Source organism: Schistocerca americana, chromosome 6, assembly GCF_021461395.2.
Source record: "Schistocerca americana isolate TAMUIC-IGC-003095 chromosome 6, iqSchAmer2.1, whole genome shotgun sequence".
Taxonomy (NCBI): domain Eukaryota; kingdom Metazoa; phylum Arthropoda; class Insecta; order Orthoptera; family Acrididae; genus Schistocerca; species Schistocerca americana.
Window position 1 is genome coordinate 348,280,057 of NC_060124.1, and position 243,793 is coordinate 348,523,849.

A 243,793-nucleotide genomic window follows, 5' to 3' on the forward strand; every position below is an offset into this window, starting at 1 on the left:
CATTTCCTTGTTGACGTTTTTAGTGAGCAATTACATAACTGAGGCACCCATTTCATTCACAAACATGTTCTAATTTGGAACATAAACCTTTCGTACGAAACTCAATTTCCTGTTGTGTGTATCGCACATTTTTTCACTTACTTCCGTAATATTTAGAATTTTATTTTTTGCAGTGTCCTGATTTTTCCTTGATTTCCGGAAACGTGCATACGCTGTTGACAGTGTGATAGCCTTGGATTTAGGAAAACAGATAGTTGCAATTTAGCACCACACTTATTAACGAACGTACGTTAATATCGGGTATCAAATGATATTTGTGACTGGCATGAGGATTACTTGGTACGGAGGACGCATAGTTTTATCTTGGACACAGAGTAAATCATTTTTCTTGCGTGCCCTATCGAAGTGCGTTTGGACCATTGATGTTCATGTTGTGTATTAATGACCTGGCACACACTGTTAATGGCGACGTCAGCCTTTTGTGCAGATGATGCGGTTATCTATAATAACGTCCTGTTTTTAAAGAATTGCAGAAATATGCAGCCAGATCCGGACAAAATTACAAAGTGGTGCAAAAGCTAGCAGATTACTTAAAATGTTCAGAAATGTCAAACTGTCACTTCACAAAACGAAAAAATGTACTTTCCAACGAGTACAATACTAATGAGTAACAACTGAAATCGGTAAGCTCGTACCAATGTCTGGGGACACAATTTGTAGGAACATGAAATGAAATGGTCACACAGGCTCAGTTGCGGGTAAGGCAGATATCGGCTTATGGCAAGATTTTGGAAAAATGCGGTCAGCCTGCAGAGAACGCTGCTTACAAATGACTTACAAAGCCGGGCGGCACGATTGGTCACAGGTTTGTTTGACTCACGGGAGAGTGTCGTGGAGGCAACTTATCTTACGAAAGCCTCCTTAAAAATTTTCAAGAACCACTATTAAGGGAAGAATCTAAAGATGTTTGTTTGCTCTCTAAGTATCGCTACTGTAATGACCGCGGGGACAGAATTATACTTATTACATGGGCAATTAAGCGGCCATTCACCCCGCGCTCCACATGCGAGGGAAACGCGAAGAACCTCTTCTACGTCCACATCTATACTACACTAGCAACCATATAAAGTGCGTGACAGAGAGTACCTTGTACCACTACCAGTCATTCGCTTTCCTGTCCCACTTGCAAATGAAGCAAAGGAAAAACGATTTCCTATATGCCTCCGTACGAACCGTATTTCTCTTCAGTCTTCACGGGCCTGACGCGAAATGTCCACTGGCGGCAGTCAACTGCAAACGTCGGTTCTCTACATTTTCTCAATATCGTTTCGGGAAAAGTACGTCGTCTTTCCTCCAGCTATTGCCATGTGAGTTCAGGGAGCGTTTTCATATAACTCGCGTGTTGATCGGGCCTACAAATAATAAATCTAGCATCACGCCTCGGAATTGCTTCAATGTCTCCCTTTAAATCAAACTGCTGGGGATCCCAAACAGTCAAGCAATACTAAAGACTGGGTCGCACTAGTGTTTTATATCGATATCCTTTATAAGTAAGGTACACATTTCTAAATTTCACCCAATAAACCGGTCGACTACTAGCCTTCCCTAATGCTGACCTTACGTGCTGGTTCCGTTTCGTATCGCTTTACAATGTTATTTCTAGATATTTAATCGACGTGACTGTCAAGGAGCACACCATTAATACCGTATCCTAATATTACAGGACTGTGTTTCCTACTCACTTGGATGAATTTAATTTTTTCTACATTTAGAGCAAGGTGCCATCCACCACACCAAATAGAAATTCTTCTTAATTATGTTGCATCGTCCTAATTTCACTCAACGACGACACTTTTCCATACAATACAGCGTTATCAGTAAAGAGTCGCCAACTGCTGCTCACACTATCCGTCAGTTCGTTTACGTGATCCTATCACACTTTCCTGTGGCACTCCTGACGATACCATTGTCTCTAATGATCAATCGCCGTCGAGGACAACATACTGGGTTCGTGAAGGACATCATCTTTACGCCAGTGACTATTATTAAGTTTTTATTACACACTATTGCAATTTCGGCCTTAGGGCATTATCATGTGCTGATCTACATCTACATTTATACTCCGCAAGCCACCCAACGGTGTGTAGCGGAGGGCACTTTACGTGCCACTGTCATTACCTCCCTTTCCTGTTCCAGTCGCGTATGGTTCGCGGGAAGAACGACTGTCTGAAAGCCTCCTTGCCCGCTCGAATCTCTCTAATTTTACATTCGTGATCTCCTCGGGAGGTATAAGTAGGGGGAAGCAATATATTCGATACCTCATCCAGAAACGCACCCTCTCGAAACCTGGCGAGCAAGCTACACCGCGATGCAGAGCGCCTCTCTTGCAGAGTCTGCCACTTGAGTTTGCTAAACATCTCCGTAACGCTAGAACGCTTACCAAATAACCCTGTGACGAAACGCGCCGCTCTTCTTTGGATCTTCTCTATCTCCTCCGTCAGACCGATCTGGTACGAATCCCACACTGATGAGCAATACTCAAGTATGGGTCGAACGAGTGTTTTGTAAGCCACCTCCTTTGTTGATGGACTACATTTTCTAAGGACTCTCCCAATGAATCTCAACCTGGTACCCGCCTTACCAGCAATTAATTTTATATCATCATTCCACTTCAAATCGTTCCGCGCGCATACTCCAAGATATTTTACTTAAGTAACTGCTACCAGTGTTTGTCCCTCTGTCATATAATCATACAATAAAGGATCCTTCTTTCTATGTATTGTCAATACGTTACATTTGTCTATGTTAAGGGTCAGTTGCCACTCCCTGCACCAAGTGCCTATTCGCTGCAGATCTTCCTGCATTTCGCTACAATTTTCTAATGCTGCAACTTCTCTGTATACTACAGCATCATCCGCGAAAAGGCTCATGGAACTTCCGACACTATCTACTAGGTCATTTATATATATTGTGAAAAGCAATTGTCCCATAATACTCCCCTGTGGCACGCCAGAGGTTACTTTAACGCCTGTAGACGTCTCTCCATTGAGAACAACATGCTGTGTTCTGTTTGCTAAAAACTCTTCAATCCAGCCACACAGCTGGTCTGATATTCCGTAGGCTCTTATTTGTTTATCAGGCGACAGTGCGGAACTGTATCGAACGCCTTCCGAAAGTCAAGGAAAATAGCATCTACCTGGGAGCCTGTATCTAATATTTTCTGGGTCTCATGAACAAATAAAGCGAGTTGGGTCTCACACGATCGCTGTTTCCGGAATCCATGTTGATTCCTACAGAGTAGATTCTGGGTTTCCAGAAATGACATGATACGCGAGGGAAAAACATGTTCTAAAATTCTACAACAGATCGATGTCAGAGATATAGGTCTATAGTTTTGCGCATCTGCTCGACGACCCTTCTTGAAGACTGGGGCTACCTGTGCTCTTTTCCAATCATTTGGAACCTTCCGTTCCTCTAGAGAGTTGCGGTACACTGCTGTTAGAAGGGGGCAAGTTCTTTCGCGTACTCTGTGTATCCCGTCAGGTCCAGTGGACTTTCCTCTGTTGAGTGGTTCCCGTTGCTTTTCTATTCCTTGGACACTTATTTCGATGTCAGCCATTTTTTCGTTTGTGCGAGGATTTAGAGAATGAACTGCAGTGCGGTCTTCCTCTGTGAAACAGCATTGGAAAAAGGTGTTTAGTATTTCAGCTTTACGCGTGTCATCCTCTGTTTCAATGTCATGTCAACGTAACGTAAGCGGACACATTTGTATGTCGTTGTCAATCTTGTTAAATACATTCATGTCGTTGTTACACAGTGCGAGCACACGTATTCAGACATCGTAAAACAACAATCTGTAAATGGACATGTTCGTTAACCCATTACTAGTCACACATGCATTAGACCACAGCTGCAGACTACTGCACGTGGTGTGGTCTGTTTCGCAAGGGCGATGGTTTCTAAATCCATGCTGATTTGTGATAGAAGCTTTTCTGTCCCAAGGAACTTTATTATTGAGTAGCCTGCAAACAGTAGTCTGCAGCTGTGGTCTGCCCGCCCCCGGTAGCTGAGTGGTCAGCGCGACAGAATGTCAATCCTAAGGGCCCGGGTTCTATTCCCGGCTGGGTCGGAGATTGTCTCTGCTCAGGGACTGGGTGTTGTGTTGTCCTAATCATCATCATTTCATCCCCATCGACGCGCAGGTCGCCGAAGTGGCGTCAACTCGAAAGACCTACACCCGACGAACGGCCTACCTAACGGGAGGCCCTAGTCATACGACATTTATATTTAGCTGTGGTCTAATGCATATGTGACTAGTGATGGGTTAACGAATATGTGCATTTACAGATTATGTTGTTTTACGATGATTGAATACGTGTGCTCGCACTGTGTATTTAACAGGACTGATAGCGACATACAAATGTGTCAGCTTACATTACGTTGACATGGCCTAAAGCCGCAATATCAGCACTTGATAATGGCCTAAGGCCGAAATTGCAATAGTGTTTAATAAAAACTTATAACAGTCACTGGCATAAAGATGATGTCCTTCAAAAAGCTTTTTATGGCTATGAATCCTAGCTACAAATACTGAGTTCTACTACTAGAGAAGTCTTCGAGTCATTCACATACCGGAGATCCTAAGCTGTATGCTCGAACCTTCACTAATAGTCCGCAGCGAGGCACTGGGTCAAACGCTTTACTATAATCTAGAAAAATGGAGTCTGTCTGTCTCCTTTTACCCATGTTTCGCTTGATGTCGTGCAAGAAAAGTGTGGTCTGAGTTTCGCACGAGCGATGGTTGCCGGCCCTGGTCTTTATACTGTATGTTGTACAGTGGGAAGTACCCTTTGCCACGCATTTCACGGTGGTTTGCTGCTCTGTGTAACTCCTTTGGATCCCTGCAGAGAGGCAGTCCGCTCCCCATTGACCTCGCGGACTCCCGTCCGGTTTCAGGTTTCCGCTGTCTTTCAGTACGTGACACAACTGTGGCGCCTCTGCTGCAGACAGAGACCACCTACTGTATTCCAGAGAGTGACCAGAGAGAAGAAACGGGAATCAGTAGTAGCGCTCCATGTGACTTGCGATCTGTGTCCCAAAAACACGAGGCAGTACCAATTCTTGGATTTCTTGTTGCGCATGGGAATTGAAACTGCAGTTTCTACGGCTGTAGGCTAGCTGAAGTAAATACGCTTCCTGTGGTAAGTGGGGGTGGCGCCATCATTCTTCCGTCTTGTTTGATGCTCCCCGCCACGAATTTCTCTCCTACATAAACGCTCTTTAGTATTCTTATACATATTGCAGTATAGGAAATTTTTCCTCATAAAGAGATTTGCCACAATCGATACAAATTTAAGTATCAGACAGTCTTTTCTCAAAGTTTCTGGAGTATAACCTTAAACAGAACTGAAACTCTGATGATAAACAAAACAGAAAAGAGAACAGATTTTTTAAATGTGCTAATACAAAAGAATGCTTACGATTAGACAAGTATGTCGGATAACTAATTAATAAGTACGGAACAGAATCACAGAAAAAAATTATGGCACACTTTGACTAACATAAGGTATCCGCTGCTAGAATACATCCTGACGCACTAAGAATAGTCAATTTGGAAAAGTAGGCAGTTGTGGAGGGTAAAACTTGTTCATGGAGACGGCAAAGTTTGACGACAGAAAGCAGATTCAAGTGGGTAAGCGTTGCAGTAACTATGCAGAGATGGAAATGCTTGCACAGCATTGGAAAGCTACATCAAATCAAATACATAATGGGGATCGCCGGCCAGTTTAGGATAATTATTTGCACATCTTCCTCTGTTTCGCATTAATTTTCTAACGATTTGATCTCCATGAATATGATGTTGTAGTTATCGAACAGCGTCGGACAACTGCCTACATTATTTTAGATGCCATTTATATGCGAAGTGAAAACTGAAATGGCCGAAATAAAAATGGGCATATCAAGGTCATCTTACCGTCTTACAGCACTGCCAGTTAGCGCTAATTTCAAATGCTGGTAAAAATTCCCGAAAAATATTACACTTCTCTGCTTTTAGTCTACAATAAGATGCAGTGTTTTCCAAAACAAAGCTCTTGCCAGTAGTTACGAAAGAAATAAAAACGAACGTGACAAGAAATTTTAACGAAAAATAATATTTTGCTTGGATCAGCGGAAAAAAACACTTAACAGATAAAAAAATAAACTACCGTAAGAAGTGTGAAACTGTTTACTCTGTGTGACGAAGAATGTCGTCGCTGATGAATTTGAGTTCTATTGGATCTCGTATAAACTTCCAGCGAGAAAGTTGGTAAGAAAATGGTAAAATTAATTTTGGTAACATCAGAGACATCATTACTGTATCGTGTCATCTACCAACGCAATTTTGTTTCGAGAGATTGGTAGAACGCCGCTAGGATTTGTTACAGACCGTTCGTCACTATATTCATCACCCAAAACGCTAACATTTGTTATACACTGAACAGCAAAAGAAACTGGTACACCTGCCCAATATCGTGTAGGGCCCCCACGAGTTCGCAGAGGTGCCGCAACACGATGTGGCATAGATTGTCTCAAGTAGTGCTGGAGGCAACTGACACCATCAATCCTGCAGGGCTGTTCATAAATCCGCAAAAGTACGAAGGGATGGAGATCTTTTCTGAACAGCACGTTGCAAGGCACCCCAGATGTGCTCAATATTGTTCATGTCTGGGGAGTTTGGTGGCCAGCGGAAGTGTTTAAACTCAGAAGACTGTTCCTGGAGCCACTCTGTAGCAATTCTGGACGTGTGGGGTGTCGCTCTGTCCTGCTGGAAATGCTGAAGTCCGTAGGAATGCACATTGGACATGAATGGATACATGTGGTCAGACAGGATGCTTACGTATCTGTCATCTGTCAGAGTCGTATCTTGAAGTATCAGGGGTCCCACGTCACTCCAACTGCACACGCCCCATACCATTACAGAGCCTCGACCAGCTTGAACAGTCTCCTGCTGACAAGCAAGGTCCATGGATTCATGAGGTTGTCTCCATACCCGTACACGCCCATCCGCTCGATACAATTTGAAACAAGCCTCGTCCGACCAGGCAACATGTTTCCCAGTCATCAACAGTCCAATGTCGGTGTTGACGGGCCCAGGCGAGGCGTAAAGCTTTGTGTCGTGCAGTCATCAAGGGTAGACGAGTGGGCATTCGGCTCCGAAAGCCCATATTGATGATGTTTCGTTGAGTGGTTCGCACGCTGACACTTGTTGATGGCCCAGCACTGACACCTGAAGCAATTTGCGGAAGGGTTGCACTTCTGTCACGGTGAACGATTCTCTTCCGTCGTCGTTGATCGCGTTCTTACAGGATCTTTTTCCGGCCGCAGCGATGTCGGAGATTTGATGTTTTACCGGATTTCTAATATTCACAGTACACTCGTGAAATAGTCGTACAGGAAAATCCACACTTCATCGCTACCTCGGAGATGCAGCGCCCCTTCACTCGTGCACCGACTATAACACCACGTTCAAACTCACTGAAATCTTTAACACCTGCCATTGTAGCAGCAGTAACCGATCTAATAACTCCGCCAGACACTTGTTGTCTTATACAGGCGTTGCCGACCGCAGAGCCGATTTCTGCCTGTTTACACATAATTTGTATCTGAATACGCATGCCTATACCAGTTTCTTTGGTGCTACAATGTACAAAAGTAACTGCAGGTACTTTCAGAGCACTATTTGAACTGATTTCGAGCAAAGTAGAGTGGATTTCTTCGTATGCTTTTGTTAAATCTATGTTTTATCACGGTATACAGCAAGCGATTGTTCTCAGTATGCAGTAAGTGAAATGAACACAAAAACTTCGCTGTTGCAATGTCTCTGCATTCCATTAAAAATTTTCGTCCATCATTACACTTTCTGAATTGCAAACCAAAACAAAGTCAGCGAGAAGACGAAGAACTGTGAGCGAGAATAGTTACTTTTTCACGGAGGTCACCCTGCATTTTTCTACGCGTCGGATATTCTCCTCTTCTGCAGTAACCAACTACAGTTTTAGGTGTTAACTTTTTGTTGAAATTGTCAAATTCTGATGATTTCTGTTCTCGCTTACATCCCATTCTTGGAGAACAAAAACACATGCTCACATCTGGAGATTCTGCTGATGTCAGTGCACTCTTAAGAAAGAATATAGTCGATGAATTTACTCAATTCTTACGGTACACTCGACGCTACCTTAGCTTAGACGCTGCTTTCTCATAAAGAGAGAGAGAGAGAGAGAGAGAGAGAGAGAGAGAGAGAGAGAGAGAGGAAAATGCATCCATTTAAATTTTCAATCCAGCTGCACATCGCCTGCCGATCCATGCGCTCTCTCTGCTGATTAGAAGAATTCTGCTGCACTGTTTCGTGAGCCCCAGTGCACTTCCGTTCTCCTGACTGCCTTCTACCGCAATTTCGTACTGACTGCAAAATATAGGACAGCTAAATTGGGAATTTTGGTTAAAGTTCTGGGAAATGAAACAAAAATTTTAAGGTTTGCCGGTGACATCGTAATTCTATCATAGACGGCAAAGGATTTGCAAGAACAGTTGATAGTTTCTTGAAAAGAGATTATAAGAGGAACATAACAAAAGAAAAATAAGGGTAATGGAGACAATCGAATTAAATCGTGCGATGCTGAGTGAATTGGATTACCAAATGAGAAACTAAAAGTATTAGATGAGTTATTTGGTTAGTACAGTAACTGTTGACGGCCGAAGTAGATAGGATATAAAATGTAGACTGGAAAAAGCAAGAAAAGCATTTCTGAAAAAGAGGAATTTATCAATATCTGACAGCAATTTGTTAGGAAGTATTTTCTGAAAGTATTTGTGTGGAGTATATGGCTCTGAGCACTATGCGACTTAACTTCTGAGGTCATCAGTCGCCTAGAACTTAGAAATAATTAAACCTAACTAACCTAAGGACATCACACACATCCATGCCCGAGGCAGGATTCGAACCTGCGACCGTAGCGGTCGCTAAGGTTCCAGACTGTAGCGCCCAGAACCGGACGGCCACTGGAGTATAGCCTTGTACACAAGTGAAACGTGGACGACAAGCTGTTCAGACAAGAAGAGAATAAAAGTTTCTGAAATGTCGTGATAGAGAGGAATCCTGGAAATTAGGTCGATTAACGGAGGTACTGGATCGATTTGGTGAAAAACGAAGTTAATAGCACAACTTGGCTGAATGAAGGAATCAATTGATAAGACACGTCGCGAGGAATCAAGGAATCATCAATTTGATAATGGAACGAAGTCTGTGAGGACAAAATTGTAGAGGATAGCCAAGGCTGAATACAGAAAACATACTCAAATGGATGTAGGTTGTGGTAGTTCAGCAGAAAGGATAGCCTAGCATAGGGACCTACACGAAACCAGTCTTTGGACTGAATGACCGGCACATCGCAACAACACCAATAACAACATTAGGGCAGCTTCGTGGTACACATATATGTAATCTGGGATCGTATGAAGTTTATGAAAAATACAGTAACAGTAACAGTCCAGCGTAGGATACGATTTATCATTTTACTGAAGCAAATCTCTTACCGCTAGCGTTACCACGTACAACTGCAAAATGTTGAGGTTTTTTTTTTTTTGAGAGGGGGGAGGGGGGGGGGAGGGGAGAGCGAAAGAGAGAGAGCAGTCATAAACGCCCCCCTGCGACGGGGTTGGGACAAATCCAGACGATGGAGGCCAAGGGTCGACGCCAGGCGCCATAGGGGCGATCTGGGGCAGTCGATACTGCCAGCCGCCTTGATCGACTGCCACGTAGGTGGACCATCTGCAGCGCGACAGAGCAAGTTAGTTCACCTACGCATAGAGGAGTCTCCAGATGTTAACGGGGAGAAACAAAAGCAAACTCTTTCTCTTGATTGCGATACAATCGGAAAACTGCTGATGAGTCCTTCTGACACTGACGAAATTCAATGGAAGGAGGCTGAATTCAGAAGTCAAATGTGTCTCCCGCATACCTCAGGAACTGATTCGTAGCTGCAGTTCATGCTGGACACCTAGGGAGAGGTTTTCCTACGAGGTGTAGTCACAGAAAATGCCAACGGTTCCCGTCAGGTCACCGAAGTTAAGTGGTTAGCGGGCTTCGCTAGCACTACGATGGGCCACCATCTGGGTCTGCCTAGTGCTGTTGGCAAGCGGGGTGCACTCAGCCCTTGTGATGCCAATAGAAGAACTACTTTATTGAGAAGTAGCGACATCGGTCACGAAAATTGACAATGGCCAGGAGAGCGGTGAGCAGACCACATGCCCCTTAGTATCCGCATACGGTGACGCCTACGGGCTGAGGATGACATGGCGGCCGATTGGTACATACGGGCCTTCAAGGCCTGTTCGGACGATATGTTTTTGTTTTTTTGTAACCACGGAAATTTAATTATTACCTCGAAAAAATAAAGTTACACAATAATTTCAGTTTTGTTACACTACCGATTCGAGCGCCATACCACCTTCAGGCATACATTTGATTTCTGGTGTCGTTATTTCATACTGTGATTCGTACAGGCTAATCAACACAAGTAGTCATAAGCTTTTAATTATCCCCTCGAGAAAATACAGTTACGTAATTAATCATGCAGCTTTACTGTATGATTAAATGATGATGGCGTCCTCTTGGGTAAAATATTCCGGAGGTAAAATAGTCCCCCATTCGGATCTCCGGGCGGGGACTACTCAAGAGGTCGTCGTTATCAGGAGAAAGAAAACTGGCATTCTACGGATCGGAGCGTGGAATGTCAGATCCCTTAATCGGGCAGGTAGGTTAGAAAATTTAAAAAGGGAAATGGATAGGTTAAAGTTAGATATAGTGGGAATTAGTGAAGTTCGGTGGCAGGAGGAACAAGACTTTTGGTCAGGTGATTACAGGGTTATAAATACAAAATCAAATAGGGGTAATGCAGGAGTAGGTTTAATAATGAATAAAAAAATAGGAGTGCGGGTTAGCTACTACAAACAGCATAGTGAACGCATTATTGTGGCCAAGATAGATACGAAGCCCATGCCTACTACAATAGTACAAGTTTATATGCCAACTAGCTCTGCAGATGAAGAAGAAATTGATGAAATGTATGACGAGATAAAAGAAATTATTCAGGTAGTGAAGGGAGACGAAAATTTAATAGTCATGGGTGACTGGAATTCGTCAGTAGGAAAAGGGAGAGAAGGAAACATAGTAGGTGAGTATGGATTGGGGGGAAGAAATGAAAGAGGAAGCCGCCTGGTAGAATTTTGCACAGAGCATAATTTAATCATAGCTAACACTTGGTTCAAGAATCATAAGAGAAGGTTGTATACCTGGAAGAATCCTGGAGATACTAAAAGGTATCAGATAGATTATATAATGGTAAGACAGAGATTTAGGAACCAGGTTTTAAATTGTAAGACATTTCCAAAGGCAGATGTGGATTCTGACCACAATCTATTGGTTATGAACTGCAGATTGAAACTGAAGAAACTGCAAAAAGGTGGGAATTTAAGGAGATGGGACCTGGATAAACTGAAAGAACCAGAGGTTGTAGAGAGTTTCAGGGAGAGCATAAGGGAACAATTGACAGGAATGGGGGAAAGAAATACAGTAGAAGAAGAATGGGTAGCTCTGAGGGATGAAGTAGTGAAGGCAGCAGAGGATCAAGTAGGTAAAAAGACGAGGGCTAATAGAAACCCTTGGGTAACAGAAGAAATATTGAATTTAATTGATGAAAGGAGAAAATATAAAAATGCAGTAAATGAAGCAGGCAAAAAGAAATACAAACGTCTCAAAAATGAGATCGACAGGAAGTGCAAAATGGCTAAGCAGGGATGGCTGGAGGACAAATGTAAGGATGTAGAGGCTTGTCTCACTAGGGGTAAGATAGATACTGCCTACAGGAAAATTAGGGAGACCTTTGGAGAGAAGAGAACCACTTGTATGAATATCAAGAGCTCAGATGGCAACCCAGTTCTAAGCAAAGAAGGGAAGGCAGAAAGGTGGAAGGAGTATATAGAGGGTTTATACAAGGGCGATGTACTTGAGGACAATATTATGGAAATGGAAGAGGATGTAGATGAAGATGAAATGGGAAATAAGATACTGCGTGAAGAGTTTGACAGAGCACTGAAAGACCTGAGTCGAAACAAGGCCCCGGGAGTAGACAACATTCAATTAGAACTACTGATGGCCTTGGGAGAGCCAGTCATGACAAAACTCTACCACCTGGTAAGCAATATGTATGAGACAGGCGAAATACCCACAGACTTCAAGAAGAATATAATTCCAATCTCAAAGAAAGCAGGTGTTGACAGATGTGAAAACTACCGAACTATCAGTTTAATAAGTCACAGCTGCAAAATACTAACGCGAATTCTTTACAGACGAATGGAAAAACTGGTAGAAGCGGACCTCGGGGAAGATCAGTTCGGATTCCGTAGAAATGTTGGAACACGTGAGGCAATACTAACCTTACGACTTATCTTAGAAGAAAGATTAAGAAAAGGCAAACCTACGTTTCTAGCATTTGTAGACTTACAGAAAGCTTTTGACAACGTTAACTGGAATACTCTCTTTCAAATTCTGAAAGTGGCAGGGGTAAAATACAAGGAGCGAAAGGCTATTTACAATTTGTACAGAAACCAGATGGCAGTTATAAGAGTCGAGGGCCATGAAAGGGAAGCAGTGGTTGGGAAAGGAGTGAGACAGGGTTGTAGCCTCTCCCCGATGTTATTCAATCTGTATATTGAGCAAGCAGTAAAGGAAACAAAAGAAAAATTCGGAGTAGGTATTAAAACTCATGGAGAAGAAGTAAAAACTTTGAGGTTCGCCGATGACATTGTAATTCTGTCAGAGACAGCAAATGACTTGGAAGAGCAGTTGAACGGAATGGACAGTGTCTTGAAAGGAGGATATAAGATGAGCATCAACAAAAGCAAAACGAGGATAATGGAATGTAATCAAATTAAATCGGGTGATGCTGAGGGGATTAGATTAGGAAATGAGACAGTTAAAGTAGTAAAGGAGTTTTGCTATTTAGGGAGTAAAATAACTGATGATGGTCGAAGTAGAGAGGATATAAAATGTAGACTGGCAATGGCAAGGAAATCGTTTCTGAAGAAGAGGAATTTGTTAACATCGAGTATAGATTTAAGTGGCAGGAAGTCGTTTCTGAAAGTATTTGTATGGAGTGTAGCCATGTATGGAAGTGAAACATGGACGATAACCAGTTTGGACAAGAAGAGAATAAAAGCTTTCGAAATGTGGTGCTACAGAAGAATGCTGAAGATAAGGTGGGTAGATCACGTAACTAATGAGGAGGTATTGAATAGGATTGGGGAGAAGAGAAGTTTGTGGCTCAACTTGACTAGAAGAAGGGATCGGTTGGTAGGACATGTTTTGAGGCATCAAGGGATCACAAATTTAGCATTGGAGGGCAGCGTGGAGGGTAAAAATCGTAGAGGGAGACCAAGAGATCAATACACTAAGCAGATTCAGAAGGATGTAGGTTGCAGTAGGTACTGGGAGATGAAGAAGCTTGCGCAGGATACAGTAGCATGGACAGTTGCACCAAACCAGTCTCGGGACTGAAGACCACAACAACAACAACAATTAATCATGTTTGTTTTGTAGATACATGTCTGCAGTCCTGCTACAAGTTGAAATCCCGGCGCTACAGTACCGTAGCACGCCAGCACAGGAACCAAATGAAAATTTCCCAGCCCACTGACAAAGTGGATTTTGATTTGACTTCCCTAGCGGCGTTATAAGGCATAAGGGGCAGTCAAATGAAAACCGAACACAGGCCATAACGGGACCCTGCAATTGTTCCATTCAGACGTAATCACTAAACATCGACCACCGACGGACCCTCAACCGCACCCAATCCTGCACGAGCTCGTCCGACTGAAACCGATGTCCATGCATGTCATTCTTCAAGTTGCCAAGCATATGAAAATCACACGGCGAAAGATCGGGGCAGTATGGAATATGTTGCAGCGTTTCCCAACAAAATCGTTGAAGTGTTGCCTTCATCCGATTGGCAGTGTGGGGGCGTTGTATTGCAGTGGGATGTTTCAGTCCGACAGCATTTCGACAGTCCGAGGGCAAACGGCAAAGAAAACAGTGGAAATATGCCACATCTCCCCCGTCAAAGAAATCCAAAGCTGTTCACACAAGTTCCGGTAAGGTCATAATGACGTTCTTCTTCGACTGCGGGGGACCATTGTTCGCCTAGTTCCTCAAGCGCGGAATCACATTCAACGCGCAGGGGTATGAATACACTTTGCAGAAACTGCGACGCGCCACAGAGTCAAGACGTCCGGGAATCCTGTCGGACGGTATCATCCTATTGCACGATGACTCCCACCCCCACACTGCCAACCGGACGAAGGCTATGCTACCGCGATTTTTTTGGGAAACACTGCAACATCCTCCGTACAGCCTAGATTTTTCACGGTGTGATTTTTCACGTTTTTGGCGATCTGAAGGGAGACATGGTTGGAAGTCGCTTTCAGTCGGACGAAGAAGTGCAGGAGTGGGTACGGCTGAGGACCCGTCAGCGATCGACCGTGTTCTAGGAAACAGAAATTGATCATCTCGTCTCACAGCGGGATACGTGCCTTAATGCAATTGGTGATTACTTTTTGAAAGGAACCATTCCATGGTCCCGTCGTGGGGGTTGTTCGGTTTTCATTTGACCGCCTCTCATACTAAAGCGTCGGGATTTCAATGTGTACCTGCAAATAAACAGAAAGTTAATTACGTAATTTTACTTTTTCGAGGTGATAACTCAAAACTTTACGAGCACCCCTTGAAGTAAATAATTTAACCCTTTCGTGGGCAAAAATATTGAGCAGTTTTTTTTTAATGAATGGAAATCAGAATAGTAGTTAACAGACAGGTATATTTATCATACAGAATATCACATTTGCTCCAACTGCGAAAATGAGGTCACACAACAAGGTGGGAAATATTCTTCCCACTGCCCTTCCTTGGAGTTAAATGACGAAAACAACTTTTTCAACATATGTCATATTTATTTAATGAATTTACTTCTCTTGTTACAATGATTGTTCACAATTACTTGCCATGAAATTTTCTGAAACATGGGTCTATGGAAAGTGGTATTTGACAATATGTACAAACACAGCGAGTGCTCTTTTCCGCAGCTTTGGTACTACAATGACAGCACGTCCAGTAGGTTTCTCCTAAAATGGGTTGATGCTCCCCTACAGCCACATGACAAAAATCTTCAGGTACTTTACCCCTTTTTGCCAGAAAGACAGGTTTTTGTCCACACCTTTTTTGGGATGAGAAGCCAGCGATCAATTGTCTCGCTAGATGGATCCTGTATGTGAGCTTATCATGCTGTCCACTTTCTCTTTTACTAATTTTCCACAGGATAAAACTGTTCACTGCAGCAACATCGACCAGGAAATAAAATATTCTGTGCCACCATTTTACAGAACGTCAGCCAATAGCATACCTTTCTTGTAATTGATCAAACTTATCGACACCACCCATTATTTTGTTGTATTCTGGCACAACTTCAGGACAAGAAATCTCTGTACTAGCACCACTCTTGTTTTTCCTTTTCACTGTGGCTGCTTCTCATGGGTCATAAATTGAGGATAGGAAAGTGACTGGATGGTTATCCATCCATTTTACTGCAGAAATGGCTCCTTCTGTTTCAACCTGGAATTCTGCTCGTTCCAGTTTCACGTTTTCCTTCATTAATTTGGGTAAATCAAAAGTATTTACCTTATACAATAGCTTTGAGGGAAAAATCACAAAATGTCACGCAAACAGCACTGAAAGGCTCCTCTACAGAGCAACACTCAGCTATACAATGCCTCTGCGCGAAGGCACAGCAAACACGGCGGGAACTTCTGATTGGAAGTAGTACCCTATACTGTTCACTAGGTGGTCACACCGTACAGAGGTGGGAACTGTGAATCCCACGGGACTAGGAGCGAGTTCATTGTAGTGGGAAGCATGTTTCCCACGGCTCACGAAAGGGTTAATAGCGACACCGAAAATCAAATATGTGCCTGATGGCGAATACGGGTGCGAAACGGTAGCATAACAAACCTGAAATATAAAGAGAAAAAAAATGTGGTTAGTACTAAAGAACTGCCATTGATGAGTTACCTACAGTGAATTTCATTTGTCTCAGGCTTTAGAGCTGGTGTAGCGGCGCAGACTTGACGAAAATCAGTCCTTCAGTGCGCCAGAGTGGTTGCGAATGCAGCGCGACACGGGCAGAGGGGATTGCGCCACGAGGGGGAAATCCGCGAGCCGTAAAGCCGCCACTGGCGCCGCGCCGGCCTCGTCGCTTCCGCGTGGGCGGCGGGCGGCCGCGGGGCAGCTTCAACGAGCGACACCCGCGACCTCGCCCTACTCACCACGGGGTTCCTCCTCGACCGTCTGGCGCCGCTTCCAGAGCTTCGCTGTTTCTAAAAGCTGCGTGTATCCGAGACAACTCCCTTTTTCGTGTCTGAGAGGATCACTTTGAGAGCTAGTAAAAAACTGCAAACTGACTTTTCCACAGGTTCAGAGTTTACACAAACTCTACGTATCTATTTAGCTGGCTGGGTAAGTCAGTTCAAAGTTCGGAGGAACGTAAGGGTATACCTTCTCCAGTCCCTAGTAAAGCACTGTAGTTTGATAACCTTCGCGACTTTAACAGTGTTTCGGGAAAGACACGACGGTAACCAACGCCTTAAAGAGCAAGCATACGCCAATATACGAAGTAGTAACACAATCACTCTTTCACAATGGCATCTCGTACCGTATTCTTAGGCTCGGACAAGAAATTATAAACACTTTTATTTTATTTTTTATAAAAATAACAACCTGTATATTTTCTATTCCGTAGAAATGTTGGAACACGTGAGGCAATACTGACCCTACGACTTATCTTAGAAGAAAGATTAAGGAAAAGCAAACCTACGTTTCTAGCATTTGTAGACTTACAGAAAGCTTTTGACAATGTTGACTGGAACACTCTCTTCAAATTCTGAAGGTGGCAGGGGTAAAATACAGGGAGCGAAAAGCTATTTACAATTTGTACAGAAACCAGATGGCAGTTATAAGAGTCGAGGGGCATGAAAGGGAAGCAGTGGTAGGGAAGGGAGTGAGACAGGGTTGTAGCCTCTCCCCGATCCTATTCAATCTGTATATTGAGCAAGCAATAAAGGAAACAAAAGAAAAATTCGGAGTACGTATTAAAATCCACGGAGAAGAAATAAAAACTTTGAGGTTTGCCGATGACATTGTAATTCTGTCATAGACAGCAAAGGACTTGGAAGATCAGTTGGACGGAATGGACAGTGTCTTGGAAGGAGAGTATAAGATGAACCTCAACAAAAGCAAAACGACGATAATGCAATGTAGTCGAATTAAGTCGGGCCATGCTGAGGGAATTAGACTAGGAAATGAGACACTTAAAGTAGTAAAGGAGTTTTGCTATTTGCGGAGCAAAATAACTGATGATGGTGGAAGTAGAGAGGATATCAAATGTAGACTGGCAATGGCAAGGAAAGCGTTTCTGAAGAAGAGAAATTTGTTAACATCGAGTATTGATTTAAGTGTCAGGAAGTCGTTTCTGAAAGTATTTGTATGGAGTGTAGCCATGTATGGAAGTGAAACATGGACGATAAATGGTTTCGACAAGAAGAGAATAGAAGCTTTCGAAATGTGGTGCTACAGAAGAATCCTGAAGATTAAATGGGTAGATCACATAACTAATGAGGAGGTATTGAACAGAATTGCGGAGAAGAGGAGCTTGTGGCACAACTTGACTGGAAGAAGGGATCGGTTGGCAGGACATGTTCTGAGACATCAAGGGATCACCAATTTAGTACTGGAGGGCAGCGTGGAGGGTAAAAATCGTAGAGGGAGACCAAGAGATGAATACACTAAGCAGATTCAGAAGAATGTAGGCTGCAGTAGGTACTGGGAGATGAAGAAGCTTGCACAAGATAGAGTAGCATGGAGAGCTGCATCAAACCAGTCTCAGGACTGAAGACCACAACAACAATCCCTTAATACTGACCATGACTTCTGGTACACCCTGTATACGTTTGCGCCCACTGAGTTACACGCGGTGAAAAGTGAATGAAATGCTACGGTCAGTGAAAGACTGCCATGGTTTGAGAACAACTAGTCTTTACAATGTGCCATGTGAGTCACAAAAATTACGCACGGTAAGACAATCCGCACCACATGCAAGCGCTGTACTGAACATAAACGCCATATCCAGTTGACAAACTTGCAAGAGCAGCTATGTCTATACGAGAGGACGTAAAGACCTCCTTTGAAGATACGACTATCCCATTTCATGCTTCATATTACTGGGAATCTGTAACGAAAAGATATAGTAGAAATTTGCATGTACACCAATACATCTTAACAGACAGTGGCTTACACAGTGGAGCCTGAAACCTGGCACTAGAATCGAAGCGTTCAGATACAATCCAAATTAAGAACTTGATTTCAGAGAGAAGTGGTGGTGCTACCAGCCGTCCCATTTCAGTCATTCTGACCCGGGAGCGTAATGAATGGCGGAGGATGATAGGCGGTGGAGGGGGTGAAAAGAGGGGGGCGGGGAATATTGCTCCCGTTACAGGATCCAGTTTCCGCACTGACGCTTGGCGCATGCGTATGCTGCGCCAGCGCATGTCAGTCCACCGATAATAAGCGAGGCCACTATACCATTACTACAGACCATGAACTCGAAATCCATCGACAAAATTTTAGAAGTTGTTCAGGGTTTTTTCTGGATATTTTGGTACAAGGGACCTGTCTGTGGTGGCTCGATACAGAGTAACTGTATATGGATTGACTCCTTACTGACACCGGTCCTTATTTGTATTGCACTGAATCTATCTGCATAATAGTTCGTGCAAATGTCGTCTTTATGCGCTGTGTGTTTGGAAACACACTTGTTCCATTCACTCACGGTGCTCGCTGTTATCTACAGCACACTTCATTCTTCGCCCTCAAGTTTCGCTGTCTGAGGCTAGTAGTCCCTGTTGCGTTCGTTGAACCGGGTGGTTATAATTAAAAGTGTAGTTAGGGAGGTCCACTGTGGGCTGTAATTATTGTATGGCAACTAAAGTTGAGATACTCTTATGCGTTAATGCACGACCGATTTACACTGAAAAAGAATTAGTTCCAACTTTGGCTACCAGGCGCAAATATGGCGCTGTGAATGCAAGAATAGAAATGTATCACTATGTAATGGATTAGGAATGGGACGTTGGCAGAAAAGGTCAGACAAGTGAGAAAGGTACAATGTTGATTATATTATTAACCGCTGCTATCACAATTTGCTCAGTATGAGCCCTGAAGACATCGACGAAATGCTGCACAGCTGCACCTGGTGGCCAAAATGGGAACTAATTTGGTTCGGCATTTAAGCATTAGCATATCTACGCTGCATACAATAATTACGGTCCACACTGGACCTCGTCAGTAACTGCACTTTAATTATAACCACCCCGTATTTTAACACTGGCGCACAGTAGTATTGTTAGGCTTAGTAATGAAGAGTAGGGCAATATCTAGATCATATAGACATTCACCAAATACAAGGGGAGAGCGACTCTACGACACTATGCTGAGCTGTTCCGCGCAGCAACGGCAACCATGCCACAGTTATTTTGCATCTTAATGTTTAATGCTGTGCATTTTGGTGATAGCATATTGCAGGCTTTTTGTTGTTATGTATGGTGTGTATCTTCGTAGAAACAAAGGGGACTGAGTAGGAAATCGAAAAGACTATAATTTCATTATTATTAGATCAAGGGGTTGATTATACAAGAGTACCCAGAAAATATCGCTGAAAGAACTGCGGTGTTTTGTCGGTGGAGTGCGGATTCACGTCGTATAAAAGGCTCACACATCCTTCTTCCGCCGCGCTGTCAAACCGATCCTGACGGAGAAGATGGTAAATGTCTGAGAGCTTGAGTTTCTAGTCAGACATGATGCGGCTTCAGTAACTTATACAGTGACGCGGCTTTGTTTGCTCAAAAATGTTTCACCACCTTGCGGTGCGGCTTCCTCCGTGGGCCATAATTTGCTTTATACACGAAATGTATTCGGAGCGGCGAACATGAGCAACAGTTAGCTATATAAGGGAATAACGACATAGAAAATCTGCCAGACCGGGTCTCGAACGACGATTTTCCGCTTCACGCGAGTGGTCGCCTTAACCGTTTTGGTTATCCGCGCACGGCTCAAGGCCACACCCAACTTCCATACGTCGTCGTTCCTGCGTTACAACCTGCACCCGTACACACATTAAGCAATTCCCGAACAGGGGTGGACAGTTTAATTGAAAGTCGGTGTCTGGTATCGGCGGATAAATGCGTTATTGCAGTGCCTGCGTTGTTACGAAGAACGTAGCAATATTCCTTCGGACATACATGCATTTCCGAAGGAACAAAGCACCGTTCTTCTTAACAACACAACACAGGCATGGTAATATCGTATTTATAATTTAATTTGTCTTTAGGTTATATTTCGGCGTTTTGTGACTGTCTACCAATTTCGGCAAAAGATCTATAGTTATTACGGCAGCCCATCTATCCATTCCAGTTAAGCGGCATGCTATCGTTGTTGTAATGGGACTGTTCCAAATGTTCTTCGATGAGCTTTATAGGTGGCCTAATTAGTCACATTTCACCTTCATTATCATGGTGATCTTTTCCTCGCGCTCCTTCAGTTTTCCGCTGTTATTCGTTCAGTAACAAGATTTACAGGCTGCTTTGCTGCACCACATGGTGGCTTGCGGAGTAGATATTTAGATAAAAGATCGTGTCCACTAAGAGGAAGGAGAAAAGGGGGAGGGGGGCCCTCGCGCACGTGAAACTATATCCTGTATCTAGTTTGTGAGGGACGGAAATAAGCTATAGAGAACAACATCCGGGAATTCTGGTGTAAGCTGTAGATAACAGTAACCACAAGGCAGCTCAACTCATTTCCTCGCGGAGGTGTGTTACTTAGCTGCTGTTTGAAACCTGGGTTCCTCGAAACACGTGGAAAAACCTGCCGCACATTACTATAACAATTGTAATTCAGAAGTATGACAATTCTATTCGCGGACACCCAGTGCTTATTTGTCTATATTTGACATTCTTGTGTATATCCACGACAGAGCAGCTAAAATATTTATTGCCCTGCAACTAGCTTTGTCAGACTTCAGAATTTTAAAACTGTATACACAGACTGCCTGTAAACAGAAGAGCGAGCAGCGCTCGAGTGGGGCAAATAGCTTTTCCCTCTACAAGACCGCTGCTGCTGCTCTACTGTCACACCAAGAATCTTTTCCCGTCTAGCAGTGTAGAGCAGCGTGCGGTGATTAACGTATAGTCTGTTCGAGTGCATTTCTTGCGTTAGTTGTAGTTTTTACACGTGTATTTCGTTTTGGTGTAGACGCATTTAGTAAAAAATAAACCCCGCACATGTCTGCGCACTGCGTAGCCACCGACTTTAAAGGCATACTACGGAAGAATCAGCCTGACATTGTGAACCAGTTTTCACGTAATCCTTGTTACGTAGCTGAAGGAAAAGAGTAGGTAGGCACTCAGTCCGGAACCGCGCGACTGCTACGGTCGCAGGTTCGAATCCTGCCTCGGGCATGGATGTGTGTGATGTCCTTAGGTTAGTTAGGTTTAAGTAGTTCTAAGTTCTAGGGGTCTGATGACCACAGATGTTAAGCCCCACAGTACTCCGAGCCATTTTTTTTTTTTTTTTTTTAAAGAGTAGGTACTAGCCCGGTCGCCCTTCAGTTTAGAGACAGGCTACACCACACGTCCATAATTTTAAAACATATTATATATGTATGATGACATATTATCGAAATTGGTTGTAGAACATTAAAGATTTTAGCAACTTCGTCGGGGTTAAAAATAAAAATTTCATTAATTTGATAGGCAAACATTACCCGACACCTTAAAAGAGTTTGGAGCTGACAACAAATCAGTGGCAATCATAAAAGACACAGTAACAAATCAAATGAAAAATTAAATTTTTAGGTGAAACTTCCAAGGCTTTTGAGATCAAAACTGGTGTAACACAAGGAGATGATTGTCTCCACTGTCAGAGAATGGATGAAAAGAACAGAAAAAGAAGGAATTTTTAAAAATCACGATTGGGAGAAAAGGTGATAAACTGAGTTTTGATTGTTTGGCTTTTGCAAACAATTTTCCATCTTAGCTGAATCAATAGAAGACGGAACAATGCAGACAAATCTACGGGAGACAGCTTCAGAAGCACGCCTGTGTAAATCTCTTTAATAATAATAAAAAAATAATAATAAAAAACACACCAGTTTATGATAGATGTGAAGGAAGGACCGAAATAGGTGGAACCTGATCATGGAAGAATAAAAAGAGACTACAGAATTTAAATGTCTAAGTGAAATAATACAACCAGTTGCTTGTACAGAGACGCTAGCTTAGCAACGACAAGGAAAATGCAGGTGGCTTTTCAACTAACGAAAGGCCTGTACAACGAGAAATCTATTTCCATAAATGCAGAACTCCAGCATTTCAACACTGTCATTAAACCAAATGCTCTTTATGCTTCAGAATGCCTTTCGCTAAATACAGCTAAACAATTTGGTGAAATAGAAAAGAAGGGAAGAAAAATAACCAGGAAAGTCTTGGGACCAAAATATAAGAAACGCAAATAGGAATTAAGTATCAATAACGAAATTTTTGAAAAAACAGAAACAATATCGGACATAATGAAGAACAGAAGAGTTGTATTCTATGGACAACTAAAACGGTTAGATGAAAAGAGGATAACAAAAAGAGTTTTTCAATTTTTTGACAGGAACCCAAAGAAGTTAATGCAGACCTGACAAAAACAGATATAACGGAGGAAGAGAAAAGTTCAGTGCAAAAGTAAAAAGTTACAAGGGCTTCCAGGAGAAAACAAAGAGAACGACAGGTGAATTATGGACAGAAAAAAGAAGGGGGGGGGGGAGAGAGACATAGGAACATAATGAAAAACTACTGGAAAGAAAGAAAGAAAAAAATAAAGGAGACTTGTGTTATATCATGTGACACTTAGTACGCCAAGCCAATAACAATATGTTGCTGTTGTTGTCTTCAGTCCTGAGACTGGTTTGATGCAGCTCTCCATGCTACTCTATCCTGTGCAAGCTTCTTCATCTCCCAGTACTTACTGCAACCTACATTCTTCTGAATCTACTTAGTGTATTCATCTCTTGGTCTCCCTCTACGATTTTTACCCTCCACGCTGCTCTTCGATTCTAAATTTGTGATCCCTTGATGTCTCAGAACATGTCCTACCAACCGGTCTCTTCTTCTTGTCAAGTTGTGCCACAAACTCCTCTTCTCCGCAATTCTGTTCAATACCTTCTCATTAGTTATGTGATCTACCCATCTAATCTTCAGCATTCTTCTGTAGCACCACATTTCGAAAGCTTCTATTCTCTTCTTGTCCAAACTATTTATCGTCCATGTTTCACTTCCATACATGGCTACACTCCATACAAATACTTTCAGATACGACTTCCTGACACTTAAATCTATACTCGATGTTAACAAATTTCTCTTCTTCAGAAACGCTTTCCTTGCCATTGCCAGTCTACATAATGATAATAATAATAAACTAAGGATCGCAACGTAAAAGACGTTTTGACTAAGTTCTCCAGGCAGGTTTTAATTGCTCATCTCGTGACACCACATCCTGTAATAATATAACTCGTTACACTCACGGGGAGCTAAATTAGACACATCTACGTAATGGCGTGCCACACGAGGCAATGAAAGCCTTGGAGAGCCAACAGGGTTAACCCTCCGTCTGTAACATCTTTGACGAGACAGACTCTAACCTTCCTTTTTCTCTTGAGGATACATTTCGCCGAGCGGAATAATTTTTAACGAACTTTTGCATTGCGGTATTAAATGCTGTGATTGGTAGCCTCATAAGCAGTTCCGATAGACTTTGAGAAACTGTTGGATTTCTCTATAACATAGCCCCTGATTGAGGGCTTCAGTATTTGAAATAAGCTGATGGCCTAAAATATTACAACCACTGAAACACGATTCTGGTGTTGTCACTCGGACAGTTATCCTATTGGAATATGCGATCCACATCAAAGGAAGACATTAGGTATGAGGGGACGCAGGTGGTCCGAAATTATATTCGTGTAGTACACATCTATCATGATGCCTTCGATTAGTACCACAAGTCCAATGGAAGGCCAGCTGAATGTCCGTCATAACGTAATACTACACTCCCCTCGGTCTGCGTCCACGACGGGGTGCTTGTTTCGGGCAGTCATGCGCTTGGATATACGGACACGGCCATCGACCTGGTATAACAAGAAACGTGATTCCTCCGACCAGGCGACACGTAATCATTGATCCACGGTCAAATATCGATGATCGAGTGCCCCCAGCGTCCACGACGGGGTGCTTGTTTCGGGCAGTCATGCGATTGGATATACGGACACGGCCATCGACCTGGTATAACAAGAAACGTGATTTCTTCGACCAGGCGACACGTAATCATTGATCCACGGTCAAATATCGATGATCGAGTGCCCCCAGCAGTCGTAATTGAAGATGTCGTTAGGTCAACATGGGAGTACACAGGGCGTCTGTTAAGAAGCCCCATTTTCAATACTGTGCAATTGCTGTGGTCCGCAACTAGGCATGGACCAGCATTGTACTCACGTCAGATCTGCCATAGATCGCTTCTTATACCGATTTGCGTCCTTCAACCACTCTCCATAGATGCTCACGATAGCTGCACGCGAACAGCCGATCAGTTTCGCTGTTTCCGAAATACACGTTCCCAGGCGCCAGGCCACAAAAATTTGACTTCTGTCAAAGTCGTTTATGTCAGTGATTTCCCAATTTGCGGCCCGTATCAACATCAGAATGGTTCCGTATTTGTCTCTGCTTCCGCGAATCTCGAATGCAAAATCAGAAATTACCTACTGTTTAGGCCGCTAGAAGGGTATTTGAGGGCGAAATGACTAAAAGCGATAAAAAGTAATGACATGGCGTGCTGCGCATTCATCGATTTAATTACACGGAACGGTGGATCTACAAGAAATTGACCCGTTCTAACAAGTCAGCGGTAGTTCACGCCTCCCTTCGGCATGGGTTTTATTAAACTGGTACTAAATTTTGTTCCACCACATACACGTTCGGGTCTGAAGATGGTAGCAGCCAAAAAGTCTATAAACTAATAAATAAATACTTAAAAAACATTAAGCGCGCTAGACGGCAATATTAAGAATAGTTCATGACTGCGGACTTATTTCCGGAATTTGGTTCCTTTCTTAATTCGTTCCAACAACGAAAAAACTTAGACACTACGGCAAAAACTCAGTTTAGTGTCAACACATGATGGCCTAAGCTGCTAGAACCCAAAATGAGCACAGCAACAACATAAAAAATCGTAAAATGGGGGACGACAGACAACAATATCTAAAAATAAAAAGACGAAAACATTGATGATGAAAGGAAAAGAGGAACTCTCTAGGTGATACGTCTACTGTCCCAGTAGACGAATTCCAACCAGAATAAAATACCTAGAAAAGTTTCCGAGTCGCTGAGTTTTGTGCTCTACTTTGGAGTCAGCTAGGGGAGAGCAATTGAGCCAGCCAGCTGTCGACGCAAGCAGCCTTACCAGGTAGGCGAGCTAACATCTGCTACGGAAATGCCGGCAACTGTCCTGACTCACGGTCAGCCATGCCTTGCCGCTTCCGGTACACTGAAACACTGTCTGAGTGAGGTCAGTTCTAAAATAAATGGGCTTTGCGCCACAAAGTGCGCCAGTCGGCCAGCAGACAACAAAACCGTGTGCATGGTTGACTCCGATGATTAAGACGTGGATTACTCACTCAATAGTAAGTGGGCAAACCCTCGAACTAGTCACGAACCCTGTCTCTTCTCTCCCGAACGTATCCGTATCCAACTGGAACGTGAACGACTGAGAAAATATCACAGGCATCGCTAATCAGGTCTACATCACTTACCAGTCCACAACTAGCAACACGCGCTTACCTGTGCCTATTGACTATTGCTGAGATATTATCTTTTGTGTAGTGTGTCAGGCATGTTTCTGAATGTAACACAAGCCGCTATCTACCTATAGGTGTGTGAGTTGTGAGCTTTCGGGCACATTAACGTTTTGTGGCGTTGGAGTGACCACCTACAGCGCGTATCGGAGCAAAAGTCGTTGACAGTTCCCAACAACCGAAATTTAATTTTGTGCACGATGAACCAAACACTTACGACAGCAACCACATCAAAATCAACGACTTGACAGAAATATTGCTACAGTTTCGATGATATGGAGAATATTAAATACTGTAACTTGTTTAAAGTGTAAAGAAGTGTTTCTGACAATGAAAACAAATTTGGGACTTCCGATTAGTTAAAACAGGAGAAAAGGGAGAAGAGACAACGCCGAGTGCACGGTACATTTAGCGCATTTCTCACCTATTTCAGCTCCTCTCTGCCAGCTTAACTCTCTGCGCTCTCCCTATCAAGAAGTCATCGAGCTGATACTAAATATGCGTGTTTATTCCATTTGACTATACGATGGTACTTTCTTTAAGCTACCGCTGATAGTTTAATATGGCCTAAATGATTGACGATTGTGCGCAGTTCTTTGTTTCTTAGAACTTGAAGGAATAAAATGCGCCGGCCAGTGTGCCCGTGCGGTTCTAGGCGCTTCAGTCTGGAACCGCGTGACCGCTACGGTCGCAGGTTTGAATCCTGCCTCGGGCATGGATGTGTGTGATATCCTTAGGTTAGTTAGGGTTAAGTAGTTCTAAGTTCTAGGGGTCTCATGACCACAGATGTTAAGTCCCATAGTGCTCAGAGCCATTTGGACAATAAAAACCATCTTCACGTCTAACAGCTGCTTTTCTGACAAGGCACTATTACAAGGCTCAGAAAGTTCCTTAAACTCTTCTCCCTCTAACGGTCATGAATTACTTTTTTGCTTGGAGGCAACCACAATTTCATCACTGGCGAGTCTGAATTCTTACGTCAACGAGCCTCCTATAGCGACGACTGTGTTATTTCCTTAGCCATCCAAATCTCACAATTTTTTGTAAATTTTAAATTACAGACACTGGAGAAGTGTGTGTGAAATGAGACTGCAGAACTGACTGTAATTTCACTTAATAGAGAGTAACAAAGTTTCTTTGTATCGCTTCAAATGCTTACGTTAGTTATTTCCTGCTAAAAGACCTTTCTGGAAGGCTTGACATGAAGACACAGAACATCTAAAAACACATGGAGATAAGCAACTGATGATGATACCTTAAGTGTGCAAAATAATTTCCTCTTAATATTGACGCCCTTTTGTATCTAATAGCGCTGCATTGACACTACAGTCATGCTGGTGGAACGCTCGAGTCCTGCTAATTTTAAACAAACATTTAAATGACAGAATGTCCAAAAAGGTCGCACTTATCAATTGCTTGGTCAAAAATGATACAAAAGTTTCCAAGTAACATATCCTACTCACTAGCTTACCATGTTTCCTCAGATTTTATTGACGGAGGTGTATGCTGCTGGTATTTTTCATATCCCGACAAGAAATCTGTGGACGAGTCGAAGAAATGCCTGTCCCACAAAACCAGGGGCGAATTATCAGTGTTCACGGAGAGTGTAAAAACAAAGCAGCAAGATAAAGTTTTTGAACTGCAGAGTTTTCGTTTAAAACACGACAGTAGTGGCTGTACAAAGAGAGTACACAAAAGTGAGTCAAGCGTATCCACACACGTTTGAACTCAACAAACTGGAACGTTACCGTACACAGTGATGCATAAAAAACAAAAAGCAGAAACTGCTTCAATAGTTTCACTTAAAAAGCAAGTAAGAGCCCATGCTACATTTTTATAGCACAAAGTACACTTTATTCTGCCTACTTCGATTTCTGTTAAATGCTCTTGTCATTTTTCCAGAAGAAGTCGTCATTTCTCAATTAATAGCAGAGAAAAATTGAGAGAATTGAAAAATACAAGTTTTTCAACTGACATGACAGATACAGTACTGGTAGGAATTATATCCTGTGCAATTACTTACTTGGCTTGGTGTGCGCGCAAACACATTTACTCGTATACTAGTAACCAATTGCCATACTGTCCACAAACTCGGGAAGACGCAATATAAAAGGAAACACGCTGCGTGAAGTGCGTGTCCCCTGAACATAAAGCACGCAGTGTTAAGTGAGATGGAGAAGTTCAGCAATGCAGCAATGCACCGAGTTCCATTGGATATGTGTGGAAATTAGGGTTCAATACCCAGCTGAGAGATAAGGGATACTTCGTTATTTGCAAGTACCAGAAACAGCCACACGCAGGACACATCACCATCAACGAGCATCCTCTTTTTGCGAATAGTTCAACATATCGAAACGAGGTTTTCAGAAAATGACGGTACGCAAAAGGGCAGAAGTCACTTCTATTTCACTTGATGACTTTCCATCAGTTACTACGAACTGTGACCTCTCCGACAGGAAATCACGAATCCAGTCGCATAACTGAGACGATACTTCAAGAACGCAATTTCGCTAGAAGCCTCTTGTGTGGTACAGTGTCAAAAGCCTTTTGGAAATTGAGAAATACGGAATCAATTTGAAATCCCTTGTCAATAGCACCCACCACTTCGTGTGGGTAAAGAGCTTGTTGTGTTTCACAAGAACGAGGTTTTCTTATTCCATGTTGGCTGTGTGTCAATAGGCCGTTCTCTACGAGGTATTTATAATGTTCGAACGTGATGTATGAACCAGAATACTGCTGCATATCGACGTTAATGATATGGGCTTGTAATTTGTGGATTACTCCTATTGTCTTTCTTGAATATTGGTGTGACCTGTACAACTTCCCAGTCTTTGGGTACGGATCCTTCATCGAGCGATTGTTAAGTATGGAGCTACTGCATTAGCGTACTCTGAAAGGAACCTAACTGGTATACAGTCTGGACGACAAGGATTGCTTTTATCAAGTGATTTAAATTGCTTCACTACTCCGAGGATATTTACTTCTGAGTTACTAATGTTGGCAGCTGTTCTTGATTCGAATTCTGGAATATTTACTTAATCTTCTTTGGTGAAGGAATTTCGGTAGGCTGTGTTTAGTAACTCTGCTTTCGCAGCATTGTCGTCGACAGTATTTCCATTGCTATCGGGCAGGGAAGGCATTGACTCTGTGTCTTACCACTAGCATACTTCACATAGGACCAGAATCTATTTGGATTTTCTGCCATGTTTCAAGATAAAGTTTCGTTGTGAAAACTGTTATGAGCATCTCGCACTTATGTCCGTGCTAAATCACGCGCTTCTGTAAAATAACGCCTCTTTGGGGGATTTTGCGATCGTTTAAATCTGGCGTGCTTTTTTTCGTTGTTTCTGCAACAGTGTACTGACCCGTTTTGTGTTCCAAGGGGAATCAGATCCGTCGTTAGTTAACTAATTTGGTATAAATCCTTCAATTGCTGTAGATACTATTTCTTTGATTTCAAGCCACATCTGGTCTATATTTACATCGTTAATTTGGAAGGAGTGGACATTGTCATTCAGAAAAGCGCCAAGGGAATTTTATCTGCTTTTTTGAATAGGTATATTTTTAGAAGATTGAGTTACAGTATTCAGTGTCACTACGACAACACTAATTCCTGTACCGTTTTTATGCTCGTTATTAGCTCAGTATTATTTGTTGCTATAAGGTCATGTGTTTTTTCACAACCGTTTACTGTTTGCGTGGGCCATGAACTAACTGCTCGAAATAATTCTCAGAGAATGCGTTTAGCACAATTTCAGATGATGTTTTATATGTGCCTCCGGATTTAAACACGTACTTTCGCCAACATATCGAGGGTGAATTAAAGTTGCCACCATCTATAATTGTATGAGTGGTGCACGTTTTTGAAATTAAACTCACTATGATGCCATTCTGAACAGATGTTGAGGAGGGCACGTGGATTCTTCGCAACGAACAATGTAACAAGAAAGGCAGTATTGCTGATTAAGTCCCCCTGGTAGCTAAACAGCATTTGCTTGATATTTTTTTTATTTTGCTTCTGGGTAGAAAGCTATTTGGAGTAGTCAAGATAAATGGGACAGCCTGTACACATTGGCGAGTGCGCGAATAATACGCGCTGCAGAGCCCAAAGTGATCTTGTACCTGCGTCGTGTACGGAGAATACACAGCTTGAGCCGCGGCACAACCCCAGGCTGAGCTCCTGAGACGAGCCGCAGCCCCGTTTCTGGGGTGTATCGTATTTCACGGGGGAGGCGGGCTTGCTGGCTTCCGCCCCAAAGGAAGAGAGACCAGAAAGCCGCGAGGCGGAGGCCGTTACGGAAGCAGAGAGGCGGCCCACAGAGAGCCGGCATGGATCGAAGGCGAGGCGAACGGCCCAGGCATCAAGTCCGTCCCTCCATGCCGCAATCTATCACCTCAAGGCGACGCGGGGATCCGCACCGCCTCCGCGAACCGGGATTTTGCACCCTCCTGTGTTCCACAGAGGAAGTTTGCAAACGCGATATTCATGCTATGGTGTTCAGAGAGAGAGAGAGAGAGAGAGAGAGAGAGAGAACTGACAAACGTCACTTCGTGCTGCACGCACGCACGCACACACACACACACACACACACGACAGTAGGGAAAACGTCTGATTCTCCTGCGTTTCGAAGCTGTCTGAATTTATTCTTACGTATCTCTAACACAATCATGACCTTTTTTGTTTTTTACATGAAAAGCTCGCACCAGCTTCTTTTTCTGATGTCTTCTTGATCTCCTTGATGTGCCTCGCTTTGGAAACAAAATACGTAAAGTCGTCAGATCAAAAGTTCGTCTTCACAGCATAGTGCTTTGCAACGCACATGGTGGTACTGCAGGTGACAAGCCATACGTTTCTTATTTTTATCGTATGTCACTACAGAACATAGATATACGCGTACACAATTTATTTACACATCAATATTTTAGTTTAACAACTTAATGACAGCAGTCGGCGTCATTTTATGCTAGTCTTTTAGACCGCCTTTACAAGAATGGATTGGCCAATTCTCCACATGTCTTAATGCCGTTCTTTCGCGCCAGTCACATGCCGCACTTTTACAGTAACCTCACTTTTTCTATACGTGGCCATATCTCCCTTGTCCCGTTCGCGTGCGGTTGAGTCTCGACCATACCGGATGACGAAGGTCAAACACAGCAACCTTCTTCATCGGGTTTTGAGTTACGCAGGCGTTCTGGCGCGGATGTTCATACTATTCTGTCCACTTCTAGATGAGAGAAACAGCGGATGTGATCAGAACATTGACCGGAGGTGGCTCACGGAACTTTAGGAGTACAGATGGCGGAATCTAGAAAGCTTTGAGTTTTCATGGAACTTTAGAATTTACAACTTGACAACTTTCCTTCTCCGATCTGGAGGAAGAATATTGAACAGAACAGGCAATCACTGAATGGCAGTTAATTTGGCGGTGTCAGTAATGGTCTTCATGGCTTCATTCATTCACACTTATTTTTATGTTCTCTATTTTCCCACGCAGGGGCAGAACATTCAGCGGGTGAGTACCGAAGTGAAACTGCAGTATCTAAATTTGCTCTCTAGTTATTTCCAGTTATTTTCTGGAGTAGATTAACTCTTCAGCCAAGGCTGGTGTGTGTAGCTTTTCTTTATTTTTTTTTTCCAGAGTCGCGTAGTGCTGCTTACATGACACTGTCCTTTTGAGGTCAACACCGACATGTTTAGGAAAGTAACTTTGGGAAACTTCGACCCCAAAAAACAGCAAGCGTATCTTCCTCTGTGCCTTTTCGTTATGGATATGGAACGCTATGATAATGTTTTACATGGGTTTGGCTGGAGTTTCCATTTGTAAAAGTACTAATTCAATATGAAACAGAATGGAAGAATGGACTGATCCTTTAGGCATGGTTCCTCATCTGCTAGCTTTTCCATACAAAATTCCGTAGCTTATGGTCTAGTTGTTAGCATCGCTGCCTCTAGATCGCGGGGTCCCGTGTTCGCTTCCCGGCCGGGTCGGAGATTTTATTTGTTCGGGCAGTGGATGTTTGTGTTGTCTAAATCATTTCGGCTCATCTTCAAACAAAGACGCTCAAGTCGCCGAAGTGCCGTCAAACAGAAAGACTTGCACCAGTCGGCCGAACAAACCCAGACGGAGGCTCCAATAATGTCACACGATCATTTTTCCTTAAATAAAAACTGAGAAAGCGTCTATTAGAGAGCTGAGTATACTTTCTAGCTTCTGACGCGGATTTGCATCAACGAACTAGAGTATCGGGCCTCTCCCTGCTGTACCATAAACTGCCGTCACAGTCTCGAAAGCTGTAGCCTATTTGAGGCCTCTGAAATCCAGAACCAACCTGTGGTCCATAAATGCGCTCCTACACAACAACAAAGAGAAATGAATAAAAAGTATGTTTACAGTGTAAAGTCCTGTAACCATCAACGTCGATACAAATAGCTACGTTGGGTAACAACAAGGAAGTGGCCTACTCGAAGGTACCGACACCGGCTTTTGGCTCAGCGATTTAGGAAAACTGTGAATCAGAGTCGGTAGACGGTAACTTGACTACGTTTCTCGCGAAAACGAATGTACAGCTTAATGTGGAAAGGAAGGAAGGTCAAAAAAATGGTTCAAATGGCTCTGAGCACTATGGGACTCAACTTCTGAGGTCATTAGTCCCCTAGAACTTAGAACTAGTTAAACTTAACTAACCTAAGGACATCACAAACATCCATGCCCGAGGCAGGATTCGAACCTGCGACCGTAGCGATCTTGCGGTTCCAGACTGCAGTGCCTTTAACCGCACGGCCACTTCGGCCGGCCGAAGGAAGGTCAGAGTTCATCGTTCCATAGACAGTGAGATCACTCGAGTTGGAAAACTGGCAATAGGAAGAAAATAGTACATGCCCTTTCGAAGGACCCGTTTCGACATTCGACTGATATGATTTAGGGAAACACACAAAACCTAAAGGAGGATGCTGCGTAAGAATTACAATCCCTCATCTCCTAAACACACGTCCACTGTCTTAAATACCGTGTCATCCTAAAGTGGCAGTCGAGTCCCTCGAGAAATTTCCGTTGTCTACATCTATACTCCGCAAGCCATTTTACGGCGCTTGGCGAAGCTACTACTGTAATTTCTCGCCTTCTACGTCCCATTAGCGAATGATGCGTGGGAGGAATGGCTGTCCGTACGAGCTCTCATTTTAACGACGAGCTCATATCGAGAGAAGTATGTCGCAGAAAGCAATTTGTTTCTAGTCTCTTCTTGGAACGCAATCTGTCGGAATTTTCATAGTAAACTTCTCCGTGATGTACAACTCCTGTATTGTACAATTTACCACTGGAGTTTCTTCGTGACACTCTCGCCCTTAACCCCACACGAAACATCCTGCTTTTCTTTGCAACTTGTCTCTCTCCTAAGCCAACTAAATACTCACAGAGCTGAAGACCCTATTGAAATGCGGTAAATAACTGAATCTTATAACTAACTAGGGATAAGATACAACTATAGTCTCTGAACCACACAAGGTGGTAACAAAACATCAACAGCATTTCTCAGATTGCATTATTTCATAACAGTTCATACTTTCAAGAACTACATTACTACTAGCGGACGCGTTGTTCCTTTACTCAGAAAGCAAATAAATTATAATTTTCATGAAACCATCGCGATGCTCCTACTGTAAAACCACGACTTCCCTGGTAGGCGTGACACAGTTTGAAAACTCCTGCTCTAGATATGGATACAAAGGGGACTCATACAATCCTCATGGTCCTCTTTTTAGCGGTCGCGGCTTGTAGCACCAAGTGATTTTAACGCAATATGCACGACGCTGTTTGATGGCTTCTGGGCGCTCTACAGCTTAGGCTATAACGCAAAATATAAGAAGTGTTTCCACATCGGAAGGAAAATACAGAACACTCCCGACTATGTGGGTGCGAGTTATCCTGCTTGTGCATTATTAGTGGACAGTTTGACAACCTTTGAAAAACTGAAAAAAGAAAAAAAACCTGAAGTACGAATACTTTCAGTTAGAATATAAATTTAAGGGTTTGTAGATGCGACGACGAAAACATCCACGAGTGGTTAAATAGCTATGGCTATGGGTAAATGGCAGTTTCCTGTAAATGCCGTATACATTTACATTATCCGTGCAGTCTTCGGTCTGCATAAATGCGGATAATCAGGAGCTTGGCTGAGCACGTGAAACACAGACTGGATGAAGTAGCGTGTGACAGTGCCTGTGTTACGGCAACGGACTGTCCGAAACAGTCGAGGCCAGCGATACCACCTCGTGATTCACACTTCTACACCTGGACACGGCTCAATGCCGCTTGTCATTGTGTATCAAGGACGCAGTACAGATACAATGTTCTATTACAAGAACCCCACCATTATTACTTGGCTTAACTTAGAAAAGTTCCTTGGCCAGTGTTTCTCCGACTGTCCACAACTTTTTAAGTACTTCTTCTTCCTGAAATAAGGGGAGTTCGGAAGCGGCGGAAATGAATCTCTTACCTGTCACACGGAGGCTGTAGTAATGACTGGGGAAACCTACGGCCAAAAATTCTGGCAACATTTTCCCACGTAAACTTGCCAGGCTACTGATACGGCTCCAATCGAACTCGAACCTGACGGAGAATGCTTTCGCACTGTTACTGTAATACGAATGTGCTTTTATCAAACGCTCTCATAATTTCAAGTTAAGACGACGGGCACTGTTCAAGAAAGTAATGTGGCATTTTCTTGTATCCTTTAGGAGACCTCATAAACAAATGAAGTGGCGCTGTGGTTAGGGCACTTAGCTAGTACTCAGGGATTCAAATTCCTATCACGCTAACAGACATTTTATACTGTTAACTTAAATAACTTGGGGGTCAGGCCTTTGATAAAGTCGCGGCAGTTTTACCTCCACCATTTTTCCTACACACCTTGCTCTCAAAACAAGATTTGGACACGTCTTCAGCTGTTAATTATCAGCTATCAAATGAATTTTCATCATAAACATGCATGAAAGTGCCAGTCAGCCGCAGCGCTCGAACTGACTCATATGGATATTGTGCCCCTCGTGAGCTTCCAGTGATTTCTTTTTTTTTTTTTTTTTTTTTTTTTTTTTTTTTTTATGTGGTCGCTCATGAGTTCCTCTCCCGTGCCAACCTCTTCGTGCCAAAGAAGCACATGCACCCAGTTTCCTCAATGTTGATGTACTCCACTATCTGTGTTCCCCTACGGCTTTTACCCTTTACAGCTTTTCTAGTAACACGTAGGTTATTCCCTGAGTCTTACAATACCTCCCATCATCCTGTCCTCCTCCTTGCCAGTAATTCCCATCTGTTCCTTTCTTCGCCGATTCTGCGGAGAATCTTCTCGGTCCTTATCAGTTTACCTCATTTTCAGCCGAGCGATGCTGCGTTGGTCAGCACGCTGGACTCGCATTCGGGAGGGCGACGGTTCAAATCGCCCTCGGGCCATCCACATTTAGATTTTCCGTGCTTTCCCTAAATCGCACAAGGCAAATGGCGGGATGGTTCCTTTGGACAGAACCCGGTCCATCTCTGCCCCGCCTTTTCGTAATCCGAGCTCCTGCTCCGTCTCTAATGACCGCGCTGTCGACGGGACGTTAAACACTAATCTTTCTTCCTTGTACGCTATAGCAGGTCAAATGGCCATTTATTTTATTTTATTTTTAGTGCCAGTATGCGCCGACAGTCGTGAGAAAATGAACTGCCTCTCGAAGCATGGCAACCATTCTATTTATTTTATTTTATTTAGTCGCCGTTGTTTACCTTGTAAAGCCGGTGTCTTTTGCTGTTGAAGGTCCGCAGCTCGTGGTCGTGCGGCAGCGTTCTCGCTTCCCGCACCCGGGTTCCCCAGGCGGGGTCAGGGATTTTCTCTGCCTCGTGATGACTGGGTGTTGTATGATGTCCTTCGTTAGGTTTAAGTAGTTCTAAGTTCTAGGGGACTGATGACCATAGATGTTAAGTCCCATAGTGATCAGAGCCATTCTTTTTTTTTTTTTTTTTTTTTTTTTTTTTTTTTTTTTTTTTTTTTTTTTTTTTTTTTGCTGATAAGGGCTGTTACGGAGTGCTCCAGAAGTCCCTGCGTTAAGACAGCGAGGGCACGCCAAACGCAACCAAGCGAAGCACTCAGTAGTACGTGCGTGCACTGCTTACCCCAGGTGATCGGTCAAAGGGTTATCGCTCGATACACCAGATGGGCGGACGGTAACCAAGTAAGCTAACTGGCAGAAATTTTGCCTTCGTTAAAACTTTCATATCAAGCTATTGTAAAACGGACAATGACAATTTCTAAAGATATGATTCAGGGGCAGTGTACGACATACGGCAACGGTAGTGGGCAGCGAAGGCAATGGTACACATCGGCAGGCGGAGTAGAAATCGCATACTGAATACGACAACGCGAAGGAGGTTACCTGACTTTAACTGAAAGACAGTATTCTTGTTTCGAACATCGTGCTGGATTGGAAAGCGTCGAAGACATGACAAGCCAAAGTCGAAGACCACAGTTCGGAAAAGTTATTGAACTTCGCCTGGGATGTACTGCGGCCTTGTTATAATATTTTGGTCAAAACGAAGAAAGGAGCACATGCATTTCCCACAAGAAGCTCTCCAAAACTATAGTAATCGAGTGAAGTATTAGTTGGCATTCTGAGATCAAATGACGCTGCTGCTAAACACATTTCATTTCAACAGCAGAAATTCGCGACACAATGGCATTGTCAAGCTGAAACTGCTTGTTAAATCGCATACGCCTTAAGCGAAGACACTTAGACATGGACGCACAGGGGTGAAGGGGGGGCGGCCGTGGTCTCGTCGAAGAAGCTATTCTAAAGGCCCCGTACATGATCAGACTGGCAGAAGTGAAGCTATGAGGACGGGGCGTGAGTCGTGCGTGGGTAGCTCAGATACTGCCGGCACTGTAGCTCAGCGTGTTCGTTCAGAGGGGTTGCTGCCCTCTGTAATAAAAAGACTGAGATAATGGATCAACGACGAACTTCACGGGTGTCTTACGACGTCCGCTCCGAGCAGATAAAACGAACAAAGACGAACAAAATGAGATTTAAACAAACAAACAAAAAAAAATATAGTAGAGCAGTTGCCCGCGAAAGCCAAAGGTCCCGGGTTCGAGTCTCGGCCCGGCACACAGTTTTAATCTGTCAGGAAGTTTCATATCTGCGCACACTCCGCTGCAGAGTGAAAATTTCAATCTGGAATGATCCGACTTCTTTGCCAAATTTGGTCTTCTTTATCCACAGGTTTCTCAAACACGTCCGTAAACGTAGGCCTACCAACCACCTCAAATTTGAAGCAGACGCTGTTCGTGTCGTGAAGTATTTTGACAATAGTGGGAATGGCTGCCAAAGCAGACAAAGATTTCTTGCACTGATTTAATCACTGTGGATATTGAAGACAAAGAAAACAAGTAGCTGGACCTGGGAAATGATTGAAATTAATAGAGATTTATACCTGTGAAAATTTGCTAAACGAAATATTACACTCAAAACCTGATGATTACATCAAATTTCTAGCAATGGACATGCACACTTTTATAACCGAGTTACTTCGCCCTCATACTGAAAGAAAGACACAACTACGCGAAAATTTGTACTCTTCTGCTTGGTCCTTTAATGAAGACAGTTCATTAAAATACAACGTGAGAACATATACAGTACAATGGGGTAAAACAGGACAGTGGGGAAACATGAGCCATTTTGACATCGATTGTGTTAAGTGCACGTAATGGCTACACTACTGGTCTAGTGGTACTGTTTATATTACGAGGACGTGATCAGGGAAGTGCTGGTTTATTTTTAAACAAAAAGTTGTTGTATTTGTTTAAGGTGAGTTAGAACTAATTTTTTAACGTCAGGTGTTTAAATTACTATTAAAATATGCCTCACCAAACTTCGGTTGTCCTGAAATGACCTTCATTATTGAGTCAGTATCAACGCTTCCGTAACGTAACCTCAAATACCGATGTTACACTGCCATACTTGGAAGTTCGATGCTGCCAACACAAATAATGCCGCTTGCGAAAATTCTTTGAAGGAGCAGTGATGAAGTAACATGGAACAGTGTCCTGTGTTGTCCCCTTGTTACTTCAGTGTCCTATGTTAACTCCCGTGTAATAACAACTAAGTGCAATTTCAACATACTGATAGCATTTTTTTTTTTTTACAAGGATCAGTATGCCTAGAAACACAAAAAGGGAGCCTGGATCAAGTAAATATCGTGTACAGAAAGCGATTGATGAAGTGAAAAGTAAACGTGTATCTCTAAGAAGAGCTGCTGGATAATATAGAGTCACCAGATGCAGTTTAGACCGTCATATAAGTGCTGTAAAGGCAGGAAAAGTGGTAAAACCTTACACAATTTCTGAAGATGATCGGTGTGTCCTCCTGTCTTGTATCATTTCCGCAGGAGACTGGGGCATCTCTTTGACACCTTTAGAAATTCGTCAAATTGTGATATCATTCCTGGACGGCAAAGGAATTGAGAGATTCAACAATAATTTACCAGATAAAGATTCGGTTTTATCATTGTTATCCAGTCACAAATAAAAAATCTCACAAATATTGTCTCAAAATGTGCAAAAATCAAGAACTCAAGTCACTCCCGAGATAATACATCAATATTTTCATGAATTGCAAGAATATCTTGAAGGCGTTGAACCACATCTTACTGTAAACTATGACGAGACAAATATGACTGATGACCCAGGCAGAAATGAGTCATTATCAAACGTAACTGCCGACATCCCGAAAGAATTGTCGGCTCAACTAAATCAAGTGTTTCAATCATGATTTCGTTGCCAACTAGTGGATACTGCTGCCTCCCTGTGCGACATATAAAGTAGAAAATTTGTACAGCAGCTGGACAGAAGGGGGCCTAAAAGGAACAGTTTATAACAAAAGCAGCACTAAATCTCCAAAAAATTTATTTGGTGACAATCTAAACAGCCATGTATCAGCAAATATCTGAATGTGAGAACAAAAACATTCAAATTTTACTTTCTCCCAACAGCACAACCTTGTGCCAGTGATTTGATGATGCCTTTTTCTGGCCCTAAAAAAATTATGTGGAAAACTTTTACTGATGACTGGAAACTGAAGAACAGGGGCATATTAGGAAAGACAGGTTTCCTTGACTGCTAAAAAAAAATGTCTTGATGAGTTTGGTGACGGCTGTGAAAATAATCTGAAATCAGGGCTAGAAGTAGAGGCATTGTTTCTATAGACAGGGAACAACTGCTGAGAAAATTGCCTGGATCCAAAACCCGTCTCAATCCTGAGGGAAATGAACCAGAATGGGTTCAAATCTTAGAAAATTTTCTTGAGCAAAACAGAAGAAAAAAACACAACCCTTGCGAAGTAAAAGGAATAGAATAGGTGTTACTGCAGGAAGAACTACAGGGCGATTATAACTAAAGTTAAACTTTCAAAATGCTGTGGAAATAACACCACTGGTCAGAATGACGTCAAATTGCAACGAAATATTATAGAAGGGGGAAAACGTATAGCAAAAGAAAAAATAATATGAAAATTGATCAATAGATGGCGCTGTATGTCTGAATACGTAAATGAAAACAGCTGTCACGCGCACGACCCATTGAAGTTGGTATAAACACGCCAGGCACACCACTTTTCCTCCTTTCGCGTCTGCGACGTTCGCCATGACTGTCTCTAGGCAGAATCGCGCTCTGCTTGTAAAGCTGTGTATTACAAGAGTGATGACTTTGCACACGTCGCTCTGCAGAAGTTCCGGACACTGAAGGGTTTGAAAAAAGGCGTTGGTCCGATGACGACCGTGGGTCTGGAGAAAATGATTCGGAAATTCGAAAAGACAGGTTATTTTGGTGTGCAACCTGGTAGAGGGAGGAAACGAATTGATTCGACTTCAGTGGAAGCGGTGGCCACAGCAATGCACGAGGAGACGAGTGGTGGCGTGCAAACGTGTAGTGCACGGAGAATTGCCCGAACACAGCACATACCCGTGAGCACGGTGCATAAAATTATACGAAACATCCTTCTTTGCTAACCATTCAAAATTACCCATCTGCACGTGTTGCTTCCTGTTGAACTGCCAACAAGAGAGACCTTTGTTTTGGAATTTCTTGCTCGCATGGAAGTGGGCAATGATTGTCCGTGGAAGATTTTGTGGACAGACGAAGCCCACTTCCATATGACAGGATACGTCAATACACAGAACTGTCAAATATGGGCAACGGAAAATCCACACGCAAATCAACCAGTACCCACTTCATCCTGAGAAGGTCACTTTGTGATGCGGGTTTACGGCATCATTTATCGTAGGGCCATATTAGGCAGGTGCTTCCCGTCCTTTTACCTGTACCATCACTGGCAAGCGCTACAAGTGTCTTTTGCGCAACCACGTCATTCCAGCTCCCCAACAGCGTTTATATGTGGATGGGATCATTTTTATGAAAGATGGCGCACCTCCGCACATTGCAAACTCAGTTAAGCAGCTACTGAAACGCCATTTGGGAAATTCTAGAGTCATCCAGCCGCCATTTCCGTCCAGCCTGGCCGTCCTGATCACCTGATCTGCCGGCCAGTGTGGCCGAGCGGTTCTAAGCGCTTCAGTCTGGCACCGCACGACCGCTACGGTTGCAGGTTCGAATCCTGCCTCGGGCATGGATGTGTGCGATGTCCTTAGGTTAGTTAGGTTTAAGTAGTTCTAAGTTCTAGGGGACTGATGACCTCAGATGTTAAGTCCCATAGTGCTCAGAGCCATTTGAACCATTTTCACCTGATCTTAATCAGTCTGACTTCAGGCTGTGTGGATATCTGAAAGATGTGTTCAATGTTCCGATTGCAAACTTAGCTGCATTGAAGGCACGCATTGTGGAACACATTCTGAACGTGACCCCGGAAACACATCGATCAGTTGTGGATCATGCTGTTTCTCAATTTCAACTTGTTGCAGAAAACGGCTGACATCATACTGTACATGTATTGCACCAGTCACACGGAAATTAATAATCCGATTTGATTTTGACTGATGCTTTTATACGGTTTTTGGCCTCAGGACAATTAAAAACCGATGTGAGTGATGCTTTTTAGGCGGTTTTTGACCTCAGAACAATTAAAAACCGATTTTTCTCATCCGATATGAATGACTTTTGCCGTGATGGATGGGCTTACGTTACTAACAGTAGCACACCTGTTCACCCATGGACACTGAGTAGTACAGTTTGTTTAACGTCACACGTACACCTTAGGCATTGTTGTATGATTCATTTTTCATTAGTAGTCGACCACTATCAATTATGATGCTTACAGCACCATCTATTGTTACATTTTGTAACTATTTATTTTTCTTCTGTCATACGTTTTCCCCCTTCTCCGATAGTATCTCGTTGCAGTTTGGCGTCATTTCTATAGCAGTTTGAAAGCTGAAATTCAATTATAATCACCCTGTATACCACTGAGAGATAGCACTACATCTGCATTTCTTGGGACTTAAAAGAAATATGTCAACAGCAACAAAGATAAGAAACCCGACACGTCATCGAGTGATGAATGTGACATGTATTCAGTTCATGACTCTGATTCAGATGGAAACGTGTCCTTTCTTGAAACATCTGTAAGGGAGACAGCAGGAGAAAATGAAGAAAGCCAACTGCCATCTGAAAGTACAAATTTTTCTCCAAGGTGTGTAGCAGTAGGTGCATTTGTAGTCATAAAACTTGTGTACAACAGGGACACTAAGAAGGTACATGAGAAGTAGTTTTATGCACAAGTGCTTTCCACTACTCATGATCAGTAGAAGTTTCAAATCAAGTTCTTCAGGAAGCCAGTAAAATGTAACCCAGAATATTTTTACTCATGTGTGTGGGACCCGTACCAACTAGGACTAAAAGGGTATATTGAATGTATACACAGAAGGGCAGCACGAATGGTCACAGGTTAGTTTAATCCGTTGGAGAGTGTCACAGAGATACCGAATGAACTGAAATGGCAGACTCTTGAAGACAGACAACTGTCCCGAGAAAGTCTATTAACAAAGTTTCGAGAACCAGCTTTAAACGATTACTCTAGGGATAGACTACGTATCGCTCACACAGGCATCGTGAGGATAAGATTAGAATAATTACTGCACGCACAGAGGCATTCAAACGATCATTCTTCCCACGTTACATACGTGAATGGAACAGGAAGAAACCCCAACAACTAGCCACGCACCTCAACGTAGTTTGCAGAGTAGTAGATGTAGAACATATGTTTTCCCATATGTTGATGATTTAATGGAAGTGGAAATGACATCGATAGTGGAATTAGTGACACTACTAAGTGTATCATGAGACGCTACAAGTTTCAGTATGAACTATGATCCGTTTCAGTTTTTCATCAATGTAAATTTGAAATTATGACCAATTCTTGGTGTTAAAACAAAACAAAATTATTTCTTTCTCCAAATTATTTGATTTTGAATAGCTTCCATTATATTTCTGTTGGAAAAAAAGCAGCTTTTTGTAAAATAAAATGTGGGTGTCCTATGTTAGCTGTTTCTGTTGAGTAACAAAGAACATGCGAATTTCATTTAAAAAGGCTGACAGATGCAAAATTAAATTGAAAATGTTCACAAAATATACGGGCTACAAAGTCACTAGATTTTGACCATAAAAATTTATAGATACACTTGAGTTAAATTAGAGAAACCATTAGATGAAAAAAAAGATGTCATATTTTACCCTTTATTACGGTATACATAGTCCGTAGAGGAACTGGAGAGTTTCGATTTTTTCTTTTTTATTACATTGCACTAACGCTTGTTTGTTGTGCGTAGACTATTGATTTTCTTCTTACTTTCTTCTGTGCAACACATGGCTGAGAAAGACACAACACTTCAACCATTTTGCTAATTTCCTGTGCTATTTTGTTTTTATACTTGATAGCAGTTTTTGCAGTTGTGGTTACGATACAGTGAGCTAAATTGTAATAAAACTCTTATTCACTAAACATGTGCGGTGAAACATCAACAAAAGTAACGTCCACCGTAAGTCAGCTCTGTCGTCATTTAAAATTTCCCTCAAACGTGTCAAACAGGCTCTTTGTCTGACAAACACGTCAAAGAGCACAGTACGCAATCAAATATTTGACAAACCTAGAGAAGTTTGACAAATTGGTTGATGGTGTACATGGGCCCTTCTGCTAGAAACCGACAGGAAAACATAAATGAGGATGGTTGGATAGTGGTATTTGAATTTGTTCCTTCCAAATACGAATCCAGTTTCATAACCACAATACCACTTCGTCGACAATGAAGCTTTTTGATGAACACTCGCAATCTGAGTGTCCTGACAGTGACAACAGTTCTATATTGAAGGACATGTCTCCACCATATAACTGATAAGGTTATTTCGCTTTCATTGAATACTACAAAGTCACCCTCCCCCAAAATATAACAACTAGGAACTTAATGTCATTACTTCAATTGCATGTCTTCTAATTCGACGCCCACGTATCAAGAACAAATCGTTACAGCACAGTGCTTTGAGCAGCTGATTATACGCGAGAAGCTGAAGCCCCAGACTCCCTAAGTCTATTCCAGCTTCAAATTTAAAATAGTCCGAAAAGGAGCGCACTTCACTCACTCATGCCAAGAGCGGCATCTTTCTTCATCAAAGAAACACATATAGAACCCAAGAACCGATGAGAGGAGTCAGTCACTTCTTTCCACTTTCTCTCTTGAAGCTGACCTAAGAGACAACAAACCTAATCCTCAGAGCGAAAGGCGGAGATACCGACATCAGACGTCTCTCAGTTTTTATGGTCACAGTCGACTATTCTCTAGTGTACGAAGATGTCATCGGGAGTATGTACCGATTTTTCATAACTGAACTGGTGTGAGCCCTTTAACCTCTGAGCAGATGGGAAGAAATACTGATTTTCAATGGGGAAACGAGTAACTGAAGTAACATTTCATCCACGTTAAAATTATGATATCAACTGTTTCGAATTGTTTGTATAACAAGTAAAGACAAATGTATATTATTCCAAATTAAATCTATCCAATATGCCTATAATTCAAATGGAGAAATTCGCCTGAAACGTAAATAAATATTTGAATGCAGCAAGAAAAAGGCGCTGAATTTTCTATAGTGAATGTTTACATAATTTCTGGGGAAAACAGCTACACCAACAAATTTGTTATAAAATCTGTCGTTTGATGAATCACTCCGGACGAATGCTGGGAAGTTTCCTTCAATAAACTTTCCATCAGCCTCGTCTAAAAGCACAAGAAGATCAGAAATTGAAATGTCTATGTATGGCCACTCCCTAGGCCACAGCTTCTCGAACGACGCAGAAAAGTGATTTTAGGATTTTCATTTTTTATTTATCCTTTAATAAAATTTGTCATTAAAAATTATCACCACCATCACTATCTTCGTAGGCTTCCAGGAGTCGGATGGGGTGTTTATGAACAGTTCGCTCCATTTTGTTCTGCTTTGATATACTAACAAGTGTATCACAGTAGAAGAAAGTGGAGCGATATTGTTTCCCAGTTTTCTCCTCCAGTCTTCAGAGCTTCCCCAATATGATGCAGCCATCTTCTTCTGGGGCGTCCTATTGGCCTTTTCCGCTACCCAAGCATTTTTTTGGCAGGTAATTATCCGTCATCCCCTTCACATTTCCAAACCACTTGAGCCAAGTAGTACTGTCTCTGTCATTGACAGATCTACTTGAATTTCTTTAATGAAATTTGTCATCAAAATATATCTCTTTTTTCAAACATTTTTTCATTGAATCAATACTAGAAATGAGAATAATCTTCACAAAGATCAAAGGCACTTACTTTGGTCCAGAAAATTGCCCAATATTCAGGAACACACGTTTTCACTCTTTTTCAAACCGACAGCTCAGTTCATTGAATCAATACTAGAGATGAGAATAATCTTCACAAAGACTTAAAGACACTTACTTTGGTCCAGAAAATGCCCAATATTCAGGAACACACGTTTTCAACAACTTGCCAGCACCATAGAAATTTAACCATTAATAAAATTCATTTTATGAGGAACTTCAAGGATTTACTGGCGGCCAACATCTACTCCATTGAAGAATTTCTTTGTGGACCCAACTGACGTATATATGTTCCATAATATCAAATATTGCGAGTCCATCTGACGCCTGTAATAATTCAGTGCATTAATGCGAACATTGTAAAACGTCGTAAAATCATTCTTCTACTTGATGTTGCTTGCATGACCACAATAACCAAAGAGTTATCACATGTACCTTAGTATATGGAACATTTACATATTTTGTGGCAAGTTACTTATTACCTTTTAAATGAAATGTTCAAGATTTTTTTTACTTATTCCAGATCCATTTTACTTGAGATTTATGGAAGGCACATTACTATATTTGTTTTTCTTTGGAAAAATTATTTTTTCTTGTTTCTCTGGTATGTTCTACATCCTGGTGGATTTCTTCACTAAGGATCGATTGGAGCGAAAAGTACATCTAATCTGATCTAATTTAATCAAATCGTCATCTCCACAATTTTGAAAGCTGAGACTGTTTTTGATTCTGGCCATCTTGAGTTTCTTATGTTTTTGATTCTGGCCATCTTGAGTTTCTTATAACACATTTTCAACGTAGTTCCCAATGTAGTGCATTTTTGTTATTACGTTTCTCCTTCAGTACCGTCTCTTCGCATAAGTCTATTAACACCGGATCAGCCTGTATATACCAATATGAATGGTGAAGTTGCGTTTACGTCACCGATGACGTCAGCGAGGGATGTAAGAGGTATTACAGAAGCAACAACAACAAAAAATAACGAGTTTCAGGCTACCGGCGGTGACTAGTGTCAAGCAATTATCCAGTAGCCTGAACCACGCCCAGAGGCGGCATCTGCGGAGGATTCGGCAGCGGGGGTGCGCTCCAACCGGCGCCCAATGAGTCAACGGCGCACACCGCACACCAGAAGCGACACGCAGAGCCGGAGAGCCAGGCACCGGTATTGACCGCCAAGCGCCGGCAAGTATCGATTGGCGGCACTCTGCAGTCCGAGCGGCAAACAGTAGCTGAAAATCTGACGCCGCGTTGTGGGCACGCCACTGCGACAATACGGCAGAAAGCCGAACTCAAACAATACGTAGTGCTGCAGGCAAACAATGGTATCTAACAAAGAGCAGTGACATGAAGAAGAGGACATTGTAAAACACTATATGTCAAGTAAAAACGCAAGCTAAATGTGTCACTGCAGTTGGAAATTAAAATCAGTGCTCAATCCTAGCACCTCTAGTATTACTAACCAATCCAGGAGCTCTGCATCCATACTTAAGTACGCTAGCTAAACGGCTTAATTGACGCTACAGACGGAGATGCCTGCTTAATTTACATGCATAAAAAGCTGAACTGTCATAATATGATTACATAACCTCGCAGGTCGGCATCCTAAATATTTCCGCTACTTTTTACTGAATCACTTTTGGGTGGCATTTGTTAATGAAACTCGGGAAATCAACTGAAGGATATTTTCATCAATTTTTTGAAAAACTGTTAACAGAATATTACATTAAAGACCTTTTCGCACGATCCAGAGACATATTTATACCTGGAAATACGACAAAAGTGAACAACAGATACTTGAAGTTAATTCTTTCATTCATTTACATTAGTTTGCATAATCGCATATACGTGGAAAATTCAGGGATGGTGTCAAAATATACGTCACCCAAGAGACGCCGAACAGGTTTAGCAGGCTATCAATCAAGAGCTAAGAATAGCAAAGTGGTCGATGGCATTTAAAACCATTCCATTGACGAAGAGTAAGTGCGAGTGGTCAAAGAAAAGACAAGCAGTACAGGAAGAAAGAAAAACTTTTATTTGAACGACAGTAAGTGTATAACTGCACTGTCGACTGTGTTTCTTAACATCTGCGCCTCTAAGCAGCAAAACCTGCATTTGATGACGCAAACTGGTCTGCTGAGTATGTGCATAGAGCATGTGCGTTTACAGCATCGGCGTGTACTGCGACATTGATAATTATTTGAACAGGACGCTAGCATTTTGTCGCAGAAGGGAAATATAGTTGTCTTGTTCCGCCAAGATTTTTAAACAGAGAGAGTGACCTTTAAGTTCTCGAAAGAGTTCAGAGATTAGCTAAACTGACTCACCGGCAATTCGGAGCACTGCTCGATCCGCGGGATCCAGCTGCAAGATGCTAAGGGGCTTATCCTTAGCCCATTCCTTTAGGCTGCTGTCCAGGTCGAATTCCATGGCTGCTGCGGACGGTGTCCAGCCTCACACCATACCGACAGATGAGCGTAGCCACCGCGCACGTGATGCTTCAAGACAGCCGGCACACCTCACAGAATTTTGCTTCTCTCGGCGTGTGTCCGGACGCCGACTGCGAGGGATGATGCACCGCTAGTATTCTCGACCGCCGCTCCGAGGCGCTGGAGGCCGCACCCGGCCATAGCAGTGAGCGGGCCAATATGAAAATGGCCACGCGACGTGGCTTGGTCCGTGCTTCACTGCGACATTCGCCGCTAGCGATTATTCACACCGACCTGCTGATTGGAGTGGCACGCTTGCCAGTCCAACTTTTTATCCGGACGACGTGTTGGCACCTTCGTTTCGGAGTTACACAGAGTGCTATGCTGACTATCTACATTTCAACTACGTAAGCAACACGCACAATGTTTCTTCACAACACTTAATACCTATACCTTGGGTAACAGGAGGCAAGAATATACTATCTCTATAGAAGCTCTGCTGGCCGTGAGGATTGCTCGCTTGCTGGCAGCAGACAACGGAATTACGAAGCAGCCGACGCAACGCCGGGAACGTGTGACGTCAGGCTGCGCAGACGCAGACAACACGGCGCTCCGCGACTACTGCGGAATAAGCGTTTTGCTTCCGTACTTGCGCTTCTTGCTTCCTCTGACTGCTGTTTTGTTACTAATATGAACTATACAAACGAGGTAACAGTCACAATGACTAGTCCAGCTTCGTTAATAGCGAAACCTGCACTTCGACGTGAAAATGAAACAACGTTGGCAGCACTGCAGACAGCCGTTTGTTTTCTAACACGCAGGAACATGGGGCCTACAAACAGCTGATCATTGATGCTGATGGTGGGGGGAAGGTAGGCTTTGGTGGGGGCGCGGGCTCTGCATTAAAGTAAGCAAAACATGATTAGTCCGTTATATGGGACCAGATGCAAAGCGAGACATGCTCGCAAGGACGCCGGCCGGCCAGTTCGCGGTCAGGGTCAACGCACGGTCTGCTCTTCCTGTCGTTTGGGACGTTTCCTGCCTTACGGGTACAACGCAAAGGGACCCAGCGAAAATACGATCCATCCGCGACAAGAGCAGTTCATGAGATACAGCTTCTACAATTGTGAAACAGTATTATCTTTTTCAACAAAACAAGAAAGAAGGGCATTACCAGAAAATCTTTCATTATTTTAATCAACAGTCTCTTTCTCAAACACATGAATTTAGTTTCAGTAGAGAACTACTTACAACACAGCAAACAACAGAAGACTCAAAGATTTTAGTTTATAAACTTATCATAAAGTATATGGGAAGATTCGAAGAAGACTATACATACACCCGATCCGAGCCAATCTTTGTCAAGAAAAATGTTACAAGCGTAAAGGTTGTTCTTGAAAATTGTGTCTAAATCATTTGTAACTTCGTAGCGATCTCACAGTAAATGAACACTCAAAACCTGTTGACTTTACAATTATATCTGGAGTACTAGTAATTAAAGTATGCAGTGTACACGCAGTAGACAGCTCCAAAGCATTAAATTTAATTTCGAAATAACTGTGCACCAAAGAATATTTAATAAATTAGAAAGACTGCAGAAATTCGAAATCAGTACGCAAATATGTTCCAATTATTATGAGACTCAGTCACTCGGCCACCTCTGGCGTTGTATTCGTAAGACCGTATCGATTTCTGCAGCCATCAACCTCGTGCTGCTTCACGAATATTATTATTCTTCCGCCTTTTTTACAATCTGTATCATTTAACAAGTTCTCATCTATCGTTTTACTAATTTCGTGTTGAAGTTACACGTTTAAGGACTGTGCGTAAACACACAGTAGTAATCGTTATACAAAACAGTTTGCTTGAACATTACGTTTTCGCCGATGCACACAGAAGAGTGTAACTACATATATCGCGTAATGGATCAAATGCTTTCTGTAGATTAGATATAATTATTTTTCTTCTGTAATTTTTACCGGAGATTTTAAATCAAGCTACTGCTTAAAAGAAGAAGCTTTGCAATGATTAAACATTTGTTTTCTTACTTCCTATACAGAATTTTTTCCTAGAAATCAGACATGAGACCGCGTTTCAATTAACCGCGTTTGTTTTTCTTTGTAATCTCTCGCCTGTGTTAACAGCAAAATAGTGTTCGTTTAGATACTTGCTATTTGAATATATGCATTAATTTTGGCGTAAGTTTGTAGATTATATGATTTCTCATAAAAGTTTAGATGCCTTTAATGTCTTTACGACTGTCAAAAACGCGAAGAATTTCTTAGAGAAATAAAATATTTAACATGCGAAATTATTTGATTATTACTGGAACTCTGGTGCTATCAATTATTTGATTATTACTGGAACTCTGGTGCTATCAAATGTTGATATCACATAAAAAACGAGTTTATGTGCAACAGGGAAATAAATAAAACAGAGATCGCATACACTTACAGAAAGATTAATATTGTTCAAAGCAATTCATGAAAATTTCCTGTGACAAACAGTTTGGCTGGGGAAAATTTGATCGAAACCGTATTTTATAATTTTTATATTTTTCATTAAACACTAAACATTTTGAAAGACAGGTTATGGATGAACTGCATTTTTCCTTTCGGATTCTGAATGCATGGTTTTTACCACGTAGCAAATGTAATTTCTTGTGTTTGACAATTTTTAATGCACCGAATACTTTGCAATATTCATTCAATGCTTTTCGATAGGTGTCTTGTTTCTTCTATGCGCCTTGTTATAGTAAATATCTATTAGAGTTTTCAGGAAAAAGTTGTGTGAAAATATGTGCCCTTTCACACAATATACTGCTTTATCCACCTTTGATTACGTCAAATTTGTGTTGCAGTTTATTGTCTGATTGTCTTTGTTGTACCTCATTTTTCTCAGTAGACTCTATATACAGTTCCTGTTATTTCACAGAGGTAACAGTTTTATGCAGCACATTCTTACACAAGATATTGCAGTTCCTTTTTAGCTTATTTTTGTCATTTGCAGAAACTTCATATAAGTTTATTGTTTCTTCAAAGAGAGAGAAATTAGACTCGATGTACTGTTTTTCTATAAATAGCTCTTATTTTAAAGTTTCTTGTTTAATTGTACATTATTCCCTGTTTGTGTCAGATACACACATTTTGACCGTGAGATTGAACTTCAGTATAATAGAGGAACTGTGATTTTTTTTTTTCGGCCCTTGCTCTAGGAAGTGTGTCTGCTCCTCATATCATTCGAAGCATGTAGAACTAGCAAGATGATAATTTTTATGTTTGACATGTCCAGACAAAAGCGCTACTGTGATGTTGCTGTTCAAGTTAACTTTGATACCCGTCAGTTCCACGATTCGGTGCGTCTTTTAATCAACAGTCATTTTTCGTCATTCATGCCAACATTCTGTAACTTATTGTCCAGAACTGGCTATGAAGGACACAGAGTAAAAAGGGAATAAAAGAAAATACTTAAAAGACATAACGAATACTAATTATATGCTAATATTCGAATTCAATTGTTCCGTCAGAAACTTACAAATCGAGCCTCGTGTGAACTGCCAGCTGTGATCATATGTTTCAAAACAATAAGAAAATGTTTTTCACATACATATGCAACTAAAATAAATACAAAATGCACTGCGCAAAAAACAATGTGTTTGCGGTTACCTAGTAGGAACTGATAGGCGATGTCGTAGGCCACCAGGACACACAACATTATCCTTCTTACAGGACACCACTGCGAACCGCTACAGGTCAACCTGCGTATTAAAACAAATACCAAATTAACAAACAGAAATAAAATAGATATGGTACATTAGTAATAACTGAGAGACGGAAGGGAAGGGAAAGGGAGGGGAGATTTCGCTCGGTCATGACCACACTCCACTCCCAAAAAAGCGGCAAATATTTTGGTAAAAGCATTTATACTTCATGTAAATATATTTTCAGTTTTATCAACTAGCTACTGTAGCTGTACCCGGCCACGCTTTGCTCTCTCTCTGTCCATCTCTCCTTCCCCCTTTCTTTGTCCATCTCCTCCTCCTTCCCACTCGCGTTGTCCATCACCTCCACCCCCTCTTTCTGTCTATCTCCTCTTCTTCCCCCTCTCTCCATCTCCTCCTGCCCACCTCTCTAAATAGCATCATATGGGATACATTCGTTGAACTAAACATTTTCTTAAAAATACTTTGGTGACCACCTGTACACCACAAAATAAACATTTACCAGCTACATGCAATACACGCTGTCGACTTGTTTGGCATTGCCCTGCAATTTCGTACACACGTAAATGAAATAAACAATTTACAAACAATATTTGAAACCACTCAAATCACATTAAACATATTTTGTCTACCAAAAAATAACTTTATCCTTTATTTAAGCAATGTTTAAACAGTTGACCATGGACTGAAATACACATTTGCAACCGCCGTTCGAAAGAACGATGAACAGATGAAATTACACTGGATGATATGGTAGAGCATGCCCTGGCGATTCGATGACACATTCGTCTGGCGTAGTTGGGACTTCGTCATAGACTGCATCTTCTAGTGCTCCCCAAAGAAAGAAATCAAGTGGAGTCAAACCGGGTGACCTCACAGGCTGTTTGACAACAGAATTTCGTCCTATCCAACGTCCAGGAAAATTATCATTCAATATTTGCGTTGCAACTCTGGACGAGTGAGCTGGGCAACCGTCGTGTTGCAGCCACATACACTGTCGAGTATCAAGAGGAACCTCTTCTAAAAGAACCAGCAGAATGTTCGTTAGAAAGCGTGCGTACGAACGTCCATTAAGAACACTTGAGAGGAAGTAAGGTGATGGTAAGTTCCTATGGGACCAAACTGCTGAGGTCATCGATCCCTAGGCTTAAACACTACTTAATCTAACTTACACTAATTTACGCTGAGGGCAACACACACACTTAAGGCCGAGGGAGGACTCGAACCTCCAACGGGGGAACCCGCGCGTACCGTGGCAAGGCGCCTGAGACCGCGCGGCTACCCCGCGCGGCGATGAAGTAAGGTCCCACAATGTAATTTCCCGCAGTCCGATGTGGACGAGCGGTTCTAGGTGCTTCAGTCTGCAACCGCGCGACCGCTACGGTCGCAGGTTCGAATCCTGCCTCGGGCATGGATTTGTGTGATGTTCTTAGGTTAGTTAGGTTTAAGTAGTTCTAAGTTCTACCCCTAGAACTACTTAAATGTCCTACTCTGATGTCCTCAGATGTAAGTCCCATAGTGCACAGACATTTTTTTGTAATTTCCCATGATACCGCGCCATACGTTTACGCTCCGGGGCCGTAGATGTTGCACCTGAAGAAGTCAGTGTGTATTTTCGGCTCCCCAGTACAGCATGTTATGTAAACTTACATTAGCGTGGTTAGTAAACATCGCTTCATCGATTGGAAAAACGTAGGGTCGTCTCTCAGTAGCCGAAGGACAAACCGACAAAATTCTGTACGACGTTCGAAATCAAGGTCGTCGAGTGCCTGATTCCACATTTCTTGGCAATATGTCTCGTACGACTGTGCGGATTCGTTGGCGTCGTAGCCAGAACAGTTTCTTCGTGTTCTCTGTCACTTACAGTCTTCTTTCTTGTCCTCTTTTTGACGTTTAAGCAGCCTATGCGCGCAATTGCTCGGTTCGTCGGACACTGGCGGTCCGAATAGAGAGCCCTATACCGCTGTACTGTTTTTACGGCATTTCCTTTGTATTCGCCATATAAAAGTAGTATATCCAACTTCTCCTCATTGATGTACATGTCAGCACGAAACGCATGTTCAAGCAGAAATGTGCGGCCTGCAGTGCAGACAAGTAAACAGGAAAATGTGTTGACATTCTGAAACAGCGTAGCACGAGAGCTCTGCTTGGTGTTTACACCGCTAATGCCTATTCCGGCCACCGTGCTCTCAAATTCTAGGACATTTCTGGAATTTTTGTACGACAGGTTACAGTGTCAACATTAACAAACGCTATATCACTGTAACTGTCTTCTCAAGGGCTATCGAATGCTGTTATAAAAAGTATACGGTTCCATTTAAAAAATCTCGAAAAGTTCTTGATCGATTTACTGCAAATTTTCACGTGATATTCTAACAAACATTCGAACGGACATATGCTATATAAAAATGGAAAGGCTGTTAACGAAAACCTCGAAAAGTTGTTCACAAAATTACTTCAATAAACTGTAATAAACGTACTGACAGACATATGCTACTTGGTTAAGAAACGCTTTTAATATAATTCTCCAGAATTTCTTGATCGATTTACTTCAATTTTTTACTCAGTACTCTAATAAACGTTCAGACAGACATAGGCTACGTATTTTTAATATATAAAGGGGGAACGTTATTAGCCAAAAAACACAATGCTTCATGATTTTTACACGATACGCTTACAAACGATCGGACGGACATAGGCTACAAATATTTGAATATGTTTGGTATCTAAATGGTTATATACTATTTAAAAGGAAAGGTTTTTAGCAAAAATTTCACAACTTTCCTGACTGATTTACTTCAGATTTTTACATGATACTCTAATGAATATTCGGACAGACACAGCCTACATATTTTTTAATATACTGGATATCTGGAATCTACCGTTAGAAACTTCTAGAACTTGTAAAGGGGAGTGTGTACATAATATTTTGAATAAAAACCCATGTCCGGAAACGTATCGTTTCCGTGCTACAGCCATTTGAAAACATTCTATTTTGACTAAAGTTCAGTCTTGATCACACCATTTATGTTTTAATGATATAGGTAACCGGTTTCGGTTCTTTTTACAAAATCATCATCAGACCCATGGGAGCCCTAAGGGAGCCATGGGTCTGATGATGGTTTTGTAAAAAGAACCGAAACCGGTTACCTATATCATTAAAACATAAATGGTGTGATCAAGACTGAACTTTAGTCAAAATAGAATAATTAATTGATCACTGTTTTCCAAAAATGTTTACCAAAATTTGAAAACATGATTGCAAGGTATGTATGCAACAGAGTTGCCATGGTGGATCGGCTGATGCCATATGACGTCTATCCTATCTCTCTGACGTGGCTATAGCCTCATTCGCGTGTCTCTGTGTGTGAGGGCAACATGGTTGAGTACATGTTTGCAGAATACGTCGACATGATTCTTCTGAATGGTGAAGCTCACGGTATTGGAAGAGCTTTGATAAGATCGTTTTCCGCCATGTCCGACACTATACTACATCCTGGTGAAGCACTGCCGGATTCGCTAGTTATTACTGTAACCGTAAGCATTTGTGCTACACTGAAAGTGAGCAACGCGGGATAGCCGAGCGGTATAAGGCGCTGCAGCATGGACTGTGCGGCTGGTCCCGGCAGAGGTTCGAGTCCTCCCTCGGGCATGGGTGTGTGGGTTTGCCCTTAGGATAATTTAGGTTAAGTAGTGTGTAAGCTTAGGGACTGATGACCTTAGCAGTTAAGTCCCATAAGATTTCACACACACACACAATAAAAGTGACTCGTAGCAGAAAAACACAAAACAATTATTCCACACATTTATGGTTCCTAACTTAGCCAACATGTCCACATTTAAGCACGAAACTGTTTTACCGTAAAAAACTAAAGGAAAAGTACAATAAAAGAGGGACAGCAGGAAGAGTTATTATTAATTAAGAAAGTAAACTGATTTCCGTGTTGTGGTTCAGTGTCCTACCACCCAGATATCTGCACACCGGGAATATGGACGCTACATATTACTGTGCTATCCTTCATTGCTACACTACAGATGTTATAATGTACCGCGATACATTACGCTACGTTTCACTAAACTAAACTACAAATTGATCTGGAAGTATTTGCTACGTTGGTGGTGCTTCGCAAGGGCGTACCCAGCTTGCTTAAGATGTTTGCAAGCAGGACTAGCGTCTTGTCCTGTCACACAAACAGACGCGTCAGATCAGTATCAGCTTGAAGAAAACGAGAACACGCAACGGCCTCGCCGTTGATTTCCTTCCTTCTAGTGTTCGTCTCTAACTAACTATGCTGTATGCAGGTCGTTAAACCCCATCATCCATCCGTTACTCCTGTCAGTCCCTCTTCCAGGCAGGCTTGCAGTTTCATTACAAAAAACACCACTGCCTGATCTGTGACATCTAGTCTACTGGCACATTCCCAGACAATGTGGAGTGTTGATTTTCCCAATTCACAAGTGTTTCGGTGCGTTAGTTTAGATACAGGTAATGAAATTCCGGTTCAGCTGTGAAGTGTGCACAAAAAGGGAATCTTCCGAGGAGGGCGTGTAATGTCTTGTTTTACATGTAAAATATGTATTTCGAGACCAAATACAATTCTTGAAACTCGCAGAACATATTAATAGTACTCAAGATCGTGTTGTTTTAAAATGTGGCCATGTTCGTGTTGAACGTCCTTATGAGTGGAATATGTAGGGAAGAAACTTGGTGAAGTGGACGAATATGAGATGGACAATTTAATACAACGAAAAGAATTTGACAATACATTGAAGGACCCAAGTCGTAACAAGTAACCCGGGGTAGCCGACTTTCTTTCATACTTTTGAGAAACAATCATGACAAACGTGTTCCACGTGGCGTGCAGCATATATAAGACAATATAAGACAATGAAATACCCCCAGGCTTCAAGAAAAAGGCATTATTAATTCTAATATCAAAGACATGTGTCAGTATAGACGATCAATGGGTTTAATATGTCACGGTTACACAATTCTACCATAGACTACCTATGAAAGGATTGGACGACTGGTAAAATCTGATCTGTGGTGAGTCAGTTTGGGTTTCGGTGAAGTGTAGGAAAATGTGAAGCAATAGCGACTACGAATCAAGTTACAAGACGGGTATTTTTGTGTTTAAGAAAACTTTTGACAATGTTGAGTGCAGTACACTCTTTGAAATTCTGAAGCTATCAGGGATTAAACACAGGGAGCTAAAGCTCATCTACAAATTGTTGACAAACCAAACAGTAGTTAGAAGAGTCGAAATATACGCAAGAGAGGTAGCAGCTGAGACGGGAGTGAGACAGGGCAGTAGATCCTCATGCTTTAAATGTGTACGTAGAGTACATAGCGTAGGAACGTAAGGAGAAATTCTGGAAGGAAATTAATGTTCAGGAGGAAGGAATGAAAGCTCTAATATTTACGGAAGACGTAGTTCAATCGTGTGCAAAATTTAACAACGGAAATAACTTCCGCATGATGAGTCACTACTAAGTAACATAGCTCAATGAAACTCGGACCATATACAACTGACACTTTTACTCAAAGAAATAAGAACACTGAAATCGACGCGATTTATGATGGTCCCCTGGGCACTATAAAAGGCGGGACATGGTTCTTAATAGTGTGTATCATGACCACGGATGGCAATTATGCTGTGCAAATTGCTGTCATGATGGTCACAAAGCCGGTTTCCATTCCGACACCAACGCGGTTGACTGCTGGACAATCGTTGCCGCATGTACACGTGCTGCAGTACGTACGTCTTTCTAAAGCCGTCGGCACACGGACCGTGCTGTCGAACGTTAACGTTGAGCGTGCCAAGTTCAACGTGCTGCTGAACGCTCAGTAACGACTCGACTCGTGCATACGGTGCGTGGGACTCCAACGTGATATACGCGATCCCAACGCACTCAGCGGCAGTTGCGGGATGTTTCTAATTTGTAAATCACATTGTTTAATAAACGGGCGCGCGTAAAATTCCCACGTTAGCTCTATTAAAACGCACATTTCCTCCATTGTCCACAAAATGGAAAGTACCATGTCCAATCTATAAGGACACAGGCTTGTAAAAGTTCCGTTACAAACAGTGCGGTACAAATTTGGAATACTTCTCCGCATAAGATAAACATTATTTCATCATTCCCACATTTTAGTAAAACCCCAAGGTCAGCCTTACTTGACCACTGTTCCTACCCAGTAGCAGAATCTTTGCAACATGTAAATTACGAAGCGTAAAAGAAAAAGGAGCAAAATATGTTTATACAAGCAGCGCAAGCTGTCCCGTAGATTAATCCACTCGAACAAAGTCACCCCTCAATAAAAGGTGAACTTATATTTACGTAACATCAAATATTATAGTATATTCTTAAACTAAAAATAAATTATCAGAACCTAATAAAAACGGGAATGTTACGAAAAAAAATTAGATATGTCAAGACGCGAACCACCGTCCCAACAAACAACTCAATAGAAGACAGTGACACTACTCATTACGCTAAACCGATGACACTCGTGTCTCACTCCTTGCTAAAAACCTTAATCGTAGATATGTTACTAATTGAAATTTGATTTAACAAATTTTACCACGAACAATGCGTTTTGGGTGGATTTTCAGTGTGTCGCTGCCTTCAAATAGCCTACTCTCATAATACGCAAGTTACAATAATTATTTTGCCACGAATATGATGTTTCTCATTATTTTATTGGAACGAATCACGCAGTTAACAACGGGTTTTCCAGTGATTCTCAATTTGCTGGTGCTCAGAAACGGCATATATACATATAGGCTTGAAATGAATGCCAATATCGCGCCTCACGACTCTGTACTGAAGGGAGACGGCGTGCGTGTGACGTAGGTGGCATTGTGCCACCTCATTGGTCAACGCTCAGACGCACGCTCAGAATATCTGGCATACCAGATACTGCTCTGCACGTTCGGAAAGACTCCCGAACGTGCTATTCCACGCTATGATGTCAGAAACTCGGTACGCTCAACGCTCAACGTTCGGGTGCACGCTCCGTGTGCAGACGGCTTTACGCATCCCACACGTGCTCGATGGGATAAAAGTCGGGGGTAGAGCAGGCCAGTCCATTCGCCGGATATCCCCTCGCTCCAACTACGTTATTCATTGCTGTCGCGCACTGTAGTCCATAAAAATGAAGTCATGATCGAACGCACCCCTGAAAAGGCACACTTGAGGAAGGAGTACTGTGTCACAATAATGCTGACCCGAGTCAATGATTTGGAAGTCAGTTCGCCCATGCAACACTATGACTCCTCACACCCTACCAGCTGGACCACCGAAACGATCACGTTCGGCGATGATGGGCGTACACTCATATGGCGAGAAGTGGGAACATGTAATTCATCCAGGAACATTGTTACCAATCACAGACGGGAATCGAATCCGTGAATTTTGCTTTACTTGACAGCGGCGCCACTCTAGAGATGAGAGAAGACGTCAGTATACTGATAAACAGTACTATGTCACGAAAGATTTTTCTCTAGAATGCTTCAGGAGAGAGATTACAAATCCAACCGGCATGACAGGTAGCGCTATCGCAGAATGCGATAAGAATGCGGCGCACAGCTCAGCGGGATGAAGACGTCCTGTTCCTTCTGAGACAGAAGGAGTCACTTCTCCGTTAATTGCCATATGCTGGACACATACGCAAACGAGAGTGGGGATTTACAACGCACAGAATATTCCCTTAATGTTTGCCAACATTCTTTTCTCATGTGTAAATAAATAGTGTAGGCTACGATGTGCGGTCAGTGATCGTACTATTGAATACATATATTGTTTTCCCCATTGGAGTCCACAATTAATAATTTTGTAGGATAACTGCTTCGGTTTATTACCAAATCTATATCAAAAAAGGAAAAAAAAATCTGTCCCTCAATTACACAAATTAAACTGCAATGTACAACAATATCATCATAAGTTAAAACTTTGCGTTATCGTTTAAACCTGTTTATACACAAATTTAAAATTATTGCTTACCTGTTCAGTTCTGCACATTAGTGCTCAGTCGGTACATCCCGGTACTTTGTGCACCTGGTATAAGCGATTTTCCTCCTGACTCTTTGGTTACATATAGGCGCCAGCTCCACCAACATCGTACAACAGCCGGTGTGGAGTTACGAGTGGTTGGAAGGAAAAACTGTCAAGCTGAATCCGTGAGTCTTTCATAAGGAGTGCTCGGGGTGCTCATCTGGCAGAGCATTCCCTGCAAAAAACAAAGATTCGACGCACGTACATGATTAAAAATTTAAACTACATGTGCGCTATGACCATTTTCTACTATATTTGTATAATATTAAAATTCCACCCACAAGGAAAACGACAAAAAACAGATACTGGAAATTCAGCTGCTTTTCAGGAAATAGTTCGTAAAGATGCCAGGTAGAAATGAAACATTTCCCAGACATGCACAGCACACACGAATAAATTGATGGTTATGTTTTAGGCAATAAGTGTTAAGAGTTAATTCATTTGGACCCAAATAGACTGTTCACCATTGAATCTTAATAGTAGACTCGTAAGAGGCGGAGTAAAGAAAAGGTATAAATCTAGTAAGAAAATACAGTACTCTTCAATCTGTAAGCCAGAAAACAGGTTATGTGAATTTACTTAAGAATAGGTAGTTATACCGGATTAAATTAAGCAACAAAGTCAGCATCCACGACAATTAAGATTATACCGACATAGACGAAAGATTATGTAACACTTATTTAACTAACGTACTCACGCAGATAGCAAAGAGTATTGCGGAATTTGTGAATTTTCACGCGATGAACGCAGGCACGATGGATAGGTGAATTTACAACAGACAGAAAATTTCCTTTATGTTTGTTAAAATGAAGAAAGAAAGTCTCAAAAGGTACAAGGCAACGACGAAAGAGAAGGTCAGAGTTTTAAGCAAACGGTAACAGAAACGTGGTAGAATATGCTGAAAAAAAACAAAATTATTTGTAAATTTCTTCGAGAGGATGGGCGAAGATACAATGAACATTTGGTAAGAGAAGCAGGATAAAACAATAAGAATAGGGGGAAAAAACAACAGAAACGTGTATTTGGTAGGTACCACATTTCATCGATTAAGACACCAGATAGTACAGAAACTAACAAATTGTTAATCAGGCGAAGGAACAAGTTGCTTATAAAAGAGGATAATGTGGCACTTGCAGCTAGTAAACGAACTTCGTTTATATCAGTACCACACCATACAGTAGACATCATTAGGACATTTGGAAATTCAGAATGCCGAGAGGATATTCCACATCACCACAGCTATTCCCAGTAAATCATTATCAGTTAACATTTGTACAGTGAAACTGTCAACTCACCACAAAATAGTTCTTTAATCCAGCCCAAGTGTCCTAAACCAGTGGTAAGTGCCGTAGCACTTTGATCCCAATATTTCGTCACACTTTTGTGTCTATGTTTATGTTCATTTTATCGAATGATAGTACACTTATACCGACAGCACTGCTTCCTTCGTTTTCTTTGGTTGTAACACATCAGCAAGCACACTAGGAAAGCCTCTGATTTCAGTGTGATGTGCGCCTTTTAACTATTGATAGTAGTTACATTTAGATACTGCATTTTATTACTACACTCAGTGGAAACGCGTCTTGTATTTACACTCGGGACGGCAACTGGCTCCAAGATTTTCTATGGGCTAGTGTCAATAGTTCTGCATGCGGGTCAACAACGCAGTTATCGGGCATTAAATTTAGTGAATACACGGTGGATGACGAAATATTGAAGTGTTCTTTCTGTGGCACTTTATAATGTAGATTATTTTGCAGCTGAACGACTTGGTACATTATACTAGCGCTTTTAGTCTTTCCGGTGTACGACAGGCATCCCGCTATAACATGGCAAGGCATTTTACAACAAAACCGTAACAGAACATTCAAAAACAAGTCACGTTCGCTAAGGGTCTCCATTCAACTGCTGGCGCGTGCTCCTATGATGACGTCATGCGCGGCACACCGAGTTTCCGAGCGATCTACGCATGTCATTACGGTTATTCCAGGATGGCCGAATGAATAGTGTTTTGATTCAGCAAATACTTGTTAGTTGTGTATGACATCTCTATATTTACGCATATGTGTTTCTTTTTTACCCATTCCTAATATCGCTACCGTTACAGAAGATCTCTGATGGTATCGCTAAAGCTCATTCATATTTCAGCTTTGCCTCCCATCTTTGAAATGAACAAAGCTAAAAGTACTTTTAACCTTTGACACGAATACTGGCCCCTCTGGTTGCTACTAAGGACAATTAATGTCTCACACAATAATATATTAACGGCAATCTTTGTCAAGAAAAAATAATATTCGTAACAATTGCTGCATTACATACGTTTTTTTTTAAACTATGTTTGATCCGCGAATAGCTACAGTAGGTACAAATTTCAAGTGCAGTAGGTATAAATTTCAGCAAGATGTTTGCCGCGTTGTGAAAGGAAAACGCGGCGATCACCGGTATCAAACACTGTTAGGACGATATGAGTTATAAACGGCTACCGAGTATTCTCTCAGTGAAGTCCTTGCTGTTTCGTGTATTTATGGGTCTTTGTTACTGAAGACTTTGATCATACCTGCCTAGAAATGACTTAATTAATAGATACACATCACACAGCCGAATAAAGGTGTGGAATCCGGAACTAGCCCTACTATGGAGTACTATGAAGCGAGATAAATAAGAAGCTAAAGATCCGTGCGTTTAGAAGTGGCAGTCCTTCTGACATGTGGCATTGCTAGGTCATCCTCCAACAGTCGACTTTATCGCCTGCAGGCGATCAGCAAGTGCTTCGTCGGATTACCGCAGAGTTTTAGTGAAACCATCTATCGCAGGGGTATCCAACCTTTTTAGCTTAAGGGAGGTAGGACGTCAAACGGGCCGACTTGGAGCGGGAGAGGCATCACAGGACATTTTAATTTCCAGTGTCTATAATTTTACAAATAAATTCATAAAACTTTGTCAGCAACACCAGGAAGGATTCAGGATTCACACTCATTGCAGTGGAAGTTCGAAAACATAACAAAATAAAAATTTTTTACGTGCGAAATTCCATCATTTTTTCACTTACTAATGGCTGCATTTGTTGCTATAGGTACACTTTTCTTCGTAAGTTCGAGAGATTCTTCGACGAATTTTGCACAGCGTACATACCATACTCACAGGTGTATGAAACTCTAGAATTTATTTAATTTATGAAAAAACGAAAGAACTGTTATATTTTAAACTTCATGTTTAGAAAAAACAAAAATTTTACAGTTAATTACCTCAACTTTTACCACAGTTTTTAATAGATTTGGAAAATTATAGAGTTTTATACACCTTTAATTATGGTTTGTATGCTGTGCAAAATTCATCGAAGAATCTCTCTTACTTATGAAGAAAAGTGTACCTATAGCAACAAATACTGCCATTAGTAAGTGAAAAAAATGATGAAATTTCACATGTAAAAAAAAAAAACCATTTCGTTATGTTTTCGAACTTCCACTCCTATGAGTGTGAATTCTGAATCCTTCCTGGTCATGCTGACAAAGTTTTATGAATTTATTTGTAAAAGTGTAGACAGTGGAAATTAAAATGTCCTGTGGTGCCTCTCCTGCTCCAAGTCGGCCCGTTTGACGTCCTACCCTCCTTAACGGGCCACATTGGAAGAAGACAAGTATTTTTGGGCCGCATATAATATACTTAACACTAACAATAAACACTGAGACGAAAAAAAACGAAGAAAAAGAAAAAAAGAACACAGAGAGAGAGAGAGAGAGAGAGAGAGAGAGAGAAGAACGGGATGGGCCCATGAGAGAACAGCATCGTGTGGCGGGAGTTTCAAATTGAAAATATTCATTTCATCATAATTTTACATAAACAGAGTTTTTTTTTTTTATCGATCGCGTGATAGATACTCGCTTCTTAAGTCGCACTGATACTTGGTTTGGGCCGAAAGCGACCGCGGGCCGGGGGTTGTACACCCCTGGTCTATCGGATCGCCAGAGAGCTTTAGGAACCACCTTTACCGTGTTATCATAGCACGTGCCGTGTCATCAGCAGAGGGATGAGGGACATGAGTGGGATGGGCCGCGGGAGGGGGGGGGGGGGAGGGGCGCCGGGTCCACGATGACTCGATAGTGCGGACTGGGAACCCCCCACGGCGTCGAACCCCTGCCCATACGACCGCAGCGACATCGACCGTTCCGCGGCACGCTGACCTACAATGCGGGAGGTGACCACGTGGCGGCGGCGGTGGCGAGGGTAACGATTTCCCGCAAGGGTCGGCTGATTCAGCGACGAGATGTCTGCGGAATCAGGCACTCAAATACTCACTGTGTGGCCAAAAGCACATGAGGGTTAAGCTAGAAGTTACCTAATAAAGTTACCTAATAGGGGTGCAGAACACTAGGGATGCACTAGACAGCTATTTTGCTACGTTACTTAAAATTATTTTTTGATTTCACTGGCTAAGGTATTCCAGGCGTCTGAGGGGATTTGCGAACTTCATTGCCCGTGAATTTCGCCCTTTTCAGTCTGTGGGTTGAGTGGGCTGTTCCAGTTCTGTCAGGGTCTTTTTAGCCAAATATGAAGCGAATGGACAGAGGGGTTCCCAGTCGGGAACAAACTGCTGTTGCTGATTATTGATTTGCCGGCCGGAGTGGCCGTGCGGTTCTAGGCGCTGCAGTCTGGAACCGAGCGACCGCTACGACCGCAGGTTCTAATCCTGCCTCGGGCATGGATGTGTGTGATGTCCTTAGGTTAGTTAGGTTTAATTAGTTCTAGGCGACTGATGACCTCAGAAGTTAAGTCGCATTGTGCTCAGAGCTATTTGAACCATTTTTTTAAAATTATGGATTTAAGGAGACTAAACAGGTAGGATCATCAATCTCCTGTTTACCACCCTGGACGGAATCAGTGCAACTTACCACATCTGTCTGAACGGAGAGAAGACTTGAGAAGTAAAAGTAGCTTCTGGCGTGCCATAAGGGAGTGTTGTAGGACTATTACGTTTCACAACATATATAAAAGACGTAATAGATAACATCGGGAGTTCCACGATGCTTTTCTCGAATGACGCTGTTGTATACACGGAAGACGCGATGCTGCAAAATTGCAGCAAAATTCAGGAGGAGCTACAGAGGATCGACGCTTGCTTCGGTGAGTGGTAATTGACCCTCAGCGTTAACAAATGTAACGCATTACAAATACATAAAGACCCTCTACTGTAGAATTACTGGATTCCAGAACAATCACTGGAAGCAGATACTTTCATAAAATATCTGGGAGTAGCCTAAGGCCGGCCGCGGTGGCCGAGTGGTTCTAGGCGCTTCAGTCCGGAACCGCGCGACTGCTACGGTCGCAGTTTCGGATCCTGCCTCGGGCATGGATGTGTGTGATGTCCTTAAGTTAGTTAGGTTTAAGTAGTTCTAAGTTCTAGGGGACTGATGACCTCAGCTGTTAAGTCCCATAGTGCTTAGAGCCATTTTAACCATTTTTGAAGTGTGCCTAAGGCACGATTTGGAGCTACCACATAAAATTAATCTCGGATAAGACGGATACTAGACTGAGATTCAGTGGAAGAATCGTCAGGAAGTATAGGCCATCAACAAAGGAAGTAGCTTACAAAACACTCGTTTGACCAATACTTGAATATTGCTCGTCGGGAATCCATACCTGATAGTACTGATAGAGGAAATAGAGAAGATCTAAAGAAGAGCAGCACATTTCGCTACAGGTTGATTTAGCATGCGCAAAAACGCCGCGGAGATGCTCAGCCGACTGCGTGGCAGACACTACAAGAGAGGCGCTCTGCGTCGCGGTGTGGTCTACTGATGAAGTTGCGAAAGTGTACGTTCCCAGGAGACTCAACTAGTACATTATCTCTTACTACGTAAACTATGTGATCAAAATTGTCCGGACACCTGGCTGAAAATTACTTACAAGTTTGTGGCGCCCTCCATCGGTACTGCTGGAATTCAGTAAGGTGTTGGCCCACCCTTAGCCTTCATGAGAGCTTCCACTCTCACAGGCATACGTTCAGTCAGGTGCTGGAAGGTTTCTTGGGGAATGGCAGCCCATGCTTCACGGAGTGCTGCGCTGAGGAGAGAGATCGATGTCGGTCGGTATGGCTTGGCACGAGGTTGGCGTTCCAAAACATCCCAAAGGTGTTACACAGGATTCAGGTCAGGACTCTGCGCAGGACAGTCCATTACAGGGATGTTATTGTCGTGTACCCACTCCGCCACAGGCCGTGCATTATGGACAGGTGCTCGATCGTGTTGTAAGATGCAGTCGCCATCCCCGAATTGTTCTTCAACAGTGGGAAGCAAGAATTAATTAATGTAGGCCTGTGCTGTGATAGTGCCACGCAAAACAACAAGGGGTGCAAGCCAACTCTATGAAAAACACGACCACACCATTACACCAAGGCCTCCGAATTTTACTGTTGGCACTACACATGCTTGCAGATGACATTCACTAGGCATTCGCCATACCCACACCCTGCCATCGGATCGCCACATTGTGTACCGTGATTCGTCACTCCACACAACGTTTTTCCACTGTTCTATCGTCCAATGTTTACGCTCCTTACACCATGCGAGGCGTCGTTTGGCATTTACCGGCGTGATGTGTGGCTTACGAGCAGCCGCTCGACCATGAAAGCCACGTTTTCTCACCACCCGCCTAACTGTCATAGTACTTGCAGTGGATCCTGATGCAGTTTGGAATTCCTGTGTGATGGTCTGTATAGATGTCTGCCTATCACACATTACGATCCTCTTCAAATGTCGGCGGTCTCTGTCAGTCAACAGACGAGGTTGGCCTGTACACTTATGTGCTGTACGTATCCCTTAACGTTTCCACTTCACTATCACATCGGAAACAGTGGACTTAGGGATGTTTAGAAATAAAACTGAGCATCCTTTTGCGTCTCAACAAGAACTCGCAGGTAAGAAGTAGTTAAAACTGTTCACGGGATGACATCCTGATGTGGCCTTCAGAGCATCGCAGCTGTTCTCCAAAGCTAGAATCCAAAGATTCTCAAAGGAGAACGTGAACAACTTTTTGCGATTCTAAAAGCGAAAGTGGAGAAAATAAAACACAGTCCTATAAAAATCTTTAACGTTGATAGAACAGACTTGAAGATAATTCATCACAGTTGCAGGAAACTTGTTGCTGTAAAACTCAAACGTCAAGTTCATCGATCGTCTTTTGCTGAACATGGTTCTCTTGTGGCTCTTGTAATGTGCATGTTCGCATCTGGACATTTCATTTCGCCCATGATTTATCCTCAAAAACCCTGAATTACTCGGCGGAGCAGCTCCAGCTATAATCGCAGCGGCTCATCCATCTGGGTTGATACAGTGGACTTGTTCACGAAAATGTTCCAGCACTTCATCACCATTGTGAAACAATCTAACGACTATCCAGAGCTCCTGATTTTAGGTGGCCACGTTACACACTCCCGCAATATCGAAGTTATTCATCTTGGCCGAGATAATGGAGTTTCCATAGTTTGCCTGCCACCTCACTGCACTGGTAAGAAACAACCTTTGGACGTGTCTTTTATGTTCCCAATAGATTCATACTCTGCCCAAGAAACTGAAGAATGATTGGATACAAAAGCAAATAGGGCTGTTACTATCAAATGGTGTTCTTATGGGTCGTGCTTACACAAGATCTGCAAATATATCAATGATAATCAATGGGTTTACATCTATGGGAATTTTCACATTGGTTGAAAATATTTTCGAAGCATATTTCATACATCCAGAACATGTTCGTGAGGTAGATAACCAACGCAAGTCACCTGAAAAAATTCGATCTGCACTTGCATTCGAATCAAGCACTTCCACCTGCGCTCATCACACTCTCACTTCACAAAAATAATACTGTGGGATCGCATCAGAAGAAGCAAGACAAAGAGGAATCAGCTGCAAGAATGAAGACAGGTTTCGAAAACCGAATGGGGAAAAGAAAAGTTTCTTCTTCTGAAGCCTTGGAAGATTCTGCTGCTGAAGAAGATTTCGATTCAAATTCTGATTCCGTAGATGTTGGCGACGAAAGTTACTGTGGCGAAAATGCAAAATGCTCAGTGTAAAGTAAAATGTATTCGTAGGACAACAAAGGACAAAAATGGATTCTGTGGATACAGTGCTTTTTGTGGAGCCATGAAAAATGCAATGGATGAATTTTATACTTTACCACATTCATCTGCACGCTTTGTTTGAAACGTAAATGTTAGTACTCGTGTGTTTTCTAGTATCAATAAAATTTAGAAAGTTCTTACGTGTTTAGTGATTTTATTACCAGCTCTTCAAAAAAATGGTTCAAATGGCTCTGAGCAATATGGGACTTAACATCTGATGTCATCAGTCCCCTAGAACTTAGAACTACTTAAACCTAACTAACTAAGGACATCACACACATCCATGCCCGAGGCAGGAGTCGAACCTGTGACAGTAGCGGTCACGCGGTTCCAGACTGAAGCGCTTAGAACCGCACGGCCACAACGGCCGGCATTACCAGCTCTCAATGCTGCGTTAAACAACAATAATATATTCTCCCTCACTATCTACAATAGTGTGCCAACGCTGGATTAACTTTGGTATCCGCAGCTCGTGGTCTTGCCGTAGCGTTCTCGCTTCTCGCGCACGGTGACCTGGGTTTGATTCCCGGCGGAGTCAGGGGTTTTCCCTGCCTCGAGATGACTGGGTGTTGTTGTGTCGTCTTCATCATCATCATTCATCCCTATAACGGTCGGAGGAAGGCAATGGCAAACCACCTCCGCTACGACGTTGCCTAGTCGGCGGTGCGGGTCTCCCGCATCGTCCCCTACGCTTCTCGGAGTATGGGACCTCATCATCTTCACCCGCGACTGTGGGGATCACGTGGTTATGAGGCGTAGAACTGGTCAAGCCATGTTCTGAGAGAATGTTCATCCGGAATGGAAGTTCTTGAAGTTTGTTCGCCAGTGAGGTGAAAATCTGAGGGTGCAAGATTACGAGAATAAGGCAAGTGTGGAAAGACTTCCCAGCCCAGCTCCTGTACATAGTGTTTTTTGCCAGTCAAGCAGAACGTGGGTGCGTGCTATCGTAAAGTAGCATCACTTCATGCAGTCTTCCTGGTCGTTGTTCTTGATCTGCGTCTGTAAGACGTCTCAGTTGTTTACGATAAAGGTCGGCAGTGATGCTTACACCTCTGGGAAGCAATTCGTAGTGCACCACACTATCGCTGCTGACAGATGCCAAACATTACCTTATGGGGGTGCACGCAGGTCTTCTTATGGGGAGATGCTGCTTTGTTTGGGCTCAACCATTCCTCTCTTTTCCTTATGTTAGCATAATAACAATAGAGGATAGGAATGGTCAGTGTTGTTTACGAACCAGTTGATGATGATCAAACAGAGATGCATATATGGCGACGTACGAAGTACGTGACCTCCGGGGAGCGCCCCATTCTGCTCTCTCACGATGTCTAATGACTACTGAAGTCACTGATATGGAGTACTGGCAGTAGGTGGCAGCACAATGCACCTAATAGGAAAAACGTATGTTTTTGGAGGTGTCCGGATGCTTTGGATTACATAGTGTATATCTCACGCAAATACCATGAAGATAAAATTAAAGCGATTCGAGTCCATATAATCGTTCTTTCCGCGACCCATACGCGACTGGAACAGGAAAAAGGGGAAGTGACTCTGGTACACGAAGTACCCTCCGCCACACACCGTAAGATGGCTTGCAGAGTATGTATGTAGATATGGATACAGTTATTCATTGTCGTTTAGTGACAGAAATAATAGATTACCGAGTATCGGACCACATTTGTGATTGGATTCAGTACATCCTTGCACACGGAACTCAACACATCGCTCTTAACGGAAAGAATACGACAGGTGTAAAGAGATCTCGAGAGTATCCGAATGAAATGCAACAGGACCGTTAATTTTTCCAATTTACGTAAGCGTCGGAAGCTCCATGAGTGCGTTCGCAGGCGATGCAGCTGTTTGGAGGAAGGTAACAATGACAAAAGACTAAAGCGAATGTAGGAAGACCTGCAAAGGATCGATGCAGGACTGGCAGCTGACTCTGAACGTACATAACTGTAGTGTTTTGTGCATAAATAGGCGAGAAAGTCACTGCTTTTCGTACATTCTGTTGGTAACAAATCACTAAAAACAGTAGTTGCTATAAAACACACAGAGGTAACAATCCGGAGCGACCTACAGTGGAAACACCACATTAAAGAAATTGTAAGGAAATTAAATGAGATTCATTAGAACAATCTTAAGGGAATATATTTCATCCACAAAAGAAGTGGGTTTCCAGTTCTTCAGTATTGTTTATCAGTCTGGGGTGGACTAATAAAAGAGATGGAGGAGATTCACCGAAGAGAGTGTTACGGAGAAGAACGAACTCCAGCGGCAACAAGAGGGACACTGTGCATCACGGAAAGGTTTACCGTTAAATATGGGAGGGTGCACATTCCGGAAAGAGTAGGGGAACGCTTCCTCCCACACACATACCGCGAAATGACCACAACGAGAAAATCAGAAAAATTCGAGCTCATACAGAGGTTTATCGACAACCATTCCTTCCACATTCCATTCTCGAAGGCAACAATGCAGGGGAGAAGGATACTAGTACGAGAAGTACGCCCCACCAGACACCGTAAGGTGGCTTGCGGAGTGCAGATGTAGAAGCCCCATTGCATCTTTGGTCAACTGTTTCGCTACTCTCTGGCGGTAACGTACTTCGTGTAACGTGGCGCGTATTATGAAATGTAGGTTATGGCATAGCGATGGTCTCTCCATCGTCGCCGTCGTGCCGAATCTCTTCATGGAACATTTCGGGTGACAAGCTCTCAACTCCGAACCGCTTCGCACGTCTCGTTTTCTGCGGTGCGCTGATAATTCCTTTTTAACCCATTAGTGCTCAGAACTATTGACATTTTATTTTAATGCAATTTCTTAACACAATTGCTCTAATGGTGGAGTGTTGTGTTCAAAAAATTCTTCGCAGGGCTCAGCGCCTTCAAATTTAATGGCTACTTTAGTTGTCGCTGAGCACTACAAGTATCAATTGCTGTAACGAAGAGAAAAATAATTCCAAGACTGTTTGTTGCATGGGAGACTACATAAACGTGGTGCAAATCAAACTCAGCACTTCACAAATTTGTGAAAAGTCTGGAAGCAGTCTGAATAAAATGTAACTTGACACTTCGGACACATATACTGTGTGGTTAGCTTTAGTCCGGGTCTCAGTTTTCCTGCGCCATGGGCTGCCAGAATTTGCAACACCACTTGTCTTCTGATCTGAATATGCGCAATTTCGAGTCCCAGATGTCTGTACACATCGGTGTGTAAAACTTAAGGACGAAAGTAACTTTGGCACGATGTGTCGCTGCCAGGTAACATATGAGAGGCGTCAGACCGTTCCTGGACTGACACATCTAATTTTTGTTCCGTAAATTCCATTAATCACAACTGCAGTCAAGTTTCTGCCACTCAATTTATACTAGTTGCTAGTTATATAATGATGACAGTGATTTTAAAGGTCCAGCCACCTTCCCCCAAATACACTGAAGTGCCAAAGAAACTGGTATAGGAATACGCATTCAAAACCAGATGTATGTAAACTGGCAGTATACGGCGCTGCTGTCGGCAACGCCTATAATAACACAAGTGTAGGCGGAGTTGTCAGATCGGTTACTGCTGCTACAACGGCAGGTTATCAAGGTTTAAGTGAGTTTGAGCGTGGTGTTGTAGTCGGCGCTCGAGCAATACAACCCAGCATCTGCGAGGTAGGGATGAAGTGGGGATTTTCCCGTACGATCATTTCAAGAGTGTACCGTGAATATCATGGATCGAGTAAAACATCAAATCTCCGACACCGCTGCGGCCTGGAAAAGATCCTTCAAGGACGGGACCAACGACAACTGAAGTTCAACGAGACAGAAGTGCAACCCTTCTGCAAATAGCTGCAGATTTCAGTGCTGGGCCATCAAAAAGCGTCAGCGTGCGAACCATTCAACGAAACATCATCGATATGGGCTTTCGGAGTCAATGACCCCTGAAGACCGCACGACACAAAGCTTTACGCCTCGCCTGGGCCCGTCAACAGTGACAGTGGATTGTTGATAACTGGAAATATTTTGCCTAGTCGGACGAGTCTCGTTTCAAATTGTATCAATCGAATGGACGTGTACGGGTATGGGGACAACCTAAGGGTCCATGGACCTTGCATGTCACCAGGGGAGTGCTGAAGCTGGTGAAGGCTTTGTAATGGTGTGGGGAGTGTGCAGTTGGATTGATATAGCCGGCCGCTGTGGCCGTGCGGTTCTAAGCGCGTCAGTTTGGAACCGCGTGACCGCTACGGTCGCAGGTTCGAATCCTGCCTCGGGCATGGATGTGTGTGATGTCCTTAGGTTAGTTAGGTTTAAGTAGTTCTAAGTTATAGGGGACTGATGGCCTCACTAGTTAAGTCCCATAGTGCTTAGAGCCATTTGAACCATTTTTGATTGATATGGAACCCGTGCTACGTCTAGATACGACTCTGACGGGTGACACGTACGTAAGCATCCTGTCTGGTCACTTGCATCCATTAATGTCCTTTGTGTATTTCGACGGACTTGGGTAATTCCAGCAGGACAATGCGACACCCCACACATCCAGAATTGCTACAGAGTGGCTCCAGGAACACTCTTCTGTGTTTAAGTACTTCCGCTGGCCACCAGACTCCGCAGACATCAACGTTATTGAGAGTATCTGGGGTGCCTTGCAACGTGCTGTTCCGAATAGCTCTCCAACCCCTCGTAGTCTTACGGATTTATGGACAACCTTGCAGGATTCATGGTGTCAGTTCCCCCCAGCACTACTTCAGACATTAGTCGAGTCCATGCCGCGTCGTGTTGCGTGCTCGCGGGAGTCCTACACGATATAAGGCAGGTGTACCAATTTCTTTGGCTCTTCAGTGTATTAACCTTCTTTATGCTGACTGGGAAACTTTACAGGTGGAATAGTAAACGTCAGTTGTGAGACTTGATCTGGGGAGTTAGCGGTATGCCACAGTAGCGGCTGCAGGCGGAGATCCCAGCAGAGATATGTTCAAATGGATACGGGTGATTTCTGAGAGTCCTTCCGACAGGAGGAGCAGCAATGCCTCGAGTCAGCGGGGAGGAGGGGGGGGGGGGGTTGGTTAAAAACGTGAGGGTATAGAACAGTGGAGAGAGACACCTGTAGGAAGTAAATGACCGTTTTACAATGAAGGCCCAGGTCGGTCAGGAAAAGTTGGCAGACGACACTATCCTCAGTCCATTGACTTCTCGAGAGGCAGGTGGAATGGGAAGCACTTTGAATAAGATCCCCGTTTCCTGCTGCTCCGAGGGAAGCGACGCTGTTCAACTTTGTTTGCTGTGTTTTTGGTCTCTACGAGAAAGCAAGTTGCTTCAGCCGGGCACCATCGACAGTGGTGTGAACGTTTCTTTCACCAAAAGGCGGGAGATGTTCTTATGGGACGTTATTAAAAAATAATCGAGAGAGGGAGACTAGGAGCTGACTTTCTGCGGTTTTGTACGCGGGAAAACCAGAGATTGGTAGACTAAACAAGACATCGATGATGTACACATTAAGGATAATACTGACTCATGGTGACACAGCGCTCCGGTGGGCAGTTTGAGGGTTTAAATCACCTCGGGGTATGACCATGTGACGCATTTGACCTGCGGTCGTCGCACGGTGGCACTGGTAGCAGTCCACGTACGCAGACGTGTGTTGGTGCATGTCAGAGTATGGTGCAGCGAGTAAGTGTGCAGACGTTTTCAGACGTGCTAATGGTGACTATGTTTTGAAAATGGCTCAAAGAACACATATTGATGACGTTATTAGGGGTAGAATACTGGGGCAACTGGAGGCTGGTCAAACACAGCAGGTCTTAGCACGGGCCCTCCGTGTGCCACAAAGTGTAATCTCAAGATTATGAGAACGATTCCTGCAGGTGAACCAGGAACCAAATACCAACACTTTAATGTCCCTGAAAGGGACATGTATGGAGGTCGTGGTTTCATGGTGTGGGGTGGGATTTTTGATGGTGTGGGGTGGGATTACGATTGGTGCACGTACACCCCTGCATGTCTTTGATAGAGGAACTGTAACAGGTCAGGTGTATCGAGACGTCATTTTGCACCAGTATGTCCGCCTTTTCAGGAGTGCAGTGGGTCCCACCTTACTCCTGATGGATGATAACGCACGGCCGTACCGAGCTGCCATCGTGGAGGAGCACTTTGAAACAGAAGGTAGCAGGCGACTGGAGTGGCCTGACTGTTCTCCAGACCTAAACCCCATCGAGCACGTCTGAGATGATCTCGGTCGAAGTACCGCTGCACGTCTTCAAATCCCTACGACACTTCAGGAGCTCCGACAGGCTCTGGTGCAAGAATGGGAGGCTATACCCCAACAGCTGCTCGACAACCTGATCCAGAGTATGCCAACCCGTTGTGCGGCCTGTGTGTGTGAGCATGATGATCATATTCCATATTGATGTCGGGGTACATGCGCAGGAAACAATGGCGTTTTGTAGCACATGTATTTCGGGACGGTTTTCTCAACTTATCACCAATACTGCGGACTTACAGATCTGTGCCGTGTGTGTTCCCTTTGTGCCCATGCTATTAGCGCCAGTTTTGTGTAGTGCCACGTTATGTGCCAACACATTATGCAGTTATCCTTAATCTATGAGCATGAGTGTAGATAGCTAGATATAATGTTCTAGAAACGGCGTCAGGGCGAAGTTACATGGTTGGAGAACATTTTACACCGGCTCTTTGGTGGTAGAACAGACAGCGCCTTAAGAATTGCCTCACTGAGCAGAATTTGGCGCAGCTTTTTTTATTGGTGGATTGTTTTTTGTGGCGCGGACTCTGCTGAGAGCAGGGGCAGGATATGTAGTGGAGATTTACTTAGGGCTAGGTCTGTGACGAGAAGACACAGTGCTAAGATTTCGAAGATTACAGTCGTTCGGAGTTAAGACAGGCGACTTAAGGGCTTCAGCGAGGTGAGGCAGGAGAGAGCGGAGCTTCTGTTCTGTGGGGCAGATCGTGCATTGTTTGAGGAGCGACAGTGGCAGCCAAGGCGTTTCGTATCATTCATTCAAATTCATTGGGGCTTATACACGACCAGGTGAGTGGCAGTAATTGCATGTTTGTTTTCCATTCTCCATTCGCTATGATCTTTCAATCACTGTGTAACCAGTAGAGGCAATGTTTCACGCGGAAGTTGTCAGGATGTTGATTATTTCTGACATTTCCGATTCCTTTTCCGAGAACTACTAATTGACTACAGCATTTTCTATCCCATTTATTTGTTGTAATTAACTGTTGCTTTTGTCACATGTCCAATTAAGATTCATGTTGATGTTACGTTTGACATGTGTGCGGGTCGCGTTGATGCCGTTCATAGCTTGGCATCTTGTAATAGCGATAGTGGCGTCTCGTTTTCTTAGTGTGTTCACTGACGCCACTATGTTTGCTCGCCTTGTCTGTCCGTGAGTGGCAGCAGCAGCGCTTATCGATAGCGCGTACTGGAGCGGCCTCTAGTATTTCCGAGTCGTCGTTTGTCGAGGGGAGTTGGGTTGGGACGGAGCAGCAGTGAGGTCCGGACAGCCAGTACTCGCCCGACCGCTGGCGACACACATGCACTGTCCGACGGAAGGATGTGGTTACGAGAGTGCACGACCACGTCAAGGACCGGGTTCAGCGACCTTTAGTTGAATGGACCGTGATATTCGAGTAGTGCAACTTTCATCTGTGTGTGTGTGTGTGTGTGTGTGTGTGTGTGTGTGTGTGTGTGTGTGTCCGCCCGTCGAAGTGACCTCATGGCAATAAGTTGTCACTCGACGATTTATAGTGAGATCTTTCCCGTGCCTGACTTGAGTGGGGACGACCGTTGGTTGGTCGTTCGGTCGCTCGTCGCAGTGGACGACGTGCACTTTGTCCTCCGACCGCTTCTTGCTTCTCTGTGTTTGTGCCGACTTACAATTCCTCCGTGTTGTTTCACACTGACTGGTGTTAGTATTGTGATTGTTAATGGAATTGTTTTCCCGGATCCGTGTATATCTTGTGGTTTTGAATGAGCAGTTATTTTAATGCAGTCTGCGTACTGGATGTGGCGAGCGGAGTTGCGAACGGACATTAGTTTGGCTTCAGACGGAGCAGCGAGGAGGTCCGCAGCGCGAGGACAGGCCCGAACCGCTGGCGGCGTGCAGGCACTGTCAGACCGAGGGGCTGTAGCCGACGACCGAACCCAGGACGTTTGAAGTTGGGTGAACCGTGTCCAGTACTGAAACCTTCACTGTTTGAGATCTCACTGTTGTTTGCGTGTTGCTGCTCCCAGGGTCGGTGAGACCAACGGCAACAAGTGGACTCCATCAGGTTGGCGGAAGCTATTAGCCGCCTTCTACTCCTCGATGTTAGTTTGGATTTAGTATTATTCTTATTAGTGAAATGCAACCAGCGGTATTTTCTGCCTTGTGGTCGCTAATGCCCCAGTTACCTGGCCTGGAGGTTAGCGTACTTTTCCGGCAGTGTACCTTTCCTCGTCGTGTTGACGCTGTCCGACACGGCGTGTAGTTCGACAGCCTCTGGAATTGTATTGTGCACATGTGTTTGGAGGTCTATCTTGGTTCTAGTGTTTCCTTCGGCCTTGGGTGTGTTTCTGAAGACGTGGTGCTGTCCGTCTCTTCGCCCTTGGCTAAAAATACTCCATCCTTGTACTAGTGATCGGACGTTAGGCGGATTGGTTAGTCAGTCGGTCGGCGCTCAAGATACCTCTAGTGTGAGCTGCCATCCTGTTACGTGAGTACAACTCTTGGCTGCCTGTCTCACCTTCCTCAGGTCAATCCAGGGAGCACTGTCTGTGGATCAATCCATCTTATTTGGACAAATTGTCATAATTGTTTAAAATTTATCCTAATCTTTTAACATATTATTGCCTTCTTCACTTGTAATTCCGGCCTTCAACCGTTAATTGTTTGCAGCACTGCTTGTGGCCTCCAGCCGACAAATTATTTTCAATTTTCTCTTAGTAAGGCCTGCAGCCGTCACTATAGCCTTCTACAGTTTGTTAAGATGGTTTTAGAAAGGTTTCAGTATTTTAACATGCAACTGCCTTCCTTACTTGTAATTCAGGCCTTCAGCCGTTGAGTACTCTAAAAATTGCTTGTGCCCTTTAGCCCCCAATAATTTTGAATCCTTTCTTAATCAGGCCTTCAGCCATTAATTGTTTGTAACATTGCTTGTGGCCTTCAGCCGATGAATAATTTTCAGTCCTGTTTTAGTGAGGCCTTCAGCCGTAACTATAGCTTGTTACAAGTTATTGAGATTATTAGAGAGGATTTTAGTATTTTTAAAGTGTAATTGTCCACCTTATTGGTAATTCAGGCCTTCAGCTGTTGTGTATTTTTTGAAATTGCTTCTGGCCTTCAGCTAACGAATAATTTTGAACCTTCTTAATCAGGCCTTCAGCCGTTGATCATGTGTAACATTGCTTGTGGCCTTCAGCCGACAATAACATGCAATTCTTCTAATAAGGCTATCAGCCACCAGTGTAGTAAAATCTTTTAAAAATGATTGTTGAGAGATTTTGTTAAAAATAAAGTGTATGTGTTTTCTGTGCAACCAACGGTAACTGATTATGACCCGTCCACACCTTTCCCGCTTTCCTTTTAAGTCCCATGTCTCAATGTGCTCACTGAAAACGGTTGTAATAAACTTAGATTCACTTGGCCCAAGACTTCATTTCAGTAGTTCGTTACTCCCATTTTCACAACTGTACAATCTTACCGATTTTTTTCCAGGTCCAACACCGTACGCTCATTTACCACGGCTACCCCTTAGTTATCGTCAAATCCTTTGCGCACAGTTCTTATTCAGTACCTGAGTTGCTTGGGGAGCGATCTACGAGTATCTATCTTTCAGTAGCCAAACATGATGCAGGCCTCTATAGCAGTTGGAAGGATTTTGTTCATAGTTCTGTCGGAGCCTGTCATATAGCTCGATGAAAGGTGAGGACCATATATATGGTACAGAAGGTAACTCAAAGAAATACACAATAACACGAACAAACATGACACTTTCATTCAAAGATAATACTTACACTGAAGTCACCGCTATTCACAATGTCTCCTGGACATTCCAAACTTGGGACATGGTTTTTAATACGGTGTGTGATTACCACAGACGCCAATGCATGTTCTGCATTCCAGTCACAAGGTTCTTCTGCCAGGGTGTTCCATTCCTCCACCAGCATGGCTGACAATGGCTGGATGGATGTGTTGCAGTACATAACCCCAGTGCACCCCTCATTTGCTCGATGGTATTTATATCGGGTGAACGGGCCAACCAATTTTCCAAGTATCCTCTCTTTAGAAGAGCACTCCCACCTTCATTATGTGATGCGTTCGCACACTGCCATCAGTAAAAATGAAGTGAGGACCGATCACATTCTTGAAAAGACGTACAGGAGAAGGAGTACAGTGTCACAATAATGTTGAGCGCTGGCTCAACATATTCAAAGAGTTGTGGGTCAGTAGGTCCATGCAATATTATGTCTCACCACACCCTAACACCCAGACCACCAAAACAGTTGTGGGTCAGTAGGCCCATGCAAGATTATGCCTCTCCACACCCTAACACCTGGACCACCAAGACGGCTGTGGGTCAGTACACCCATGCAAGATTCTGCCTCTCCACACCCTAACACCCAGACCACCGAAACGACCACGTTCGTCATTGTTCGTAGGTCCATTACGTATTCCCATTTCTCGCGGTATGAGGTTACCTCCAGTATTGTCGAACATGATAGTTTCGTTGGCACAAATGTTATTATGTCGGGAGGCATAATATTGCATGAGGTCACTGACCTCCAAATCCTTGAACGCGGTAAACTCACCAGTTAACGTCACTGTGCACTGCACTCCTTTCTCATGTCCGTCTTTTCAGGGGTGCATTCGGTCCCGGCTTCATTATTATGGATTAGAATGCGCTACTGCATCGAACTGCGCATGTGGAGGAGCTCTTTGAACGAGATGATATTCGGCAAACTGATTACATTGCCCGTTCCTCCGACTTAAATGCCACCGAGCACACGTGGGTTCCGTTGGGGAGACGTACTGTAGCACGTCCACATGCATCAAACGACCGTCCAGCAATTATCAACGGCACTGGTGGAGAAATGGAACGCCATGTGACAAGAACAGTCTTGTGGCAGCATGGGGGCACCTTGCAGAGCATGCGTTGCCGTTCAGGGTGATCACACACTTTATTAAGAACCAAGCCTCTCCTTCTGTAAAGTCCGGGCCGCGCGGAATCGGGCGCCTTGCCACAGTTCGTACGAATCTCCCCCCCCCCCCCCCCCCCCCCCGGCCCACTCCTCCCGTCAGAGGTTCGAGTCCTTCCTCGGGCATGTGTGTGTATGTTGTCATTAGCGTAAGTTAGTTCAAGTTAGATTAAGTAGTGTGTGACCCTAGGGACCGACAACCTCGGCAGTTTGGTTCCATAGGAACTTACCACCCCCTTGTAATGTCCGGGGTACCATGCAAAAAGTTCAGTATAATAATTGCCTCTGAATAAAAGTGTCATTTATATTCGTATCATATTGTATTTTCTTTCAGTTGCTTTCTGTACTACACTGCGCCAGTTTTTTCTGTGTATGGTCCAAGTTTCGTCGAGTTATATTACTTGGCACTGACACATGATGCAAATTTTACTTTCGTCTTCAAGTTCAGCACACCAGTAACAATAGTTACTGCTAACATACTTTGTAGCTATACAGGGTGGTCCGTTGATCGTGACCCCCAGGCCAAATGTCTCACGAAATAAGGGTCAAACGAAAAAACTACAAAGAACGAAACATGTCTAGCTTGAAGGGGGAAACCAGATGGCGCTATGGTTGGCCCGCTAGATGGCGCTGCCATAGGTCAAACGGATATCAACTGCGTTTTTAAAAAAAATAGGAACACCCATTTTTATTACATATTCGTGTAGTACATAAAGAAATATTAATGTTTTAGTTGGAACACTTTTTTCGCTTTGTGATAGATGGCGCTGTAATAGTCACAAACATATGGCTCATAACTTTAGACGAACAGTTGGTAACAGGTAGGTTTTTTAAGTTAAAATACAGAACGTAGGTACGTTTGAACATTTTTTTTCGGTTGTTCCAATGTGATACATGTACCTTTGTGAACTTATCATTTCTCAGAACGCATGCTGTTACAGCGTGATTACCTGTAAATACCACATTAATGCAATAAATGCTCAAAATGATGTCCGTCAACCTCAATGCATTTGGCAACACATGTAACGACATTCCTCTCAACAGCGAGTAGTTCGCCTTCCGTAATGTTCGCACATGCAATGACAATGCGCTGACGCATGTTGTCAGACTTTGTCGGTGGATCACGATAGCAAATATCCTTCAACTTTCCACACAGAAAGAAATCCGGGGACGTCAGATCCGGTGAACGTGCGGGCCGTGGTATGGTGCATCGACGACCAATCCACCTGTCATGAAATATGCTACTCAATACCGCTTCAACCGCATTCGAGCTATGTGCCGGACATCCATCATGTTGGACGTACATCGCCATTCTGTCATGCAGTGAAACATCTTGTAGTAACATCGGTAGAACATTACGTAGGAAATCAGCATACATTGGACCATTTAGATTGTCATCGATAAAATGGGGGCCAATTATCCTTGCTCCCATAATGCCTCACCATACTTTAATCCGCCAAGGCCGCTGATGTTCCACTTGTCGCAGCCATCGTGGATTTTCCGTAGCCCAATAGTGCATATTATGCCGGCTTACGTTACCGCTGTTAGTGAATGACGCTTTGTCGCTAAATAGAACGCGTACAAAAAATCTGTCATCGTCCCGTAATTTCTCTTGTGCCCAGTGGCAGAAATGTACATGACGTTCAAAGTCGTTGCCATGCAATTCCTGGTGCATAGAAATATGGTACGGGTGCAATCGATGTTGATGTAGCATTCACAACGCTGATATTTTGAGATTCACGATTCTCTCGCAAATTGTCTGCTACTGATGTGCGGACTTGCCGCGACAGCAGCTAAAACACCTACTTGGGCATCATCATTTGTTGCAGGTCGTGGTTGACGTTTCACATTTGGCTGAACACTTCCTGTTTCCTTAAATAACGTAACTATCCGACGAACAGTCCGGACACTTGGATGATGTCGTCCAGGAGACCGAGCAGTATATATAGCACACAACCGTTGGGCATTTTGATTACAATATCCATACATCAACACGATATCGACTTTTACCGCAATTGGTTCAAAAATATTCAAATGTGTGTGAAATCTTATGGGGCGTAACTGCTAAGCTCTTCAGTCCCTAAGCTTACACACTACTTAACCTAAATTATCCTAAGGACAAACACACACACCCATGCCCGAGGGAGGACTCTAACCTCCGCCGGGACCAGCCGCACAGTCGCAATTGGTAAACGGTCCATTTTAACACGGGTAATGTATCACGAAGCAAATACCGTCTGCAGTGGCGGAATGTTACGTGGTACCACGTACTTACACGTTTGTGTCTATTACAGCGCCATCTATCACAAAGCGTAAAAAGTGGTCCAACTAAAACATTCATACACTACTGGTCATTAAAATTGCTACACCAGGAAGATGACGTGCTACAGACGCGAAATTGAACCGTCAGGAAGAAGTTGCTGTGATATGCAAATGATTAGCTTTTCAGAGCATTCACTCAAGGTTGGTTCAAAATGGCTCTGAGCACTATGGGACTTAACTTCTGAGGTCATCAGTCCCCTAGAACTTAGAACTACTTAAACCAAACTAACCTAAGGACAACACACACATCCATGCCCGAGGCAGGATTCGAACCTGCGACCGTAGCGGTCGCGCGGTTCCAGACTGTAGCGCCTAGAAGCGCTCGGCCACCCAGGCCGGCCCACACAAGGTTGGCGCCGGTGGCAACACCTACAACGTGCTGACATGAGGAAAGTTTCCAACTCATTTCTCATACACAAACAGCAGTTGACCGGCATTGCCTGGTGAAATGTAGTTGTGATGCCTCGTGTAAGGAGGAGAAATGCGTACCATGACGTTTCCGACTTTGATAAAGGTCGGATTGTAGCCTATCGCGATTGCGGTTTATCATATCGCGACATTGCTGCTCGCGTTGGTCGAGATCCAATGACTGTTAGCAGAATGTGGAATCGGTGGGTTCAAGAGGGTAATACGGAACGCCGTGCTGGATCCCAACGGCCTCGTATCACTAGCAGTCGAGATGACAGGCATCTTATCCGCATGGCTGTAACGGATCGTGCAGCCACGACTCGATCTCTGAGTCAACAGACGGGGACGTTTGCTAGACAACAATCATCTGCACGAACACTTCGACGTCGTTTGCAGCAGCATGGACTATCAGCTCGGAGCCCATGGCTGCGGTTACCCTTGACGCTGCATCACAGACAGGAGCGCCTGCGATGGTGTACTCAACGACGAACCTGGGTGCACGAATGGCAAAACATCGTTTTTTCGGATGAGTCCAGGCTCTGTTTATAGCTTCATGATGGTCGCATCCGTGTTTGGCGACATCGCGGTGAACGCACATTGGAAGCGTGTATTCGTCATCGCCATAATGGCGTATCACCCGGCGTGATGGTATGGGTTGCCATTGGTTACTCGTCTCGGTCACCTCTTGTTCGCATTGACGGCACTTTGAGCAGTGGACGTTAAATTTCAGATGTGTTACGACCCGTGGCTCTAGCCTTCATTCGATCCCTGCGAAACCCTACATTTCAGCAGGATAATGCACGACTGCATGTTGCAGGTCCTGTACGGGCCTTTTTGATACAGAAAATGTTCGACCGCTGCCCTGGCCAGCACATTCTCCAGATCTTTCACCAACTGAAAATGTCTGGTCAATGGTGGCCGAGCAACTGGCTCGTCACAATACGCCAGTCACTACTCTTGATGAATTGTGGTATCGTGTTGAAGATGCATGGACAGCTGTGCCTATACACGCCATCCAAGCTCTGTTTGACTCAATGCCCAGGCGTATCAAGGCCGTTATTACGGCCAGAGGTGGTTGTACTGGGTACTGAGTTCTCAGGATCTATGCAGCCAAATTGCGTGAAAACCGCATCTCGTGGTCGTGCGGTAGCGTTCTCGCTTCCCACGCCCGGGTTCCCGGGTTCGATTCCCGACGGGGTCAGGGATTTTCTCTGCCTCGTGATGGCTGGGTGTTGTGTGCTGTCCTTAGGTTAGTTAGGTTTAAGTAGTTCTAAGTTCTAGGGGACTTATGACCACAGGAGTTGAGTCCCATAGTGCTCAGAGCCATTTGAACCATTTGTGTGAAAACGCAATCACATGTCAGTTCTAGTATAATATATTTGTCCAATGAATACACGTTTATCATCTGCATTTCTTCTTGGTGTAGCATTTTTAATGGCCAGTAGTGTATTTCTTTACGCACTACACGAATAAGTAATAAAAAATGGGGGTTCCTATTTTTAAAAAAAGCAGTTTATATCCGTTTGACCTATGACAGCGCCATCTAGCTGGCCAATCATAGCGCCATTTGGTTTCCCCCTTCAAGTTAGACGAGTTTCGTTCTTTGTAGTTTTTTTGTTTGACGCTCATTTCGTGAGATATTTGGCGCGGTCACTATCAATGGACCACCCTGTATATATCATATAAAGCACTGTATGTTATCTTGGTTATTGAATATGTACTTGTTTAGAGGTTCCAAGTAACAGGTCTAAAATTTACGGCCGTAAACTGTGCTGAATTGTATTTAAATGCAAACCCGGCTGAAGAGGGCCGATCCGACTAAAGCAGCAGCCCGCACCAAATTTGACTGCGGTGTCTGGTGGCCGCTTACCTGAGTCGATGCCTTACTGGAAACCGAGAGCAAGCAGCGCTGTTGCGGAGAAAGGCGCTGGCACATGCGCGGCGAGATGACACAGGCGCAGGTGTCGCGTTCGCCGGCTCCGCTCTGCTCGCGGATCGAAGTGCATCTCTGACGTCACTCACGAGCTCAGCATCTGCGCCTCTGCTGTCGTCCGCAATAGCACGAAGAGGAGCGAAGCCACTGCCGCAGAACAGTATATGCGGCTGTGACAGGCACACTGTCGCAGTCACACACTGCTTAACACTAACTATAATAATACTAGATTCTTGAGTGTAATACAACAGATGAGCAACTACTCGGAACACGCCTGGTTACCGTTAAGACAGTGCGAGGAAGCCTTCATTAACTACTCTACGTAAATCCTACTTCGGAGCATCCAGAAACACCCTAAGCAAATATAGTTAAATATACAGACTGTTAGTGGTTAAAAAAAAAAAAAAAAAAAAGAAAAGAAAAAAAGCCTCCAAATATTCGGTTGCCATGACGGCCGAAATATTCAACAGCAAAGCGAGAGCAGAAACACAGAAATCTGTTTGCGTAATTTCCATATTCAATTCCCGTACTAACGCAACGATGTGTGATACAGATATCAGTGTTAGTGCCAACTAGAAGCAACCAGAGTCGCTGCCACGAACTACTCCTCAAATACACGAAATTTTCTAGTGGATTAACTGCATTTTTATTCATAATTTAGCACAGGTCCGTTGCAGCGATAACTGTTAGCAGCACCTGAAAGAGGGCACAAATAAGAACCATCTAATAAAACTGGATCAGTTAGCATTTCCAGAGGTGCAACTTAATCCCTGGTAATTGTCTAACTTATCATTGCTAATGTTGGTTAGTTTCGTTTGTACGTTTTCATCCTTTTTGTGTGACGTAATTCCTCAAAGTGAAGGAACTGTATGTGACATATTATTCTACATTTGAAAGGGATCCGCCTGATCCATTTTATATGTTTAGTCACTTCACTGTGTTCGTTCAAATGGCTCTGAGCACTGTGGGACTTAACTTCTGAGGTCATCAGTCCCCTAGAACTTTGAACTACTTTAAACCTAACTAACCTAAGGACATCACACACATCCATGCCCTAGGCAGGATTCGAACCTGCGACCGTAGCGGTCGCGCGGTTCCAGATTGTAGCGCCTAGAACCGCTCGGCCACATCGGCCGGCTTCACTGTGTTGTTTCAGTGTTTTCAGTGCCTCTACGTTACTGTATGTGACGGAAGTGAAACTCAAGAAAGGAAAAGAGCCGTGGTTTTTTCTTTCAATCATCGCATCTATATTTTGTTATCCTAATCCTTTTCCCGATGCCATAACTCTCTTTCTTTTAGTCTACAAGTCTCGTTTGAGCATGTGAAACGAGTACATTTTCTCGTGAATGAAGGAAGCCTTGTAATCTGTAAGGGCAGTTTTGCTACAGTAGGGTCGGGGCAACGAGTTACTAAAATTTGGAAGGCCTACGGTGTACGTCTGGCGTTTGGCTGGAATCGGAAATCGGCCACGTGACGTCCCACGATCGCTGTGGTTCGGTCTTTGTCTTGATCGCCAAAACTACGAAAGCGTTGCTAAGAATTCGATCACAGCCAAATAACTGTGACAAGCAGGACTATAAGTACACTGACAAGCCAAAACATTATGACCACTGCCCAACGTGACGTTGGATGCCGCCTGGTGGCGTTACGGGCACGTGACGTGGTAACAAAAGTATCTGAGCGGAGCAGACACTGACAGATCACCCTAGCAGAGACACTGGCAGAGCCTGTCAACGGGTATCTCGAAAGCGGCGAAGCTGGTCGAATATTCACGTGCTTGTGAGCATCTACGGAAAGAGGTAGAACGACAGTGAAACTACCACTAGGTGTTAAATGGTTGGACGTCCACGACTCTTCACAGAACAAGGGGTTCGGAGACGTGTCTGCTCGGTAAAGTAAGACATCTATGACATCTCTGCCCAAAGAGCACAATGTGGTGCAAGCACACCATTCATCGTACACTGTTGAACATGGAGCTCCGCAGCAGACCAATCCTACGTTTCCGCATGTTGACCCAACGACATTGTCAATTACGATTGCTGTGGGCACGGCACCATCGGGATTCGACTGTCGATCAATGGAAACGTGTCGGTTCTTCGGGTACATCACATTTTTGCTACACTACCTCGATGGTCGTCTCCAGTAACGCCGTCTTCGAAGTGAACAGCGGCTCTAAATGTACAGCGCGCAACGGATGCAGGCTGGCGGGAGCAGTATTATGCTATAGACGACATTCTCCTCCTCTTGCATGGGACCTGTGGTAGTAATTGAAGACACGCTGACAGTTGCGAACCACCTGCATCCCTTCACGCGTGATGTCTTCCCCGACGCCGATGTCATCTTTTACAGTATTATTATTCGTATCTCGGAGCCAGAACAGCACCACATTGGTTTGCGAAGCATTATAGTGAACTCACGCTGATGTCTCTCGGATCAAATTCGCCTGGTGTAAGTCCTGTGGAACTCACCAGGGTCGCTATCAAGCGCAATCACGGCGTACGCAAATCAGGCCCGTTATTCAAGAGAATTGCATGACCTGCGTATTGCACCCGTGGTCAGGGGGTAGCGTCTTTGGTTAGTAATCAAAACTTCCTCGGTCCTGGGTTCGAATCCTGCCACAGATTAAATTCTGATTAATTATCAGCAGTGGTGGCCGAGGACTTCCGACATAAGAAGTCATCCTCGTTCTGCCAACGGCCTTGTCAGAGAGGGCGGAGGAGCGGACAGAGGTTCAGGGCACTCCCTTGTCCTTAGGGTGGGAAGCTGCCCCTAAACACGGAAGAATCAGCAGTGAACAACGGTATGAGGATGCAGAAGGCAATGGATGGTGGTGGTGGTGGTGGGTAGTGTTTAACGTCCCGTCGACAACGAGGTCATTAGAGACGGAGCGCAAGCTCGGGTTAGGGAAGGATTGGGAAGGAAATCGGCCGTGCACTTTCAAAGTAACCATCCCGGCATTTGCCTGAAACGATTTAGGGAAATCACGGAAAACCTAAATCAGAATGGCTGGAGACGGGATTGAACCGTCGTCCTCCCGAATGCGAGTCCAGTGTGCTAACCACTGCGCCACCTCGCTCGGTCAGAAGGCAATGGAAACCACGGCATTAAAGACACGTAAGGTGTATCCCCAGGACATGTGGCCTGTAATTGAAGAAGTGTCATGATGATCTCTCCAAAGGCAAAAGATTCCGGAATAGTCCTCCATTCGGATCTCCGGGAGGGGGCTGCCAAGGGCGAGGTGCCCATGAGAAAAAGATTGAATAATCAACGGAAGGATAACGTTCTACGAGTCGGGGCGTGGAACGTCGGAAGTCTGAACGTGGTAGGGAAGCTAGAATTTCTGAAAAGGGAAATGCAAAGGCTCAATCTAGATATAGTACGAGTCAGTGAAGTCAAATGGAAAGAAGACAAGGATTTCTAGTCAGATGAGTGTAAGGTAATACCAACAGTAGCAGAAAATGGTGTAACGGGAGCAGTATTCGTTATGAATAGGAAGGTAGGGGAGAGAGTGTGTTACCGTGAACAGTTCAGTAAAAGGGTTTTTCTTATCAGAATCTACAGCAAACCAACACCGATAACGATAGTTCAGGTATACATGCCGACGTCGCAAGCTGAAGATGAAGAGGTAGAGAAAGTATATGAGGATACTGATAGGGTAATACACTACGTAAATGCAGATGAAAATCTAATAGTCATGGGGAACTGGAGTCTACTAGTTGTAGGGGAAGAACAGAAGAAAAGGTTACAGGAGAATACGGGCTTGGGACAAGGAATGAGAGAGAAGAAAGATTAATTGAGTTCTGTAATAAATTTCACCTGTAATAGCGAATTCTCTGTTAAATAATTACAAGAAGAGGAAGTACACTTCGAAAAGGCCAGGTGATGCGGGAAGATTTCAGTTAGATTACATTATGGTCAGACAGAGATTCCGAAATCAGGTACTGGATTCTAAGGCGTACCCAGGAGCAGATATAGACTCACATCACAATGTTCTAGTGATGAAGAATAGGCTGAAGTTTAAGAGATTAGTCAGCTAGAATCAATACGCATAGAAATGGGATAAGGAAGTATTGAGGAATGAGGAGATACGCTCGAAGTTTTTTAAGTCTGTAGATACAGCAATAAGATGTAGTTCAGTAGGCAATACAGATGAAGAGGAATGGACATCTCTAAAAGGGGCAATCAGAGAAGCTGGAAAGAGAAACATAGGTACAAAGAAGATAACTGTGAAGAAAGCATGGCTAACAGAAGAAGTACTTTAGCTGATCGATAAAAGAAGGAAGTGCAAAAACGTTCAAGGAAATTCAGGTAATAGAGAAATACAAGTCACTGAGGAATGAAATAAATAAAAAATGCTGGACAGCAAGGGCGAAGAAATCGGAAAAGACATGATTGTCGGAAGGACAGACTCAGCATACAGGAAAGTCAAAATAACCTTCGGTGAAATTAAAATCAAGGGTGGCAACATTAAAAATGTAAAGGGAATTCCACTGGTAACTGCAGGGGAGAAAGCGGATAGATGGGAAGAGTACATAGAAGGCGTCTATGGGGGGGAGATTTATCTGGTGCGATAAAAGAACAAGGAGTAGCCGATTTAGAAGAGATGGGCGTCAGGTATTAGAATCAGAATTTAAGAGAGCGGTGGAGGATTTCAGATCGAATAAGGCAGAATAGGTAGATAACATTCCATCAGAATTTCTAAGATCATGGGGGAAGTGGCAACAAAACGACTATTCACCTTGGTGTGTAGAATGTATGAGTCTGTCCACATACCACTTGACTTTCGAAAAAATCTCATCCTCACAATTCCAATGACAAGTGCGAGAATTATCCCACAATCAGCTTAACAGCTCGTGGATCCAAGTTGCTGACTAGAATGATATACAGAAGAATGGGAAAGAAAACTGAGGATGTGTTACATGACAATCAGTTTGGTTTTAGGAAAAGTAAAGGCACCAGAGAGGCAATTCTGACCTCGCGGTTGATAATGGAAGCAAGACTAAAGAAAAACCAAGTGACATTTGTAGGATTTGTCGACATGGACAATGTAAAATGGTGTAAGATGTTCGAAATTCTGTGAAAAATAGGGATAAGCTATAGGCACAGACGGGTAATATAAAGTGTGTACAAGAACCAATAGCGAATAGTAGGAGTGGACGACCAGGAACGAAGTGTTCACATTAAAAAGGGTGTAAGACAGGGATGTAGCCTTCGCTCCCACTGTTGAATCTGTACATCGAAGAAGCATTGATGAAAATAAAAGGAAGGTTCAGGAGCGGAATTAAAATTAAAGGTGAAAGGATATCAATGATACGATTCGCTGATGACATTGCTGTTCTCAATGAAAGTGAAGAAGACTTACGTGATGTGTTGAATGGAATGAACAGTCTAATGAGTACAGAATTTGGATTGAGAATAAATCGAAGAAAGACGAAAGTATTGAGAAGTAGCAGAAATAAGAACAGCGAGAAACTTAACATCAGGGTTGATAGTCACGAAGCAGATGAAGTTAAGGAAGTCTGCTACCTAGGCAGCAAAATAACCAATTACGGACGGGTCAAGGAGGACATCAAAAGCAGACTAGCACTGACAAAAAGGGTATTCCTGGCCAAGAGAAGTCTACTAGTATCAAACACTGACCTTACTTTATGAAAGAAATTTCTGAGAATATACGTTTGAAGCACTACATTGTATGGTAGTGAAACATGGACTGTGGGAAAACGGAACAGAAGAGAATCGAAGCATTTGAGATGTGGTGCTACAGACGAATGTTGAGAATTAGATGGACGGATTAAGGTGAGGAATGAGGAGGTTCTGTGCAGAATCGGAGATGAAAGGAATATGTGAAAAAAACTGACAGGAAGAAGGGACAGGATGATAGGACATCTGTTAAGACATCAGGGGATGATTTCCATGGTACTAGAGGAAGCGGTGGAGGGAAAAAGTATAGAGGAAGACAGAGCTTGGGATACATCCAGCAAATAATTGAGGACGTAGGTTGCAAGTGCTTCTCTGAGATGAAGAGAAACTATCGGATCCCTGATACTCGGCATCAGTTATGTATTTCGTTCAAAAGACGGACAAAGACGCTTTTAAGCAGGTGCTCATAATGTTTCGGTCCATCACTGTATGATTGCCGCTTTAGCGGTTTAAGCTGTGCTCTTAGGTTCCTGCCCAACCACACCCTCGTAAATCGAGACTTATTCTCAAAAAAAGTCAAATATTTCTGACAAGAAAGAATATAAATGTCACTGCTGGGTTTTTCACTCATAGAAATTTCATTTTTAAATCTGACTGAAGTCACGAATTCGCAGGAATTCGTGACTGAGAGAGCACACTCTTGTATTAAACAACATCGAATATTGTAGAATATACTTCTGCTGCACGAATAAGGAAGTCCCATCTTGTTCCTTTTTTAAAGGTATATAAACTTTCATTTGCAATTTTTAAAAATAATACTTATTTACATGAATTTTTATGCCACGTTTTTGTTTGTAGTTTTATAAATACCATTCGTTAAATAAAAAGTCTTCTATTCTTCGATTGTCCTTCAAGTGAATATGCGTTGTGTGGCGATGAATTTCATTAGAATTGAAATATTTTGATTTGTTGATTTCTTAGACTGTAAAGGTTTGAGATTACATATATCTTGTCAGTTTTGATTGTTTTGACATTGTGACATTTATTATATGATATAAAGGCGGAAAAAAAGCCTGGATATATTGCATTAAAGGTTTGCGGATTGAAAAACAATACAGGCATGATTAAGGAATAAAAAAAATACGTTGTGAATAATAATAATAATAATACTGGACCTCGTGGAGGCCCGGGAAAAGAATAGGCCTCCGGTACGTTCTGTCAGCCGTAAAGGCGAAGAAAAGAACAAACCACTAATAGGGCTAACCCTCCTTTTAGTGTGATTAGTTGGTTCAGGACAGAACTGGTCGGGGACGACGCTTGAACCCTATGCCCGTCTACAATGGCAACGACACTGCTAGCCACACGGAAAATGATTTAAATCCAAATAGAGGTGTTTTGCAGGATATGCTTCCCTCAACCACCCTAGAAGGAAAACAAAGACAGAGGATGAGATGGTCAGATGAAGTTAACCGACACCTCATGTTCTGTTATTACCAAGCAACAAACTTAGGAACCAACACAACTGGATACAGATCATAAGTATACACAACATTTATTACCAGATACCCAGAATTAAAATTTTTAACAGAACAACAACTAGCTGATCAGATCCGTGTAATAATCAAAAATAACAGGATACCCCACTCAGAATTAGAAAACATCAAACAACAAGAACAACAAATACTGGAACAAAATAATGTACTATCAGAAGAAGAACAAAATACAGTAATGGACTCAAAGATCCCAGAGCAAACAAACAAAGAACAACAAGCATCAATTAAACAATCAGAGGAAAACGAAATCTTAAGACAGCCACCAGAAGAAGCACAAATAGAACACGAAGTGACACACATGTTAGCTATAGAAGAAAAATTTCAGCTGACATATATAGAATACAAATACACAAATACAGACATTAGACCATTCTTGCATAGACCACCAAATAACCCACAAGTCGAAACAACAGTAACAACTATCAACACAATCATACACAACAAAATAAATAAAAATACAACTATGGAAGGGTTACAACTACTGGTTTATATAGGAGCACTCACCACACTAAATATACACACTAGGCAGAGATCAGAACCAACCAACACACAGAATAAACCCACAAAACCAGCATGGCAACACAGGCTACAGATCAGAATAGAAAAGCTGAGAAAAGACATCGGACAGCTAACAGAATTTATACGAAATGAAATATCAGACAAAAAACCAAAAAGGTTAGGTAAAATCTCATAACAAGAAGCGATAGAGCAATTATATGAAAAGAAGCAGAAATTACAAGCATGGGCCAAACGACTTAGAAGATACAAAAAAAGTCAAAATAGAAGGAAACAAAACAAACATTCAACACAAACCAAAAGAAATTTTACCAGACAATAGACAACACACACATTAAAATAGACAATCCACCAAACATAACAGACATTGAACACTTCTGGAGCAACATATGGTCAAACCCGATACAACATAACAGACATGCATGGTGGATACAAGCAGAAACAGACACATACAAGATGATACCACAAATGCCTGAAGTGATAATTTTGCAACATGAAGTCACCAAAGCAATTAATTCTATGCACAATTGGAAAGCCCCTGGAAAAGATAAAATAGCAAATTTCTGGCTAAAGAAGTTCACCTAAACACATCCACATCTAACTAAATTATTTAACAGTTACATTGCAGACCCATACACAGTCCCTGATACACAAGGAATAACTTATCTGAAACCTAAAGGTCAAGCAGACACAGAAAACCCAGCAAAATATCGCCCCATAACATGCCTACCAACAATATACAAAATATTATCTTCAGTTATTACCCAGAAATTAATGACACATACAACACAGAACAAAATTATAAATGAATTAACAAAAAGGCTGCTGCAAAGGAGCTTGAGGATGTAAAGAGCAACTGATAATACACTCCTGGAAATTGAAATAAGAACACTGTGAATTCATTGTCCCAGGAAGGGGAAACTTTATTGACACATTCCTGGGGTCAGATACATCACATGATCACACTGACAGAACCACAGGCACATAGACACAGGCAACAGAGCATGCACAATGTCGGCACTAGTACAGTGCATATCCACCTTTCGCAGCAATGCAGGCTGCTATTCTCCCATGGAGACGATCGTAGAGATGCTGGATGTAGTCCTGTGGAACGGCTTGCCATGCCATTTCCACCTGGCGCCTCAGTTGGACCAGCGTTCGTGCTGGACGTGCAGACCGCGTGAGACGACGCTTCATCCAGTCCCAAACATGCTCAATGGGGGACAGATCCGGAGATCTTGCTGGCCAGGGTAGTTGACTTACACCTTCTAGAGCACGTTGGGTGGCACGGGATACATGCGGACGTGCATTGTCCTGTTGGAACAGCAAGTTCCCTTGCCGGTCTAGGAATGGTAGAACGATGGGTTCGATGACGGTTTGGATGTACCGTGCACTATTCAGTGTCCCCTCGACGATCACCAGTGGTGTACGGCCAGTGTAGGAGATCGCTCCCCACACCATGATGCCGGGTGTTGGCCCTGTGTGCCTCGGTCGTATGCAGTCCTGATTGTGGCGCTCACCTGCACGGCGCCAAACACGCATACGACCATCATTGGCACCAAGGCAGAAGCGACTCTCATCGCTGAAGACGACACGTCTCCATTCGTCCCTCCATTCACGCCTGTCGCGACACCACTGGAGGTGGGCTGCACGATGTTGGGGCGTGAGCGGAAGACGGCCTAACGGTGTGCGGGACCGTAGCCCAGCTTCATGGAGACGGTTGCGAATGGTCCTCGCCGATACCCCAGGAGCAACAGTGTCCCTAATTTGCTGGGAAGTGGCGGTGCGGTCCCCTACGGCACTGCGTAGGATCCTACGGTCTTGGCGTGCATCCGTGCGTCGCTGCGGTCCGGTCCCAGGTCGACGGGCACGTGCACCTTCCGCCGACCACTGGCGACAACATCGATGTACTGTGGAGACCTCACGCCCCACGTGTTGAGCAATTCGGCGGTACGTCCACCCGGCCTCCCGCATGCCCACTATACGCCCTCGCTCAAAGTCCGTCAACTGCACATACGGTTCACGTCCACGCTGTCGCGGCATGCTACCAGTGTTAAAGACTGCGATGGAGCTCCGTATGCCACGGCAAACTGGCTGACACTGACGGCGGCGGTGCACAAATGCTGCGCAGCTAGCGCCATTCGACGGCCAACACCGCGGTTCCTAGTGTGTCCGCTGTGCCGCGCGTGTGATCATTGCTTGTACAGCCCTCTCGCAGTGTCCGGAGCAAGTATGGTGGGTCTGACACACCGGTGTCAATGTGTTCTTTTTTCCATTTCCAGGAGTGTAGATACAGAGGTGACCTATCAAGCTCAAACTAAACAAAGGTCGCTACACTACGCATACATTGATTACCAAAAAGCTTTTGATAATGTACCCCACTCATGGTTACTACAAATATTGGAAATATATAAAGTAGATCCTAAACTGACACAGTTCCTAAACATAGTAATGAAAAATTGGAAAACCGCACTTAATATTCAAACAAATTCAAATAAAATCACATCACAGCCAATACAGATTAAGCGTGGAATATACCAAGGAGACTCATTAAGTCCTTTCTGGTTCTGCCTTGCTCTGAACCCACTATCCAACATGCTAAATAATAGAAATTATTTATATAATATTAGTGAAACATACCAACACAAAATCACATATTTGCTATACATAGATGATCTAAAACTACTGGCAGCAACAAATCAACAACTCAACCAATTACTAAAGATAACAGAAGTATTCAGCAATGATATAAATATGGCTTTAGGAACAGACAAATGTAAGAAAAATAGCATAGTCAAGGGAAAACACACTAAACAAGAAGATTACATATTGGATAACCACAGCGATTGCATAGAAGCGATGGAAAAAAAAGATGCCTGTAAATATCTAAGACACAGACAAAAAATAGGAATAGATAATACAAATATTAAAGAAGAACTAAGAGAAAAATATAGACAAAGACTAACAAAAATACTGAAAGCAGAATTGACAGCAAGAAACAGGACAAAAGCTATAAATAATTATGCTATATCAATATTGACCTATTCATTTAGAGTAGTGAAATGGAGTAACACAGAACTAGAAGCACTCAGTACACATACACGATCACAATGCCACAAATATAGAATACATCACGTACATTCAGCAACAGAAAAATTCACATTAAGCAGAAAGGAAGGAAGAAGGGGATTTATCAACATAAAAAACCTACATTATGGACAGATAGACAATTTAAGAAAATTCTTTATAGAACGAGCAGAAACTAGCAAAATACACAAAGCAATCACTCATATAAATACATCGGCTACACCATTGCAATTTCATAACCACTTCTACAACCCTTTAGATCACATAACATCAGCAGATACAAAGAAAGTAGATTGGAAAAAGAAAACAATACATGGCAAGTACCCGTATCATCTAACACAGCGACACATCGATCAAGACGCATCCAACAAATGACTAAGAAAGGCAACATATACAGTGAGACGGCAGGATTCATGATTGCAATACAGGATCAAACAATAAACACCAGATATTAAAGCAAGCATATTATTAAAGATACCAATACCACAACAGGTAAATGCAGACTTTGCAAACAACAAATAGAAACAGAAGATCACATCACAAGCGGATGTACAATACTAGCAAATACAGAATGCACCAGAAGACATGACAATGTAGCAAAAATAATACATCAACTATAATACATAAACTAATAAAACAACACGTTCCCACATACAAGTATGCACCACAAAATGTACTGGAGAATGATGAATACAAATTATACTGGAACAGAACCATTATAACAGATAAAACAACACCACATAACAAACCTGACATCATACTCACCAATAAAAAGAAGAAATTAACACAAGTAATCGAAATATCCATACCCAATACAACAAATATACAGAAGAAAACAGGAGAAAAAATTGAAAAATACATCCAACTGGCTGAAGAAGTCAAGGACATGTGGCATCAGGATAAAGTTGACATTATACCAATTATACTATCAACTACAGGAGTCATACCACACAATATCCACCAGTACATCAACGCAATACAACTACATCCAAACGTATACATACAGCTACAGAAATCTGTAATTATTGATGCATGTTCAATTACCCGAAAGTTCCTAAATGTAATGTAACATATACTGTACAGTTAAAAGGAAGTCACGCTTGATCAAGTTCCGTGTCACTTCCTATTTTTAACCAGACATAACGTCTGAGAAAGGAAAGAAGTAATAATAAGATAAAGATTTATATTACATGTAGGTGTACAAATAAATTTTACAGTCCATTCAATCGGGCAAAAGATTTATAAAATGAGACATACAGAACATATGAATAGTAATAATAATAAAAGGAAATATACTACGTTTAGTTACACGAAGAAAAAAAGAAATGCATTACATATCAATGTAGCAAATGACCCACTGGGTTATGACAAAATTAGTTTTAGTTTCAGGAAGAAGCAGGGAGGGAGGGAGGGAAGGAGACAGAGAGAGAAGAGAGAGAAAGAGAGAGAGTGAGGGAAGAGTGAGTCTATATTTGGAGGGAGAGGGATGGAGAGATTTAGCACTTTTTTTATCGAGATATTATTTAAGTTTTATGGTACAAAGGAGACATAAAATTGATTTGCAGTGCTTGTCTGTAATGTGAGTATTTTGTTTTTGTACTTTTTGTTTTTCGCGCGACAAACTGAAATACAGGAACCTAGACACATTGAAAAACACAAAAAATGCTAAACTCTATTTCACTATACATAACCAAAAATAGAAAAAACAATTTTATACGCTAGTGTTCGTGGTGGATGACGAGTGACATTTGATTTTCATACTGTTTTTTCGTTGCACACGGGAAAGGACACGGAGCACATTTGAACACAACAGACACGTTTAATAGATCATAGGCTCTTCACTTCCACTAATCACTTTTACACAAGGCCTTCTTTGTGGAGTGTGGGGGAGGTGGGAGGGGACGCCGGCGATGCCTAAGACGTTGGTGTTGTGGGAGGGCGGCGACGGTCACGTATTGTGTACGAGGCCTCTGGAGGCTGCATCCAGCGGTATTTGGAGGAAATTCTGGAAGGTCTGTCGGTACGTTTTACGCTGTTTGGCCCTCTTGTGCTCCTCCCACAAGTCCGGGACACGAAGCCACTTCCTTCAATGCTGTAACTGCATATTTCTCACCACGTGACTACAGCGATCGCATAAAATTTCGATCGTTATTACTGTTCATCTTCCAATCTCCTAGGGACTTTTACAGCAGAATGTATCATCAACTGCCTTGTAATTATAATAAATCGTACCTGAAGTAATGCGTTTGTGTTAAATCTTCAATGTGCCATTGCCACGAAATGCCATATTATCACAGCCGCAACTTATGATACGGAAACAACCCAAATACGATGAGTCCAATATGGCTTCTAAAAAGAAGCGAGCGAGGGATGTTATGTGACTGATATACATAGATGGATATAGTTCCGGCAATACTAGCCGTGACCTTCTTCTTGTGTGCGGATGCACACATATTCCCCGAAATCTTACGGGACTTTTTAAGAATGTCTTCCACGAGTAATGAGTGTGTTGGGGTGGGACACTACGAATGTGGTGTGTGGACATACAAAGTGAAATGTGGGTTTCGCGGGTGGCGTGCGCGAGATAGTCCCTGCAGTCGCGCAATCCTCTGTGCCCTCGGTGGCTCAGATGAGTAGAGCGTCTGCCATGTAAGCAGCGGATCCCGGGTTCGAGTCCCAGTCGGGGCACACATTTTCACCTGTCCCCGTTGATATATATCAACGCCCGTCAATGCCAGCCGCACGCAACGACACTTCCGAATTCTAGTCATTCTTGGTTAGTTACAAGGGCATAGCGGTTTACCAACAGGTAGAGACAGTTCATTTTACGGAGGGGCTGGTACCGGTAGCAGTGCTCACCCCCTCTTGGTTTCCGGAGCGGGCGAGAGCTGGCCAGTTGAAACGCAGGAAACTCTCGTTCGAGCTCTTGGTAAGTCAGGCATTCCGATGTGGCTCTGAGGACTATGGGACTTAACATCAGAGGTCATCAGTCCCCTAGAACTCAGGACTACTTAAACCTAACTAACCTAAGGACGGCACACACATCCAAGCCCGAGGCAGGAATCGAACCTGCGACCGTAGCGGTCGCGCATTTCCAGACTGAAGCGCCTAGAACCGCTCGACCACAGTGGCCGGCCATTCCGAAGTGCTGGATGTCTGTGACCGAGACGCGGTGCATAGTAGAGGTAAGGAGCAGTCACTCGGCTCTGTGACTTGGAGCCCGTTAGGCCTTTTGTTTTGATCGCCGAAGTAACATTGTGCGGCTAGGGCATAATAGAGCAAAGAGTTAATGGTTGGCGTCCGTAGCAGCATTGTCGCCAGCTTTTGCAACTGTAAATTCCGCGCGACTTGTCTCAATTATCAGTTTCAAAGGACTGCATTACAATATCGATACGTTTTCGATGATCCAAAATTTGGATACCCGGTTACTGAATGGACACTGTTCTTTTATGTTGACTTTGATTGTCTTGTGTTAGACCTTAGGTCTGCTATTGATTGTTTCAGTTAATGTCGTTGCCGTAGTTGGTGGTCATGAGGCACACTCTTCTAGGTGAAATTGTGTGGCGTGCAGTTGGATTTTGTTCCATCGTTGCTGTTAACCGCGAGCTTTATGTTTCGCTATTTTATCGAGTGTTCACTATTACGTTAGAGAAAGAGAAAGAGAGAGAGAGAGAGAGAAAGAGAATGTTGTAGGGAAAAAAGGTACTGTCGCTTGTGCAGCGATCAGGACTAGAATTTTGTGGAAACATTTGGACGGCAGACGCCACAAAATAACTACGGACGGGTCATGTGCATCACCTACGAGCTCTGAGCAAGGTGTGTCGTCTGAGTTGATGCGAAGGGTTTGCGACCAACGTCAGATGTTCCAGCTTTGTTGTATGGTATTGCTGTTGTTCTGTTTGTCTTGTTTGAGTCTATAGCAAGCTGTAAGTTTTTCTGCCTTTCTGTTACTGATTGCTATAAGGGTGTTCTATGGTGGCGTTTTTACACTCTTGTGTGGGAACATGATTCTAGAATTTATGGATGCGTGCTGATCGGGTAAGATTTTCTTGTATTTGGAATACTTGTTGAAATTTATTTTCTGGCGCCACACGCGCGATAAAAGCGAAGGTTTTGTCCGTTAACAGTAGTGGCTTTGAAAGTAGTATACGTTTTATGCACTCCACTCAAAAATGCAAGGAAGTGTATTTATGGTTTTGCCAAATTAAGTGTGAGCAGAAAACTGGTTATGCAAGTTGTGATAAAGCGCAACCTGTGCGGCCTTTTTATACTAGTGGTCGGTCTTGTATTTAATTTAACTCCAAGCACTAGTATAAGAAGTTTCCTTGTGACTGAGTGGGAGTCCCCCTTAGTTTTAAGGATTTCTCGAAAAGTCAGAGCCGTTACGCTGACCTGCTTTAGAATAAATCTATCTTACGGCTCGCAAAGCTATCTATTTGTTTTGTGGAGTGATTTTTGTTGACAACGAAATAAAGTATGGATTCACTTGCCTTCACTGTTAAAGGGTGGAAGCCCGTTCAAAAGGAAAGTTAAATAGTAACATTAATTATGAAAAGCTGAGTCTGCACTATCACATTAAAGTTCAATTTTTTCAGTAATGATAACAGTAAGAGTTAGCTGAGAAATGTTTTAAATCAGAATTTGAGGATTTTAGTGTTTTAAATTATTTTATTTCTTCAAGGCTATACAATTTTGATAATATTGAACGATGGAAGTTTAGCATTTCCAATAGAATAACACTTGTAGTCAATTTTAAAATTCTTGTTTGAACGAGAATAAGCGAATTTTAGAAATGTTTTAACGTTATACAAATTTATAACATATTGCGTTTATGACAGTTAAAATGTAATATCCCTTCTGTATGTTCTTGGTATCAAACTGCCCCACCATTACCCCGCATTCATCTCCCGTATTGTGTTGCTTGCCGTATGTAAGAGGATGGTGATGTCAGCGGGCCGTGGTTCTTACACCGATCTGTTACAGTACAGGTCTGTTGCTATTAGTGGGGGATTGGTGGTGCTCTATACCGCCTTCCAAGCTTCCTGTAGCCACGACGGAATCTCCACTGTAGTCTGGAAAATTGATTGAAACTGCCAAATAAATATTTCAATAAATGTTATTCAGCCCAGCCTCGCCGGTTAATAGAAACCCACCCCTCCATTCCCAATCACTAAAATTTCGGTTCACAGGTGCGGGGATAAGTCTATTGGAATGGTCTTGATAAATTTTAATTTTGTTTTATGGTGAGGCTTCAGGCTTAGAATATTATTTTCTCGAGTTGTTTCATCCCTATCGTTTTAGTTAAATTAAAGGGGTCTATTTGACCTTAACGCGGTTTTGGAACTGCAAATTTCCCGATTCGACTTCGTAACTGGGTCTCAGCCACATTTTCGGGTGATAATATGATACGATAGATGTCTTTTGCTTTCGTACTCCTTCATGAGTGTTCACACTTTCAGTGCTGGCCTGGAATACGGGTGAATTTTCATTAAGATGTGGTTTTTATGGCTAAATAGTTGGGTTTTGTACTTTGTGTGTTCGTCAATGTTCTACCATGTTTGAAATGAACACTTCGTATTCCGCGATCGCAGTGTAGATACTTTTACTGTTCCAAGATGACTAGTCTCAACAACCTTAGGCTTCATAAAATGAATACTTGTTCGTGTAGTTACATTTTCTCCGTTTTTCTCATTTTCGATTTAATGTACTTACATATGTGGCGGGCTTTTATTGATTTTTATTTTTTTTTCAGTTTAACATACTTTCGCGGTTTTCGTACCTGTTCATTGCGCCGATTTGTTTCTCTGGCCAATCTGCAGTAGCTTTAGATACGGTGGAATGGTAGCTCCTGTCTTGGTAAATCTGTTTTGTATGAGCGATCGGATGTCTGAATCCGTATTTATTCACTTTCGTTGTGAATCCACGCATTTTTCCCCACCCTCACATTATCACGCAATGATACCAGTTTCTGTTTAAAATAAACAGGACTAATTTCCCGGTATTTTATGTTTCTTTAATCTTATTCTGAGCGCAGATTATTGTCTTATGCGGAGCTGATTGTCTCATGTCGATTTTTGTTTCTGTTAGAACTGAAAACAAATTAGATTTATGACTTATTAAACCAACCCTAGGTATTCTTTCAAATAACTTCCGGGAATTCAGCCAGGTAACACTTTCAGCGACCGCCGATATTTCGGCGGGAGAACACCCCGCCATTTTCAAGGCAAACTGCAACGGATAGGCGGCGTACATGCAAATTTAATACCTCGGTTCTCGGACAGAAGCAGGAAAGATAACACACCCACCCACACACACACACACACACACACACACACTGAACACTAGTGCCACCAAAGATGACCAAAGTCAGAGCTATCGATAGTGAGACTATGAATTCGCAGGTGAGGCAGCATTGACTCTGTTCCTCTGTTTTTTGACAAAGGAGAGAGCCGGATTCCAAACAGAGTTTAAACAGAAACCTCCATCCCTGTTAACGAGCTTGCTCGCTAATTTAATCTCAACTGCCTCCCTAATGACACTGTCCCAATAGCTGGACGTGCATGCCAATATCTCGGTGTTATTATATAACATGGGGTGACCAGTATCCAAGCAATGTTCGGCAATAGCAGATCTATTTGGCTGCTGTAATCGTGTTGTATACGCCAGGAGAAACTCAGGTCTCACCTAGGTATTCTGCTTAGCAAGCCATTTTCCACACTGATCCATCCAGACACTACTAATGTATGAAGTACTTGGCCTAAATTTAAAATTTAAAAAAATGTTGCAGTAGTGTTGACAAATAAATATGAATGAAAAGTCGATTTATGTCAAAAGGTAGTGAATTTGTCCCCCAGAGGTCACATGACACGTTACAGAGATTATAAAGAAAGTTCTGTTATATGAGAATATACAAATGTTCTGTTTCACTAAACCGCAGAGCTCAGGATTAATTAAATTCAATAATCAATAACGAAAGCAGCTCTCTTTCGCAATGCCTAACGAAACAAGTGAAGTGGCCACAGGGGATGGTTGGATGTCAATGTAACTTTGTACACATACACACCATCTGTAGGTATATAAATGATTAGAGCTGCAATTCTATGTTGGCCGCTGAGGTCGAGCATTTCTAGGCGCTTCAGCCTGGAACCACGCGGCTGCTACGGTTGCAGGTTCGAATCCTGCCTCGGGCATGGATGTGTGTTATGTCCTTAGGTTTGTTAGGTTTAAGTAGTTCTAAGTCTAGGGGACTGATGACCTCAGATATTAAGTCCCATAGTGCTTAGAGCCATTTGAACCAGTTTTGAAATTCTCTGTGAAAAGTGGAATGACCACCAGAATGCATTAGTATTTAGTGTCATTACCACATCTGTTAGAGTATATAAAGGATACAAATAGTGTCATAATTGGAGTGATCACCAATGTGGGAGAGTGTTATCAGCGAATGACAGTCTGTAAGGGGCCTCATTGTGGATCTCCAATTGGCCATCTGGTTGAATCACGCAACACCCAAATTAGTTGGGCATTTGGATGTGAGCTTGGCCCAAGGTTGAACTGCATAGGAACGAGAAGACAGGAACCCTTGTCGTCAAGGTTCCAGTCAACCATGTATGTCCACCACAATGGAAAGCGCCTTATCCTGCACCCGCCCCACTGTAGTCCCTCTACATCTGTGCCTGCCGTCCACTAATAAAGTAATGGACGCCCTGCATCAGTCTGCTTCATCCTAAAGCATAGGTCAGAGACTTGCAGCTGCTGTGGAATTAGTGTGCCAAGTGTAGGCTGCTGTTAACACCACAACACAAACGGCTGCGTTTGGAGTCCTGCTGTGACAGAGAAATATATAATGCTGACGAATGACGCGCTCAGCAACGAATCATGGCTCTCGGCTACCCGAGACAACCATTGTCAGCGAGGGTGGGATCAACCTGCAGTGTATTGGAGATATATAATGCTGACGAATGACGCGCTCAGCAACGAATCATGGCTCTCGGCTACCCGAGACAACCATTGTCAGCGAGGGTGGGATCAACCTGCAGTGTATTGGAGATATATAATGCTGACGAATGACGCGCTCAGCAACGAATCATGGCTCTCGGCTACCCGAGACAACCATTGTCAGCGAGGGTGGGATCGACCTGCAGTGTATTGGAGAGACACAGCAGTGTTATTCCTGGCGTCATGGGAATGACTTAAAGTGACGGCGCCGGCCAAAGTGGCCGAGCGGTTCTAGGCGCTACAGCCTGGAACCGCGCGACCGCTAGGTCGCAGGTTCGAATTCTGCCTCGAGCATGGATGTGTGTATTGCCCTTGGGTTAGTTAGGTTTAAGTAATTCTAAGTTCTAGGGGACTGATGACCTCAGAAGTTAAGTCCCATAGTGCTCAGAGCCATTTGAACCATTTTTGAAAGTGACGGCAGTTAATGACTAAGCGAAGTCACATGGCTCAATGGTGCATCAGAGACACCTCACTTCCTCATGTGTTACCTCTCGTTGATGTACTCCTATGACCTCCCAGATCTATCAGTGATAGAACATGTGTGGGACCTGCTCAGACGTCATCCTTGTCCTAGTATTAGTATAAAAGGTATCAAGGACAAGTTACGACAGCTGTGGTCCAGTTTGCCTCACTAAAGGGTACAACGTCTCAGACACCTTTCCCAACCGAATCACTGCATTCATCTAGGCAATAGCGGCTGCAAAGCGTACTTATAAGTGTAATTTTGATTTGACACAATTTCGTAATTACTGAAATAACCTCATGTACCCCTCTCACCTAGTGAAGTTTCAGCTTTCCTCCTCCCTTTCTGGGTAATCACTTCTTTTGTCAGGCAGTGTATAATGAAAAGGAGAGCATCTATTTATCCAATGCACGACAGACCTTCTACGAATGTGGCTGAACAGTTTCACTTGATGAATTTTAGAAAAATTTTTCCTTGGAACAGTGGGGATTGTGATGACTTTGCAAGTAAGCTCGTTTGACAAAAAATTGGGAGCCTCCAGGAGATATTACACTAATACTGTATAACACCTCCTCTACCCTTGGTAATTAGCTCCATTCTGGTGAGCAATGGAGTCCACATGTTTCTTCAGCTATGCCATATGCAGTTGAAGCCATTCATTGATGACTAGATACCATGGACGATGTTGATTACTGCATTTCATTCGCTGTTTCAAATAGTCCCAGACTTTTCTATGGGATTAAGGTGGGGCCAGTCGAAGTGTGACCGGCTACCTGAGTGGACATCAAACCAGGAATGTATGTGAGCAGTCCTGTGAACTCGGATGTTGTCAGTTTGGATAAGAAGAGTGTCCACAGTATATTTATCATGAAGACGGAGAAGAAAGAGCAACACTTGGTCACTGGGAATATAGAAACGAATATCCTGGTTCACGTTCATGGTGACATGAGTGGCACCACAAGCCATGGTACGAAAACCCCTAAGACTCACAGTCCCACCTCTGGTCTGAAGCACACCCTCCACACACTGTAGGATCAGTGGCCTGGAAATAAGTAAGGAAGGAAACAGGCAACAACGCGAAATTACGACTCGTCGAACCACAATACACGCCTCGAGTCAGTTGCTGTCGGGTTTCTGTGTTGCATGCCACACTGAAGACATTCGACTCTATGTCCCCGCGTGAGCAACGTGCTTTTGTGTAGTAGGCTACTCAAAGTACTGCGTGTCCACACACAATTCATTTCGCAGTTTCCACTTGGAAACCGGTCGAGATGAAACAACTCACTGACAGCAGCAATTCGTGTCAGGTTTGAAAGTAATTGACATTGATAAGGCTGTGCACTCTCAAATGAATAATTCCGGCCTCCGCTTTAAGTGACTTAAGGAAATTATGGAAAACCTAAATCTGAATGGCTGGACCGAGATTTACACCGCCACCCTCCCGATTGAAAGTCCAGTGTTTTACCAGTGCACCAACCAAGTCAGTAAGAAAAAGGAAAAGCTATGTAAGGTATGAATGTATGAGGCATTTTCGGAAAGTTAGTGTACTAGATGTTTATATTTTTTAGAAATGTGTATTTGAAAAAAATCACACGATAGTGTTGATACATTTGTCGACTATTTTGCACATAATCACCCAATTCAATGCATATGATGAGTTGTGGCACAAGCTTCTTTACGCCCAACTCAAAGAACTCTCAAGCCAGCTCCTCTCCCCACTTCAGAACCTCTTTCTGCAACTGCTCATCGGTTGAAAATTTAATGTCACTCGTGTGTGCCTTCACGGAGGTGAAAAGATGATAATCCGAAGGCGCTAAGCCAGGGGAATACGGGGGTGGATCAAAATTCCAACCAAATGAGTCGAAGAGCGCCCTGGTTCCTACGGCTGTGCAAGGTTGGGCGTTGTCGTGCAGCAAGGACACTTTTCTCGTCAGCCTTCCCCTCCTCTTGTTTTGATCGCTCATTTTGAGCTTTTTTTTGCGATCTCACAGTATCAGTGTGCATTCATGGTCTCCCCCTTGAGGCAGAAATTCGACCAAAATGATTCCTTTTCGATCCCAAAACACTTGGGCCACGGCTTTTTTTTTTCGCGAAATTGATGTTTTGAATTTTTTCTCTGGTGGGAAAATGGTGCGACGCAACTGTGAAACTTTCAGTCTCAGACGTGTAATGAGCCACCCACGTTTCATCTTCAGTCACAATAGAGCTCAGAAAACCCTCGCCTTCTAATTCAAGTCGCTCAAGAAATTCATAGGCGCTACTGACCAGATTTTTCTTGTGCTGCTCTGTCAGCTGATTTGGGACTCCTCTTGCGCAGTTTCCGGTGTCCCAGCATTCCTGTCTGAGTGTGTCTCGTGTAAAATGTGGAACTTCACAGAATCGTCATCCACTGTCAATCGGCAGGCTTCACAAACGGTTTTCTTAAATTTTTGAAACGGCTCATCAATCATAATGGAAGATCTCACACTCCTCTGTTCGTCATGACCATTTGTTCTGCCTGTACTAAACTCCCTCTACCACTTAAACACACTTGTTCTGTTCGCAACCCCTTCATCGTAAACCAGTCTGATTCGCGAAAATATTTCGGTAAGTGTTACACCTACTGCGAGGAGGAAGCGGATCACAGCACTTGGCTCGCACTTCGTGGAATTTCTTACCGACATCTTTCACACAACTGGACGCTACAACGCGTGTTTACTTACTGTTGTGTTCCTGCGCTACTCGCTCTGGTCATGGGATGCCTCCCTCTACCGCGCAATGTTGCCAACCCTCAAAAACCAAAGCCCCTTTTGGCCACAGCGCACTTACTTTCTGAGCCTGCCTCGTAGCCCTGTTACTTATGAACGAAGGAAAATATTTGTTTAACATTCTGTCGACGACAAGGCCATTAGAGGACACCAACTCGGCATTGTGGAGGGATTGAGAGGAAAAGGCTAACCTGGGGATTTGAACTAACAACTAGCCACAGCCTAGGAGAGTGGTTTGTTCACAGCTTGTGAGGCCCTGTCGTCGTGATTTGTGTGAATGACCGGAGGCCACAGAACAAAATATTAGTCACCCCTTAAGAAAGCTTTCGACCATGTGTAAATGGCGGAGAACTGCTACCAGGCGATCACATGACCATCCTCGCTGACGTTAAGTTATGGCCGTGAAGTGGTGTGTATGTGGCAGTTGATAGTGTGGATTCAGTGCGGTATGATTAGTCGAAGTGGGGACATGACAGTCTGGTCGAAAGGAGTTAGGGTGTTTGAACGATGACTGTCCAACAGGTCGACAAGGAAGGTGTGTCTTTCGCACAGCCGCGAATGGAACGGAAATACGTCCTAATAATGGGTAAAATGTGCTGTGCACTTCATAGTAGATTGCAGAGAATAAGTGTAGACATAGAAAATTTAGTTCTTGTGGCATAACACGCCTCAAAACTGACAAACTCATCTATTTAAAAAAAATGACAATTTTACAGTCTTGCCGCCCCTCCCCCCTCATAAATTCTGTTGATGCCCATGCTGGAACGACTCTTAATCTTTTCCAATGCTAAAATATTGAGGAAAGTCAAGAAAACGCAGATATCGGATGCAGACAGTTAACCGAACGGCACCTGCCATTGATTACGGCGTTGTGCTGCCGATGCCAGAGCTTCGCTTGTTATCGGATGCTTTGTTGATGGGTTTTTAATCTGCCGTCTCCAAGCGAGACCACGTGACTAGAGCTCATACTGTAATCAATCATGTTCTGATTGGCTACCACACGGCTCGACTGATAGATCTCGTGCTACCGACTAATCCGTTTGCGGTTAAAGCTTCATCACCACACCAAGGTGGGCCATTTTGATTTCTTGACAACAGTATGCCTTTTGCATATCGGAAAAGCTACACAGTGCCTGCGGATAAACAAACACAACGAGTAATCTGTCGTGTGTTTATAAACGGTAATCTCTACCAGTATGTAAAAACACACTTCATCTAATTATCAGGAAGAGTAATTAAAGTGGAAAGAACACTTACATAATGGTGTAGCGCAATCTCCACACTCTCTCATTTGCTGCATACTGTCTTCCTGAAGGCGAACGCTGTTTATGTTAAAGCTACTATCGCACCGTAGTCGATAAAATATACCTGCGACTCGTCGTATTGTTAGTGATTAGACTTGATAATGGTTTTGCCGTTGATACCTGCATATGCAAATAACACGTTTGTTCACTATTGACAATAACTCGAGTGAGGATGTAATAACGCTTGTTTGACAAAGTAATCACTTCTGAATCGCGCAGGTATGACAGAAGCGTAGAACTACGCCGTTCAGAAGGCTACTGGTACCTAAAAATCGTGATTAACGCGCTAGGAATTAGAATCGATATATGGTTGCAAAACTATGGCCACATATTTAGGCGTTCACAAGGACGGGCAGTAAGATGAATTATTCGTACAAACTTAAAATTGACAATCAGCGGTGGCTGATGGGAGCGACCGTAAATGGGAAATGCCTTCACTTCGAACTCATAAGCCACCACGCCGTTTGTCAACTTAGTTTGTGTAAATTCTCAAAAATCGACGAACTAAAAATACTGCTTTCAGAATCCGTAAATATTAAAATAATCTGCCTAAATGAACACTGGTTAACAGAAGATAGTATAAAAGCACTAAATAGTATTAATAATTTTAAGGTAGCTGCTAGCTTTTGTAGAATAAACAAATCTCGTGGAGGCTCCTGCATTCTTGTCAATTCTTCCATAAGTTATACAGTAAGAGATAGTTTTAATTATTTAAATGAAGAGAGTGTGTTTGAAAGTTGCTCTGTAGAGCTGAGTGATCTGAATACATTGGTTATAGCAATCTACAGAATTCCTGGATGTGCGGTAACAAAAGTGTTTTTAACCAAATTCGAATGCCTCCTGGAAAAACTCTAGAAAGAAAATAAGAAAAAAGTTGTTATATCAGCAGACTTCAACTTAAATGTCTTCGTTGAAAGCAATGATTCCACAAAATTTAGTGACTTAATTCAGAAATCTGGTTTCAAGCTAAATTTTTCTGAAGGCACTAGGGAAAACAGCAGATCAGTGACCTGCATTGATAATATTATTACTAACTACATATTTGACAGTGGAAATAAGCACAAATACTGCTTAGACTTGGGTATTTCAGATCACTCAGCTCTGTTTATTGAGCTCCCAAAAGCAAATAACCTAAAGCCTCCAGAAGTGTGTATAAAAAGGGATCTCAGTAAAAGTAAAATGGATTTATTCCGCAGTAAATTAAGTATAATAAGCTGGCCTGTAGACTACAATAGTTCAAGCTCGATAAACTATGAAAAATTCTTAAATTGTTTCATAGAGGTATTTAATGAATCATTTCCTCGTAGATATAAGCAAAAGAAGGTTAATGGTAAACTCAAATGGATTACAACAGGAATAAAGATCTCCAGTACCAGAAAGAGAGAGCTCCACAATGAGTTAAAATCAAACAGAAATCCAGATTTTGTTATTTATGTCAAACAGTATAAAGCTGTATTTAGGAAAGTTGTAGCGGCAGCTAAAAAAATGGCAAATAATAAATTCATACGAGAACACAGAAATAAGACAAAAGCACTGTGGTCAGTTGTTCAGTCTGAACTAGGAGCCAAAGTAAAAATTCATGAGATTTTGAAAATTAGACATGAAAATGAAATTATAGTAAACCCTGTTCAGATGTCAAGTTGTTTCAATGAATTCTTCCTAAACGTAGTAAGATCGGATGTGGATATGACATTCTATCAGGGCATCACAAATTTGGAAAACAGCCAGAACACATCTTTTAAACAATTTGAAAAAATAACCCAAAGGGATGTGGAAAAGGAAATATTGTCTCTAAAAAACAAAACCTCACATGGGTGGGATGAAATAACAACATCTGTAATCAAGTATGTGTACGATATTATTTCCCAACCACTGTCAACTATTATAAATCAATCTTATGAACAGGGATGCTTTCCAGAGGTATTGAAATATGGTGAGATCAAACCTCTATTCAAGAAAGGATCGACAGAAGATATGGGGAATTACCGCCCTATCTCTCTCTTGCCGGTCTTCTCTACAGTGTTTGAAAAGATTGTAGCAAAACAAATTAATAACTTTCTTACTGTAAATGATATAATTTTTAAAAACCTGTTCGGATTCCAACAGGGTAAAAGCACTGCGAATGCTATAAATGAGTTTATCCAAAAAATATGCTCCACGTTAGATAAAGGTAGAAAGGTCACAGGTATATTCTGTGATCTGACTAAAGCTTTTGATTCAGTGAACCATGCATTACTCCTCCACAAATTACAGATGTATGGAATCAGAGACACTGCTTTAAAATGGTTTAGCTCTTACCTGTCAGGTAGGAAACAAAGAGTAATTTTAACTTCAAATGGAACCAATTATTCATCAGACTGGAAAACAGTTCCCAAGGAGTCCCACAAGGTTCGATATTGGGTCCCTATCTGTTTCTTTTTTACGTAAATGACCTACCACTTGCTATTGATGTTCATTCAGTCTTATTTGCTGATGATACATCAGTTCTAATTGAAAATGAGGTATCTGAAAATATTCCAGAAAAAGCCAAAAATATTTTAGAAAAACTTGAATCTTGGTTCTATCAAAATGGACTAAAACTAAATGTAACTAAAACCAAAATGATGCAATTTGAAGCTAAATCAGTAGAAAGGAGTGAAATAAAGATAACAAGCAATGATCAGGATATCACAGAAGCAAACCACGTGAAGTTCTTAGGCCTAAATCTTGACAAAAATTTAAATTGGAAGGTACACATAGATTACTTAGCAAATAAACTGAACAACTTAGCATTTGCAATGTGTATTGTGTCAGGTGCCACAAACATGGATACCAGAAAGATAGTTTATCACTGCTACTTTGAGTCAATTATTTGTTATGGCATAATCTTCTGGGGAAATTCAGCAAATGTCACTAGGCTCCTAGTATTGCAAAAGAAAGTAATTAGAAACATGTGTGTTGCAAAAAAACGGGAATCCTGTCGACCACTGTTAAAAAATTTAAAAGTACTATCTATCCCCTCACTTTACATATATGAGATGGTGGTGTTCCTATATAGAAATCAACATACACTAGACAATTTCCATTTTGACCACAACTACAGCACTCGCCACAGAGATAACTTCAAACTTCCAACACATCGTTTAAAACTTTATGCCCAAACGCCAGAGTATATGGGGTTAAAAATTTTCAATAAAATAAAAGGCAGTAATATATTTAAAATGGAGACTGGTTCACTGAAAAGATTGCTCTTTATTCTCCTGGTGGAAAAGTGTTATTATTCTGTCGATGAATTCATTGAGGACAGCTTCACAATCTGAACACAGGGATTGTAATACATTTATTATTTTATGTACATGTGTAGCTGTAACTTAGAAATGTAAAATATAATGTAAACTTTTGTATTTCTCTTAAAAAAAGTGAAAAAAGTTTCTTTTGTAAACCTTGACATGTCTCCTGTACATCAAATCAAATGATTTGAAAATTGTATGTAATGAGATGAATAAACCACATAACACATAACATAACATAACACTATGTCAGTGCGCCGTACTAACAACATTTACAGTAGAAAGGCACTTTTGTCTGATAAAACGCCTCGGCCACTATCATTTTTCCAGCATTTAGTCAAATAAGAATATCTAAAATCCATGTTTTGTCTAAATAAACCACATTTAATTCTTATGTCTCATATTTTCATACAAATCTCATTTGTCGTTTTTAGAAACAATGTCCTCTCGTTCAAACATGATAACGAATTCTGGTACATTTTAAAAATGAATTTCATACAGAGTATAATTTTTCTCAAATGTAGAGGACTTGGCTTGGGGCTTGGGATCGGATAATGGACTGAATTTTCATGTAGCTTTAGTTGCCAACTATCTCATACTAAAGCCCTTTACTGTTGGACCTTCATAGAGGAGGTACTATCGTCGATAACCAGACAGAAACAATTTACCTACCATCCATTAAAACAGTTCTCATATGAAGCATAGTGTAATAGCCGACCATGTATAGTGTCCAGTTGTTCAGTGCTAGTATTCTTTTTTTATTTTATTTTTGGCGCTGTCGAAATTCGGTGGTGTACGAGACCTAAAATAGGGTAAGACCGCTCAGTCAGGGCAAGTTTCAAATTTCTGGTTTACAGTTGCAAAATTAGTACCTGTATGTGACAAAGCAGTGTTGCAGAATGTTAATGATGTAAATTTCTACAGGCGTACGCAAGGAGGGGCGTAGGGGGAACTTTCCTCTTCCCCCCTCCCCCTCAATGAACCCGGAGTCCAGAATTTCTTTCATTACAGAATTATCATATACTTGTGAGAATGAGAGGATAATCAACAGTTCTCTGTGATGTAATAATTTTTTTGTGTCACCTATAAAATTTAGTTATTGCAGCGTAACACATCTCGAAACTGAACAACTCATTTACATAGAAAAAATGACAATTTTAGAGTATTGCCCTCTCCTGGATAAATTTCCGTGGATGCTAGTGTAAGTTTCATGTTAAATTTACTGAAAATTAAATGTCGCTATTCGTTTATTCATTCATAGAGTTCAGAAGATCACATCCAGGAGAATCTTCAGGCATATGGTACACATTAACATAAGACAAAGATATCCTAAGTACTTTATCTGCACACCACAGTAATAACAAACTATCACGATATTACTTATGTCATCTAAATTTAGTAGAGTAAATTACATAATACCATGACAAAAGTTGCTGTTCTGTCAATTTTACTATTCAGCTGCTGTTCACATACTATTATAAGCCTAGTATTTTCTTGATTACAGCAATACTTTTCAAAGCAAATGTTTTTTACATTTATACATGCTGAATCCCATTTGTAATACATTACTTGTCATATGCCTGTATTATGAACACTGCTACTTGCCATGTAGGTAGAACAACTTCTCACTCCCTGGATATTCAAATAATTTGTACAGATATATAGCAGCCTGTTTGTAATTTTCATTTGAATTAGTAGTTATTTCCTATTTCTTGCATTATGTTAGATGGGAGCTTGTTGAATATCTTACCACCAAAGTACATAACTCCATCCTTGAACCTTGGACAGGGAGGCAAAGTCTACATGAAAACTATTTTTGTCTTTTATTGTGACATTTCAGTTGAAACTGATTTTTATCATCACTGTATAGGAGAATTGTCCCAGAATACAATTCCGTAAGAGAAAAGTGAGAAAAAAAGTACATAACTCCATCCTTGAACCTTGGACAAGGAGGCAAAGTCTACATGAAGACTATTTTTGTCTTTTATTGTGACATTTCAGTTGAAACTGATTTTTATCATCACTGTATAGGAGAATTGTCCCAGAATACAATTCCGTAAGACAAAAGTGAGAAAAAATATGCAAAATAACCCCCAAACACCCTTGTCTTTGTACAGAAACCAGATGGCAGTTATAAGAGTTGAGGGACACGAAAGGGAAGCAGTGGTTGGGAAGGGAGTGAGACGGGGTTGCAGCCTCTCCCCGATGTTATTCAATCTGTATATTGAGCAAGCAGTAAAGGAAACAAAAGAAAAGTTCGGAGTAGGTATTAAAATCCGTGGAGAAGAAATAAAAACTTTGAGGTTCGCCGATGACGTTGTAATTCTGTCAGAGACAGCAAAGGACTTGGAAGAGCAGTTGAACGGAATGGACAGTATCTTGAAAGGAGGGTATAAGATGAACATCAACAAAAGCAAAACGAGGATAACGGAATGTAGTCAAATTAAGCCGGGTGATGCTGAGGGAATTAGACTAGGAAATGAGACACTTAAAGTAGTAAAGGAGTTTTGCTATTTGAGGAGCAAAATAACTGATGATGGTCAAAGTAGAGAGGATATAAAATGTAGACTGGCAATGGCAAGGAAAGTGTTTCTGAAGAAGAGAAATTAGTTAACATCGAGTATTGATTTAAGTGTCAGGAAGTCGTTTCTGAAAGAATTTGTATGGAGTGTAGCCATGTATGGAAGTGAAGCATGGACGATAAATAGTTTGGACAAGAAGAGAATACAAGCTTTCGAAATGTGGTGCTACAGAAGAATGCTGAAGATTAGATGGGTAGATCACTTAACTAATGAGGAGGTATTGAACAGAATTGGGGAGAAGAGGAGTTTGTGGCACAACTTGACTAGAAGAAGGGATCGGTTGGTAGGACATGTTCTGAGGCATCAAGGGATCACAAATTTAGCATTGGAGGGCAGCGTGGAGGGTAAAAATCGTAGAGGGAGACCAAGACATGAATACACTAAGCAGATTCAGAAGGATGTAGGCTGCAGTAGGTACTGGGAGATGAAGAAACTTGCACAAGATAGAGTAGCATGGAGAGCTGCATCAAACCAGTCTCAGGACTGAAGACCACAACAACAACCACCCTTGTCTTCAGGTCAACACAGTGAAAGATCCTTCTAAGGGCATGCCATGTTGAACTGAGCTTATCGACTAGTTTATCATTACACACTGGGCTTCATTTAGTGTAAGACTATTAATGTCTACTTCTGCTGCTAACAGGTTTCTTGTTTGAAACAACATAATATGAGTCTTTGTGAGATTAAGATTTGTGCTGCAAGTTGTCATTTGTAGGCCCATTCAGCTATCATTTGAGCTGTGTCTCCTAGGACTGAGTTTGGACTCTTGATTGGCATACTTGTGGCATCAGTAAATATTAGTTCTTGAACTGCCATTTAAAGTCATTGGACAATTACTTATGTGTACGAGAAACAGGAGTGGGTCTGGTACTAATACCTGAGGCACTCCACTTATTGTGTTCCCCCTTTCTGAGGTTATTTTCATGGGACGCTTCCAATTTTCTGTTGTGCAGATAAGATACCACCCATGCACGAGAATGTCATAAATGCAATAAACTTTAGTTTTCTAAGTAGAATTTTGTGATCCACAGAATCTAAGGCTTTTGCAGCATCAAAGAATAATTCAGTAGCAATTTTTTCTTGTTTAGTGCTGCTAGCCTTTCATTTGTAGAACTTGTATTGTTTTCTAACAAGTTCTGCTCAGTTCGAAGAGTCAGTATTCTTTTGTAGGCCACTTTCTTCCAAAAGACTGGAAAGGGTGATGTAGGTCTGTAATTAGTGGTGGTTTGCTTGTTTCCAATTTTGTAGATAGCTGGGGGTCTTCCGACTCCACTCATCTGCTTTGACCCATGACATAACATTGTTGTAGTGTGTGATGTCGCTATGGCATGGTGCTTTTGAGTTAGTTTCGTGTTTGTGTATAATGTGTTGTTGTATTTGATGGCATACTCTGGTGGTGGATGTTGATGTGTGGAGTTTAACATATGGTACTGGGTTCATTCCAGTCTTGTTTATGAATGTGGTAACTAATGTGGGTTTATTAGAGTGTGGGTAGTCAGTGCTGTTACGTGGATTTGAAGTGTTTGCTTTGTTTTCAGTGAGTTTTGATGATTTTTTTCCTTTGGTTTATGCATTTGGTAATTTTTGATTAGTTTAGTGTTTGTCGCGCAAGATTAAATTTAATATTTTTTTTATTGTTTTTTGTTAAGAGTTGGACAGGACGCATAAGTTTACCAGCTTTTCGTTACGTGTTTTATGGGTGACGATTTGTTGTCGATAATAAAGTTTCTGCAGTTTATGGATTAATAGCAGACTATGTTGATAATACAGTTTCTGCAACTTTTTGGGCTAAAAGCAGAATGTTTTACGTGCCATGCCTGTGGCAGTGCATGAAGCTGACAAGACGTCTGGTGTCTCGGACCATGGACCTATGTATGTGGTGTTGTCAGCGTGACATCATCTGGCATTCAATATGGCATAGTACCTGGTTCGAGAAATCTATGTTGGCCATAAGGGAGATTGTTTTGCTTACGTACTACTTTTGTTGTAGGTCCTCTTTAAGGTTTTGTGTGCCTGACATGGTGGTGTGAGGGGTAGAACTGTTAGCCCCCCCCCCCCCCCCCCCCCCCCTCCTGTGAGGTAGGTGTATTCTGTGTATGTGAAGTATAGGGGGAAGTTGGGTGGGCTAGGGGCCATTGTTGAATTTGATGAGTCACAATTTGGTTAACAGGAAGCATGGGGGGGGGGGGGGGAGGGTGATCTCAGGTTGGTTTGTGGGTATGGGGGGCTGTTATTTCGTGAGGTGGGTACCCTGATTGCCTTGTGTTTGTGGGGTTCATTCAGGAATATATTCAGTATACTGTGGTACTGTTATGTCAGATGCACTTTTGTCATACAAGGGTTTGGGGAAGAGGGCCTATGAATACTTAGTAGTTAACCATAGTATTCAGTTTAAAGATTGTGACACTGGGGCTTGCACTAATACCATAGAGGGATTTTGGGGGGCAATTAAATCTGTTACAGGGGGGGGGGGGGGAGAGGGCTCTCTTCCAACCAGCAATCTTATATAGATGAGTACTGCTGGCATAAAGGTGTCCCTGAGAATTTTTGCATTTTTCGTGTTTTTTTAAGAGCTGTGGGGAGGATGTACAGCCTGCGATGGTGAGTTGAGGGGGTTGGATTGTCCAAGTTGAGGGGGTTGGAATGTTTGGGGGGTGGGGGGGGGGGGGGGTGGGAGGTGTGGTTGTGAGTATTGTTTGTGAGATAGATGGGGCAGGTTACGGGTTGTGGGGTTGTTTAGAGGTTATTTTGGAGAGGACTAGTTTGGTTGTTTTCTTGCTTGTTCCTTTTTTTTGTCAGTTTTGTTTTTAGGAGTGGTATCGGATGGGTTTGGGTTCTTTTATGACTGCGAGGTTGTGCATACTTTTGGAGAATTTGTGTGTGTGTGTGTGTGTGTGTGTGTGTGTGTGTGTGTGTGTGTGTGTGTGAGATGATGTCTGTTTTATATTTATGTTATTTTGGTTGTGTTTTAATTGATAAGGTGCATATGGGGTCCAAGGTTTTTTTCCAGTGGGATTGGGGGCTGTGTTTAAGCTACATAGGTCAATGAAAATGTCTGATTCTGCTTTTCAGAGTTGCAGGTGTTGGTTTTTTTGGTATTGTGGACTTTGTTTGAGATAAATACATTGAGCGAAGTGTCGTAAGTTGAGATTTTTTTTTATAATATTTTTTTGGGATGGTGTGGTGTTTTTTACTGTTGTATATTTAGCTTGCCCTCTTTCTAAACCCCCTATTTCTCACAGTTGTCCTGTAATTTCATTTTATTGTTGGAGTGAAGCGTTCTTGTGTCGTTTTTGTTTTTGTTTCTATTTGTTGGGATGTGTATCTCATGACGTCATTGACACCGTTTTCTATACGCTGGAAGTAGGTGTTTCTGCCATATTGAAGACATCATGGGCCAAAGCAGATGGGTGGAACTGTATGCTGTGTATAGGTCAAGGGAAATGTCCGATTCCAGCTTTAGATAAGTTTTGAAAGAAATATGTACTGTCATTGATTGATTGCACAGACACCGGTAGAGATAATCCTATTAAATCAGTACAAGATTTTAATATTCTGTCTGAAATACTGACATAATCAACAGAATTGCTACTTCTTAGTAGTCTGATAAATTCTGTAATCTTCTCATACATTGTGATTTTGAAGCTATTGTCTGTTGGTGTTGCATGCAGTATCTGCACAAGTAAATCTGAAATCTGTATTTGGTGATTCACTGCTGGATGCAGTGCTTACAACCACTGTGAGGAAGTAATCATCGAATTTCGTGTCCAATGATTTGAAAGTGTCGCCACGTCTGGTAGAGCTATTTTCTGGGGACTCAGTTTAATTTGGGGATTGTTTTTTTGTTGTGCGTGTCTTGTTTGATAATTTACCAAATAGTTTTTGCCTTATTCTTTGAAATTTTTAGTATAATGCATGAATTTTACTTTTTGATGGGAGTGGAGGATATGATAAGGGAGTTTCAGATCTTGACTTCTGTTTTCTGAATTATGTTAACCTGTCTTTTCCTGCCACTAGACACTTTAATCCTTGGATTAAGATCATTGGCCAGTAAGTCTTTATCTATATGGAGATGGTATCTGTTCTTTGGGACATGTCCAAAAGAGCAGATACCATCTTCATATAGAAAAGGCTTACCAGCCAATGATCTTCTTCAGTGCGGATGCACTCACATTGCTCAAACTCTTACGAGACTCGGTAGATTGACTGCTGTGAGTAACGAGTATAGTGGGCAGGGGCACTACAAATGTAGTGTGTGGACAAGAAGTTGGAAGTGTGGGTCTCACTGGGAGCATACCAGAGATCAGTCCCTGCAGTCGCACTATCCTCTGTGTCCTCTATGGCTCAGTTGGACAGAGCGTCTGCCATGTAAGCAGGAGATCCCGGATTTGAGTCCCAGTTGGGGCACGCATTTTCAACTGTCCCCGTTGATATTTATCAACACCTGTAAGCAGCTAATTGTCTGGATTTCATTGTAATTTCATTCTTCGAGAGCCACATGATCACCAATGGTGTCTGTTCTTTTGGACATCTCCCAAAGAATGGATACCATCTTCATATATTTCATATGTGCACTTTGGGTTAATAACTTCAGTTCCAGTCATCTCAGCAATATGATACTCCTGTGATAATTTGCACATCATTAACATTTTGCTTGCACATTTTGTTGCCTTTTTTATTTTCACTGTCAAAGTTTTCTCCTTCTCATAAACAATAAATTTAATTTAATTTACAGCAAGCTGCCACTGCCAGATAACAGTACCCCTATTTTAAATGGGGCATAACTTATCTAGTCTTGTGACCAAGTCAGTTCTCACTACTGACAGATCTAGGACTCACTTTGCTGAATGACATATGTGAGTATGATCAGAAACAATTTAGTTTCACAGTTGTTACATTGCTTAGAAGCCAAATGTTTCTATTTCAGTTAATGAGCTGAAGAAAAAAAGACAGACCCAACACCTTGGAGTGTGGAGTCTGTGACGAACTCCGGAATACTGGTGCTACACAAACACAGCATAAACACTCACTCGTTCACACAAAATTTTCTGTAAATACCATCATAAAGGAGAGCCTTCAGGGACAAGTCATATTACACAAGTTATATATATGAAAGCAGCCTCTTGTGAGCTACTTCTGTGAAGTATGCTAACAACAAAGTATGAGTAGTGTTCATCTGTTCATTCTGATAATTATGGGAATTGCTTCTACAGTAACTTAAACATGTTTATGAATATTATGAGGAAAAAAGCAACTCTGCTAATTACTGCTCCTGCTTTTCTTCTGCTCAGCTGATGGTTTCATCTGATACTTAGGACAAAGCATTTGCGTAAATTTACACGGACTACATTACATGGGAAAAACCTGAAAAACATGGTGTGATCTTCCATGATTCATCTATGGAGGAAAATGCAGCAGTTGGAAATAGAACATGTCATTTTCTGTGCAAAAAATGACTTAAAAAAAAAAAAAGTGAAAATTTTTGTGAAGTTTGAACGAGTTTGGAATTTGATAAGATTGCAATATCATTCATCATACAGAAATAGGTATAAAAATTCTCAAATGCTCCGGCATTGCTAAACAGCAGTATGCCATTATGTCATTCTGGGGACACAAGGATAGACTTGTTGCAATCATATGCTCTTACCAGTCATTTGTACCTGTCAGTATCAGTGTGATTTCAGAAACTTTACTACATCCAATAGACAAAGGTTGGACCTGGGTTATACTTCTTATAAACATCTAACTTTCAACAAAACACCAAGCGAAAGATGTAGTTTTCAACAGAACTGTACAACTTTAATCATGCCAATCAACATTAAAAAAGTATAAGACATAGAAATAATGCAAGGTATCCATTAACATGATCAAATGAGATTGTATGCAAGCAAACAGTAGTATATAGTGTGTGACAGCTTTGAGTGTGGATTACTGATACAAAAATAAGTAATTACAAATACTCAAATATTATTAATTATTATTATTATTATTATTTGTGTGCCCTTGAAGAGCACATTTAGACTAAACTTCATGTCCTTTTCCCTGTTGTTTTCTCTTTATGTTCTGCCCAAACTTCTCTCATTTGTGTGCTGTGTTTCTGCTTCTGTTCTTTGGGCCATGGGGCACTTTAGGTCCTGTGTTCTCTTCAGCTTCTCTTTTTCCTGTTCGCCCAGTGTTCCTTCATCATCTGGCTGTGTTCTCGTCATCTCTGTTTGGTCCATTGTGTTCGTTTGTTGTGTAGTGTCTCTTGTGGTTTGTTTCTTCTGATCAGGTTCCTAAGGAGTCTTTTATTTTGTATTGTTTCCTGTGTGATGTTGAGTTGTTCCATGTCATTTCTTACTTCATTCATCCATTTGTGTGTGTGTGTGTGTGTGTGTGTCTAATATAGGGGCCCACCAGACAGTTTACATCTATATTCTGCAAACCACTGCGGAGGGTAAGTCCCATTGTACCAGTCAGTGGGGCTTTTTCCCATTCCGTACAAGTATGGAGCACGGGAAGAATGGTTGTTTAAATGCCTCTCTGCATGCTGTATTTAATCTAAATCTGTAGTTCCACCTCATAAATCAATCTGAAACTGTTACACTATACCATGAAGTTAAATCGTATTTTCTAATTCTCCAATTTTTTGGACTACAAGAAAAGATAGTTAAATTTTGTTATTTCGTATCTTCCAAATGTTGCCTTGTCTGTAAATAAGACTGAATATACAAACCAGTATGGTGACTTCTGCAACAAACAGTGGGTCTAAGACTGGCAGACAGAAAGACCCTTCACACGCCGCATATGGTATGAGATATAGTCCAGACTATGGTGATGTGTTGTGTGTGTATACTTGTGTCTACTTAGACAGTCTCCAGAATGTATTCTTTCTGGTCAGGTATACAAGCAAATCTTGTTGTATAACTTGATCCACTATTTGTGGGGCTCTGGATTGTGTCTCAGAAACATAAATGTAAACTGTAACAAAGGTTGGATGACTTGACTATTTTCTCTCTGAAATCATATTTTGAGAACAACTGTGCAGCCTCACATCTATTACCATTTGTGTCATCATACATAAAAATCATGTCTGCCTGTTTACAAAATGAACTTCCTGCCTCAATTAAACAGAACACGTTTAGCTATCTCACAACAACTAGACACACATGAGATGTCTGAGACAGACTAATCTCATATGTAAAGGGTGGGTGTGATTAAAATTTTGCTAATTGAGAGGGCTGCCCATAAAAAAAAGAGTAACTGTAATCCAATGAAACATTATGGGAACATTTGTAAGGACATAAGGAAGAGAAATGACAAATAAATCATTGAAAGAAACGCAGTTTAATCTCCACTTGGGGGAGGGGAGGAGGTAATATTTGTTTAATTGTGTATCATGCTTACATTCCAGGTTACAAACATTGCTCAATGTGATGACCATCTGCATCCACGACAGCCTGGAACCACTCTTGGAATTGCTCTTACCATGGTATGTTTGTGACATACCTGGTGCACTCCTTGAAGAACACACATTGTGTCCAACATTCTCAACCATGGCAATGGTAACTTTTTCAACAATTTGCGGTGCAGTTGGTCACTGGCCTTTCCCTCGAGCAATTCACATATCACGAGTTAATTTGAACTTCCAAATCAACTCCATTGTGAGAGTGGGACTCCTCATATTCCTTTAATCCTTGATACTCGCGGCAGCTCTATTGCTGTTGTTATGATAAAAGAGCTTTAGGTGAAAAGCTCTGCTCACTTTATCCAGACTCATCTTGACTGTCTGCAACCATAATGCATAGTGATGCTCGTGTTTCAATCCTACGTCACCATACAAGTACTGGCACTCAACAGCAAGTCATAACACTACCACTGCTAACAATGCAAATCCTGGAGCACACAGTCTGGACATCATCCCTACAGTACAGTAAATAGTTTTCCATCTACACTGTCTTAAGTAGCATTGTATCTTAACCCACTAGTGCCGGAATTAATTTCTTTGTGATTTTTTGAAAAAATTGCGTTATTATGTCTGTAAAAGGCATAAATTACACAACAGAGTTGTTTCAACGAAAGTCATTACCGCCATTAGTGAGATATTTGATGTTGCCACATGGCAACGCTATGCGCTTTCACTACATAAATTTATATGGATTACAATTTCAACTAAAATAAGTAGGTTATTGAAATTTCTTATTACATATACAAGTTTTGTGCAAATTTATTATTCGGTCTTCATCATACAATTGATACTTAACACAGTACAATTAATAATCAAAAATCAAACCTTGAACTCGGCATTATTTTACATGAAATGGAATAAAACAGTCAATACACAATCCCACATTACACTTTGAACACATTGTTCTCACAATAGATTTACAGTCCTTGTGTGCACACCTTTTCTTCTTCTTTCCTTTAGTGTGCTGGACGAGGTGGTCAGTCTTATCAAACCTAATTGAATGTGATATGCGGCTGTCGGAACATGCCCTCGATGCAGATGGTCTCCCGGCTCCTTTTGGTAAAGCTTCGTGTCTTTGCAAGTACACTGTTGCTACTTCTTTCTTGAAATCAAGCTGAGAAATAGTTTGGTTTCTTGCTTTATTATACAAAATCCAACTGTTTTGTATGGCGACATTTAACATCCATGTAAAGAGACATCAGTACCATTTCATGCTTCTTATTGCAGTGCCATGGCATGCTAGATTCTGATCCATCTGATCAGTACCTCCCATATATGTATTATATTTGGCTACCAGTTTTGGTCTGGGAATCATTATATTTCGCTTTTTTAGTTGCAAGAATCTCTTGACTTGGCTAACTTCTTGTGCACCACAGGAAGAAGAGATCATTGTGACAACTGAGTTGTCCAGCCACCACACATATAATAATCCATCATTCTTCTCTATGCATATATGGGGGCTCAACAAACACATCACCTTCAATATCGTCATTATAAAGAATCGCAAGCGCCTCAGCAAGTGAGAAACCTCTTCTAAAACAAAAAAGAGAAAATTCGTCCTTTTACTGAGTACAAGCGCCTAGCGTTGCCATACGGCAACACCGACATTCAAACGGCCTAAATAACGCAATTTATTTCACAACAAGCAGTAACCTCCAAAGAATATGTATTTGAGTATTTAAAGCACAACCATACTAAAAAACCAAATTATATATCGTAAGTTACTGTGTAAAACATATTTACTCGAACTTATACTCCATTTTTCTTCGTCACTTCAGCAAACGACGACTTCCAACACTGCTTACGCCGCAGAATTTAAATGGATTGTTAAAACTGTTGCATTGTAGTGATCTTTACAGTCTTGCGGAACGGAATCCAGTGCTGCCAACACTATCGCTTTGTTGATGTTGTGGAATCAACGATTTTAAAAAAGTGTTACAAACGTTGCCATATGGCAACGCACAGCGCTAATGGGTTAAAACCACCCTGTACATAAATATAAAAAATAAATGTCTCTCCATAGAACAACATCTTCATTAAGGATACAGTTAGAGCATCAACAGACTGTCTCCAGTTAATATTATGGATTGATTAGCTAAATCTAAATCCAAACTATGCAAACCATTGTGAACTGCATGGCAGAGGATACTTATGAATTTAATGGTTATTATGGCTTCTTTCTGTTCCACTCACATACATATGGAGCACATAAAGAATGATTGTTTAAATGCTTCTGTGCATGCTGCAGTTAGTGTAATTAGTCTAATCTTGATCTCATGATATGTGGGGAGTGATACATAAGGGGTTATAGTATATTTATAGAGTCATCATTGAAAGGTGGTTCTTGGAACTTTGTAGGTGGGCTTCCTCAGAATAGTTTATGTTTATCTTCAAGTGTCTGCCAGTTCAGGTTTTTATGATCTCAAGGACTCTCTTCCATGGGTCAAAAAACCTGTGATCAATTATGCTGCCCTTCTCTCCATACCTCCAACATCCTCTGTTATTTCTGTTTGGTAAGGACCCTCACACTTAAGCAACATTCTAGGATGAGTGTTTTGTAACAAAGATCCTTTGTAGATTGATTTATTTTACCAATGAACCAAAGTCTGCCACCAGCTTTTCCTCCAAATAAGCCTATGTCATCGTTTTGTTCAATATCCCTACAGAATGAAATTTTCACTCTGCAGGAGACTGTGTGCCCTATGAAACTTCCTGGCAGATTAAAACTGTGTCCCGGACCAAGACTCAAACTCGGGATCTTCTGTGAAGTTTGAAAGGTAGGAGATGAGTACTGGTGGAAGTAAAATTGTGAGGGGGGTCGTGAGTCGTGCTTGGGTAGCTCAGTTGGTAGAGCACTTGCCCGCACAAGGCAAAGGTCCCGAGTTCGAGTCTCGGTCCGGCTCACAGTTTTAATCTCCCAGGAAGTTTTAACATCCCTACAAGTTATTACACACAGGTATCTCTACGAGCTGACCAATTTCAGTTGTGACTTGTTGATATTGTAGTCATAGGACACTATGTCTCTTAGTTTTAGGAAATGCACATTTTAACTTTCTGAACATTTAAAGCAAGTTGCCAATCTTTGCACCACATTGAAATTTTTACAGGATCAGACTGAACATTGGTGTGGATTTTTTCAGATGGTACTTTATTATAAATAACTGTGTCATCTATGGAAAGTCTGATGTTACTGTTCATATTGTCTGCAAGGACATTAATAAACGACATGAACAGCATGAGTACCACCACACTTCTCTGGGTCTCATCTGATGTTACTTCTTCATCTGTTGATGATTCTCCAGCCAAGGTAACATGCTGCATCCCCTCTACAAAGAAGTCCTCAATCCAGTCAAAAATTCTGCTTAATGCCCCATACCATGTTACTTTTGAAAATAAGAGTAGGTGTGCAACTAGTTAAATGCTTTCTGGAAATGAAGAAATACTGTGTCTACCTCACTGCCTTTATCCATGGCTTTGTGGATGTCGTGAGAAGAGTGTGAGTTGGGTTTCATGTGATGGATATTTTTGTAAATCATGTTGGTTGACATCGAGAAGGTAATTCTATCCAAGAAACCTCATAAAATTTGAGTTTAGAATATGCTATAAGATTCCAAAACAAATTGATTTTAAGGATATTGGTTGATAATTTTGTGGATCAGGGTTGCCACCATTGTTGTAGATTGGCAAAACTTGTGTTTTTTTTTTTTCAACGACCGGGTGTAGTTTTTGTTTGAGAGATCTATAGTAGGTTATGGTTAAAAAAGGGGACAATTCGGCTGCAAATTTGGTGTAGAATCTGACAGAGGTTTTATCTGGCCCTGGAGCCTTGCTTGATTTTTGTGATCTCAGTTGCTTCTCAACACAACTTTACTAACATCTATATCATCTTAGCAGTGGTGCAAGAATTATATTGGGACAATACTTCACATGGATATTTCTTTGTAAAGGAACATTTGGAAACGGAATTGAGCATTTTTGGTTTTGCTTTTCTACCCTCAATTTCATATCCTGTCTCATCCATCAGTTTCTGGACTTTTACACTGGTACCACTAACAGTTTTTACATTTAATCAAAATGTCTTTTGGTTTTATAATAGTTTTTTCAATAATATCTGCTATGATAGTTGTAGAAGACTTCACGCATTGTCCTCTTGACAGCCAAATGTATTTCATTCAGCATCCCTCTATCTATAGCCCAATGCTTTGTTTTACATCCATTTTACATCCATTATGCAGTAGTTTCTGTTTCTTCAAAAGTTTCTGTACAGGTGGTTGCACACCATAGAAGGTCTCTTCCTTTGAGTACTGTTATACTAGGCACACACTTATCATGTGCATGGCCAAGTATTCTTTTAAAACTGAGCTATAATTTTTCTACATGCTTCTGTCCAGAACTATATGATTCACACTTCTCATTGACAGATGACACTATTGCCTCTTTGTCCACTTTGCTGAACATGTAAATCCTATTTATTTTAGTTGTCTTTATTATTTTGGTAATCACTCTTGCTACAACTGCCTTATGGTTGCAGATACCAGTTTTGATATGGACATCTTCAAAGAGGCCAGGTCTATTTGTTGGCATTACACCAAATGTAGTTCCATCATGGGTAAGCTTCTGATCTATCTGTTCTAGGTATTTATCAAAGAACACATTTAGTAAAGTTTCACAGGTCTTCCGGCCATGCTCATCTCTTACAAAACTAATATTTCCAACTGATTGTTGGATGATTAAAGTCTCCACTGATGATGACAGTATGATTGAGGAACTTACATTCCAGTGAACTTTATTTAGTTTTCTATAATGTTTTTGGCTACATCTGGAGTAAGTACTGGGGTCCACAGAAGGATCCGATTATAAGTTTATGCCCACCCTTGATATTTCATATTTACTCATCAACCACTGATCATGTACATGGACAGGTTTTGACATGTGTATAGTAATAAGATTTTACATTAATAATTAAATTTATATTTTACATTAAAATTAAATGTTACATTTAGCATCACCATAGTGTTACAGAATTATTCTACTTCATACACACAGCTATTGATTAATAGGTTCTGTACATCCCTCTGAAAAGGAATCGTATGATAGGTGTCTCACTGCAAGAGGTATTTTATTATATAGCTTCATGCCAGCATATTTAAAATGACTGGCGTATTCTAAATCTATATTATTTCTATTTCTCGTTCAATAATTGTAAGTCAAAGTCTCTGGCTGATTTTTCATTGAGACGAGACAGGCTTTAATAAAGTGGAAAGCTACAGTTGATATTTTTAGTTCTTTGAAATGTGACCGGCAAGACTCTGTTTGGAATGTCTGTAATTGTTCTCACTGCGTTCTTGCCACATAAACACCAATTTTGCACCAAGAGTTGGGCTGTCATTATAACTCACAATCAGAATCATTTTTTTTGTATATTTGTTTACATAGATGTTTTTCTCATTTTTATGTAACTGATATGCCCCCAAACTTAATAAATATATTTCTGAAACGCCCTGTGGATGGAACTCAAATTTATTTCCTGATTCTTCACTTTTAATGAATACTAGTTAACAATAATTTGCAGTCTATTCTGACAGGCAAATCATGTGTGAAAAATATGCTAATTACATTACAGCTGATAAATTGTACTAAGCTACATTTGTTGAGATATGATACGTTGCAGGAAGTTTGGAAAAGTGGGTTTTGGGAAGGGGGCAGAATATACGTTCAGTAGATTAGTAAATTAGTAAATGAATTATCAGACTGAGTAAACGTTGGCTACAATAAGAACAGAAATGTATAACTGATCACTTGTGTCTCATTATTACAGCCTGTCATTTTTTGTAGCATTTTACTAAGACCCAGAACATGTCAGTTTCACCATCATGAACAAATAGCCTATTGCGCCTTAACAATCAAACTTGTGATTTATTCCTGTAACAACTCCATTTATTCATTTTTATCTTTTGAATACTAATTTTGAGATGGAACAAACTGCAGGAATTCCATTTAAATTTCACAAGAACTTTGTTGTAGCTCCATCTGAGGAACACTAAACAATTTTCAAGTCAGTTTGGGCAGTTGGTGTAAGAGATTAATACTTGGGTTCACACTTTCAGGCCATACAATGTGATGTGTAGCTATGTAAATAAGCTCACTCAAAAACTTACTCCTTACAGGTAAAACAGAAAAAGCTGATGAATTTTGTCATCAAATCAACTTACTTACAGATTTCAACATATGAATCACAGAAATCAGAAACAGAAATGCAACAGCAAAATGTGCATTGAATGAAAGAAAAGAACAACTCTTAGTGAGCAGAAACAATAATCTGTCAACACAGAAAACACTTAGAAGCTAATGTGACACTTTGGACAGAAAGAAAAACATGTAAATACTTTCTGTGTTGAGTCACATGAATAGTGGGAATCAAGTATGTGCTAGTAAAAGGACACATGTAGACAAGAACATACCCAGAATCTGAGTCAGGTGGAGGGCGGGAATGCTTATCATATTACTTTTGTGCAATGTGGAGGAAATGAAGGACAATTTCTTGAACAATAACACTCAAAACCATTGTATTTGTTAATCACCAAACATACCAATGCTACCACCTAATACATACCTACAATCTACAATACACATAACTGAGGAAGTAGTTTATATAAGATTTTTATATATTATTTGCTCTCAGGTAGGCAATGTGAATACTTTTTACAATCATAGTTTTAGTAGTTTTTGACACTGACTAATGAGATGAAAAGGATATCATGAACTGAAGGTACAAGGCTATTGTAGTCTTTTAGAGTGCAGAACGATCTGGCATTTTCAGTCCAAGTTTTTATATTTCGTGACAAATGGCTCCAGATATTTTGTTAAGACAAAGCAGACAATGACGTATGCACTCTGAACAGACAATGACATATGCACTCTGAATATGTGATATAACTTGGGGATCTCTGATTTTATTTCTTTGTTTTGCTTACACATGTGAACTTCTGGGATCCAAAATTTTTACCACTGATGAACCATTACCTTGGCAGGCACCACTAGGTGACAATACTTCCAGGTGCCGTGGGAAAACTGACTGTCCCTCTCAACTCGGGGCCTGAGTGACGTATTTCCATTAAGTATGGGCCCAAACCTCCTCCTTTTTCTCACAACAGGTGAGCCCCGTGACCTGACTCTCTTCTCTAGTCTTCCCCAGCCAACTCTTATTTCTTCCATGATGAAGTTAATTGCAAAAGCTACTGTTGTTGTTATGGTCTTCAGTCCAAAGACTAGTCTGATGCAGCTCTCCATGCTCGACTATCCTGTGCACGCCTCTTCATCACTGCATAATTACTGAAAACTACATCCACTATCAACTGATCCCTTCTTTTAGTCAAGTTGTGCCATAAATTTCTTTTTTCTCCAATTCATTTCTTCGTTTCAGTACCTCCTCTTCTGTTACGTGATCTGCCCATATAATCCCCAGGAGGAGGAGGAGGAGGAGGTGGTTAGTATTTAACGTCTCATTGACAACGAGGTCATTAGAGCACAAGCTCAGATTAGGGAAGGAAATCAGCTGTGCCTTTTCAAAGGAACCATCCCGGCATTTTTCTGAAGCGCTTAAGGGAAATCACGGAAAACCTAAATCAGGATGGCTATATATGGGTTTGAACCATCATCCTCCCAAATGCAAGTCCAGTGTGCTAACCACAGCGCCAACTTGAGTTTGGTCTAATCTTCAGCATTCTTTTGCAGAACCACATTTCAAAAGTTTCTACATTCTACTTGTCTGAATTGCTTATTGCTCATGTTTCACTTCCACAAAAAGCTACACACCTTCTGAAAAGACTTCCTAACACTTAAATTTATATTAGATGTTAACAACTTCCTGTTTTTCAGAAACACTTTTTTGTTATGGGCAGTTTGCCTTTTATATCCTTCCTAGTTCGTCTGTCATCAGTTATTTTGCTGCCAAAATACTGTTTTTAGTGTCTCACTTCTAGTGTCACCAACTCAGAAGTATCAAAAGTAGGACAGATAAAAAATCTGATTGCCAAGCAGCAGCAGGAGAACACATGCATAAAAATGAAAGATTTTACTTATGCAAGCTTTCGGAGCCAGTAGCTCCTTCTTCTGGAAGAATGGTTGAGGGGGGAAGGAAGAGGGCTGAAGAGAAAGGAACTGGAAAGGTTTAGGAAAAGGAGCAAAATTTGGAAAAACCACCCAGAATGTCAGGTCAGGGAGACTTAGCACACGGAAGGAGAAGGAAAGACTGATTCTTTTCCTCTCATCCCGTCCAGTAAGTCTTTCCTGACCTGGGGTTCTGGGTGACTTGTCTGACCTCTACTCCTTTTCCTAAACCACCCCAGTTCCTTTCCCTTTGGCCCTCTTCCTTCCCCCTCAATGTTTCTTCCGGAAGAAGGAGCCACTGGCTCCGAAAGCTTGCATAACTAAAATCTTTTATTTTTATGTGTGCATTCTCCTGCCTCTGCTTTGTGAGTAGATTTTTTTATATATCCAGTTACATTATATTGTAAACAATTGATTACTTTCATTGTTATAAGAGAAGGACAGTGCTTAATAAAAAGCAAGATATTAGAAAAAATCGTTTATATTTTACAAACTGGGGTGATAAACATGCTGTAATATCAATATGAGTAAAGAAATCCATTGACACTCTTCTATAGTGCTGAAAATGGTATTTAATTTTCACAAACGCACTGCAACTACCTTGAAGTAAACTCAGTCTTTTCCAGTAGTGCTTCCTTTGAAAGCACATTTTTCAGTAGAATTTACTGTGAAAGAACAGCTGAATTGTTATCAGAAGAATATACAATGACAATCCTCACCAGACATTCAACAACAGTACTTCACTACAATTCTCAATGGATTAGTGCTTCTATACACTGTAACATTCAGAAAGTCCAACTTCAAATATTTAACTGACAAGCTTTTGTTGCACCATTTCTCCAAACAATCACGTCATTGGTAGCAATACTCATGAGAAATATATACCCAAGTGTGTGCAACTTATAATTCAGTTCAGTTAAGCTAACTGAAATTCTGTAGATGGTGAAATGCAACATCGTTACTAGAAAGCTGGATGATTTCTAAAAAACAAAAATGCCAGACAGACATTACAGAAAGCATCAAAAAGCTGGACAATTTGGAAAAAAACTGGAAAGTTGGTAACCCTACTGACTTCCTAATCCAATTCCCACATTATCACCTGTTTTGATACGAATCTCTTTTCAAGACACTATCCATTTTGGTCAACTGCTCTTGACCGATTCTGACACAATTACTATGTCATCAGCAAGCTTGAAGTTATTAACGCATCTCCTTGAACTTTAATTCCTTTCTCTGTGTTGTCAAAAGATTTGTCTAAATCTACAATAGCTTTGAATAGTTTTTCTACTTTTAAGCGTTTCATTGACATTGCTCCTGAACATAAAGATCGCAAACTTGTGTGAACACATTAAAGTGGGTAATGGTGTCAAATATTGTGAACATAAGTGTCAGAGCTGGTACTGTGCCTCCTTCATGAAATTCTGCTGGTCAAATATCTTATCTGCCGACAAAATAATGATGGAGTTATTAGAACTGTGTGTGTGTGTGTGTGTGTGTGTGTGTGTGTGTGTGTGTGTGTGTTTACATAAAATTTCATCAAATGTTCAAATCTTTCAATTAAAACACAAGTAATACAATTGGATATGTGGTTGACTCACTCAGAAAGAACATAGATGAGCCAGCCACCCTGATAGTACATTAAAAACTTTGCCCTAAAATTTTAGGGAACAAGGCTGACATTTCACAGAATCTTAAAACATAATACAGTTGTCACGCTGTCAGATAAAACAGAGCTAATCTGTAGGTAAACTAGCTGTTATCCTCTTGTTTCAGGACTATATACAAAGCAAGTGGGCATAAATGGTGAAATCCTGCAAACATGTTTAAACAGGGTTATTCTCTAGTAGTTTTAGTGGATCAAACTGGGAGCAAAGGCAACACTCTTTATGGTTTAGTTCAATGTAAGGTCTTCATCAGAAAATAACAATGATCTGCACACTTACGAAGTCAATACTGAAGGTCCCCCCCCCCCCCTCTCTCTCTCTCTCTCTCTCACACACACTCACACACACACACACACACAAACAAACAAACACACAAAATGTAGGATAATCTGCTATAAAATTTATGATGAGAAAACTCGGTTCAATTTGTACTAAACATAGGAGAATCTCTGCACAGATACACAGTTAGTTAGTTTCATGTTCCATCGATCATTTGCACGATAAATTTTAATGATGTGGAATGAATCATTTTATATTAACATCACAAATTATTTTGTAAATGTGCCCAAATGCTTATCATTTACTGTAAATATGCCCAAATGCTTGTCATTTACAAGTGTTTAATATTATTAAGAGAGACATACAGATGTGACTTAATAATTCCTACCTACCACCTTCCATACATGACAATAACAGAAATTTGTACTAGTCATTAAAACTCGTGGCTACAACATTGTGCACACCTTTTTCTGCTCAATGCTACATTAATGTGGCATAATGAATTTAGTTTCTTCTTCTAATATTGTAATCATGTACTTCATTGTTCCCTTTGAACAGCAATGGATTATTTACAACAAATTTCATAATGGAATAAATGTACTGTGTAGCAGTACCCAGCATGTCTAACTCCTTAAACAGATGTCTACAAGATGAGCATGGGTGAGCACCACATGTTATTCTTACAGCAAATTTTTGCCCAATAGTTATAGACACCAAAGGATTTCGAAGTTTCCAACGTATTTATTATATTTATCACTGATGTAGCACCTCTAGATGTACAGAACTGAGTATGTTGTGACTTTTTAAAATTGAGGGCGAGACTATTCACAGAAAACCACTGAACGACACATCTGAGAACTTTGTTCATCGTTTATTTTGTTTCTGTATGTATGCTTGGAATTATTACAATACTAGTGTCATCGCAAACAGAACTAATTCTTCTTCTTGTATATTAGATGGAAGATCATTTACACATATGAGGAATGATAGTGGACCTATGATTGAGTGTTGGGGAACCCAATACATGATTTCTCCTCAGTCAGAATAATGTCCCTGGATTACATTGGTTGAATTACTAACTACAACTATCTGTGTTCTCTGGGTTAGATAAGCCTTTATCCATTGGCTGGCTGTACCACCAATCCCATAAAACCTCAGTTTACCTAGGAGAATATTGTGACTAACACAGTTGAATGCCTTAGATAGGTCGCAGAAAATACCACCCATTGCTATTTTGTTATTTAATGCTTGTAAAATTTGGGGAGTGAACATGTAAATTGCATTCTCATTAGGACAACTCTCCTGAAATCCAAACTGATTTACGAAGGCTATTACTGTTGCTCAGGTAAGACACCATTCAAGGATACACCACCTTCTCAAAAATTTTGGAAAATGATGAAGCAGGCTGGTAATTGTTAACATCTCTGTACTTTTCTTGTGGAGGGGTTTAAGAATGGCATATTTCAGTTTCTTTGAAAAATACGTTGAGTTATTATTGCATTACCTATCTCAGCTAAGACGGGGCTTATTATAAAATCTTTAGTACTCCATTGAAAACACCATCAAGTTAAGATGAGATTTCATTTTTGAGAGAATATATAATTTTCTTAATTTCAGCTAGAGAAATTGCTGATATATCTGTACGATTGAATTTTATGAGTTGCTTTTTCACCATACTGCTGTGAAGTTCCTCTTGTACTGTTTGTCCCTATGTTTTCTACACTAATTAAGAAATGATTATTAGATATTTTTGCTATCTGTGAATCATCCTTTATAGCCCTTCCATTCAATTCAGTGGTGATGTCATCCTGTTGTGTGGTAGGCCATCTTGTCTCTCTTTTCACTACATTCCATATAGTCTTAAGTCTGTTGTGAAAACTCCTTACACTTTTTGCATCTGTCGTTCCCTGTTATTGTATGATATATATTTTTCGGTGACACATCATCGTCGTCATCTGTCACTTGGGCCTTGGAGACCATATGCATTCTCTACATTCCTCTTCCAGTGCCCTCTGTTCCTGGCTTTTGTATTCCATTCTCCTTTACTAATTAGATGTCCAGCCCACATCAGTCTCCTCCTCTTGATCCTTTGAGCAATTAGTATAACAACCAATATTAGTAAGCGTCAACCCTGTAGAGAATACTTCATTAAGTATAATATACTAACAGTATATTCATTATATGTTCTAAGGACTATACTGTTTGTTAAAGAAAATATGGAGCACAGTATAATAAATAGTGATATCCTCAGTTATAATAGAAGGAGGAAAGAGGATTACCAAATAAAATTCAGAAAAAAAGCAACCGATCGTAATCCATTTTCTGCTGGAAGATTTTTTTACAACAGACTGCCAAATACCATAAAAATGTTAAAAGGAAACATATTTACAATAAAATTAAAGCAGCTGTTAATTGGTAAATGTTTGTACTCCATCAAGGATTTTTAATGTTGTATGTACTTTATTTCTACTACTAAACTATTATTATTGTTCATATATGTACTGACTGACTATGTCAATGACTGTAAAAGTTATTATGGACAAATAAACCATTATTATTATTATTATCATTTGACTAATATCAGCCTGTTGATGTAGCTCCTTCAATTCCTGGTTTTTAAGTATTCTCCACTCCTGTGTTTCTGTGTCTCTTTTGGGTCCAAAAAGTCTCCTTAATATTTTCCTTTCAAAAAATAGTAATTTTTGTTCACCTGCTTTTCTAAATGTGAAGCTTTCTGACCCATATAGAGCTACTGGCAGAATTACACCCTGATATAGCCTAAGTTTGAAGCTTCTGGAAACAGCTCTACTGGATAACACATCTTGTAGGCCAAAATAAGCTTTATTTGCTGCTGCTATCCTCACTTTAATTTAAATTTCCATTTTATTCTGTTCATTGATGATGCTTCCCAAATATTTAAAGGTGTCTACTGTTTTAAAAGTGAGATGATCAATTGTCAGTGCCTACCATCATTGGGTGCCTTATTCACGACCATGTACTCCGTTTTCTTCTCATTAATTTCTAATCCTGTTTGCCTTGCAATGTTTCTGTAGGTACTTGTCATAAGTTGTAGTTTTTCTTTGTTTCCACTTATTAGGACAATATTGTGACACATACAAAAAAAAAGTAATGAAGACAGCTGAATATCGGGCAAAGATCTATGCCTTTGACTGGCACACACAAGCGAACAGGAATGTGCACCCCCCTCCTCAAACTCACCAGGACATTTACTATTGATTACACTTATTTCTTATTACACACTTATTTCTTATCTACAAAACGAATTCAGTTCAAAAGTGTTTATCGAATTAGACTCAAGCACAACAAAGGGCATCATGAATCAGCCAAACAAGAAGTATGTTACAAGAAAATTTTATTTATTGTCGAAGTTAAAATCATTTTCTACTTGAGTTATGACTTAATATTTATATTTAATTATTTTGGACCCAGCTGAAATGTTAACATAAAACAAAACCGGACTAGTGCAAATAGGACTTCCACTCTAAGGGTTCTGTACAAACCTAATTATGTATGAAATGGGAAGCAATGGCATTTTTTCAAAGCAGCTGTTTTTTTTCCTAATGTACATATATAAAGTAATCTACAAATAATTGCCATAATTATTGTTGTGGGTGGATTGGTGCAAGTCATAATCTGCAGTGGCTGCTTCTCACTGTTAATGGTAATGCGACTTGTTCCACATTCCTGAAGACTTTCCTTCACGATGGAATTTAAAGAACAAAATAAGTGAGCAAATGAACAAATCTTAACATTAACTACCCAAAACATTTTACTCAAGTTATACATGTAATGTCATAAAACTGCCAGGTTTGATGCTACTTTAAAAATAAAATGAAGAAGTAGGAGGAGACTGTTATTTTCTCAGTTTTATTAAGTAACTGCTTTTTGGCAGAGGTATTTAACCTAGTATAACGTCAATATAGTTAGAAGATAAAAACATCGAGTTGTTTCTTGAATAGCTTCAAATTATCAGCAGCAGTCCCTTGTATTGTGGCTTTTACTATTGTCTTTCCATGAATTTCTCTGTATATATGCCTGTTTCATCTGACTCTTTAGCTGAGGAGTCAGTGTGGCCGACTGTCATGTGGAGGGCCCAGGTTCAAATCCGGGACTGCCAGGAATTTTTCCTTGTTGGGAGGTATGTAACAGGGTCCACTCAGTCTCATGATGCCAGCTGAGGAGCTAGCTGAATGACAAATAGTGGCTCTAAGATATACAAAGCTGGCAGTGGCTGGTAGAGTGGACCTAACTCTCCTCCATGCAGCATCCAGATAACATCATTGACTGAGGATGCCACAGTGGTCGGTCTGTCCCAGTTGACTCGTTTTCAGCCAGAGCTATGCAGCTACACCTGTTTCAACCCATTCCCCTTCCATACCCAGTTCTCTTCTATCTTGGCACCTGACTATCCTTTTCCTAAGCTTTTGAGCAATTTTGTGGTGTTTTATGGCAAATCGGAAATGTTTGTCTATGAAATGTGTCAAAATTGTCTTTGGTGAATCATTTTAGGTCAAGATAATCAACTTTTCAAAAAAGAGATTAACTAACTACTGACTTGTTTGGAGAACTGTGCAACACTGAATTTAGCTTTTATGACTGATGAAGTTGTTTGAAGTTTCTCTATCAAGTCTGATATTTTATGTGGAACAATTAAACATATGTTCCACTGTGTGGCACAAATTCCCTGGTCAGAAATTGATTCCAGCACTCATGAAGGGAAAGAAATATCTCTGATACAAGCTTTAATACTGATGCATGGTTTAATATTTGTCAAACATTTCACAACCATCAATGAAGTTTTTGTATGAATGACAGTACATGATGAGTTAAAAAGTAATACATATTTTTGGTGCAATGTATGATTTTTTTTACAATATATCACATTCAAATGAACAGAACAATACTCTTTCATGAAACAAAATTAAGATCATATAAAAACACACAAAATTTTGTGTTGTGAAAATTATTTTCACAAATTTATGGAATAAAATTTTATAGTTCTATACACAACCATTAATATTGCCAGCTTTATGGAGCAATATAGTATATATAAAATTTATGTTAATGGAAGCTCACAATTATAAAATTTTAAGTTGATCAATAACTTTAATATATACTATAAATGAGATCTGAACTGAAATATTGGCCTAATATGACATTTCAGGCAGATAATAGCAGAAAAAATGCCCACCTTTTGCTAGCTTTTGGAATCAAGGGTTTCTTCATTCATCAAAAGAAGGGAAAGATAAGGCGGAGGGAAGGAGGGAGGAAGGGATTTTGTGTGTGTGTGTGTGTGTGTGTGTGTGTGTGTGTGTGTGTGTGTGTGTGTGTGTGTGTGTGGTGGGGTGGGGTGGGGGGGAGGGAGGGGCTGGGGAAGAACACTCCTTTTTTTTATGGTTTATAGCTACAATAAAGAAACAAAAAATGATGCTTTATGATTGACAGATTGAAGTGGCATGGCACACTGTTGTCAGTGTCCAGCCAGTCAAACTTAACATGGCTCTGTGTATATCAACAAAGAGCCAATAAGGTGAAATGCGCTCTCTCAAAGTTATTTTAATTGAGGTATAAGTAGCTTCTGAGGTTTAAGACTGTGATACTCGACAGTGTGATGTGTTGCATAAAGGAGTGCTGCTCTGTTCCAGGTCTTCAAATCTCACAGTTTACAGTTGATAGCCAAGATGCATTTAACTGTGTTTCTATATGGGAGGAAAGATATGCAACAACCTAAAATAACCGAAAGACTCTTTTCAACAATGCAGGTAAAGATAGATTACTATTAGCCATTCCAAACCATGATGCTGGAGCTGGTGGTCACGTGTGCATGACGTGTGCTTGCTCATGTGTGTAAATGGTGTGTGTTTGCTGACGAAGGCTGTGGCTGATAGCTCTATGTAAGTGTCTTTTAATTGTGCCTGCCTGCAGCTTATGTGTCTTCTTTATAGTAAGTAGCAATCTATCTTTCCTTACATTGTTGATATTCCTACCTGGAGTTTCCACTGTTTGATTCCATAAACTGTTTTTCATTATAAAAGAAAGAAAAGGGCGGTTCCAAAAGCTAGAAAAGCTGTCTTTTTTTTGGTAGATATCACTCACTCTATCTCCTGTGACCTGTAAGCAGACACTTTTTCTACCTTTATATTTGACTAATTTCATTTCAGGCCATTTTCTCCTTGTGAGACATTTATTACATTCAGTAATAATGTTCGATTACTCCAATTTCTCAATTTTCTGTGATATACAACAGCAGAGCACAGGTCCATAACAATGTATTATGGTACCGCAGATTACTTCAGAAAATGTGATCTTTCCTTTTTGGTCGTAATTGGTTTAAATGTATCTATAAAGGGACGAACCTTATTTTATCTGTATGGTACTGAGGGATAAGGCATTACCTTTTTAATAGTTATACACTTTCAAAGAACATCAAATTCCCATCAAATAAATTTCTGATCAATAAACTAATACTAGTAATCAAATTAAAAAAAATAGCAGAAACCACTACAAAATGCATATCCTACAATGCTGAACTGCTGAAATGCAGAAGCAATAAAACACTAACATCAAGAGAAGTGAAATAATGTTAGTAGTGGTTATTTAAGATAGTTCACGTAAAGCATTATCAAAATACAAAGAAACTGAGCACAAATTGTATAGTGGTCAGCTTATAAACGTGACTTTGTTCTGTCAAGGTGAATGGATGAGAAGCTGAGATAGCAAGTACTACATGTGCTGGAATATATCTTTCATAAAATCCAGCTGTATTTGGCAACAATCACTTTGGTTTGGAATCTGCAACATGACTGCATATCATATTTCTCATTGATAAGTATCTAGGATATTCTTTGAAGGGAGAGTTTTATGGAAATCAAATTTTCTGGTACAGACACAGTACCTGTACATAATTTTTCTACCGTGGCATTATTTCTGTGGTCTTATCTTTTATTTGGTGTAAAATGATTTTGATTTGTAGGACTTGCCTTCTCTCCAGATACTCCCTAGCAAACTGATAGACATAAAATGTCACATGGGCATAGATGCCATTCATTTGCAACAGGGATGAACCAGCTATATATTGCCAAACTTGAGCAGTATCTTCTGCATCAGTAATTATTCCCCCCCCCCCCCTCCCCACCCCACCCCCCTCTTTCTGTTTCCTGTGTGCCCATCTACCCCTGCTACCTTTGGACTCCGTTTTTAAGACATTCGCTCTCACATCAAGCTGTTAAATGCCTCAAAATACTTATAAGAACTAACCAAATACTTTTTAGCAACCTAGTAGTTTCTGTACTTCTAAAATTTTCTCATACTTGCCTCACTCTGGTTCTCCCTTTGTCCTGTTGTTTCTCCTTTCCCCACCTCCATCATACACATTTACAATTTCTGTGGACTCATAATCATTCTGCATCATTGATCTTCTAATCCTAGTTTTAGAAATGTTATAGGTGCCTGAAGAAAATGAGGTAGTACAGCCAGATATAACCATTGAAAGCTTCAGAGTATGAATCTACACAGTCCTCCCCCTCCCATTGCTGCCTTCATTGATTACACTTGGCTGCACATTTGTGATTTCTTCAAACAGCCATACTGTTGAGAAAACCTTAAATTGCAAGTAACTGTAAAGAGAAAAATTGGTCTTAACTACTTTAACAGACTCACTCCATGCAAAAAGTACAAATTCTATGCAAAAACATCTTCCTAATTTCTTGGAAAGCACAACGTGGAGGAGTCCACAATAATAATAATAATAACAATAATAGTACATCTTTTGAAGAAGCTAATGAGGATTTGCTGGGCACAGACCCCTGTTTATCTTGAATGAACAGCAGTGGCAGCCTGGGAAGGATGGTGCTGCATTCAGTGAAAACTTTTAAATCTTTGATCTTTTCTGTAGAATCATGACAGAGAACTGCACATAAATGGCTGCAGGCACTGTAATTGACCAAGTATGGACACTGAAATATGAAAAAGACAAGGAGGAAAAAGAAGTGTTGGCAATGGTACAATGGGAGAGAAAAGCAGAAAGAATTCAAGAGTTTCTGATACGGATAATTCTCTCCATCATATTCCAAAATGGAGGTGTGCTCTTATCATACTTCTTGTATCTTGTACCATTTGGTAACAATAAGAGAAGTTAATATATTGCAATAATTACATTTCAATGTGAAACAATTTATTTTTTCTAATCAGATTAAAACTGTGTTGAAACCAAATAGTAATTACATACGACTAGATTACAGAGCTAGGATACTGAATTTATCTAAATCAATGCTACTGCTTCTATCAAACTGCATCAGGATAATGAAAATTTATAACTGAAAGAAGAGTCAGGTAAAGATGTTCCATATCACCTTAATTATTATCATGAGGAAGTTTAAAGATTCACAAGCTGGAAAGAAAAAAAAAGGATTTATGTTAATGCAAGAAGTCTCATTACTTTCATTCTGATAATGAAATTCTGCTGTTTGCCATTAGTGCAGATAAATTTCAACAACAAATGGAAGAAATTAATGGAACAAGTCCAAGACTTTGGTAGAAATCAGTTTTTATGAGACTAAAATAGTGTGTAATCTACACCTCTAAAAGAAAATAGTACAATTCAACACTGAAGTCACTGAACCAGTCGATGAGTTTTTGTATTTTGGGCAACTGAAGACTGGGTGGACAGTAAAAATTGCGCTGAATGCTTTTTGTAAACTGTATAGTGTTTTCAAATCTTAGCTTACAATGAGTCTGAGAAGGAAACTTTACAAACAGTTTATATTACCAGTTCAGACTTTTGATAGTGACGTATATACAACTGATGCTAAATTTATTCAAATGCTGAATGTTAGTAATGGAAGATGCACATTTGGAATTGCTAGGAGTAAAGAAAAATAAATACATGGATCGACGAACAGACTTGGAATGTGTAGGGCATGTGGCCAGGTGAATTGATGACATATGGACCAAAGTGGTTTTTCACTAATTTCAAATGGTAAGAAGCGACCAAGAAGACAACCTTCCACAAGGTGCAGGAAGAAGAAGAACTGAGTTCCAAATTCAGATCTTTAAATTTTGTAAATAACTACCAACCACCTACACAACTAACACACTGAGCTTCATATTGCTGCAATCTCTCTTCTACTTTTCCAGACTTCAGCGAGGTTCTCCCACAAGACTAATACCCTCAAGAAACATATGGAAAAGAATGTTTAACCACAGCCTATATGTAGATTTCACATTGAAACCAAGTTTAATAAGGTTGACTCCAAGAACACAAAGCTAAGGTAGAAGATGTAAAGTAATGTGCCACAAACGTCTCAAAGAACTGAGTCCTCACTCTATGGAAGACAGTCATGTGTTTGAGGCATTCCTAATGAAATTCGGATTTAATTGACATTGATGTGTCTCAGACACTTTGAGCTGGGTCTCTGATGTATTGTTTATTGTACGAGTACAACCTTTGTTGAAATAATGGCTTCTTCCTCCCTAGTTAAAAAATCATTTCTCAAGATTCCTAATGGACTAGTTCCAATGAAACACATAACTGTGTACATGAATATGGTGAACATAATATCTGTTTTGAGCCTGTTTCCTAGTCTTGTGCAAATTTACTTGTTGCCAAAAAGAGAAAACATTCTCACTGAAAAACTGAGAAGAGAACTAAACCCCACATAAAATATCCTGAATTTTCAATTGTTACATTTTACACTAAATATTAGTTACTTATTTATCTGAAGATGTTTATAAATAAATACATAACATATTTGGAAAATCATCTACATTCTGAACTACACAGCAGTGAAAATGCTGCTGTTTGCAATTAATATACTAGGTTTGAATTGCTTTTACCTGTGGAGTCAATCCCCACTAAGGTGAATAAGTTCTCTTAATTTTTCTTCTTGTAGCTATTAGTGTGTGGAGCACAGGTATGATTAATGTAACACATCTGGGATCTTTGGCAAACCCTCTGAATAGCTGCCACTTATCATTTGCATTTTTACTATCTGTGTATTATCTGTTTGAGCCAGTTTCTTCTTTGCTGCTGGCAAACCATTTGGGGTATAAAGTCATGGTCCACGAAACTCTTCTGTTCCTAACAGAGGCGTTGCTCCTCTGTTGAGTCTCGCAGACTCAATGTGATGCAATGCCTTTGAAAATGTTCAGCGCAGTTCTGCGCGAAATGTTAGAAACAGAAGAGTTTCGTGCACCACGACCTCATACCTCAAAAGGTTTATCAGCAGCAATGTACTACTGTCATGAAAGTCTTCATTCCAGTTTCTTCTTTGTTGGTCTATAGATTCTCCAGCTCCTCTGCAGTTCTTATTTGTTTCCTCTCAGTCTTCCGCTGAATAGATGCTTTCACTACCACACTCAGAGAATGTATCTTATTATTAACTGGTCCAACCTACACATCCCACAGCCTGTTTCCATCAATCTCCTGCAGCTCCTCTGACTATGATATATTTTCTGTCAACATGCAAGAATCGTGATATGCTGGATAGACAAACATTCTACTGTTTCAGGAACATGTTACCAACATTCATTTGGTAATGTATGGTGGTGGTGTGGGAGATTTCAAAAGGAAAATCAAAATGGAAGTACATGAGAAGAAAAGGGAATGAGTTTACCGCTTATTGAAAAACTGAGGAAGTACTAAACATAAACAATCCCTAAGTAATTAATCTGACTTGTAGTAAACAGACACCATGTTTAAAGAATTAACACTCTTTGCAAGATCAGCTATCAGCTTAAAAAATCTACAGTTTGAGAAAGAAAGCAATACAGTTAAACAGTTCTAAACAATTCAGTTAATCATACTTATGTACATAGAGCTTGAAATATTCAAATTTGTGAACAAGTGATTTAAATAAACCGTATTTTCTTTGGTATAAGATTTTCACAATAAAATGCATTGTGCTTAACTGCTCACTCAAATATCACAAATCTTAAAATGACTAGGATGTAAAAGCGAATGTGACATTTTTATTATGATACAAACATAGCATAATTATGAGAGCTACAACAGCTAACTGTTACTATTATGAAAAGCATCATCTGTATCAGGAAGGAAATTGACATGTTTCAAGGAATCTTTTGGGGAGTTGTCCGTGTTTCCTTTCTGCCATATCAGTTCCAGGCTTTCTTCTGCTTTGCTGCAAAGTAAAACAAAAATCTTCCTTAACAGAAACAATAACTACATTTTATTCTCCACAACTTTTTGTGAGTACGTTCATTTAAAAGTGCCTAAAAAGTATGAGCTGTGAGAGAAAAAAAGAATTGTAGGTTCAATACAGAAAACAGCAGTTTTATGCATGAGAAGTTTCCTGAAATTTATTAATTCAAGTTTTGCTGCATCATGTCTTGTTAATCTTAAGGTTTTATTTCTTGCTTCCAAGTCCGTTCCTTTTCTTATTGTTATTATTACAGGTACAGTGTTTCATTGCTGCTATGAAATTTGAATCATGTCGAATTTGCTGTTTCTAAATCTCTGATTTTAAAAAAAAACTGAATATTTACGGAAATTTCTTGTTCTACACTCCTGATTTTCTATTTGCAAAATTAATATTCACAACCCACACAGATCATTTTGCAAGAAAGACTGAAGTCAAATTTAGAGAGACTGTTGTAAACAATCATACACATATTACCGTCATTTAGTATATCTTATTTATTTAAAGTTCCATAGGACCAAATTAAGGAGCAAATCTCCAAGATCATGGAACATGACAGTACATGAAATTACAACATAAAAGTAATAACAGATAAAAATAAAATGTTTATGAACCTGAAAAAAGTCAATCCATTGTTGTTGTTGTTGTTGTGGTCTTCAGTCCTGAGACTGGTTTGATGCAGCTCTCCATGCTACCCTATCCTGTGCAAGCTTCTTCATCTCCCAGTACTTACTACTACCCACATCCTTCTGAATCTGCTTAGTGTATTCATCTCTTGGTCTCCCTCTATGATTTTTACCCTCCACGCTGCCCTCCAATGCTAAATTTGTGATCCCTTGATGCCTCAGAACATGTCCTACTAACCGGTCCCTTCTTTTTGTCAAGTTGTGCCACATACTCCTCTTCTCCCCAATTCTATTCATTACTTCATCATTAGTTATGTGATCTACCCATCTAATCTTCAGCATTCTTCTGTAGCACCACATTTCGAAAGCTTCTATTCTCTTCTTGTCCAAACCATTTATCGTCCATGTTTCACTTCCATACATGGCTACACTCCATACAAATTCTTTCAGAAACGACTTCCTGACACTTAAATCTATACTCGATGTTAACAAATTTCTCTTTCAGAAACACTTTCCTTGCTATTGCCAGTCTACATTTTATATCTTCTCTACTTCGACCATCATCAGTTATTTTGCTCCCCAAATAGCAAAACTCATTTACTACTTTAAGTGTCTCATTTCCTAATCTAATTCCCTCAGCATCACCCGACTTAATTCGACTACATTCCATTATCCTCGTTTTGCTTTTGTTGATGTTCATCTTATATCCTCCTTTCAAGACACTGTCCATTCCGTTTAACTGCTCTTCCATGTCCTTTGCTGTCTCTGATAGAATTACAATGTCATCAGCGAACCTCAAAGATTTATTTCTTCTCCATGGATTTTAATACCTACTCCGAATTTTTCTTTTGTTTCCTTTATTATTATATTCTTCTTGAAGTCTGAGGGTATTTCGCCTGCCTCATACATCTTGCCCACCAGATGGTAGAGTTTTGTCAGGACTGTCTCTCCCAAGGGCGTCAGTAGTTCTAATGGAATGTTGTCTACTCCCGGGGCCTTGTTTCGACTCAGGTCTTTCAGTGCTCTGTCAAACTCTTCACGCAGTATCGTATCTCCCATTTCATCTTTATCTACATCCTCTTCCATTTCCATAATATTGTCCTCAAGTACATCGACCTTGTATACACCCTCTATATACTCCTTCCACCTTTCTGCCTTCCCTTCTTTGCTTAGAACTGGGTTTCCATCTGAGCTCTTGATATTTATACAAGTGGCTCTCTTCTCTCCAAAGGTCTTTTTACCTACTTGATCCTCTGCTGCCTTCACTACTTCATCCCTCAAAGCTACCCATTCTTCTTCTACTGTACTTCTTTCCCCCATTCCTGTCAATTGTTCCCTTATGCTCTCCCTGAAACTCTGTACAACCTCTGGTTCTTTCAATTTATCCAGGTCCCATGTTCTTAAATTCCCACCTTTTTGCAGTTTCTTCAGTTTTAATCTACAGTTCATAACCAATAGATTGTGGTCAGAGTCGACATCGGCCCCTGGAAATGTCTTACAATTTAAAACCGGGTTCCTAAATCTCTGTCTTACCATTACATAATCTATCTGATACCTTCTAGTATCTCCAGGATTCTTCCATGTATACAACCTTCTTTCATGATTCTTGAATCAAGTGTTTGCTATGATTAAGTTACGCTCTGTGCAAAACTCTACCAGGCGGCTTCCTCTTTCATTTCTTACCCCCAATCCATATTCCCCTACTATGTGTCCTTCTCTCCCTTTTCCTACTCTCGAATTCCAGTCACCCATGACTATTAAATTTTCGTCTCCCTTCACTACCTGAATAATTTCTTTTATCTCATCATACATGTCTTCAATTTCTTCATCATCTGCAGAGCTAGTTGGCATATAAACTTGTGCTACTGTAGTAAGCGTGGGCTGTCTATCTTGGCCACAATAATGCGTTCACTATGCTGTTTGTAGTAGCTTACCCACATTCCTATTCATTATTAAACCTACTCCTGCATTACCCCTATTTGATTTTGTGTTTATAACCCTGTATTCACTTGACCAAAAGTCTTGTTCCCCCTGCCAACGAACTTCACTAATTCCCACTATATCTAACTTTAACCTATCCATTTCCCTTTTTAAATTTTCTAATCTACCTGCCCGGTTAAGGGATCTGACATTCCGACCCGTAGAACGCCAGTTTTCTTTTTCCTGATTACGACGTCCTCTTGAGTAGTCCCCGCCCAGAGATCCTAATGGGGGACTATTTTACCTCCAGAATATTTTACCCAAGAGGACGCCATCATCATTTATCCATACAGTAAAGCTGCATGCCCCCGGGAAAAATTACGGCCGTAGTTTCCCCTTGCTTTCAGCCGTTCGCAGTACCAGCACAGCAAGGCCGTTTTGGTTAATGTTGCAAGGCCAGGTCAGTCAATCATCCAGACTGTAGCCCCTGCAACTACTGAAAAGGCTGCTGCCCCTCTTCAGGAACCACACATTTGTCTGGCCTCTCAACAGATAACCCTCCGTTGTGGTTGCACCTACGATACGGCCATCTGTATCGCTGAGGCACGCAAGCCTCCCCACCAACGGCAAGGTCCATGGTTCATGGGGAAGGAGTCAATCCATAAGTTTTAGTAAACGCAATCAACAATACAAGAATCAGCTTAATTTTTGAATGCGAGTGGTAGCTTATTGAATATGGATGCAGCAGTATACTGCACACCTTTCTGCAAAAGAGTTAAGGAAGTCCGATCGAAATGCAGGTTTGATTTCTGCTGAGTATTAACTGAGTGAAAGCTGCTTATTCTTGGGACTAAGCTAATGTTGTTAACAAGTAATATATATATATATATATATATATATATATATATATATATATAAAAACAAAGCTGATTTGACTTGCCAAATGAAAGTGCTGGCAGGTCGACAGACACACAAACAAACGCAAACACACACACAAAATTCAAGCTTTCGCAACAAACTGTTGCCTCATCAGGAAAGAGGGAAGGAGAGGGAAAGACGAAAGGATGTGGGTTTTAAGGGGGAGGGTAAGGAGTCATTCCAATCCCGGGAGCGGAAAGACTTACCTTAGGGGGAAAAAAGGACGGGTATACAATTGTTAGCCCCATTTTCGTAATGTTTCACCTCAACATCACTCCTTTTAATACATTTACACGTAGTTTTTTCGAAATTTTCCCGAATTTCTCCGTCCTTTAACGTGTTCTAGCGGCAACACAACCACCTAACCTTTATGCACATCGTTGTCTACCAACCCACGTTCACCACAGGATCAACTTAACCAACACTTTTTCGCCTTTTTTCATACCAGATCTCCAGTTGCTTTCTAGTTCACCTTTATCTCTCCCCATATATTTTTATCTTTCATTTTCATTTCAACCTCATGTTACACTTTCCACCTTCTAATACCATGTCACCCTCACAACACCCCCACAACGACCCCATTAAGTTTTATCTACATTCCCTCCGCAAATGTGCCCTCGCCCTAGCCAGATTACGCTCCCATATTCTATTTTCTCAGGCTTGTCTGACATTTGGCATTACCCCCAAAGGCCTCACACTTAAATTTCCCATCTCTGGCTGCAACCCTTCTTTCCATCAGTCCCTATACCAGTTCCAAACTGAACAATCCATTGCCGTCACCCACCTAATCCTTCACCTACACATCAACTCAGCCAACGAACACACCCGTCAACTCCTATCCTTAATAAAAGTCCTCAATCTTTCCTCTCCCACATCCACAACGGCTGTTCAGAGCCTCCTCCTACAGGCCAACCGCAAATTAGAACAGCATGCCACCCTTCACCTCAAAAAACTATCCAATCTCCTGGTTTCCCACCTCCGGTGAGGCAACTCACTCACCCTTCACAACCTTTCCAGCAAACCTCAACCTCCTCTCATTGCACACAAACCCAGTCTCTCCCATCTACTCAATCTCCCACTTCCAGCTCTACTCCCTCCAAAACCTCAAAATTCCAATCAACGCAATCTGGAACCACAACACCCTAATTCAGTAGTTAACCTTTCCTCCAAACCTCTCTCCCAATCTGAAACCTCTGTCCTATCCAAAGGCCTCACCTTCAGCCCCACTCCCAGATTCAACCAAACAGCACTCGTCAAAGATTTACTGTCCTACACTCATACTCTCTGCTGGAAGTATCACTTTGCCACGAAGAAAAATGATCCTAATCCTACTCCTAATGATCCAACTCCCCAAGACACTATCCAAATTGAACCCTGCCTGGAACAGTTCCGTCCTCCGTCACAGTGGGACCCACCTCCTCTTTCTCAAAATCACCCTCTCCAAACCTTCCAGGAATTTCTGACTTCCAGCCTTGCCTCTCAATCCTCCTTAAAAAACCTTAATCCTACTCCCAACATCACCACTGTTTAAGCCCAAGCTATCCGTGATCTGAGGGCTGACCGATCCATCGTCATTCTTCCGGCGGACAAGGGTTCCATGACCGTGGTACTTGATCGTCGGGAGTATGTGGCTGAGGGACTGCGTCAGCTTTCAGACACCACCACATACAAAGTTTACCAAGGTAATCTCATTCCTGATGTCCAGGCGGAGCTTCAAGGAATCCTCAGAACCTTAGGCCCCCTACAAAACCTTTCACCTGACTCCATCAACCTCCTGACCCCACCGACACCCCGCACCCCTACCTTCTACCTTCTTCCCAAAATTCATAAACCCAACCATCCCGGCCGCCCCATTGTAGCTGGTTACCAAGCCCCCACAGAGCGTATCTCTGCCTACGTAGATCAACGCCTTCAACCCATTACATGCAGTCTCCCATCCTTCACCACCAACCGCCAACCACTTTCTCGAACGCCTGGAATCCTTACCCAATCTGTTACCCCCGGAAACCATCCTTGTAACCATTGATGCCACTTCCTTATACACAAATATTCCGCACGTCCAGGGCCTCGCTGCGATGGAGCACTTCCTTTCACCTGCCACTCTACCTAAAACCTCTTTCCTCATTACCTTAGCCAGCTTCATCCTGACCCACAACTTCTTCACTTTTGAAGGCCAGACATACCAACAATTAAAGGGAACAGCCATGGGTACCAGGATGGCCCCCTCGTACGCCAACCTATTCATGGGTCGCCTAGAGGAATCCTTCTTGGTTACCCAGGCCTGCCAACCCAAAGTTTGGTACAGATTTATTGATGACATCTTCATGATCTGGACTCACAGTGAAGAATAACTCCAGAATTTCCTCTCCAACCTCAACTCCTTTGGTTCCATCAGATTCAACTGGTCCTACTCCAAATCCCACGCCACCTTCATCGACGTTGACCTCCATCTGTCCAATGGCCAGCTTCACACGTCCGTCCACATCAAACCCACCAACAAGCAACAGTACCTCCATTATGACAGCTGCCACCCATTCCACATCAAACGGTCCCTTCTCTACAGCCTAGGTCTTCGTGGCAAACGAATCTGCTCCAGTCCGGAATCCCTGAACCATTACACCAACAACCTGACAACAGCTTTTGCATCCCGTAACTACCCTCCCGACCTGGTACAGAAGCAAATAACCAGAGCCACTTCCTCATCCCCTCAAACCCAGAACCTCCCACAGAAGAACCACAAAAGTGCCCCACTTGTGACAGGATACTTTCCGGGACTGGACCAGACTCTGAATGTGGCTCTCCAGCAGGGATACGACTTCCTCAAATCCTGCCCTGAAATGAGATCCATCCTTCATTAAATCCTCCCCACTCCACCAAGAGTGTCTTTCCGCCGTCCACCTAACCTTCGTAACCTGTTAGTTCATCCCTATGAAATCCCCAAACCACCTTCCCTACCCTCTGGCTCCTATCCTTGTAACCGCCCCGGTGTAAAACCTGTCCCATGCACACTCCCACCACCACCTACTCCAGTCCTGTAACCCGGAAGGTGTACACGATCAAAGGAAGAGCCACGTGTGAAAGCACCCACGTGATTTACCAACTGACCTGCCTACACTGTGATGCATTCTATGTGGGAATGACCAGCAACAAACTGTCCATTCGCATGAATGGACACAGGCAGACAGTGTTTGTTGGTAATGAGGATCACCCTGTGGCTAAACATGCCTTGGTGCACGGCCAGCACATCTTGGCACAGTGTTACACCGTCCGGGTTATCTGGATACTTCCCACCAACACCAACTTATCCGAACTCCGGAGATGGGAACTTGCTCTTCAATATATCCTCTCTTCACGTTACCCACCTGGCCTCAACCTCCACTAATTTCAAGTTGCCGCCGCTCATACCTCACCTGTCATTCAATAACGTCTTTGCCTCTGTACTTCCGTCTCGACTGACATCTCTACCCAAACTCTTTGCCTTTACATATGTCTGCTTGTGTCTGTGTATGTGCGGATGGATATGTGTGTGTGTGCGCGAGTGTATACCTGTCCTTTTTCCCCCTAAGGTAAGTCTTTCCGCTCCCGGGATTGGAATGACTCCTTACCCTCTCCCTTGAAACCCACATCCTTTCATCTTTCCCTCTCCTTCCCTCTTTCGTGACGAAGCAACCATTGGTTGCGAAAGCTAGAATTTTGTGTGTATGTATGTGTTTGTTTGTGTTTCTATCGACCTGCCAGCGCTTTCATATGGTAAGCCACATCATCTTTGGTTTTTTGAGAGGCCAATGTCAAAATACCCAGACTCATGAACAGGGATCAACAAGAGATTCGTGAACTTACACCACTTATTGCCCGAACCGCCCATTTCTGAGCCAAAAATATCCTTTTAGAATGGGAAGAGTTACCCCAAAATATAATACCATACGACATAAGGAAATGGAAATAAGCAAAGTAGACTAATGCAACACAATTTGTCACCAAAAAATTTGAGGAATGTGGATGTATGGAAATCCCACAAAGTTCTCCTGAAAAGACTGTAAACAACCTAGCTTGTTATTATGTAAATTGAAGGTGGAGGGGGACAGAAAGGAAAGGAAAGGAACTGATGATGTCAGCTGTATCAGGACTTCATGCAGAATCAGCAACAATGAGTGAAAATGTATGCCAGACTGGGACTTGAACCCAGGATCTCCTGCTTACTAGGCAGCTGCATTAACCACTGCGCCACCAGAACACAGTGCTAATTTCAAATGTGCGGACTATCTCGGTATGCTCCTCAGCTGACTCACATTCTCACCTAGCACCAGCACTTACCCACAGTCCCCGTCCAAGTCCTCCATGCTCATTAATTTCAGATTCCACTGGAGGTCGGTCTTAATGTGCATTACACTGATGATTGTTGATTCATAGCACAATTGTATGAACATGTGGTGTCTGTTCTTTTGGAAAATCTGAAAGAACAGATACCACCATGGGGGTGGAAGGAAAGAAAAGGAAAGCTGTGTTGGGACTTTATGCAGAATCAGCGGTGACGAATGAAATGCACGCTGGACTGGGACTCAAGTCCAGGATCTCCTGCGAATTAGGCAGTTGCCTTAGCCACTGAGCCACCAGGGTGGCCACTCATTCCCCAGAAAGTTTCGATGCAGCGAATATCATTATTTCCTTCCTTTTCCTTTCCTTTCTGCTCCTTCCACCTTCAATTTGCATAATATGTATCACAGTTGCAGATACCATGTGATGTCTGTTCTTTCAGAGATGTCAGAAAGTACAGACATCACACATTCAAATCGATGGATCAAATATTACTGTTATCATCACTAGTCAAAAGCCACCAAAAATTTTATCTTATACGTGCCTACTGTTACCTACACAAAAAGAACTACTAAATCTCTCACCTTTTTTCAAACTGCAGCTGGCTGATGATAGTTTCCTTTTGTTGCAGCAATGTACGTAATCTCATTAACTCACGTTGATAATCTTGCTTCATTTGTGTAACTCCTTCTTGCTGCTGCCTTATACGTTGTTCAACGTGGTCAAGTTCCTGCCATGCTCCTTTTTGGACTGACTGTAAATATATTTTTAATAAACAAGGTTTACAATTTTTAGTTCACTGTACTAAATGGTGTATCTGATTACAAAATTTTCACAATGGCATCCCCAAATAAAATATGCTCAATTCTCTTGTCACATCAAATCTGGATAAAAGATCAAGCTATTGATGATTGCCTCCTCAGATGCTAGCAAATAGTTTAAAATGGTAAGAGAAATGGGCATGTTAAATCTGAAGATTCTTTCACTACAATAAATGGTATGTTTTGAGGATTCCATCTTGTTATTTATCACTCATAAATATGAGGCTTAAAATGGAACTGTTGGTATTTGAGATATTTTCTCATTTAGAACTGCTAAGTTTTTTGTTTCACAAAAAGTAAAGCAATATAAAAACCTATTATAAGTTGAACGTGAAAAACATCTTAAAAACAACCAGTAATGTAAAAGACAGACAGAAACATGAACAACCAAATGTGCTGTTAAGGTATATGTTTTTGTAGTAACAGTTTTGTGGTTCTGATGTCCATAATCCCAATATGCAAGTGTTTTTATACCACAATACTTAGTTTTCAGAGAAAATGAATAAATAAATAGAAACCCACTGGTGACACCATAAAATTACAGGAACATGTACTGAAAATAGAGAACAGCCAGGATATGTGGTTTCCCCTTTTAAAGCATCTGCCAGTGGAGTTTGACGAGATCTCCATGATTTAGTCAACAAACCTGTGATAAACTGTACTGTGCTTATTTGGAGCTTCTGTCGCCTACCCTACCTGGTTAGTTCCAGGCCATGCACAAGTTCTACCTGGAATGACGCAGGGTGTGTGGGAAAAAAGCTACTGCAAAAGCAGCTGGGTATCTGCTTGACATACCTATAATGCGACCACAGAGACAAGTAATTTCTGAAGTTTCATCCAGGTACTAAGGACAGGAGAAAATTTCACTTACCAGCAAGGAGACAGAAGCAAACAAAAGATGACCCCCCCCCCCCCCCCCCCACACACACACACAATGGGCAGTCAGGCTGAAGTGCTGGTACAATGTAGCTTGATGGGTCAATGTAGCTGGAAGCTCAGCAACATTTCTAGTCTTATATGTGAGCCTACTGAACAGTTAACATCTCAAATATATGAAGAGTTTCTATTTTCAGTCCTTCCATTAGTTAAATGGCAATAACATATAGTTTTGGAACCACAGGTTCCATCAATCAGTAGGAGAGGTTATTATTCAAGCAAAAATTACGAAATCCGTCATTTTTAATTTATCTCTACATCTGTCACTAACTGCAGTTTTAATTTGCAAATTTTTGTTGTTGTAAGAATAGTGTGGCTAATACTGTGGTCAGAGTATGAAAACAACTGGGCAATTGACTTGACCAGTTATCAAAGGAATTGAAGATTAGCAAGATGATTTCTTTGATTTTCTTCATACTTAGAGGATTTGAAGGTCAGTGCCTGAAAGCACTAAAGTAGTACAATATGCTTCTCAAAAAACACTGAAAAAACCACCTTTGAATATTTCCTAGTGCTGTTAAGCACACATTTTGAACTTTCTAACTAGTAGTTGTGTGCACACATTCTAGTCTCATAATCACGAGGCTGCTAGTTCAATTCCTACTAGCAGCAACTTTTTTATTTTTTATTTTGGTTCTATATTTACTATTAAATTAAAATGCTAATCAACACACACTGAATTGCAACCTTTAACAAAAAGTAACTTTTTCTTTTCAATTAGTAATAACATGACAATGTATTCAATGATAAATTCAGATTTGGCACAAAACAGTGAAACATCAAATAGGAAATAAAATACTTTCTTATTTCTAGAGATTGAACACTATATATTTTTATATTCTTTTTCTTTGTTTTCCTTGCCATCATCCTGTATTTTCATGGGATTGGCTTGTTAATTTTTAGATTTGGCAAATTTAGTGGTAGAGGTTGCCAGAAGCCCTTCCTATCACCATAGCCTTTCCCCTAGGATGAAATTTGTGTACCACAACAATCCCTGCCCAGCATTATCTCTTATGAAAGTGTGCTAACATTTTCTGAATGTTTGCAATCAGTAACTGAGGCAGAACATGGGTACCAGCACAGATTTCACCTAGTCAGAAGTGGGAAACTGCCTAAAAGCCACGCCCAGGCTGCCTGGCACACCAGCACTAGTCGTTAGTCCACTGGGGCTGGCATGTCTCCCCAAATACTGGAGGCAGTATAGTAACGTGCGCAGGCATCCGGGCGGGTCCTTATATACAAATATTTTACACATCTTTTTAATAAGGCATTTTGCATTTCTATATCAAATTTTAATTTATTTTCATGCAATAAGAAATTAAAAGTAAAAATATATTATTCTTATTAAAAATTATGATTCAGTATTTGTTGATTAGCAGTTCCATTTGATAATGAAATACAGAGGGGTCCACAAAAATGTAGACACTCTTTGATAGTCAATATTAATGGAACAAAATGACATACCATTACAATTCTTGCATGGGGAGAAAGTTATTTTATGTGTTCAAAGTGACTCCCATTAGAAGCGAAACACCATTGATGCTGTTGAATTGTTGACCGAACTACAGTTGTGTCAGTGTTGGAAGTGTGATAGCCACAACAGGATGCCTTCATGGTTTCTTGTAGCTCATTCAGTGTAGCTGGTTTCTGTTGATAAACTTCATTTTTCAACATCCCCCATAGGTAGAAGTCAAGAGGTGTGAGGTCTGGAGATAGTGGCGAGTACTCAACAGCTCCACTGTCCAGGTAGATTTCATCCAAGTACGCTCTGACATCTCTGTGGAAGAAGGCCAGAGCATCACCTTGTTGTTGGTAAAATCCTTTATTTCCAAACACATTTAAGATGGCAGGTAAAATCAATGTTTGCAGCGTATGACAGTGCACTTCACCAGTTATGGTACCTTCAAAGAAGAAAGGGCCAATCAAACTGAGTGATGAGAGACCACATCCATTAACATCTGGTAGATTCACTTGTTTGTCCACATCAACATGAGGATTTTTAGGAGCACAGTACATGCAGTTGTAGCAGTTTACAGTACTGTTTAGTTTGAATTGTGCCTTGTCAGATCCCCCTCCAAAACTGTTCATCCTCACAAAGCAGGCTTTCAAACCACTCTTAGTACTCCACACTTTGATCCATGTTGTCCTTGTTCAAAGCGAGCAGCGATCTTGGAATTTAGACTTCGCACTTTGCAGCCTTCAGAATCTGTTGTACACTTGATTGGCTTACCCTGCTTTCTTGTGCACCCTGCTTCACAGATTTTTGAGATGATCTAGTGAAATGTTGCAACAAAGCAGCTTTGGAAGCTGGCTTGTTGATGTTTTTGGTCAGCCTGAACAGTACTGTTGACTTCAAATTTGTCCTAAATATAATAAATTGCTGTATGTATTCGTGGCTGAGTTTTGTACACATTATGCCACTGCCATTGTACCTCCATTATGTTTTCGTACTTCCAGTACCACTTCAACATGGTCTTGTGTTTCTCAAATGACAATCTTACTTCATTCATGGCTGCACTGTCATCTGCTGGAAAACACGCACCATGATCCGTTGGGAAAACAATGGACTATGCTACCACATAAAATTGCAATAATACGTCATTTTGTTCCAAAGACATTAACTATCAATGAGGGTTTACATTTTTCTGGACCCCCCCCCCCTCCCTCTCTCTCTCTCTACCCTTGTGACATCAGAATCTTGGTACAGCCATAGCTGAAGGAATATCTTGTAGAAATTAATAACTCAAAAATGGAAAAAAAATACTGGATTAGATAAAGAGATAACGATGAACCACAAAAAAAACTTCTTTTGTTTATTAGTATTTTTGCTAGAGCAATAAAAAATTATTCTTTTAAGAAAATAATGGTAACAGTAATAATGAAAATAATGTCAAGTGGCTGACAAATGGTTGAACCACAGTAGAAATTTCATAGAAATGTCAAGAAATGGATTTGGAATACAAGTGCTGATAAGAAATTCTAGGGAAAATATTCATCAAATGTAAAATAAGAAGAAATTAAAATGCATTATGTACACATTTTTTAGAAAGCCAACTGACAAGTAAACATGGACTGACAGGAAAGCTTTTGAAGTGAGAAACGACCATTTCAGCTATTGACAGATTTGTCTAAATGGAGAACTCCAATCCTAGTTTAATTTGAAATATTACTCATCATGTTTGAACGGAAAATAAATACTGCAGAAATTCAAATTCTTTTATTTTAGCATCAATAAATTCACACATACCTCAAGCTTATCTTTAAGTGACCCCATACGGCTGACAATGGTGGAACCAATTTCAGCCATTGAGCGAGTCTCCTGTTGCTTGCGCTGCAGCTGCCGCATCAGTGACTCTTGCTCTGCAACCAATTCCTCAGCAAACTTCATGGCTTTATTAAGCTGCCGCCTGGCTGCATCCCGTGCTGCCTGGGTAGTGACCAACTCAGCTTGTGCTTCTGCTAGCTGGGTTTCTATTTCCCTGATAAATGGCACAATTGATGTTCTTCCTTAATTTTAATACATCACACCCAGTGAAAAACAAATGGCAATCTTGTTAATACCTCTTTAATGAGTGAAGAGAACTAAAATGAAAAACAGTCCCCATTTCTATAAATACATTTTTGATACACTGCGAACAAGTTTAATATTCTAACTGTAAACATCTGCTAGATGTGTATGAGGCCAAGTGTACAAATGAACATGCAATTTTGTAGGAGAGAGTATTGGTAGAATTGAAGCTGTCGTGGTGGATTGAGAGTTATGTCTAGTACAGATCACAACCATAGCAAGTATGAGTTTAATGTTGAGAGTTGCATATACCAGAAATCACGGCACTGCAGTTATGTCTCTGTTATACTAGTTTTTTGACTTCCTGCTGTAATTCCATGAGTATGAAAAGCCTGAGAAGGGTGGTGTTGTGGTCGCTTCCTACTTGTTGACTCATTCTCTTTAATTGAAGCATGCTGGGGTGAGGCTACTTGTGACTTAGTATGGAAGCTGAGTGCAAAAGTAGCGGTGACACCAAAATGACAGATTTACAGGATCAAATGGTCTCTAACGAAGCTGTCTTTTGTGAGACTGTGGAGGTGTAAGATGAAAAGTAAGTGATGGAGTGTATACTATTGCAAGACAGACACGACAGGACAGAAAATAAATGGTATAAAACTAAAATGGAATGAAGATGGGAATAGCTACTGAAAAGAAATGCTGAGACCGAAGAAATTAATGTAAATTGAGGCCACGTGGATGATGAGAACCAAGAACATATTGTAATGCCATTTCCTACCTGTGTAGTTATGAAAAACTGGTGTTAGAGAGAAAATCCAGATGGCACATGTGGTGAAACAGGCACCGAGATCACAAGAGCAAGCTCTGGAACAAGATACTTTGTGTCTGTCTTCCTTCTCATCCCATCCAGTAAATCTCCCCTGACCTTGCTTCCAGATGACTTTCCCGTAATTGTCCCCATTTCCTAAACCTCATCAGGCTCTCTCCTTCATCCCTCTTCTTTTCCCTTCAACCTTTCTGCCAAAAGAAGAAGCCACTGGCTCCAAAAGCTTGTACATTTCCTCAACTTTTATGTTTTCTCTTGTCAACACTTGGTGCGTACATTTTTCTTTATCTACACAACTACATTATATATATATATTTTAAAAAAGTTTGTCATTTATTTCTATAACTTTTTTGAAGCCTTCTGTCAGTTTATTTTAACAATTAATCTCCATTTAAAGAATAATCTTCATCCTTGTCCCTTGCTTTCCTATACTTTCATCACAGACTCGGTAATACATTGAATGTGTACGTACGTCAACATGATTGTTATACATTTTCTGAAGAGAGATTAAATATTAAAATAAATTTACAGCAGTATTCAAAACAGTTTTGTATGTACTCATTCATACAAAACTATATATAAACACACATGTGTACAGTTGTGTATACAGACATAGACATGTACATACATATGTTGGGTGTCCCAGGAGAAATGGTCAATAATTGGAGGGGAGGGGGGTATGACAGCAATAATCATTTGTAGCAAAAATGTCTAGTAAACATGGGCTCTAAAATGCATACCTTATGAGCTATGAGCACTTCGTCTTGTATACCATAAAATAACAAATCTCTTCCACTTCAGGCTCTTTGTATTCTGTATTTTGACAGGTTATAGTATAGACCAAATCAAGAAAAACATGGGCTCTAATGTGCCTATCTTAGAGCTGTTAACACCTCTTCATCTTCGCCACAGTGAAACACCTCTTTTCCACTGCACAAGTGCTCATGGCTTTTAAGATATGCATTTTAGAGCTCATTTTACTGGAACATTTTTTCTTGTTTTGGTCCATACTACATCCTTCAAAAGAAGGAAAGCAAAGAGCTTGCAGTAGAAGAGACCTGCTTCACACTAAAAAAATGAAGATGTGCTCATAGCTTTTAAGGCATGCATACTAGAAGTTTTTGCTTTGAGTGATAGTTCTGTCATATCCCTGAATACTGACCATTACTCCTGAGACACCTCATGTTCTAACGCTGTGTAATGATAAGAAGTGGTGTGGCTTTGGATTGCAAGCAAAGTCCACACCTCTCACACATTAGTTGACCTACTTGATATGCACAGCCGATCTTCTTCTCTGGATATCTGGCTACATCGATCTCCAAAACCTCCTTCTCCGAAGAATTACGCTGTTTACGGGAATTTATCAGACTCTCTCTCTGTCTCTCTACTCTTGAAATAAGTGGATACTCGTAGAATACTTTTAGTTAACCTCGGTATATTTCAACTTCCACAAAAAATAAATTCACCACTTCTCACATAAATATTTGAATGTTTGCAAGCCAACCAATTTCTGTAGCATTAGATTTGATCAAATACATTTTTTAGCCTAGTTTTTGCAACCATATAATTATGAACGTGTCTTACTTCTAGCGAGTCCAGCACATGAAGTACAATTAAATGTCTGTAATCAATTGTTCATTTTTTTAACAACAATCACAGACACTAAAACAGCAAGGAATACTACATGATTACTTGTTGCTCTTCCAATACGACTTCCTTGGCATGAGCGGCAAACACTTGTAGATGCTGTTCGACCGTCACTGCTCATGACTCCTTTCCAGCCTGCACACACAGACATGTGTTGCACAGTGTGTATGTTTCCTCACATTTATTTTTAAAATATTGTGTGTTCGAGACAGTATAAGGACTAGTGGTTCTGGAATTTACACAGAAATTTTTGAGGCACTACAGAGAGAGAGAGAGAGAGAGAGAGAGAGAGAGAGAGAGAGAGAGAGAGAGAGAGTGTGTGTATGTGTGTGTGTGTGTGTGTGTGTGTGTGTGTGTGTGTGTTTGTGTGTGTGTGTGCGGGGGGGCGTGCTTGCATGCTCGCGTGTATGTGCTTATAAACAGAACAATATTTACTGCTATCTGAACAGTCACTGTATCGGTGTATAGTAAACAAGCCCAGTGATTGCAACTGTAGCAGCAATGCTGCGAGTCCTTGGTTATACATGTGGGCTTGTGTACTCACCCTCCTTTCTACACTGGTATAGTCCACTTGCACCCACCAATTGACTCAGGTGATGTGATTTCAGTTTAATGAGCAATGGCAGAGATTTGGAAGTAGAGTCTTTGAAAGTACGGTGACAGCGAGCTCCGAGACAATGTCACCGGACCCCATTTGCAAGTGTAAGGTGAGTTTACAGATCTCATTTCTGATCATCTACTGTCTAGATAGGTCTGTTGGTAAGAGCATTTCACATGAAGGCATAGATAATTCTGGATTCAAGTCCCTGTCTGTCACTAATTTAAATTTTTCAAGAAGTTTCAGAATAGTAAACACTCCGCTATAGAGCGAAAGATTCATTCTAGAATTTTGTATCTTTTCATCATACACAATACTGTCTTCACTTAAAGGTAAGCTACACTTACCGATTTGTTTTATCTTTGTTTTTATACTCTTCTTGGCTTGCAACATGTATAGACAGCTATTAAAGAAGAATTTACATTATGATCTTTATTTTTGCTGTTGTCTTTATTGCTCTCTAGTGCAAATACATAAACACTTCTTTCATTATTTATCTAATTTGTATACTGCAATTAGACCTCTGCATCAGTAACGAAGTGTCGAAGAATATACTACTAACAAAGAGATAGAGGGGTTAGCCAATACTTACCTCCGCTCGGTACAGCCGATAGATACACAAAACAGAACAGAAAATTTACATTCCTAGCTTTCGGAACTTTGTTCCTTCATCAGGGAGGAGAGAGGGGAAAAAAGGGAAGAAGGGAAAATGAATTACTCACAATCCAGGTTATGAAGCAACAGGGAAAGGTAAACAGGGAGGGTAGCAAGGATGGAGGCATGGTTGTCAGAGGGAAACCAAAGATATTCTGGTACTTAACAGTAGAAGCCAGAGTACACAATGCATCTCAACCAGACCCATGGAGAAATATTTATACACTGAGTGAGCTTGCGCTGTTCTACCCAGATGGGCCTTGTATCCAGACTCCATCTGAGCGTTCTGATTTAAGTTTTCTATGATTTCTCTAAATACTGGTATGGTTTCTACTATAAGGACTTGGCTGACTACCGGTTCCATCCTCATGCAACAAGACCTGTAAGTTTGTATATGCCTATATATATGAAAAATGTTTTGTTTGTTCTTGCACTGTAATGCCACAATACCCTTATACAAAAGATACATGGATAAATACTAGTATACTACTAATACTAGTAATAATACATACAGCAAGATACAAACATGCACAGAGGGGGTGCAGTTTGCTAGTTATCACGGAGGCCTTGCCTGCAGTGATGGAGGGTGCAGTCACCTTCAAGATGTGGCTCATGTCAGCACTAATAATGCCTGTTGCTTGGTTTCTGATGCTGTTCTCAGTTCACATTTACGGCTAGTGGAAGTGGTTAAGATTGCTAACCTCACTCTTGTGCAAGCTGAACTTACAATTTGCAGTATCATATCCAGAAATCATCAGTGTGCTTCAGTTTGGAATCAAGTGGAGGGTCTGAACGATAGGTTCCATCGATTCTGTGATGGTCTTTGTTGATTTCTGGACCTACCTACGTTATGGGGTGGAGAACTGTACGATTCACCTCGATAGGTCAGTGCTGCATTACACAGAGGAAGCAGCTACTCAGGTAGCAGAATACTTGTAGAATGCACAAAATACTTTTTTTAGGCTTGGCAGGAGTTTAAGGTCCTCCAGTGAAAGCTCGCAGTCGATTATATCTTCTCTATTTTGGCCAGCATCAGTTACTTTGCTGACAAAATGGCAAACAGTTCTCAGAACAGAATAGAAAAAAAGTACTTACAACACTGAAACTTTTTTTTATTTTTCAATGTAGTCTCCTTGTAGATGAATGCACTTGGCCCATCGATGTTCCAGTGCCTTGATCCCATCTCAAAAATGAGTTTCCTCCAGGTCTGCAAAATAGTAGTCAACTCCGACTATCATTTCTTTGTTTGAAATGGATCTTTGTCCACCAAGAAAAATTTTCACTTTGGGGAAGGGAGGGAAGTCTGACGGAGCCATATCAGGTGAATAAGGTGGGTGTGGTGACAATTCATACCTTAGTTCATGTAATTTTGCCATGGTGGCGGTACACATGTGCAGGTGCGCTTCAAGAGTCGTGGCACCCATCTTGCAGATAATTTTTTCATTTCTAATTCTTCAGTTAAAATGTGATATATCCTTTCAGATGACATCTGGCAAGTGTAAGCAATTTTTCGCACCTTCAATCAGCAATCTTCCATGACCGTTTTGTGCACTTTTGCAATGATTTCTGGAGTAGTCATGTCTTGATCGACCACTGCGTGGATCATCGTCTAAGCTCTCTCAACCAAATTTAAACTCATTTGTTCGCTTGGCAATAGTTGAATGTGAAGGAACAGAGCGCCCAGTGTACTTCAAGGAACAGAGCGCCCAGTGTATTTCAGAAATCGGCATGAATGTCCTTTGCTTTCATACCTTTCTTTACGAAGTACTTAATCACTGCTTGAATCTCGATTTTTTCCATCTTCGCAAATCACTACGTGGGAACAACAACAGAGCCACGTCACCACCACAGCTCTCTTCCAAGAGCACTGATGTAGTATGCGTTTACAGGTAACAGTCCAATGAATATCACATGTACAACTCATTGTGCTAGCTCTGACCTCTCGTGGTGATTCCGAGAACTTTTCAAACCACCCTCGTACTTGCACAGAAACACTAATACCTTTTTCAGACTGCACCTAGTATTCCCAGTCAAATCACTACACATTTTGCAAGTCTCAAAGATAGCATTGCGTAATGATTGACTGAAAAGGGGGACAGGAATACAATAAGATACAAATGAATAACACTGAGAGATGAAGTAGTGAAGGCTGTAGAGGATAAAATAGGCAAAAAGACAAGGTGGTGTAGAATTTTTTGGATAATACATGAAATACAGAATTTTACTGATGAGAGCACAAAATATAAAAATGCAGCAAATTGCGCAGACAAAAGGGAGTACAGGTGCCATAATATCTTTTTATAAATATGTATATCTACAATTACCCATCTATAAGAATATGAAATAGGATTTTCCACTGTTTTATTTACTTATTTATGTCTATACCTTCCTTCCCTATCTTTCAGATTGTAATATTTCTCTTTACTTTGGAATGCTGTCACCAGATCATGTGCTTTGCTCCAGGAAAATGACAACATCATCAAGCAAATGCCAAAGATTCGTCAGTAAATTCTTCTACAGTAATAAAATATGTGTGTCTTCATTAATACAAATAAAGAATGTGGACGGTGGTATTTATATGAAGAACTCATCCATGTATTCAGGGTAAAGTTAGAATCCAGAATATGGCATACTAGCAACTTGAAATACAACCTATATAATGCACCCAACCCATATTGTGTCCTGAAAACAAAAGATGACTATCTCATCATCATCAGATAATGAAGAAAATGCCTGCAGTGACACAATTTCTCTAAGATAGCATCTTAACCAAAATAGATCATTATGAAACAACATGATCTCCCATGAAACTAAATGGAAAGACTACTGCTGGCAGTGGGGGAGGTGTATGTCACTGGGTCTAAAAATGAGACAGACAGGAAGTGTAAATTTGATAAGCATGAATGGTTAGAGGAAAAATACAAGGATGTAGAAGTATGCACAACTAGGGGAAAGACAGATACTACCTACAGAGAAACCAGAGAGCTTTGGAGAAAAGAGAAGTGGTTGTGCACATATCAAGAGCTCAGGTGGTAAGCCAGTACTATGCAAAGGAAGGATAGCTGAAAGGTGGACATGGGAGGAATATACACAAGCTCTTTTAGCTGCAAGATGTTGGCACACCTGTGTCTTGCAATTTATAGGCTACAGTCCTTGACCCTGTGCCCAAAATCCAGAAATTTCACCAGCCTTAGTAAACAATATATAATATCAATGGCTCAACATGCAGTAGCTAAAAAATTATCTGGAGAATAAAATTTCTGGGGGTGGTTTTTTTCCTTGGGGATGACGTGTATAGTGTTAATTTGCTTGATACAATGCATTATATTACAGGACATAGTTATAAATACTGACATAGTTATCAAAAAATATGAATGTGTCAAAATGAAGCTGCCAGATAAGTCAAAAGGCTAGTTCCTTTCTTTTACATCCCTAACTCTGCCTATGACATATTCACCTTTTTGCGCTATGATAGTAGTATTTTTCATTCTGGTTATTGTTATTTTTAAAGGATGTTCACTTCACACTAATGTAAATACTAAGTCAAAGCATATGTAGCGCATGTTCCACAGTTGTTTAACAAAAGATGTAATCATTTAAAACAAATGGGTCCTGTTTTTGTGTGTTATATGCATTTATCATTACTCAATGAATTGTTTGAAATTTATGTTCTACCATGAATATACAATAATAGTTTGTAATCAATTAGCACATAAGATAAATATACTAAAGTTATTCACAAACTATCCATTTTATATGACATGTAAAAGAAAGTGACACTAGACTGATTTGCAGGGCATGAAACATGCAGGAAAATAGAATGTGAAAAGTACTACCTACACTGAGAGGTTAAGATTAGTAACACATTACATACCTGATGGAGGCCTCTGCTGTTGTAACCTGAGTCTGCAATCGTGCCTTCTCTGCTTGGCCTTGAGTGATTTGTCCTTCCATATGCCCTATCTGCTGCTGTAATTCACGAACTCTTGAATTAAGAAGCTGGCGGTCAGTCTCATACCTCGCACGTAGGTCTTCAAACAACCTGAGTGTTAAAATGCAAACAGAATTGTGTCAAGCATAACCTGCGCCCAATGTTCTCTCTGTGCTCGCATTTCTGGTTCACTGGTTTTATTCAATAAAGTGACACAATATCATTTGAGTGCAAGCAGTTTTAACTGATTAATTTAGTAGGTCAATGCTTTTAAATCACTGAAATATAAGTTTTGAGAAGCATTAATAATAAATAAAAAAGTTATTTTCACAGCATCTCTGCCACATCTTATATCAGCACTACCAATCAGCTGTCCCTTGAAAGTAAGTTATAGTATAATGTACTTTTCTCACTGACTTCTAAGATGAGTTGTTGTCCAGTGACTTCACATTTTGTAAAATTTTATTTTAAATACTTCTTCACACAGTATGACAATAACATAACAAGACAATTACAGATTACTTTCTATTACAAAATTTGTACAACAAAATTTTGTGTGACTCAGGAAAATTGAAAATGTGAATATACAACAATGACTTTTTTATTTTTTTCCATTTTCAAATTTCTGTCCAATTGTCACTGCTATTTTGATTGTTCCTCTCTTTTTCCTTCAGAGCAGCTGGTTAATTATGCAATAATTTCCAAAACGAGTTTAATCTAGAGACATTTATAAAGCTACAACCTCATTTAGTGAACTTTCTTATCAAATGTTTTAATGATGTACTTGTAAAATGTCGCAAAAAAATTTAGACAAAAAATGTAAATCTTCATAAAAATGGCATGTTTATTACATTGTAGCACATTTAACTAAATTTTAATGTACAAATAACAGAACAGCAGAGAATAACTACAAAGTACCCAAAATACTTTGGGTCCACAGATCTGTGAGAATATGAAGCATTAAAATACTGGAATAAGAAATGTTGTACAAGTGATAAACAACAACAATATTTTTGCCCCTCTCTTTTTCTAATTTTCTGGCTTTATTTTGAGTGATGTTCTTTTGGCAACTCTGAAATAAGCATACATCATCTTTCCCAAACAATGATCCTTCTCCTATCCCATACTGTGCTAATTTTGATATTTTGTATGTTTTATGTACAAAAAATGCAAGTGATACTTTCTTCATTTATATCTGGGGTACATAGCTTGCCATGGCAAATACTTTGACAAAAAGTCCACTGACACATAACTCAATACAGAAGATCATGTGTTGTGACTTGCCGATCATTCAAAGTGCCGCTGCACAATTACGCACGTCCTCTACATGCGGCGCTGTCTGCCAGTCATGCAGCAGCCGCGCCACCTAAGCGGCCAGCCAGCCAGCAGCCACTAGACTTGGACTCAGTGCTCATTAGAATGTTACCGTGGTCACATGTCTTGCTTTGTCAACTTGCTCAGTGACTTACACGTGTTGTGTCGTTTGGAAATGTGCGTGTTCAACTTGACGTTATAACATCATTGTTTACCAGAAATTGTCTTTTAACTTGTTGCCATATCTTGCATTATTAATTAATTAATTATATCAATAGTCTCCATTTTTGCATGTTTAGTTATCTTTTTGACACCTCCATATCTCCACAAGTTGCCTGTACTCAGCCAACTGTGTTTATCAGCAGCTCAACTTTTCACTTTGAAGTTTATATTGATATCTGTTTCCTAGAATTGTATACAATATTTTTATTATTGCCTCTCATGGGGATAATATGTTTAAGGAATTTAAAATGAGAAATAATCCAGTTGCATACAGTCAAACTAATGATCAACTATGCAAATAATGATCTGAATTGATATAAAGCTGTTCGTTCCCAATTTACAATGAAAGACATACAGACAATTAACTTGGAGTGATAGTCGCACAATATAGTAATCAAACTGCTTAGGCCCTATGAGGCACATTATTCAGAAACAGAAATTCCCAACACATTCAGTAGTTGTTATTTACTTCTGCATAGTGTCATCTGTCGGCAATCTAAAATATCCGAATTTAATATTCATGAACAACCAATGCCATACTAATTTATTCTGTTTGAACAGATAGTTGAGTGAAATAAAATTTTATTTAGATCACACTTCAACAGTATTATGAAAAGAATAGAGTGCTATGTATGAAAAGGATAGTGTGCCACTGACTGTAAAGATGACACAATGAGTTGCAGACAGGCACAACAAAGAGACTGTTACACATTGAGCTTTTGGCTAAAGCCTTCTTCAGAGAGGAAAACACACATATTCACACACGTAAGTACACCTCACACATACACGACTGCTACATTGGCTCATTCCGGAATGGCCAAGAACAACGGTCTTGTGTGCTTGCTTTGGTGTGTATGCAGTGGCACTGACTTGGAGGGGGGGGGGGGGGGGCAAGGTACCTTGTGCCCCCCCAATAGTTAAAAGTAGGGGCCTCCCCCCTGCCCTCCCCTCCCCAATATTCAAACATGCATTTCTCAACGCTCTCTCCTCCTTCCCCATCCTTTACTGGGAAATTTGTTAAAACTTGCATATATATTTTTGCATAATAGAATGTAATGATTATGTAGGAAAAAAATACCGATTTTACGAGCTATTGCGTATTCCTTTCTGCTACTCCTACAACCTCTGCATATGACAAACTGTTGTGACAGGGTTTGTCCCCTGCATCTGCACCATTTGCACACTTTTACTGTACGGAGGTATGCGGGGAACAGAAACTCACCATGAGCTCGCAGCGCTTTGGCTGCTAGGATGAGCTCCACTTCCTCCCACAGCAGCCTGCTGGCAGCTTGTAAAAGAAACTAATGAGCAATAGTGACACCGAATTTGATGGCGATCGCTAGAAGGACTAGGTAACGTTAAAGACTCTTCATTCATTTTTGTAAATTCTATTGACAATCACTAGGTACAACACCACACAAATCAGCACCAGCTCCAGGGATTGTTAAGCGCCCCCCCACCCCCCGTTTTTCGACATAGTCAACTTTTCCCACAATATATTTCATACATGACACCTTATTTTCACATATCACACTCATTTGTCTCTTTGTTGTGAATATGTCTTTAAGATCAAAGCAGCAGTCAGTAATATGTTTACAGTGCAATACATTTTAAGACCTTTTTGTTGGATGAAATGTTCATTTCGTACATCGGAGCGCACTGTTTCTGTACCACAGATAATTTTCAATAAGACCCTTGATTTTATGAATAATTTGTATTTCCAATTTAGTCTCACATTCCTTCATTTACGCAAGATGGATTTGCCGCCCCCAAAAATCTGCCGCCCTGGGCGATGGCACGGTTTGCCCCTCCCCCCCCTAGAGCCGGAGCTGACAATAATAAACACTATTGTTACATGGCTGCTTCTTGTTAGGCACACAGTACTGTTATGCAGGCCGCAGCTAATGTTGGCAGCGAACGTAAATATTCCGGAGCTGGGCATTGCCAGTGGTCAGTTAGTCTTACTGTGACTCGGTTCAGTTGTTAATCTTTCGTCCCTTACTGTCTAGTTTAAAATGGACAAGTTTATAATTAGGAAGAAATGTGACAATGTGGCAAGTGTTAGCGATAATGAAGCTAGACCCAGTGTTAGTGGTACTGTGTGTGACAACAAAGACACAGATAGTGACGGAACTGTGGCGGTGACAAAAAACACTGTTCCCGGAAAAAAACAACACTGTTATCAGCTCTCTTGGAAACAGCAATTTGCATGGATAGATTACAATAATGTAAAAGATGTTATTTTTTGCAAAATTTGCAGACAAATGTTTGAAGGAAATCGTTTTCAGTTTTCTCACAAAACGGAAAAAACTTTCATGGAAACTGGTTTTTCGAACTGGAAGAAAGGGGTAGAAAAGTTGAAAGCGCATGAAGCATCAGGCTGCCACAGAGAAGCTGTACTGAAATTCAAATCCTTAAAATCGAATGTCAATGTATTTAGCGAGATTTCCAAAGAAAAACTGACACAAATTAAAGAAAACTGAGCTTGTTTACTAAAAATCATATTTTCCCTCCGTTATTTAGGAGTGCAGGGGCTTGCAATACATGGGCATACTGATGAAACAAGTAACTTTGACAATTTATTATGCCTTCGATGTGAAGGTAACCAGCTACTTTTAATATGGCTACAGTGCGAAACTTACAAATTGACATCCCATGATGTGCAAAATGAAATTTTGGCCATTTTAAGTCATACACTTCTTAGAAAATTATTGGAGGATATCAAGAGTGCAGAGTATTTTGCAATAATAGCAGACGAAACAATAGACATAGTCACCAAAGAGAAATTTAGTATCTGTATAAGATTTGTTGATGCTTCGCTAGAGATAGAAGAATATTTTTTAGGGCTATACTCAATACAAAGTACCATAGCTAAGGCTCTGTTTGATATTATTATCGACATTTTAAGACAATTTGATTTGCCTACATCTAATTGTAGGGGCCAATGCTTTGACGATTCAGTTAACACGGCTGGATTATATAATGGTGTCCAGGCTAAGTTTATGGAAATGGAGAAGAGAGCTATGTTTGTGCAATGCCTTGCACACTGTTTAAATCTAACACTAGAAGACACTGTGATAGCAGTTCCAGAATGTTGAAATGCATTGAATGTTATGAAGGACTTAATAAATTTTGAGAGAGATTCACCTAAAAGATTAGATCTTATTGCTCACCCGAAGGCAGAAGCCTCTACAAATTTGAAACCACTCTGTCCTACAAGGTGAGCCATAAGATACTTGGCAATGTCTTCAGTTTTGTCCATCTATACAGAACTTCAGAAATTTTTTCTAAATGTTTCAAGAAATTACAATTCAGACACTGGGGCCAAAGCAAACGGCTTTTTGATTGATATGCAGACATATGATTTCTTTTTCATGTTATCAATTTTGGTAAAACTGTTTGGCCACATTGATACTGTAAACATAGCACTACAGAGGAAATCCCTACACTTAGAGGAGGCCAATGATGATTTCGCTCTTGTAACTTCTATTAAATTTATGAGAAACAGTTTGAATCATTCTGGGGTGAAGTGACTTCAAAATGTCAAGATATGGATGTTGATTCCCCAAAATTACCCCGTAGAAGAAAAGTCCCTAAGAAATATGATGACTCCATCAATTCGTCTGTAGAAACATTCACTGAAGTATGTAACAAATATAGAAGATTGTATTATGAAACAATGGATACGTCCATCAGCTTCTTGGAATCACAGTTCAAAACTCAATCATTCATGTTTGTAAATCAAAATGAACAATTTCTTCTTGGTAATAACAAACATTCATTCGATATTTTATCTTTCTACGAATCAGATGTAGACAAAGAACACTTGCTTATCCACTGAAGCATGTTTCATGAGATTATCCAAAGTAGTGATTCTGCGAATATTAGTTTGTTGGATGACGTAGTGAAATACCTAAAACAGGAAAACCACATGTTTGACCTACTGCCCGAACTAGTGAAATTCATATGTGTAGTGCTGACGATTCCAGTAACATCCTGCACCGCTGAGCGATCGTTTTCTTGTCTGCGGAGGGTGAAAATGTATCTTCATTCTATAATGAGGCAGGATTATCTTAATGCTGTCGCCCTTCTCAACGCCCATAGAGATGAATCGATGAAACTCGACCTTGAAGCCATATGTGACGAGTTCATAGGCAGGAATGAGCTGAGGAGGAGTACATTTGCCATCAAAAATTAAGGTATGTTTCTTCAACTTTATTTATGCATTTGTTTTGTATCACTACTGACCTATACTCCGACTGAAATGACATTGCGATTGACGTTTCAGCGAGTCGAGGGGTAGGGGCTAGTCGCCAGCCAATCGTAGTTTGCATGATTTTCAGCTGTTTGCATTTTTCATTATCCTCACAATCCTTTTTGTTTCTTGAAAGTCATTATGCTGTGGGGGGAATTTCCCAAGAATATGTTGTCATAACTCAAAAGCGAAAGTATGTGTGCATAATACACCTCTCTCTTTCAGCACTTGTGTTGTTCCATATAATTCTCATTGCACAGGTCATTTTAGATAGCTTAGAATTTAAGAATGTGATGTGGGAATTCCATTACAGATTGTCTTGTAAGTAAACAAAGCAATTTTGTTTCAGTGACACTTAATTTTTTGGTTTTCCAAAGAAATATTTGGTTTTAATGGATTTTTTAATTTTGCTGTTTGTGGAATTGTATAGTGGTGGTTTTTTTAAGGGTTAATCAGTAGCTTATTCCTCACAACCCCTTCTGAAATCTTTTCATTTGTGACTTCAGCATACAGCCTAAGAGCCTTTCTATTTCCACCTTCAATCAATACACTGGTGTCATCTGCAAATAGGACTGGTTTGGAGTGTCGAACATGTAGATGGAAACACAGTTATCTGTCAAATGTAATATCTAATAAAATGATTCTTGCCCCCCCTCCAAAAATATTTTCAAGTCGGAGCCTCTGTGTGTATGTGTTTTTCACTTTCTGAAGAAGGCTTTGGCCAAAGCTTATTGCTTTGGCCAAAAGATTATTGTGCCTGTCTGCAACTCAATGAGTCAGCTTTAAGGTGAGTAGCACTTTATCTTTTTCATAATATTGTTAATGTTCCAACTTGGAGTTCCCACAGTTGAAATATAACTTTAATTCTGTTGAACAATAAAATAGAAAATAAATTTCAAGTTAATCTACAAACAACCTGCATTTATTTTCAAGTCTGATACATTTATCCATTAGGATGATCATATAATGAAAATTTGAGTATCTTTCACCTGATGACTATTATGAAAAATACTGACAGTAGAGAAATCATTACTGAAAGGAAAATTACTTTAAAGAAATGTTTCAAAAAGAAAAAAAAAGCTTTTGGATTACAACAAACAGCTACTTTTATTTTCTGTTGATACTGTGAAGTATTTTGAGACTGATTGTAGTGCTCCTTATAGTATTCATTATTTCTCTATTCCTGCTACAACATACACTCCTGGAAATGGAAAAAAGAACACATTGACACCGGTGTGTCAGACCCACCATACTTGCTCCGGACACTGCGAGAGGGCTGTACAAGCAATGATCACACGCACGGCACAGCGGACACACCAGGAACCGCGGTGTTGGCCGTCGAATGGCGCTAGCTGCGCAGCATTTGTGCACCGCCGCCGTCAGTGTCAGCCAGTTTGCCGTGGCATACGGAGCTCCATCGCAGTCTTTAACACTGGTAGCATGCCGCGACAGCGTGGACGTGAACCGTATGTGCAGTTGACGGACTTTGAGCGAGGGCGTATAGTGGGCATACGGGAGGCCGGGTGGACGTACCGCCGAATTGCTCAACACGTGGGGCGTGAGGTCTCCACAGTACATCGATGTTGTCGCCAGTGGTCGGCGGAAGGTGCACGTGCCCGTCGACCTGGGACCGGACCGCAGCGACGCACGGATGCACGCCAAGACCGTAGGTTCCTATGCAGTGCCGTAGGGGACCGCACCGCCACTCCCCAGCAAATTAGGGACACTGTTGCTCCTGGGGTATCGGCGAGGACCATTCGCAACCGTCTCCATGAAGCTGGGCTACGGTCCCGCACGCCGTTAGGCCGTCTTCCGCTCACGCCCCAACATCGTGCAGCCCGCCTCCAGCGGTGTCGCGACAGGCGTGAATGGAGGGACGAATGGAGACGTGTCGTCTTCAGCGATGAGAGTCGCTTCTGCCTTGGTGCCAATGATGGTCGTATGCGTGTTTGGCGCCGTGCAGGTGAGCGCCACAATCAGGACTGCATACGACCGAGGCACACAGGGCCAACACCCGGCATCATGGTGTGGGGAGCGATCTCCTACACTGGCCGTACACCACTGGTGGTCGTCGAGTGGACACTGAATAGTGCACGGTACATCCAAACCGTCATCGAACCCATCGTTCTACCATTCCTAGACCGGCAAGGGAACTTGCTGTTCCAACAGGACAATGCACGTCCGCATGTATCCCGTGCCACCCAACGTGCTCTAGAAGGTGTAAGTCAACTACCCTGGCCAGCAAGATCTCCGGATCTGTCCCCCATTGAGCATGTTTGGGACTGGATGAAGCGTCGTCTCACGCGGTCTGCACGTCCAGCACGAACGCTGGTCCAACTGAGGCGCCAGGTGGAAATGGCATGGCAAGCCGTTCCACAGGACTACATCCAGCATCTCTACGATCGTCTCCATGGGAGAATAGCAGCCTGCATTGCTGCGAAAGGTGGATATACACTGTACTAGTGCCGACATTGTGCATGCTCTGTTGCCTGTGTCTATGTGCCTGTGGTTCTGTCAGTGTGATCATGTGATGTATCTGACCCCAGGAATGTGTCAATAAAGTTTCCCCTTCCTGGGACAATGAATTCACGGTGTTCTTATTTCAATTTCCAGGAGTGTATTTTATATTAGCCTCTCAGCCTTGACTCAAACTTACCCTTACCCATTGTAACACAAAACTGGTTTATTAGTGTTGTACAAATACATTCCAAAAATATTTAAATTTCTAATTTTCTGTATGCTTTTGGTAAACTTCTACCCACTGTTCACTCAGTAAATTTTTTCTGAATAGTGTGATCAAGTGAGTATTTACAATTCTGTCCTTTTTCCCTCTTTAACTAACACTCATTGATACAGATGCTTTATTGTTACTATTTGACAATCATGTTCTGTGAAATGGTTTATTACAGGTCTTCCATCTATTTCATGAGATAGCTGCATTTATAAATTATCAATTGCTGTTGTGCTAGGTCCTATTCCTGCTGGAAGCGTTGCCACGAGATACAAACCAAAGCTGGACATCAGTAACTCTAGGTGTCATAGAAGAGTACTATCCAGGATGAAATCGATATTGAAATCACCACATACAATTACTTCCTATTTATTTATACAAAGTTTTATTAGCATTCTCTCCAAATGGCTGATGACATATAAATTGTTTCTGTTCAGAGCCTACACTGTTAGAACTGTTGTCTTGGATATATCCACATCAGTTACTGAATCACAGCACTCAACGAGCTGTTCCAAGCAAAATTCGTTTAGATAAATGAACTCTTGTTTTATTCCATTTTTTTGTAAATATCCACTCCTGATCTCCTTATGTTACAGTTTCGGTAATGTGATACTAACTTGCATCTGTCGAGGTGCATCTGTGACTTTCAAGTTATGTTCTGTCATGCGTATCAGAACTGTGGAAATACCATTAGATTTTTTTTTAATTTCCTGTAGTGACATGAGGAGCTCATCTTTCTCATTTAATAGTCTTGTACATTCTGATAAGTCAAATTCTTTATTGTTAATTTTTGTGTTCTCCAAGATACTGTCTTTTATCTCTAATTTGTGCCACTTTGGGCACCACGAAACACAGCAGCAACATGGAGAGCATCGATAACTTTAGCAGTGTCCACATTCACATTATAACTAGTCTCGACATTGAGAACAGTTTTGTAAATGGTAGGACACCAGCGATACACATGATGCACATGATGGCGAGGCATCTTGCCGATTGACTGCTGTCTTTCCAGATTCGCGATTTATATAGCAACGCACAAATGTGATTACCCCTGCGACTGATAAGAGAGCACCAGGTGGAAAATTTTCTAAGGCCAAGTTGTTATCCTGTGTGTGAACTGTTGTCTTACTAGCAGCTTGCATACTCGGCTTTGTGACAGCGGCCAAGGACATTGGCCACACAGCAAGTTGCCATTGATTATGTAAACAGCACATTTCTAAAGAGAGAGGTCAAGCTTACTGTAGCTATTGTTCGAACTGATTCTGTTCTTTGAGCTTTGGCTGCCAGTTTGGAGAATTTCGCACCTCGAGATGTTACTGCCAAAAGGTCATTTATGACCAATCAACCGTGGGCCACAAGAAGAACTGACACGTCTGCTAACTTTTCTATTGATAAACTTATGTTTGTTCATACTAGACATCTGTGTAAATTGTCAAGAGATGATACCCTGACAATCTTTATTCATGGTTGTGGAATTCATGCAAAATTTGATTTTGTTGGTGATATGACTGTGTATCATAGTGTATAGCAAGTGTACATCTAGAACCAAGGGCTCAAGGAGCCAACAGTTTTAATAAATTACTTTGATCTGTCAGAAAAGTGTATGAATTTGTAGTCTTATAATCACCCTGTAACCTATTCCTTGATCTCTCTCTTTGTAAACATATTATTTATGTAATTAATGCAATGCACTGTGTAGCTGATGACCTCGGTTGCTATTGCAATGCCAAGTACGCGAGCTGCTAGTAAGACTACAGCTCACATGTGGGATAATGACTCGGGCTTAGAAAATACTCTGCCTGGCACATTCTCATCGGTCGCTGACATAATCACTTTTGCACGTTGTTACGTAAGTTGTGAATCTGGAAAGACCTGTCTTCTGAAATCATTTACTGTACAAAAGGGACAGTTAAAAATATTTGGAATCATAGGGACTGAACATGTAGTACTATGATTTACACTAAATGCTTCTGGAAAAGGAAGTAAGGAATGAACATAAGAAAGTAAGGAAGATTAGAGTAAATGACCCGTTGACGATCCTGAGGGCATTAGAGATGGAGCACAAGCTCACGTTGGGGAGGGATAGGTAAGCAAAAAGGCTGCGTCCTTTCCACAGGAATCATCATGGAAGCTGTGATTTAGGGGAACCACAGAAACCTAAACTTGGATGGGCAGATGGAAAATTGGACTGCCACCCTACTGAATGTGATTCCAGTGTTTTGCCTTTATGCCATCTTGCTTGGTTCAGGAAATCACCTCTTACTAGAAACATTTAGATGTGGACCATGCAGACTGTAGTGTATTTGTATAAGATGTGATGCAACACACACACACACACACACACACACACACACACACACATTCATTTAGCATTTGTCATATTGTTCAATAACAAAATTTTCATATTAGCGTGATGAGCAATGTACCTGAGATCATCCTCAATTGCTTAGCTGAGGTTACAGTCCTAAGTATTCCCAACCTGCACCCTCTCCTCCATCATGAGGTAACTTGTTTTTGGCAGCAGTAGAAGTGTTGCAGCTGTTGCCAATAATCAATTATCATCAATACTCCTCTTTATTAATGGCCTGTGTACTTTGGTTTTGGGTCCTTTAGTGGTATACTATGATACTAAGGTATGAGGCTTTCAATGTGTACAGTATTATTTTTTTCAGGGAAATAATTAAGACTTCATGACTACCTTTCAAATTGTTTGCAACTGCAGCTCTCAAATGTTCTATTTCCAGCTGTACTAGTGACAAATCATCTTGGAGTTTCAACATCAGCTTCTCTTTATCCACCATGATGAAGCAGTAGGCACAATTACTACAATGCCAAAGACTAGCCACATCTCCATCCTAGCATGTTGCTTTATGAAAAAAGCAAAGACAGTCTTTACACATTAAACATTTCTCACTATTTTGAGACAGTCTCCACATTTGAAAATAGTGATTATATTTATTTTGCCAAGATAAATCATTCAGTGTTATGTTATAATTATATGGCATTGTGCTGTGTTTTATTTAACCAAAAATACCTGGTTTTTAATTCTTATTTTACAATTCAAACACATGTATATTATTTATGGTAGTTAATGAAATATCAACTTAATAAATATTTTTAAACAAAAAATTTATACTGTAAAGGATTTAGTAATTGATACTATAGCAGATAATGAGATTAGGTTAAGCTGCACTTATTACACAAGTGTAAAGAAAACTGAAACTCCAAAATATAATGAAGTAATGCAATTAGTATTTTTCATCCTTCAAACTGATGACTGAATTGTAACTATTCACTGTAAACATGACACGTTGAGTTGCAGACAGGCACAACGAAACACACACACACACACACACACACACACACACACACACACACACACACACACACACATTCACTCAAGCAAGCAGGCATACCTCACACTCACATGACCATTATTTTCAGCCAGTCCAGCCATAATGCAACTGTGTCAGCACGAACTAAACCAGCAGTCCACAATGGGGCAGGGAACAGGAGGGATATCAGAATAGTGGTGGGGGCAGAGAAGTCAGCACTGCTTGATGGAGCTTGCAGTAACTAGATGCTAGCAGGACAAGGCTGCCAGGTGCAGTGTTGGGAGGCTTCGAGGAGGGAGGGATTGGGGGGTGCAAAACAGGGAACAAAAAGGAAAGGAATAGAAAACAGGAAAAGAACAGTGGTGCGTTGGCAGAGAGCAGTGCACAATGAGGCTGAGGGGATGTGAGTTTGGAGGAGATGATATGACAGAGGAGGCAGAAACTGTTGGATGGAGAGTGTGGGGACAATAGATTACTGTAGTTTGAGGCCAGGATGATTTTGGGAGCAGAGGATGTGTTGTAAGTGTAACTCCCATCTCTACAGTTCAGAAAGGCTGGTGGTGGAGGGGATGATCCAGATGGTCTGCGTTGTGAAGCAGCCATTTAAATCAAGTGTGTTACGCTCAGCTGCATGTTTTGTCACAGGGTGGTGCACTTTGCTCTTGGCCACAGTTTAGCAGTGGCCATTCATCGTGGTTGGTATTCATACCAATATAAAAACCTGTGCAATGACTGCAGCAGAGCTGGTATATGACATGGTTGCTTTCACCATAGGTAACCGCCTGTCTGATGGGGTAGAATAAGCCTGCGACAGGACTGGAACAGGTAGTGGTGGGTTGGTGGATTGGTCAGATCTTGGATCTGGGTCTTCCACAGGGATATGATCCCAGTGGCATGGGGCTGGGAGTTGGAGTGATAGTTGTGGAGGTTGGGTGGGTGACAGAACACCATTTTAGATTTTAGGAATGGGATGGGAAGGATCTTGGGCGGGATGCCCAACATTTCATGGCGTGATGATAAGATAATCAAAGCCCTGACTAAGGGTGCGATTCAGTTGTTCCAGTCCAAGATGGCATTGGTTGACAAAGGGGGCACCGCTTACCAGTACTTGGGGGTGGGGGTGGGGTGGAAGACGGGGGGGGGGGGGGGGGATCTGTGTGTAGATTAGGTTTGGGGGACAGTACCTGTATGTGAAGGTCTTGTGAGACCTTCAGCATAGAGGGCAAGGGAGTTTTTGTAACTACAGATAAGCCATACCCAGATGGTCAAGCTGGAGGGATTTTTTGATGTGGAAGGGATGACTACTGCTGTCAAAAGGCAGATACTGTTGGCGGGACTAATATGGGCAGATGGGAGGATGTAGCCATTAGAGAGGAGGAGATCAATGTCCAGGAATGTGGCACTCTGGGTTGAGAAAGACCAGGTGAAGCAGATCGGAGAGAAGGTGTTGAGGTTGTGGGGGAATGAGGATAGAGACATATCATGAAGATATCATCAATGAACCTGAACCACACCAGGGGTTTTGGGAGGCTAAAGAGTCTTCCTCTAGATCGCCCATAAACAGGTTGGCATAAGAGGGTGCCATGCATGTGCCCATGGCTGTGCTGCATATTTGTTTGTATACCTTCCCTTCAGAGGAGAAGTACTTGTGTGTTAGGATAAAGTTTGTGAGGTGTATCAGGTAGTGGGTTTGGAGTCTAAAGGACATCAGGAGAGGTAGTTCTCAACAGCAGCAAGACCATGGGCATGACGGATGTTGGTGTATAGGGAAGTGGCATCAACAGTGATGAGTCTGTATCCAGGAGGCAATGGGGTGGGGATGATGGAGAGTTGGTGAAGGAGGTGGTTAGTATCTTTGATGTGGGAGGCTAAATTTTGGGCGATTAGCTGGAGGTGTTGGTCAATGACAGCTGAAATTGTTTCAATGGAAATGTAATAACCAGCTACAATGCGGCGTCCAGGATTGTTAGGTTTGTGGATTTGGGGAGTATGTAGAAGGTGTTTGTATGGGATTTCATAGAGGTTAGGAGGAAAATTGATTCAGGGGAGATGTTCTGGGAAGAGCTTAAGGATTTAAACAGGGCCTTGAAGTTATGGTGGACTTTTGGGATGGGATCTGTCTTGCAGAGTTTACAGGTGGAAGAATGAGACAATTGTAGAGGCGTTCTGCCAGGTTGTCACTGCGATTCATAATGACAGTTGTGGAACATTCGCCAGCAGGTAGGATGATTAGGTCAGGATCTGTTTTGAGGCTGTTTATGGCTGTCCTCTTTTCTGCTGTGTCCTTAGGAAGGAATCTGGTGGAGGGTGGTGATGCTGAGAAATTGGATGTAAAGAATTCCTGGAAAGTGACCAGGGGGTTAGGTGGGAGAAAAGGGGGGGGGGGGGGGAAATCATAGTTGGATGGTGATGTGAACTGGGAGAGGCAGGGTTCAGTTTTGAGATTGGGTTGGCTTTGGTTGGAGGGATTGGTGACAAGCGTGACATGGATGGTTAAATTTGGATGTAGGGCTGAAGGAGAGGCCTTTGGCTAGGATTGAAGCTTCTGTGGGCCTGAGGATTTTGGTGGAAAGATGAACAACACTGTTCCGAGACGTTTCAGCTTTGGGTTTACTAGAGTGTTGGTAGTGAGTTTTTGGGCATATGGCAAGTTGGAAAGGTCAGCTAGGCAGGGTCTGGATGCTGTGGGTAGTTGATGAGGAGAAAGACAGTGGGTAGGACATGGGTTAGACAGTAGCATCCAAAGGCAGCAGTAGGATGTCAGCTGGCTGGATAACTTATGGAGGTGATGTCTGGAATGCTCTTCACGTGCTGGACTGGAGGGACGATTTCAGAGAAGTAAATTATGTAGTAGGATCTGCAAAGTAACAGTATCTTGCAGAGGGAGCAGAGGTGGTTGTGGGATACCTGTGACATGGAGATGTATTTTTGCAGTACCAGGTTTGTGAGGGACAAGGACAGGCAGAATCTGAAAAGATGAAGGTGATTGTGAATGAGGTGTGGGACCCAAACAAAGAAACTTTTATGGTTAGGCCATTCCAGGAGATTCCATGGTTTAGACAGCATTTAAGGAATAGGATGTGGGACTGAGTTTTAGCCTGGGAAAAGGATACTTTTCTGAACTGGTGCAGCGATGGCATTAAGGAGACAGGAAATTAACTTATGAAATGGGCAATGGAGGCATTAGGGGTTGTGAGGGGAGCTGGAGAACAGAAAAAGACAGATAAAAATACACATAAGTATGCATCTCTGGTCAGAATGCAATTGTTTCAGATTGAACAAAGGCAGCAATCTCGAATGGAGCAGGGAAGGAAGGAGGGGTAACAGGATATGGGTGGGGGAGAGAAGTCAGTGCAGTTTGATGCAGTGTGCAGAGACTAGAGGGTGGCATGAAAAGGCTGCACAGTGTCAAGAGGCTGTGGGTAAAGAAAAAGTGAGAGGCACATGGAGCAGAGAAGAGGAAGACAATGGTGGGTGCATTGGGCAGGTCTTCCACCCAGCACTTCATATTCCAGTCCTATCACAGACATATCCCTGGGCCACCTTTGAAAGCAGCCATGTCATACAAGAGCTCTGCTGCAATCATTACATATTTTTTTATGTGGATGAACTGCCAAACGATGGCCAAGAGCAAAGTTGAGCAACCTGTGGCACAACATGCAGCTGAACATAACACACTTGATGTCAATGGCTGTTTCACAATCCGGGCTATCTGGATCCTCCCTCCTCCACCAGCTTTCCACAACTGCGCAGATGGGAGTTACCCTTACAACCCTGTTCTTTCCCTCTTCTCCGCTCATCTTCTTTTTTGCTCTTTGTTCCCCCACCCCGTACCCTCTTGACACTGTGCCTCGTAACCTTTCTCTGCCACCATCTAATACCTGGCTGCTCTGCCAAGCAGTGCTGACTTCTCTCCCCTATCCATATACTCTGCTATCCCTCAACTCCCCTGCCCTAATCTGGACTGCTCCTTACGTTCCACCTGACACAGCTGCATTCTGGCTGGAGTGGCCAGAGATAATGGTGGTATGTATGTGTGGTGTGCTTGCCTATGTGAATGTGTGCATGTTTTCCTTTCTGAATAAGATTTTGACCACAAGTTCAATGTATAACAGTCTTTTTGTTGAGCCTGTCTACAAGTCAACACATCATCGTACAGTGAGTAGTAACCCATTCATTTCATAATATTGTTGATATTGCAATCTGGACTTTACATGGAATTGTAGCGGCTTTTTATAAGACATTAAGAAGTATTGTTACTACAAGACTTGACTTTGTTGTCCTCAGGAATAATGTGCATAATCACTAACTTACACACAATTGGTAAGGAACATTTTGTTAATAATATGCCATGTCCAGTCAAAATATTTTATTCTCATACTTTAGTCCAGTGCTTCCACACTTCCAGTTACATTTAATTACTGCAAATACACGCAAGTTAATATTTCCATACTAGAACTAAACTTCTAACTAACTGTTATTCCTTGAACAGTTTTTTATCACTAAAATAATCAAATTTTGTGTGACTTTGAAATCTCAAACATTTCTATAGCACGTGTGTTACCAACTTCAAAAACTACCTGGCACCCTCATAAACAATATAATAAAAATGTACATCAAGCTCTATAACAGAACTGAAATAAATTGAAGATTCATTGACATTCCAAATTAGTGTGGGGGGGAAAAAAAAAAGCAAACTTAGTTACAGGAAATATACCTACGACACTCGGACACAGATGCAGAGTGCACAGAGAATGGTACTCTCCCATCCAGGTCAGATTTCAAGCGATCATATTCCTCTCGCAGCACAGAGTGCTGTCCACGTAATGTCAATAAATCTCCTCTGCAACTGTGGTATTTCTGACAGACTTCCTCCAGGTCATGTGTCAATGATGCAACTACACAAATCACAGGCATATATTAAAAGAGAGCACTTACAAAATCTAGAAGTGGCAGTTTGTAACAAAATCTGTAAAACATTAAGACTGATTAATGACATCAAAAGGGGCTATACAGACTGAATTTATGTTGCAGCAGGACTTAAAGAGCTGATGATGTATTTATAACCAGTGGTTCTATCTTTTAATAGAATAGAAGAGAGGGGAAAATGTAGAGGAATATGTGTGTGCATGGAACAGAAAACATTGCTTAGAATCTATACCCAAGAAAAACATGCTATGTACAAAAAAAAAAAAACTGAACACAAACAATGATGTGTTACAACAGTGTAAAGAGAGGATGGGAAAGTGGTGGAGACAAATCCAGTCAGTGTAAAGAAGCAAACAGTAAACAAAAAGGTTAAGACAAAATCTGTATGGTTAATTTATCTCTTGAACTGAAAGCTAACTGCTTCAAAAACAACGTTTTAAAGTTACCTTGGACTAAGATTTTTGTCCAGTGACTAACTGACAGCTGGCAGTTTCAGTTGTGTTACAAAATTTCTTCAACAGTTGCTCCAACCTTCCTTGCAGCTTTATTCTGTTTCTGTCAGATCTATTATTCTCTTATTCTTCAAACCAAACACATCTGAATCATGTTTCTTCCTCTCACTTTCCACAGCTACTTGTTTCCATGTGGAGGTTTCAACTTTGTACTTAATTATTCTTGATTACTCCTTTCCTATGTTCTTTTGAAATTTCTCTTTCAGCTGCAGCAATTAACCTTCACTTGTAATATAATTGCCCTGATATTCTAGTTAATTTTATACAGCTATATTGTTCAACTTGATGTTAGAAACTTTATATGTTTTGATGTACAGGGTGTTTGTAAATGAATATCAGGGTTTTAACACTTTATAATATTTATTATATTAAACTTACAGTTATAAATGATATGTCAAATGAAAGAGCAACTCAAACAGTTTTACCAAGAAGCTTATAAATGTTCAATGTGAGCACCATTTGTCACCCGTCACACATCAAATCTTTAGCAGAGTTTTTCCCAAACGTTGATAAGTGTGTCTTCAGTGATTGCAGCAACAGCTGCTTCAATCCAGTTTCTTAATTCAGATAGGTCTGCTGGTAGCGGAGGCACGTACACACATTCCTTGATTAAGCCCCAAAGGAAAAAATCACATGGCATTAGGTCAGGTGAACGTGGAGGCCATGCAAAGCAAGCCCTGTCAACGTTTGAGAAGAAATCGGCTATAGACTAGATGTGTGCCGTGTGCAAATAGTGCTCACATTGAACATTTATAAGGCTCTTGGTAAAACTGCTTGAGTTGCTCTTTCATTTGACGTATCATTTATAACTGTAAGTTTAATGTAATAAATATTATAAAGCGTCAAAACTCTGATATTCATTTATAAACACCCTGTATATGAAATTGGAAGTATATGGACTTTGCAAATAGGACTTTTTATGAAAATTATCTCACATTAGTTCACATTATAAATACACAGTGTTCTCACTAATGAACTCTCATTCTTGATCAAATTAGTTTCAAACCACAAGTTACATGTTTCAAATTAAAAAAAACTGTAATTGATTAAAAATTGAATACTTATGATCTCAAGAAGGACATTTAGGAGAACACTTGTAACATGTTGAAAAGCTAGATGTGTAAATGTTTGAGATGCACTAAAATGTGCCGTACTGGTGCATGCTGTGATGCCTGTGGTGTAGTGTTTAGCATGGGCTGGCTAACATGCTGTGGGACACAGGTCCAATCCTGACCACAAACAGTCATCTGCTATTTAATATTTATCATTTCTGGGAGGTTCTTGAAATATATTATTTTTCCACATTCTGGAATATTTGATGTTTGCATACATTCCATCATCCTGGAATATTCAATGTTTGTATAAATAGCTGCACTTTCTGTCTTGGAGGTGTGCCCTGTTCTGGCTGTACAATGGTGTCAGTAATGGATGCGCTTCCAGTGCTAAATGTTGTACTTCACTGATGACCCTGCCCTTGGGTTTGGAATTAATTGTTGTTTCAATGTGACATTGTTTGGTGGAGATGCTAGGTACATTTACATTACCATGCCTCTAATTAGGCAACATAAAAGACCTCGCCTACATGGGCAGGAACCAGAATACAAGCAGTACACCATTTCTAAGATCTGTATATTCAGGAGACATATGGATTCCAAAACAGCAGTAAGTCAACTACAAATCAATGTTTTCTGGAGATGCTGGTCAGGATCAATGAAATGGCTGAAAGAATTCAATCAAGTCACTGAATAAATCAGGTGGGATGACATAATGTGTTTTTCAAATGTGTATTTTGACTTGGACAGCACAGCCCATCAGTGTTTCGAGAACAACAAAGAGAAGCTCAATGGCTGGAACAAATTTCTAGGCCAAACTGAAGAAAATGTTTGATGACAATCAGCACAAGGTCTGCTTAGTGGAAGAACAATTGAAGAACAGGGTCCAATGTCATGCGAGAACAACACAATTGCACATATAGAACTTTTTGGCCCTATACTACATTGTGAACCCAGTTACGACAGAAGCTGATAAAATCTAAAATGTGATTAAAGGAGTTGAAGAAGACATTTACCAAGTTCTTCTGGTAAAGGATGTCACAACAGAGGAATCCATCAAGGGGTGCCAGCGAACTGAGGAAATACTACAGAAAATATTCAGACAAAATAACTATGACCGACTGCCCAATGTGCTTTCTCCAGCAGATGTAGACGATCACTGTCAACTCATATGCCAGATAGAGAAGAGATATAGCAATGTACGGCAGCCAGAAATGTGGGACCGGGTAGACAAGAGATAGTAGCCATAAATGTTGACCTGATATATCAGGGGGTAATACAGAATGTCAAAGAAGAGGTGCATCGATCTTTAGCACCAATCTCTGCCACCAGCGAAATGCGCCAAGTAGAATGCACTTGGCCAAGTAAGAATTATGCTGCAGCCATCAAATGACAACCCAGCACCTGGCAAACACAGGTATAACCAATTACTACACAAGTATAATGACTCATAGAAGAACATACATTTGGAGGACAGAGGACAAGATGTCCTTGTGTTTCCACTATGGGCACCCTGGACATGTCGTACGCTACTGGAGAGAAAGAAGGCAAGTTTTCCACAACTTCTACACTGCCAGATGTTAACCATCATAATTCTATCCACGCCAATCAACTGTAGACAATTGCAGTTGACCCACAGGACGAACCCCATCACTGTACCCTGGACGAGGTTGCTACCCAGTATGTCGTAGCTATTCCCCATCGCTGTATGGAGGTACAAGCCACCCGCCCAGCCACCAACTTCAGAAAAACTAAGCAAGGCCACCATCTATGGAGTTGAGGCCACCACAGATGCAAATCCTTCATGAACGACAATCACCACATCAGAAAATCTCACTGATGTCATCACTGACTGCCAGCTTGTTCTCTAATGTTGGATACTTATCATCATTGGCTAAAAAAGACTGTTTCGTGATACAAAAATGACCATGCTGAAAGTCACAAATGGGAAATATTCTGGCCAGCAGGAGCACATATTGCAAGATTAACTATCAATGACAGAACACAGCCCTTCAGATTTAAATAATGGAAAATCCAAGATGGAATAATGACAGCGTTATGAATCACAGATAGGCACAACAAAAAGACTGTTAAACAAGTAAGCTTTCAGCCAAAAGGCTTTCTTCCACATTTCACAAAAAACACACACACACACACACACACACACACACACACACACAAATGCAACTCACACTCACATGACCACTGTCTCCGGCTGGCCTCAGCAATCAGACACAGTGATCCTGTGCGTGTGAGTTGTGTTTGCATGAATGTGTGTGTGTATGTTGTCTAATTCAGAAGAATACCTTTTGGCTGAAAGTTTACTTGTTCAACAGTCTTTCTTTTGTGCCTATCTGCGACTCAGCATACGGTGAGTAGCAATCTATGCTTTTCATAATATTGTCATTAGTCCTTTGAATTTGTTATTTTAACAAAATGTAGTTATAATATTATTATTCCAGAATGGTACTTCTTGCAGGCTCAAAAGTAGTTATAGACTGTGGAAGATCAGAGCTCCAGAGTGAAGAAGCTATCCTAATGAGCTCACATAACAAGGACTGCTCTGGGCAGTTGTTTGCTGTTGAATACATTATCCTGCCATCATCAATGAGACAAGTTACAGCCATCAATCAAAATGCTCAATTAAACTGTGAAGTTTTTGTCAACCATGAAAATCTACTCATGATCACAAAAGAAATCTACACACTAGCAACAATCATAAGCGTCATAGGTGGTCAAGGAGAACTATGAATCACTAACTGTCACAAACAGCCACAATTAATCCCTAGAGGTACATGTGTGGGGGCCAAATCAATCCAGGAAGGGCAGCTTAGTATCATTGATTGGGAGTCGCACTCTGCTACAACTACAGACAATGCAGAGGAGGAAGCTACTATCGAACTGCCAATAGGATCTGGTCTGACCATGAAACAATGTTGGTGAGTCAAATCCATTCTGCATCAGTTTCCTGATGCTTTCAGATTGGGAATGGAGAAAAAAAGACTACACGGCTCGATAAAACACCATATTAACACGGGAGATAACCCACCAGTTAGCCAATGTTGCTGGCTGAATGACGGATAATCTGGGAGGAATTGGATAAGATGCTGTGAGATGACATCATTAAACCTTCAGAGAGTCCTTGGCCCTCTCATGTGGTCCTGATGAAGAAGAATATTGCACTGCTGTGTCAACTACGGATGACTGAACAAAATCATGAAAAAAGGTGTCCATCCACTGTTGTGCATTGATGACACCCTAAACTGCTTCAAAGGAGGAAAGTATTTCTCAACAATGGGCATGAAGTTAGGCTACTAGCAAATTAAGGTTGATGAGGCTGGCTGGTAAAAGATTGCCTTTGTAACTCTTGGTACCCTCTATTAGTTTAAAGTTATGCTGTACGGACTGTGTAATGTTCCAGTCATCTTTCAAATTTCTGCTTTGATATTTTAAAAGGATGATGTGTGTTTGCTGTCTCGCTGACATCGTCATTTTTTTAAAGACACTTGAAGACCATCTAAGTCACCTGACAATCATGTTGAAATGCCTTCAGTCAGCAAACCTCTGCTTCATTTCTGGAACATTTGGTGTTTGTATAAATGACTGCATTCTCCATCCAGGAGGCCAGTTCTGTTCTGGCTGTATACTGGTGTCAGCAATACACATGCTTCTAGTGTTAGAAGTTGTACTTCACTGACGATCCCACCTCACATCTGGACTTGATTGTGGTTTCAATGGGATGGTATTATGCAAAATTAATATTAACTGAACAAAAATGTATATTGTAAATTACATCATAGGATAAACTGGCAGCTGTGTGGCAATTCAGTAGCAAAGCAGTTGCAGTTAAGTTGAAAGTCAATTATAATGAATTATTTTGTGACAAAAGTTGTGTTGTTAAAACTGTACATTATGTGTTATAATTAATAACAAAAGAAAAAATGCATTTATCATTACAATTAATATTTTTTGGAGATGAATTCTTGTTTGAGTATTTGAGTAATTAAAAAAAAAAAAACCCTGCTAATAGATCTGAAGCAATGCCAACATCTCCAGTCAAAACCAAGATAAGTAATATTTTTCTGGGCCGATTTCAGACAAATTTGGTTAAGTCTTTTTTGTTTTAGTTCATTTTCTTAGTAACTCCCCTTTTCATTTACAAACTTCAATAAACTTTCTCAATAAATGAGCCTGATCAGCTGCCAACTTTAGTCAGTGGAAGATGTAACGATCAAATACTTCATTACTGATAATGACGTGTTTCTATGTGAATGTCTTATTTCAATGGTTGTATACCTCTAATTTTGTTCATTTTGAGATACTGAGGCTTAAATATAACTGAGTGGTGAAAATAGAAAGAAATGGTTATTCCTTGTAACAAGCAATGGACTGCAATATTTCGGTCACAGAATAGTTATCACTCAATTATGTTTAAGCCTCAGTATCTTGAAATAATCAAAACTGGAAGGCTATCACTACTGAAATAAAGCCTTCATATATATATATATATATATATATATATATATATATATATATATATATATATATATATATATAAAAAAATCAGCTTTGTGAACAATCAGAGGACAAATATGTAAAAACAGCTAGAACTTTGTGCAAAGCCATACCCAAATCATCATTAGTACAAAAATGCATGCAGTGAAGAGTTTTGATGCTGACAACATGGCATCAATGTAAGAATGGAAATTATTAATCAACAATTGTTGACTTGTTGATTTCACTTACATACAGAAACTGGACAGAACTTTCAAACATTACGTGACAAGAGCTACCAATCAATTAGTCTAAACATCTCTCTTCCTACAGCCTTGCAGAAGAGGCTAAAAATCTCAGCAGCTTTGGCACAATGACTTTGAGAATTACTGAAAATCCACAAGGGAAAAACTATGACAATATCTGCCCTTAGCTTAAATATTAAAATTATATACTGACAGCAACCGTTCATACATTAAAGCAGCAGTGCAATACACTAATCAAATGAGGTAGTTACAGCTTGTGCTGAAAAACACAATGCTTTGCTTGGATCTTGTTTCACTGTTTGCAAAAATCCCACAGGAAGGTTCTATGTAATTGCTTAATGCCATCTCCCCTTATAATCTCAGTGAGTTTTTTCCATCTCTGTTCCACAATTAGGTACTTCATATGGATCAGGAAGTTCGATGAGTATGAAGAGGACTGATCACTGAAAGCTCCAGTTTAAATATCGTCACTTTTTGTGCAACCTGTCAAGTGCAAACAATCTGTTTGTTATCCAACAGTGTGGTGCAAGTGTTTGATACTTCTTCTGTGTCAAAATCTGGTGAATAACAACTTAGTGAGTGAGTTTCTTTGGCACCTTAACATTATCTACCCCAGCATTTTACTCACATTGGAGTCTGGGACATGCGCTCAGATAGTGCGTTGTGGTGGTGGAAGAAATGTGAAGCAAGTCTGAGTGCTTTGATACTTGGGCCTAAGCATGGCCCACGAACTGAAATCTTTGCCACCCCTGTTCTATGACAAGTATTAAAAACTCTCAGAAAGTTCTGGCCATATGAAAAGTAACAAGTGCAGTTGTATTGAGCAAGACTTTTCAAGGGTAACAAAAAGCAATAATGGATTTTTTTTTTGGGAATGAAATGCAAAATATATCAACAAACTGATGAAGAGATGTGTCGGTGGGGGAGGTGGGGGGTGGGGGGGTGGGGGGGTGGGGGGAGGTGGGGGGTCATTATAGCATCGGTAGTGTACTTAATTCCACATGCTTGTAAAAAATTGGATGCCACCATGACTGAATAATCTCTAGGTACAACAATTATGAAACACATAATACAGTAAGTGGAATTCTGCAGTAGCCAAACATACATTAACTGATCTTCATGTCATGCCTTTCACTAACACTCCAATTCTACGTAATGTTGACAATTAAAAATTTTATTTATTCATTATTATTTCTGGACATAACAGTTGCCTTGATAAAAAGTATGACAGTAGGAAAATAAAATACACTCAAATGTCATGACTACATTAAAAAAAACTAAATGTAATGGCAAAAAAGACTATGAAGAGACATGTACATCAACACAAATCTGTCCAAGATGACAGCATCACTGTGCCACGTGAAATTCACAACTATAGCATCTGGTCTTTCATAATGCTGGTCACTGGCACACACAACCATTATGGGATCCTTATTTGACATACTGGGCCAAAATCTGGAAAACTATTCCATGGATAAAAGAGTATTACCCATTACTCATGGATGAGAAAATGAATAATGAATCAATATCACATGAATTTACCTGTCTGAGGGTGAAAGTCCTCTGAAGGATACACTTCATAATCAGGTTGTGACCTACCTGAGAATAGTAGATCCACATGTCTTTAAGGCCACCCACTGCATGCAGCTAATCTTAAAGTTTGAAGGACACAATCCAAGACCGGGGGTTACAATGCATTAATGAGCACTGAGATGAGTTGCATATTAAACATCACATACACAAAGGGGAAATATGTCCCATAATGATCCATGGAAATATGGTGATAATAAAGATGAAGAAAGGAGCAGTAAAAGAACAACAAAACATGAAATAATATAATAAACAGAAAATCCCCTGCTGCAACAGCTGCTAACATCCAGTACAAATTAAGAGCAACACCTATGAAATTATTTGCTTTAGAAAAGTATAACACCTTTCTGTTGATATGTAGTATGGATCTCTTGTAGCTTCTGTTTAAGTACATCAAGCTGTCCTGTCAGCAACTCATTCTGCTCTTGTACAAGAGCAGTATCTTGCTGGAGGATTTTTGCCTCTGCTGCAGCAGTATTCATCTATAAAGATAAAACCAAAGTAGGTTAATTTCAACTAAAATAAAATGAATCTACAATGGGACAATATCAGTATGTTATGTGTAGGTGCCCATTTAAAGATGAGAAATCAAATTTGTTTTAGTAGCAGCTATCAAGAATTGTTTGTGAAACCAATCATGAAGTCAACACGATTCCTGAAGACAAGTATAGTGCACACAAGTTGTCCATTGTGAAATGTGACCTACAGTTTAGGATTTGTAGGAATTACCTTCAGTTTTATTGTTGTCTGTCACGAAAAGATGGAAAAAAGGCAGACGTAATAATGAAACAATTAGCTTAAACTATAATCCAGCTGAAGGTAGAAATTTATTTTATCTTTTATATGCACATTTACTTTATCTGGCAAAGTCACAGTCATCTGGCCATATTCTACACCTAAGCAGGCACCTTTAGTGATTATCTTTAGGTACAGTTAAGATTACTGTGCATAGAAAATGAGTTACACTAATAATAATGAAAACAGTGACAATGATTAATTTATCACACTGTTAATAGGCCTGACATTTTTCTAACAGAGCTACTATAAAATGTCCGGCCTATTAACACTGTTGCATGTAGATTTTGCATAATACAGTATTTTTATCAGATATGAGTGTTGCTACACTAATAACAGGCATGGCTGCAACAGAAGTTCACTCATCCTGGAATGAGGAAGAAATAATAGGCAAAGTTAGCAGAAGAGGTAATGAAGAAAGAAGCAAAAAGTGAGGATAGGGAAAAGCTGAGACAATGTTGCATTTTTATTACTGAACAAAGAAGTCCCTAACTTATGAACAGCACCTCATCCGTACATATTATGAAAATGTATGTATGTACACTGTGTGATCAGAAGTGTCCAGACACCTGGCTGAAAATGACTCAAGTTCGTGGCGACCTCCATCGGTAATGCTGGAATTCAATATGGTGTTGTTCCACCCTTAGCCTTGATGACAGCTTCCACTGTCACAGGCATATGTTCAATCAGGTGGGCATATGTTCAATCAGGTGTGATAAGGTTTCTTGGGGAATAGCTGCCTATTCTTCACGGAATGCTTCACTGAGGAGAGGTATCGATGTCGGTTGGTGAGGCCTGGTATCAAGTAGGCGTTCCAAAACATCCCAAAGGTGTTCTACAGGATTCATGTCAGGACTCAGTGCAGGCCAGTCCATTACAGGGATGCTATTGTTGTGTAACCACTCCGTCAGAGGCCATGCATTATGAACAGGTGCTAGATTGTGTTGAAAGATGCAATCGCCATCCCCGAATTGCTCTTCAACAGTGGGAAGTAAGAAGGTGCTTAAAACATCAATGTCAGCTCTAGCTGTGATAGTGCCATGCAAACCAATGAGGGTGCAAGCCCCCTCCATGAAAAACACCACCACACCATAACACCACCGCTTCCCAATTTTACTGTTGGCACTACAGACGTTGGCAGCTGACGTTCACCTGGCGTCCGCCATGCCCGCACCCTGCCATCGGATAGCCACATAGTGTACTGTGATTTGTCACTCCACACAACATTTTTCCACTGTTCAATCATCCAATGTTTATGCTCCTTACACCAAGCAAGGCGTCGTTTGTCATTTACCAGCGTGACGTGTGGCTTACGTGCAGCCGCTCGATCATAAAATCTAAGTTTTCTCACCTCTAACTGTCTAGTACCTGAAGTGGATCCTGATGCTGTTTGGAATTCCTGTGTGATGGTCATAGGTGTCTGCCTGTTACATATTAAGGCGCTCTTCAACTGTTGGCGGTCTCTGTCAGTCAACAGATGAGGTCAGTCTGTACGCATTTGTGCTGTACATGTCCCTTCACGTTCCCACTTCACTATCACATCGGAAACAGTGAACTTAGGGATGTTTAGGAGTGTGGAAGTCTCACATATAGATGTATGACACAAGTGACACCTATCACCTGAGCACATTCGAAGTCCGTGAGCTCTGCAGAACACCCCATTCTGCTCTCTCATGATATCTAATGACTACTGAGGTCGCTGATATGGAGTACCTGGCAGTAGGTGGCAGCATAATGCACCTAATATGAAAAACGTATGTTTTTGGGGGGTGTCCAGATACTTTTGATCATAGAGTGTATGTATGTATGTGTAGGTGTATGTCCCAAATCTTCTCCTAAACCATGGGACCAATTTCAACCAAACTTGGTGCACATATCCCATACCCACAGGCAATAATGCTGTGGGACAAAGAACCACCCACATATCATAGTTGAGGAGATATTAAGTCATAAACAGTGAGATGCGTGAAAAACTGCCGCATCATGTATGGGGTTTAAATTTATTGCTTCTTTGCTACTAACTCTATTTGCAACATTCCACACAAAAGTATCGTGTATGCCGCTGAATGTACCTACATGAATATATAATTGTACGAGACATAGTTCAAGAGATATGATACCATAAACACTGAGATGCATGAAATGCAGCATCATGCATTAGGTTGTAATACATTTGTTCTTTACTACTAAGATACTCCTTCGGTTGAGTCAACTTAAGGAAATCCCTGACACCTGGAAGTGCTTTCAACAGCTTTCAACTGTGAAGCAAAAATGGCTGTAAGCAAAAACAGTAACTGTTTATACAGCTGCGAAGAGATTTAAAAAATTGTGTTGTAGACGAGTGAAGCAGCTGCACCCAGTGTATAGAAACTGCCCAGGGTACTGTACTTGTACTTCTGTACATTATGCATATTTCTTTGTATGATTGTTTCAAAGGCATTTTCACAAATACATGAAAATGAAATTTTTTAACACTAAAAACACAATTCTTTTTTTGTTTTTGTTTCTAACAGAAAACTCACAAAGTAAATACCTGTGCATTGCCGGATTTGTCAGCTAGTACTGTTGTAAAACATGCCATTAGCAAAAAAGCCATCAACGACTGATGGGCATTTCTACTTTAGTCCCCAGTTTATCTATTGCTGAATGCCAGTCATTTTTTTTTCTTTCCAACGTGCTCTGACAGCTGTGTTCCTGTTACACCTGAATTAGCATGATTTCAAAGAACTTATAAATCACATAATAAATTCTATCATTATTTGGTGGAGTGTTCAATGCCTAATTTGCAGAGTATCCTATACCATTGTGTCATTATACATGAGGGGAGATAGTGAGTTTTTTTAGAGGTGGATCACCAAACATCTGTTTTAAACCTCCATAGAGATTACTGGCTTTTGTCATATATTTATAGTGGATTAAGTGATAAAAAGTCCAACTACTGATGTGTTGGAATCCCTTGGGTGGATCTTAATTTTATTTGAAAATTGGACTCATAATACAACATTAAATATGAGCCATTTCTTAAAGGATGTCATTTTTCTTTGTAGGCTGTACTTTTATTATGAAATAAACACTGTAGTGGCTCTACCAAATGTCACTATGGAAACCCAGTAGCTGGGGAAGTTCGGTCAGTGAAGTATGCGCGCCATTTCGTCTATTGGTGTGATTCCCGGTGTTTACCTTTCAGTTTCTGTTTGTTATTGGTGGCACTGTGATAATGCAAAAACTGGACTTTCATTGGAATGCTTGCTTAAAATAGCTTCCACTACTCCAAGGATCATTCTGTAGTCTCTGTTGGTTTTGTGTGAAGAGTGCCTTAATAATAAATTTAAAAAAAAAACCACTTTATTTCATTAACATTTTGAAAAATGTCTGCTTGTGTCTGTGTGTGTGCGGATGGATATGTGTGTGTGTGTGTGTGTGTGTGCGCGCGCGAGTGTATACCTGTCCTTTTTTCCCCCTAAGGTAAGTCTTTCCGCTCCCGAGATTGGAATGACTCCTTACCCTCTCCCTTAAAACCCACATCCTTTCGTCTTTCCCTCTCCTTCCCTCTTTCCTGATGAAGCATTTTGGGTCCAAGGACACACTCAGCGATTCATTGCCAACTTAGTTGTGGAGATTGCAATAAAAATATAACTGTTTTGTTTATTAAGCAGCTTCAAGATGTAAGACAAAGGTGTCTAGTTAAAATTATTTTGCTGTAGGATAGATGGATGGCCCTAAGCTAGCACCATGCACAATTGGTTGTTTGAGCTCAAATTTTGTACAATTCATTTTTATTCTGTAAGAAACATCAGTACAAAATTTCAAAAATGTAGGAAAAGACAGATAACTACTTATTGTAAAGAAGACACATCAAGCTGTAGACAGGCACAATTAAAACACAGTTACATACGGCTTTCGGCCACAGCCTTCATCAGTAAAACAGAGACACACACACACACCATTCGCATACAAATGCAAGCAAAGCTCATGAACATGTGACCACCAACCCCAGCATCTCGGGCTGGAAAGCATTCTGGCAACCTGTCTTTTCCTACATTGTTGATATTCCTACCCGGAGTTTCCACTGTATAAAATTTCATTCAGATTGGAGGTGGTCAGGTGATATGGTTCCTCAAATTGACACACTTTCTGCAGAATGACCCTATAGTAGATCTTACGTGCACCAACTTTGCTTGAAATTGGTGGATTCCACTGGCCCCTATATGCCACAAAATGCTGTGGGAGGGGGGGACATACCTTATAGTTGAGTCGACGTAAGAAAATCTCTGACAGTTACAGTGGACATGTTGGGACAAATTTACTTTACATGCCTACCTCAACCAGTCATGAAATGTGATTTTGTAAATGTCTCTATGGCAACATCTCAGGATTGCCACAGCTCTATAAAAGACTACTGTTTTCGCCTGCAGCTGTTTGTACTTCACAGTTGTAAGCTGGCAACGACATTGCTAGCTTCCAGATGTCTTCTTATGCCAACTCAACTATAGCACAACTGAAGATGGGGTGGAAAGAGGGTGAAATGTAAAAATATGCATAACCCTGAAGCAATTCTGACCAAATTTGATATACATATGACTTACCATATGGATAACACACACCTATGGATTTACATGTGGAATAGTTTCAGACAAACTTGGTACATACAAATCTTACTAAACAGAAACTATTTCAGTGCAGTTAAGACACACCTCACACCCCTAACACACACCTAACTATAATGGTATGGATAGGTGTGGGATGGGAGTGACACATAATCAGCCATTGAAAAATAAGTGATATTAGTGTCAAATTCACAGTCTTTAGAATCACCAGGCTCACTGGTAATGACTGTAATGACATTTAACTTGAATTATTGTTGAATAAAACAAATAGAACCCTAAAAAATCATCTGGGAATTTTTAGAAACAGACAGGACATTGTTAAAAGAACACTCAAGAAATAATTTCACTAGTCATTTCTATGCTGTTAAATAACTCAATTCCAAGTACGAATACCTATGAAGACTGGGAGAAGGAATAAATCAAAAATCATCAAGGCTGGATAATCACCTAGTATTTCATACCTGTGACTGAATGAAATCATGAGAGAGCACACAAAACTATCAATGAAATTTGGGGAAGGACTGGAAGGAAGTTTCTGATATAGTTTGATGAAATATCTATAAACAGAATTCTGTTCATAGAAAATAAAAATAGAACAGATAAAGCTGGCACAACCCAAAGGTTGACTTACACAACACAGAACTATGCAAGATCAGACCCACTCGGATAGCTGCTTTTTGGACGGGGAGGTGCATCGGCACCAGATCGAATCTGTCTAGAGGATTAACAACAAGAGTCAGTGTGCCAGCTGGCCTGGATGTGATTTTGAAGCAGTTTTCCACATCCTCCTAAGAAGGGAAACTCCCCATTGTGCCTCCATCAGATTTAATGGTAAGATGGCACAGTAGATAGTTCATAAAAAACTGAACATAGATCAAGCATGAAAACAGAAGAACGTGTACTGGACTGTGAAAAAAGAAGCAAAATAGGAAAAGAGAATGGTCCAAGATGTGCAGTATTGAGCAAATGGTTATGTGGTTAACGTGTTGGACTGCTTTTCACAAAATTACGAACTGTCTGTCTGGCCATTGGCATGTCTGTTCTCTTTCTGTAGTCTTCACAGTTGTCATACTTTACATTGGTTATGGAACATGAGTCATGTGGTAAAAATATATTACTGTCGTATGTAAATATGATGAATACAAGAGTAGGCGAGATGCCACATAGACTTTTCACACAAATGAAAATTACAAATAAATGGGTGTGAACTATGTTACAACAAAGGAATTCAAGAGTCAAAAGTTCCAAAATGGAACACAAGATTAATACCATATGGTACTTGGGTAGAACAAATAGGAGGTAAGTATGTCTGGAGGATCATCGCCTTATAATCACAACATCCCAGCGTCAAGTACCGGTGAAAACACCCAAGATCTCGAAATCAACTTTCATTGTGAGCCTCTTGATTAGACCACACTACTGCAAATGGACTTTACACCATGACACAGACACAAATTTGAATACAGCCTACACACATTAGTGAGCAGTTAGACAGTTCATAATTTTGTGAAAAAAAAAGATGTTTCTTTTTGCCTCTTTTTTTCTCATTTCAGTACACCTTCTTCCTGATTTATGCTTGATCTGTGTTCAGTTTTTGACGGGCTATCCAATGGGCCATCTTACCATGAAATAAGGGGTGTGTGATGGGGAGTTTCCCTTGTAAGTGAATAGTAGGCTGGTACCCAATTCCCATCTCAGTAACACAATAAGCAAACATTTAGAAAACTTTCACTCACTTTCAGATGCACAACACTACACACAGACAGTTGGGGTGCACATAATCTGTCCTGGAGGGTAAGGGGATGATGTCAGGTAGGGCATCTGGCCACTCATTAATAACCATGCCAACCCTGTGCTGATGTAGGACAAAGGCACAAGAAAATGATGAATGCTATGTATGATCCTATTGGATCCCCTTGCCTTTCTTCAACCTTCAAATTGACTTATCCAACCAGTTACGGGGGGAGGGGGTACAGTTTCATGTAAGCTGCAGACCAAGGTGCTGTTCAGAATTTTTCACATACAGGGACAACTGGCAGAGGTGCATGAATTGACAAGGAAAAGAAATAATTCTAGCACCAACCCAAGGACTCTGTATTGACCGCTGAGCTACCAAGCCACAGAATAAAAGTTATTTTTAATTTCCACTCACCAAACAGCAGCAGATATAAATACTTATAAAAGGATATGTAAACACTACCTTTGGGAATAAGATGTTCGGTTGCCTGGCAACAGAGGGCAAAAGGTTATAGAAACTGAGAGTGTACCATGCAAAACATGTCAGAGTGAAATGCCCAAAACAGGTTTGTACCTGAAAGCTTGCAAGTGGCAATGAGAATAGTCAATAAGTCAGATATACCTGAAGAGAATCACAGATGAGACATACAGGGGCAATCACAAAGAAAAAGGAAGAAAAATGGAAGCAGCAAAGAGGGTGCAGAATATGGCAGAATTCAATTTAGAGAAATTTCCCATACAGTTTAAAGAACGAAAAATTTCTGTACCCAAGTCTTCTGTAAATTAACATGATGACAATTGTAGTGTCTAATTCAGTAAGTTCTGAAAAGGACAAAAATATGCAGTTGTTCCAGAAGCTCTGTTATTTATTTGTGGATATGAAGACTCTAGAAGGAGATTCAGATTACGGCAATTTCGTATCTCATCTCTTTCATTATGTTCCCAGCACACACTGACATCTTCCATAATTAAAAAGAAGCCACAAAATAATAATAATAATAATAATAATAAAACAAAAAGGTATAGTAGTCAAAGAAAGTGATAGAACGGAAGGATGATGGTAAAAAAGATATATCCAAGAAAGCCAAGGCGTATCATAGAAGTGAGTTTCAGCAAATAAATACATCTTACATCATACACAAGCACTTAATTCTGCAAATTTTACTGGTGTACTTTCCAAGTAAGCTTATGACACTGCTTGCCTGGAAAATGCTAAACCAACCTTTCTAGTAGTTTCATCAAGTTCAGCATACAGCTGCTCATTTTCTGAAACAAGGTCTCTGCAATGAGCATTAAGTTGTGCCAAGTCTTTTTCATAACTGCGTGCAAGATCATCCTTCTCTTGGATAGTTTCTGAGTATGCTTTCAGCAAAGGCCCCAGCAGACCATGGCTAACCTGTAGATATAAACTTAACACTTTCTCTTGCATTTCACACACATAACACAGTGAAATTATTAACTCTCCAAGTCAATGACATTTTAGTTTTCAGTACAAAAGCTTCTGAACAGTTTTAAACTAATATTTATGTGCATTTCTGAAATCCAGTTCCACTGCTTTTATCTTCCTAGTACTACATCCACACATGCATTCAAAAGAAGCAGAATTAGAGAGAGCTTTCTTGTTGCCACAAAAAATACAATATCCTGGGTGTCATTTGACTGAGATGTGATGAGACCAAATACTGCCAGTTTGCATGACAGTCAAGCACAGAATGTGTAAGATCCACATCAGTGCAAACTGATGGTGGCCAGCTTGGGGGTGCCTGGTCTACAGAACACTCCATCCGCTAGGTCATGCAGGCACTGCCAGCTTTTAAAGGGTGTACTGCAAGTATCTAGACTTGGGGAATTGTCCATGGCCTGAGTAACCTGTCCTGGCCAAGTATGTGGTGATGACTGACATTACCATGGACTAATGATGGGCCACTGTGCAACAAAGCACTTGCCAGTTCAGTGGTGGACAATGCCAACTGGTGAGCATGTAAACCATTCAGAACCATCTCCTCAGTATAGAGAACAGGAGCCACCTCATCACAAATGTGCATCTACTTACCATACCACAGGGCACAGAGATTAGCATGGGCACAGAAAATCAAACTGGATGCTCTAAGTACAGAATAGGTCACCTCTACTCAAACGTCACACAACAAATTGGAATATGCAATGGCTGGGTAGCAGCGTGCTGAAAATTGCTGAGACAATGCACGATACTAACAGGACACCATTTCCTCAGGTGGTGGAAGTATTATCATCTGAGGGATGTTTATACAGCATGAAATGGGGTCCTGACACATCTACCATTGTCTTTTGGTAGTGAGCAACATATCTGTCTCACTTCTTTTTCACAGCACTCCATGTGTGTGACATGTACCTTCATGAAGACACTGCACCAGAAATCCTGAATTGTGTCATGATGGTTTGAGGAACACATTACAGACATGATGTACTTATGTGACTTGGAAGGTCACCTGGACTCACTACTATTGAGCACATCCACTGAGCAAAATATTTGCACCTCAGATCATGCTCAGACCAATTTCTGTAAGTTTCATTGGCAATTCGGTGGTCATGGATCAAAGGAACATATGACAACAAAACTATTTCACCTAGTATGCAGCACATATGACACAGGCAAAATACTTTCCGACTTAAAGACGAATGTAATTTTGAACTACAAAGCAGGCAGTTGTTGACAGGTGTGAACGATTGATCCATAATTTTAGTAAGTCACGGTCGCAAAATAATAACATGAATTATCTACAGATGGATGGAACAAACGACAAAAGCTGACCTGAGGGAAGTTTGGTTACGTTTTCAGAGAAATACAGGAACATGTAAATCAATGTTGTTGAGGACAGGTAAAGCGCTGGTGATTTGACAATGTTAACTGGAATACACTCTTTGGAATTAGGAAGTAGCAGGAATAAAATACAGGGAGTGAAAGATGGAAGGAAGATGAGAGTTCCCACTGACAACAAGGTCTTTAGAGATGGAACACAAGCCCAGATTATGAAAGGATGGGGAAGGAAATTGCCCACTCGTTTTGAAAGGAACCAAACTGGCATCTGCCTGGAGTGATTTAAGGAAATCATGGAAATCTAAATCTGGATGGTCACATGGGAATTTGAACCATTGCCCAGCCAAATGCGGGTCCAGTGTGCTAAACACTTACTGTGCCACCTTGCTCTGTAGGAAGTGAAAGGTTATCTACAACTTGCAAAGAAACTAGGCCAAAGTACCTGAAGAGAAGGCAATAACTGCTAAGGGAGTGAGAAAGGTTTGTAACCTATTTCTCCTATGCTATTCAACCTATATATTGAGCAACCAGTAAAGGAAATTAAGGGGAAATTTGTGATGGAATGTAAATTTCAGGAAGAACACACAAAAATTTTGATGCTTGCCGATGACATTTTGGTTTTGGTAGAGACAGAGGGTTTGGAAGATCAGCTGAATGTAATAGATAGTGTTTTGACAACAGATTATGAGATGAATGTCAACAAAAGTAAAACAAGGGCACTGGAATGTAGTCAACTAAAATCAGGCGATACTAGGACATTATATTAGGGAATGAGACACTAAAAGTCATAGACAAGTTTTGCTATTTGAGCAGAAAAATAACTGATAATGGCAGGAGTAAAGAGGACATAAAATATATACTGGCAGTAGCAAGAAAAGAAATATTGACAGCTATATATTACATATTTTATTTTGCTTTCTTTTAGAGTAAGGAAAGAAATTAAGGAATAACTATAATAACCTACCTTAGCCCAGGTCTCAGGGGATACATCCCTTGGAGGATGTGGTGTGTCTTGTCGCTGTGATGGTATTTCCACACCAAGCTTGTGGAATTTCTGCTGGTAACGTTCAAGCTCTGCATTGAGTCTGACCACCAGCTCCTGCAGCATGGAAATGTCCTCTGACTCTTTTGCCTGTGTAGATTCAAAAACTGACTGCTCCATTTTTTGGCGAGTATCCTCCAGCTGCTCTCGCAGTGAGTCTCGCTGTCGTTCCAAATCTTGCTTGTGTTTCTCATACCGACTGAGGCGTGCCTGTAAAGATGCTATTTGCTCATTCTTCCTGCGAAAGGCTTCTTCATCTGGAAGCACATAGTGATACTTTCTTAATTAGTGAACACTTTAGAATGTTTTATCTATTGCTGTTCTCCTCTACAGCATTATTAATGTTTCCAACTATAGATAATTGTAAAACTGGCAAAATAATGCCACGATTCAAAAAAGTAGTACATACATAGCTGATGTCCAGAATCAGTAGCAGCTGCCTTCTGTGCCAGTTGTTGATTCTCAGTTGTGAGCCTTTGGACCTCTTTGACCAGTGCTTCATATTGCTTTTCATCTGCATGAGTGCTGTGAAATAGGTTATGCAAATTAATGGTTTGAACAGAAGAGAATTATGTGATAAAATGTGGCATATCTTAGTTGACAAAATGGAAAAAATGGCTCAAATGGCTCTGAGCACTATGGGACTCAACTGCTGAGGTCATTAGTCCCCTAGAACTTAGAACTAGTTAAACCTAACCAACCTAAGGACATCACAAACATCCATGCCCGAGGCAGGATTCGAACCTGCGACCGTAGCGGTCTTGCGGTTCCAGACTGCAGCGCCTTTAACCGCACGGCCACTTCGGCCGGCAAAATGGAAAATTATGAGGCAGAAACATATGTGAATAGCAAAGTTTTGCTTTCAAAATAATACTATTGTGAGTAAGTAGCATCCCCAGTAATATAAAATAATTACTGCAAGTGAAGATTATTAGTGCATTGCAAGGAGACACTGCTATGTAGAGTGTAGTAACACTGTTCATGTTTACGTCGCACTTCACTTAGCGTAGACCGGGACTGTGTCCTAGGCATGCCCGATGTTAACTGACTGGGCACGGCCCGAGCTGCCGGAGTTGTTGTTGTTGTTGTTGTTGTCATGCCGGCAGAGGTCGCGTCCGAATTCTCGCGTGCCCTCTGGTGGACGGGACTCTACTTGCGGCAACTACCGTCCGTGACGCGCCGTGCCAATGTGCGCCTCCCGCGATCTTTCTGGTGGCTACTACACTCCTCCTCCTTCGGGGGGTGAAGCCACTGTGAGCCACTGCGTCGGAAGGTGGAGCGTCGGGCAGGAGCGATGACCTCCACATCCATTGGATGGCCGGAGTCGAGGGGATCTGCCAATCCTCGAGCCGGAACCTTCGAATACGGCTGGAAGTGACCCACACGAAGAGGCCCCCGTTGTCCTACAACCGGAGCCCGGGACAGAATGGGCGACAAGCTGTCGAACTCCGGATCCTGTTCCACCCCGGGAGGGGCAAGACCCAGTGGCGGGGACGAAGGGGCAGGGACGCCCATAGGTGAACCAACCTCCTGAGAAACCGGGCTTGCTAGGGGGGCCGGCACTCGCTGGGGCATCTCGAACGATGGCGATGCCGGTGCTGGAGCTACTGGAGGCTGTCAAGGCTGAGAACCATCGCAGTGCGGCAGAGGCACAGCAGGGAGAGGAGGCAACGTCCCCTGTGAAACCAACAAAGGTGCCGGCAATGGGGAAGCCGGTGTCCGAGAGGGCGGAGGGTGGGTGCCCGAATATGGACGTAGCTGACTTTGGTGACGACGTACCACCCGGTCCCCCGCCTGCAAGGTATAGAGCCGGCAGCCATTTCGGCGCAGGACCACCGCTGGTATCCAACGTGGATTGCGACCAGACCCACGGGCCCAGACCGACATACCCAGTGGAAAGCCAGGTACTCCGTTTTGTGAAGACTGGCAAGGACCAGGCCGGAGGAGGTGCAGCAGAGTCCTAGGTTGACGCCCATGGAGGAGGTCTGCGGGGCTGCGTTCTCCCATTGGTGTGGTCCGGTATGCCGTCAAGAAAAACGTCTGCTTCCTCCGCAGGAAATTCGTGCACATACTTTTTCATCTGCGTCTTAAATGTGCGCACCATGCGCTCGGCTTCCCCATTTGATTGTGGATGGAAGGGGGTAGAGCAAACGTGCCGAATACCGAAGCGCGTACAAAAATCCTGGAAGGTCTGCGAAATAAACTGCTGTCCATTGTCCGAGACCAGGGTGATTGGCAGACCTTCCACAGAAAAGATTTTTGCTAGTGCCTGGATTGCAACTTCTGAAGTGGTTGAGGAGCAGCGAACGACATATGGGAATCGGGAATAAGCATCAATGACAATGAGCCAAAAACCGTTGAGAAACGGGCCCGCAAAATCGATGTGAACACGCTCCCATGCTTGGGTTGCCAGCGGCCATGAAGAGAATGCTGCCCTGGGAGATGCTTGTTGGCTTGCACACTGGGAACAGGCGGCCACCAAGTGCTCAATTTCTCTGTCAATACCGGGCCAGTACACATGTCTGTGAGCCAAGGTTATAGTACGGGAAACACCCCAGTGCCCCGCATGTAATAACGTGAGAACCTCCCGTCGTAAACTTGCAGGGACAACCACGTGAGGAGCTGTATCATCGGTAGCCAGAAGGAGAACGCCTTCCAAGACCGAGAGGCGGTCCCGTAGAAGAAAATAATTACGAAGAGGGTCCGAGGCCCGGCTCGGAGGGCGGGATGACCACCCCTGCTGAATGAGGCGAACTACTTGCCGGAGAACCGGGCCAGCTGCCGTTTCCCTGGCGACTCGAGAACTAGTGATCGGGAAGCCATCAACCGCCTGGCAGGACGCCACATCCAAATGAAAACACATAATCTCCTCTCGATCGAACGTAGGATCCGGGCCCACCGGAAGACGGGAGAGAGCGTCGGCGTTGGCATGCTGTCCTGCAGGGCGAAAATGAATGTCATAATGGTACTTAGAGAGGAACAAGGCCCAGCGCTGTAGTCTGTGGGCCGCCCTATTCAGAATCTGAGAGGCGGGGCCAAATAACGATATTAACGGCTTATGGTCAGTGATTAACTGAAACTTCGTGCCATACAAGAAAGGGTGAAACTTGGTAACAGCGTAGACAATGGCCAAAGCCTCTTTTTCCACCTGGGAGTAATGGGCCTGCGCGGGACTAACCGTTTTAGACGCAAACGCCAGTGGTTGCTCGGAACCATCTGCGTTGCGATGGGCCAGGACCGCCCCCACCCCATACTGCGAAGCATCTGTAGCCAGGACCAACGGCTTATGGGGATCAAAAGTAGCCAAACAACGGGCTTACGTGAGGAGGCCCTTCAACAAGGTGAACGCTCGCTCGCATGCAGGTGACCAATCAAAAGGAACACCCTTGTGCAGAAGGCAGTACAGGGGGTGGGCTATAGTGGAAGCCCTGGGAATGAACCGGTGGTAATAGGCTATCTTGCCTAAAAAAGCTTGTAACTCTTTCAGCGAAGCGGGCCGAGGAAGGTTGACGATACCTTGGACCAAACTTCCTAGTGGCTCGATACCGTGCTGAGAGATGGTGTAGCCCACATACTCAATGGATGGTTGAAAGAAGGTTCACTTATGCAGGTTGCAACGCAAGGCCACAGACCCGAATTTGAGAAAGAGGGTGCGAAGGTTGTGCAAGTGTTCCTTCGTGCTGCGGCCTGTGACAATTATGTCATCCAGGTAATTAATACAATGAGGAATTGTCGACGTGACATGCTCAAGATAACGCTGGAATATCGCCGGGGCACTGGATATTCCAAAGGCCAACCGCTGGTATTGGTAAAGGCCAAACGGTGTGTTGACGACCGCCAACCCTTTGGAGTCCTCATCAAGTGGTATCTGATGATAAGCCTCCGACAGATCGATTTTCGAAAAATATTGGCCTCCCGCCACGCAGGAGAACAATTCATCAGCACGTGGCAAAGGATAGGTGTCCACCACCAATTGGGAATTAATGGTGGCCTTGAAATCGCCACAAAGACGTAATTTTCCTGAGGGCTTCCTTACAATAACGAGGGGCGAAGCCCACTCACTGGAAGAAATGGGAAGAACGACCCCTAGGGCTGTCAGCCGGTCTAGCTCTTCCTTTACCTAAGGGCGGAGAGCCAAGGGGATCTGCCTTGCGCGTAGAAAACGCGGGCGAGCCGACGCCTTCAACGTTAAGTGAGCTTCAAAATCCGAAACACGCCTCAGGCCCTCCTCAAAAATATCTGGAAAGTCGGAGATCAAAGATTCCAATGATTGATAGGGAACGTCTTCGGAGACCAACTGTATGGTGTCAGCGATAGAAAGACCGCAAGCTTGAAAGGCATCCAGGCCAATAAGGTTAGCTGAGCTCGCATCACTGACAACAATAAAAGTAATAGGCCGAGTGACTGATTTGTAAGTTACGTCAGTAGTGAATTGACCCAGTAGAGGAATGAACTGTTTACCATAACCGCGTAGACGCCGGTAAACTGGCGCCAACGGCGGCGATCCAAGGTCGGAATAAGTTTGTGCATTCAACAACAAAACTGCCGCGCCTGTATCGACTTGCAGTTGTAACCGGCGCAACCGAACCGACACCTCGATAAAGAGTTTGCGTGCCGATGCGTCGGGAGCCTGGCCCGATGAAACTTCCTGAATGTCAACGTCCATGTCCTCTGTACCTGCTTCCTTCGATTCTTTTGAGGCTGAGCGGCAAACTTTAGCAATGTGACCTTTTCTATTACATTTGCGACAAACGGCCCAACACTGGGGGCACTCCGACCGATCATGATGTATATAGCACGACGCACAGGACGGCAACAGGGGCCGGCGGCCGGAATTCTGTTTACGCGCCATGCGGGAGCGGCCGTAACGGCCGGATTGTACCGCTCGCACGTCGTCCACCCCTGACACAGTGGACGCGGCCGCGCCGCCCTGAACCTCCGCGACATCGCACCACCCTTCCAGCTGTTGACCTGCTGCATGAGAGACTTCATACGATTGAGCAATGGACAGGACTTCCTCGAGGGAAGGGTTTTCTAACTGCAGTGCCCGTTGCCGGACCTCCCTATCAGGGGCCGAACGAACAATGACGTCGCGTACCATAACGTGGGCGTACGACTCTCGCGACTGCTCCGTGACAAAATGACACTTGCGACTGAGACCGTGCAGGGTAGCGGCCCACGCCCGGTAAGACTGATGGGGCTGTTTCTTGCATTGATAGAACTCGACCCTAGCCGCCACAACATGCGTGCGGCGGCGATAATATGAAGACAGCAAGGAACACAATGCATCAAAAGACAAGGACGAGGGTTCCTGCAACGGCGCTAGCTGCCGCAAAATTTGATACAGCGAGGGAGATATCCAAGACAAGAAGAGAGCACCACATACCTCCGCATCGGCAACATGAAACGCCTGGAAATGCTGCCAAAGGCGATGTTCATATGCGTCCCAATCCTCCGCCGTCTCGTCATACGGGGGAAAGGGAGGAGGGAACGGCGCCGGAGCAGACGGCGTGGAGAGCAACGCCGGAAGCACTTGTTTCGTGGTGGCCATGAGTTCCGTCTGCTGCGCAACCAAAACTCGCACCAAATCCTCCATGCCGTGGAGAAGCTGCGAAACCGGAACAACGACGCTACACGTGAAAGAACGACCCTACTCGTCGCCAATTGTGTAGTAACACTGTTCACGTTTACGTCGCACTTCACTTAGCGTAGACCGGGACTGTGTCCTAGGCATGCCCGATGTTAACTGACTGGGCACGGCCCGTGCTGCCGGAGTTGTTGTTGTTGTTGTTGTTGTCGTCATGCCGGCAGAGGTCGCGTCCGAATTCTCGCGTGCCCTCTGGTGGACGGGACTCTACTTGCGGCAACTACCGTCCGTGACGCGCCGTGCCAATGTGCGCCTCCCGTGATCTTTCTGGTGGCTACTACATAGAGTGTATTATATATCTTGAAGGAGTTAACTGAAACTTTTAGCATAGTGGGTGCACCAGAAGACTGCTTTGTTCAGTATTTTGTTACTGACTTTCACTTATGGTAATGTAGCAGCACACAAGTTGTTGCAACTATAACAACTATTATACAATGATGTGACAGGAACATTGTAAAAAGTTGCTTCTGGCATTGAACATTGACAAGAAACACTGTACCCAAAACTGATGGAATGAAAGCATGAATGTTATTACATTAAACAAATAATACTAAATGAGAATTTTTGAAGATTATGGTTTGTATAAGACAGATCCAATATCTAGAAATATTCATATGAAAGTATGAGAATAACTGCGTACACGAGTTCACTTGTAGCTAATCACCTGAGCCGAAGTTATTGCATACATAATTCACAGAAAGCTGAAAAAAAAAGAACAAGAGATTTGTGACGATAGGCTATGCATATACTTGTTAAACAATTTAGTGAAAGGTTCTAAACTACTATAAGAAACTCCTGTGCAGAGTAAAGGGAGTGTGCCACAAAGAAGCCATGTAACCCATACTTGAAAGGCTGGAGTAGATTACCCTCATTTTTTTTGGGTCTGGTGGGAGCCTATTGTTCCAATATTGTCTAAAATATTTGAGTTCCTAATGTATTGTTAACTGTGTAACTATTTTGAAAATTATCTTTTATTAGTTAGACAGTTTGGTTTCCTACAGGGAAGACTACTACCATCATGTCCATGATACTGTTAAAGAAGCACTAACTGTATTTTAATTGTGCCTCTGATGTTACATAATGCAAGAAATGCCATTGACTATTTCTTGCGATATCATGATTGCAAAGCTTGAATACTATGGAATAAGTAACTCATCTTCAACTGTGATTCATATTTAAGCAACAGCAGATAATTTTATTCAGTTAAAAACAGGCACTCTCATGTGAAGAAAGTAAAAACAGATGTGCTACAGAGCTCAGTTCTTGGACCACTATGCAGATCATGATGCTATAGCAACGCTCCATCCATTAACGAATGTGGTAAACGGCAAATTAAGAACTGACATGCATTCATATCTGAAAATATTTTAATCTTGACACAAATACATGTGCCTCCCCTATCTGAACACTCCTCCATCTTAACAATGAGAGATACAAAGTGCTCTCATGCCTGGAATAAAAGACATGAAATAACTTTACAACAGAAAATACCAAGGTCTAAATTCAGCAAGGGAAATTTTCATCCTGTGTGGCAGAAAAGGTGTGTATCCACGCCAGCTCCAGAAACACGATTTAATGGAATGACACTGGTACACAAAAAGAAAGACTGATGCATGACACTTTGTAAATCAATAAGTAGATCCTGCTGTACACATTGAGGAGAAGAACAAAGGTGGATCTAACTTAGTCAGAAGAGGCACAGAAGAATAATCCATTAAATTTCAGGTCAGTTGAAAAACCTATTACAACAGTTCAATCTACAGTGTGTTAACTACAAACCTACTAGGGAACAAGAGTGCTTAGACAATATATTTGTTAATTTTAAATGTACCTAAGCCCAGTGTGGTGTAACAATGTTCTCTTTTCTGATCACAAATCAGTGTCCCTAATATATGCTAACAGGACCAGCCCAGTCAATCTTATTGGTAACATGGACAATTCAAAAATGGTGATCACTACACACTGGACAATGGAAAAACTGACAAGTTCAGGAAAACCCTTGCAGACAGAGACTGATATTGCCACAGAAATGATGGTAATCTGTATCTATCAAATAATTAGTCAGCTAAGATAAATTTTGAATGTTTCTTTAACTCATTTTTGCAAATATTTAATGATAGTATTCCTATTAGGAAATATAATGTAACAGACAGAGGTTGTAAAAAGAAGGTGTCAAAAAAGGAAACTTTTTGGTACACTAAAATGCTGTCTGATATGAAAGATCATGTAATGATGCTGTTAGATATATACAATAATACTAAGTCTCAAAATGCAAAATCTCTGTATGTAAGGTGGAGAAATGGTTATAAAAAAGCAGGTACTGAAGCGAAAAAGTCGCACAATGCCCAGTACATTGAGACTTCTAACAATAAATGCACGGCTGCTTGGAATCTCATAAATAGTGTTGTAAAGAATCACATAAGGTAAAAATCAATATTTCTCCACAAGAGTTGAATTATTATTTTATTAAATCTATCGGGGAAGAAAGCAATGGCATCAGTAAACCTGATACAAGTCCATCAGAACTCTTAGAAAAAATTCATCATGGGATAATATTCTCACTTTCTTTGAGGTTATGCTTAGTATTGTATTAAAAACAGTAAGAAAGTTTTAAGTCATCAGAGAGTGCTCATATCTATGACAAGTCTTGCAATTTGCTGAAATGAAATGACATGTCGTGTCGCTTGGGCCTCCCGTCGGGTAGACCATTCGCCTGGTGCATGTCTTTTGAGTTGACGCCACTTCGGTGACTTGTGTGTCGATGAGGATGAGATGATGATGATTACAACAACATAACATCCAGTCCCTGAGTGGAAAAAATCTCCCACCCAGCCGTGAATTGAACCCAGGCCCCTTGGCATGACATTACGTTATGCTGACCACTCAGCTAGCGGGGCGGACTGAGTCACTGATTCCATCGTTTATCCACTGACTCACTGCATATATAAATGTTTATCAGAGGAATACTTTCCAGAGGAGATGAAATTATCTAGGGTGGTTCCTGTGTCTAGAAGGGGTGACAGAGACAACCCTGCAAGTTTCAGACCAATATCAATAATTCCAGTCATGGTCAAAATAATAGAATACACCATTTTACCATCAGTTGTCTGCTCATTTTTAAAAACTTGGAATATTTAATGCAACACAATATGGATTTTTAAAAAAAATCATCAACAGCAGACACAATAGGCTCTGTAATTAAATAAGTTCTTAAAGTGTTTGAGGAGAAAGGATTTGCTGATCCCACATTCTGTGAACTGAGTAAAGCATTTGATTGTGTAGGACATGGCACACTTCTACAGAAACTCCATTTTATAGCATCAGGGGGTACTACCTAAAACTATTAAAGTGTTTTCTCCAAAACTGAATGTAAGTTGTGTGTATTGGCACAGAAAAGTCTCTGAGAAACAATCTAATGTGGGGGTTCTGCAGGGATCTGTATTGGGACCATTTTTGTTTTCGGTAATAATCAATGATCTACCCTCCGTTATAAGTTCCAATACAGTGCCATTTGCAGATGACACTACCTTCCTAAACTACAAAAATGATCTAAATAAGTTAAAATATTTTTCTGACAATACCCTCAGCCAAGCGTCATATTGGGTCAGGTCAAATGGGTTTGTCCTGAATGAGATCAAAACACAAAAAATGGTGTTTAGTCTAAGACAAAAGTCCTTTTTATGATCCCTGTTATATAAACTTCTTGGGGGTATACCTAGATGACAAATTGTTCTGGGAGCAACACATAAAATACATTAGCTTAAATTATCCAGAATAATTTACTTATTAAGATGTCTTATGAAACATGTACCAGAGGCTTATGTTAAAACATCTTATTTTGCACTTTTCCAAAGTACTATGTCAAATGGATTTATTCTCTGGGGAAACTCAAGCCAAGTTCAAAATGTGTTACTCCTGCAGAAGAAAGCAATCAAAGTCAATACATGTTCTCAGCATAAAGCACACTGTAAGCCCTTGTTCTCCAAATGTAAAATAATGACTGTTATAAATATGTATATATACCAAGCGTTAACCTACGACTTATCTTAGAAGACAGATTAAGGAAAGGCAAACCTACATTTCTAGCATTTGCAGACTTAGAGAAAGCTTTTGACAATGTTGACTGGAATACTCTCTTTAAAAATTCTGAATGTGCAGGGATAAAATACAGGGAGCGAAAGGCTACTTACAATTTGTACAGAAAGCAGACAGCAGTTATAAGAGTCGAGGGACATGAAAGGGAAGCAGTGGTTGGGAAGGGAGCGAGACAGGGTTGTGGCCTCCCCTCGATGCTATTCAACCTGTATATTGAGTAAGCAGTAGAGGAAACAAAAGAAAAGTTTGGAGTAGGTATTAAAATCCATGGAGAAGAAATAAAAACTTTGAGGTTCACCGATGAAATTGTAATTCTGTCAGAGACAGCAAAGGACTTGGAAGAGCAGTTGAACAGAATGGACAGTGTCTTGAAAGTAGGGTATAAGATGAACATCAACAAAAGCAAAATAAGGATAATGGAATGTAGTCGAATTAAGTCATGTGAAGCTGAGGGAATTAGATTAGGAAATGAGACACTTAAAGTAGTAAAGGAGTTTTGCTATTTGGGGAGCAAAATAACTGATGATGGTTGAAGTAGAGAGGATATAAAATGTAGACTGGCAATGGCAAGGAAAGCGTTTCTGAAGAAGAGAAATTTGTTAACATTGAGTATAGATTCAAGTGTCAGGAAGTCGTTTCTGAAAGTATTTGTATGGAGTGTAGCCATGTATGGAAGTGAAACATGGACGATAAATACTGGTTTACATGGTCTGGCTGTTTGTAAATATGTCACAGGTGCACAGTTTCCCCATTAGGGGTCATCAAAGAATTTGCTGCTGAACTTCACAGATGTTTTGACTGCTTCTTATACAACACATTAGCACTGGAATCTGATTTGCAACACAATTACAGCTTACTTCGAGGAAGGGTAAGTTCTCATTACTGCTAGTACTGTCCACGTCCCTGGATAATAATTAAATCATACTGTTTATTTTATGTTTAAATGAAAGTTTCTAATGATGTTTACTGGTTCTTTATGGCTGGTTACACTCTAATCAAGACAGTATTCTTTTATGGGGAGGCATAATGCAACAGTCAAGCACCTAGGAGCAGAACAATTTCCATGGAAGGGGTTACCAAACATGTCACATTTCAAAGACTTGCTGGCTGTCTTGGTGAAGCAGGATCCCTTAAACTAGACTGATGGGAAACTGGTAGACCTCACAGTGAGTGAACAGTTCACTTTGAGGAAGTGTGCTACAGTGAACTGAAGACAACCCTTGCACCAGCACACGATCCATAGCCAAGGAACTAAATAGCTCCACCATCAACAGAGATTTATTGTAAATGTGTGAGCTAAAATTGTTCACAGCCATCTGACTGGATCACATTTCCTGCTTAACATGCTTGGAAGTGGACCTTATATCTTTCTCTATGAAGTAATACCAGAAATGTTGGATAATGTCCCACTAGTAGTCAGGCAATGATTACGGGGCCAGAATGATGTCGGTTAACACTGTTGGATTGGAAGGTGCGGACGGGTACCACGTCCACCAAATTATATTGTTGACTTCACTCCTATGGATTTCGTGTGTGCGCGGGGAGAGGGGGGGGGGGGGGGGGGGGGGTGATGGGGAGTGAGATGAAGCGTTTTGTGTACGAGACAGTGTCAGACACTCCAGAGGAGATGGTTGCACATTTGCCTCAAGCTGCAGCTATTATTCAATAAACACCTAAACATCACTAGTATCAAAATCTTCATGTAGGCTTAGTGGGGAACAGTGTACCGGTGACATTTTTGTCACATACTAAAGTATTTCTTTGTATCTCTTCTGAACGCTCAAAACTTTTCTGCACATAGTTTTTTTTACACATGTACATTATAATGGAATGTTCTGGATAAACTGTAAATAATTGAACACAGTGTCTGCCCCGATAGCTGAGTGGTTAGCAAGACGGATTGCCGTCCTACTGGTCCGGGTTCGATTCCCGGCAGGATCGGGGATTTTCCCTGCTCAGGGACTGGGTGTTGTGCTGTCTTCATCATCATTTCATCCCCATCTGGCATGCAGGTCGACCAATGTGGCATAGAATGTAATAAGACCTGCACCAAGGCGGCCCGACCTGTCCCGCAGGGGGCCTCCCGGCTTATGACGCCAAACACTCATTTCCCTTAAATACAGTCTGACTTTATTCTTGTTCTTCCATTTTGTTTGCTGTTGTACCCACAAGATGTGATAGAAACCAAAAATTATGCTAAGACACTTGACATCTAGCACTAACTACATAAACTATTGCTGTTTTCAGTATCAAAAGTGAATATTCTCTTTGGTATCAATGTACATTTCACTTGGGCATTTATATAGGTCTGTCGCAAAAGCTAAATGATAGGAGGAGTAATGTACTCATTGTGTAGTTGAGGTGCAGAGTGACAGGATTACAAACAAGATAGAAAACATTGCTTGGCTTTAACATGATGTTTGTTGCAGACCTAATTAATATGGAAACACACACACAAACATACGCAGACTGCTACACTGTTACAGCCAGGACACTACCAGAGCTGCAACTCGATTGGAATTATGGTATGTCATATGGAATGGAGACGGGGAGAAGGGAGGAGCAAAATACAGGGCAGGGACTGAGTTCCACAGAAGAGTGGCTCATGGATGAGAGGGAAAGGCAGCAAAAAAGCAAGCATGCATGCATGCATACACTCATTCATTCACCGTGTTTTGTAGATCCCATCAAGGACAGCCTTCAGGGATTGGTTTAACATGAGACAACCATATCACAAAAAATAAATATGTATACTGTATTAACAAGAAACTATGTCTTTCTACACTGCTTAATGCTATTCGAACTTCTGCCACCTAATTTTAAATGAGTAAATCAGTAAGAAAGCTGTGACTTTGAAAAAAGTAGCAGCCTCCTGGGCTTACCTACTATTTTTAGTTATATTGTCACGTAGAAGAATGTGAAATTAGATGAATGACGAACACTAACTTCACTTAACGAAGGTTTATTCAGCACTTCCACATACAAGAGCATGGAGCGAACTGCCTCCGGCCAGAACACATACAGTATACGTATATACAGCTACAGAACATTCTAGTACAATGATTCTTACATTTGTGGATACTTCTAGAATGTACTCTAACTGAATATAGAAATTAAAATTGTACAGTCCAGGTGAGTTTTGAACTCACAACCCTCCATGTTACAGTTTAGTATCATGACCACTATGCTACGGTGTTACTCAGCTTCTTCTGTCATATTGCTCCTTACCATTTAATGTAGAAATAATGACATTAATTCAACAGCGTCTCAGTGCTATGTCATCCTAGTCCGGGAACGTGTCATCGGTCCTGCATACTCCGACTCCTGATGACTGATGCTCACCCTGGCAGTGATCTTCTTAGAACTTCTTTTGCTGTTATACTCTTCGTCACCTTTCATCACTGGAGCTTCGTATTTACCCTGGGTGGCAGGATCCTTGTAGGGCTTCATTCGAAGAACGTGGATCATATCTCTGATCTTTCATCGTCTTCCATTGGGGTCGAAATCTTCAACTTCATAAGTAACATCAGACAACTGTCTTACAACCTTATAAGGTCCAAAGTAGCACCTGAGGAACTTCTCAGAGAGACCAACCCTCTGAACAGGAGCGAAGATCCAAACGAGGTCACCAGGCTGGTAGACAACAGGGCGGTGGCTCGCATCATATCTTCGGCGATCGTTTTCTTGAGCTTGCAGCATGCAGAGTCGAGGTAACTGCCAAGCTTCTTCAGCTCTGGTTAACACCTGGCTGATGTAGTCGTCGTCCACGTCATCAGCATGTAATGAAACACAGTGTCCATGGTCGTAGTTGCCTCACGCCCACGCACCAGGAAAAATGGTGTAAATCTTGTGGTGTCTTGTTGGGCGGTGTTGTAGGCAAACATCACAAAAGATAACACCTCATCCCAGTTGCTCTGCTCAACACTGACGAATATTGGTAACATGTCAGCCAAGGTCTTATTAAGGCGTTCAGTAAGCCCGTTAGTTTGTGGATGGTAGGTAGTCATCATGTGATGAGTAATGTTGCACCGATGGTTTACTCTGTCACAAGATTTGATTGAAAAACTTTCCCTTGATCTGTAATTAACAATCTTGGGGCACTGTGTTTTAATACAATGTCTTCCACAATGAATTTGGCTTACTCGGTTGCTTTGGCTGTTTTCACGGCTTTTGTAATGGCATAGCATGTCAGATAATCAGTGCAAACAATAATCCATCTATTGCCAATAGCAGACATTGGAAATTGTCCGAGGAGGTCAAACCCAACATGCTGGAAAGGCGTTTGGCTGGTAGAATTGGTATGAGTCAGCCAGGTGGTTTCTGAGGAACTGCCTTTCTCCTCTGGCACTCTCTACAGTGCGACACATAGTGACGGACACTCCTAAATAAACGCGGCCAAAAAAATCTCTTTCGGATTCTATCGTAGGTCTTAATAAATCCCAAATATCCCACTTCAGATGTGTCATGGAATTTCTGTAGAACATCTATGTGCATGTGATTAGGAATCAAAACGGATCAAAGTTTTTCGTGCAAAGTAATCCACTAACTACCTTAAATTTTCCTTGCACATCCTCTGACCAATTTAAGGCAAGCATAATTTGAGATATCTTGGCATCCTTCTTCTGCTCAGCAGAGAGATCCTGGAGTCCAGTGAGATAGTCACTATCTTCATCAAAGTCTTGATGGTCTCGCACAGGGTTTCTTGAGAGACAGTCGGCATCTTGGTGTTTTCTTCCACTTTTGTACACTACAGTAATGTCATACTCGCCCACCTGGCGTTGTCCTGTTGGATCCTTAATACCTGTCAGCCAACAAAGTGAATGATGGTCTGTAACAACTGTGAATAGCCTTCCATAGAGATACTGTCATAATCTGCACATGACCAAGATCACAGCAAGACATTCTCTTTCTGTAGTTGAGTAGTTTCTCTCAGATTCTGTAAGTGTCCTAGAAGCATAGGCTATAACCTTCTCTTTTCCATCTGAAATTTGCACCAGAACAGCACCAATCCCATACCAACTGGCATCTGTGTGTAGTTCTGTAGGTGGTCTCTCTTCATACAGACCGAGCACAGGGTCACTCGTCAGAGCTTTTCGCAGCACATCGAAAGAATCTTGTTGAGCAACACTCCAGATAAATTTAGCATCAGCTCTTAATAACTCTTGGAATGGCCTGGCTTTGATACAAAAGTCTTTGATAAACAATGGTAATAAGAACATAATCCGAGGAAGCTTCTCACATCTCTAACATTTTTAGGAATAGGGAATTCCGTTACAGATCTCACTTTTTCTGGGTCTGGTTGCTCATCTTTGTTTGACACAAGATGTCCAAGTATTTTGATTTCTTTTGCCCCAAACAAACACTTTCTTGGAGACACTTAAGAACGGCCCTCAGTCTTTTTATATGTTCATCAAATGTCTCTGAGAACACTATAATGTCATGGAGATAACAAAGACACATTGTCCACTTCAGGTGGCTTAGAAGATTATCCATCATCTGTTCAAAAGTTGCTGGTGCATTACACAAACCAAGCGGCATTACCTTAAACTCACACAGGACCTCAAGGGTGATGAATGCAGTTTTTTCATGATCAGCCTCATCTACTTCGATTTGCCAGTGTCCCGAGTACATGTCCATGGTTGAGAAAAACTTAGCCCCCTTCAGACAATCTAGTGTATCGTCAATTCATGGAAGAGGGTAAACGTCCTTTTTAGTTACCTTATTAAGCTTCCTATAATCAACACAAAAGCACAACCTGCCATCCTTCTTCCAGACGAGGACCACTGGTGATGACCATGGGCTCTGCGAAGGCTGAATGATATCACTCTTCATCATTTTCTCTACCTCATGGTGAATTATTCAACATTCCACTGCTGACACATGGTATGCTCTCTTGCTTATTGGTTGATGACCTCCAGTGCTAATCCGGTGCTTCGCTGTCAATTTGTCTAATTTGCTCTTCACCTGTGGATTGAAGCATTCAGAGAACTCTAGTACCTTCCGCCGCGGAAGTCGAACACGGCCAGGACGAATGGACATGGTCAGCCCATAGAGGGCTCCGCCTCCGCAGCGGCTATTCCGCGCAGCGGCTCTCGCGCAGCGAGGGCGCCACCACTATGCCACGTGCAGACAGCGGCCAATAGCCGCTCCCTCCGGTCTCGTATATAGGGTCCCGCTCTGCCCTAGTCCAGTCAGTCTGGTACTCCCTCTGGATTTCGTTTCTATCTCGGCGGTACTGCGTTCTAGTCGTTGCTCGTTGTTGACATTTGCCTGGCTCTGGTTCCGAGTGGATTTACTGTTGGTGTTTGGTGTTGTGGTTTCCACAAGCCTCCGTTGTTTATCTGTTCCTTGTTATGTCGGTCATAGTCGGTTGTTGTCAGTTGTCGTTGGTCTGCCGTCCGACTCATTCTATGTTTACCCGGTGGTGCGTGCTCCACCGTCGGCGGTTTCCCCGCCTGGCGGCTCCGATCTGCAGCCCAAGGCGTTCCCGCAGTTGGTTTTGGTTCCTACAAGAAATTTTGAAGAATGGCAAGTAGCTTCTTCTGTTGTTCCCTAGTGAGATCTGGTGATAATAAAGCTAGAAGATCTTGTCTCGTAGTGGTAGTGCTAATTTCGCCCACAGACTCAGCATGGGAGGTTTCTGTGACGCTCAGCTGTTCTTTAATTAACGTCTCAGCGTTTGCTAAGCACATGCTTCTTGGAAAGATCTGTGGTTCTTGGCGACTGTTAACTATCCACAGTTCACCGAATTCGTTCTTAAATGAGACGACAGAGGCTGTGATGACCAAGTTATTCTTCAGTGGTACGCTTCTCTTACATTCGACTACAAGATCCATGGGTTGATGCATGGCATGACACATGACAGTTACCTTTCTAGTGCTGACTGCAGGAATGATCACTTCATCCAGCACACATTGTCTCCACACACTCAGATGCGCATCTTCTTGTCCACAGTATCTCATCTTGTCTAGCATAATCTTCGAGCGACCACAGTATATAATTGACTGAGAAACTTTCAAAAAGTCCCATCTGAGAATGATGTCATGACTACACTCTTGTAAGACGATGAATTCTACAGGCTGTGGTTGGCCACTTATACCCACACGAAGGGTACATCTTCGTGTAGGTTTTACATATTCCCCATTAGCCACATTCAACAGAGATGTTTTGCTGTTGACGAATACGGTTTTCTGAAACTGGCGACAGTACTTCTCCGAAATGACTGAATATGATGCTCCAGAGTCCACAAGAGCTTGGTCTGGTCAGCCATCCATGAGGATATTGACATAGTTTCCTATCATTTTTGTAGTGATCGATGGTGGAGGATTTTTATCTTTAGTGGCCTAACCTCCAAGGAAGGTCGTACACTTTAGTTTTCCAGGTTGCGGCAGTTAGGTGATCGGCTGGAGCTTCTAAACAGCGATGGAGAGCTTGATCAGCGTGTTGGGGACCATCCTCTCCAGCGGCTAGCTTGTGGCAATGGTGACCTACGTTGTCCTGCACCCACATCTTCTTGTTCATCTTCGTTGTCCCGGAGTTGGTGTGGGCTAAGATCAGTCTGCTGTCTTCTGGCACGGGCGTCATCAAATATCTGCCACCTTTCTCAGCAATAGTGCACCCCATGTCCCGGCTGTCCACAGTGGAAACATACTGGTTGGTTATCCTCGGTCCTCCAGACGTCAGTCTTCCTTGGTGCCCAAACAGGTTCCTTATGGGGAATTGTAGGAACGTAACTCTTCCTGGGTCTTGACTTTTTCACTGTTTTAAAGGGGAATGAAGGACGAGAGATTGGGTTCAATGTCTGTTCCACTTCCTCCCGTATGACCTCTTGAAGTGTTTCAGTTTTTTGCTCACCATGCAATCCAAGTGCCTTCTGAACTTCCTCTCTCACTATCTGATGGAGAACACTCGTGAAATCAATTGCTTCCTCCATTACAGACATAAATATGATGTTTGGAAGCCGTTCAAACTTCTTTCATGTAATTCTTTATTGATGCATTGTCTTGATATACTGGCACCATTTTATGAAGTTGTCTGCTGTCAAAACCACCTTCAGGAGGAGGGCTTGACACATGTCCTCAGCAACACCCTTCAAGAGATGTGGAACCTTATCTTCCTCCTTTATTCTAGGATCCACTATTTTATACGGCTCCAAGATGTCTTGAATGTAGGGTGCTGTAGTTGATTCATGTCATCAGCAACACCCTTCAAGAGATGTGGAACCTTATCTTCCTCCTTTATTCTAGGATCCACTATTTTACACAGCTCCAAGATGTCTTGAATGTAGGGTGCTGTGGTTTCTCCTGGACGCTGTGCCCTGCACTTTAATTTATCTTCAGTCTTGCACTTCTGTCGTCGTGTGTCGCCGAAATACTTGTGCAGTTCCACCTGGAAATCTTCCCAGCTTGTGAACTTCTCCTCGTTGTTCTCATACCATTGCTTGGCAGTGCCCTCCAAGTAGAAAAATACGTTAGCCAAACACACGGTGTCATCCCATTTGTTAAATTTGGTTATACGCTCATATACCTACAACCACTTGTTTGGATCTTGGCCATCGTCACCAGAGAACCCAGAGGGATGTCTCATGTGGTGGCACACAGTTGGTGTCATCGTTACGTCCTCCTCTTCTTCTTCTGTCTCCGGTGGATTGCGGTCTGTTGAATATGGTTCGAATTCGGGTTTCTCACCATGTAAACGGCGGCTCTGTCGTGGCCTGATGGGAGCCACTGTGTCTCGATAATGTGCGCTATTACAAGTTCCAAGACCCAGTGCCTCCACCAGAATAATGTTATATAGAAGAAGGTGTAATTAGATGAATGATGAACACTAACTTCACTTAACGAAGGTTTATTCAGCACTTGCACATACAAAAGTGCGGAGTGAACTGCCTCCGGCCGGAGCACATACAGTATACATAAAGCTACAGAACATTCCAGTACAATGATTCTTGACATTTGTGGATACTTCTAGAATGTACTTGAACTGAATATAGAAATTAAAATTGTACAGTCCAGGTGAGTTTTGAACTCTCAACCCTCCATGCAACAGTTTAGTATCATGACCACTACACCATGGTGCTACTCAGCTTCTTCTGTGACAATATATTTACTTGATCACAGGGTATTTTTTAAAGAATTTTTTTAATATCTATAAATACTGATTCTTATTTATAGCACAGTTTTGGACATAAAACCTGGATACCACAGATACTAAATGCGAATTGTCCATTTGAGGTGCAAATAAAACTGGTCACCCCTCAGGATTCTATGTCCAGCCATCTGATCTGCTGTATCTGCTCTTGGTCCAGAGTTACATAGGAGGAAATGTACAAAAAAAATTTACGATCTCGAGTCCACACATTTCTTTAACTTTTAAACCACATTTTGGCTGTCTGGCAACAATATCACTTTCTAACCAACCAGTAATATCAAAACTTTCTGCGACATAGCTCGTGATGCATCAAGATCAGAGCAGTTTCTGCTTAATAGTTTTCTTGCGCTATAGTGGCCACTGGCCACTTGACGCTGGCCAGTGTCTGAACAGGTGAATGCGCTGTGGCATGTCTTGAGCACCTTTCAGCTGTCACATCGGAAGTATAAAATGTTTCTAATTTTCGTTCGATTTTCTGCATGAAGTTACTTCAATAAACTGAGTGAACACTGTGGAGTAGTAATACAACATGTGAGGGGTTACTATGAGTTTTTTTTATCAAGTGTTATTTTGTTATTTGAAGTTCTAGCATTTGTCTTGCAAATACATACTGAATTTTATGTACTTCAATCTTACAAAAGTTGTTTACGCATTATAAAACAGATTTACAAATGGAAAAAGGTGTAACAAATTAGAGACATACTGTTCACTTTGGGTTTAATGTCGAGGTATATGCAGCTAAAGTCTAAACGTTTTTGCAACATGTGAGGTGAGAGCTATTCCACAAGTCATGTCAGAAAAGGATTTTCTTGTCTCAAGAAACACCACACTGCCAGAAACGATTTTTCACATTCCAGAAGTATTGATAACTGATATAACTGATGGACTGTGACGCTTGCATTCAAAAGGCCAGGTTCAGAACTTGGATGTATGAGTAGTGCATGCTCTAATTCAAGGCAACAGAAATCAAAGATGTGGCTATTACTACATTTTCGCTTGAACATCATCAGTTTGCTCATTGAGCATTCCTATGCGATACTATTGCTGGTGGTGACTTACGATGCCTTTATGCCAATTTCTTAGGAAGTATTTAACACATGAGCCCTAACAAAAGACATGTAGAGCAAACAGCAGTGTGAACAGATAATATCTGGCATTTAGTGGTGCAAAAAAGGTGGTGTGCACCAGAGCTCCTCCCAAGGGGTGTCACAGTATAAGAGAAATGGCCAGCTAAATTGTGTTGCTACTACATGGTAATGTGCTGATTTCACAAACAAAACTGTCCAGGAGTTTATTTCGAAAGCCATTCCTCACACACTTATTCATATGATGCTTTCTCTAATGTTTGCCTTCCTCACCACTTATCAGACAACTGTCATGAAAATTGCTTTCAAAATGAAAATGTAATTCAAACTTGGCTTGATAGCATCTTTAACTCTGAACGAGTAGGATTCTACAGGCATGGAATTGATGAACTACCTATACATTGCAAGACTGTTTTAAATAATGTTAGGTAATATATTGTTGGACTTAATTTCTCTCATATGTTAATTGATCTTTGCAGTAAGCCAAAGGAAAAGTCTATTAAAATTTGCACTGTACTAATACAAATGAACTAACCTTACCACAAAAGCCTAATTTAATAAAGCATGAAGTAACCATAACATGACCGTGACTAAATCTGCATGAGTTAGTATGATATTATGCATTTTGGACTGTAAAATGGTCCATGTTTATATGCTGTCATGTGTAATACTTGAGTAGTATGGAAATATGGTAGTTGGAGTAGACATATAAAGAAGCCCAGTTAATAAAGTATTCAGTACCACAATTTCATAAATAAAATTGTGTATTCACAGAACCCAAAAATTATGTCAGCAGGAGCAGAAAACGGTGCAGTGTTATAAGTTTTTCAACCTCAGCCTGTGGGGTGCTGCAAGTTGTGAGAGGACTTATAGAATAGGTAAAAAAAAACTGGCCTCCATCATGACTGAAACCAAGACCGTACGCTGTCGTTACTTTCCAGTGCTACACCATTACCTCAGAGCTAGCTGGAGAGCCTGAGCCTTAGTCTTTTCATTCTTGCCCCAGTGGTGGCTAGCACAAATGTATCACAATGCAACAGACAAGATCAGTTGCAATTTTCATGTGGAATTACTTCCCTGGACTCAAAACCATAAATTGATAATATGATCTCATATTGACATGACAAGAAAATATCAAACGAATTCAGCAGGATATTTCTGTGCCATACAGGAGATAACTCATGGTCACACAACTGCCAAACATACTCAGCATTGTTGCCAAATTTCACTTATATATGGTTGTCAGACTATTTTATGGAAACATAGGGCACAATGTAGGACATTTGACAAAAATATAAGACATTCTTCATGAATGCAAAAGTAATGTTCACTCTGAGAAGAAGAAGAAGAAGAAGAAGAAGAAGAAGATGGGTGGAAAAAATACAAAGAAGCACCACAAAGAAATTATCTGAATGGAATGGAAATTGGATGATTTATTCAAGAGAAAAAGTTTCACAAATTGGACATGGATGTAACATGTTTGTCCACCTCTGGCCCTTATGGAGGCAGTTATACGTCTTGGCACTGATTGATAGAGTTGTTGGATGTCCTCCTGAGTGATATTGTGCCAAATCCTGTCCAATAGTGTGTTAAGATTGTCAAAATCCTGAGATAGTTGGAGGGCCCTGCACATAATGCTCCAAAGATTCTCAATTGGGGAGAGACTCAGCAATCTTGCTGGCCAAGCAAGGGTTTGGCAAGCACAAAGACAAGCAACAGAAACTCTCGCTGTTTGTGTGTGGGCATTATCTTGCTGAAATCTAAGCCCAGGGTGGCTTGCCATGAAGAGCAACAAAATGGGGTGTTGAATATTGTTGACATACCACTGTGTTGTAAGTTTGCCATGGTTGACAATGAAAGGGGTCCTGCTATGAAAATAAATGGCACCACAAACAATCACTTCTGGTTGATGGGCCACATAGCGGGTGACAGTTAGGTCAGTATCCCACTGCTGCCCAGAGTGTCTCTAGACGTATCTTCACAGGTCATTCACACTACGTTCAAAGTAGGACTCATCATTGAAGACAATTTTACTCCAGTCAATGAGATTCCAGATAACAGACGTATCTGGAGATGCCTTGGATAGCAGTGGGGTACCAACCTGACTGTCGCTCACCATACGGCCTGACAGCCAGGAGTGCTAGTCTGGGGTGTCAATTCTTTTCATAGCACAACCACTTTGTTTGTTATAAATGGCACTCCTACAACACAGCGGAATGTTGAAAATATTCTGTGCTCTGTTTTGTTGCCCTCCACACAGCAAGCCACTCTAGACCTACCTGTCAGCAAGCTAATGTTCGCCCGCACAAGGCTAGAGTTTCTGATGCTTGTCCTTGTGCTTGCCAAATCCTAACTTGGCCAGCAAAGCCACCGAATCTATTTGCAATTGAGAAAGTTTGGAGCATTATGGGCAGGGTCCTCCAACCAGCTTGGGATTTTGACAATCTAATGCATCAGCTAGACAGGATTTGGAAAGATATCCATAAGGATGATATCCAACAAGTCTATCAATCAATGTCAGGCCAAATAACTGCTGGCATAAGGGCCAGAGATGGGCCAATGCCTTATTGACTTACTCAATTGTGAAGCTCTATCTCTTGAAAAATCCATCGAATTTTTCTGAAACTGTAATCATTTGTTTGTTTGTTTGTACGAGTACATCACATCTACAAATTTCTGTCCCACTCAGATAATTCCTTCATGGCACTTCATTCTTTTTTTGAGTGCATTATAACTGCACATTATTTTTGCATTCATGGAAAATGTCTTACATTTTTGTCAAATATCCTACATTTTTTAACTAATGTGTCCTTTATTTCCAAAATATAATCTGGTAACCTATATAAATGAAACTTGGCAATGTGCTGAGTGTGTTTGGCAACTGTGAGACCACGAATTACTTTCTGGATGACACAGAAATATCTTGCTGAATTAACTTGATATTTTCTTGTCATTTACACTTAATAACCTTAGTACTTTTCATTTAAGATGTGAGATCGTGTTATTAGTTTATAGTTTGAGGCCAGGGACATCATTCCACATGGAAAATGCAAGTAACCTCTCATGATGTATCTGTACTTGTCACCAGTGGGGCAATAACAGAAAGTCGAAGACTCAGGCCCCTCAGCTAGCTCTGAGGTAATGGGGCAGTGCAATGAAGTAAAGACAGTGTTGGATCTCGGTTCCTGTCTTGATGGAGTCCAGGCTTTTACCTATTCCATAAGTCCTCTCACTGCTTTCATTAACTCACAGACAAAGGGTGAAAAACTTAAGATACTGCACACTTGATAATGCCTTTTTCTCATTCTGCTGATACAATTTTTGGTTTTTGTGAATAAACCATTTTATTTAAGAAATTGTGACTCTGAATGATTTATTAACTGGGCATTTTCATATGTCTACTCCAACTGTCAAATTTCCATACTATTTGAGTGACACACACAGAGTATCATATAAACACAGACCACTACGAAGTCCAAAGTGCATAACATCTTACTAACAATGGAAACTCCAGGTTGGAATAGCAACAATTATGGAAAGAATAGATCGACTGCTAATCACCGTGAAGAGGATAAGTGAGTTGCAGACAAGCACAACAAAAAGACTGTTACACACTAAGCTTTCCGCGAAAGCCTTCATCAGAAAAAACATACACCCACTAACACAAGCAAATACACCTCACACACATGGCCACTATCTCTGGCTGCTCATGCCAGTTTGGCCTGAGAAGTTAGCGAGAGATAGCAGTCGTGTGTGAAGTGTGTTTACTTGTGTTAATGCATTTATGTTTTTCTTTTCTGATGAAGGCTTTGGCTGAAACAATCTTTTCATTGTGCCTGTCTGCAACTCAATGTATCATCTTTACTGTTAGTAACAATCTATCCATTTCATAATAGTTAATAGCTTACTAATTTGTGCAGATTTAGGCACTGCATATTTCAGTAAACATAAGAGAGAAATTAAGTATCAACAAAACATTCCCTAACATTATCTAAAACAGTCTGACACTGCTCAGAGAGTTAACCAATTCCATAACTGTACAAACCTATTCATTCAGAGTTAAAGCTAGGTTTGAACTGCATTTTTGTCCAGGAAGGAATTTCATGAGTTGTTTCATGTTGTTGCTGTTGTTGTGGTCTTCAGTCCTGAGACTGGTTTGATGCAGCTCTCCATGCTACTCTATCATGTGCAAGCTTCTTCATCTCCCAGTACCTGCTGCAACCTACATCCTTCTGAATCTGCTTAGTGTATTCATCTCTTGGTCTCCCTCTACGATTTTTAACCTCCACGCTGCCCTCCAATGCTAAATTTGTGATCCCTTGATGCCTCAAAACATGTCCTACCAACCGATCCCTTCTTCTAGTCAAGTTGTGCCACAAACTTCTCTTCTCGCCAATCCTATTCAGTACCTCCTCATTAGTTACGTGATCTACCCACCTTATCTTCAGCATTCTTCTGTAGCACCACATTTCGAAAGCTTCTATTCTCTTCTTGTCCAAACTAGTTATCGTCCATGTTTCACTTCCATACATGGCTACACTCCATACAAATACTTTCAGAAACGACTTCCTGACACTTAAATCTATACTCGATGTTAACAAATTTCTCTTCTTCAGAAACGATTTCCTTGCCATTGCCAGTCTACATTTTATATCCTCTCTACTTTGATCATCATCAGTTATTTTACTCCCTAAATAGCAAAACTCCTTTACTACTTTAAGTGTCTCATTTCCTAATCTAATTCCCTCAGCATCACCAGATTTAATTTGACTACATTCCATTATCCTCGTTTTGCTTTTGTTGATGTTCATCTTATATCCTCCTTTCAAGACACTGTCCATTCCGTTCAACTGCTCTTCCAAGTCCTTTGCTGTCTCTGACATAATTACAATGTCATCGGCAAACCTCAAAGTTTTTACTACTTCTCCATGAATTTTAATACCTACTCCGAAATTTTCTTTTGTTTCCTTTACTGCTTGCTCAATATACAGATTGAATAACATCGGGGAGAGGCTACAACCCTGTCTCACTCCTTTCCCAACCACTGCTTCCCTTTCATGCCCCTCGACTCTTATAACTGCCATCTGGTTTCTGTACAAATAGTAAATAGCCTTCGGCTCCCTGTATTTTACCCCTGCCACCTTCAGAATTTGAAAGAGAGTATTCCAGCTACACTGTCAAAAGCTTTCTCTAAGTCTACAAATGCTAGAAATGTAGGTTTGCCTTTTCTTAATCTTTCTTCTAAGATAAGTCGTAAGGTTAGTATTGCCTCACGTGTTCCAACATTTCTACGGAATCCAAACTGATCTTCCCTGAGGTCCACTTCTACCAGTTTTTCCATTCGTCTGTAAAGAATTCGCGTTAGTATTTTGCAACTGTGACTTATTAAACTGATAGTTCGGTAATTTTCACATCTGTCAACACCTGCTTTCTTTGGGATTGGAATTATTATATTCTTCTTGAAGTCTGAGGGTATTTCGCCTGTCTCATACATCTTGCTCACCAGATGGTAGAGTTTTGCCATGACTGGCTCTCCCAAGGCCATCAGTAGTTCTAATGGAATGTTGTCTACTCCCGGGGCCTTGTTTCGACTCAGGTCTTTCAGTGCTCTGTCAAACTCTTCACACAGTATCTTATCTCCCATTTCGTCTTCATCTACATCCTCTTCCATTTCCATAATATTGTCCTCAAGTACATCGCCCTTGTATAAACCCTCTATATACTCCTTCCACCTTTCTGCCTTCCCTTCTTTGCTTAGAACTGGGTTGCCATCTGAGCTCTTGATATTCATACAAGTGGTTCTCTTCTCTCCAAAGGTCTCTTTAATTTTCCTGTAGGCAGCATCTATCTTACCCCTAGTGAGACAGGCCTCTACATCCTTACACTTGTCCTCCAGCCATCCCTGCTTAGCCATTTTGCACTTCCTGTCAATCTCATTTTTGAGACGTTTGTATTCCTTTTTGCCTGCTTCATTTACTGCATTTTTATATTTTCTCCGTTCATCAATTAAATTCAATATTTCTTCTGTTACCCAAGGATTTCTATTAGCCCTCGTCTTTTTACCTACTTGATCGTCTGCTGCCTTCACTACTTCATCCCTCAGAGCTACCCATTCTTCTTCAACTGTATTTCTTTCCCCCATTCCTGTCAATTGTTCCCTTACGCTCTCCCTGAAACTCTCTACAACTTCTGGTTCTTTCAGTTTATCCAGGTCCCATCTCCTTAAATTCTCACCTTTTTGCAGTTTCTTCAGTTTCAATCTGCAGTTCGTAACCAATAGATTGTGGTCAGAATCCACATTTGCCCCTGGAAATGTCTTACAATTTAAAACCTGGTTCCTAAATCTCTGTCTTACCATTATATAATCTATCTGATACCTTTTAGTATCTCCAGGATTCTTCCAGGTATACAACCTTCTTTTATGATTTTTGAACCAAGTGTTAGCTATGATTAAGTTATGCTCTGTGCAAAATTCTACAAGGCGGCTTCCTCTTTCATTTCTTCCCCCCAATCCATATTCACCTACTATGTTTCCTTCTCTCCCTTTTCCTACCGACGAATTCCAGTCACCCATGACAATTAAATTTTCGTCTCCCTTCACTACCTGAATAATTTCGCTTATTTCGACATACATTTCATCAATTTCTTCATCATCTGCAGAGTTAGTTGGCATATAAACTTGTACTACTGTAGTAGGAGTGGGCTTTGTGTCTATCTTGGCCACAATAATGCGTTCACTATGCTGTTTGTAGTAGCTTACCCGCATTCCTATTCTTTTATTCATTATTAAACCTACTCCTGCATTACCCCTATTTGATTTTGTATTTATAACCCTGTAATCACCTGACCAAAAGTCTTGTTCCTCCTGCCACCGAACTTCACTAATTCCCACTATATCTAACTTTAACCTATCCATTTCCCTTTTTAGATTTTCTAATCTACCTGCCCGATTAAGGGATCTGACATTCCACGCTCCGATCCGTAGAACGCCAGTTTTCTTACTCCTGATAACGACGTCCTCTTGAGTAGTCCCCGCCCGGAGATCCGAATGGGGGACTATTTTACCTCCGGAATATTTTACCCAAGAGGACGCCATCATCATTTTATCATACAGTAAAGCTGCATGCCCTCGGGAAAAATTACGGCTGTAGTTTCCCTTTGCTTTCAGCTGTTCGCAGTACCAGCACAGCATAAGTTGTGGAAAGGCAAACATTTGAGGGTGCATCAGATGAATAAGTGTGTGAGGAATAATGTTGGAATTAAACCCCTGGATAGTTCTGTTTGTGAAATCAGCAGAATGCATTACCATGTAGTAGTACCACTTGATGCCGTTTAGTTATACAGTGACTAATAAAGCTTCTCAGTTGTTGGTACAAATTTCCAGCTGCCATGGAAACACCTCTAGGTTGAAACACATGGTGCACAACAGCTTCTTATACCACTAGATGCCTAGTACTATCTGTTCACACTGCTGCTTGCTCTACATGTCTTTTGTTGGGGCTCAGCTATTAACTCCTTCTTACGAAATTAACATAAAGGGATCATAACTCGTCATCAGTAACACTGCATAGCAATGCTCAATGAGCAAACTGATTATGTTCAAGTGAAAAAGTAGTAATAGTCATATCTTTGATTTCTGTTGCTTTGAATACGAGCATGCACTACTCCTATGTCCAGCTCCTGAACCTAGCCGATTGGATGCAAATGTGGCGGTTCCTCCCTCACATGTCAGTTATTGAGACTTCCTAAATGCGAAAAATTATTCCTGCTAGTGTGATGTTTGGGTAGTCTGCAAAATACTGGCTAGATCGCTTAGAGAAAAGTCATTGAATTAACGCAAAATGACTTCGTTAATCCAACATTACAAATATCCATTAAAATAAAAGAAATCACATAATTACATATGAAATAAAAATGGATTACCTTGCCAACATAGGACTACAGTTAAAAACATTACAGTCATAACTTCAAGTAACCAGTGAACATGTTGTTGTGGCAACAAATATAAGCAAACTGATACAAGATTACTGACCATGATACAAGGACACAAACTTTGAACACTTAAAAACCACATTACACCAACAGAACACAAAGCAATTTACAATAAAAGTGACGAAAATTAACAGAATATAAGTGTTACGCAAAATAATTTACACAGTATAATTCACAGCATTCTCAGTGTGACTACTGATAAGGGTGCAAGCGTTTGATGCCAGATGGAATAACAGTAATCAAAATTAAAAAAAAAAAAAAGCATGGTTAATGATAACAAGTGCAAAACAAATAACTTGAATAGTAAAATTCTCTGTCTGTTCTAAATGAAAAATGTTGTATATAAGCGCTAATATAGCTTCATGCACTGCTTGGCATAAATAGTTAAAAAGACTTAAATATTTAGTGCCGACATAATAGCACAACAGAGTAAAATAAAGAAATGAATATGTGCCATGGCACTACCTAGCATTATTATCAGAACAGAATATGTATAATATTTTATTCATAACACACAAAACAATGTTAAAACGACCAGAGATCACTCGCCAAGACTATCAATGAAAGCCATAATCATAACCATAAGCTGAAACTTCCTGGCAGATTAAAACTGTGTGCCGGACCGAGACTCGAACTCGGGACCTTTGCTGTGAGCTGTGAGAACGGGGCGTGAGTCGTGCTCGGGTAGCTCAGTTGGTAGAGCACTTGCCCGCGAAAGGCAAAGGTCCCGAGTTCGAGTCTCGGTCCGGCACACAGTTTTAATCTGCCAGGAAGTTTCATATCAGCACACACTCCGCTGTAGAGTGAAAATCTCATTCCGGATAACTATAAGCTGTTATAGCCTGTAAAGTGTAAATAATATAATGAAAAGAGAGATTTGGGAGGGCAGGGTGGAGGGGTGGGGGGCTGGTGTGGGGGAATTTGGTGGGTGGTGAGGAGGTTGGGAAGTTCGATTTGAGGAGGGGGTAATTAAAAATAGCATCTTGAGAAGCAGGTGCAAGATGGAAGTGAGATGCTGATGGAAGGAAGGACAATATATATCAAATAAATCACTATGTCAAAGAACCATTTACGATTTGAGTTAATTTGCTGATTCACACATTGTGTGGATTAATCGTACAGTGTTTTCATGTCGTTCAAGTAACTCTCAATCTATATCTTTCAACTCAAAGTGTAAAATAGTCATTGCATTTTCAATTCTTGCTAGCTAAATTACATCCAAGGGCAATAATATTCTTATAATTAAGATCTATAAATCTAGTCCTAAAATCACAACCAGTCTGCTCCTCATATATACTATCACATGATCTGCATGTAATTTTGTAAATGCCTGAGTTCAAAAACTTATCTGCCTTTTGGTCTACTGAAATGCATAAGATGGAATTGAGTATTGTTCGTGTACAGAAGCCAATCTATGTTTTTAATCCGTTTTTTTATTAAGGGAAGGGATTCCCTATTTACTTTATGTTACATATACGCTTACTGAATAAGCCTACATCAGAGTACGTAGCTATATTCTAAACCCTGGGCAAGGAGGCGAAGTCTACCTGAAATTTTTGTTGTGTCTTGTACTGTGATTGTGTTTAGCACATATAATTGGAAATTGAATTTATTACCAAAAAACCGATAACCTCTAAGGAGTAACTGTATTTGGAAGTAAGTGTAAGGATTCCAAGAACCTTGAAAAGGCTTCTGCAAGATGTATGATTATCTACTTTACACAAAATTCTTATTGCGGAATAAACACTTCCTTTATCTTGGATGCACTGCTATAGAAGATAATTCCGTAAGCTGCTATGCTTCTAAGGGGACACTGCTGCATCAGGGGGCTACTCCTACTCTGCCAGCAACCCACATTAGAGTGCAGTCATGCAGGCACCTAGCTTCCTAGCAGATGTCACAAGAAAGCTGCCACACTCCAAAGGCTACCAAATGGCAACCCAAGCACTGTCAGTTTGCTGATCCCACAGACCTTCTTCTTACATGGGCCACAAGACTGGAAAGAGGATCAGCTGTCTCCTGGTGTCAGGGCTGTATTTAGGCTAGTGCATGGGCTCTGAGTGTCAGTTCACCCCTAGTGCACTTCCTGGGGCAGGTGCCAAATGCAACTGCATTCTGTCAATCACCAACTCACTTTGCAGCTGTTTCAACAACAATGCTGAGTTTTGTTTGAGTGTTTCTGTGGGTGGACTTGCATGAATTCTGAACTTTGTTTTCATCTGTGATACACTGGACTTGATTATATTTTTAAAGCTGTATTGGAATTTTAATACTGGCTTGTCCTTCGAGAACTTTAAATTGAACTGAATCTGCGTTCTCAAAATATTTAAATTGGACAAGATCTGGTATGTAGGACATCTGCAGAGAGGCATGATAATTAATTTAGAGAGATCCACTTCAGTTGTATTAATTATTTACTCAAACCATGACACATTTTGTGATTTAAAATCCTATTTTCAGGTGTATGAAATTATTGTATTTGGTAACACATATCATGCGGTCGGCTCAGTCAGTGCAAGAGCTCCAATCACTCCATTTTGGCAGGAACTGTCTCCTGACTGACGGGCAGCTGCACAGTAGGAATACATTGGAGTTACCATTCAAATTTGGGACTGTGCTGTTGGAACCTGAAATTGTGCTTTGTGTACTTATTAGTTACCAAACTTTCCCAACAGACTGTTTTCTTTCTAGAGACCTTCTGCCTTTTTATTATATTTGTGTTCATTCTTTCTTGTCACCGACTGCACCAAACTTAGTTCTGGCAACATGTGTATGAAGGCTTTAGTTGTGAACTTTGTTTAGTTACTTGAGATATCATTGACCTCCTTCTGCAGTAACTATTTAGAGTATTCAGAAGATTTTTTGTTTGTTTGATTATTGGTTAAGAACCGACCACAACAAGAAATTATTGTGTTGATTGTGACTCAATAAACTTGACATACACTGGATACCTGGGTCTTCTTTCCTTGGCTGCCTGCAGTGGATACTTTAATTGGCGATAACATGGTTTTTCTTCCCCCTGACCAGTGCTTGTGCGTATGCTCTGACCCAAGTAGACAATGTTTTTGCTTGTGTTTTCGTTTCCTTCTGTTGTTTTGTCCCTACTGTGCCACCTTTCTGTTTCTCATCTCATACCTGTTGGCATGTGGTATTTGTGAAACTTCACTTTTCACGCACTTCCTTTGCACTAGTGGACTTTTCTTGTATGCCTCTTCTTGTTTGGGTGGCTTTCACTGTGTTTGTTGGACACCAGATACTGTCACCAGTCTCTAGTATTTGTGCCCGATCCATTTACACCACGATATTTTAAGACAGTATATCTTGCGCCTGCTCCAGCATGTTTAGTGCAGCAGCACAACAACTTTAAATCTTCTTCTTACTGTGCGACTACTGGCAGATGCCATGCCACTTTATGGAATGCTGGCAAGTATCCCCATGACGTTAGACTTACCATATGACATTTCTCTCCTCCAAACTCCACCATGATTTCCAGTCCTTGCACAGCACCCAAACCTGGGGCAGCATCTTCTCAGCTCCAGAGGTAACCAGCTGCTGCACCCCATGTGCCACCAAGTCTGACCACCACGTGATGAAGCAAGCTGGGATAATTTTACTTCCCCTCTTGTTTTGCTATCTGCCTCCTTAAATTTGTTTTTTCATGTTTAGCTAATTACCATTAACATATGTGAATGTAATTGGCATTTCCATAAAAAGAGGAAGGTTGGCCCTCAGTTTTAAAGAATATAACACCAGATCTAGTTTAGTGCTTAGTTTTATGTATGTAATGGATTTTCTAATTTATTTTGACTATTCCTAGGTAGTATCTTTTGTTATAGGGTAAAATTAGTAATTGTTTTGTAACTTAAAATCTATTGTTGACTTATAAACAAATATAAATTCTGTAATAATTGTAAACATTTGGAAGACAAAATCCTAGTAATCTTAAAGCATTTATTTGGCTCTATTCGAAAACATGTTAGCAAAGTCAGCCCTTAATTGATTCCAAAGTAATTAGCAGTTTTGTCAAAAGTATTGTTTGCACAACTGTATTTGTTAATTTTGTGATTTAAACAAATAATTTGGCCTAACTCTTGCAGTAGAAGAAACTGTTAAAAAGAACAAATTTTTGATGTATTCAGTTAATTTAATGAGCTATGTTTTAATTGTAATTTCTGTAAATTTAATTTCAAACAATGTGTAGTGAGGATATATAAGGGCCCAATTTTTGGTCACGAGACAGAGAGCCCACAGTAGTTTCAAGTAAAAATAAATGTGTCTAAGTATATGTGGGTTAGATTTCTAACCTACATAATTGGTGACCCTGAAAACACGACCAATTTAAGTTGCAAAAACATTTTTTCAGATTACATCCATTAAACATGGAAGGTGCAAGTATTTTTTTACAAATCAGTGGTAATGAGATCCTGCAGCTGCAACAAGAGATTGAAGTTTTAGAACAGTCAATGCTGGGAGATGACAAGTCAAATTCAAGTACCCCTACATCCCGGGTGCTCCATACTTTAAGAGGGGGGGGGGGGGGGCTGTGTGGGAACAAGAGACCAACCAGTGAAGTGGATTGTTTGTTCTTTAGACGAGTAGCTGATTTCTATGTTTGATTTGTATTCCTTGTTTTCAGTTTTTTTTGTTTAGTGTTGTACTTTGGACATTAATCCAAGTAAAAATAAATGTCTCTAAGTATATATGGCTGCCACCCAACAAGTTCCCCATAGCAGTCCCTGGGCCGTGTGCACTTAGCCTCCTCGACCAAAATACACCACCCATGGGCAAATATAGTTCGTCATGTCACAACAGGTTCTCGATGAATGCTGGTATATCATCCACTGTCTAGCCTAAAAAGATTAACTAGGCTAGCAGAAGTTGAATCTAAGGTGCGAAAAGCCAAACTGGATGAGGTCCTATCCTTTCTTACAACATCCAACTTCTTACGTTGCTCTGTATTATCTGCTGCCAACAGAGCTAGCTGACACAAGAAAGATTATACTGTGCCCTTACTGGTACCCCCCCGTGTTTTTGATTCTGTACCCCCCGTGTTTTTGATTCTGTCATTGTAAACCATTTATCCTACAAACAAAAACTGGAGGAAAAAAAATGGGATCAGCAGAAGTACATCTAACTGTAACAGTATCATAGTATTACTTAGTCCTTGTGCCTAATCACAAGTCATGCACAGTCCATCACTGTCTAGCATAATATCCATATCTTCATGGCATTTAGAGCATGTTATTGGGACCGATTCCATACACAGTGCACTATGACATAATAAATTACACTGTGTGCACCTCACTTCATGCACACCAACCAACATAGTCTTCACTTGCATATCCCTTAAAGTGGCTTAAATCTGTTCTCTCATCTAGCCTAACAAATCTGACCTAAGCCCCGTAGGACAGCCCAGGTAACTGGCTATTGCACTTGCAGAAAAACACACATTCAAAAATAGTTACTGCACTCATTCCCACTGTCCTGACGATGCAGTACATTGCACCTTGATGTACTTTGAATGCAGTGGCCATTTCTGACGCCATTGCAATGGGGTCAGGCTGGCTGGAGTCTTTATTTATCATACTGCAGGTCATGGTTTCAAGGCAGGATGGTTGGTTGGGCAGCAGATTAACGATGAATGCTAGTATATTCTTCTGTACCGTGCCTAAAAGGATTAACTAGGCTAGTGGCAGCTGAATCTAAAGTGGGAAAAGCCAAAGTGGATCGGGCCCTGTCTTCTCTTACAGCATCCGACTCCAGGGGGGTGACTGTTTTAAAGACAAAGCAACAATGAACAATAAGAGTTCATTTATTAATGGCATACAATGCAACAATGCATGCTGGCCCTAGACGATGATGTATGGTCAGATCAGCATGCGGCCTCAGGAGATAGATAGCGGACAGATTCGCCACACTAGGCAAGGAACAACGGTGATGAAATTATGTTGTCAGCTACTTGGGGAGTGCATTGCACATTAGGTCCTGGCAGGAGACCAACATGCTGAAACAGTGAACTACGTAACAAGTCAATTAAACCATATAGTGCAGATGCACAACTTACTGCATGAAGCATCAAGCATGCGGAGGTGAACCAAGAACCCCAGTATAGGGTGTTGTGGCAGTGACCCACAGGCAGAATCCAGAAAGCAGCTGAGTTCACAAGCACAGGGCAGGCAGCAGCTCATCAGAAAGTCAGGTCCAGGTGCAAACCATGGGCCCCCAAGTAGATACTCTGACATCTGCAGAAGTCATTTGGCAGATGCCTCCTGGCTGGAAGGCACCAGTTCAGCTCCTAGCAGCATCAGGACTAGGCACAGGTTGTAGTTCCACAGGGCATGGAGTAGATGTGGCATTTGGATTGCTCATGACACTTTCCCATGAAGAACAAATATCCTGATTTCATATTTTGTTTCAACAGGTTAATCAGTTTTTTAATTGGTATATAGGAAGTAACTGACAAGGTTTAGACTACAAAGTCCTGCCATCCTCATGATCCAGGCAGTTAAAATACACACTCTCTGAAATGTACAACTACTGGAACTAATTGTGACTGCTGAAACATGTCTAGACTGGCAAACTCTTTGTTAAGCCTCATCAGCAGTCTGAATGCATATCTTGCCATGTGAGTTTCTCTAAGGCACTCGCCACTTAGTACCACTAAGACAAAGAAAATTAGGCTACTTATCTGTTCTCTGATGCAAGAACAAAATAGAAATTAATGTCTTGATTGAGGTTGTGTGTGTTCACACGTGACAAACTAATGAATCTACCATGAAACTGTGAGACTCTTATTATATATTCCATACATAGGTACAGTAAATTTGTTGATGATGATGTACTTTTTGTCCTATAAACTCAAGAACAAATAGTATTTTATAACAAGACTCTCTCTCTAACATAAGATCACCATAAATCTAAAAAGTAAAAGGTATGTTACCGACATAAATTTGACGTTTTCAAGTACGCACTTGAATAAGTACTTGAAGTTTGGAATAACAACTGCAAACATACATTCTTCTGGAAACTCACGGGGCCGCTTCTAAAACGAAATTAATTCAGTAATGGTTTTCAAAACTGTTTGAACATACCGCTTTGATCCAGCTGTGGGAGATAATGGTCCTTCAGCAGTTGCGTGAACCATGACTCTATGCAGCTTCTGCTTCTGATGTCGGTGCCGGTTGCACCCCGGAGACACATCACGAACTGGGCTATCTTCTCTACTGGAATTTCTCCTATCTTCATGTGTCTGGTTTGCAGAGCTGCATCTTCTCTTTGTCTACGAAGGGATATACACTTAATCACAAGATCAAAGTGTGCAGGCAAATAACATTTCACGCGTGACGCTTTGTCTTACCTTTCGTTTGCTTTGTTTAGGAACCTCGTCCTCTGCCAGTGATTGTGGCATCGAGGAATACTCGTCCAGGTTCAGTTTCGTCTTAAAGATTTCCACAACATACGAGCTTGTATCATTTAAAAACAGCGGTAGATTGGGGACAGTAGTGTAAATGATTGGTGGTGGCATTTCCAGCAGCCAGTCATATTTAGTAGAAATACGAGAATCATATTTACTTATTAGCTATTGTTCAAATACCTCGCTTACGGGTAACCATAATGTTACTTTTTATAAATGCCATAATCGGGGTTTTGTATTAGTAAGCCATAACAACATACATTTCGAATTAATAAACAAACAAACAACTGACAAACGATTGAAACAGATGCTACCACCAGTCTCTCCCATGGAACAACTGACGATCATAACCTATCCGACCGTGGTGCGTTCATACACGGTACTATCAGCTGGTATTTTGTGCCAGATTACTTTAGAATATGGCGATACCAATGGAGTTGGTGTCCCACACTAGGAAAGTATGCAGTCTTTATAAACGAGCTCTAAGAAATTTGGAGTCATTTTACGACAGGCGGTTAGTAAAGCGGAATAACGAAATCTCTGTTGCCACCAGTGTCCTGCGTGGCGAATTTTCATATTTGTAGTCGTAATAATATTTATAAAGAGTCCGGCCTTTATTTATTTTTCTCTTCAGTCCAGCGTTTCGATACCAAGCAGTTCTCCTACGCCATCGATTTGACGAAAATCGCAATGTGAAAGATATGAGAGAAGCCAGAGTGCTGCTAGAGGAAGGTGAAAGAGAGTTATTCATGAAACAACATTACCAACCGAAAAAATGTGAGTTAAATCCAAAAATATGTTGTTGCTGGCAGATTATATTTATAGTTTTTATTTCCTCCGAAGTTGAAACACTCAAACATCGCAATTTGCAACAAAGGATTAGAGAATGGACTATGATACTTAACAGTACAAAGTTAGTTGCCAGACTTTCAGTTTAACGAATTTTTTTAGGGTCTCATATCAATTTAAAAATACGAAAATGGTGTGTATTGTTAACTTGATGTACGTGCATGAAGTCAGTAGTTACCTCTCCCTCCCCTGCACTTCTACCTGTTCCTTAGTATCTGTGTGTGTTTCTGTGAAACAAGCATTGCGACGTTTATGCAAAACAAGTGATTCTGTCTCAGCTGTGTGCTGCTGCAATTATACCAAAAAAAAAGTAGCGTGTTTCAGGCATGACCAAAGCTGTTCCCTGTACTTCCAAGTATTATCAAATGAGACATCAGTCGTAGGATAATATGTAAAAAGTAGCTAGTCATGTCTCCATACAGGCTTCATCAGTTGTGGTGTTAATGTCACAGATTCACTAGCATCAAGGTAACAATCTCTTGCATGGTTACGCAGGATGTTCGAGGGTCCATTTTGTGTTTTCGCAGCTATACAATTAATATGTAAAACAAACGGTGATACATCAGCTGTCAAATCTCTTATTGTGGCAAGCTAAGTTACCAGGCAACTAGCAAGCAGTAGTACATACCCTTGGAGGTTTCATTGTATGCTTCGTGTCAATGGCACTTTGTTACAGGCAACTGGCCAGTTAACTGGTGGCAAAGCTTACTATAGCTGATGAAGGTGAACAGGCTGCTACTTTTGTATAAACACTTGGAAAGATAAATACTGCTAATTTCACTCTGTTGGCGTAATTGATTTTACATATTAATTATATAGTTGTGGCACTGTACAATAGACCCTTTTTGACATTTGTTAGTAAAATATATGCTTGTTACAAAGGAACTGTAATGTACCTGCTACATCTAGTAAATAAAATATAGAAAACTGATCTTCACTTTAGTTACCGTACATATAAGTGAACATAATACATAGGATCATGTTTAAAGAGATTGTGGGTTTCAATAAATACAGTAATGAACCTCAGATTTTCATGTATAAATTTAACTTATTTGTATAGCACATTATTTCCACTTCTTGCAGACATTACTCCTAACAGTTGAGAGCTTTCATACTAAACTGTTAAGTATGTGTATAATCTACTTCTAAGGTATAAATCTGGACATGAGTGGCTTGTGTTAAAGGCTCAAACAATAGCTATGTCAGAAGATATATGAAAATATATTTTTGGTTTAAATTACCAAGAAGTAATTCAAATATTTGCCAGGTGGGTTTTAATAATCACTGTCAACTTTCATAGAACTGTTGATACCGAATGCTGTTTTTCAGACAGGTAGTAACTAGTTTTGAGGCTGTCTCTTTAAATGCCAGTTATCTCCATGTAGCAGAGTTTGAGGTCACGGTTTCTAGAGTACAGTTCTCATGGCCTTATAGATGGCTCATCCCCATGAACTTCAGATAGTCATGCAAACCTCTATATGATTTTCACATTCCACTGCTTACAGTATAAAGGAATCTAGAGTGGGTGAACCACCACTCTTCAGTTTTCATTTCTGTATCTCTCTATTATGCTGTGACACCTCACTATTCGATGTTTAATATTGTTTTGATAGTGTTGGAGATATCTACTTTTTTGGGAAATATGGAAGCGTCCGATCCCGCCTGTCTGCTTTGACCCATGACGTCACAAATATGGCGGAAATGACCATTAACCATGATTCCAATATCGCGCATATAAAGTCGGTACGTACACATTATGAGGTCGAAAATACATCGAAAAACAAACGCACACACTTTCAACAAAAAGCCTAATGACACTAATGGGACAAGCGCGGGAAATGGGGTGTTTTTGGGTGGGGGCAAACTAAATATAAACAAATTTAGACACCCACCCCCATACAAACCACACAAAACGACAAAAAAAACCAACACAAAACTCCACAAATACCACTAAACACAATATCATCTGGAATCGGACACTTCCCTTGACCTATATAGCTCAACAGCAGCTCCCGATCCCATAAATTAGGATCAAACACTTCCCTTGTCCTATATAGCTCAAAAACATCTCTCGATACCAATATCAACAGACACAGCCACACATTGGGATCTAACACTTCCCTTGACCTGCGCACTGTTAATTTTATCTCTCATATCCATTCGTGAACATAAACAACAGATTAATTTTACTAAAATTACCACGCGATTTACAGCGAACAACACTAAATTAACCTTCACACAAAATCGTTAACTCACTGAAATGAATTACACTACAAACACAGCCGACACTCGAACAATTCTGTATAATGAGCAAAAGCAAACTGAGCCCATTACACCACACAAACAAAAACCCTGAACATACCACCAAAGAGCACAACAAACCACAACACGACGACATCTACAAACACGCCACACTCACAAACCTAACTCCGCGGCGTCATGACGTCACACACAACACCCTTACGTCACGGGTCAAAGCAGACGCGTGGGATCGGACGCTTCTGTCGACCCCTTTTTTGTTTCTGGCAGTAGAGATTCTATGAATGGTGGAAAATGCATGCTAAGATTTTAAATGTCTCCCTAGGCTGCACCAGAATACGGTACTATAAGTATCACCACCTAACGATTAGATGAAATAAGAGTGTAAAACATTTTGTTACTTCCGGTTGCTCATAAATTCTTTGCAATTTTCATTGCCATCTTGAGGTGCATTAGGACAGCTTTTGCAATGTGTGTGTTAGAACTGCCAACACCATGTATTTTGAAATCTAATTGGGAGAAAAAAAAAAGTCTGTAGGACTCTCTAGAATTAAACAATTTGGGCACGTTTGTACCAACTTCACAGTTGTTCACCTGTATGAAAATCATGAGCTGCAGCCACATCTGGACATGTGTTGGAATCAAGTATAGTTCATTCTGATCTTTTAGGGTTGTCTCACATATCTAGATGTATATTTATTATAAATGGCATATTTGTTATAAATGGCAGTGTTACACTAAAATGTTTGTCAGCTTAATGGAAGCAAGTTTATGTACTGGCGCAGCCTTTGCTACTCTCTCTCTCTCTCTCTCTCTCTCTCTCTCTCTCTCTCTCTCTCTCTCTGTGCCTGTGTGTGTGTGTGTGTGTGTGTGTGTGTGTGTGTGTGTGTGTGTGTGTCAGATTACTGCCCTTAATGATAAACAAATGTTGATATTGTCAAATGAACTGTTTCATTTTGTTGTGCTTTACTCAGACTGTTTGAATTTGAACGTGTGTTAAGGCAGTTCTTGATCTATTTGGGGGTGTTAGCCATGGCTTCTGTTGTGAGTGTAAAAGCTTGATATGAAGTACGAGGCATAGACGTAGTGGCTGTACTGTAAGAAAGAAGCTAATCTTACATGTTGACCAGTGATGTAATGCTAAAGGCTGCTGTGACATCTTTTTTTAGTGTGTATTTTTACCATTTGTGAGCTGGCGAAGACAGCAAATGTGGGAGCAAAATACTGGTTGTGGCAACATTCGTCTGTAGCTTAGCCTTTGACCTAGGTTAGATTGGGAGATGAAAGTTTGCTTGTGCATTGGCAAAGCCAATGAATGTGAAAGCAAAACCCTGCTTCTGGTGGCAGATTGCTCTTAGCTTAGTCTATTTGATAAATTCACCTCTGATATCACATTATAGTCACCATATCCTTGACGGTTTATCTTGTATGTTTCCTGCATCACTGGTCAAAGCCAGTGACTAGTATCAAATATTCCTCTTTATCCAGAAAGAATCAAGCCTGCCACTCTCCCCTCACAACTTCTACGTGAATCTTGCTTCTTCTGATTTCTTCTGTCTTAGGCCTCAAAAATAAGCCTGCAGACTGCACATAACCTCTGTTGTGACTTCAAGATCCCGTTGTACTAGAAAACTTAACTAGAAGAGGAAATTTTTCTGCTAATATTATCAGCAGTGGTTTTTGTTAACAGCTTGGTGTATGAGTCTCACATAATATCCATTAACAGAAATTATGCTACCTTGGAATATCATAAAACATAAAATTTCTACTCATCAGAAATAATGGGTCAACAGAACCGTCAGATTCCAACCATGTGCTTTGACCTGTGACATAATAGTGCTGTGATATATGGTGTTACTATGGCACTGAGTTTTTGAGTTAGTTGTATTTGTAGATGTTGTGTTGTTATATTTCATGGTGCCTTCTGGTGATGGATGTGGACGTGATGAGTTTAACTTGGGGTATTGGACTCATTTGAATTTTCGTTGTGATCGTGTGAAAGTGGTTTTGAGTTTAGGTAGGTGGTGTGATAACATGGGTTGTGGAGCGTTTTCAGTGAGTTATTAAGATTTTTTTGTTTATGTGTTTGTGGCATTTTTGTTAGCTCTGATTAGTTTGGTGTTTGTTGCACGGAAAGAACTCTTAATTTTTTTAAATTGCTTCTTCTGTTAGGTATGGATATGACAGTGAAGTTCACGAGTCTTATCACTATGTTTTGAGACGGGTGATGATACTGCGTATGTCATACAGTTTCTACAGTTTCACTGATGAATGTTAGCTGTCGCATTTGTGGCAACAACATGAGACTGCCGAGAGTTTCGGCGGCTCGGACCACCGACATGTATATGTCAAGTTGTCAGCGCGCGTGCGTGTGTGTGTGTGTGTGTGTGTGTGTGTGTGTGTGTGTGTGTGTGTGTGTGTTCCACTTTTCAGAGTTGTTGCTGTTGGTTTTTTAGTATCAGTAGCTGTGGGTGAGCTATATAGGTCAAGGGAAATGTCTGATTCCCGTTTTGGGGTTGTAGGCATTGGCTTTTGGTATCGTTATCTGCAGTTGAGCTACTATGTGTGCACCAGAAATCTCAGCCTAACTCACTAGGAGATTTTAAACTGCAGTACCTTTTTTTTGCCTCATACCAAATATCAAGAACACTTCAGAGTTTAAAAATAAACTAGCACAAAATTGACCCAAATAAGTTAAGCGTCACACTAACACAGCTGGCCTAATGTATAACAAAACTTTATAACGATAATATGATAAATCTGTGACAATATTTTGGCATTACAGAAGCGTCAGATTCCGCCGGTCTGCTTTGACTCTTAACATCATCAATATGGCAGAAATGGCTACTTCCAGCGTATACAAAATGACGACCATGGCGTCACTACATACACACACCAATAAAAATGAACAAAAATAAAAATGACACAATAACGTCTCACTGCAAGAATAATATAGAACTAACAAGACAACTGTGAGAAGTTGGGGTTACAGAGAGAACAAGCCAAATATACAACAATAAAAAAAACACAGCACCTTTCCAAAACAATTTAAATTACAGAATTCTGCTACACCAACAATACCACTGGAATTGGACATTTCCCTTGCCTGCAAATAGTAATATTTATCAAGTACTAAGTGTAATATTTAAGGAGACTGTGCTCTTTGCAGCTACATTAGTGCTATATTTAGTTGAGTAATTGAGGATTACATTTGGTTATTTGTGTTTAAAAAAAAAACAAAATCATTCTCTCTCTCTCTCTCTCTCTCTCTCTCTCTCTCTCTCTCTCTCTCTCTCTCTGTGTGTGTGTGTGTGTGTGTGTGTGTGTGTGTGTGTGTGTGTGTGCGTGTGTGTGTGTGTGTGTAGACCTAAACTGATAAGTTTCCAGATAACTGTGTTTTGTTTGCCTTATGATTTAATAATGGTACACACATTATGCTATATAACACAAGTGTTAGCTTTAGCATTAAAGAATTTATTTTTATTAATTAGTCATGTTTCCATGTTGTTCGTGAGCATCTACAATGATACACTCAATATCTTATTGCTTTTCTCACTTGTTTTGGGTCCATGTTAATGTTGCTTGTTTTGCGACATCAAATTGTCAAGCAGTTTCTTGTAAAAGTCAACATTGTGACATTTTTTCATTTTTAAAAAATGGAGGTGGTAAACATGCTATGTCTCTAAAGGTAAATGAGTTGTATTTAAACAATGAGTGGTTATCTGCCTGTAAAGAGAAATAGCTGTCATTTGTCTTGCCATGGTGTTGATGTCACATGAATTTGTTGATGGATGAAATTTACAAATATTGTGTCTTGTATAAAACATTCTTGGACTTATTGCCGGATCAATTCAGGGTAAATCCTCGAACTTTCGACGATTTTCACCATTGCCATCATCAGGAGCAACTGACTGTCAAAATCACTGCTGTGGTGGTCTGGTATAGCCCAAAGGCAGCTTCTGATTGGTTGGTAGTTACATCATGTTGTCACAGATGGTGTCAATGTCTGCGCTAGTGGTGCCACCACTCCTGCTTTAGTGTAAACATTGTGACGAATATCTGTAGCTCTTCTCTGCATCAAGAGGTCGCTTCCAAGCACTGCTAAAATTATATATGCCATCATGGTTGAAAGTTTTGTTACACACTTTTATTTCTACAGCCTCTTTAATTATAGAGTCCCAGTATGTGGGAGCCTGTGCTCAGCAACAGCGGATTTCTCCAGCACATGATTTTTAATGTACTGTCGATGTTCTGCACTGTGGTGGACTGACCAATGTAATTGCTGCTGCATTCACATGAGATTTTGTAAATTCCAGGCATCCTGAGGCAGATATTGTCCTTAACAGGGTGTATCATCTGCTCAGAGAAGAGCCACTGATATTCATCGCAATGTTTACGCTAAGGCAAGAGTGGTACCACCATCAGTGCAGACGTTGACCTCCGCAGCAGCGATTTTGATGGTCAGTTGCTCCTGATAATGACAGTGGTGGAAATCGTTGAATGTTTGAAGTTATACCCTGAACTCAAGTGGCAAGAAGTCAAAGAATGTTTTATACACCAGTTCTGTCACAAAAGACTTTGTTCTCAAATATTCTGCCTATTCAATCCTGTTGGAACTTCCTTGTGTATTGAATACCAGCTGTCAGGGATTCATGATGTATGGTCGTTCCAACCCATCAATAGCTTCTGATATGTGAAAAACAAAGGGTATCTTTCGCATTTCCTGTGGTTTTATTCTGCAGATCTCCATTTTCTGCCCCTTCATCATTTTCCTACTCCTCTATCTTCTGTTCCTTTAATTAGGAAATTCCATATCCCCCTGTGGTTGCTTTCATACATACCAAATTCTTCTTGTAAGCATATTGTTTATTCTATCAAACGATGGAAACTCCCGGTAGGAGTATCAGCAATGTAGGAAAATACAGACTCCTACTTACCATGAAGAAGACGTGTCAGGTTGCAGACAGATGCAATTAAGACATTCACATAAAGCTTTCAACCACAGCCTTCATCAGTAAAACATACACACACACACACACACACACACACACACACACACACACACACACACACACACACACAAAAAAGCAAGCACACCTCATGCACAAACAACCGCCAACTGAAGCATTTTTGGGCTGGAATGACGTACCGGCCTGAAATGCTGGAGTTGGCAAAAATCTGAATGTGAGTATCTTTTAATTGTGCCTGTCTGTAACTTGATGTGACTTCTTTATGGTAAGTAGCAAAATGACTTTTCCTTCGTTGTTGTTGTTATTTATTCTATTCCCTTTCTGCTGTTTCTCCCATACGTGGGCATATCTTCCTGGTTTGCTTATTGTTTGTGCTAAATTCCCCCCCCCCCCTCCCCCCTCCCCCTCCGGTCCCAAACTCTGTATCTCTTGCGAATTATTCCTCTTACTTAGTTGCCTCTATATTTTTCCCGTACTGTAGACAACTTGTCACCATTTCCTCTCTTTGTGTTCTCTGTCTGTATTCAAGCTCAAATGTGTTTGTCTTATATTTTTGAACTACAACAGCATTCTGCTATTTCTGTATAAAATTGTTGTTTTATTTGATTGTTCACCAATTGAAACTCGATCTGCATGTGAGTGAATGTAATTATTTATATTTACTTCCTGAGTCAAACCAAATGAAACTATCTTGATATCTTCTCTATACATTACTTTGGTTAAAAAAATACTTTCTTGGTTGCTACATATATTTTGCTGCTGTAAATAATCAAGTCTCTTGCCTGGAATTGGTTTCCCACACTTTGCAGTATAGAGATTTATAATACACAAAGGCTTTTATGTTTCTTGTGCCAGCTTAATGAACACATTTGTTTAGCATACCACTTCAATGAAAAAATAACTTTTATCATTGTAATTTAATTTTAACTTTCAAGAATTTTGTGCATTAGTTTTAAATATTTTCTATAGAATCAGTGTCTTGAGGTTTCATTGTCTTTTAGTGCCACAGGAGATAAATACAGATCTTCAGTAAAACTGGTTCTCATGTTTTCAGGAATGTATCAGTGAAAAGCTACTACTGTATATGTCATTGAATGCATTGACATAATTTTACATTAACATTACACCTCCGTGACAAACAGCTGATTGAAACAAGCACAGGTCAGTGGAGACAGTAGTATGCTAGGGGGGAACTTTCACATGTGCCCCAATAGGACCTGTGATGATAATTGAAGACACCATGACAGCTGTGTACTACGTAAAAATTATTGCGGACTACATGGAAATCTTCATGCATGGTGTGTTCCCTGGCAGTGTTGGCGTCTTCCAACAGGATAGCTATCTTTGTGTCGTAAGGCCAGAACAATGCTACTGTGGTCTGAGCGGCATGCTAGTGAGCTCACATTGATGTCTTGGCCAACAAATTCGCCTCTTCAGAACCCCGTGAAACACATTTGTGACACTATCGGGCATCAGCTTAGCGTCCACAAATCACCAAACCATAACTTGTGGGAAATGTGTGACCTGTGTGTAGGCTTCTGGTGCCACATACCTTAGGAAACCTAACAAGAACTTAAGGCCATGCCATGTGGAATTGCTGTTATGTTGCACTCCAAATGTGGACAAACAGATTATTAAGTGCGTGGTTATAATGTTTTGGCTCATAAGCGTAAGTTTGCAGTGTGCATACAATATGACGATGACAGTTTGTCCCTCTCCCTGCCCCAATATGTATTTTACTTATGGTGATTTATGCGTGCGTTCTCAGTTCACCATCTGGGCTTTATTATTTTATATGATTTAAAATTTTGACCTTTTCAGTGCAAAGCCACTTGCAAAGTTTAGGATAACCATCTTACATTGCCCCATCTAGTTCTGTGCAGTAAGTACTTTTTTTTTTAAATCGTCAGATCCATTTGTCACTTCTGTTTTGTAATTCCCCATGAATTTTCTAATAGATGATCATGTTAATATTGAAGCACACCATATTGATACAAAATCCTTAGTGTACTATGCTAATGTTTTTTTCTGTTAGTATATGATGTAACAGTGTCATTTGTTGCTTTTCATTTCTCTAATTTGTGCAAGTAGTATTAGGTTATCTGTTGCGAGATTCTGACAGTTAAGGGAGAAATTTCATTGCATTCCTGCAACACAAGTGAAAATATTGCTGTTACAATCTACACTCTTTATGACCTGCGATTAAAAAAGTTCCAAAGCTAAACATATTTGTTTTCTTTCTCTAAAAAATTGTTAAATTACTTCTGATGATTTGCAGCAGAAGGCACACTATCATGGAATGGAGGATTTGACAAAAAATAATTTATAAATTAAAACTGAAATAACATGGAATATATAAAAAAAGAAGCAAGAACTTTCTTATTATATTTTAATTTCTGTTACAGTTGCGAGGTCTCCAGGAGGTGTAGCGTATGCAAGAGAAGTGGAACCACCTGATTGGGTTTTGGATTATTGGCACCCACTAGAGAAAGCACAGTATCCGGAGTATTTTGCACGAAGGGAACAACGTAAAAAGCAGTTCATTGAGTGGTGGGAAAAGCAATACGGCAAACCTACTCAAGAGAGTTCGGGACATCATTAAAACACATTCTGCATTCTGTGTAGCATCTGGTGTGAAGCCAGTTACAGGAACTAACGTAGGATTTGAAGATGCATATTTTGGGAGATATGTCTCATGAACCATATGTGTATTTGTTAAAGTTGTAAATAAACACTGTTCACTTCAGCTTTTAAAATTGTTATTTTAAATAACCAATTGGTATAGACTAAAGATTGACACTTTCATCTTGATTATTGAAGAAAATGCATAAAAGAAATGGTTGAGGTCAGGAGTTATTGATGCAGCGTTAAATCATACAGGCACTAGTCTATGATATGTTTTAAGAACCTGAGTCCATGAGTGTAGAAGTGATATTTCACTCTTAGACAGTACATACATTAATAGAAAAGTAACCTATACTTATCATCTTTGCATCACCTTCAGAATCATGTACAGTGATAATTTGGTGGGACTGTCGTGGATACATTCTCCGT

At 41.2% G+C, this 243,793-nt stretch overlaps 2 protein-coding genes and 1 long non-coding RNA gene across 6 annotated transcripts; 2 read left to right on the forward strand and 1 right to left on the reverse strand.

Annotated features, from left to right (window-relative positions):
• The first annotated feature begins 106,101 nt into the window (after nt 1–106,101).
• LOC124619196 lies at nt 106,102–162,075 on the forward strand. Of its 2 annotated transcripts, none has more exons than XR_006980058.1 (3): nt 106,102–106,140; nt 135,391–135,507; nt 161,465–162,075. It is a non-coding gene; the product is annotated as an uncharacterized LOC124619196 (long non-coding RNA). The 2 variants fall into 2 exon arrangements; XR_006980057.1 differs by lacking the exons at nt 106,102–106,140; nt 161,465–162,075 and adding exons at nt 116,989–117,081; nt 140,254–140,642.
• LOC124619192 (centrosomal protein of 89 kDa-like) lies at nt 130,404–232,965 on the reverse strand. 3 transcript variants are annotated; one of them, XM_047145412.1, is made up of 11 exons: nt 232,605–232,965; nt 232,339–232,526; nt 197,688–197,803; nt 197,201–197,535; nt 194,662–194,835; nt 186,644–186,782; nt 178,175–178,355; nt 161,544–161,711; nt 153,684–153,915; nt 149,264–149,433; nt 130,404–131,855 (listed from the first exon to the last, which is right to left on the reverse strand). In XM_047145412.1, exons 1-11 carry the CDS (start codon nt 232,770–232,772, stop codon nt 131,840–131,842), a joined length of 1,887 nt encoding a protein of 628 aa, XP_047001368.1. In that variant the 5' UTR covers nt 232,773–232,965; the 3' UTR covers nt 130,404–131,839. The 3 variants fall into 3 exon arrangements, with proteins under 3 accessions (XP_047001368.1, XP_047001367.1, XP_047001369.1); XM_047145411.1 differs by lacking the exon at nt 130,404–131,855 and adding an exon at nt 140,334–140,883 and having other exon boundaries at nt 232,605–232,964; XM_047145413.1 differs by lacking the exon at nt 130,404–131,855 and adding an exon at nt 140,334–140,883 and having other exon boundaries at nt 197,201–197,488; nt 232,605–232,746.
• A 35-nt stretch (nt 232,966–233,000) lies between these two features.
• LOC124619193 (NADH dehydrogenase [ubiquinone] 1 beta subcomplex subunit 9) lies at nt 233,001–243,485 on the forward strand. The gene is made up of 3 exons (XM_047145414.1): nt 233,001–233,175; nt 233,296–233,438; nt 243,145–243,485. Exons 1-3 carry the CDS (start codon nt 233,081–233,083, stop codon nt 243,339–243,341), a joined length of 435 nt encoding a protein of 144 aa, XP_047001370.1. The 5' UTR covers nt 233,001–233,080; the 3' UTR covers nt 243,342–243,485.
• Nucleotides 243,486–243,793: the final 308 nt, after the last annotated feature.

Coding starts and splice junctions, on each gene's coding strand:
- LOC124619192 (XM_047145411.1), bottom strand. CDS start 232,772: ATGCCACCACCAATCATTTACACTACTGTCCCCAATCTACCGCTGTTT. Junction 194,836..197,200: donor CCCCTGAGACCTGGGCTAAG/GTAGGTTATTAT, acceptor TTATATCTACAG/GTTAGCCATGGTCTGCTGGG. Junction 140,884..149,263: donor CAGCTGCAGTTTGAAAAAAG/GTGAGAGATTTA, acceptor TTTACTTTGCAG/CAAAGCAGAAGAAAGCCTGG.
- LOC124619193 (XM_047145414.1), top strand. CDS start 233,081: ATGGCGATACCAATGGAGTTGGTGTCCCACACTAGGAAAGTATGCAGT. Junction 233,176..233,295: donor GAGTCATTTTACGACAGGCG/GTTAGTAAAGCG, acceptor TTTTCTCTTCAG/TCCAGCGTTTCGATACCAAG. Junction 233,439..243,144: donor ACATTACCAACCGAAAAAAT/GTGAGTTAAATC, acceptor TTTCTGTTACAG/TTGCGAGGTCTCCAGGAGGT.